Below are 288,358 nucleotides of genomic sequence, written 5' to 3' on the forward strand. Positions count from 1 at the left end.
CCGCAGCCCTCCACTACGGTGTTCCTCATACCCCATGTGTCGGTTCGAGACGTTAAACTCGACAATTACAAAAAAGAAAATCTGGAGACCAGTTTTTGTGTCGCGAAACAGGCTTCGCGTGACGTTCTACTTTCAGTTCGTTATGTCCGCGCCTGGCCCGTATCTGGCCTGGCCCCGGTTGATGATGATTATGATGATAATGATGATGATTTTGGCCTCTGGTTGAATGGTACGTACCCACGGTGGGGGATTGGACAGGGTACATTGGCCCCGGTTATCTGCGCACCAGGGGTTCCAGCAGAAATTCCGATATCCTTTCTTCTGACGGCGGACCCCGGATCCTTGGCTGCCATGTTGGTGAACGTCGCACAGTGAAATGTGATGCGCATGTCTAATCCTGTTATCAGCACCTGTGATGCTGGAGGTCAGAGCAAGCGGCTGTAAGTGGATTAGGCATATGCACGGCCTGTCGCCGTGCTACGTTCACCAACATCAGACAATTGTCCGCGGGCAGTGTGCATACCTAACGCACCGAAAGCAGAACGCAACCCGGACCAAGGAACGGCAAGAGGCCCGTATTGTGAATCCACATTTACTAAAGAATTCCATGATCCATCAAAAGTATTGATCTTTATACCTTGTAAAATCACTGCCCGGATGAACAATTTCTGCGCAAATTGTCTGTGTTAATAGCTTGCTGTTCACCAGGAATATATTGGCACATAGCCACCCAATCTGAACCTGGCAACGTTTGGCAGAAGGTTAGGTGGGCGGATGAGATTAAGAGGTTTGCAGGCATAAGGTGGGCGCAGCTGGCAAAGGGCAGGAATAATTGGAGAGCCATGGGAGAAGTCTTTGTCCTGCAGTGAGCGTAGTCGGGCTGATGACGACGATGATGATAATGACGCACCCAAACCCCCAACCCGACCTCCCATACCCACACCCAACCCCTTCCTCCCAATGGGAAGCCACTGTTTCGAGAGCACAAACCAGGATGACCAGCGCAGACTGATCGACCAGGCAACCCCGATTGGAACAGATAATGAGGCCCTGGACTCAGGTCTCTAACCACTTGGGGCTACAGTCAGGCTGCTGCTGCTGCTGATGATGATGATAAAATAAAGTTTTCCAATCGGTCGGTAACATTCAAACTTTAGAACTGACCGCACGGGCACAAATCGAAAGGTTAGAAAAGTGAAAAAATTATGCTGCAGAATGCACGTTAGTTCTTTCGAGCGAAACCAATTTCGAGCACCGAGAAAAGAAAGTAGAAGAGGCCGAGTTTGCCCCTGCAGCCTGTTGAGAGAACGCCGTTGTGCCGGAAGCTTTGCGAAACGAAAAATAGTTCGCGTTGTACGGCGCATATCCTTTACACGGCATCCTGTACGCGAACTGAAGGACTTATATATAAGCTCTGAAACGCATTTACCATGGCAGGAACAGGCTGCGGCACTACTATATGCGCTATTGAGTCGACACGCGTACACATAGGAACAGAGTTGAGGTAGAAGTGAGCGTTGATGCGGGCAAGGCTACAAATATGTGGATGAAAAAGCAGGTGTGGGAATATTTTGCTCCCATTTAGACTGGTCCTTTTCTCTGCGCCTTCCAGATTTCACCCCTATTTTTCAAGCAGAGTTTCTAGCAGTTGTACTTGCTCTACGCAAGCTAGACCCCTCTATTACAGCAGTTGCAGTAATTACTGATTCTTTATCTTTGTGTTCGTCCCTCGCTGCACAGGTTGACGGTCCCATTTTATCAACTTTCTAATCCCTACTTCCTCCGCATTTGAGCCTTGTTCATTTAGTATGGGTTCCCGGCCACAGCAGTGTGACAGTAAATGATATTGCTGATAATCTCGCAAAGGCTTCCCTCAGCGGCCCCGTGTTGCCAATCATCCCGGCTGCAGCCTACATTACAGCATCTAGATTTCAGCGACGTGCGTTTTTAAGCACGCAAGACACATCACTTTTAACATCGGCGGATTATGAGCACCTTAAATATTATTGGAACAGGAAAATTTGCTGCTCTCGGCAGCTTGAAGTATCACTGACGAGGCTACGCTGCCGCATCCCCCCTCTAAATTTCTATTTACACAAGTCGGGTTTGGCGTTCTCTCCCCTTTGTGCATTTTGCCGTGAGCCAGAATCTATTGAACATTTTTGGCTGTATTGTCGCCGATTCAACTCACTGAGAAAAAGGTTGCTGGAGGAGCCCTTGCAGCATCTTGGCCTTAGTTTGAGCAGCCCGCTCTTGCTATCATTTGGCGCCACCACATTTGGGTTCAGCCACAGATCTGTTTGCACCGCGGTTCAAAATTTCCTGATAGAATCTCACCGACTGCCTTGCTAAGTGTTTCAACCTTTTCTTTTCTATCAATTATTACATTTTGACAAAATCATTAATATTTAATCACTCTCTTTATTATTATTCTTAAAATTTTAAAATCAAAACACTCATCCCTTTTCTGTTCATGACGAAAAATTCACCGGTGTTATGCTCCCACGTGCTTTTCCTTTTTGTTAACTGCGTTCAGGTGAATAGCCACCCGATTCTTGGCCGATCCCCCAGTGTGGGTATGTGCCATCTTTTGATAGGCTAACAACAACAACAACAAATACGTGGACCCTTGTCCCGGGCAGGCAGTCGGCATCTTGACAGCTGAGTATGGGAGTGGCATCGAACATGCGCGAGATAGTCCACATCCAGACAGGCCAGTGTGGCAACCAGATTGGGGCGAAGGTAAGCCACCTCTACCACCTCGTGGGTTATTTCACGGCTCAGGGGATCGCGGTTGCCTTTCGGTCTCAGTGCCGGTCCCGGCGCGTTTTACGTTGGTGATTACGTTGCGTCCTAAACGCCACGTACTAGAATCTCGTTTCAGGATACGGGCGAAAGCAATTGCCTGTGAAGCAGTCGCGGCTTTTACCAGACGTACTGCTTTCGTTCTAAGTTGTGGCCTCTTTGCGTTGGACAATGTTGAGCCCTAGCTAATGCTCATCGAATCTCTTGTTCATGACCACTCCTTTCGCTCTGACCTTTTAATTACTGCTCGCGCTTTGAGAGCGTTGAGATATTGTTGTTGTTTTATGGCATATAGCTCAGACTTAATTCACGGTTGTAAAAAAAATCGAGACAATCGGTCTTGGCGGAGAGGTGACATGTAACAGTTTTATGGCAAATGACTACCGCAAAGCGATCGGCGAGGATTCTTTGCCGGAATTTTTTTTTCGCACGACCTAGTTTTCGCGTATGATGCAATTCAAAGGCCCAAAGTAATCTTAGGCCCTGCCGGGTTTCCGCCATCATCAAGACACATGGCGGGTGAGAATCGATGGCAGTTGACGAGTTGACTACAAAAACCAGTTGACAAGTGGAACTGTAGCAGTTATGTTGCTTTCGCTGTGAATTACAGCCTCTAAATATGCTTTGACCGCCGCCACTGCGCGATGTGACGCCCTTCTGATTACTGAATTCTTTTCCCGTCTGCAGTTTTGGGAGGTGATTTCCGATGAGCATGGCATCGATCCAAGCGGGGCGTACCATGGCGATTCGGACCTCCAGTTGGAGCGCATCAATGTCTACTACAATGAGGCGTCCGGTACGCGTCTGGCTGTATTTCGGTTGATAATTTCACTTTGAAGCTTCACCGTCGAGTTGATCTTGCCTTGCGGCTGTTTCGCACTGCTAATCATTACGGAAATTTGCCGGGCCGTTTGGCACATGACTTCAACAGAAACAGCAAGCGAAACACAAAACCGAACGCTGTGTGTATGGTTGTCCCTTATTCTCGGTCCTGCCTTAATAGCGCTGCTTGTGCTGTTAAGCTGATATCTACCCTGTCAATGGAGCTTCTTCAACGTCAGGCCTTTGCTCTTCAAGCTTTAAATTCTACAATCGATCGCGCAAATCTAGTTAGGTCAAAGTGCAACGTCTAGTGACCTCTTCTGCTTGCGGCATGTTATGTTAGCCCATTGCAGCTTTTCAGGTTGCATTGCCACAAGTCCCGCAGGGATTAGCTTGACGGTTCTTGACCAAAGGCTTTTTTCTCGTAGGCAATAAATGTTCACAACGCGAATGAGTTTTTAATAATAATAATTGGTTTTGGGGGAAGGAAATGGCGCAGTGTCGGTCTCATATATCGGCGGACACTTGAACCGCGCCGCAAGGGAAGGGATAAAGGTGGGAGTGAAAGAAGAAAGGAAGAGAGAGGTGCCGTAGTGGAGGGCTCCGGAATAATTTCGATCACCTGGGGATCTTTAACGGAAACTGACATCGCAAAGCACACAGGCGCCTTAGCGTTTTTCCTCCATAAAAACGCAGCCGCCGCGGTCGGGTTCGAACCCGGGTTCTGAATTCCCTCGTCAGGTTTGACGAGGACATAGTACGTCTCCCCTCTACTACGTTTCCTCTTGCTGCAGTGAGTTTGTAAGCAGTTTTTAACTCTGTTTGCTAATACCGCCGCTGTGCTTCATTTGGAAGGGGCTCGATCATGACATCCATGATTTGGCGGACGCATTTTTATGGAGGCGAGATCATAAAGAGCCGTGTGTTCTGCGATCTTATTGCGCGAAAAGTAACTCGAGGTGGTACAAATTTATCCAGAGGCCGGCACTACTGCGTTGATGACAGCCCATGTACAGTATTCGGAATGTTAATCCCATATAGGACACCGTAAGTTTAGTAATACGAAACAGAATCGAAACAGGAGTCGCAACAGGGCGTTAATGTAGTGACATCATTTTGATCCATCTCAATTTATCTATCAACATTTCACCTTCTGTTTTTCTGCTGTAAGATATTTAAATATTTTATTATTAAATATAACTGGATCTGCTGTTTAAAGGCCGGGAGGTGGCGCAAGGACCTAGTAGTGCCGCTTTTATTTGCTATGACACCTACAGTTGGCGCGCTCCATTTTCATTTCTTTAACTGGCTTTGTTGTGACGCAGGTACTTGAAATAACTGCACGGTATCTTTGTTGCCGCTAAGTGATATTTGTTTTTTGTTTGAGGAGGTAAATACGTTCCTCGGGCCATCCTGGTTGACTTGGAGCCGGGAACCATGGACGCCGTCCGCTCGGGACCGTTTGGACCACTCTTCCGGCCGGATAACTTTGTGTTCGGTAAGGGGCTTCTCGGCTTAAAACCTACTACATAAACACATCCACAAGAGCGCACAGTATAGACTAATCTTTAAAGCGCACAACTGGCTTAATTTGTACCCACATCCCTGTACGCACAGCGAATCCTCGCTCAGTATAATCCAGTCCGAGTGGCAGTCAGTTTAATACAGCCACGCAATCAAGTACTTCGAGTTTGATCTATGGACATTCTCATCAGTTCCTTGCGAAACCTAGGCCGCCAAGATTGAGACGCAAGCTTGGTGGTTCATCAAGAATGTAGTGCGCAGTGAAAAGAGCATATTACGAGAGAAGAAACACATGGGTCATTTCGAAAATAAAATGAATTGGAATCGAGGATATACAAGGCAAAAGCTGTCGGCGTTCAATGTGTTCATTAACGTGGACACCATTCTAGACGCTTAAGGAAGTGCGTAAACTGGCTCCCCGGGTCAGTGGACGTTTCACTCGCCCTTCGAGGTACGTGACGATGGTGAAGACATGTGGGCTGCATACATTAATAATAATTGGTTTTTGGGGAAGGAAATAGCGCAGTATCTGTCTAATATATCGTTGGACACCTGAACCGCGCTGTGAGGGAAGGGATAAGGGTGGGAGTGAAGAAGAAAGGAAGAAAGAGGTGCCGTAGTGGAGGGCTCCGGAATAATTTCGACCACCTGGGGATCTTTAACGTGCACTGAAATCGCGCAGCCTACGGGCGCCTTAGCGTTTTGCCTCAGTAAAAACGCAGCCGCCACGGTCGGGTTCGAACCCGGGAACTCCGGAGCAGTAGCTGAGCGCCCTAACCACTGAGTCATCGCGGCGGGTCTCTGCATACATTAGCACTGATAACTTCGTAGTAGACACGCGGCACTGCAGTAATAGGCCGCAGCGTTCATTGGGTGATCAACCTCTCGCGATCATCAACTGCAACGAGCCACAGAGGCAGGGTGAACGCGCTGCATATCAAAAGTGCGGAAGGCAATCAAATGGGGTTTTAAAGTGAAGGCTTTACTGGCCGCAAACTTGCGATTTCGCCGTGGCGGTGCTCCGAGGATGCACATAACGTCACAACGCGCGGCTCACCGCGCATAATTCTCTCTTTCTCGCTCCCTAGTCACTACTGAGCATGAGCCAATAGTAGCATCGAGCCACAGGTGTCCGCCGCCGCGCAGCGCCACGCCTTTCCTCAAAATTCAACTTTCAATTGTCAGTTTTCTCTTTTTTCTTTCCCTCCCTCCTTTATCGCTTCCTTTACGGCGCGGCTCGGGTGTCCACAGAGATATGTGAGACGGTTAATGTGTCATTTCCTTTCCTCAAAAACCAAACAAAACTAGTCAGCCGACTGTGTTCATAGTTCATTGGCGTTGACAACTTTGAAAAGGCCGTTCATTTTCACGAAAGGAAAGGCGTAATAATAAATGTAATAATTGGTTTTTGGGGAAAGGATATTGCGCACTATCTGTCCCGTATATAGTTGGACACCTGAACCGAGTCGTAAGGGAAGGGATAAACGAGGGAGTGAAAGAAGAAAGAGGTGCCGTAGTGGAGGGCTCCGGAATAATTTCGACCACTTGGGGATCTTTCACGTGCACTGACATGGCACAAGACGTGGGCGCCTTAGCGTTTTTCCACCATAAAAATGCAGCCGCCGCGGTCGGGTTCGAACCCGGGAACTCCGGATCAGTAGCCGAGCGCCCTAACCGCTGAGCCACCGCGGCGCACAACCGGCTCCGTGGGTCAGTGGAGACCTAAATCTCGCTTTCATGCACGTGGCGCTGGTTTCCAACTGCAAAAGACTGCTTTGATTGCGTTCCCCACCCTGGATAGGCAGCGCGCCCTCCCTGCCACCCTGTGAGGTGGCACGCAGTTAATGGTTGATCGCGAGATCTTGATCAGCAAACGAACGCAGCAGCCTAGCTATTGCTGCAGTGCCGCATGTCAGCGACAACGCTGTCAGCGCTATTGCATTCAGGCCACATCTCTCTCCCACCACTGCCACGTGCATCAAATCACGAATGAGGCGTCCGCATATCCAGGCAGCCAGTTATGCGCCCTTCCTTTGTACAACTCCATCGTCGTCTAGAACATTGTCAGCGCCAAGAACACAGTGAACGCCGACACCTTTCGCTTTGTACACCCTAGATTAACTGAGCTAATCCACATTAATTTTTTGCAGTTGCATGCCAACGCCACGTTACATGAAAGCGAAAGTGAGGTGTCCACTGACCCAGGGAGCCAGTTGTGCGCCTTTCCTTTCGTAAAAATGAGCGGCTTCTACGTTGTCAACACCAATGCACCAAATGAGCGCCGGCGGCTCATTTTTTTTTTGTTTTGAGGAAAGGAAATGGAGCAGCAACTGTCTCATATGTCTCGGTGGACACTAGATCGAATGGATAAAGGCGGGATGGAAACAAGAAAAAAGAAAACTTGAGAATCGAATTTAAGGAAAGGTGTGGCGCTACGCAGCGGCGGAACACCTATGGCTCGGTGCAACTAGTGGCTACATGCGCAGTAGTGACTAGACACGCTTACCCGAAATGGGCCGCTGGCTATAGCCTAGCGTAGCTCGCTACAAAAAAAATTCCATCCGCCTTTGACACAACACCACATCACTCAGCAGAACGCATAGGTGGCGCATTACACAAGGAAGGGAGGCGGCCGTCTGCGGGGACAATCCGGCATTAAACAAAATATTAGACAGATATAACACAGGATATGAGCACAGCTGGCGGTTCTCCCTCCCCTGTGTTCATGTCATTTGTCACCCGTTTTACGTAGGGACTCGCTGGAGAGATTGTGTTCTGTAGCTGAGTACAATGCGAGCCATGACTTGTTGAATTCTTTGCAGACGTGAACATATATTTTCAACTTCTTTCACCCGTCGCATTATCGGGAACTTCCGCAAGCTGTTAACTTCAACTGTGTTGAGCGTTGTTTATCTCTCTTCTCGCTACCTCCACCATGCAGCATAAGTGTTGTTTTTTCCGCCGAGGGCATGGCTTTCTTTCATGCCCAGCTTTCTGGGACATCTACTACTTGTGCCATCTACCGGCAGTGGCGGCGACAGGGAGCGTAACTGAATGGGAAGGGGTACAAAAAAAATCGTAAAACGTGAACAAAATCACCTACAAAAATGCTTCAGGGATTTGTGTAATATACACTTAGCTGAGGAATGTGCCGAAGTTTCTGTCCTGTGCTATTAATACACGAGCTTCCCAGCGCGTTTGAATATTATACGATGCTGCCTACGGGAGGGGGCCAAAGTTTTGGCATTTTTCCAGACTTTGAAACTGTATAGCACCGTAACACGAAGAGATATCGAAAATGCTTCCCGGTTTTCGGTACCCAAATATATGGTGTTTAAAATGGTGTACAACGATCTGGCATAGCTTTGATCAAGAAGCTTCGTGAGGCCTTTTAATTGAAACGTGATATTGCCTAAAATATGAAAGGTGGCGCCCGGCACCGAGCTACGCTGCAGAAATGGTTCGAACTGCTGAAGTTGCGTCCATTTCGACGCTTACCTTTTTATCGGGTGACTTTTGCCTTGCAGACAAAAACACATGTCAGAGCTCGAACCCAGTGTCTCGACCGGAGCTTTAAATAAAGAAGGTTGTTACGATGATCATGCATTAACGCAGCTACATAAAATATTCGCGGCTGTTCATATATGCTTGTCGTGGAGCAACTTTGCAAATTGTCAGCCCTTTGCTATTATCTAAAAAGTTTATTGGGGCGTGTGATCATGATATATTAGGGTATGAGAGCTAGCTCGCCTGAATTTTAGCTATTCTTGTTACTTTTAAAGAGCGTAGCGGCATTCAAACGGCCGACATCAAAAAGTATTCGCGGATATAAATGTAAGTTTATTCTTTTAATACTTATTTAAGAAAATTTGATATAGCTTTACTCAGAAACATTGTGAAGCTGTTCAGCTGTTGTCGGGCAGAACACAGAATTTGGAGTCTAGAAGCAAATAGCGTCTAGATAGACGTTCAGGTTGTTACTGGCACGTTCACCTGTAATGCTTTCAAATTAGTGACTCTAGCGTTGTCCGAATATGGTGACTCGAGTTTGCACTTACGAGTTCTAACCTGGGTTCAGAACCTTTTGTTTTGGTCAACTAATTTTAATAAATGTGCTCGTTTCTATAGAAAATATATTAGAATGAATGTATGAATGAAAAATTTCACGCATGATCACTATTCATACTTTTATTGCTGCAGCTATTGGCGACTTTTTTGCTGTTCTTTCATTCTGACTTCTGTAATATGCATGCATGATGTATTGCCGGGATCCATCCTGTGTAACACAACTGAAAAAGTGAGGCTTCGCTTTTGAGGTACGAAACTTCGCTTTTAAAGATACCGCAAGATACCGCCAACTTTTTTCCATTTTTGCAAACAAATTGGTGAATTTAATTGTGTCCACTTCTGGGCTACGAAAAAGCGCTTTTACATGGACGTCATCAAGGAAGCATTTCATAACGGTATATATAAATGGTAAATATGGTGGCTGTCGCAATTTGCGACGCTGCCAGCCGCTACGCTGCTTTGTCGGCCGATTGTCATGATATCGCATTTAATTCTCCCGCACCTCCCAGAGCGACATCTCAAGGGGCCGCCAGGTGCAAGAGGGTTAAACACGGATTAACAGGGTTAGTCGCGATGTCATATCAATCGTCTGAAGCGACTGTCTTGACAGCCTCCTTTCAAGAACGTTTGCATCTGTCCTTTGAGGCTGGGCTGTAATCATTTTAAGCAATAAATTTTTCTTTTTCCCCAGTATTATAGATGAGTTGCGTTATCGCAAGCAGCATGCTTTAAAGATTCATCTTCTTCAAAATGCTATGAAAACGTCTAAAAAATTGACCGCCAATCGCAAGATCAAAGGATGTCAAGGGGTATAAATTAGAGGGGGGAAGAAAAATAAAAAACAACTAAGTGTCCTGCCCACGCCAGTACAAATACTACATTGAGACTGTTAAAAGAATGAAAACTAGAAGTGCCCCCCGTTAGAACGGCCAATAAAAATCAAGAGAAACACCCCACAAATACATTCAAAGAGAGAGAGAGGGGCGGGTGGGGGGGGGGGGTGGGGGGGGGTGGCAAAGTCTTGCATAGGGTGACGGGTGATGTAAGGCCGGCTCAGGACCCAGCCGCTATGCCCACCTTTCAGCGTACGCGAAATGCAACAACGCTCCGGCTGTTTACCCCCGGGGGGTCGAATTAGTTCGAAGCGCTCCAGTGCGCTGTCCCTCATAGCCTGTAATGGAACTAATTTGTATTATTTCATTGTATCTTTTCCCAGTTCCCAGGTTACTCTGCCTGCAGCAGTTTTGATTTCTGTGGTCAGATGAAAAACTAATTATACTGTACTGAACAATACTATCGCTTACTTTGGAAGCAGCAGCGTTTGGTAAATCAAACCAAATACAATTGTAATAGAGAGGTAGAGCGCAACAAAAATAACCAGACGCTAAAAAGGAATGTATACCAATAAAATAAGTCACGAATTGCATTCTATGTTACAAAGTTAATAAGAATATCAAATAGGCGGGGATTACATTATAGCACGTAGCGGAAAGCACAATGTCAGCAAATTACCATGAATGAAGTGGAAGCCTTCGTAACGATAACACTCATGGGAAGTGATCTGTTACGTTTACAGTAATATTCGAAGGACTGGAGGTTATATTTCTTTTCTCCTTTGCACATTTGGGGAGGAAATCGAGCAAATGTAATTAATAGGTCTATTTTCATGGCGTCGCTTTCAATAAACTTGCACTTGTCACACTATCTGATAGCTGGTGCGGAAGGGGTTATAACTTCCCCGCAAAAAAGCAAGGACAAGGGCTATAGTGCCGACATAAAATATTTTATTATACACTTCTTAAACAACATTTGGAAACAAAATATGTACAGTCAGAACGCGTTATAACGTTATAGAGTAACCGTTTACGGGTCTGGTCTTGCGCGCCACCAGACGCGTTCTGTGGTTTCTAGTGCAGGCCGTTTCCTTCTGTCGGGTAGGATAAATGGGAACAGAAAATACGAGGGCAACATTGCGGAATAGCTCGATTCTTTTCAGATGGTGAGAAAAATTACGAATGCAGGGGTTTGTAGAGTGCCTTCTTTTTGTCTCTTTTGGAAACAACGTCATGCGGCGAATACTGACATGATCATTGCCGGCTCACTACCCGTCCGGACGAAAGCCATCCACTGTTCCTGTCGCTTTTCTTCGCAGAACTTGTTTTCGGACATGAAAAACATTGGTCCTGGCGGGTTCAAGTGTGTGCTATTGCAGACTCTTGCGCAGCAATTCATCTGTGACCACAGAATATCTCCAAAACAACGAGCGAAGGAAGACTACGACGCGCTCCCGGACAGTTTTGCCGCATCTGAGCGGCGCGCGCCGGCACACGTCTCCCACCCGGTTCGCCTAGAGTCACTAAATTATTTAGCACTATATTATTTAGTGACTCTAGGTCCGCCCATTCTGCCGCGAGGGGCGCGCGCATCGCGCCGGAGTTACTCCTGCACTGTGCCTTGGGTGTGCACCGCACCATGGGCAGATGTCCCTGTATTGGTTCGAGAACATTTTGCTAAGGATGTGTAAATTGGGGAAGGTTCCGGTTTGCAGCTTCCTCCAGTAAACTGCTTCTTGTTGATTTAATTTGTTGTGAGGAGGAGAATACTTTAGTCTCGTCCCTCTGTAATAATTTAGATTGTCGGATAAACGAGGGAAGAAATTTTAAGGATAGCAGGCAGAATGGAGAAATGAAATGAAAGAGGTGAGGGGACAGGAATAGAGGATGGGGGAGAGGTAATACACACAGACTAGTTACACAATAAGAAATATATAGGCAAATCCGTATCCATCTACAAAATTTTCCTCCATACATAATTCGTGTACTCGCTGCGCCGCCTATTAGCTGGGCTGTCAGCTATCGGTGGCGTCCTGCAACTTTTTCGTTCGTGCCTTGAGCTGCGCTGAGCAGTTCGTCTGAGCACCGCAAGTAGCGCGACAGTCTGTTAACATCTGAATTTTGGCCCAGACAGACTGCCGGATTTCAACACGTGGGCCTTGAGGAGAGTTTCGCAACTTGGATCCCTGCGTGCGAACGCGTTTCAGTTGCTTTAGTTTTCACTTGACTCTGCGTCTTTCGTCAGTCCGCAGTTGTCCACAGTAGCATCGTAACGTGAGGGAGCACTGACGGTTTTCTAAACGCTACCGGCTAGTCGTGCCCAAGGCACCACGTTTCGTACAAAATGCCGCATATTGACAACGATGTGAAGCTTGATTTCAAAGACGTGCTGCTGCGACCTAAGCGGAGCACGCTAAAAAGCAGGATTGAGGTGAGTCTTATGTCGATCGGTGCAGTGCGTGTATGCAAGCGAAATTTTCTCTTCTGTTTGCTCTTACAGGTGGACCTCAACCGCACATTCAAGTTCAGAAATTCAAAAGCGACTTATACCGGCATACCTATTATCGCTGCTAACATGGATACCGTTGGGACTTTTGAAATGGCTCGAGTGCTGGCAAAGGTTCGCATATATTCATTTCATGCTTGCTTGATTTGATCATGTGCCTCAGCACGACAGACAAAACCGGCATCACTGCTGCGGCTAGCAATACTGCTGGAACGCGTTTACCAGAGGTGCAGAACTTTCGTCTGTATGCACAGTGTTTCATGGCTTGTGATGATATATCCACGAGCTTACCTTCACATGTTGAGAACTCAAGAACACAGCGGCTTTTCCCCGTCAAAGGACCCCCTTCTAGCCAATGGCGGCGGGCGATTCTCGTGACCCTGCTGGCGTTTCAATGCAGGGAACGGCGCCACAATGGAGAGGGTGGTCTATCCCCGACCAGGGACTATTTCTTTTCATCTACCACTCCCTGCTTTGTCACATTAGCAGGTTCATGTGAATCGGCCGACGCCATTGGCTGTAAGGGGGTCTTATGACAGGGAATAAGTTGTATCCGACTTATAGGAATAAATTCAGACGTTACAATGCAGGTCATGTTTTTGCAAAGTTTACTGTATGTGTGAAATTTGAGGCAGGGGTAACCGCAATATGGTCGCATTACTGATCTTAGTTTACAAAAAAAGTGTCATTTGTTTTGCATGCCTAACATTCCCACTCTGATACTTGAATTTAAATTGAATCTACTTGATGCTAGAACCTTATCTAAATAGATCACTTATTGTTGGCCATTTCTGGGCTTTATAGGAATGAGTACCAGAGTGCATTAGTCATCCAAGGTTGCAAAACATACTTTGGTTTTGAAAATAGTGCTTTGCTTAACATGTTTAGTGAGCCAGCTCGACTTTTGCCTTCGCGAGTTGTGAAGAGATTGAGCGCCCATGCGAGGCTTAAATTCCCCATGCAGCTAATGTCATAGTTTTTATTTTAGGGGCAGCATAGAACAACAGTGAATGAATTGACAAGTGGTTGCTGTATCATTTCTGCACGCTAAAAGCAATGCAGATGAGCAAAGATGAGCAAAGAACCTTATCTAAATAGATCACTTATTGTTGGCCATTTCTGGGCTTTATAGGAATGAGTACCAGAGTGCATTAGTCATCCAAGGTTGCAAAACATACTTTGGTTTTGAAAATAGTGCTTTGCTTAACATGTTTAGTGAGCCAGCTCGACTTTTGCCTTTGCGAGTTGTGAAGAGATTGAGCGCCCATGCGAGGCTTAAATTCCCCATGCAGCTAATGACATAGTTTTTATTTTAGGGGCAGCATAGAACAACAGTGAATGAATTGACAAGTGGTTGCTGTATCATTTCTGCACGCTAAAAGCAATGCAGATGAGCAAAGAAGGCTCATCTGTCTCTGTAGATGAGGGCTGTCAGCTGGGGACTTTGATAAAAATGATACAGGGAATAGTTTGAATGAGCACATATCTCCCTGGCAGGAAATGCGCACAAAGTATCTTGTGGCATGCTTTATTCCAACAAAAACTTGTTCTGGTGACCTCTTCCATGTGCCATTAATGAATGCAATGAAGGAATACCTTGTTATCTTGGCCAGGTTTTAAGGCAAGTGTGACACATTACTTTTGAGATGTTGGGGTTGTTCTAATTCATGCACAAAATGAAGATGCCCCATGCTTCACTTATCTACTTTGCTGTGCCTTGCCATCCTGTTGTATTAATTTTTGCATTGTTGTAAGTTGTGCAGACAAAGATGGCACAAAAAAAAAAAAATTGGACACGGACAAAGGGCAAACTATCAATTGTATTTTCAAAAAGGAACAGTGGTACAGTCATGGAGAAATGTTTATGGGATGCAGATCTGTAGAAAAATATTTATTTTTGAGCTGTTTCTCTATCCACTCAGCTTGCATCAGTGCCATCAGATGGAGCACGTATGTTGCCTCATGCTTCCAAGCTTTTTGTTGAACTAGTTTGCCTGATCGTGCAGAAATGTTTTTTGCAAACCTGCATCCCATAAGCTTTTGTCTATAAATGTACATGTATAGATGTCAGGCACACATTTTTTTTTTGTTGGCTTTCTTGTCACTTGCCACGTGCTCTATAGAGCCCAGCTCCGTGGCTTTGTTAAATTCATTTTTTTTATGTTGTTAGTGAAGGAGGGAATTTGTTGTATGATAAGATGAAAAAAGCTTCCCGGATTCCTCTGTTGACTCTGCTTCCTGAGGGAGCCAGAGTAACTGTGCTACCAAAGTAGATTGCATGTGCATTCCTTTTAGTGCAGTGCAAAATTTTTTTGTTGGATCTTTATTCTAGTACATGTGTCTTCCATTAGTGCAGTGTCTGGTTTGCAACAAATGTATTAGCACTTCCTCACTATCACTGCTAGAAAAATAAATAGAATTTATCAAAGCCACCCAGCTGGTCTTCACATGGCAAATGGCTATGGAATTAATAAATAAACAAAAAGTGTGCTGGATTTTTATATACGTACCATACTTTTTTCTAAATATATAGTAGGCACTTCGCAATTTGACCATGTCCTGTCTCCCTTTTTTCCGGCCCATGTCAACGCACTGCAACAGTGCAAAATGAAAGGAAACGAGCTAGCACAATTTGTTGCCTTATCCAGTTCCAGAAGGCAAATATTTTGTCATGTTTGTTCAGAACTGCTGTAATAAATAAGCAGCATTGGTTAATTTACCTGGAGGATTTTTTTTACTGGTTATCTTGCAACACTGGTTCCACTAAATCCCTTGGTGGAGCCATGAGTGTGCAGTGCTGATTCAAGCAGTTCAAGTGCAGCTTGCCACTAGCACTCTGTGAGTGCTTCAAAAAAATTTTGGCAGAGACACTCAATACTGCTTACGTGTGAGAATGCATCAACTTGTTCTCTTTAAAGTGCAATTTTACTTACATCCTGGGGCCTAAAATCGCAGTTGTACAAGTGCTTGAGAGTTGCATGAACACACAGGCTGTGCATGGCCAGAATACAAAGCTACTGTTGTGTGATGTGCACTTGCAGTTGTTAGTTTTTTCCATGGGAGGAAAAAACAAACCAGGAGAGAAAAAAACAGCTTGTATGAGTTGTATTTTATTCTTTGTCATGTGAAATGATCTCTTAAAATAATTTAGCAATTAATCTCCTTTTATAATCAGGACCTACACCAAAAATAAAACCATGTGCCTTTCCTTGGCTTCAGTGACTTATGGCTTTTTTTGAAACATGTAAAATAGACATAAATACAGAATGTTTCATGCAACATGAGACAAGCATTTACAATGCCTGCTACTTGGTTCAGTCAGCATTGTTAGAAGTTGGCCAAAGAAAATTATTTTTAATTTGTGTTATTTTATTCATTTTCATTATTAATCAACCAGCATTTGAACTCTTAGAGATACATGGAAGGTTTTTCAATAAGTTGTAAGAACTGGCAAATTGAGAACTTTGGATGATGGTAGCTCTATTGCAGAAGTGTCTGCCATGATGTGATCAAATTAGAAATGTTGCTGCAGGGGTACCTGTTTCATGACATCTGCCTGACAGTATTGCCCTGCTTGCCTAAGTTCACGCAGCCATCTTCTCTGCCACTGCACATGAATGGCCACAACCGTCTGCTGCTCTGTAGCTTTGCATGGAAGGAACATTCACAATGGTCTTGTTTTTATGTGTTACAAATTTCTTATTGAAATACATCCTTATGGGTTTTCAACTGCCTTAATCATTGCAGAATAATTAATTAAACTTCTTTAACAGAAGGTATACTTGTTTGCTAAAGGTCACCATCAACAATATGGTGGATGGTGGTCCCAAGTGGATCGTGTCGCTTGCAATTGTATTTTGGGCTTGCAAATTGTTGGTTTTTGCAGTTTAAATTTTCTGAAGTTTTTTTTATGCTTTCAAATGCTACTGCCATTTTTGGTGCTTGTATAACATTGTGATTTTACATTGCATTGCTTTAAAATGTGCATTAAGATAGCAATGCACTGGACTTTAGTTCAGTACATCACTTAGGTTTCATAGTGGCTACTGCTTTTGTAGAACTAAGTTTACGCGAGTAGAGAAATATGACTAACATGACAATGCAAGTGTTATATTGCATGAAGTTGACATGCAAGTGATTTACTGGCTTTAGTGTTTGTATTTAATCCAGCAGGTGGCCACAAGGGAACGTGCAAAATGCTTGTCTATAGAGGTTTTGGTGTACATTAAACAACTCCAGCAGGTCAAAATAAATCGGGTAACTGCACTCTAGTGTGCTTCATAGCAAACCGTGCAGCTTTGGCACATAAAAATATTTGTTTAAATTAGTTGCATTAAAAAATACAATTAATGTATGGCCATGCTGCAGGCATTGTTTTACTGCAAAGAAGCAGGCAGTTCTATATTTGATCAATTTATTTAAGGCCATATGCCTGTCAACATTTGTTTTTAAGTACCAGCGTACCACTCCAGAGTTATGCACTTAATTTCTGAGTCTAATTAACAGTCTGATGTTAATTATGTCTGCATTTTTTTGCAGCACTCTTTGTTTACTGCCATTCATAAACACTACTCAGTAGAGCAATGGAAGGAATTTTGTGCATCCAATCCAAGCATATCTGAGGTAAGGTGAAATTTTACTTGGAGTCCATTGTACATTGCTTTACTATATTTTTCGTAACAACTATTTACTAACGTATGCCGGGTGCTTCAGGGAAGCTGGCAACTACGTCATATATATATGATTAAGGGCCACATTCATGTTTTTCCCAGTCTATAGCTTGAAAATTGAAATATAAAATTCAACTTTCAGGTGAGGGCCAGAACACACAAAAATTACAAAGAAAAAGTGCAACCCTTACCCACGTATATAACATAATTTTAAAAATGGACTTTTAAAATGGACTTGTTGAGGACTTCTTGTTGTAGTAAACACTAGAGAGCACCATAGCGTGGGTAGGACAGAGAAGGTCATGCGACATATGTGCCCTAGGGTGACGTGTGCTGGTTGGAATTGCTGTGCACTTGCCAGAGACATGCAATTTTTGAAAGGAGAGCAAGATGTCCCGAATCTGTTGAGCCACATGGCCGAGTGTAACCATGCTTTCGAAATTCTAAAAACTACAAATCTGTAATTGCAATCGGGAGCCAAAGTGTAATAGTTAAAAAGTTGACTAGTAGAAATTAGTTCATTAGCTTACTAGTTATCGTGTTTAACCTATATTATGATGTCTGCCAATACTGGCATTACTATGGCACAGAAGTCATCTTTATACCTCAAAAAGCCCATATTTTAAATTAGTAGTGGACTTCTCTTAAACGCCTGGTATATTGGGCTTCGCATAAAAGGCATTAACAGGGATGGGCCAGAATTGGACATCACTTGGTGCATTGTATGTCTCCGAGGAGAAATCAAATTCTGCTTTCAACTGAAATCTGAAAAGAGGTGTTGAATTTGCAAGACATGTATGCATTTTAGATTATATAACAGTAAAAAAAAAAATGAATGACCGCAGCGGTGGCGTAGTCATTTGAGCATTCGCCTGCTATGCGGGATGTGCAGGGCTCTATCCATACTGTCGCAGTGGTTTCCGTGAGTACACCCATTGGTTTCCGTGAGTACAAGCTTTCCCCTGGCCTAGTGTTCAAGTTCTCTGGGGTGAAATGCTTGGAAAACGGGTCTGACCCCATCTTGTGTAGATGAAAAATGCCATGTGCCATGACACTTTTCTGGCCACAGCTGCCTTTGCACCATTAAAAACTCCAAATATGTAACTGCGCAAAGAAGACAGGATGAGAAGAGACACAAAGATGCGTCTTTGTTTGGGTCTCTTCTTGTCCTAGCTGCCTTCTGCGGGCAGTTTTATAATTGCTGGATCTATGAACAGACTATCCCAGCATCATGTCTTGCTTGATTAAAAACTCGTAATCATAAAAAAATGTAAAGTGACCGTTAAATGTTTGCAGCCCCCCTGCTGTAATGCCCTACAGGCGATGCAGGTATCCAATAAATAAATGAATGAATAAATAAATAAATAAATAAATAAATGTGCCCAAAGTATTTCCAGAACCCATGTTAGTAAGAGGTAAGATTTTGTCATCAGTGCTGACTATACCTAGCTTGCATCAGTTGGCATTAATCTGAGGTGATCAGTCAGCTTCCTTCTATGTTTCTTCGAAGCCTTAACTTGTTTAGTATAAGCCTGTTACCAGCTCATGTTGTTTGGAGTAAATTCTCCCAATTCCATATTGTTTCACAAATTGTAATGACTGCCATATGATTTCCGAATTCAGAATGTGGCTGTCAGTTCTGGCTCTGGTGAAGCAGACTATGGAAAGGTGAAGGCCATTTTGAGAGAAATCCCAGCACTGCGCTACATCTGCCTAGATGTTGCTAATGGCTATTCGGAAGCATTTGTACAATTTGTACGATCTGTCAGAGCTGACTTTCCAACTCACACGATCATGGTAAGTATTTTTCATTAATGTTTCCTTAATACAGTCGAACCCCGCTACAACGAACTTCGCTTCAACAAAATATTTCTTATTCCCCGCTAGCTCTCCATAGAAAGTAATGGAACAAATTTCTCATTACAACGAATCATTTTTGGAGCGCATTTCCGCTTCATTGAAATTTTTGCTATTCGAAGCTGGGTTTAAAAATCTATCTTACAATAAAACAAGCATATCGTCGCTTATCTGTGTACTTCCGTAGGTCCACGCTGCTTTGTTTCACTAAACTTCTGGAACTAGTTGATCCACTCATTCAAACACACATGAAGACCACCATTGCTTGGTGGTGATGGCAATCGTGCTGGCTGCCTTGCGACAAGGCGCGGGTGCAAGCTCCCGTTTTTTCCAAGCCACAGCCGCAACCAATCCGCCGCCAAAGGACGCAGCAGCCTGGCAACAGCAGCAGTGCATTTGCCTTTTTTTTTTTCACTCGTGCTTGTGCGCTGCAATCGACACGAGCATGGTGACTTTATCTAGGAAGCGGGAGTTTTAAGGCCAGGCATGAAATCGTCGGTAAAGTGCTGTACGACGCTTCATCTGCTTGGACGTCAACTACTATGCCGGAATTATTGGAGAAGTATGCCACATCGGGCATCTACAATGCCGATGACACGGGACTTTTCTATGAGCTCCTCCATCGCGATGCAACTGCTCACCGAGTGCGAAAGTCGCGCCACGGCACTCGTGGCAAAAAAAAAGAAGCAGAAGAAGCTGACCTACTTCTTTGGAAGTAAATGATGTTTTGGGACTACGCTGTCCAACCTGACAGTGTTTTTGGGCTGATTTCGCCACAACGAAATTTTTCGCGCACTCCGTCAGTTTCGTTGTAGCGAGGTTCAACTGTACACCTATGAAAGGCTCAAACATTTCTTCTGTTGCCTTTTGCTACCTGTTATTATTATTTGGGTGAGGTTAAGTTACTTGCCACCAGTTTTGGGGATGCTGTTGGTAGATTTATCCTTCAAGCAGAATATAAAAAAAGAGCAGGCTCTACTGATAAGAGCATATGTCCAGTGCTTCATCGGGATGGAATTTAGTAGCACATCCGAGAGGTGGCGACACAACCTAATCAGATGTCCTGATGGAATGCTCCCGGCTTCCCAACTGCAGCTCACCACTGCATTTCGTTTTGCAGTAATGTTTATGGTGCGCATCCCTAATCATGTAAGGAGGATGGTAAAATGGAGAAAGCATGCATGAGTGCAGTCCTGGGAGCAGAAGCATGGAAACACCGAGCACGTGATGTCGGCATGGCATTGTTTACGTGTGTCAAATGCATTTCAATGTATTGGAGTCGCCACTCTTGTGCATTTATTAGGGATCTCGTTTCAGTGAAGATAAAAGCATATGTACAGCATGCGGTAGTTTAGAGATTCGCAAATGAGAATGGACTGTAAAACTTGCACAAGTAATTTTGTTCATCTTTCTTGTGACAGTTTCATTTGAATTTGCCTTCCAAGTTCTTTGCTTTCAGATGATGCTGAAGGCCACGTGCATTACTTTGCATTGTGGGGCCATGAAACTGGTTGTCAAAGTTTCATAATGTATGTTGTTTGAATAGCCACCACTTGTAGAATGAGTCGCAGGAAGAATTTTTTTAATGCTTTCTGTATCGTTGGAATGCTCAGAATTTTCCCCTTGGTAATTCCGAGACTTTTCCCCTCATATTGTCATTCTTACTGCATTAAACAAAATGTGTCAATGCACCTATCATTTGGTTGGTACCTGCTTAAGTGCACAACTCGCTAGGCTTGCTTGATTCACTTTTTTGTCCCCTTTGCTTCCATTCTGCTATTTGTAGGGTTCAGATCCATTTAGACTGTCTGCCATGGCACGATAGCTGTGGAAATTATTTCATAGCAGCTTTTAAGAGCAAGATTGTAGGTCCTCCACTACACTTGAAGCAATGATATGTATTAGGCTCAGATATTCATGGATACTTGATGTGATGAATTCGGCAATTTTTACTTTGTTCCAAAAGTGCTCCAGGACCTCTTTAATAACGTCAGACGTTTGCATTCATTTGCTTTGTTATCAGTCACCTGCTTTTCTGCTGCACACACCATTGAGCAGATCTAGTTTATCAGTCTAGCATAGATTCTTGTTTCTGTTCATATTCCCTTTTGAGTGCCTTTAAGTGAGTGTAGGGGAAATAAATAGCAGTGAGCAGTGTACATGCAGCATTGATTTGCACACTCAAGTTAAGGAAACTAAGCAGCTTCATGGTGCTTTTTGAATATGCTTTGATACTTTTGCAGGCATTTGTGCCAGGCTGGTGAACCACACACAATGTGCAGGTGCCCACAAGTTTTTTGAACACAAAAATGACAAAATAACCCCATTGCTGGGGAGTCTAAGAATGCAGCCACTATGAAAGGCATGCTTTGCACTTCTCTGTGTAGCATGCCTCATGCCACCCATCAATGTCTGGCTTAGCCTCTAGGCAGCGAGAATATTCAGGATTTTCGTAATTTTGGCGCTCCGAAAACTTTTGTGGGCACCTGTGCATGCATTTAACTGTTCAGTCTCTAAAAGTGATATAATTGCATTTTCATAGAGGGTTGTGGCTCAACTTAGTCACCTGTGGTACCAGGTAGTGCAAGCTTTGGCGGTGGCTGCAGGATATGTTATTACAGCAGTAGTTGTATGAGCAACTCTCTTCAAGGTAAATCGTATTGGTTTAATATGTTGTAACCCAAATATCCTGCATTCTTCTGCTGGCCAAAGAGAATATTTTGCCAATTTTTCTGTCAGCCAAAACATTTTTTCTTGAACTTCATATTGAGGCTCTGCCTATTGAAATCTGGCTCAGAATAAAATATACTTTGTCTGTTCTGTTAACGGTTGCCTCTGTGATATACTGGAAACTATTTAATGCTGTTTTATAACTGCGCAGATGCAGATTTAATTTGTTTAATTTCCTACAGTGTGTATCTGGCAGCAGCTCGTAATGAATGCGACCCCTTTGATACGATTTTTGTCGTAAGTCTGTACAGCCTGTGAAAATGTGTGCGTTGGATCGAAATGATGAACCCATTGTTTCCTTGCAAACACACTTAAGTGAAATGGTGCTCCAGGTGAAGAATGTATATGAGAAAGGGGACTTCTACCACACTGATTTTAATTAGTAATTTGCTCTCTATTCCTGCCTCCTTGCTGGTTGAGCAAGTTGTGAAGAGACTCTTCTGGCCTCGTGCTTCACCAGTGTGTACAGTATGCCATTGTGCTATTGGACGTATGTACCACTAGTTGGACGCTCTGTAAATATTCTATACATACAGCAGCTCTTATTTCCGTACATATATGCTGGAATGTATTGTAATATATACTGTATATGAAAAGAAAGAAAAAGAGGCAAATGTTTTCCAGCTGGGCCTGTGTGATGAGGGATATGCAGGCTGGAGAGTGAGCACTTTGTACATTATTCTATCTGTGGCTATGCGATCTAGATGAAGGCACTTATGAGGGAGTCGGATGAGTGTGGACAGTAGCCAACTAATCATGAAAAAGTTGAGGGACTTGATTTGCATACTCCTACTGCAGTCATTTGCTGTAGACGCTTTTTATTGCAGAGCTTTGTGTTCATGCTGTGCAGTCAGAGACTTGCTAACATGGTGAGAGTTTTTTTTTTTTTTTCAGGCTGGAAATGTTGTGACAGGAGAAATGGTGGAGGAACTTCTCCTTTCTGGAGCAGACATAATCAAAGTTGGCATTGGACCGGGCTCTGTCTGTACCACTCGCAAGAAGACTGGTGTGGGCTATCCACAGCTCAGTGCCGTCATTGAATGTGCGGACGCAGCTCATGGCCTTGATGGCCACATTATCTCGGTGTGTACCTGTTGTTTCTTGATTGTGGGGTACTTTTGTGTTATGTTTCTGGAAAGCAGGCAGCATCATATATAGTTTTAGTCGCTGTACACCTTTGAGCTTAAATCAAGAAGAAATGGGCACGGGCAGGGCATGTAATGCGATGGGTAGATAACCAGTGGTTCCTTAGGCAATGGAGTGGATTTCAAAAGAGAGCAAGCATAGCAAGGGTATGGGATTGAAATGGGGGGTAAATGAGCTTCCCCGTAAATGCGTTGACCCCACCCCGTGGTCGCCAGCACATGCCAACCACAGCAGGCATTGCATTATGGGAACAAAGGAACGACAACACTTGCCAATCCAAAATGGCATTTGTTACTGTGACAACGGTAACGCTGCCTAGCAACAAAATACGTCAAGCAATCGAGGTTGTCTTAACTCACCAGCAGGGTTACGAGTGAGTGTTTGCCCACGCTAGGGCAGGGAAGATACTCCGAGACCAGACGGGGCGAGCTCGCAGGATAGTTCCCACGAGGCTTCGCCGCGTCGGCTGAGAGCAGAACCCGTGCCGAAGTGTCCGCGTGCGTTGAGTTTCCCAGACCCAAGAGGATCGACCTGTTTTTCCCTGTGCCCACAGCAGTAAGACTGTCTGTTGACGCTAGTGTTGCTGCAACATAGGCGCTCTCCTTGCTAGTTAGGGTAACTAGATGTGTGCCACAGCAGTAAGATAGGGCAACTAGAGGGATGGAGCGGAGTGGGTCCCCGCAAAGGTGGCAGAAAGTCAGGTGGGCAGATGAGATAGGTGCATGCCTCGCACTTGCACCTGTATGTGTTGCTACCATGCACTGTTGGTCACTATGCACCACATGGTTCTCATCCTTCGTCGCCAGCGCTCGTACCTTCTTCTCCATGCAACATACCCCAGTTGCTACTCCCATGCTGTCGTGGCAGGCGTCCCCCTATTTCCCCTAGCTTCAACATTGCTTTGCTGCTCCCCTCCCTCCACTAACCTTCGCAGGGCTTCTCACCAGCTCTGTTGAGCACTGAAGGTGGTGTGCCTCTCCCCCTCTTCTGTAGCTTCCACAGGATTCGACTGTATAGATGGCACACAACGCTAGTTTTGGGGAACTTCATATTTACTGCTTTGATGTAAAAGTGGGAGAGGACAGAAAGAGCCTGTACTGTAGTTCAGTTTTACTAAGGAGCTGCTGCAGTCTCCATAGGTGTCCTGGACTAGGGGCTCCTCTCAATCACGAGAGAAGGCTTCACTTGATTCAGTAAACATTTTTTATTCTTTCATACAGTTGTTAAGGTGCCTTTCAAAACTTAGAGCTTATTGGATCGGTTTCCGCTAACATTGCCTACTACATATTTGCATCCAAGTTCTCTATGTAGAAAGATGTGCTGCTTGTAAATACTACAGTTAACCCTTGATGTAGTGAAATTGAAAAAATGCATAATTTTTCGTTGCATGCAGTTTTTGCATAAAAGCTCAAAAGGGCAATGCAGAAACTAATCAAAATGAGAAATAAATGCAAGTGAAATCACCTAGTTAAATGTTCTCAGTAAACCCCCATTACTTGAATTTGTAAAAAGGAGGAAACTTGTGGTCGCATTGATAATGCGACTGCAGCAGTGGACGCCACCTCTGCCGTAGCTCGCATAACCCCGCTTTGCTTAATTTGGGGAGGGGGGAAGAGTCGGAGGTACTCGCCTCTACCTGCATGTCCAGTTTCTCGGTCTGCCCATGCATCATTGTCCTTGGAAACTGGTTGTCCTCGCATTGCCAGCGCTTTCTGCCATTCCTGCCCCCGGGATGCATCAGCTGTTGGTGTGGCAATCACGTGAACAATTGAACTGCGGCGATGGGCAAGCACTGTTTGCCTTGTCCTTGCTGGGTCCTATTGTTTTGCACTGCTTTTGAACATGCATTGTTGCAGTGCCACTTGATGTGACGCTACGGAAACAAAAGCTGTAGAAACTGATGAGTTTAATTACCATGGTGTGGGGTTGGTGTTGCATGAGCGCAGTGCGTTGTGATAACTGCTCACTTGCTGCTGTCGTAGCCGTGCCTCTTGTAGCAGTTCGTTTCATCGTTACATTGCTTTCACGTGGTTCGGCTGAATTTCAAGTTATGCAGCACTAGGTAATACGTAACTGTAGCCAAAGATTAAAAATATATTGAGGCAAGAAATTGAATAATAAAAAGAATTGAAAAATAACATTTTAGCTATTGCATTTACGAAAAAAATTACGGTGTCAAACTGTACTGTGCCAAAAAGGTCTATTTCATCCGTTTTTATTTTGATGTGTGCAATAGATGAGTTTTTTTTTTTTATGTTGAAAAGAAAGTGCCTAAAATATTAAAAAATCCCACGTGACCGTGCACTTGCAAGCCACAGCAGCAGCATTCTCAACTGCTGAATTCGTGAATGTAGCTGCATTCAATGGCATCTTGAATCTGACTAGGCAGAAACATTGAAGTGGGTGTTGGCGGCAAAATCGAAACTAATACCTGTGACATGGCTGTGCCGCTGATGGCATTGCCTTGCTGAGTAACTCAGGAGATGAACTGCAAAGCATGATAAATGAGTTAGACAGGCAGAGCAGAATGGTGGGTCTAAAAATTAACAAAGTAATGTTCAACAGTCTAGCAAGGGAACAGCAGTTCACAATTGGTAGTAAGGTGCTGGAAATGGGAAAGGAACACAGTCGAGCCCGCTTATAACGAACATAAGCGTCACACGGCGTCCGTTTGTTATATCCCGAAGTTCGTAGTAAGTGGACCACAGCTTTAAAGAGTTGCTTGTCAAAACACAAAATTTTTTCTTTGCGAAAAAGTCCGTGATGGACGTCTGTTTTTGAAGCACAGATCCTATGAGGGAGGTTTCCAGTTCATTTAAAGCAGAAGCGTGCTCTTCGTCGAGGCTCTTGGCATAGACAAGTTGTCCGAGGCTCTCTATGTAGCCCATTGCTACAGGTGCGCTTATAGGCGCTGGCTCCGAAGTTTCCCCCTCATCCGATTCCTCCACGTCACTCTCGTCCCGCAGTTCAGAAACAATGCCCTCGTCCTTGCACGGTTCCGCGGTGTCGGCGTCGTCATCGACAGAAAATAAAATCGTTCCAACCGATGTCATGATCCCCATGTCAGAGTCGACGACACGCTGCCACAAATCGCCGCCGGTCTGGTCATCTTCCAAAGTATCAGGCTCGGCATCAGACACTGTGTCGACGAAGTTGGCCTTGTGGAAACAGTTCCACATGCAAGTGGCCGTCATCTCCGCCCAGGCTGCTTTCATCATATCTACCGCTGAATACAATGGAAATCGGCGTGGTGTCCCCGTCCGCCATCCCGAATTACAACCAGGGCCCGAGATTTGAACGAAGCCAACGAAACGGCCACACCGCAATAAGAGTGACAAAAGCGTGCGATAGGGTAGACGCGCAACGTGCACAAGCGGCAGTCAAGTTAAATGTACAGACGCACAGTGCCAGCGGAGAGACCAATGAAAGGCGTCCGTGAGAGTCAGTGCAGCCACCTTTGGTTCCCACGGAAGGCCTGCTTCACGGCTTCACGGAGCGTGGCCTCCGCGATCGGCACAGGCGGCGGCGCGGTTGATTGTAGAGGCCACGCGCGGATTTGCAAGACAGTGAGGAGAGGGGAGCCGAGTGGCAAGGAGGGGCGGGAGGGTGATCTTGAAAGGCGCGTCGGCGGGGACAGGGTAGCTCGCTTGACAGCACGGTGTAAGTATAACATACTGAGGTATTGACACTCTCCCCCCCGCTGCACGGGAGAGCGCGGCCCACTCGCGGCCACAATATGTTCGGGGGGAGGGTTGCCATGGAAACCGGTCGCTAACTTAGAGGACGCTGCGCAAGGCGGGCCCACGCTGGGCGACTCGGTCCGGCGTGGCGCGGCACTGCGCACGTGTTTTTGGCACATTTCGGAGTGTGCGGCTGCGCTGCTGTGCTGTTTTTAACAAGTTCTTTTATTTCGCACCAAGACCTTGTGTTTGGCTATCGTCGGCAGAGTAGCCCACAGCAGGTGAGTGCTGCGCTGAGTGCTGCACAATGGGAAGAAAGTGCTTCATGCCGAACTGCAATTCGGGACACCGGACATGTGCGGAGTGTGCCATTATTCAAAGCTCCGTCCGACAATGTTCGTTTGGAGAAGTGGCGCCGTGCGATTTCCATGGGCAGACCGGACGGTAATGCCAACTGACCATGTCCGCGCCAAGAATTTTGCAGAGGACGCGATATCCTGGGCGTATTACGCGGAGCTCGATGGGAGAGTGATACTTTACGCGGAAAAGAGGCCCGTGCTTTCCGGAGATGCTGTTCCTGCATTATTTCCGAACTGTCCCAAGTATCTCACACGGCCAGAGAGACATAGAAAACTACCCCGGAAGAGGAAAGCTCCTGCGCAAGCATCTAAGCTACGTCATCCGAAAGTCGACGACAATGGTGCGATGCAGCCTCTCCAAGCTTCCTTGCCTGCTGTGATGCCTGCAGATCCGGAAACAGCCTTGGAGCCAGCGGTTAAGCGACAGCATCTTGACTTTGACTCTGCTACTCTGATGCCATGTCTGGCACTTGATGGTGCTTCAGCCTCCAGTGGAAAGGAGCTTATTGAAAATTATGCCCGTTCTATGATAATTTGCATCGGAATAAAGATGCCGTTTTCTCAAGCTTTCGTGTTGTGTTATGGTCTATGATCCGATGCGCCCTTTCATCCCGTCTGATGAATTTCCGACGTGAGAAAGTTTTTAGCTAAAACTGGAGTCGTAAATAGCCACGCTATACTATTGGTCTGCATCTTGAAAATTAGCCCACTCAACGAAACAATGTTTGAATGGACTTCATATAGAGTGAAGAAGCAACGATAAGCGTGAAGAAAAACTTGCCGGTGCAATAATTTTCTGCCCTTGTGAGCAGAAAAGGGCACGAGGACCCCCAATATGTTTATTATGCTTAGATCTATGATTAGATCGAATGAAACATGAATTGAGCGAGGAAGCGAAACGTGAATGAGCTTCGAGTGCTGCTCGACCGAGTCCATATCATTAACTGCTTTGGACAACAATATTTTTAGACTGCCACACTACTGATTTTAATTTCAAGCAACGAATTTCTTTTGCGTTTTGAATTCAATTTACGCCACCAAAGCGAAAATCGAGCTTGGGCAGTGGAATCTCAAGGCGCCAGAACCGCTCAACTGGGCCCGCTGACATCGGCGCCATCTGTCAACTGGCAGCCGAACTGCAAAGCGCGCTCCGCCGCGGCCGAACATAATCAGGACGCTCCAGCGGGTGCAGTGTCAACACTTCAGTATTCTTGCAGCGTGCTTGAGAGTGGCACGAAACGGGGCAGGCAGTTCGCCTTTCCCCAAGAGTGATGCCCAAAGGGCCAACATACATCGGGACCAGTATCCCCCTCCCACCCTTTATAGCACCAACCACCACCACCAGTTCGCCTGCGATGAGGCTCGAGAAAGCATACCGTGCGCCGAGTGCACAAAGGGGTAGGAGGCAGGTTAACTCGCGTCGCGGTGCTGGGTTTACGCCGTCCGTTCGCTGTAACCGATCAGCAGGGCTTAATGACGTTCGTTCGTTATACGTGTGGTTTTGTGCCATTGAAATAATGTTTATTTTGATGGTCGCGCAGGTCTCGTTCGTTATAAGTGAAAGTTCGTCTTAAGTGGGGCCGTTATATGTGGGCTCTACTTATGGCTACTAAGGGCAGATAGTGACTGCTGATTCAGATCATGAGAAGAAAATAACTAGAAGAATAAGAATGGAGTGGAGTGCATATGGCAGGTTCTCTCAGATCATCAATGGCAGTTTACCAATATCCTTGAAGAGAAAATTATACAACAGCTGTATCTTACCGCCATTTACCTGCGGGGCAGAAATGTGGAGGAAAAGCCTAAGGACAATGCAGCAAGGTATGGAAAGAAAAATGATAGGTGTAACGTTAAGAGACCGGAAGCCGGCAGAGTGGGTGAGGGAACAAATGCGGGTTAATGACATCCTAGTCGAAATCAAGAGGAGGAAATAGGCTTGGGCAGGGCATGTACTGCGAAGGCAAGATAGCCGCTGGTCCTTAAGGGTAACGGAGTGGATTCCAAGAGAAGGCAAGCGTAGCAGGGGGCGGAAGAAAGTTAGGTGATGGTGATGATGATGGCTGTGTTCAGTGCAGATAAAACATGGGTGCACTAGTTCTTGGTAGTTATATGCAAACAGAAACACTAAGCTGCGTTCCTAGTCGGCGGACAGCGCTTTGCATCTAGCACCTTGTATGTAGCATCTTTGCATTTCGACGCTGTGCTGTGCTTCTGAAATTGGCAATTTTCCTCCGGTGACTAAGATCGCTGCTTTGTTTCGGCCTGCGTATAGCTACCGGGAACTGGCACGCCCGCTGTTTTCTGTGCTAAATGCAGCTCGGTCACAGGTGTTCTTTTAATTTTGCTGCCAGCCCCCACTTCATTGTTGGTGCCCCGTCACATTTGCAGCAGCATCGGATGCGGCTACATTTATGAATTTCGTGTTTGAAAACACTGCTGTGGTGGCGCACAAGCGCATGGTCACATGGGACTTTTCTCATATTTTGCACGCTTTCTTTCTCAACATGCAAAAAACTCATCTGTAGCACACAACAGAATAAAAACTGATAAACTAGACATTTTTTTGGCACATACTAGAATTTGGCAGTGTAAATTTTGCTGGAAACTTAATAGCTAAAAAGTTTTTTTTTTTCGATTTATTTAATTCAACTGAACAAAATACAAAAATACTCTGAGTAACTATACATAGGTCAACAACATGGTTGAACTTCCCTCCTCCTTTTGTGCCTCGGTATATTATTATTCTTTGGCTAAAGTTATCTGGGACACCTGATATATAGCCGGCACAGCAAGTTGGTGATATCAAGGTGAACTACCGCTACACATGTACATGGAGTTTACAAATATACTACACATGCTTCAGTGGGAATGGGGTTGCGGAATTGAACTTCATTGTATTGAGGCATTCATTACATGGAGGTTTGTTACATTCACGTGTAACTTAGTGCATTGCTGGCTCACAGGGTGCATGTAGAGCTGGAGGTAAAGCTCTTTGCTATTCTCTGCCCAGACCCAACCCTGCGGCATATACATACCTTTTAGGAAAAATATGAAAAGATAGAGCAGCTACGTGAAGCCTCAGGATGTGGATCTGAGTGCTTTGGCTTTGTGGGGGTTTAGCATCCGAAACCAACTCAGGCTATGAGGGACACCGTAGTGAAGGGCTCTGGAAATTTCGACCACCTGGGGTTCTTTAACAGGCACTGACATCGCACAGTACACAGGCCCCTAGAATTTCGCCCATCGAAACTCGACCGCCACGGCCTGGATCGAATCCACGTCTTTCGGGCCAGCAGCTGAGCGCCATAACTACTGAGCCACCGTGGTGGCCCATCTGAGTGCCACCCAGTTTGTGAAAATTGTCTGAGGTACAAGGAGAGCCAAATCGTTTTTTTTTTTTTTTCTTCTGGACGGAGGCCCTTTGAACACTCATGTGACTGGGGCCTAGTTGTGATTTTGAAAAAAAAAAAAGAGACGAAAACAGCATTTCTTCCACTGCACATGGGATTTCACTGAGTGTTCTCAGCGCATGCAGCCGATGCTTTACATGCAATCATTGTCTAGTCGAATTCCAGCACGTGGGACAATGAATGGAGTGGGGACATGCAATATGCGTTTCATGTCTTATGGATAGACTTTGCTGCTACCTGTCCACAGATGGAACAGGTCTCAAGGGACCAACTCGAGCTGTTTTATTATGCAAGCTCACATCGGTCACCTCCCATGCAGCACTTCCTGCGAAGTCTTTGTTGTCACTTTTTTTTTTTGTTCCCTTAGGCACCACTCCTTTATGTGCACTTGCAAACAGCTGTCCTTGTCACTATTGTGCAATGCTGGCCGTGTTCCTTCATGCTGTATCGAGTACAACCTGACTAACTATATACATTCTGTCATGCTATGTGGGATAACAAATTTTGAATATCACCTAGAATGCTTCATTTTATTTCAGACCAGATGCTAAATCTCCAGTGTAGAAATCCGTAGCGTCAATGCAAAAAGAAAAGCTCCTCTTGCTGATCTTTGGCAATCTTTCTCTCTTAGGATGGGGGCTGTACCTGTCCTGGTGACGTGAGCAAGGCATTTGGAGCAGGTGCAGACTTTGTCATGCTGGGAGGCATGTTGGCAGGTCATGATGAGTCTGGTGGAGAGGTGATAGAGAAGGATGGCAAGATGTACAAAATGTTCTATGGCATGAGCTCTGCAACTGCAATGGAAAAGTACCATGGAGGTGTTGCAGAGTACAGGTATGTTATTATAACATTTTTTCTTTGTAATGGAATATCTTGTGTGGGGCTTCCCATTCACTGTATATATTCTAAAATGTAAGTAACATTCCCAAGACATAAACAGCATGACACGTTGCCCAAAACAGGCAATGACATTGATACCACAGTAATTGGCCCCTAGCCCTAAACACTGTAGTGCATGGCAGGGAATTTTACATAAACACGTTACACGTTTGGTGTCATGGTAAATATTCATTGACAAATAAAATCCATATCAGTACTAACAAATAATATAAACACCGATTTTAGCTTGATTTTGCTGTGCTGTGTACAAAATGCAGTAGTACATATAAGGAGATAACACCTACCGTGTTACGATTTGGAATTCAAAGCAAAAAATCTGTCCTCTAGCAGTAACTATGCCTTTTAGATGTATGCGTCACTCTGAGATAGCTTTGACTGGTTTATCAACAAATAAACAAAAAGACTCGTGAAAGCAGCAAGCTGTTGCATTCACTGTTATTGCTTTTAACATGTGAAAGACTGGCACTGATGCCAAATATAGAATTTGACTCAACGGTTTATGAATAAGGGAGTAATTACACATTGGCATCTACCCATGCGCAGCCATACGGCTACAAAGGAAAGCTATACAGCTTTCTCAGAAACTTCGCAGTTAAAAAGCTGACCTGGTTCGGGGTTCGAACCCGGGACCACCGCTTCACCAGAGCAGTCGTTCTACCAACTGAGCTAACTGGGACGGCAAGCTTATGCCAGGGTGAGAGCTAATTGATCAATAATTCGTAGTGGGAACAGTTGGTCAAATATTTAGGGGAATCCCCCAAGGTGGAGAAGATATGTCCCAAGGTGGCGAAGATATGTCCCAATGTGGAGAAGATATGTAATAAGGGAGTAATTACACATTGGCATCCACCCAAGCACAGCCATACGCCTACAAAGGAAGGCTGTACAGTTTTCTCAGAAACTTTGCGGCTAAAAAAAAATTTGGCCTGGTCCGGGGTTTGAACCCGGCACCACCACTTCACCGGAGCAGCCGCTTTACCAACTGAGCTGACCGGGACGTCAAGCTCATGGTAGGGTGAGAGCGGATTGATCAATAACTCGAAGTTGGTACATCCAGCCATGTATGCATCAATGACGCATTGCCACAAACCTACGTGCGTCTGGTCATGGTGTCTTCGGCAGCATCATCTTTCATTCCTGGGCCCATGCAGCAATGAAAGTAATGTAGTGCACGTGTGGAAAGATTTTGGTAGCAGCATAAAAGGTGAAACTGACGGGGCAGGTGATGCATACACATGACCAGTGTGGCCAGCAAGGCATTCAAGCTTTTCAAATTGCTGTCGCTGATGATCCACCATGCACATTAACCATGCATATTAACTTCACTTTCGGCGCTGCCACTGTCTCTCGCCCATGTACTCCTCTTCCATTTGGGATGCTTCTTCCAGCTGGTGCACATGCAGGCAATGATTGACCTTCTAGGCCATCTGCGTGCTTGGCCAGCAGTTACCTGCAGTTTCAATGTCGCCTTTTTCTTGTTTTTCTGGTTCAACATGTACTTTGTGAGTGGTGTCGCGGTGGCTGAGAGATGCTCCTCGCTCTCCGTGCTAAGCTGGAAACGAGAGTTTTTCAGTTACTGGGGCGAGTTTACGGCGCTTACTCATTTGCTATAACCGAATGGCACAGCCACAGTTGTTCGTCTTATCTGAGACGAGTTGCCATTGCCTTAATGCATATTTTAACATAGCACAGCACTTGTTCGTAATAAGCGATCATTTGTTATATCTGCGGCTGTTATAAGTGGGTTCGACTGCATATTTTTGCTAATTTGTGTGGAAGGTTTGTTGACCTTTGGAGTTTTCTGAGGTGTGTGATTACGAATGGGAGAAGTTAATGTTTTTTTTTTTCTTCTGTTGACTCTTTGATGGCATTTTTTGAATAGTTGACGGGCTGCCATTGTTGCAGGGCATCGGAGGGAAAAACTGTCCAGGTGCCCTATCGTGGTAAAGTCCAGGCGACGGTTTTGGACATCCTGGGTGGTCTGCGCTCAGCCTGCACTTACACAGGGGCTGGCCGGCTTAAGGAGCTCACTCGTCGAACGACCTTCATCCGTGTGACTCAGCAGCTGAATGAAGTCTTCTGCAAAGAGGCTTGACCATGTATGCACAATGTTGTTCAGATGGCAAATGTTGCCATTATTGCAGGTTGTGGCCCTGTGCCTGATTTTATGGGATTTAAGGACAAGGGCAGAATCTAATGCAGAAGTTTTGGAGAATAACAGAAAGAAAGCATTTGTTCCTTTTTATGGCATTGCACTTTGCTGTAATAGACATTGTGGCAGTTTGGAAAGGCTTTGAAAAGCTCCTACTAGCAGCCTTGCAAGCTTCTACTGAGCTCAAGTATAGGTGCATGTTTGGAATTGCCTGTGAAGAAAAAAAGAAAGACACTAAAGTGGAAGCATTTTTGCTTGCATTACTGTGGTTGTACTAAGAATTCTTACTTTTGAATTGGAAACTAACTTGAAAAACTCAATTCAGAGCAGAGAAAAAAGGACAATGAACAGTGCAGTCAGCTTATAGTGATTATGCTTCTAACAGTATATCACTAATGATCACTGTTTTTAGTGACATCAAGTTTTGTGAATAATAATAATATAACAGTGTGTAACAAAACAGGACAAAAGGAGGAGGAACACAGAACGACATGAGCGCTAACTGTCAAGTGTTTATTCCTTGCCGTTGCTACATATAAATACATGAACCACAGCATGAAATGGGAAAGAGCGATCAGGTCAGCTTATACAAGCTATACAACTCAGCCTTTCGCTGGTTGCCAATGAGCCTTTCGCTGGTTGCCATTGATTTAGATAAGTGAGCTCTTTTGCTCACAAGAAATAAACAGTTGACAGTTAGCGCTCGTGTCGTTCTGTGTTCCTCCTCCTTTTGTCCTGTTTTGTTACGCGCTGCTCTATTATTATGGATTACCAACTCGCCCAACAAGCAACACTTCAAGTTTCGTTAGCAAAAGTAGCCTGAAGGTAACAATGTGACTATTGTTCGAGTATTGGAAATGTAATAGTCAAGCGCTGCCTTTCTAGATGCAGTTATCAGAGAGTATGACAAGTGAAATTTTCCCATGTGAATGGTGTTTTGCACAACTTGCATCACTTGGTAGAGTACTATTGTGATAAGCGTGGCAGTGACAGTGGTTCAGCGTCCACTCCATTGAATGTTCTAAGTGCATTGCTGTTGATGAAGTTGCTGATCAGTTCATGATGTTCGAGTGACTAATGCACATCGAGTGTAGGCAGCAACTGGGTGCATCGAGTGCTGCAATTATCTGGCTTGACCTCTGAGTGTCATTTTTAGGCATTGAGTTAAATGTGTATACTATTCTTAGCTACATTTGAAAGATGAATTAATTGGTTTTTCACTTGCCAATACCTCCTGTGTGGTGCTGGGGAGGAATGATCATGTAGATGCTAGCTGTAAGTCCTGCTTACATGAACCTGACGGTAGTGTGCTGTCAAGTTGGGCCTCAAGCCAAGTAAGGTCATTTGCGTGTAGCGAGTGCGCAATTATATCAACTAGCATACTAGCTAGCCAAACCAATCAGAATGGGTATCCAAGATTGGAGCAAGCTGCTGCAGTCCTGAAGGTGTGCCAGCACAAGTAAACTGTATGCTGTTTCTGCTCTCACCTCCCGCTGATCCAGATCCCCTGTGCAAATGGGCGTAGCGTGAGACACGAGAACCATTTCAATGGCCATTGAGATTTGCCGTGTAGCAGCGACACAACTCCTTCGAGTTCGATGGTGATTGAGAATCTCGAAGACCCTCGACTCGATCGGCATTGAAACTGGCCGTGTGACAGGGGTATAAGACAATATCCATGGGACTGGGCTGTCGTAAAAACAATTGGCTGATGCAGCACCTCGCCGAGATCGCACAATTGAGATGTGGCAGTGTTCATTTGGAAGAACAGTGTTTCCTGGCTTTGTGGATATTGTTATTAGTGGACTGCACTGTAGTAGAGAAAAATACCTTGATGATGATACTGAGCCCTTCATGCTTTAATAAGTGTGCTCTGAATGGGTTTATTCTATCTATGGTCAGCCTACATATAAATTGAGCTGCATACTGATAACTAATGTGGCTGAGTGATACTTTCAAGGAATTTTGTTCCTTTGTTGACAAGTTTCATGTTATATTTTAACGGTATGAAGATTAAGTGCTACTTGGTGGTCTGGAATTTAAATATTTAACCTTTGTAGTTGTGGATGAAATTAAGAGTGGAGGCCACTGCAGTTTCATCATGAATTTCTTTAATGCAGCCGTGAACACAAATTGAAATCAATATAGGTTTACAGGTTGTCTTTAAATGGCATCAGATGTGCCTGTTTAGTCAAAAACTATACAGCCTTTGTTGTAAGAAAACGGCACAAACACTGCAGCGATGAGCTGCTCACCCACCTTGTGCTCCTGCACTTTTTCCTTTCTTGTGGAGGCTGAGAAATGCTTCACCCATTGGAAAAGAAAGCTAAGGAGGGAATTGCTTTTTGTGCAGAGCCAGAGGAGCATGCAAGTTTCTTATACCTGTGTCACGCAGGCAAATTTAATGCTGTTAAGTGCTTACTGCCTTAAATTTTAATGACATTAGCCTTACTGCCATTCGCAACGTACTGAGTTCGCCACAACTCGTTTAATTGAGCAGTGCGTGCTCACGTCCCCATTCCACACACAGAAAAGCATGCAACTTTGTCAGTAATAACTTACTAACCAGTAGTAAATGGTTAATTCATAAATTTCAGTCAGGTGATGCATCTAGACTGCATTTTCGATGTGAAGGGCGCCATTTTTGCTGGCACTTCTGACAGATAATCTCGGCTTGTGTGCTAACATGCGAGTTTATGGCTAGTTTTTTCGATTTGTCAAGCAAGAATAGAGGTATTCTCTGCAAAATCATTTTTATATTGCACTTAAACAACATTTCAGAGATATTGTTCTTATTATCACTGCTTTTGTTCAGGTAAAATTTTTGACTGCCTTGCAAGCGTTACAGTCATCGTCACTTTCATATAATGGCATTAAATGTGGACGTGTAGCAATAACTCCTAAAATAATGGCATTAACAAACTTAAGACTTTAAGCATTTACTGCCATTTCTAGTGCGCATGTGGCATGGGTATTATACGTGGTCAATTGATCCAGACATCCAAAGTGCTGTCCTGTTATCTGCAAATTTTAGCACAAAGCATTTGAAAATGTTTGCTAATGTGCCTCTCTTTGTGCATAAAAAATAGTTCTGTGTGTTGGCTGCTGCTTTTCAAGAAGCAGTGTTGTAAGGAAAACACGCTTGTTAAAAGACCTTTTACATAAGATTCCAAAATTGAGAAATCTACATGATTTCACTCTCAGTATTAATATTGAACAGTGTGTTCTAATTTGATTAGAAGGTTGTGGTTGACCATCCCAAAAGTGCAGCATTTTGCAACATGGACATGAACACACTAAAACAGGACTCTATCATATCTGTGAGCTTCTGTGATGATCATTGAAGCTGTGTGCCGTGCGAGATTGACATGCTCCTAGCAGCTCTAAAGCACTAGCGTATCAGAGGTTAGTGGACATATTTGTTCACCGCATGTTTTGGCGTTGAAGTGCAGTGAATTCATGGTGAATTCTATACTTTCATAGTTGAAACTGAAATTCATGATAATAAATTGTTAACGAGTTTTCAGTGCAACAGAGAAGGCAGGGTTGCATACTATGATTTTTTAATGAGAGGTCCCGATTCAGAAAGATATTTTCAAAGCACTCTTTAGCTAGTTTAGAAAGCAGATGACAGTGCTCGTCCAGTCTTGAGAAAGCAGATATTGAAAATTATCAGTTTCCTGTGGAAATGAAGGGTGCATAGTATGCAGTGTTACATAACTGATGTAGCATTTAGCTAGTCATTTTATACGTCTTTTTAGAGCCAGCAGACTTGAAAGTGGTGTGCCACGACTTCAGGAAGGAATTTTTCATTGAAGTATGCTCTGGTATGTTTTGTGCAACTCGCACTGTGGCCAGAATTCAGTACACGGTTAACCGTTTTGAGTGATCATTAATGACCCAGAGCTTGTTTCAAGCCTTTTCTTTGCCTCTGCTAAATGAAGGAGTATGTTATTGATGTTGTTTGTGTACTACACCTGACCATCTGTCACAAAAATTGGTGAGTACTACTTCTTAAAGAAATCTGACCACTCCCTGGACCGTTTGGTGAGGCCTGTGTTTGTGGCATGGTGTATACGGTTTCATAATTTTCCTGTGCATAGCATGGCAGTGATATTAGTGCCATGTTCTTTTTATATGAGAGTACACATCCAAGCCTAGAGATCATATAAATGAATTAGGTGGATGCAGAAGTATATGCAAGCCCCTCACTCAGCCTGCATAGTTTCAGGATCTCTGGCCGCGCTCTGCTGGTGCGATTGTTGTGCTTTATTACGTTTATGTTGTAAAGGGTGATTGATGTGGGCAGAGTACTACACGGTATACAGGAATAGAAGGTAAAGAGAATTATTTGTTATTGCTGATGTGACTGTGTTTCAAATTCTAATGAATTACATTCATGAGGCAGTCGTACATTTCAGTGCACAATTCATATTGTAACACATGCCTAGTGATGGTATACTGCATTTGTTCTAAACTGATGTCTTGCAGGTATTGCAGTTGACTTTCTAGACCTTTTCAACCTGATAGCCAACATACCGTTGGCTGATCTGCGTTTTGCACCTGGTGCTATCAGTCCATAGCGCCTGCGGCGGGGGGGCGCACATCGGGTTAGTGAAGAATGAGCACTGTTGGTAGTGCCAGGTAGAAAAAGCTGTCCAGCAAGCAGTATGGCAGCAGTGAGATTGGAAAAGTATATTGAAAAGTGAGAAATCAGTACCCTTGGTAGTGCCTTTCTGCAATCTTTGAGTTGTGTCTAGCAAATGCTGTGGAAGGTTCTGAATGTTTTCTGCCAGCTGTTGCTTCAGCAAGGGTATGAAAAGCTCAGCTGGACAAACTTGCCATTTTGCACCACTTACTGCTGCATCAAATCGGAGCTCCTTTACTCTGAATTTTCATTTAGATATACATTGTGTTCCCACTTAAGTTATGTGTTTGGACAGCTGTGATTTTAGTGCTACTGCTGGAAAACTTTACATATACATACTTAGCCACATACTTTAAAGCTCTTATGTGTGTTTACATCCCAAGTTATTTGACAGGCGAATCTCATGCATTGGCTAAGAGTCTGACAATGCAAGTTTTTGCTGCTGTTAGAACACAGCAAAGCACATTAAAGTTTGCAAGCAGTTCGCTGGTCTTACGTTAAGTGAAGATGAACAACTTGACAGCTGTCATTCTTTTAAGGTTTTCTAGTCCTGTGAATTTATCCTAGCAGGCACTCTCTGTTAGCTTTGTTGGTAACACTGTTACAATTCTGGAACTGTTTGCATTGGGTCTTCTAGAAAGCAGCCTGTGGTTCATGCCAGAACAAAATTTTGTAACAAAATTTGTAACAAAATATTGGCAGGCATGTGGAATTGTCTTATCAATCTTTCTATGCTGGAAATTCTTTTAAAATGTTGCCATAGTTATGTTTTGCAATGATGCTTCCATACTGCACCATTGGCAAGAGTTAGAAGAACTAGTCAGAATTTAGTCCTCCTCCTAGCACGCTTTTGTTTGGGGGAGGCAGAAGGAAGGTTTCTTTTAACCGTGCTTAAAGTCACTCTGAAGTCTGCTTTAAAGGGCTTTCTTGTGACTAGTCATTTTGATTATTAATTTGTTGTTGCCTGATCTGATTCAATTCAGCAAGTGATCTGATTTACTATTTTAGTGTACACCCAGTACGTTTTGTACTTACTTTTGAGGCTGGATGTTTTAATACAGGAAGGTATTGAATGGTTTCTCAAGTTTCTTGTTAGTGTATAAGGAGCAACAGTCACGTCGGAAGTCTATTTTTAATAGACCCCTTGTGACTAGTCACTTTATAGTACTTTGATTTGTTGCTACCAAGTATGGTTAATTGCAGCAAGTGATCTGTGTTACTATTTTGATGTTTACCTGCACATGTTGTACTGTTTTACAATTATTAAAACTATTCTTTTCTTCAACTCAATACTGGCGTGTTCTTCCCAGATTTAATTGAAAATTGGACTATTGAACATTTTCTTTTTTGCCCACATTCCCACAGCGCATGCTTCACTGTGCAAGCTATTGGGATTTTCAGCTTTACAGTGTTGGACTCAAGGCTTGATACTTGACTTTCTAGAAAAGTCAAGTATCAATCCTTCAGTCTAACACTGTAAAGCTGAGAAGCTGGAAACAAGTAGCCTAAATTCTCGTGCACCTCAGCTTCAGCGATGTATCGTGAACGGTCTGAACAGCCTACGGACAGCCTGCAAAAGTTTGCAGGTATACAAATGTGATAAACACAGAGCAAGCTTAATTGCTTTCTTAATGCCACTATCACTTTAACATCACACTGCTTTACACACAAGAATTTTTGTTGTATGTGCATGTACCTACCATGGCCTGTGTCTTGTGTATTAAACAAGAAATGATTTCCTGTGAAAAATTTCTCTTCTAACCAGTGTACATGCTACAGCCATTTTAGTAACGAGTAAAAGAAGAAAAAAAAAATGCTACCTAACGCCACTCCGCTCCACTTCCTTTCCAAATGTCTCGACACTGCCTTTTAAGGCAGTTTTCCTTTGGAACCCATAATAACATTAAAAAAAATTGTGCACCTGCAACACCAGTAAGAAAATTGCACCTTCTTGCAGGTTCCCTTTTTAGTTTTTCGTGGATGCTAAATTATGCAAATATTTGTATGTTTTTAACATGTTCCTCTTATTTAATAACTTTACTAAATTGTGTAGTAAAAAAAAAAATTGATGATAGCCTAGCTGTTAGGCCAGGATATACGTAGCGAAAGTGCAGTGACATCTGGTTCAGAAGAGTTAATATATGAAAAGTGTGCATTCACTACATGTGCCTTTATTCACAGTTAAACCTTGAGCCATCGAGGCGGAATGGTAGCGTCTCCGCCTCAAACGCCAAAGGCCGCGTTTCGATTCCCAACCTCCACACGGTTTTTTTTTTTTTTTATTCAGGCGAGTGTGCAGGGCTTGGGGGTGGGGGGGGGGGGGGGGGGGGGGGGGGGTCACATGGTGCGGTTTCCAGAGGATGTGCAGACCAGCGAGGCACGCCAGCTGTGCGCCGTGTGACGTCACTACTTGCGATCATGCGTAGCACGGCTCTCCAGGAGCCACGCGAAACTGCTCAACCTCTGCCAGTGTAGTTACTCCATTTCCCACGAGTCATTTCAGCACAAGGCTTTACCGTAGGTTTCACAAAGACCAATGGATTTAAAATTGTGTGTGGGGGGAGCCTGCAGAGCTAGACGATTGGTACATTGGACAACACAACTGGACATCGGGATGGCGGTGCACACTACATGGCCGCAGTCGTGAAAATCTCCACCCCCATCCCACACTGCTATAGTTCTACATTTTTATTCCCTTCATAGCCAATCAACCAGCCTAAGAGATTAATGGTTACTTGTTCTTGGGCATGGCACCAGGATATCTGTAGTGTGGGTGCGAAGAGGTGGACACGCAGGAGAATGAAGTTTTTGAGTAGGCATTAAGGCTGGTTTTGATCCTCGTGAAAATTTAGAAAGCCTGCAATATGCAGCAGCCAGAGTTTCACTTATTTCCCTACCAGCAATAGAGCTTAATGCAGGCTGCTTTGTCAGCAAATGTTCCCATCCTCACCACAAAGGAAGTGTTTAGCATATTAATTATTCGGGTGTCCAAGCAAATTTGTGGTGGTGGCCACCACCCTTCTGACCTTGGCACAGTCGGTGCTTGTACTCTGCATTACATGCCCTGCCCAAGTCGAGATTTTGAAATGTCGTCTAGAATATCATCAGTCACGTTTGCCATCTCTCTCATCTGCCTCGCTCTTGAAGGGTCCCTGGGCCTACATCTCGCCACTTGTGCTCCCACACCGAAATGGGTTTCATACAAATTCTCGAGAAATGCCCAAAAAACAGACGATATTTTGGGAAAAAACCCACAAAATTACTTGCGTTCAGTGTGGAGTATGTGCACCGTATGGCTTTTTTTTTGTACTGCTGCCATAGACAGAACAAGTGGTTGGAGCCCATACATGTGAAACTGATGGTGTTCGGCACAAGTGCGGTGGCAGACTCACCAGTGGGTCGGCTCTGACACTTCTCTTATATGCTCAAGTATATTTTTAATCCAACTTTAACTGCACTTTTCTTAATCCCCTATATTCATAATGAAATTCAAGGTCAATGGACTTGCTAAAGCTCTGCTTCAGCAGTGCATAATTTTTCACATTACCTTATTTCTAAATTCTGCTCCAAGAGTGCTGCATTGCATGCTTTAATACATATATGCCCCACAACATCCTCTATAAAGAATTATTTTTTAACAGAACAGATTTTGCACCCCAGAAAGCCTGCAGTGTCCACATCAGACATTATTGCAGGGTATGGCACAGTGTTTGAAAAATGAACAGTACGAGTCACAGATGTGTCAAAAGACCTTTAATAAACAATTCAATGTGCGCCTACAACAGACGAGTCCTAATATTAAGCCAGGAAAAGTGCTTCATACCTGAAATTACTGTTGACACCAAGATCACCCACCTTAGGCTTTTTTTTTTTTTTTTTTGCCTGCAACCTTGCATAATGCAACAACCAAGCAGCGCTTACACACTTCGCACATGGTCTCAAAGTACACGCCCGTCTCAAGCTCTTTTATAAAGCTTAGAACTCTTGTTAAGGGTTCATTCCTGACCTTGTTCAGGTCAATGCATGGGCAAGGAAATGGCACACACAGCCTCCGCTTGGGCAACAGTAACCTGGATTTGAACATAATGTGAATACAGTGGAACCCCGATTATGCATCCCCCGTTCATGCGACAGCCTGCATTTTATGACGAATTGGTGTGGGTCCAGCGAACATTTTATAGGGATATTGCATTAAAAACCTTGATTATAAGACTGAAAAATATGCACGCCTCACTTCCACACCTGCACGGTTCCCTTCAAGACAGCCAACGGGAACCGTCCAGAATGAGACGCTGGCAGAGCACTTTATTGGCAGATGTGATGTCAACCAAGTTGGTTTCAGATCAGAATAATGAGACAGACAACAAAATTTATAAGCTGAGTAGGAAGGTTGAGCCCCTGTAACGCAGCAGGTCAACCGCGCCGGATGGCCAAGAGCTTATGCACCTCGGTGACACCGTCAGCCCGTTGGACGAGCCAAGCCTGAAGGCCTGGCTCTGAGCTGCACAGCGCGGTCTCCCACAGCTCCTCGGTAGTGATTAAGTGGAAGGGGGTGATTGGGAAAGCCTACATGATGTGGGATAGGGTAGCATGCCCACTGCAGAATCTGCAGCTGAGAGAGTATATAGAGGGTGAGACAGATATGGGAGAGAACTGCGGGATTTGGGAAGGCATGCATTTGAAGCTGTCACCAGGATAGGGACCTGTTGGCTGACAGGTAGGGCTTCTACGAGTTTTGCCGCTCTGTTGTAGAGGCCTAGCGCCTGAAGCCAGGCACTGGAAGTGCTGGGGGGGGGGGGGGGGGGGCGCGGACGAGAGTGTCTATCTTGTCTAGTTTTGTTGAAAGGGTGAGGTATGGGAGGGAGTAAATGAGGTGCCTACAGAAACATGCATGCAACGCTGCGATCGAGCGCATGGCAGCTTGGTCCGACTCCACGCGTGCGACCTGCAGCCGTCGGTGCCAGACGGAAATTGAAAATTGGTTTCTGAGGAAAAGAAATGGTGCAGTAATTCTCTCACATCTCGGTGGTGTCGAACCGAAGGGGGGAAGGTGGGAATGAAAGAGAGAAAGAGATGCGGTAGTGGAGGACTCTGGAATAATTTCGACCAACTGGGGATCTTTAACGTGCACCGACATCGCCTGGCCCGTTTTAGTGCGTAAGCACTAATCCGACGGGTACCAAGCACGAGCGCTCCATCCCGCACCACTGCCTGCTCATCGTCCTCTTCTACGTAGCACAAATCCATGTTTTTTTCAGACTCGGATGTAGTTAACGTTCTGTTGTTTTTCTGCGCGTTTCACTGACGAAGGCATTAGAAAAATCAATTGTACATTCATACCAGCATGAAGTCATTGTACAGGTGATAACAAAATTAGATACAGCTATCATCATCGGCGGCTAGTTTCAAAGTGCTTTCCGCTGCAGCTTCAGTGCAGAGCACGCTAGGCCTAGCAACATCGAGCGAGCCAGGAGCTCACCCGGCAGGCCACACATCACCGCAGAAATCGTGCCGCAGGCGATAATCATGTTTAATTTTTAATGTGCAGGGAAGGTAGTTCCAGTCCAAAAATCAGGTAGCAAAAGTTCTCCTCTCAACTACCGTCCAATTTCATTAACCAGTATCCCCTGCAAATTACTAGAACACATCCTGTACTCCCATATCGCCAACTTTCTGGAAACTAACTCATTCAACAGCACCCAGCACGGTTTCCGAACATCTCTTTCATGTGAAACACAATTAGGATCATTCACTCACAATCTTCATATTATAATTGATAAAGGCGCAATAGCTGACTGCATATTTTTTGATTTCAAGAAAGCTTTTAAAAAAGTTTGTCATCGGTTCCTCCTCTTCAAACTAGCCAAACTAAGCCTTGAACCTAACATCCTACTTTGGCTTGAACAATTTCTTTTATACCATTCCCAGTTTGTATCATCTAACAATTGCAACTCCTCATGTTCTGTTGGCTCTGGCGTGCCTCAGGGTTCTGTGTTAGGTCCTTTGTTGTTCCTAATATACATTAATGACCTAAATGACTGTGTATATCGTAACATCCATTTATTTGCTGATGATTGTGTTGTCTTTTGGGAAATTAACAGTTCGGATGATACTAATCCCTTCCAACACGATATAGATGCTATTACTAATTGGTATGACTTGTGGAAAATGGACCTTAATACATCTAAATGTAAAGCCTAACATGTCTAGAAATTCCTGCAGTCCTAGCGTCTATTACCTAAATAACAGTGCTCTCGAATCCGTCACTTGCTATCGTTATCTCGGCATCGAAATCTCTTCTGATCTTACTTGGTCCCAGCATATTAACACCATAATTAACAATGCTAATCGCATGCTTGGTTATCTTCGCCATAATTTCTTTTCTGCCCCCAGCTCACTTAAAGTTCTGCTGTACAAGACACTAATCCACAGCAAACTAGAATATGCTGCATCCATTTGGGACCCTAGTTGTGCTAACCTAGCCTATGCCTTGGAGCTTGTCCAGAGTAACTCCGTTCGGTTCATTCTGCATAACTACCATCGTACTGCTAGCATATCATCAACAAAATGCATGTTAATCTACCTCCATTAGCTTCCCGTCAGAAATTTTTTCCTTATTCCATAAAATTTTTCATATTTGTCCCAATATTCGTAGCGTACTCATCCCTTCGCCTTCGTACATCTCATCTCGTCTGGACCGCGCACACATGGTTGGAAGTGCACCATGCAGGACGAAAACATGTAGCAACTCCTTCCTTCTTCGAACATCCAAAGACTGGAACCACCTTCCCGGATCAATTGCCAGTATTGTCGACATTCCTCATTTTAGAACCGCATTAGCCAGCATTGTGTACGTCGATCATTAACTTGTCTGCTTCGCGTTATCTTTTCTGTATTGTACTTATTTCATTCATCTACTCCCCTCTGTAATGTCCCAGGCCTTGAGGGTAAAATATATAAATAAATAAATGAATTACTAGGCTACGTCGACAAGGTCGTGTCCGCAAAATATGTCCGCAGCAGTTGTGAGGAAGTTAGAAGAGGTAACGCCAAACGAATGGTTGTAATCGGAAGAGGATAATGTGAGGTTGATGTCGAAAAAAGAATTACGTCGATAAGTTGATTAGTTAATTAGAGCCAAAAATGTCCGAAAAGTGGGCGGAGCCAGGGCGTGTGGCACCAAATTTGAAAAACCGGAAGTGTGGGCGGAGCCAATGCGTGGCGCCAAATTTGACAACGAAGCGTGGTGCCAAGTTTGAAAACTCAAAATGGGCAATTGATGGAACTTGATTAAGTAAGACAATTAACTGTAGTAATAGGGAAATGGATGAATTTACATCAGTGCTTAATCGAGTAAATGTGAGCAGAAGGGAAAAGTGAAGCAAAGAGAGGAAAAGAGGGGCAAAGAGAAACGAGGAGGCGTCAATGCTTTCGCATTCCTCCAATGCGGGTTACCGCAGTGACCTCAAACGTTTTTTCCTTGACAGCGGTTCTAGAAGTCTGAACAGAAAGACGTGTCGCTGGCACGGTCGTACTGCACACTGCAAAATGTCTGAAGAGTCGGAGCAGCCATATTTCTGGTACGTCCAAATCATCGTTTTCGAGGCGTATGTGACATTTACTTCACACGCAGGGACAGAAGTGCATGCGAGCCTTGTTTAAGCCTTCTTAGACGGTGAAAAGCCTGGCTGCGCATACTAATTCTTGCAGACCGAAAATGGGTAATCTTATAACGCAAAGATAAAACAACAAATTAATTTTTGAAAGCCAAAGTAGCGGACACATTTATTATGCGAATGCATCAGTTGAGTGAGATTTTCGATGATACGACGCCCGGATTATACGATGGTTTCACGTGGTCCCCTGAAAGTCGTATAATCGAGGTTCTACTGTAAGTGAGAACACGAACACTGTCTTAATTAGCCGGTGCTGTGTTCTGGTCATGTTCAGCCCGTCCGGATGGCTTCGCTGGACTTAAGCCTTTCCAGTGGGTCTTGTGGAGCTAGGCCATTGCTCATAATGGCTGCATGCATGAAGGCATCAAGAGCTCCCATTAGGCACTACACCCACTTCAGTGATCACTGCAAGTGACATCCATCACAAAAGCTTGCTACAGTGCACAGTGCAGTACGTTTAATTTCACGATGCTTTCAGCATACGTAAATGCACAGCATCTCTCTGTGGTAGCAATTATTGTTCTGGCTCCGTCGGAGCTGTGCTACTTTTTTGCTACATTTAAATTTACAGCCCTGGCTGTTAACAGAGCTGTGGCTTGTCATATGCTGTTGCCATGTAGAGTCCCCTTCCTTTCTGTTAATCCAAGTCATAGGTGTCATCATTGGCTGTATATCCACGATCAGCATTCCAGTTCGCTTGTACAGCCACATATGCTGCAGACAGCTGTAAACTCTCTCTGCTTGTGGTTCATGGGATCTACATTTATGAAGTTAGCTCTTTTTTTTTTCAGCTTTGCTTTTGACCTTTTTTTTTATTAGTGAGGCAGGCTTCATAAGCCATGCCATTGTATCTGCAGGAGGTAGTTTCCTCCTCCCACTTTGCAAAATACATGACTCCTAACCCCAAATTCGCATTTCACACTGAAAGCAGATAAATCATTAAGCTGCCTTCAGCCCTTCCACAGCCTGTAAGGCGGCTGATGGCCAGAGAGCTAGCACGTTTCACTTCCTGCTATTTCCACGGCGCTTTTTACCAAAGGTAGATCCTTTCTTTCCAACTAACCGTGAACCAGTCTGGACCACTGCTTTTAAGTCATCTGGGTAAAGAACGGAGGGTGATATGGACCGTCGGCTTGGATTTTCTTTAGTGGTGGTCAGTGAGCTGACCAATGCACCATTGGTTACATTCGTTGCTGATGAATTCTCTGGGAGTTCATCATCAGACAAAAGTAGTTCATGAACAGGTTGGAATGAAGGGTCCTCTTCAATCCCCAGGTCAGTGAGGCTAGGTGTATACTGCACTACCTCGTTACCTGCATGAGAAAAACAACAAGAAAAAGGCCTGCAACCTTCTCACTTCCAGCATTAAAAAGTAATAAAGTAATTATTGCTTAGAACATCTGCAGTGGTGGAACTGGCAACTGGTTTCTTGTAGCAGCTTTTGTAGCAGACGAAATCGCAGTTTGTAGCAGCAATTTCAAGTTTTGTAGCAGGAAAAATGGCATTTTGCAGCAGATATTTGAGCTTTTGTAGGAGGAAAAAACTTTCTTAGCAAAATTTCATGTCTCGAAGCACTTAAATAAAGAAGGCTTGTTTTATTTCTGGAAAAGTCAATTGCTCAGGTGTTTATGACAACCATAGCCATGCAAAAACAAGCTTCAAGCCCAAATTTAGTCTAAAGTCTATTCTTTCCCTAAAAAGCTGCAAAAATATGCAAACAGGAGATTTTGCTAAAAATAAAGCCGTTTTTATTCAGATGGACGACATAAGCCTGGACTCCATGTACGCGAAAACTCACGCGAACGCGAAGGCGACGGCGGCAAGCGACGAGCGACGCCGTCGCGCGAAGCAAAATGCATGTGTCGCTTGCCGTGTCGCTCGGATCTGCACCCACAGAAAATTTCGCTCGTCGCCCGGAAGTCCCCCACGCGACTGGCCAATCAGAGCCCCCCAAAGCCGTTTCCGGTTTGTCCACGGTTTCTCACGGGCACATCTCACGAAACCAGCCCGTCGTCTTGGTCATTGCCACCGTCGAGAAAATATTTGGTATTGTAGCTGAGAGGCAGACCCGCATGATTTAAATAATTAAAACAATCTACTTGTTGGGTGCGGAGGGCTAAGAGCATTTGGAGCGGGCTACGCGAGCGGGCGTACTGCAGGGAGAGATGCAGGTCGAGCCGCGGGTACCGGCGCTCGATCCACCGTGCCGCTGCGATCCAACTGTGCAGAAACACTCGCGGCGCGCATTCTCACTGGTAAATTATAGTTTGCTCACTTACAATCAGATTGCGGTGACAGTTTATGGGAGTGTTTTTACTAAGCCGGAGTGCACAGGCACCGAACGAAAGCACACCTCCCCCGTGAATCCGTGATGTGACTTCGTCTCCGCAAGCACGCCGTTGGTTATCTCCACTGCCGTAGAGGAAATATTCCTTTGGCCCTGACTATGAGGCACACTCACAAAATTTTAAGAGAGAGAACAGGTTACGGGCGTGTTTCTAAGCTTGAGTGCGCAAAGCACGGAGTCCGCTGCGCACGTCGCGGGTTCGCGTCGCCTGCCGCCTTCGCTTGCATGGAGGTTGCCCACAAGCGACGGAGCGAGCGTCGCCGTGCCGCCTTGTCGCGTCGCTCGCTCTTTCGCGCACGTGGAGTCCAGGCTATAACGAGATATGCAACAAAGCTATAAAAAATATCATTCTTAAAACTGCAAATTTAAGGTACTATTTCTTTTCTTTCCTTGATGACTCCAGCTCAGACAGCGCTGCTGCGAGCCTTTCCTGTCCATTCTTCAGAAGGGCTTGTAACAACTGCAAAATTTTTAGACGACGCCTTTTGCGAAAAGCAGCTCAGCATTGGTGATCATATTCCTGCCAAGCCTGATCTTTTCCAGTACCTGCTCTTCATTCTGACCTCTTTTCTGGGTGTCCTTGTCCGGTACATCAGCCTTCTTTTGCTTGTTTTGCACATGTCTCTTGTGCTGCATCTGCCTCCAACCACTGCAGCTTTCACTTCCGCAATACTTTCAGCGCTCTGATTAATCGTTGTGCCATAGGAATGGCAGCTGGATTTCGGCCGAAACGCTGGGAACATGTCATTACAGACCTAAGCCCATTTACAATTTGTATTGAAAAGGACGATCGCCCTCTCAGCACTCGCCAATTTTCACTGAAGCCCCTCTCCAAATGAGCATTGCTGTGCGAGAGGCACAGAAGTGCTTTTACGAGTGCCGCCAACAAGGGATATTTTCGAGCCCCATCCTCTTGCTTGAGTTCAAAAATTTTTTTGCCAGAAGTCATCAAGTCGTTCGGATTGTCTGGCTAATATACTCTGAGACACAAAGACTAAACTCATCCATCAGGGCGGAGACCTCGTGAGCTGCGATGACCTCCGGCAGCGATGACCAGCATGAATGAAGATGGACACATTCTTCGCGCCATTTTTTTCCAATCAGCACAGGTTTTGAACAGTGTTGCCGACAGATGTCGGGTTCCGCGACAGTGAATTTCGGTTTTGCTCTCAGCAGAGTTATGCAGCGGCGTTTTGGCGCAGACGTGGCGCAAAAGTAGGCAAAAAATCGATTTTGTAGCAGCATGTAGCAGGATTTCTGATTTGGCGCAGTTTGGCGCAATTGGCGCAGCAGTTCCACCACTGCATCTGTGGTATGACTAGGAACACAACTGGCCCATTTTTACACAACACAGCTTAAACTGGCATACAGAAAATAATGCTTGCACTCTTTTCCTCAGAAAAATAAATGCAGTGGAAACAGCCTCTGCTAATGTAAGTCAATACTATCAGGTTGCATTCCATTACCATTAGCGGACAGCAGCATTACTAAGCATCAAGCAGATTTACTGAGCGTTAATTATGCAACAAACGTCATGGGTTCATGGAGTTATCAAAAGAACATAAGTACAGACTGTTTACTCAGCACATCTCAGTGAATGCTGCAGCTTTCAGCCACTGCAGCCGCTCATTATATGCACACCTGTACAACAAAGTTGAATGGTAAGCACAGTCAAACCTCACTACAATGAAACAATTTATAACGAACGATATAACCACACATGTACACACAACATGCAGAAAATGACACTCAGATTTTAGGTGGCTGCTACAATAAAAGCCACACACACATCAAAATTGAGCTTGCACGCAAAAGTTGCAATCTTCCACCAAGAGTGCTCAATAAATAGACTTCCAGGCTTGAAGCTGCCACACAAGCCCTGTACTAGTGTACCACACAGCACAACCATATAGTCGCGGATTGACGAAATTTCTTGAAGCAAATTGTGATTGTCCTCGCTGTAGTACCCAAGATATCCAGCTGCAGCATCCAAGGTTGCAAGATTGTGTGTTGTTTAATGTGGTGAATTGGGCGTGTTGGTACATAATTACAGGCACACCAGCACACAAAAGACAGGCACAGTGTACACAGACAAGGAAGAGTGCTGACCACATGAGGAGCTCGTCCTTGTCTGTACTCTGTCCCAGTCTTTTCTGTGCTGCTGTGTCTGTAATTGTGTGTTGTGATGTGATGGGTTGGGTTTTATGGCACATAGGCACATAAGGCCATCATGCGCCAAGCTCAAGGTATAGGAAAGTATTCTGCAGTTTTATAGAAATGTGAAAAATCATCAGTGGTGTAGAGGGTCTAAAACTTTAGTACTACCTAGTGATGACAAAGAAAAGTAATTTTTAGAAATGGCTGCTAATAAAAGCTCTAAAGAGGATTGCATGACTTTAACGGCAATCCTTGGCTAGGCAAGGATCTCTGTGCTCCCAAGCAATCAAATAAAGACCTCAGCCTTCTTCTCGGGGGTGAGAAGTGGCTGAGGTGTATTGTAAAATCAAGCGAAGCACTGGATAAGAGCCTGTAATTATGTACCAACATGCCCAATCCATCACATCAAACAACACACAATCTCACAACCTTGGATGCTGCAGCTGAATATCTTGGGCACTCCAGCGAGGACAACCACAGTTCGCTTCAAGAAATTTAGTTGACACGCGAATTAATTTATGAGATCTGTTGCATCGCTATAGTTATTCAGAATTCCACGGCAGTTCCAGAGGATAAGGAATGCCATGATAATTTTGGGGGGATGTATTCAGAACCTTAGGTCCCTCCTTGATGAGGGCCTGTTATTGGGGTTTTTTTACTTTTTTTTCGGTCAAGAGAGCTCTACCGCCACTACTGCGGAGACAAGCTCTCACTTGTATCTATCGCTCACTGGAGGCGCTGAGGGGGGTTGCAGGCCTCTCCCAAACGGGGGAAGTTTTGCGGGCTGCCGACTTTGTGGCCGGCGGGCCCTTTTTCGGAGGTGGCACAGCTCTTGCTGCGTCTGTCAGAGGCACGGATGGCCCTGCCTCAGCCACACCGTGTGTGAGCTGGGCAGATGCCGCAGACCGGTGTGGTGTGCCACACCCACGCACCACATCGGCAAAGTTTGTGTGTGTGTGTGTGTGTGTGTGTGTGTGTGGGGGGGGGGGGGGGGGGGGGGGGGAAGAGAAGTGCCTTGTTTGGTTTGGTTTTTATGGGGTTTAACGTCCCAAAGTGACTCAGGCTATGAGGGACGCCATTATGGAGGGCTCTGGATAATTTCGACCACCTAGGGTTCTTGTGTCATTGCATAACGCCTTCTTGCCTCTTTAAACGTTATAATCTCTTTTGTCTCTATTGTGATTATTACTTTCTTTCTTCCAGGCAGGACAAGACCTAGAATAAGTGGCGTGGCCACCTTCGCAGTTAGTGCAGCGTAGTGCAGCATCAGATTGGTGGTCATTTCAGGCACAACTGGCACAGGTATCATGGCTGCAGCAGCTTTGGGAGCTGTGGCCAAACCTCTGGCATTTGAAACAGCATCTAGGGTTAGGCATATATGGTCGGACAGATTTTTGTGTACCCCACCTCGATTGACTCGGGCAGGGTGCAGGAGGCAAAGCTCAGGACCAGGTGTTTCATAGAAATTTCTTTGTTTTCTTTACGGATTGTAAATATGTACATTAGTCGCATTCTGAGAAGGCACTCCAAGCATTTTTCCCTCTATTAGGTGTAGAAACTCACTGTCTGAGATGACACCACATACTATGTTCAATGATCTGCATGGTGTGATGGAGACAGGAATATCACCAAAGGTTTCTATTTTCACAAGCTTTGATATTTGAGTAATGTTGAGCAGTTCGAGCAGGAGGTCACCACTAGCCAATTTTGTCACTTTGTACAGAGGGCCCAAGGAATCTGTGAGAACTTCTGAAGGAACGGGCATAGTTGTCTGGCTGGTTTTTCTGTTTCTTCGCTATGAATGATGTGGTGCCTTGGGAAAGTTGTTTTCTTTTTGCTGAAAAACTGAGAGGTGACATCGGTTTGCCTTCTTTTCAGTGGGCAGTCATTTCAAAGCAGGGAGGCAGTCATAAAGAAGTGTGTTTTCAGCCATAGCCACTCACCATGGAGCCCAACTAGGGGACAGAACAGGAACTTAAAAAAATAAGTCCTGCCCACGTAAGCTGTACACCACGGCTATAACAAAATACGGGGCAATTCAGGGTAGCTACACCACACAAGGTTAACCCTAGCCGCCTATGAAAAGTGAAAAAATCGAGAAGGAAGGAGGAGACAGGAAAGTTGCGAGAAAGATGATAGGAAAATGAAAGGTGGAGGGGAGGATAGGAAAAGCCGACTGTCGATTTCCCCTAGTAGGATCAGGCCAGAGGTGCCATCTACAGGAAGTTGGGGCCAAAGCGGTGTGTTGTGTCTGCCGAGGGGCCTTAGAAGTCCAAACGCTCGGCATCAGCTCAACCACCAGGATCCCCTTTTCCCTGGACACGGCTGAGCCACACATGGCTAAGCACGGGTGCTCGGGTCCGTGGTGACGCACTGCTCACCATCATCCCCCTGCGGGGATGTACCTGTGGATGCTCGGGAACCTGTGGTGTCGCAACTCACCAACATCTGCATGTTGCAGACGCCCCTGCGGGGAGGTTGTGAGACTGAAATCTGGCCATGGTGGCTGCATCAAATGATTCAAGATGAAAAAAATGCCTGTGTGCTATGGAATGCCAGAGGCCATTCTGAACAAAATTCAATACCCTAGTAGTGTCATGTCTGCAATTAATTACATCGTAAGCTGTAAAAGAATCTTCCTGAATTTACTGTGTCTCAATGTAAACAAAGTAATCATATCCCATACAAGAGTTACACGCTACTGTACATACTCTCAATTAACAATCTCGCACCTATGTCAAATATACCAATTTTCAGGTGCCCTTCCTAAGCAATTATGGCTGATTTAGGTATTTCATGTAGGCAGTTTCAAGGAGTTTTTCATAACATTCTTTAGTGCACTGGACCTATTATTGGCACACAACTTTCAAGGTAGCCAAACATCTCTCATTGCTCTTTATCCTAACACACTAAGCTTGCAGCAAAAGTGGTAGGGTTTTAACGTAGTTGAACCGAGCAGACGTGCAAAAGCATGTATTTAGCCTGGATGGCTAACAGTTTCACTTTGCTGGGTCATCGGCACGTCTGGCAACGATATTAGTTCGATAGTAGTATTAGTTGATGAAGACGATATGCAAGGCACAGTGCCAGAGTGTGTATATTAGTTCCATAGCAATATTATTGATGAAGACAATGATTTGCAATGCACAGTGCGAGAATGTGTTGCAGTTTAGCACAAGGCGTGATCGGCTGTGGTGATAGCATAGTGGTCTCTTGCAGTGGCCAGCGAAGCTGATCTCTTCACGCCACCGCAGGTTCGAATCCGTCATGGCAGTATTTATATTATTTATTTGTTTATGGTTTGGCCAAGGTCACCCTCAAGGTCAAGCTTCACATGAACTCGGTGAGCCGGTTTGACCTCATGAAGTCACAAGCAAGATACATTAAACCTACTTACCAACAGCATCTGATGAACACCTGTTTTCAGTAGCCAAGTCCTGAAACATAACCAGAGTTCACAAGTTGCAAGACTTGGTTTTCAGAGTGCAAAGAACTCAGGAAATGGGTTTACCACTTCAGCGTCTTGGCCTTTATGAACACAAGCATGCAGTCGAACCCGGATATATCGCAACTCGAACAGGATCATGAATTTGTTCAATATATCGACATTTTGATATATAAAAAATGGCACTGGATAAGCTTATCTGCAATCTAGAAGCAAGAATACATTGCACCCACGCTAGAAAATGCGCTTCTTTCAGCGACGTGGCACCCACCAGCATGTTGGCAGAGCACCGCTCGCTACGCGTTGCTAGGCCTAACTTGTTTCACATCGAAGCCACTGCGAACGGTGCTTTGGAACTAGCCACTTCTTATCATAGGATGTCTAATACCCCTGTCACATGGGCAGTTTCAATGCCCATCGAGTCAATGGATATCGAACTCAATGGGGATCGGCCAGTGCCACACAACAGTTTTCGATGACCATTGCACTCGATGGACATCGACTCAATGGAGGTTCGCAAACGGCCATTGGAACCTCAAGAGCCATTGATAAAAGGATCGCAGTCACCATGTGCTGAAAAAAAAAAAACTCGAAATAAACAAAAGCTTTTTTTGATTTAATGGCAAAATTTTAAACAAAGTGAGCAAGCTCATACTAATTTTTGTTTGGTAGTCAAAATGACAGCTCTGCAGAAAGGCCAGCGGTCAGATATAAAGAAGTCGACGCTGTCCTCGTTGTGAGGTGTCGCGGCGTTCTGCTTTGTTTCTCTTTTTTCGCCTCTTAGCACACCTTGAGCAAACCAAGACCAAGAGGTGCCCCACAAATGCTGCAACGATAGCGGCTGTGGACATAACAAAGGCAGTCAACTGATCTGTGGCTGCTTCGCCAGCGAAAAGTGAATGCTTCTGAAATGAAACGCACATCGCTTCCCCATCGTCGCCCCGCCATCACTGTTTCTAGATTGTGCCTAACTGTAGTATATGAATAATTTTTCCAAAAAAAAGTTTCAATTAAAATAGCACTCACTCCAACATTTGGGTAGCTTTACTCAGCTTTACTTCATATTACTATTTTTTTTCAATGTTGCTGCCCCTAGCGCCATCTGTCAATTCACATGCTTACTACTCACTGAATGATCCTTGAAATTTGCCGTGTGGTAGCAGTGCACCTGGATGGCCCTTGAAAACTTCAGTGGCCATTGACTCGATGGGCATCGAGATTGCTCGCATGACAGGTGTATAATCCTGTTACCAGTATACTATAAACAAAATACTGAATAAAACTGCGGCACATTTGGTTTCTGCAATTCCTTCGGCAGCGAAGCACGCCATGCGAGGGTTGCCGTTAGGCTTTAGTTAGGTTGGCTTCACCACATGACAGCAATGTAGCATGGAAAATGAGCACAAGAGCCCGAAAGGCCACCCTCAAGCATCCGTCGTGTTCACCACGCCAGGGCTGTGCAGCCGACATGTCTCCGTACATGCAAAGTGATTGAAGAGCGCCATTAGAAGTGCCACTGGCAAGGGCCTGCGCAGTTCGATATATCGAACAACCGGCGAAACCGCAGTTCTATATAGAACATGACTTCCTACACTTTTACAGAGGATTTTAAAGGGCCTAATCCGTGTGTTCGATATAGCCAATAATTCGAAATAACCAAGTTGGATATATTCAGGCTAGACTGTACGTAACGACTAACCCGGGTTTCAATCCCAGCTGCGGCTGGCAGCATTTCGAAGAAGGTGAAGCACAAAAGGCACCTATGTGATGTCAGTGCACATTACAGAACTCCAGACTGTCTAAATTAGTCCGGAGCACTCCACTATGGCTTCTATCCTAGCCTATGCATCACTTTGGCACTTACGATTTTCCACAATTTACGATTTATAACGCAAGCACGAAATGTTCAGGGTAACACTAGCCCAGGGCAATGTGTGAACACACCCTTTTCTACTTTGCCATGAATGTTATTTAAGTGGCAACACTTCGATAATGCATGCGACACAATCGAGCACGACAAAGCTTCCCACATGTTGAATGAACACAAACTCCCGCGCAGTGGCAACTGCCACCACCACGTGGTTGTCGCTTCGCATTTCACGCAGCCCGGCCCTCTTTCTCTACTACAGCTCTTTCACTACCTTCCCTTTCTCAACGGCCCGCACCACCTTCTGTCCGTGAGCACGGACAGAAGGTGGTAAGCTTTTGGTAAGAAAGGAAATAAGCTTTTTGAGGTATGAAGGCAGCTTCTGCAGCACAGTAATGCCTGCATTGATGGACATCAGAAAAACAAGTGAATAGAGTTTAGTTAGTAGGTTAACTATAATTTCTGATTATTAACTTATCAGTTAAACAACTAGATGCAGTTACAGATTTGTGGCCAGTTGTTAGCATTAGCCATATCAGTTTTTAGAATTTTAGAAATGCAATTACCCTCGGCGCTATGGGCCAACAAATTTTGGCTTCACCATGCCAAAATACATGTGCTTTCGAAAGCACGCAGTCAAAGCAACCCCTCCAGCGCATGTAACTACTCGACATATCCAAATTTCGTCAAACTGCAGTGCCAAGGGTAATCGCATTTTCGAAATTCTAAAAATTGATATGGCTATTACTAATGACCAGCTAAAAATCTATAAGTGTATCTAACAGTAAAAGTTAGAAAATTAATTATCTGAAATTAGCTAAACAGCTAACTAGTTAATATTATTCACCTGTTTTCTGATGTCCGCCAGTGCAGGTGTTATTGTGCCACAGAAGCCGCGTTCATGCCTCAAAAAGCCTGTTTTTAAAAAACAAATTCTGGTTCACCTTCACTGAAATGCCTGTTATATGTGTACAGAAAAAAAAAAAACGGTAATTGAGGTCCTGTGACCATTTTTTGTTTCCAATAAAATTTTAATATGCAATGGCCAAATGTGTCAGCACAAAGATACGGACCTTAGTTTCGAAAGAAATGTTGTATTTTTCTAGGAAAAAAATCGCATATCACAAGAGGTGGAAAATGCTGCTTGTGCGATTTCAGAAAATTGCAAATTTGAATCTCCACAAAACAAAAAATGAAATTTTGTGGAACCTGAAATTGTTTTCATTAATTATGTGCAAACTTTTCTGTGCAATGCAATGAAAAAGACTTTCTGGCTCTTGGTATTTCACAGTAAAAAAATCAATTCAAAAGGCTGTCTGTTCCAAGAAGGGCAGTTTTCAGGACAATGGTACAAGGAGTAGGAACATGATGCTGAAACTTTCCTCAGTATTTATTGTTCCTTCCAGCTACTGTTAGGAAAAATTCATAGTTCTAGAAAGTTAAGTTTTTTAAATTGCACGTTGAAATCTTTTCGAAATCAAAAATTGCAAAGGATTGCCAAATTTTATTTGCATTAAAAAAAAAATCACTGCCGATAACTTTCCTAAAAGACCTTAAAGAGCAACTGCACTGCTTTTTGCGCTAGCATTTAAAATAGTGAGGTAATTAATGATTGAATTCTGCACTTCACCTCAAAGCAACGGAGCAGTGTGGGGAGGTTCGGTGTGACGTCACGGAAGGTAGGATTTCAAATTATCGCTGCCGTCAGCCACGCCCTGCCATGTCTCGTTGGATGCTACCAAACGACGCTCTGTGAACTTTGGCTTCGGTGGCATTAGTTTTTTTTCCTTCAAAGCAAGCGTTTATGCGTTGGTACCTTCGATGACATACCTGTACCTTCGATGACATCATCATGCGCCCCCCACATGGCACTGTGTGCTGCGGAGAAGCTTGAAGGCCATCGCAATTTTAATCGGCGATAATGTCACAGTTTGGAATGCTAGCCCGAAAAGACTTCGCATGATTTACCTGCAGGTTTCACATATTTCACGAGCCATTTAGGCTCGTCAATTTCTAAAACCTATGTAGTTGCCCTCTAAGTACCTGGTAATTCTGGAGCAACAATAAAGTGCTGTAATATATGGTTTTAAACTGTGAAATTAAATGTATACATAGCCTGCAGTTCAAACCACAAACGATGCAAGAAACCAGAGAAGCAAAAACAGTGAAATACCACTTGAACAAATGCCACTTGAGCAACTGTGCAAAATAAACTTTTGCAATTTTTTTCCGAAATCCGAACTGAAACTTCATTGTATACAGTGAGAAGGAGTTTCAGTTGAATGAATTTAGTACTGTGTTACTTTAACTGCAGCAACCACGTTGGGAAGCACAAAGGTATTGTTTCCAGGCCAGAATGCATCATTCTAGCAGAAGTGAGGCAATTTATGTCAGTCAAATTGTGGGCACTACAATTCATAAACTGCATTGCATGTGAACCGTCATAGTACTATACTTTCGCATGCAAAAGTATGGGATACCATATCTGCTTTAGGCTAGTACTACAACGCAGTTGGCTTGCAGCATGAGGTGCAGCGTAAGCAGTAGTCGTATGTATCGGCTGGTGCATATAGCTCGTTTCAGCCCGATAACAACCGCGTTTAGTAGAGTGGTACAATGGCATTTGTTTTTGGAGTGGCAAAGTGTTTTACGCTCTCAGTGCCAATACTAAATGCAGAAGCTCAGTAGAACATTACTGCATTTCACCAAAAGTACTAAGCACACAATACATGCATGGAGCTTTCATACTGTGAAATAAATGCAGTTTAGAACCATTTCAATGCTTCCTATTTACTTCTGTCCATCAAAATGCTGCTGTGTGCTTATTTCAGTCAAATGAACTTTCACTCAAGTGAACATTTCCTCAAGGTTTCCTGAAATTCGCTCAAGCGGTATTTTAACATGTTCAATGCTACATTGCAACATGTGCCTTTTATCACAGCTCTATAATTCACACAGTTCTGGTCGACATGCGCCACCTCTGCTCCCAGCTGTGAAGCCTGGAGAATTCATGGCAGAGACACAGACTGTCCCCCAGGGGAACAGTAGCCAGGCAGACCCACAGAAGGGGCAAGGAGCCGGTATTTTCAAACCCATCTTCCCCTCAAGGGCAAAAGCGTCATCTGAGCTGCGGTGAAGAGAGTGGCAGCTGCTGCCACCACTGTGTTATCAACACAATCAAACGCTCAAATCTCAAATTTTGGGTAGGCACGAAACTTCTGTGGCACTGCTTCTCAAGTGATAAAATAAATACAAGGAATAAAATTCACCGTAACAAGAAGTTTAACAGGTAATGTAAAAGGATGACAAAGTCAATGTGCTTATGACTATGCACTAATGTTGGAGAAGCCATTATGCATACTTCTACTTTTGCCTGGCAAAAGGTTCACAGTGGCTTTGAGCTCCAAAGCTCAAGGGTCTTCAAGGACTTTCAAGGCCTTGTCAATCTTTTTTCACAGACTAACGAATATAGTAGCCTTGCCAAAGAAACATTTTCTATGCATCACAAATGTAACTCATTACAAAAAAAAATACCAATGAAAACACACAAGCTAAGTTGTTTTCTAGTCTGGCTTTCATGAAAGCTCGGCTTCCTCTCATTTCTTTTTTTCCAAGCGTAGCACTGACAATGTCTTCTGCCTTTCTCACCAACACTCGCTGAAGCATTCACCTTGGCAAAAGCAGCTTGCAACTTTTTTTTTTTCCCCACAAACTCAATTTCTCCACCAAGACAACGGTTTTAGTGCAAAACCACTTATAGCCGCACTCCCCGGGTTTCAGCAGTGTATGTCTGTGTGAAGCCTCTGAGTGGCAAGTGTAACTGGCTGACTGGCTCAATCGCACTGTGAGTAGGCAGTCGTGTCCACCTACAAATTGAGAAAGTTATGCGCCTTTCCTTTTCTCAAAACCAGCGACTTCTTTGATTTTTGAGGAAAGGAAAGGTGCATAGCTGGCTCCCTGGGTCAGTGGACACCTGCAATAAAATGGAGAGTTGAGCTAGTTAGTGCAACATACTTCAAATAACACAGCACAACTGACATAAGACGGGAAAAGTGCTCCTGTTTACTCGCTCATCTACGTCCATTGCACTGCGTTTTAAAGTGGACACCTCAATCACCCTTTGAGGCACGTGGGGGTGGTGTCCACCTGCAAGAAATCATGCTTTCGCGCAATATTTCATGCATCTGCTACTTTGTACCTTCGACCTCCTGCTTCTTTCAGCTTAAAAAAAAAAAAAAAGAGCACACTAATGCCACCTTGCAGAAACCACAGACATCACAAATTCCTTTGTGACCTAAAGATTAAGAATGCTACCTGCACCATTCACAGCATGACACACATTTCGCTGTGATATGAAAGAAGTTTCTTTCAAGTTTTCTGTGGCAAGTTGCCAATTCTTGCAGAATCTCCACTCCATGCTTCCTTGCCATGGCTGAGAATGAGTAACAGTCCAAAACCCTCCAGAGTTCTCTGTACAATGAGGTTATTTTCAGCAGTTCATAATCATCCATCAAGCAGAAAGATTCTTCCTTGATAGGTGGTCCAAGTTTATTCTTTTGAGTGCAGTCTGAGACATCGCTATGTAACCCCGGGCATTTGCTGACATTACTAATGATAGGGCGTCATCGGATATAATTTGGTTTGGTTTATGGGGGTTTAACGCCCCAAAGCAACTCAGGCTATGAGGGACGCTGTAGCAGAGGGCTCCGGGTAATTTCGACCACCTGGGGTTCTTTAACGTACACTGAAACCGCACAGTACACGGGCCTCTAGCATTTCACCTCCATCGAAATTCGACCGCTGTGGCCGGGGATCGAACCAACGTATATCAGGCTAGCAGCCGAGCATCATATCCACTGAGCCACCGCAGCAGCTGCAATGATTAAGAAATGTATACCCCGTATGAGACATTTATTAAAAGAATCTTCCCTGAAATGTCTTACAAGCGGCCTAGAATCAATGGTTGCATCGGCTCTGCAGCAGGCAACTATTTTCACATTTACTCACATAATTAGCGCTTTTTTTTTTCCAAAATCAAGGCTACAAAAAGTAGGTGCACAAGTTACGTGGAGATTTCATGAACATGTCCTAAAAACTCTGCAATGGTCATAACGTGCAATTTTTACTGTATACTGCCGCATACAAGTCGACCCCAGAACTTGCGACCCTCGCTGGCCAAAAAAAAATGTCAACACATACCTGCTCCCCCCCACAGCCCGCGCAAGCGTGACCCATGTTATGCAGTTACCCGTGTGATGGCGTGACGGCGCGTGCACAGCTCAAGACAATAAACATAGAACGATACAATCACAAAGACAGCAGTCAGAGGCAAGTGGAGATCCAAGGCAATAAAAAGGCACTCTCGTTGCATGCGGCCCGGCTGAGTAGTGGCAAACAGAACAGCCAACGGTTCATTAGTTTAGGATTCTGGCGCGACGCAAGCTCCTGAAGTTGCTGAAAGTTTGTTTGCGGAGCCGTTCGTACAGGAAAGCGACCGCCGGCACAAGCGAGCCGGGTAAATGGCGTGCAATTGATTTTTTTCCTTACCAGAACCAACTTACAAACGAATTACAGACTTTTTTTGCACCACTCACTCACTTTTCGCAGCCGCATGTGGCGATGCGACCATGCACCTATCTTCCCAAGCCTGCCCTGCACACACCCGCATGCATGCTGGTGTGCTTTCGTAGCTCAGGGAGCGCAAAATGTGAGAGTAAGTTTTTTTTTTTCATAAATTCGGGTGATAAAATTAAGGGCACGCAAATAACGTGTGGGCGCAAATTACTTCAGTAAATTAGGTATATACACCTGCATGCATGCACTAATTGGCCACTGTGGTGTGGGTTTGATACCCTGCTCCATAACTACCTGTGGTATTCTCCATAACAATGATTTTTATGTAAAAGAAGCAAACTTTAGTGGGTGCAAGCGTTTCATTGTGGCTGCCTCCTTTCATCATCACCAGCCGAACTACATCCACTGCAAGATGGAGGCCTCTCCCTGTGAGCTCCAATTAACCTTCTCCTGCACAAGCTGCAAACACCTTATTCCCATACACTTCCTTCACTTCGAATTCAACTGGAACCACTGCGTATTTTCCCTTCTCATTACTTGCCCTGCTCATGCCTATTTCTTCTTGATTTCAGATAGGATACCATGTAGGAGTGAGCGAATATGCGAAATTTCGAATACGAATCGAATATGTTCAATATTTGATTTGTAACCGTACTCGAAAAATTTATATTCGAGAATTTCCGAATATTCGAAAATTCCCGAATACTCGCCAGCGCTCGTATACTGCGCAGACTTTCATTAATTTTACCATGGCAAATCCACAATATCTGGAAAAATTAGCCAATGATCGAGTTAAAAATTCCAGGAAAACAATACAGAGATCCTATTTCCTAACCTATCCGCAGTTTACCACGCAGACCGATCACATTCCGATGCCGCTAGTCTGACCTCGTGCGAAATTCCACAAGTTGGCTTTCTACATATCACCCGTGCTGCGAAGAAGATGGCCGACGGCTCACTTCGAGCAATCACAACGCGAAATCACGCTTTTTTTTTAAACCTTCCGTAATACATTACATATTTAATGGCCACGTCTTAAGAATGCATCCTGTCGCCTTCATAGCTCTCCGAGCGTAACCTCTGTTATCAGTTTTGTAAACTACGCTATGCGGGAAAGCCTACTTGCGGAATTTCGCGGGAGCCTCCTGAAGGAACGCATAAAGTTGTCACAATAGGGCAAGCGATCCTGTATAAAAATCTCGCCTATTGCATGGTGCATTGTAACCCGCACACCTTCTATGGGCGTAACGGCAGGCGTGAAAACGATCGGAAGGCCCCTGTCGCTAGGTAAAAAAATAGCCTGGACGCGTAGTTTTGGTTTCCGAGCTTCGCCGCTGCCCCGCGGCAACTGCAGCTGTTGGCCTGCGCATTCGCCGGTAGTCCAATCCCACCTCCGCACGGCTTTCGGACGCCGACTGGAACGTCGCAGGTGATTTCCTTTTTAGAAACTGTCCCGCTGTTCCAACGCCAGTGTGTTCCCTGGCCCCTTGCTTGCATTTGTGTTGTTCTTCCAGCACTCCAAAACGGGCGGCTCGTCATGGGCTTACAGGTGTTAGCGCGATGGAGCTGCTTCATAAGGCCTTACTGCATCTTCGCATTTTCGGCAGGCTTTTTTTTTTTTTGTTGGGGGGAGGAGGGTGGGTGGAGAATTTTATAAATCGAGGCCTTCGGATGAACCGGGCATTTCTTCCAATCCCTTGAACTCCGAATGAACGAGGTTTTACTAGTCATGTTATTCTGTGTTGCCAGTCTTGTCATATTATGGATTTTGTTTTGCATGACCTCATCACAGTTTGGATACTGCTATGCTGCCTAATCAAGTAGTATACACTTCTGTGCACATCATGTTTTTCATACGGTACTAAGGCAGTCTAGTTTTGTTTATTTTAGATGCAAATACCATACACTATTTTGAAAAACGTAAGGGCAACAACAATTGCAATTGTTTCTCATTTTATATTTTTTTTGTACTGAACAGATGTATGATATCCGAATACATTTTTTTTCATATTCGCATTCGATTCATATGCGAAAATTTTAATATTCGCACACCCCTAATATTAAGAAATCACATGGGTTCTTGACCCACTCTGTTTCTTTCCTGCCTCAATGTTACACCAATAATTCAAAAAAGACATACCCTTTAGTACAACAGAAATTCAATGGTTTTCAAGGACCTGCGTGCACTCTACTAGCAGGATGTAAAGACTCACATTTTGACAGATTTAGTATACTGTGCAGAAAGAACTTACCCCCAAGCGAGATGTCAGTGGATCTTCAGGAGAAAATAACTATAGAAAGAAAAAGAGAAAGTGTTATGAACACACAATTCTTGCCCTTCATGCAGAACAAGCTCTAGAAACAGAGCTCCGGACAGCATGAGCCACTGTAAGAGCTCATTACAGCACTTCAGTAGGGCCTCTTCTTGTAACAAAAATTTTTCCCAGTTTTAAGGCATGGCATTTATCAATTCAACAACCTGATAGTGTAGTAACAGTGTCATGAGAGAGACGCAAGTATAATTTATGCATCAAATTTTCAGTGTTAATGAAGTGACAGCTTCATTGGTTAACATGGAAAATACATGGTAAAAATTTTCCTTGTATGAAAGAGGGGTACACAGTGAGTAAGCCAAACCTTAATAGCACTACACAGGAATGCATACTTATTTCTGGGCAGCATGGCCTAACAATGTACTTACTTCGTCCCGACAGATTTTGCTAATACATTAAGCTGTGCGATATTTTTTCTTTAACTTAATTAGATGCTTAAATTTTTTTTATTTATCAAATGATTTTATTTCAGTCCAATAAAGCAACAGTCTGGATTTGAGCACTGTCCTCTATGTGTTCTTTTTCCTTATTTGTTTGTCAAGCGTGCTGCTGGTATTTAAAATAGGCAAGGTAACTTGGCCGAAGACATGAGCAGAAAATGATCATAAGACCAAGTGCTGGCAGTGATAAATGTGGAAAAGTAAAAAGTAACCATAACAAAACACTGGAAATACCATGTTCACTGACACAAAAAAACGACATTTCGGTTACAGTGCAATACCACATAAAATGTAGACTTTACTACTTATAACAAGTAGCCTACGCTGCTGTTGATGAGTCTGCTATTCATGATACATTCCACTAACTTTGAGAACACAGTAGATCAAGAGATGTTTGGAAACCTCCGGTACCCCTGCCTCGTATACAGTGAAATCTCTTTAAAAAGCACCTTGTAGGACCGTGGAAAACTATACTCAAAGTGACATACGCCCTAACCTAAAAACTTTAAATACAGGGTGAAATAGTAAACTGTGGGATATAGCGCCCTGAAGCAACATATGGGTTATAAGGGATGCCGCAGTGGAAGGCTCCGGATTAATTTGGACCACATGAGGTTTTTAACATGATAGCATTAAAGGCCGTGTTCACCAGAAAATCTGGTGTCGGCATTGTGAGGGAGAAATCACGGGCATGGCTCTGGCAGATGGTCCCCGGAGAGCCACCTAAAAGGCAGGTGGGCGACCTGGGTCACGTGATCTTGCGGCGCCATAACAACCTGCTCACCGGATAGTGAGCAAACTGCCCACCGCAGCAGGTGGCAATTAAATTAATGACTAGCTAGCAACCTGGATCGCACAAGGCCCAAAGATGGGAGCACCTGCCAGTGGCGCATCACTTGACCACTGCGCCAGGAGGGGTACGAGGACTCTCAGGAATCTAAGATAATGAATTTTTATGGCACAAGGACATCTGTGGCCAAAGAAAGCAATGGCAAAAGGTTTTTTCTCCTACTCAAGGTGGGGTCAAAAACCCATTTCCCATGCATTTCACCCTAAAGAAGCTGAGCACCAGGCAGGGGAATGCTTGTACCCATTGTATCACCGGTGGGTAGCCGGCGGCACTGAGGATCGAATCCCACACCTGCTGCATGCGAGGCGAATGCTCAAACGACTAGGCCACCGCTGCGGTCTATCAGGGATCTATGAATGTAAAGTAAAGAATGACCTTCTGCATATATGAGAATCAACCCATTAACCCATGTCGAGCACGAGCAAAACCTTATTTCTTCTTCACCATGTCACGGTCAAACTCAACGCAGCCCTCTGCGAAGAATTATCGCGTCGTCCCCACCCCCTTCTAAACATGAGCCTAGTGGCACACTTGTTGAATAATAATAAAAAAAAAAAGTTGCGCATCATCTAGGCCACTGTGTTGTGCCTGTGCCTCCGCATTCAAGAATGTAGCTGCATGACCACTGGCTTGCGAGACTTGCTGACGAAAAGGGGCAGCCGCCGGTTTTCGCTGCCGCCACTCGTAAACAGGAGGACAGTAACGTGAAGCCTGCTGTGCTTTCATCATCATATAAAAATGTTAAATTATGTCGAAGCACCAGAATTAGGCAACATTATTGTTCGCAAAACTTGATACAACATAGCTCTATAGTTTAGTTCATTCTGAATTCAATGATATAAGATTATCTGAAATTGCACAAGAACATAATAAGAACTTCTGTAAGGCTAGTCATGTTTGCACAAAACATGCAGTGGAGAAAATCGCATATGAAGTGCGTGCCAGCGATTCGAAAGTCATTTTAGATGCCCCAGAAAATGGCAGGATGTGGACGTTCCAAGAGGATTAAACAATAGTGAGTAATACCAGGATGTAGGGAAGTGCCAGATTTCGAACGAGACTAAGATGGCAGCCATGGGGATGCAATTGCACAAAGTTATGCACATTTTGCTCCGAAATCGCTATTTCAGCGCTTCAGAGATGTCAAATATATCATTTTTTTTTTTTTTTTTTGCAGCTGGAGGTCGAATTAGACTTTGAAACTTTGCAGGTAGGTAGTTTAGAGTATACTGAAAATGAAGATGTCATTTTTGAAAAATTGAAATTTTCGCATTTTTCTGCCATTTCAGGACCCACATCTCCCCTTAAAGAAATCAAACATTGCCACTTCAAGTGTTGTATCAACTAACTAGACTTTCTCTTCTGCTAGGTTCCCAGGGGACTAGAAAACGTTCTTTAGTATTCACGCTGGCGAGGAGCAAAAGTTTTACAGCATTGGGGACGAGGTTACGGTGCCTCCTCATTTGCTCTCTAACCAAGAGGTGTGATCACAGTTGTTTGCTGTATCTGAGACATAATACCATTCCCTCATACATGCTTTGATGGTAATACTGCCCTCGTTCGTAATAAATGAGCATTCGTAATATATCTGCCGCCATTATAAATGAGCTTTTTTTATTTCTATTTTTCTCAAACATTTACCCCACTGAGCCATATTGCCACATTACATCAATATTTAATTGGTGTAGTAAGGCTGATGATGATGATGATGATGACATCAATATTTGGTAGATATTCTCCCACCCCATCCATTTTCCTTACTCATGTACTGTCGGTTGCAAAAGTTTACAGTCCATACCGTACATGAAGTAAATGAAGTACACATTTCTGTTCCAAGTGCAATCGCATCTGCCCAAGCAGAAACCAAGGGACACCATACATCCATGAGAAATCACGACAGATCCGGATCACTGCCAGCACAGTGACAGGCACATGCCTAAAAATCAAATTTTTTTGATAAAATTTGAACAAAACGTGCAAAGATATGATTGTATGCAGAAAAGAAAAATTTTAAAGAAACCTTGGAACAAAGTAAAATCTCCTTGATATGTCCTGGTTCATATGCTCTATACTGCAGAGCATAAAAAATTGTCCCATAGAGATGCACTATATTTCCTCCCATTAATACATTTCCGAATAGCACGATATCCTGGCTACTACATTTAAATTTTCCACAAATTCTAGTCTTACAATAAGCAATGCTGTAATGGTGGCTAGTTGGTTTGTCATCTTCAGGTTGGCGCACTATACTTTGGCACATGCCAATCAAAGCTTGTGAAAAGAAGTGTAGTGTACTCGTCCCTCCGGCAGTGTGTTAAGAAATCGTGTGGTCACGAAATGGAAAAAAGATTACAAACGCAAGTTGACAGGCTGGTCGCAAGCAGATTTCCTAAACATCTGATTGGCTCAATTGCAGAGATGACCAGAGAGGTAACCAGGCCAGAAAATAAGACGACGAAGCAAAAAGAAAGGGCTAGGCCTGTTGTATCATACATACACAAGGTATCGCACCGGATTAAGGAAACTGCAGCAAAACATGAAACCTCCGTTGTTTTTTCAGGCCCCCAAAAACTGATCTCAATGTGCAGAAAAGTTAACTTCCGGGATAGGAAAGAGTTGGCACGACAAGCGGAATCGACCATTAAAAGAAGATCACAAATTGTGATAAGTGTGTTGTGTACAACATCCTGTTGTCTTGCAGCACGAGATACGTAGGCCAGACCGAAAGATACATAAACATCAGACTGGGTGAGCATCGAAGAAACTGCGGCAAAATTAACAATCCAAGCAATCTCGCCAAGCATGTAGCTCGCTGCAAAGAATGCATCCCAAGATTCGAGGAAACCACTATAATCGGGCATTTCACAGACCGGAATGAAAGAGTAATCTTTGAAGCATACGAAATGGCACAGGCTGGTGCCACGGAATGCGTAAGCGATCCATCGATAGTGGTGAAGCAAAGCGAGATTCAATGATTAACAAACAGCGCAAAGAAAAACGGTGAAACACGGGTTACGGTTTCATAAATAGCACTTAACATCTTGTATCTCATCCGTGTTTGTACATTTGTTCTTTTTATGTGAGTATATGAGAGCAGTACATTTAAAACAGTTGAAAGTTCGCGCACGTACCTGTCTTGTCCCGTTTTTTGTAACTAGTCCTTGTGCCACAGTATAGCGCGCCAACCTGAAGGTCTTACAATATGTTTAGCGACCAACCAAACGTGCAAACATACAAGTGGGCCAAATATGGGGGGGCATGCAATATGAGATGGCACAGCCACCTGCCAGAGTGGCTTCTCTGCACAGCTTTCGTGTAAGAGGGCAAAGCGTGCATGCACACACGTACACACAAAAAACTAGTGCGCTAACCTGCAAGCGGGCCACTTCTATGGGGACACGACATGAAGAGGAGAAATGCACCGGCTTCTCTGCAAAGCCTAAACACTAGGGGGCGAAGCTTCTGAGGACCACAACAACATGCTTACATACGAGTGGAGCAGGTCTAGGGAACCCAGCATGAAAAGCATAAAATGGTGCGACAGTCAGCCCACCGCGGTGGTATCCCCGCATTGCTTAGGTGCAAGGGTGCGAAGCATTAAAAAAATCGGCTACTTTCACCAGTGCTGTCAAGAGACACGGTTTGTTGCGAAGTCCATACAGCGGTAAGACAACGTAAATGCGGACTGAATTCTGCAAGCACTAGCTAAGGAGCTATTCAGACCTTGTGCCAGAAATGCTTTACTAATTAATGTCTTCATTCCTCATTCAACAGTTCCATTTCTCAAATTTAGGTAGTTTGAATCATACGTTTTCCAGGAAAATATATAATTTTTTTCGCATATTTTAAAAAATGTATCAATGAGGTTTTACTATATGCTATCCAATAGCAAATACTTCTGAAAAAGAACAACGTTTAGCTCATAGTTTTCTGGCTAAAGAACAATCCCTTTAGGCTCTATAGTTGGGCACGCCATTGGGCAAAACAGTCGGCAAACCCTTCACAACAAAGGTGGTATCAAATCCTGTCCAAATCATGTGGAAACCATACAAATGAGACAAAATAACATTGGTAACGTCAACACCTTTTTCAAAACAGCCACTGAGTTGAGCAAAATGGGCTGAAATAAGAAACTAAGCTGCCACTGATATTCTAGGCTGGTTTTTCGAGTCTTCTTTGACCTCCGAGCTAAAGTCAGATGATGATGCAGCATCCTCAGAGTCACTACTACTATAGATTGTCGACAAAACAAACCATGAATGCAGCTAAATCTTGACATTTGCCACATTTCAGGGCGTGTGCTACGCTGGCAGAGGTGGCCATTTTCAACTTCTACGCATCGCTGCTTTTCACAAGTGGTTAAAAAAATCAAGGCCATGCGGAAAAAGGAGACAAACTTAAGAAAAAAATTAAACTGCAGTTTTCTAGCATCAAGGTAAATGGCGCAACATGTATAAGGACAGCACAAAGGCATTTGAAATTGGCATTCACATCCATTGTTACCGTGCTAATAATGGGCGATGGGAAAGTTTTTTAAGCGATGTTTATTGCCTCAGGGCATAAAAGGGTATGTAATGAGGGATGGCGAGAATGCTTAAATATAAAAGGTTTGCTGATCTAATGAAATCAAGGAGTGAACGATGATATGGTCCCCGTGTCCAAGCAGTATACGAATCCGGATTGTTTGGCGAGAAACCCGCTCCCGCCAGGTGCCGAATTCTCGTCAGCTTCAGTGCCAGGCAATCCTACAGCAGGTGGTGAATATCGGCCGCACCATCTCAGTTCTTGCAGACTGGACACCCGGGGAGGGGATATAAATCTTGAAATTGCGGCCACTTGCGTGTCACGGCTGGAGTTAGGGCAACCCCAGCCCGGATCCTCTGAAGCGCAACCTCCTCCGTACAGGAGACCGCGGGTGAGGGTTAGAGCACGTGTGTGGCACCAGTGGTGTTCCTTTCTTGTTAAAAGGAGGGTGGCGTCATACAGAGTGAGGCCTCGAGGCAAAGACGAGGTTGGGGTCGAAAGATGGGTCGCAGAATCTGCACGGCTTTGTGCGCTCAGGAGGTCACGCGGGACCCACTCAATATGGATTTGCTGCAGGATGCACGCCGCTGGATGATGGATGTCTTGGCAAATTTCTTGGGTGCGACTGACACATCGTAGTAGGCGTGTGACGTGAAGGAAAGAGTTAAATCTGGATATACAGTGTAATCCACTTATTATGATACCAGCTATAAAGATATTTCACTTATAATGATTATATTCTTTAGATTTATCAATTCTCCCATTGCCTCTATGTAAAAATAAACCATATAACGACACAATTATCGGAAAAATGACGGATACAACAATAGCATTCTGGCTGGCCGGATGGGGTTTACCACAAAAATTTGTCTGGAAGTTTGATAAATAATAAAATACTTTGCAGCAAATGACACAAAAACTTCGCGAACGGACCGGCGTGGCGAAATCCATGAGGCAGCGTTGCTTACGGCCTGGGGAACCAAGCGCTATCATATCGTTTCAATCACCGGAGGAAGGAGCTTGCTTGGCTGCAGTCCCACAATGTTGTCTCACACAAATGGAGATGGCTGGGAATTTACTTCATATTTTTTTAAGTGTTCGCTTCTCTTGCGTGTTCCCCTGTTTCACGCTGTCCGCAGCGCAGTCTTGGGCAGCGCACCAAAATGCTGTGCACTGATAACATTGCAGCATGTATTTTTTGAAAGGACCTCCGAAGGGGCTGGGGGTGGCTCGCTCGGCGAACTTGGCAGAGCGGTGTGCCCTTGACAGGAGCACCGGTGGCAGTGGCTACATGCATGGGGTAATACACATGCATGGGGGAATACATGGGTGTGTGCTTTTTGCTTTTTTTGCCGGTCCAGATATAACGATAATCAGTTACAACCATCGGATTTTTCAGTTTCTCTCAATACCTTTATAAGTGGATTGTACTGTCTGAAGCTGAGACAGGTCGGCAAGTTTTGTTACGTGCAGCTACAGTAAAACCTCGTTAATTCGGATAATACGGACTGCCGCTAGGATCCTGCCAAATGCCCATGAAAGTCTATGGTGTAGGAAGCTCGTTTATTTAGATGCCGCAGGGCACACATCAGTTAATTAGAACGGGGCTCCAAGGGGCACCATGTCGAGATATGACGTGTTTGACAAGTGAACGTCCAGATATCCGTCTACAGGCCTCAATTGCAATTGCGTATTACACTGTCTTTCCCGCACCTCTGATGAGTGTGGAAAGACAGGCATGTTGGCGGTTGGCTGGTCCCGAGAAAGAGCCCGGCCGCTAGTTTCGTTTTTGAAACTTCGCCACTAGCCCGTGCCAACAGCAGCTATCTGCTGTGCTCACTTATGCGAGCCAGCCAAGCCGCCCACCGTCTGGTACGGTTGCCTTACTGCTATTTTTTTTTTTTTTCGAAGGTGTCTTGCTCCTCCGGCTTCAATGCGTGCTTCCGTCTGTGTCATATTTTCGTTCTTCCAGTACGCCGAAACTCTACCTCGTCACGTGTTGTTCACCGTTTGTGCGGTGAGGCCTCCTCACATGCGATGCCAGATGCAAAGAAGCTCCAGCACTACCATTTCAGATACTGAAAGTAGCCGCGGAGAGGCCCTGACCATTGTGGAGCAGTTTTGCTTCCGCCACTCCCGATAGTGTGCGTGAATTAAAACATTCGACGGAACTGCGAGAAATCGCTATTGCTGTGCAGTTTTCATCTTAAAAGGACATGACAATTGCCTACGGTCCCACCAAATAAATTTTGCTTTTACGCAAACGGTCTTCGGCAGTGTTGAAGGGCCATTTGAGTGGCCACTTCCTTGAAGCCTGAATTAACGAGGCTTTACTGCAAGACATAAAAACTCGAGAGAACAATGCAGTGAAAACCGAAATGAAAAATAAATGTGGATGAATTCACCTCACAAACGTTCACAGTAAACCCTCTATTCAAATTTGTCAACATGGGCCAAACAGTTCGAGATCGCACTGATAACGCAACTGCAGCAGCATAGCGGCAGCCACGGTGCCACTACATGTGGGGAGGGGAGAGTGGGGAAGGCAGGGGAGGTGGAGCAGTTGGAGGTGCCTGCCTTTTCCCAAGTCTACCCTATCTTGGTGTCTGCCCAGCCGCAGTTGCTCTAGGAAACGGACTCTCATCTTCATATTGCAGCTGCTCCCTGCCTGCTGGCTCCCACCATGCATATGCTGCCGGCTCCAGAATAACATGAGCAACTGAGCAGTGGCGGTGGGCGTGCACTATTTGTCTCATCCCTTCTTTGCTATGTCCTGTTGTTTTGCACTGCTCAACATCATATGTTGTAGTGACACTTAGCATGATGCTACAAAAACGAAAGCTATGGAGACTACGGCATTTGCTATGAGAAGGCACCAATCGCACTGGAGTATGGTGCATTGTATCAACTGCGTTCTCTAGCTGCGATCGTATGTCCCTCTCCTGGCGATCCTTCCTTCTTTTATTATTCTAAATCTTTTGGGCTGCTCGGCCAAATTTTAAGTAATGCAGCACTAGCTAATAGACAGTCGATGCAGTGAGTTAGTTATATCAAGGTCAACCACCGCAACACCTTCATGACATGGAGTTCACAAATACACATGCTTCAATGGGGCCAATGTTGAGAAACTGAGAAGCTTCATAATATCAAGGAATTCGCTGCATTGAGGTTTGCGACATTCAGGCTTAACTGCAATGCTAATGAAGTGACATTTAGTGGATAAAGTACGTATTACATCTTCTCTAGAAAACACAAAAGGTAAACAGATCAGGCGCTATACACAATCTACGAACTACCAGCACGCACAGTTCCCTCTATGCATCTCAACAATCAGGTCTCATCTTGTCTAACTAAAGTAATCAGCATATACTCAGGCTAGAGCTGGCTGAGGCAACTCTGAACCTTGATAGATAGAGAAACAATAAAAACATTGAAAAATTTAAAATAGCGTATCAAAATATTATCCTCTAATCATGATAAGTGCAACACAAAACATGTTACCTTGCATATATAATGCAAAATGCAAACAGGCAAACATAACTGAGCAATAAAGCACTGAAAGTAGACAACTGGTGACTACCAAGAGTTTGGATTTGACTATGAAGTAGCCTAGCATTAATGTTCACAATAATTTTACTCATATATAACATATGAGTCCTTTGGTAAAGATGAGAGAGCTTCATATTAATCATTATGAAAATGCAACACATCTTTTTGCAATAAATTCAAGCTTTCTGAATGCCACAAAGCCAAATCCGTTTCCAAATAACCTAATAACACAAAATACTTACAAACTACAATGTTTGTTCCATAGCTGAGTGCCGTTATGCCCTTTACTCAGTTTGGGGAATAGGGAAGCAATCCACCTATAGTCTGTTACAACTTGAGAATGCAGCAGAAGCCCCACCACCTAATGCACCTGAAATTTGTATACATCTGCCGACCAATTGTGGCAACCCTATGAGGCAATGTTGCAGTACAGCTACAAACATTTTTCAAAATTGCCACCCGTGCTCTGCAGTATGCCGTCGCCTTGACTGCTGACATGGCAAGCCGGCTACACGTATTCTATGCTGTATATCGCGAATTCTGAGCAACACACTTGTGACAAACTGCCATTTGTGATATCACCGTGCGCCCTTTTGCGAGCGCTGCGAAAGGAAGGGAAAACGCCAGTAAATGCTAGCGAGCGCCATAGATGTTGCATTACACCAATTGATCCCACAGTTTATCAACACCTCAGCGGCCAACAAATACGCAGTAACCAAACTCATTTTATCCTGCTTATCATGAATGCCAGGTAGCATGCACGTCATAAAGCTGAGTCATTCATATGCGCGCCATATGTGCGTGTTCTGTGCTCGGTGAAGCGGATAAAAGCCATCAAGCGCCAGGGTTGTAGCATAGCACCAGTTTGGGAAACGCCAGTGTCCCTGCACCACCACAGCCGATTCCATCGTGGTGGTGGGATCAGCACCCATCAATCGGTGTGCATTTTGCAGTACTTTGCACTTAAGAGACTGCATGCCTATTTAGCATCAACCCAATGCCCACTCAATGAAGGGCAAAGATGCTCCAGGTTTGTGTAATAAGTGCAAGGTTATAAAGTAGAAAGTTAGTATGTGTCTGCTTTGGTATTCACACCACATTCTTCCCCCGAGAACGCAAGCAGTTCCCCATGTTCGCTGTTGAGGGTCTCCATCTTGCCACAGCAAGTAGGAATGAAAAGTGATTTTTCGCACGTGGCTCATAAGACAACTACTGCTTGTGTATGTCTTGGCCAGTTGTTTTGGTGTGGAGATGACAGCGTACCAGACACGCTGGCTGAGAGAGAAATGCATTCCAATGTCACCGACAGCTCGCGTTCATGAAGACAAAAAGGCGCACGCAGTGATACAGAAGCATGAAGACCTGCAAAGCGTGCCATGTACTTGGCAATACTTTTTCTGGTATTGTTGTTGTGAATAGCAAAATTCTTTACTTTTTTGAAAGTAACTAATAGACTGATTTCATCAGCAGTTACACTACGCCACCGCTGCCGCGATCCACTATGGGAGTTATGATACTCCGGCCAGTGGCCGCATCAGCACGACGCGTGGCGTACGCGCGAGAAGCAGTCCTGTTTGCGTTGCCACAAATTATTTCGCTGCATGAATGCTGGATTTGTGAGAGAAGTAAGTTCACTTGAGGGGTGTCATGTGCTCTGACAACAGCATGAAACTGAGGGCCCCGGATATTTAGTTTCCTCGAAAAGGTCTCCGAGATCGTAGGTCATGAGAGGCAGCTCAAGTCCTGTTCGGCACATTTAGCCGTCTTGTCCCTGTTGGTCAGTCTGCATTGGGAAATGGTAAATTTTCAAGGTCTAAAGCACTGAAATGCCTCATGTCCAACATACTCGGACAAAAATTTTGAAAATTAGAAAATTGTAAGACACTGTTACGGAAATATTGAAGGTAATGGTCCATTCTTCTGATATGTAGCAATATCTTTGTTTTAAAGTACACCGATAGCATCGAACAGTTAAGACTGCCATAGAAAACCAATGGGGAACGCTTTTCATGATAGCAAAAACATTAATAGACAAAAAATTAGGGGTGTGCAAATATTGAAATTTTCGATACGAATTGAATATGAAGAAAAAATGGCTTCAAATAACGAATATCTGGTCAGCACAAAAAATAAATTCAGAAAAGATAAACAAGCAAACATTGTTGCTCATATTTTTTTCAAAACAGTGTATGGCCTTTGCAACTGAAATAAACAAAACTAGACTGCCTGAGCACCATATAAAAAAAAAATACGATGTGCACAGAAATGTATACGAACAGCATAACAGTATCCAACCTGTAATGTGGTCAAGCAAAATGAAATCCATAACATGACAAGACTGGAAACAAAAATAACATGATGGCTAGTAAAACCTCATTAATTCGGAGTTCAAAGAACCGACAGAAATGCCCGGGTTATTCGAAGGTTGATTTATAAAATGCCCAGCGGCCCCGGAAAAAAAAAAAACTGCCGAAAATGCGGTAGTCTTATGAGGCGGCTCTATAGTGCAAACACCTGTAGTCCCATGACAAGCACCGAGTTTTGGCGTGCTGGAAGACATCGCGAACGTAAGCAAGATGGGAATACACATTGACGTTGGAATGGCGAGACTACTTCTAAAAAGGAAAAAAAAAAATGACCAGCGACGAGTCAGTCAGCGTCTGAAAGAAGCACGGTGCTGAGATTGGACTACTGGCGAATGCACGGGCCGACAGTTGCCATTGCCACGGGCGAGCGGCGAAGCTCAGTAACCAAAACTACGCGGCCAGGTTATTTTTTTGACCTAGTGACAGGGGCCCTCCGAACGTTGTCACGCCTGCCGTTACGCCCAGTTAAGAGGTGCATGGGTTACAGTGCACCACGCAGTGCACAGTGCACCACTTTGACAGGATCGCTTGCCTTGTTGCGACACTTCAACTCGCCCCTTCGGGAGCCTCACGTGAAATTCCGCAAGTAGGCTTTCCCGCATAGCGTAGTTGACCAAAATATGATGGTGGTGGTCACGCTCAGAGAGTTAAGGTGACAGAACGAGTGCCATGGGTGTGGGCATTAATTAGATAACATATTACGGAAGGATAAAAAGTAAACGCGCTTTCGTGTTGCAATTGTTAGAAGCGGGTCATCCCCCATCTCGTTCGCAGCATGTGTGGTATGTGGGAAAGCCCACTTGTGGAATTGCGCACAAGGTCAAGCCTAGCAGCATCGGAATGTGATCGGTCCACGCGATAAAGGATGGAGAAGAAAGAGAACAAGGCCTTTATATTGTTTTCCTGAAACTTTAAACTCTATATTCATATAATTTGCCCAGATATAAAGCTTTTGCCACAAACAAATTTACAAAAGTCTGAGCGGTATACGATCGCTGCCGAGTATTCGGGAATTTTTGAATATTCGGAAATTACGAATATCATTTCTCGAATACGAATATGAACCGAATATAAAGCATATTCGATTCGTATTCGAAATTTCGAATATTTGCAAACCTCTAAAAAAAATACAAGACCGCTGTCAGGTGATCTGCGGATATATTGACTCTTATAGTGAAATCTTACATTATATGAAAAAACTGCATTCATAAATGGTTTCCCGCTCAAAAATGCCTTTGTCCAGAATTAATGGGTATGAAATAGCCAACTAGGAGGCGGTCGGATTCACCTTTGTGCTGCTTCGTCAAGCTGCTGTCTTTGCAGCAATTTATGCCCAATGTAAGGTTGTGAGTGAACAACTATGTGTCATTTTATTGTCATATTCAGGAATCCGCAATGTGGATGCTTGATGCGCATATTCACTCCTGATACCTCAAGCTACAATAGTAGCAGTAGTGCTTTATCTATTTCATGGAATGAGAGAGAGTGGGTATAGAACCAGGGACACGTGGAATAATCCCCGACGATTTGCTGCACACCTGTCTTTAAGCACACGTAATATTGCCATTTTAACAACTTGTCAATTAGTCGGAATGCCACTCCAGTTGTACTCAGTATTTCGAAAATAAAAAAAATGGCAGGATTTTAACATAGTTAAACCAAGTAGACGTGCGAAAGCATGTGTTTAGCCTGATTGGCCCATGGTTTTGCTTTGCTTGGTGATTGGTACATCTGGCGACATTAGACTCAGGTTTAACTCTGATCGAGGTTAAGCTGATCTGATCTGTTCGCGCCGCAGATAGAAGATGATGAAGACAACAGTGTGCAATGCAGAGCATGAGAGCCAGTTGCAGTTTTCCGCCGCGGTGGCCGAGTGGTTACGGCGCTTGGCTGTTGGCCCGAAAGACGTGGGTTCGATCCCGACCAATGGCGGTCGAATTTCGATGGAGGCGAAATTCTCAAGGCCCGTGTACCGTGCGATGTCAGTGCAAGTTAGAGAACCCCAGGAGGTCGAAATTTACGGAGCCCTTCACAACGGCGTCTCTCATAGCCTGAGTAGCTTTGGGACGTTAAACCCCCATAAACCAGTGAGTTGCAATTTAACATGAGGCGTGACCAGCTGCGCCGATACCATACTCTCGTGCAGTGGCCAGCGAAGCTGATCTGTTCACCTTGCCACAGGTTCGAATCCCAGTCGCGGCAGCACGTTTTATTTATTTTTTAGCAGCTTTAGTCGTGAAGTACAGCGCTCGCTCTAAAAAATGCTTATCTGCTGTTCACTCATCAGTCAACGGGTTCAGACTTATACTGAGAAAATAACGAGAGTGAGTCGCATGGGAGGCGCATTGGCAGCAAAGATTGTATTGCCCTAAATCAAAGAGAAATTCGTGTAGCAACAATCTGCTCAAAAATCAACTTATTGGTCACAAAATTAAAAACCATTCAACCCTAATTTGGCACGTTCAAAACCTGCCAGACTGGCTTCTCCTTTTATCATTTTGCACTGAACACAAGTGTTTGCCACAACTCTAAAAAAACAGCATAGCTCGCTCCTACTCCTTAGCTTTCCTGCTGGTAACTCGCCAAGCCACCGTGAAGTTATTTATATGTTTATATGAATAAAAAAGAACTACCGCATAGCCAGTTTTAGACAAAGAGCATGATGAAAAAATAAAGACAGCAAATGAACTGTGACATGGCTATAGCGATTGCCTAGATGAACACAACGAAAATTAGCATGGCAAAATGAAGTGGCAAGAAATGTAAACACTGTGCGAAGACGTTAAAACACATTCATCACTATGTGCAGAAATCTGCTTGCAAAATGAGCAAAAGGGACGGTCCAGCGTGTTTTCATCGTCACCTGCAACATTTTAAACGACAAGGTTCGAGTAACAAGCGCAGCATCGCCACCGCAGTCACTCAACTACCTACAGCGACTGAATACATTTTCAATGCTGTGCCTGCTGCGATTAGCACTGCACACCTCGAAACTCCGTAGTGGTGCCTCTTTTTCATTTCGCTCAAAACAGTAAATTAAACAACGGAACGCTATTGCGACAGGGTATAATGCCAATCAAGGTGCCAGGTAAAGTGGGCTGTCGTGCAGACGACGCCACGAAGGACTACAACCAAGATGGCGCTTGGCCACTTCCGGTAAACGCGCGCATGCGCAGTGGGCTTTGTGAAACCGGTCTATTTTATTCAGGTAGAGGAAGAAAAATGCTTTTTAGGAGAAGATCGCTCAGCTGTTCAACGTCAAGCTTTTACTGAAAAAAACTTTTTGTGTTGCTGTTACAAACGACCTATGCTCACAAAAGCATTTTTTAAAGCGTACAACTTCCAACTGGTCATTCTGAGCTTGTTCTAAATACAGGATTTGGTGCCCCTAGCAGTGGTTCTAGGCACTCTCTTATCTGTTGAAAAGCCAGAAAGTCAGTGAAGTTGGCCGAGGTGGGGCCTCTGCTGCATTCTCAAATTGCAAGTGGCTGCAGTGTAGTTCACACAATGAATGTGTGTGCATGGCAGAATAGACTTTTCCGCTCATCTACCTTTGGAGATCCCAAGAAGAGCCCTGTCCAGTCAGGACATACCCCCATCAGTGTGGAAGTGTCCAAGCTGAGCCCTCCACTCATCAGCTGGTCGTGCAGCCAGTCCAGGTCAGAATCGATGGACTCCACATGGTCTGCAAAAACCCTGCAATCAAAACACACAAGATCAAGCTGTGCTGCACTAAGGTGCATGGTTATGTTCTTGCTTACAATGTTTACTATTCTGGCAAGTAAGCATTACTAACAGTTCTGGCTAAGTTTTGCTCTGGCTAGTTCTGGCTAATGTAGTGTGGGAGAGCTTAAATTGAAAAAAATGCAACCAGTGCCATGCAACATCTCATTCTTAATAACCGTGTCTACTGAGCACAACATAAGAATGCACTATGGTTGACACAGTCACAAAAATCAAGATCAGTACACAATATAGCCCACTGTTAAGATCACCCACTTGGGAGAGTAGTGAGCTGCCAACAGACTTTGTTCCTGATCTCCAGAAATGTGGTGCTTGCAAATGCATCAGGCACATCCTTTCTCCACTGCAGTGGGACACTCCAGCAAGCACATTTATATCGCCTCAAAGTTCATTCTGTGCCATAGAATGAATCTAAGCTTGCTCATATACCAGTGCGCTAGGTCAAATGTCCAAACTCTTTTCAGTACAGTTGCCAGATTGTTTGCAAGTCCAAGAAATGTAATTTGTGTCAGCACATGTAACTCCCTTTGTTTCTATGAGCGCAACCCTTTGTAATCAATATGTGCCACACTGCTTATAACAATGAAGAGGAGTGGTGGTTTACCAAGCATTAGCAGTAGGCATGTGCGAATAGTGGTTTTTTGGTTTGGAGCGAATTCGAATCGAATAGTAATTTTCTTCAAATAATTTTGAAGCAAATATTTCAAATACTTCTAGCACACAAAAGTTGAATGGTACATGGGCATTTTAAAAATCATGCATTTTTCTAACACACAAGGCCATTTCCAGAAAAAGAAAGAGAACGCACTGAACTTCATCGCACTCATTGAAGCATGTCGACGTCCTGCAAAAGGGGCCATTGAAAATTGGGGAGTTGGCCTACATGCAGAGCCAGCACATTTAGGAGAGTGCGAGACCTACTATTATGAGACCTATTATTTCGATTGCATCGTTGCGTAGCTATTGCTTTTAAGCGACGAATCCATAAACACCTGCTAGCAAGTATGCAGGGTTCTCCATTACGGGTAGCCAAGTTTCATCGCAGCGCCCCCCCCCCCCCCCCCCCCCCCCCCCCCCCCACCCACGCCCCTACTGTCAAAACGCAGTGCAAAGATGACGTATGTTGCCATAGTTTTTAGTAGTATCGTCACAAAACATGCATGGCCATAACCCTGCACTTTAAACGATGGGATAGGTCCAAAAAAGTAAAACCATAGGGGAAACTTCGCGCCGCCATTATATGACTGGGGGGGAAGGCGTTGCCCCCCCCCCCCTATGCACGCGCCTATGCCTGCTAAGCGTACCCACTGCGCGCCCAGTGCCGCCCCGCATCAGGCATTGGAAAAGGGCACCCGTCACAATGTGTCTCATGCTAGCTTCCTCTCGTGCTCGCGTCACCGCGCTTGATTCGCGAATTTCGCGTAAAGAAGAGAGGCTGAGGCACTCGTTCCGCACTCGTTCTGCGGAGATCAAGAGATCATCGCGACCTCCGATCCACAGCCGCTATGGCGATACGATTCCGCGGGGGGCCACTGCATATGCGGAGATCGCGACGTCACAGGGCACCAGCCAGGTGTTTGCATCCCTGCCCCGTCGGGACCAATCAGCGCGTGCGCACTAGCGACGCGTGGAAGCGGATCGCACTATGCTAAATCTCCCCACTGATGTATGCCACCGAGCACGGTTACGGCGCATGCGTACCACGGTTAGCGCGGCCGCGGAAACCTGGCAAGTATAGATCTGGGTGTCATGCTTCCGCCTGCTCGCGTCTGTTGGCGCGAACATGTGCAGACCGGTTCCGGTACGTGCACGGGAGCGCAGGCACGTGACGCTGAGTCGTCTCTTTGGTTACGCACGTGCCACATTGCGACCCCAGAGCACGAAGCAGGAGTTACAGAAACGTTATTTGCTCGGGACGAATACCTCAGAGATTTCGAATGCCAAACATTCGGTTCAAATCGAATATCGAATACTTAATTATTTGACCGAATATTCGAAATTATCGAATAGTATTCGCACAGGCCTAATTAGCAGTGAACAGGAGATGAAGGTGCACAACCCATGTCACACCAGTATGCAGCACTGGAACCTCCCAACAGCATATCAACCACACACTGCCTGTATTTTCCCTGCTAACAATGGCTTTGGATTTTCAGATGCTAGTGCGCGCTGCAGCTAAGGCATGCCAACCTACACCAAGAGCTGCCCTCACCTTGTGGTGCCGGCGGTCTTGTCCTGCAGTGCGACCTGCATCTCCATATTGGCTGGTGGAGTTGTGGCCACCTTATTATGCCCGGAGGTTTCTTCTGTAGCAACATCAGTGCTAGTTGCAGGTAAGCCTGATGGGGAGGCAGCCACAGGAGGTGTGGTGTCACCCGCAAACAAGGGGAGGTCTTCCAGCAAGATGCAGCTATCGAGCAAGTCTGAGGTACCATTGGCTGCCTGCTTGTCACCAAGCATTGCTGGCTTTTCCTCGCTAATCAAGGGCGATGCAGGAGTGACCTATATAATAAACAAAAGAAAATGCAGATGCATGCTAATTACTACACAACACAACTGTGCACCAAATCACAACCCACAAGCCCAAGCAACACTAAATGCTTCCTAATTAGAGCAGTAATTACTCATTAACATTCACCTCAGCACAACCATACAGTTACAAAGGAAAGCTACATGGCTTTCTCAGAAACCACGCAAAGAAACATTTTTCCTGCCCTGAGATTTGAACCTGCAAACACTGAATGTCCATAGCAGTTGCTCTACAAACTATGCTGACCAAGACTAGGAATAGGCAAAGTAGCGCAAGGAACGCGGACGAAAGAAAAGAGTGACAACAGATGTGCTGATTCTCTGTGCTGCTTTGCCTATTCCAAATGAAACAACCAGCCCAAATCGCCACTCTTCATTAGTTCTGACCAGGCCAGATAGCAGATGGCACAGTGAGGCTATCCTTGTGAGAACTTATTTCCACAAATGTGTAGAGTGTGACGGGGTGTTCAGCTGCAATGAAAAGGCAGGCTCATTGCCTGTGGTAGTTCCCCTGGCTGTAAAAAGTCTGCACCTTGCCACAGTTGTATACATCACTTTTTCAAACTGAAACTGCCACACACCTGAGAACCTAATCTTAAGTCTGGATAAAATATGTAACTATATTTTCATTCATTAGCGAAAAGCCTTTGTGGTTACTGCTTTCAGGTGCAGCTGCCACACAACTGACGAGACATCGCAGTACATTGTTTCAATGCATTAAAAAAATAAGCAACTGCTCCATAAGTGGCATGTCTTTGAAGCTAGTTTAGTTACATCAGCTGTGTCCACAGTGCCGCAGGCCTTGCAGCATTATCGCAGAGTCGTCAAACTGACTGAATTTGGGCACCAATGTGTGCACTACCCTTCCGATTATTGGTTCACTTACATATTTCACTGAAACTGCTACAACTGCTTCAGCCTGAATGTAAGCCATGGTTATCTTATTTAATGGAGTGACTGCCCAGAACAAACGGTGGTCCCGAGTTTGGTCCCCAGACCAGGATGAATTTTTCAACAGCAAAGATCCTGAGAAAGCTGTAAAGCTTTCTTTCATTCTAGTATGGTTTCATCCAGGCAGCTGCTGCTGAGTATTCCCTAAAGGTAGCGGTTCTGCCCTAGCGTGGCCACAAGCCATTTTTGACAATGTTTACACAGTCCCTGTGGCCCTACCGATTGTGCTAGAAAAACAAGCTTCAGCGCATCAGAAAAAGCAATATATTTACTTTTCAACAATATGTGTTGTTAGCATCATTTAACATTGGTACATGTGAAGTGAGCAAAATATGGAGCGCATAAAGAGGTATTTTTGTTCACCTTGCCCGCCTCTGCAAGGTTTTTTTTTTTTAACTACAGCGCCACAAAAGAGCTTCTCCTGCAGTACTGAAGAGCCCCTCTATAGTAAAGTCACTCAGACAGGCAAAAATCTTTACTATATCATGGTCTTTACTACATCAATTGTTGGTGATAGCATGGCTCACAGGATGACCTCTGGCTGCTTACTAAACACAAAGTGTTGGTTTATACAAGAAACATTCAGAAATACCTTACATCCTGCTCTTCTCATCCCTTTAGGTGATAATTATTCATTTTCAGTTATCACATGTTATCACGTTTTCGATTCCGTTTACATTTTGCAGGAGTACTGCATTTACATGAATACAACGCAGCTACAGATATAAAGTGAGTTTGATTCTACGTGAAAAACAAAGCTTTGCATGATCACAGCGTCGTCTTCCGCGGCCTCAGTGTCATTTAAGAGGAAATAGTTAAGAAACACGCTCGATACAGTCGAGCACAGCAAAACCACCCGTGCAGTGCTGCTGCGCCTCAGCTTCTTGCTGCCACTTTCCCGTGCTCCGCGCTGCAGTGCTACGAATGTTCGACCTTTTCTTCCCTTCCCTACCCCTCACTGCACTTTTACTGGCTCTTCTTTCTCAGTGACCCGCACCGCCTTCTTTCTAGGTTCACAGCCACCTTTACTTTTTTCATGCGCGCCGTGCACTTTGCCCCCGGGCCCAAGGTGTTCAAAAGGTTGACTTCTCCTCCTAGCTCTCAAGCTTGTTGGTGAAGCCATCTCAGAAAAGGACCATTTTTCTGCTATTCGGAATCCATCTGCCTCTGAGCGTTGGCCTCACGATCCTCGACTTCACGCGGGCCACAATGCCAGATGCCCTATACTATAGCCGTTTCTTCGAAAAAAATCTTTACTAAAACCGAAAAAAATGTACAGCCGTCTATGGAAGGTGAAATGGGACTGCAGCTTCACTTGGCTATAACCGCGGCGATGAGCGGAGAGGTTTTAACAAGTTGGGAATTTTCGATGTAACGCGCCGCTCAACCGCTCAGTCACTTACATGTGAACCAACCTTAACAAAAGGCCAAAACAGCAAAAATGACACATGTTAGAGTGGGGGCCCTATAGATTCGGGTCTAACTGACAAAACAGAAGCAGATTTGGCACATCTGTAGATTGTAAATACACTTTATTAAGTCTGAATATTTGCACCGAGCTACATTTTGTAGTTCTTTAATTTTCCAAGTTAAATTTTCAAAGCAACCAAGAATACGTGCTCTCCTTCAACTAAAGAATTTATTAAACATTTATGAATTATTTCCAGAGCAATGCACACTCTGGAACTGCATGCTACATGCTGCTTGTCCGGGAAAGCAAATGTCAGCATAAGCAAGTTGTGTATAGGATGCGAAAATTAAAATTGGTTTTTGGGGAAAGGAAATGGCCTAGTATCTGTCTCGCATATGAGGGGACACATGAACCCCACCATAAGGGAAGGGATAAAGGAGGGAGTGAAAGAAGAAAGAAAAAAAGAAAGAGGTGCCGTAGTGGAGGGCTCATTATTCCAACCGCCTGGGGATCTTTAACGTGCACTGACATCACATCGCACAGCACACGGGCGCCTTAGCGTTTCGCCTCCATCGAACACGACCTCAGCGGCAGCGTAAATGCGGCCGCCGCGGTCGGGTTCGAACCCGGGAACTCCGGATCAGTAGCCGAGTGCACTAACCACTAAGCCACCACGGCAGGTGGTATAGGATGCATAGTTCAAAAAAAAAGAGAGAGAAAGAGAAAAATTCCGTTTGTGCCCAAACCCGTTCCATTAACGAAAATTTGGTATAGGATGCGCAGTTCAAATTTTCGTTAATAGAACGGATTTGTGCACGAACAGAATTTTTCTTTTTCTCTTTCTTTTAACACATCTAGTTCCATGCATACTGGCAGGAATGGGCGCCGGCATGGAGCACATACTATTCGCAGCTCGACCAAATTAACTGATGGCGCATTAAGTGGGCGAACAGGAGCAGTCAATAGCATTCCTAAAGGTGTTCCCGCGAGAGTGGGCGCCTTCCAGTGGGAGAATGAGAGTGGGAGCCCTTTGATCCAGTGGTAGAGTAGGAGCAGTGCTGCTGCGGCAAACGCAGTCAAGAGCACTACAGGCCGCTCCCTCGTAAAAAGTGCAGTGTGAAAAAGCCATGTGACATCAAAGGGGCTGCGAAACACTGCTTGAACGGATGCCGGTTACACTTCAGATGGATTCCTTATGTCACACAGATGCTGAATCAAAAATAATTACAAGAATCGATGCATAGGAATGGGAGATATTCAATGAAGAAATTTCAAAATACAAGCAAACAAAGTGCTGCCCTCAACTCGATTTTCGCACAGCTTCCCATTCCCATTTCACTCTCCCAATGACGACACACTGTGCGACCAATCAAAACAGCCTATCTTAGCACGTGGCGGAAGTTTACACTCCATGGTTGCCTGTTCTCTGTAACTCATTCATGCCAAGGCTGGTAGCGCCGTTTGCACGGTTACAACAACCATGTGAACGCCCAGCTGACCCAGCGATGCTTTACCGTCACGTCAACGGCGCAGAAGGGAACACTGTTCAGTGACCTTCCCTGACTTATGGATCCGAACTGGATCCAAACTCGAGCGCGAGATACTGCGACGGTGTGACGGCCTGCGCAAAATATCAGACACATTTAGCATAGCGCGTACCGCTACTGCTTACCGCCTACCATTGCCCGTCACTCCTAGCGTGCTGGTTGGTCACGGCGAGCAAGGAGCGCGCGCTGTTGATGGCAACGTGGCGCCATCTGGCGACGCCGCCTGGCGATGCTCCACAAGCTGACGATGCACACTGCTAAATGTGAAACGAACGGCTTTTTTCTTTGCATCCTTCCTTGGCACCAAAACGAACGCTGTGCAATGGCTCGATCAGATCGATGCCGCAAAGCCGTTCTCAGATACATAGAGAGTAGCCATAAGTGTTGTCTGCTAGGTCGTAGGATGTTTACAGAGAAGCGCAATGTCCTTCGATGCAAAAAGAAGCCAGGGCCTCTGGTGGTGTACTTTTGTTTTACTTGCTTTACAGCGCTTTTATCTAAGGCAAACAAGTTGGTTTTGTTGATGTAATATAAAACAAAAAAACTTGACAAAACATATCTCTAGTTAGTAACCCAATTTGGAGTATATTTACTGTTTGTCCAAACATAAAGCTCCCACTAAGTGATGTCATATTCACTGCTAAAAACCGCCACTATATGGTGACACCGTCAGTACCACGAATTTCTTTTGCGAGCTAATTAAAATATAAAATACCACAGTACGCGCGGTACGACCGATGGTAATAGCATCACTATAACTCATTCTATGCAATCAAGAGGCAAAACAATGCAATGATTATGTGTTTCGGGGCCCCTTTAAAAGCCATACTCTTGACTTTTCTTTTTAATTCCATTGCTCTGCACATGCACACCTTTCTCTTCTTTCTCCCCAGACCCACTGGTTAAAAGCAATCTGCGAGCTCATACCGGGCATGTGCAGTGCGTGTTGGTGACAGGTGCAAGCAGCAGCTGCAAGCTCACACCTGCCACTTTACACGTGCAGCCGGCGCCTGGTGAAAGCGGATTTAGATCACGCCTGTGGACACTGACTGTTCCACTTGTGGCATGGACGACACTGTAGAGCATGTGCTAGTGGTCTGTCCGATATATGCGTGCCAAAGACAAACATTGCCTGCTTCCTTGAAGCGTTTGGACAGCAGGCCACTCTCGGAGGACTTACTGGTAGGCACTTGGCCGCAGAGTTGACAAGTAGCCCAGGCAATGCAGGTGCTTTCACGTTTTTCGAGTGACACGGGCCTCGACTCGTGGTTGTGATGCCATAAAAGGTGTGTGCACAGACTCTCATCTCTCTTCTCACCCCATTGTCACCCATCAGGACCCTTTTTCTTCTTCTGATGATAATGATGATAGTGAATTTTTATGGCACAAGGGCATCTGTGGCCAAAGAGCGCCATGGCACAAGGTATTTTTCACTTGCTCAAGGTGGGGTCAAAGACCCATTTCTCAAGCATTTCACCCTGATTAAGCCCAGCACCAGGTCAGGGAAGCTTGTACCCACTGTATCACTGGTAGGTACCCGGCGGCACTGGGGATCGAACCCCACACCTCCCGCATGCAAGGCGGATGCTGAACCACTAGGCCACCACTGCGGTCCCCCTTTCTTCTTCTCCTTTTCCCCTTCTCCAGTGCAGATGTAGCAGGCCAGATATCAATCTTTCTGGCCGATTTTTTTGCATTCGTTTCATTAAATTTATCATCAATTGGTGTTGCCTTAATTTCATTCTTAATGCGAATTCAAATTCAGCATCTCTGCCAGCAAAGATAAAAAAAAAACAGTTGTCGAAATGTATGTGGACGATTTCCAATGCAGCACCCAATGATCTGGAAACCATGACTGACAGTCATGTTAGCTAGCACGAACACAAGGAACAGTGAGGGAGCAAGCACCGCCACGTAGTATATTGCTCTTGGAGCACAGTGACAGTTCCAGTGGCAGAACAAACTTCTTCCCCCCAGCATGCTACTCCTCTACTCTACCATGCATGGCACCTCTGCTCCTGTTCACCCACTGGAATATGCATTAGACCCTGCAAATAGGTCCCACATTCATGTCGACTCTTCGATTATTTTCATATAAAAAAAATTTGCTAACAATTGCGCTTCTCCGTAATGAAAGTTTTGACTGCAGCTGCTGCGTTACTTGAACCATAGGTTACCGCATACGAAACATGCAGTGTCGCACGTAAGCGACTCTGGGTTTCAGCTTGGGCAGCATGCAGTGGTGTGCCACCACTGAGACTCTCCTCGGGCGAACTGACAACAACGCGCTAAGGCTCCGCCGCGTGCTGCTCTGTGCCATCTCGTAGCAGGCTGGTACCACAGAGCCCGTCTTCTGGCTTCCACCGTACCCTCTTCCTCCACTTTCCTCCTTACACTTTTTATCGCGGTACTTTTATCCGCCGCTGCGATCAGCATTCACTCTCTTTCATCCTCCGCAGTGCTGCTCGTTTACTCTGCTGGTTACACTGAGGCCGATGGCGAGGGATGCCACTCGACCCACGAACGGGCGCTGAAGAGGCGCTCTAAAATAAAAGGGTCAACTTATACGAGGCAATATAAGGTAACTGGAGAACAATGAAAGGAGTCTTGTCCTGATGAAGATGACCCATGACATTTTGGCAGTTGTCTGGCTGGTTTACAGCAGTCAAGCAACTATGGCATCCCCAACCAAAATGACATTAGAACCGCGTAATAGAGAGTTTTGTGTTACCACAGCAGCACATCCCGTAGGTGGTGCTACTACAAACAGCTGTTGGCATAAAAAAAAAAATGCATGAACAAGCTTGGTACCTTTTGCATTATGTCTCCTAAAGCAGCCACAGCACCCCCTTAACTCTTTCTTTTCTTATTCACAATTGCTAATGTTTACATCAGCACAGCACCTTCGTCAGTGAGGCAAAAATGTAATATGTGCGAACACCATATCAGTGCTGACTGCAAGTGAAAACATGCACACATATGAAATGCAACTGAATTTGTCGATGACACTCATCACCTTTTTCCCCAAATAGGCAGTCGATAAATGCACAACAATATTGACGCTTTGCATCAGGAGAAAAATCTTGCCACATGGCACACGATATGGCTCCTGTGGGTTGCTGAAATTCCATTTAGTTACAGTGATGGCAAAATCTTATCAAAAATATCCGATCTGCAGAAACATATTGCAAGTTTAGTGCAATGGGCCAGTTTAGCACAACTGGCTTGGCAGTGCCACCACTGGCAGGAAGAAAACATTAAATTCCTTGATAAAGTGTGCACAGTGGTTTTGTAAGGTTGTCTCAATAATAAAATAGCTACACTTGAAACCGCGAATGGATTATGCAGATACTGTAACATAAGTAGGGTTTGGACGTTTCGGTTTAAACTGAAAAAAACTAATAAAAGTCTGCCGAATTAAGTTTTCAAAATTCGGTTTTAACCGAAAAAAGCCAGTATTGCTGGCATACAAGGCACAGATAGCTGGCTGTGGAATGAGAGTTACACTCGGTCAAAGCTGAAATTAAGTAATTAGGAAGCCAGGGGCATGATGAGATGATGGCACTGTTGGATAAGCAGCTCAGCTGTGCAATCTGAGGTATTGTCCCGCTAGCTTACACGCCTCTGACGACTAGGAAGCACCACATCCTCGCCATCTGCTAACTAAGCACTATTTGTTCACTATCATCACCTGCTTGGAGCAGCTAGTCGGTGAAGTACGTTAATATGCATGCAGCACACTGACATGAAACCATGCATGCGCATCACGAAAAAGTATGCTCTGGCTACCACGACAATTGGGCTGCAGTTTTATCGCTGTCATCAACATGCAGACCATGTGGTGCCCCGCCCTCGCACTGAATGCAATGCAACAACCCAACATTGACATGTCAACTTAGTTCTTAGAAAACTTCAACTTGTTTGGTGGCTATCTCATTTAGCTTGAGTTACTCTTTTAATGACGATAGCAATTCCTTCTACAAGCACAGCTCCAAGTGCTGCTACTTGCACGCTAATTACTAGTAAACTGTTCATGATGACAACAACACAGAGATGGACTTCAATTGACTTTTGACCACACAGGATTGCTGCATTAAATCACCGAAAAGAGTCAGTATTTTATAATTAGAAATTAACATCCGCCGAAAAAAAAAGCTCTGGTTCTGAAATAAAAACCAAAAAGTACGCTGAATTTTGAAAAAATATAAACCGAAATCTTCAAACCCTAAACATAAGATAATTTTTTGGCTTTCCAGCAAACAACCAATCAAACATGATACACTTCTCGTAGACTGCTTTTCCAGTTCAACTGCTGCAGGCTCGCATTTTTGCTCTCAATGAAATCTAAGAAGAGAGCCATTTGAAGATCTCATCCCAGCAACAGCTTACCGATTTTGCAGGAGTGATCTGCATGACAGAGGAAGTAGCTGGAGTCATCTGCGCAGCCTTTACGGCAGGTGTGACTAGGTCCTTGGAACAGGCTGCAACTGGCTCCTTTGGACTAGAATCCGAAGAATCCACGACGACTTCTAGAATGTCACATGGCAGCGCGTCCGAACTGGAACAAATAAAAAAATTTGAATATAACAGTGAAATTTCCACACTCAGATTAATAGCATTAAAAGTGGAAACAGCCAATGCCAGAAGCAGTAGTGAAGGGCTTCCAAAATTGTTTGCTCAATGCGCAGTTCCAATCCACTGAAATTCATTCAACTAAAACTCATTTGCATCGAATAAAATAACGTGCAGGCGAGAGATTTTCCAAAACTTTATTTTTTCACTGCAGTTGTTTATGGCCAATAATAAAAGAAAGCAACCAGGACACATGGCTGCTGAAAGTAGAAATTTTTGCTCCATTTGCGCACAGCTTTGTCATTTTTTAAATCTTGGTCACATATGATTGAGAGTGTGTACAATTGCAGTATTATCTTGTCCCAACAAATCCTGCTTTAACGGATATTTGGATATAACCAGGGGTTCGACTTTTTATTTTTATTTTTGAAAATTCAGTACACTCTTTAAGGTGTTTATTTCAGAACGCAAGTTTCATTTTCTTTTTCGCCGATTATTAGTTTTGACAAATGAATTACTGACTTTTTTTATGATTTAATGAGGCAATTCTGTGTGATCAAAAATCTATCGTGGCATTTTTTCAGCATGAAATGTTTATTTACCAGTAATTAACATGCTTGGAGCTCTGATTATACAAGGAATTGCTTATCATAAAAAAATTGTGCTACAATTTCGTAATGTAATTTTTGAGCGCAACTGCTGCGGTATTTAACCATAGGCAACCACAGGCAGAACACGCAGTACCATGCGGAAGTGGACATGGGTTTAGGCTTCGGCAATGCGCACAGTGATCCACCACTGCTGAGATTCTCCTTAGGCAAATCCTCACTGGAAAAGTTTGCAAATGACATTACTGCTTTAGTAATGTGATACCGACACAAGCAAGGATGTCAACTCAGGCTAATGTTATTTGTTGGAAATGACACTAAATTCACCGCCTGACAGGGGGCTATTGCAGATCCTCGAAATTCAGTGGGTTGTCAAGTGCAATTCAGTGTCTTATTTGCAGGCTTCCGTCTTCTGCTTCAGATTACTTAAATTTCAAGGGACTGGTTACCAATTGCGCATGTAGCTGCTACATAAGGCACCATGTTATACACTATTTGATATTAAACTACACCATTTAACACAAAATGCCACGCATCTCTGTACAAACGGTCCCAAGCAGGAAAAGGACAATTTTGCACATGCTAACTAAAACGCCACAGCAAAATGCCCCAGGCAATGGTCGGCACAGCTACCGTTCAACATGACAATTTCAATAAGGAGATCATTCAGACAGATTAGGCGGAACACGGGAGAGACGATTGCAGCATACTATAGACAGTAGAACATTAATCAAGGTGTCGACGCATGGGTGCGATCTGTATAGCACAGTCGAAAAACCAAGCACGAAATTTCTGGAAGTGGGTGACAGCGCCGAGAAAGGGAGCAGGTGCCACAGCTCGCGTCAAGCTGCATGTCCCTCCCCCTGACTTCTCAAGAGGACTAAAAGCAACTAGAAACAACAACCGTAAGCCTGCGTGCGCTGCTTCGCTAAAGTTGTGGGGAGGGGACGACCAGGGTTGTGAGCTAAGACGCACTAGTGGGAGCCCAAGCCTTCGAGCGTGCTCTAGAACAATCTTTTCCTTCATTTGCACCACAGTTCACAGCCATGCGACCTACCATCACGCTACTGCTTTCCTCCTTGCGCTTTCTTCACTATCTTTAATCCTACACTGCATTCGCCCTCTTTCATCCTCCAATGCGCTCATTCACTCAGTTACGCCAAAGCCGACTGTGATGCTCAACGCAGGAATGGCCGTCTAAGAGCTGTGGTCTAAAAAGTAAAACAAATTAAATATGATAGCTGGCAGATAAAATACCAAGTAGAACTCTACTTCTATGAACTAGGTTATGTTATCGCTAGGTGGTTGCTCTGGGTTGAGCCAGAGCGTGCGGCATCACGTGGTGTGCGTGTTAACACCAGCGACGGAACTGCCACTCAATTGTAGCGCTAGCCAGAACATGACGTTTTTTTCATGATGTCCATGCATGGCTGCGTGTCAGTGTCCTACATGCATACTACAGTTAAACCTTAATGTAACGAACTTCAATATAATGAAATCCTCTATATAACGAAGTATTCCAGTTTTCATAACTTCTCATCCACAAAACATCATGTATTTTAGCCTTAATATAAAGAACCAGATTTTGGCCCACTTTCAATGCAACGAAATTTCGTTGGTGGCTGGAAACGAACTTGCAGAAAAATTGTATCATGGACATCAGTGCGGTTGAGCGGACCACGTGCAGAAGCGCGTATCGGAGAGCGTCCATAATATATGGGCGCCATACTGCTCTCACAAACAGAGCGCATGGCAGACGTAAATACACGTAAATATGACGACGATCACAGTGGTGAGTGCGCCGCCGGCCACGCCATCTGGGGCAGTACGGGCGAGGCTGGCATGAGCATCTGCGCAGCCTTGGCTGCCTTCTGGGCCAGCCCGCGGCTCTTGCTATCTCGTCCAAAATAAGCGAATCGGCGCCGAATGTGACGCGCTGCTTGTGCTCGAAGTCAGCTCGCCACGTTTGTCACGTTTACCACGTTTACGGATGCCCAAAGCTTGGTAAAAGGACTAGAAGGTCAGTGCTGTTGGCGCAGCCGTCAGCTGTGAAGCCCATCGCGCGTTTCACACCTGACAATTACCTTGCTTCGATGCGTGTAAAGACACACTCGCGCTTACGGCAGAAAACGGCAGTAGGGTTGGCCTGATTTCATTTCATTGGTTGGTGATTGGAGGACACTCTCCTTGTTCTCGCCGACATGAAGAAAGATAGAAGAGTAAGGAAAATGCGAGAAAGGGAGGGGGCAGACGGCATGGCCTGTCGCGAGGCCACTGTCGACGACCACGAGGTCGCACCAGTGACAGCGGCAGAACGCGACGCCGTATCTGCGGTGTGCTTGGGGCACTTAAGGATGATGACAGAAAAACCAAAACTCGAGATGAGTGCGTTGTTCCCATCACCCACAAGGTGGCCGGAGCGATGGACATGCTGGGGCGGCTCACCACAAGACTCGCATAACGCCGTTGCTGCTGGCGAAGAAAGGGCAGAAGAAGCATTTTAATCGCAAATAAAGGCTTTTCCTGTGAGTTATCCACAGTGCGTTTTTGGCGGATTTTAGCATGCTAGGAGGCGAATTTCTATGCTGCAAAATTTCACTATTACGAAGTAAATCGCCAATTTTACTGACTTCGTTATATCGAGGTTTAACAGCATAGTTGAAAAACATGCTAAACCGATTAACTGCTCCAAGCGGGTGATGACAGTTAAACAGTGCTTAGCTAGCAGGCAGCGAGGAGGTGGTGCTTCCAAATCTGGAGAGATATTCCCCCATATAAGTCGACTCCGCACTAGTGCCCCTCGCTGGCTAAAAGAAAGTTGACTCCAAATATAAGTCACTGCATCCCCCTACGGCCCCCCTTACCAAGCCTGCCTGCCTCTGCCCCAGACCCACATTATGTAGTTTCCTACGTGATGGCATGACGGTGCGTTCGCAGCTCAAAGCAATAAACGCTGAACGATACAATTGCAAAGCCAGCAGTCAAGAGGCAAATGGAGATACAAGGCAATAAAACAGTACACTCACATGCTGCCTAGCTGCTGAGTAGCGGCAAACAGAATACCCAACGGTTCGGCAGTTTCGTATTCTGGTGCAACGCAAGCTATAGAGGTTACTAAAAGTTTGCTCTTACCGCCATTCGTACAGGAAAGCAACCGCCTGTGCGAGCGAACCAGATAAATGACACGCAACTGACTTTTCTTACCAGAAGCAATTTACAAACGAATCATGGACCTTTTTTGACATCACCCACTCACCTAACACAGCCGCATGTGGAAATGCGGCCGCGCCGATCTTACCAAGCCTGCCCTGCGCACACCTGTGTGCATGCTGGTATGCATGTGCAATAGAGAGCGCAAAATATGCAAGAAACAGTTGTTTTCTTTTTTAAAAAATTCGTGTAAAAAGTTGGGGGTGCGCAGATTATGTGTGGGTGCAAATTGCGCGTGTAAATCTGTACAACCAGCCAAATATGCCTTGCATGCCAAGAATACTGACCTTTTTCGGTTAAAACAGAATTTCAAAAACTGAATTCAACATACTTTGACATTTTTCAGTTGAAACCAAAACGTCCAACCCCTAGATAAAACGTACCAATCTGCAATGTCTGGTTGGTTTTCCTACCTGTGCCATTAACTTCACCTACTTCAGAATCAGTTACAACATACATTCGAATAAACAGACCGAAGTAAAAGGCAGACAACCTGGGCCCATTAAATAGCAAATTAGTCAAGTACCCTGTCTGGTCTCATTCACTGTCTAGACTCTCCAATCGTTCCCAGAGAAGGAAAGGCACACTAACTGGCACTAACTAACCGTGCCATGAGAAAAAAAAAAAACATGAACGTTGACTAAACAAACAAGTAAAACAAATGCAAACAAGTAAAAGGACCAACACTAACATTGGATGGAAACAGGCGTTTTAGTTGGCATTCGTGCTTCATTTATTTCCTCGCGGTGTGCAAGTGTGGCCACAAATGGGCCAGCTGAGTGGTTTTATTTATTTATTTATTTATTTATTTACAAATACTGTTGGCCATGGGGGCATTACAATGGTTGAATGTAACATGAAGAGTAATGTGATCACTTGAGCAGTCCTAGGTGTTGATTACATATGTTGCAGGTCTCTTCATTTTCTCACCAGGAAGTGTTTCACCATTACAGCGCTGACATGTTTCCCATTGCTTCTGCCCCCGTGATTCTTTCTGTGCGTTGATATTGTGTGTTCATCATAGTGTTTGCAGTTTGTGCAGTGGAGCCTCTTCACAAGCAGTACTGACGCTTGTGAGGAGGCTCCACTGCTGCCACATCACACCTTGAAGGAGACTTCAGAAGACTTTACCATCCTGCAGAAATCCTACATTCAAATTTCCGACAATGTGCATTTAACAGAACAACAAAAAATCATCAATGGCGTGCAGATCTTAGGTCAGAAGTAGACGACTACCCAGGTTTTCGCCAAATAAATTTACTATGAGGCAAATAGTTTTTGGCTTCTTGGTGGCCATTCGTTAATTTGAACCTCCTAACTTGGACAATTATCCTGGTCCCTTGAAGTTTGAATTAATTAGCTTTCACTGCATTAATTTCCAATTATTTTTTGCAGTTCAACCAGAATATTTTTTTTTGGCAACTTGAAAAAATTACCCAGCAGTCCATTAAAAAATGTTACACAAAGCATTTACAAGACTTACATGCAAGCACTGACAGCACAGTAGTGAACAGAAAGATATGATAATTCAGTTGTTCGAATTTAAGTGTTTTAACCGAAATAAATTTGTACACGAGGCTGGTGGGACGACCGCGTCAGACTTTTTACACAATAGCAACCATCATAATCAACGATAATTTGTTCACATAGAAAACTTGTTCAAGAACTGTTTTCTGCGCTGCATGAAGGTATCAATGATTATATATTTTTTATTTCAAAATAAGGCAACAATTTCAAGAATGCCTTTTCACAATAGTACCTTTATGCGTCAATACTTCATACGCAAGCTTTTTCCGGCGATCACTGCTTAACTCTGCCAAAGCATGGAGTCCAGGAAGCTGTCAGTGAAAGTCTAGTCCATGTTTCTTCACTTCTGCAGCACCTTCTCGACTTTGTTTGGCCTGCTTATTCAAATATGTGCTTGACAACTCCATTAAGTCCACCGTCCTCTTCTTCATTCAATTTTTCACAAGCGTAGAAGAGTGATTCGGATTGTAGTTCTGTTAAAATACATATCCAAATCCCAGATCCTTACGTGCCGATGGAAGCATAACCTATTCAAGAATGCCCTGATCAACCTCTTCGCTCATGGTACCTTGAATTCAGTCAAGATGACAAAATCCACAAGTGGAAAATCAGCCCCGTCCAACTATGTTCCCGCTTCTGTGGTTCACTCCTTTGCGGTCATTAGTTGGGCCCCACCCGACAACACGACTCGGCAGTAGTGGTCCGCTGTCGGGCACTGCCCAACAAGTTTTTCCAAGGTTGAACTGTGCGCATGTTTGTTTTCTGCCATGCAGGATGTCCGCCATCTATTAGACAATTAATAAACTCAATTTTTCTTGAGCTTTTCTTTTTTAAAACTAGATGGCAGCACATAAGCGCTCTATAGCTTTGACATGTGTGAGCGTTCTGTGGTTCTCTTTACATGCCGCTGGCAGCACAACATGGCCGTGTTCTCGCCTAGTGCTTTCTACAGCAAAAACTGCCAAGCTTTCAGCGAAAGTGATGATTTCAATGAGAAAGACAACTATGTGTCTCCATCAGATGAAGAAAGCGAATGCAGGCGCCGTGGCCTCCGCGATCAGTTCCGGCTGCGAGCAACGTGTGCTTGATCACGGAGGCGATGAATGCGCACAGGAGCTTACAGGTGCCACCCATGGATGGCGCTAGAGGACGCAGCTCATGATCATCATCGTCAACTTTTTTTCCTGCCGCGAGCTCCCGCTATCCATATCTGCACCAGTATCACCAGTTCCAGCGTTTTGTGGCTGTCACAAGGCACGGGAGTTGTGGTTCACCACAGTTGTGGCTTTCACATACTGCCGTTGAGCATTGGTAGTTTTAGCAGTTTTAGAACGATGGGCAAGCACCTTATTAACTAGACTGCTGGGAGTTTGCTGTCGAACACGGCAAGCATGCGGCAGGCAGGAAATTCTATGTGGCCGAGAAGTGCATCCAACGATGGTGCAACCAAAAGGATGCATTGAGGAAAACAAGCTGCAAAAAGTGCGCTTTCCGAAGCAAGTTTCCCGAACTGGGAGAAGAGCTGCTCAACGGCTATGGATTGGCAGCAGACGTGCTGCGTGACTTCTTGAGGGATGAGCGTGCACCAGAGCGACCAGAGCACAGCACCAGCTCAGAGTCTGAATACACCGCGAGTGGCGAATGAACATAGAATAAATGCCGCTGATTTCCTGATTGGTGCGTTTTTACTTTAAAAAATTTTTTTTTCGCAAATCACGTGTATGGGCCGCACCCCCACATTTGGCCCTCAAATCCGGAAAAAAAAGTGCGGCCCTTACACACGCTTATACGGTAATATTAATTTAGGACAGACGGAATACGAATGCAATGGGAAGTGCCCATGAAAGGACAAAAATGAAAACGAAGTGCAGGCAAATAGTTACGACCCCAACTACACCTGACGGAAGAAAAGAGAATTATTATGTCATACAGTCAAACCCACTTATAACAATACCGCTTTTAACAATATATCGGATATAGCAATGGACAGCCATGGCACCGTCACCTTTGCAATGGGTTCTATGGTAAAATAAACCGCTTATAACAATGCTATCATACTAGATTGTCGGTTGTAACAATTAAATGTAGTCATTTGGAGCCAACCCTCGAAGAAAAAAAACTCGCAAACGCAGCTACCACGCCAGCCAAACTACGCTTACGGCGCAAAAAATGCGCACGCGTATGCGGAGCCGCCCGCACAGCGGCCACAGCGGCTGCGAAAAGATCACGTGACGACGCATACGAGGTGAGACGCATGGGGTGAGCCGGAGAAGCTTGTATGACTCGGAGGAGGAGAAAAGATGGGCACTTTCCTCTGGGCAGAGGTGGAGAGGGTAGGGAGGCGCTTCCTTTTGTTGCTTTTGTATCCGCGCGGGGAGCAGTCCATTCTGAGGGTGCGCCGCCCGTTGAAAACGCGTCACGGCATTTCAGCGTGGGCTGCCCCATCTTTCCCACTTTCTTTGGCTCCTGGTTCACGAGCTGCACATGTTCCGAGGGCAGCATACAGCGTCAAAGCACGTGCGTTGCCGGCATGGTTTTTATCATCTGCCATCACCGGCCTCGGTCCTGCTGGTTCTGCAAGCCCATCGGATTCCTCCCCAGAGTTCAACAATGAACGATTCTCCTTCAGGAAGCGCGGCCAGCATGGCTCTACCGGATCAACTGCCGCAGAAGAGAAAGCGAGCGGCAATATCTTTGGAAACGAAGCGGAACATTTTGAGGGAGCACCGAGGTGGTGAAAAAGTGTGCAACTTAGTACGCAAGTACGGCCTGTCACAGCCGGCGGTTTCAACCATTATCCGCAACGCGCTCAATATGACTGAAAACGAATGCCATGCTAGTGCTGGCCATGCTATGGAGGACGGCCGGAAGAGGATTCGGCATGGTGCCTACAAAGACGTGGAGGAGGCACTGTATCAGTGGTTACTTAGCGCACGTGCTATGAACTTCCCAATTAGTGGCCCGATTTTAGCGGAGAAGGCGAAGCACTTTGCGCATCTCCTTCTAAAACACCGATTTCCAGCCTGGTGGTGGTTGGATTCAGCGCTTCAAGGAGAGGCACGGAATCGTCTACAAGGCAGTCGTGGGCGAGGCAGGGTCGCTCGATGTTGACGCTAGATGGAAGTAGTTGGAAGAGATGCTGCCGTATATCTGCGAAGCATATGCAGACCGGGACTTGTACAATGATGACCAGACCGGGCTATTCTTCCAAATGCTTCCGTCTAAGACGCATGCACTCAAAGGCGATCGCTGTAAGGGTGGCAAGCAGAGCAAATTGCGGGCGACCATTTTCCACTGTGCGAATGTGGATGGCAGCGACAAGTGCCCTGCCTTCGTAATTGAAAAACCTAGGAATCCCCACTGTTTCCGTGGTGCTGCGGGGATTCCAGTTCGTTACCGTCATAATAAGAAAGCGTGGATGACGCGTGAACTTTTCCACGAGTGGCTATGCGAGTTCGATCAGCGGATGCAGCATGAAGGCAGGAAGGTGGCGTTGGTCCTTGATAACTGTACTGCACACCAGACTGCCCAGAAGCTGTCGCATGTGAAAATTTTCTTCCTGCCGCCAAACACGACTGCAGGCTTGCAGCCCATGGACGCAGGCGTGACTGCGTGCTTTAAGGCATTGTATCGCCGGCGTGTGTTGAGCAGGCTTGCTCTTAACCTGGACATTGCTGTGCGTGAATGCCGACCCGCTCCAGACTAAGATTTCGCTCCTGATGGCTGTTCAATTCATTTTTGGGGCATGGGCAGAAGTCAGCTCCTCCACCGTCATGAATTACTTCCGAAAAGCGGGCTTCGCCGGGGATATCAGTGATGTGGAGTGTTGCGAAGCTCCTGCCGATGGAGCGATTACAGAACTTTGGTCTACGGTGCGCGGTGATGACGGCGACATGGAAGGGATTAAAGTATTCTTGCACGCCGACGATGCAGTCACCACAAACGAAGAATTGACTGACGAGGCAATCGTTGCAGCAGTCACCGGCGCGGAAGACGATGACAGCAGCGATGACGAAGATGAACCGGAGCTTGTACAAGTTGTCTCTCATCAGGAGGCCTCAAGAATGATAGAGTCCCTGCGGAAATTCATTTTTGCCAAAAACCTTTCACTCAGACATGTCAACATTTGGGTGCCCTCCAGAACGATGTCAGCAAGATTGCCGCGAAGCAGTCGAAACTCACCGATTACGGGTTTGTTTCAGCAAAGAAGTGAGAAGTGCAAGCTATTTCGCCCCATTTAAATGCTTTCAAGTTTTCATGTTTTCTTTGTTGTTGTTTTTCGGGCACTAAGGGATTTTTCAAGCTGAGAGGCAGCCGCAGCAACCTTTTCGTATTTTTTACAATACCCCTTTCGGTGCCACCAAAACGATGCCTCGGCGGAGCTCGCATGTCACTTGCCGTCCGTGACCCCTCTTTGCAGTTGTTATGCTTTTTTCCGTGCAACCCATTTATAACAATTATCGGTTATAACAATGAAATTTTCGTGGCACTTGAACATTGTTATAAGTGGACTCGACTGTATTATATTCAAGCATATTCAAGCACTTCAAGCATGGTCTCACCTCTGGTCACCCTCCAAAGGGTCAAGCAAGCACAGAGGTTCCATTACATCTGCTGTGCTCAGGGGACTGGCCACGATGGGACCAGCATCCAAGTCACTGGAGGCTGCCGGTGAGGCCAAGGAGCGAACTGGCGTCCCAGCAGCAGACACCTCAACTACCCTTGGGGACTGGCCAGCAGCCATAGGCTCACTGACAACACTGCTGCTTGTCTCTCCGAAGTCATCCATTAGGTCAGTCACATCACGAATTACAGGGCCTTCGGACATCTGGGAACCAGCAGGCTGCATAGGACAACAAAATCAACAGTCAACTCTTCGCGGTCCCTAATCAGGCCCCTCCCAGCAACGCAACAGGAACGTTCCTGTCTGCTGTCGAGTGCCACCTACCTTTTCCATGGCTGCATTGCACACGCTTTCATTACTACACGTGATGTGCCATCTCTTAAACTACATGCAGCCCAAATTTTGTTGGAAGACTTGGGCACATAAAGAAACACCAAGAAATAAATATTCCCTTAGATGTTCTTGCACAGTTGTTTCCTTTCACGGTGCCAATAACTGGCAAAATAGTTTCAGACCAGAACGGCTACAAAATAGGTAAAAGTTTCGGTCTGCAAAGGGTTAGAAGCATTTAGCTGCCACGTAACTAGACGCACAGAAACAGCCAAAACTGCATAATCAGGCATAATGAGAGGGAAACAAAGTTTCACTGTTCTGGAGATAGCTGATAATGTGCTGGGGAGGTACGAAGCAACAGTATTTAACTTATAGAAATAATTCTCAGCTCGGCCAATGTACTCATCTGAAGCACTTACAGAAGTGACTTGGTAGTCTGTGACGAAGGTACCCTTCGTCAGTCGAGGAACCTTGGAGCTGGAGTTGGGGCTGTCATGCAGCATCAGTGGCATCTTGCGTTTCACAGTAATGTTGCGGTTGGCTTGCACCATGGTGACCAGGAACTGGATAAGCTTCTCAACTATCTGTTGCTGTTTCATATGCTTTTGACGCAAACGGGCTACTTCACGCCATAGAGCCTCATTTTCCTTTTTCATATCAGCAAGGAGCTGGTCCATGTGCTCTTGACGACCCTGCATGCTGCCAACGTTGGAAAGCAGTTCCTTGAGGACCTCATTGCGGGCGCGTCCATCGTCAGGACCCACCCCTCCAGCCCGGCCAGATGGCACCTGCACATGTATTCCCCAGCTCTGGTCAGGCGGTATGTATAGTAGATTATTTTGTAGTGCAGCCAATTTTGTGAATGCATTCATGATCAACAGAGCAAAGGATTATCTTAAAATCAGCTCAACTGCCTCACAAATTAACAAACACAATTATGACAATGCAGCACTTGTAGAAAGCCCATCCATTTCAATGGCCAAATTTCAGGCTTAAATTGAGCACTCAAAACTATGCACACATCTCTACTAATGCACACTTTTTACAAGCCTTCATGGGTGTTTAGTACTGAATTTCGGTATGGCCTACTTCCACACAGGACCAGTAACAGGCTTTTAAGAAGCTAACTGCATTTTAGGATGCTTTTGTAAAACTTTTCTTGCTCCATCACATTTGAACCACAGTTGTACGCTATGTGCACACCAAACCAAATTGTTCACTACTCTTGGCATTTTTTTTTTTCTTGTACATAATCCTCATTCGCAAAGAAGCTCCAAAGTTAAACTCTGAACACACTTTTCTATCCATAAACGTACTTTCGTATGTCACCAGACAAGGGAATGGAAAGAGGTGCTCGTTATGACGTACATAACGGATGCCAACAGTCACTGAAACCAACGAGCACAGGAGATGTCTTTTTTTTTCAATTCTGTAGTTTCTAATCAATGACAGATTAATAAAAGCAGAAGGACAAACAACCACAAGCCATCGGTGGGATCCAAATCCAGGAATTCCGAATCACGCGTCCAGTGCTCTACCAACTGGGCTACAACGACGGCTGTCCAATCTGGGCTACAACGACGGCTGTCCAATCTTCTGCTTTCAGGGGCATTTATGTGTAGTGTAACCGAACCTCGAGAATGTCCACCAGCACCACCCTGGTCCATAGCGACGGACACAGTACATCCTGTATTAGCACGAGTGCCACGTAGGAGTGTGGTTGAACAGTGAGGGCTGATGCTCTGCGAGAACCTTCTTAGGCCACATTCCCACAGCCGGCCTCCTCTATGGCGCGGAGACGACGGAGCCGAAAACTGCAGCAGCAACGAAGCGGCGCGATATTCTAATCGAAATAGGCGCCAGAGACCGGCAAACCAGTTAGGGCGGGTGCTCGCTCCTCCCACGTTTCTCCCGCGTGAAAAAAGCAAAAAAAAAATTTGGCGGTGGCGGAGTCCGAAGGAGATGCCGAAGGTGCGGTGAAAGTCGTCTGTCGTCTGCTTGCGCGTTGCTTTTCTTGTCTATTATCGCAGAACAAACATGCAATCTCGCAAGCGGTGGCAAAAGTTAGAAGTCAGTTGAATAACTTTGCGCAGTTCCACATTTTTACAGCGAACACCACGCGTACAGCACCAAAACATATTTATACGAATATAGCAAGCTACTATAAAAGCGCTGCGCGCACTGCAGTCACATTATTCTGGCCAATGTGAACGTAATCGAACATATGTAGGGGGTAATGAACTCTGTTATCAATACAGGAATGGTTTGTCAGGGCTTGCTAGATTGTTTTTTATGCTAACGTTCGAGAATTAGGCTAGCAAAACAGTTTGGAGAATATTTTACCAGTATCGGCTAATTGAAGCAATGAGGCCCTAAAAGCTAGCAACAAGTAAACGGGGTTTCAACGCAGCTTTCATCGCAGGAAGCGGCTAAAAGCCGTCAGCTCGGCGGGTTGGTGGCGGCCTTCGACACAGCGCTCGTGTCGTCGTGTTTGTTCCGTCCTCGTGTTTTTGCGCGCTGTTTTACCATGGATAGTAGTAATCAACTTGCTCAGCTTTCCGTACTTGTTCTTCCAATATTATTCCTATGATACGCTTTTTTTATTACTCTGTTTTCATCTCGCGTTTCTTGATCCTCTTTACTGTCTTTGCATTGTTTTTATTTGAGTTTGTTTTTCTGCTCTTTATCTTATCTGCCCCATCACATCTATCCTCCTTTTTGTCTTCTTCACCTGAATGGTTGTTCTTTTCATCAGCCATCCCCTTCTCTTCGGTTTAAACCTGGTAACAGGCTTTCCGTCCCCCCCTTCGTTACCGTCCCGAACTCCATCTGTTCGCCATAGTGCACGGGCCGTGTTTTTTTTTTTAGGTTTTGTCTAAGTTAAGGTTCGTTCTTCGGGCTCCACAACAGCTGCTCCACCGTCCGAGGCGGTATAACAGACGAGATCAGGCAACACTTGACTGAAGGAAGGCTAACTGAATCTTTATGCAGGAATTCACATATTTATAACAGAATAAACAGCGAGTGATTACGGAACTGGCTGAAGGAAAATCTTCCCTCCTTGGCATCGCTGAAGATGCAAGGGATCGAAATCTAGCACAGAACAATTTTCCAGGCTCCGGAGCCCGGTTTTGAAGCCTAGGAGCCTGTCCCACATTTGGCACCCCACAATCACAACAAACTAACACATGATTTGTATACAAACTGCATGGCATGTCTTCCAGGTTCCGCAAGGTTCAAACCCCTCTCCCTAAAGTACTCAGCACGATAAGAACATCAAAATTTCTTTTAAAAAATGGCATTCCGGGAACGGGCCCTCGAAATGATTGGCCCTCTAGGTTTAGGTGCCACACCCCATTCTTCCACAGTATTACTCAAACTCTCTCCCTTACCAAGTAAAAAGAGAAACACACGAAAATACATCAAAGACACTCTCACGTGTTGCCGGCTTCCTGAGAACCCGTGACCTGGTGACTCCCAGCATTACGGCAATTATCGATCTCAACCGAGCCGCTACAGCCGCAAGTAACAAACTACTCGTCTTCGTGCCGACTGTTGACAGGCGTCCCCCCAAAATCTGGAAAGCGGCGCCAGCCTGTCATTGCTGCCTCTGAACGTGCGTCAGCATCCTTTTAGTAAGCACACCTACGTTTCGTTAACCCGGCCCACTTCTCGAGAGCCGTTGGTATGCCACGTCCTCAGGCTTCGGCGAGCCGCGGCGTCTGCTCGCCGCGCCCACACCTGACCGTATGCTACGCTTATTTGTTCTCAGCATCGCGCGAGCGTCCAGACCCGTCTCGCCCGGCTGTGAGGACCCCTCAGACCTAGGTGGGGACCTCTGTGGGGTTCCAGTAAAAACGTCCCTCCTCCTTCCCTCCAGCTCTGTCTGTCTTGGCCGGTCATCGCTCGCCTGCGCGTTGACTGGTAGCGCGAGAAATCCAAATACACAACAGCGGTGCTACTTGAGCACAACAGAAGCAAATTCGATTATCGTACATCCCGCACCCAATGCAAACACTAAACTCATCGGAGACTCGTTTACCTGGAACGCCTCGTATATTGCTAAATGAAATAAAACCGTCATCCGCTATCTGTTCCTTGGCAGCGGGCGCTTTTCGGGGCGCAAGACGCGTGCATCTAACAACGGAGAAAAGAAGGGGGGGGGGGGGGGGGGCTTCTTTTCTTGTGCCCGGCGGTGATGGTGGAAACTTTATTAGACACAAGGGAGTTCAGGACGCGCAGGTCCTTGGGTACTTGCACGGCCCCACTGCACTCAAACGTTCATGTCCCGGAGGCTCATGATGCTGGCAGCCCGGCCTGTGGCGATGGCTTGCTTGGTCAGGTACTGGTAGCCAGCGCACCCACGCATCGCCGCCGCCGAAGCCGCGACGCTCGCCAGCGCCATCTCTCGCTCGCAGCAAGCAAGCCGTGGGTAACGTGAGGCGAGCTCGCGCTGTGACTGGCACGTTTTTTGTGGGGCGGGGCTCCGTCGCCGCCGCTCGACGGAAACGTAGAGCAGGGCCCAGCGGCACCGGCCGCCCGATTTGGGGGGGAAACCGGTCCAAATTCATCCCCCTCCGTCGGCTCCGTCAGTGTCAGAGGTGACAGAGGAAGCAAAAAACCGGCTGTGAGAATGTGGCCTTATGCTGCCTGCGGCATCAAGACTGCCAGATTCGAGGCCCTCGATGTTATTCAGCAGACAAGGGAATGGAAAGACATGCTTGTTATGACATACATGATGGACGCCAATAGTAACCGAAACCAAGGAGTATTTTCTTCTATTAATTTCCCAGCGGCGAACGTGGACTGTCAGCGCGGACCAATCAGGGTGCAACCGCGTCTGACTTCTGCCCGCTTCTACAACATGGCCGCGCCTGCCGAAGCGGCCTCTCGCTTCACCACGAACTCGTCGTTGCCGCTACGGTGTGTCTTATGTTCACGGCAAACAAAAGTCGCACAAAGCTTTCGCTTTGTCTGAAGATGCCCGCAGCACAAAATTTTAGCGATGAAACGCACCAGATTTTCAGAATGCTTCTGGATTTTGAAAGCTGCTAGGCTTAGCCACTACACGCCGGTTGACATCAGGAAGCGCGAGAGGTTCAAACAGGTTAACTATTTTGGTTCAGAAAGGGGTCACAAAGAATAATTCGTCCTCTTTGTCGTTATGGAATAAATAATAGCTTAATTGTAAATGCACGGCTGCTCTTTTCAGCATTTTACTAAGCATGTGGAATCACGCCGTTTCTAAATCCTGGCGGCAGCGGTCTGGCGGCAGCCGCCCGTTTTCGGCGTTCCGCAGCGCAAGTTCGCACCATGTGGGTCACCCTAAATACAGTACATATACCGTAACGCAAATGGTTCTTGTCAGTTTTTTCGAGGCCATTCGTTAATTCGAACATCGGATAATTAGAACTTTTTTCCCAGTCACGTGAAGTTCCAAATTAACGAGCTTTTACTGTACTTATAAACCTTTGAAGTCATAAAGTTTTACCAACTATATGCAGCTGCTGTGGCAAAAGATCCAATCAGCCGGGGCTACGCGGCTTATTGGCTGCGGCCTTGGTAGCTGCCTGACGTCTGAAAGACTAACCAGTAGCCACCTCCCAACATGTATATGCAGATGCAAGCGACGGAGGAGGGTGCGAGCATGAAAAGGTCTCCGGGAAGGGCTCACCAACTTTCGCGCGTGATTGTGGGTCCTCTGCTGCATGTAGAAGTGTATTGTTTTGCTCAGGTTTTCATGACAACACAACGCAGTGATTGAGCAAGTTGATGTCCTCTCCTTGGAAGGTGTTTCAGAGCCCCTTTAAGCACGTGAAAGGAAAAAACAAAATACACCCTCCTCTACACATGCAAAACTCAGTTTTCATTTGTATTATGAATCTTTGGATGCGTGAATATTTTTTACAAATAGATTTTAACTTCATAGCTCATGCCTGCATCATGTAGCTAGTCTTCGTCTTGTAAACTTTTGTATCGTTTTACACTGTCTTAACATGAACCAACCCACCCAGGGTTTTTTTTTTTTTAAGCAAAGCAGCAGCAATGGAATGAAACAGCAGCAACCTGACACACACAAAAGGCAGATCAGGAATGGCACCTGCAGCAAAAAGACAGCAGCACTATGTAGATCTCACATTCCGTCTCTCTAGGATGCACTCAGATGGGTCCCTTTTATGTTTTATTTTAATGCAATAGCGTTAAGGGTCCCGTGTCGCAGAAAAGCCAATGTCGACGTTGTCGGTGTCATTGGCCGTGAGCGAAAAATCCCGATGGAAGAAAGGTTTTAATAAATCGAGCTGAAAAAAATTGGATTAATTTGGGTTTGGGTGGGAATAGGAGCAAGAACCTTCCAATTGTGAGATGGGCATGCTACCCACGGGCCACAAAGGCACAATGCTTCAAGATGAATTAAGGTGGACCCAGCAAATGCGCTGCGGTCTGACTTAGTGAAGTGTGATGGAAATGTACAGCGCAAAGAAAGACGAGGACACAAGAAAGACACATGGACACACGTTGTCTTTCTTTGCGCTATACATTTCCATCATGAATCACCAACATGCCCTTACTGCCACCTTAGAGACACGTACTAATTTGTACATAAGTAATTATGTGTACGTGAATTAGGAAAGCGGTAACTAAGTAGGCGGCGTGAATGGGACCTGATAAAGCTACGGAATACTACTCTTAAAGCGAAGCCTAAGCATCCCCCAATTTTTTTCTGCATTATTTCTTCTGCTTGTGCATTCACAATGTCAGTTTTGGAGAATGCTGGCTCCAGTAGCAGCTGTACTGCTAAGGTGAAAGCATGAAACGTGAGCAGGAGGAAAAATGCAAGATAGCAAAATGGGACTACATTCAGTCAATCATCCTTATAAGTTTTTTTTTGCAGAGAACCTGACGTTCACCACAACTCCTGTCGATAGTAAGAACTGTATTCAAGCATAGCACTGGTACAAATTTTAACAACCTCCCATCTGTATAAACACACAGTGGGTTCAACGGAGTTCAGCAAACTGATGCAACAAATGCTTCCTGCCACTGTATCAGGCATGTAGAAGGCAAACATATAGGCAAAAAGAAAAAATGTTATAGTCAGTGGCACAAAAGCACACCTGAAATAAAATCAACCAGCACAACAAGACAGACCACAGAACACAAAGTAGGAGGAGTGAGTACTGAATCCAAATGTTTACTTCACTGATGGAAAACCCCAAGGAAGGAAACTGTCTGCATTTGGCCATTATTACAGCATCACAACATGTAATCACCTTTTGCCAGCAAGAAGCAATACCAAGTATAGCTGATACAACTATTACCCCCTCACAAAAATAAAAATGCTTCCAACAGTTTGTATGAAAGTGTGTGCCTGCTTTTACCAAGAATCTTAATCAAGAATCTTGGCTTGCACTCAGAGGACCGCCTGCTCATCTTTGTTCGTGCAAGTGTGAGCCGAGATCCTTGCAGATTAAAATCACTGGCAAGAGCAGGGACACACTTCTGCGCAAATTGTTGGAAGCATTTATCGTAAAAAGGCACAGTAACAGTTTTACCGGTGACACTTCTGTATTACACACCATGATGCCATAATCATGGCCATAAGCATGGCGATTAGTTGCCACCATCCTGGTCTTTCTCTTTTTGCCCACGACACATTAGCAAAAGCAAAAAGTGGAAGGAAAAATTAAGCTCCACGTTAAAGGGGCTCTGAAACACTTTCCGAGGAAAGCACATCAACTCGCTTAATCACTGCATTGTGTTGTCATGAAAACCTGAGCCAAATAATACACTTCTACACGCAGCAGAGGACCCACGATCACGCGCGAAAGTTGAGGAGCCCTTCCATGCGACTTTTTCATGCTCGCATCGTCCTCCGTCGCTCGCATCTACGTATATATGTTGAGAGGTGGCTACTGGTTAGATTCTTTCAGACGTCAAGCAGCTACCAAGGGCGCGGCCAATTAGTCGCGTAGCTCCGGCGGGCCAGGAAGCTCTCCGCTGAAGGTGGGGCCGGCGGAGGAGTGCCGACCTTCCAGCGTGCAAAAAGTGACGAGAGGAGAGGGAAAAGCGCGAAGACGATGAAATTCAAATTTTTACTACAGATAACTTAACATAAAGTTGAATGGCGCAAGGGAACGAATACACGAAGACACAGAGACAGAAAGAGTGCCTACTACCAACTGAGCTTATTGCGGAAAACACCACCTTTATATGCCAGTACATTATCACCATCAGTGCGTTATAGTGAGGACAAGCTAACAAGAAAAAATATATGCACAGAAAAAGATTACATTTAAGCATAAAAGCCAGAGAATTGCTACTCAGAGAACAAGGCAGGAAAAATTTACAAACATGCTAACAACTTTGGGTGACAAGATCTCATGACCATCTAAAAAATCCAGTTCCCGGCTGCTGAGTTTGACCAACGAAGTGCTTATGCACGTGGGCCCACCTTTCTGTATGTGAAATGCTTCGATAACTTCCCTTTGAACTCGCTTTCTGCCTCTGCCGATAAAATTTGCCTCTTCCAGCACCGGTCCACAATCTTGACAATCTCTGCAGTGATCAGGGAGGTTCCCCCTTTCATTCTTTCTTATTGCCCGTTTGTGCTCAATCGCTCTCTCAGTGAAACAACGGCCGGTCTGCCCAATGTAGACACGCCCACACTTGAGTGGTATCTCATAGATGACTCTAGACCTGCATTCCGTATAATGCTGCCTATGCTTGATAGCGCACCTCGGGGGTCATTTGTCCATCATGGAGCATATCTTGCCAAGCTTACATGGTGCTGAAAACACCACATTCACACCATAACGAGCCCCTATCTTCTTGATGTTGTGCGCTATTTTATGCAAATACGGAATCACCGCCACAGGCCTCTTATCTCGCTGCTTGCTTGATAGGGCACCGCTCTAACAGAGTTTAACCTTCTGCAGCAAGGCTCCACAAACAGCGGTTATGACAAGGCAGGGATAACTAGCGTTGTGTAATCTCTGAAGTTGCTTTTCAAAGCCAGCCTGCACACAGTGATCACATGATTTTCAGAGTGCGGCGTGTAAGCATGTCATGGCAATACTTCATTTCACCAGTTTAGAATGGGCACTGCTGAACGGCATGAAGCTTTTCTTGAAGCGGCACACATGATCCACGCCAGTGAAATCAAACCTAACGTCCAGAAACTGGGTCTTGCCCCCTTACGGCAGTTCCCAAGTGAAGGTGAGGCCTTGGGAATTGTCTTTAAAAATGTTAAGAACATCAGCAACAGCTTCGTCAAAGTTAAAAGAGGTAGGCGGGTCAAAAAGAATAACATAATCGTCAACAAAGCAGAAAACCCGTCTGGCAGGTGTCCGGTTTAAATGCGCACAAATGCACTGGTCAATAAAGGCTAAAAAGATGTCAGTTAAAATGGGGGCTACAGATGAGCCAATGCAAATTCCAGTTCTTTGCAAATAAAACTACTGGTTAAAATCAATGACAGTGGATTGCAGATAAAATTCATGCAAAGAAATCAAATGGTCACTGGTGATTCCAATAGCGTTCTGGAACCTTAGTTCATCAAGGTCATTTATGCTCTCACGAATGGCTGTAAAGAGGCAAGTACTTCTGCTAGATAACTCAGCTTCTACAAAACGCATTAGAAAATTTCTTGCTGGACAGTATTTGTGAAGAGGCGTGCTTTAACATCCCAGCCATACTGCAACATGATTAGAGCCCCTTCCAGATCCCCTTTAAGGGTATAAAGCAATAGCATTAATGGGTTAATGTTCATATATGTGGAATTGGTCGTTCTCTAATTTACATTCATAGATCACTTAGAGTCCGCATACCACTCCTGGGGCTACGGTGCAGTGGTTAAGCGTTGTGCCACCGCCCGGCAGATTGCTGCTTCAAACGCAGCCGCTGGTGGGGCTTGCGAGACCCAGGTTGCCCTTCCCAAGCAACCTCTCACAGCCAATCATTAATTTAACTGCCATCTATGTACTACGTACAATGGGCAGGTTGTGATGGCATCACAAGGTCACGTCTGGGAATTTATCTCAGGATTTTTCACTCACGCCACCGCCGGAGCTGAGTTTTCCACTGCATGGGACCCTTAAAGGAGTGCAGACACCTAACTTTTGGGTGCGTGTTTTTTGTTTCTTGTTTGTAGTGATGTGTAAGGCATTATTATACATGGATTACCACCTGGTATTCTCCTACGACCACTAAATAATTTATAATCGCATTTCTTTCTCATGATGTTTCGGTTTCAACAGAAAATGAAGACTGTGATGTCAACGTGTGCTTACAGGTCACGTGACGCATGAAAAAACTGCAATATAATCAATCGCTTCTTCCACATTCGTTGTCATTCCGGCTCTTGAGGAAGGCTGGCTTCAGCACTGCAGGAAATTATAACGATGAAGCAGCGATTATATAGACGTTTTTCCATGCCTCACGTGACACAAAAGTACTCTTTGAAGTCACAGCCATCGCTCGGCTGTTGAAATCGAAACAGCATGACAGAAAAAATTTGATTATAAATTACTTAGTGGTCGTAGGAGAATATCACTGGTAATTCATGCGTAGTAGAGTCCTCCACATCATTGTAGAGAAGAAAACGTGCCACCAAAATTAGGCGTCTATACTCCTATAACTCAGGCTGCACACCTACCCACTGGGCTGCGCTGCGGGCAACCTGTCAGGTGTGTGTGTGCGTGTGAGAGAGAGAGCATGCGCGCACACACTGCCCACCGTGGCAGTTCAATTAATGATAGGTCGCGAGAGGTTGCTCGGGAAGAGCAACCTGGGTCTCACCTTTCCCACCAATGGCAGCGCCTACCATCGCAGGGAAGTGGCCCATCACCTAACCGCTGCACCACTGCGCGAGAATGGTATAAGGACTCCCAAGGATAAAAGAATGTAAAGTAGAGAATGACCAATTCCACATGCATGGGCATAATAGAATTATCGCTATCCGAACAGCTTCCATTCGTTAACAATGGATCAGAATACCGGAACCAAAGTGAAAACCATGTGCTAGCACACCTAATTTGCATTTAGCCTAACTATGCAAATTGATTGTAAATTTTTTAGTCTGTCTTTAGTCCATGTTGGATTTTATTTTAGCAAGATTTACTAACTAACCCAACGTGTTTTATTGAAAAGAAGAGCTGAAGAGACAACAGAGCATAACACCATTATTTACCTTTCGCTTGATGAACTCGAGTAGACACTCTTGACCCCGCACGAAGAAGTTATGAAAAAACTCTATTTCTTCTCGGTCTGACCTGAGGCCCTGGTCTATGTTGGTCACTTTGCGAAAGCCATCTGCAAGAAGCAGCATAGAAAGAGTCCATTCCTGATTTCAGAATATCTATTCATACTCAGTTTCAAATAGACTAGAAACAGTGTTCACAAATCCAAACCAAATGACTGTGAAACAAAGATGGTAATTTTTTCAGCATGCAATAACTTGCTGATGTAATTTATGGCTATGACAAACCATAAATTACGTCAGCATACCACCTTTGTGAAGTCACAGGTGCAAAGAACACAGAAAAAAAAAACAAGCATTTTCAAATTTACCAGAAAACAACCAGCTAAAATTAATGGCACGAGAACAAGCTGGCTAGGCTTTATTGCATGCTGAAAATATAGATTGCACTATACCGCGACCTATGTCATTCCGCAGCTCAAGACGGCACTGAACGCCCCACCAATTGCTTATCCATACACATTAAAATCTCAAATATACTCCATTCTAAAAAGAAAAACAAAAACAAGAATATTGAAGTTGCAGAAACACTGCATCCAGAAGTGAAGTGTTCCTGTAACTACACATTGCCACAGTCGCACAAAAAATCGAACACCAGTCCACACAAAACTTCGTGCATTCTGCCATCAGTAACAGTCACACCTAAGCCGCCCAAGACACCTAAGGACAATTGTCTAAGGCGTGTCAAGGCGGCAGCTGAGTGATGAAAATTTCCACAAGGAAACCAGCCCCTGCTTGGCACGAAATCATGTGTTGTAGGGAATGTAATGCATGCTGCACGCTCAAAATGTTTGCAAAGTGCTGCACTCTCTGCACTAATATGCACATGGAGCACAACATTTTCCAAGAGGCACAGTGCCCCATCAACATTAAAAGTTCGAGACGATGTCAAAGTCTGCCAAATAGACAAATGCGCATCTTTGAGATTATAGGCTGGAATTTCATTTTGCACATCTAGGCACACGAGATTATAGGCTGGAATTTCATCTTGCACATCCTTAATGAATGAGCAACACCCAGGCACAAGCTGCACGGCAGACCTCTGTTGAAACAAAGCATTTACTCCACAGGACTCCACAGTCCTGTTGCTATAACACAGAGGCCCTGAAATGTCTTCCACAAACCGTTTGATGACCTTTGTGGCTGCCTCGAAACAGTTTTGCAGCAGGTGTGGATAAGAAATGTTTTTACTATTTTCAGCTGTTGCCGATGTCTCATGATTACACAGCCTATTCAGTGAGAATAGTGTGAAAGAGACCACTGACGAGAATGAGAAACATGGGTGCAAGCTTTCTACCACCCCTTCTACTGTGTTCACATCAAAATATGAGTCAGCAGTGAGCCCAATCTGCTACCACACAGCAGAACCACTTAATTTTCACATGCTTGTTCCCACAGCATACTGAAGGCTCACAGGCAAAGCAGTGGCTTTGATGAGTCAGTGTACAGACCTCTGAAATTAAGACCTCTGAAGTTTCTTCCAGCAGAAATAAAAATTATGCAATGTATTACACTCAATCCTATTCACAAAGTGCACATCAACCGCAGATGACGCAGCCGGATTACTTGGAGAGCTGCAAATTTACAACACGGCACAGTGTAACCGTTGATTCTGGCTCGACTTTCCTTGCCAACTTTATTAATTTCTGCCAAAACCTTGACTTCCGCTTGCGCTACTGCCGTCACAGGAAAAGATCTACAAGAATATGCCAATATTTTTATACTTGTCTCCAGACGTAGACTATCCCTTAAACATTTCTATGCTCAATGCAAGAGCAAAAGAAAAGTCAGCTGTAAGTGAGGTAATGGCTACATGTAAGAAGTTCAATACCCACTGGTCACCACTGGGCACCAAACGGATGAGTGTTCACTTCGACTGCGGGATAGGACTGTGTCACATGAGGATAGGCCAAATGAACCAGCAGTCATATGATTAACGATGATCAGTCATGTTTACTTGCTGCATTACGATACCATTTCGTGCTGATGACGACCACAAGATTTTGGGGGAGTGTGGCATAAAAAACATCAGAACAGATTGCACACATTGCACAGAACTGAACAGCAGTCACAATGACACACAAATATGCAATGTTGCATAAGAGAATATACAAATGAGCCATACGTTCACAACAACTAGGCATAATGGCAACGAATGTTGCCACAAATTAAGAAAATGCAACTTCTCATGTTGCTTTTTTTCAGTAACATTATTTCTTGTATTCTTATTTCATTTTTTTTATCAATTATTCTGCATGTACTTACACATGTTAAGCTGTCTGATGAAGCTTGCCATGTTGTTGTGCTTGAAGTAGAGGGGCAGAAGTTCCTTGGCAAACTGCGTTTGGTTGTGTATAATGAAGCTTTGGCCATTCTACACAAATAAAAAAAAAAGTTCAATGAGTACAATGCACATAGAGAAATAAAAAAAAAGGGCAGCTCCTGACCAATCTAGCATTCAAGCAAGAGAAATGGCTCAGTTCACATTTGCAAGATATTAGCAATAAAGGTGCACTAAAGAGGAATCTGAACTCGTCTTTTTAACGCGGGAACTATATCTGCACACTCCGGGCATTCTCAGCAACTTCGAATTATTGTCCTGTGCGGCCGATTTCCCTAATTAAATCGGATTGTACGTCCCAGCTCCAGCCTTTTTTTTGAACTCAACGCGGGGTAAGTAGGCGAAGTCAGCCAACACATGGAGTGCCTTTCAGCCAGTCCAGTGGCGGCTTCGCTTTCGCTTTTAAGTTGTTATTTAGGTTTCTATGAACAAACAGTTTCAGTCACAGACAATATAGTCGCAAATTAGGCCCACGGAAATAAAAATAGACGTGGACTCTGATTTACGTACCACTCCGCCGATGGCAGAGCGGCAAGCCGCCATGGGACTGGCTGACGCGTTGGTTGTCTCCTTCTACCGATCGCATTGGGTTCAAAACAAAGGCGGAAGCCGGGACGTTTAATCCGATTTAATTAGGGCAATTGGCCGCACAGGACAATAATTCGAAGTTTCTAAGAATGCCTGGAACGTGTAGATAGTGTTCCTGCGAAAAAAGAAGAGTTCAGATTCCTCTTTAGTGCACCTTTAAGTTGACATCTCATAAATATTTGACAATACCAGTTGTTGGGCGAGTTGGTGCTGACGATGATCCATAACAGCGCGACATAACAGCGCTGTGTGTTGTGTCTCCTCTTCTTTGTCCAGTCTGTCGCGCTGCTATGGATCATAAATATTGTTACGTGAGAGCAAGCCAAAGAACTAGACGTGATGATAGATGGCGATGATATGATTTAATGACGGTGGGCCTATCACGAATGCTCCTGCCCGCGCCACTGTCTGCTTTATCTTCTAGTCCGTCACAATATTCTTTAGTAATGAAAGTAGAAATAGCAATTGCCCCTTTCTTTAATGTTACAGCAAAGACCAGACTACTACTGTTACACAAGTGTTATCCCCGCTTTTAGCTACCATATTACAGCAGACTGAACACGTAATGTATACATTCTGGTCAAAAAATCTTGGGACGAAGGTGCGCATAACAAATTTATTTCTGTACAGTCAGTCAGCTGGTATTCATTCTTGTGGAATGGATACCAGCTGACTGGGTAGGAAGACTATGCCGCAACAGTTTTTTCCCGTACATCTGCGTCCCACATAGCTGTCTCGGTCAGCGCTTCAACTTTCTCCGCATCTGATGTTGCACGACAAGCATGCTTGATTATGTCCCCCTAACTATGGTGCAAAAGGTTACGAACAGGAAACAGCACAAGGAAAAGAAAACAGAGCAGCATATATGGACTCGGAATTGCACAGCCTAAGAAGGTGTCCCAGAAAAACCTTGTGATTATCAAAAGGAAGCATAAGGGTGGCAAAACGGGTGATGCGCCCCAGCTACACCATATGCAGGTCATTCCAACCGCAACAGCGAACTTATTACATAACTACTGACAACTCCAAACGACGTTTCCGCGCAGTAGAGCTCAAGAGAAACGAAGCGAATGTGAAAGAAAACTTAACGGCGGAAGGCCCTGCATCGCCAACTGTAACTATTTGTCCAGCCGTCAAAGAATGTGCAAGGTTTGCTTCCGCTGGACGCGCGGTCGCAAAAGACGGAGCGAAATTTGCATGGGCATCTGAGATAGTATGCGCGGCACCTGATTGCAGGCCAGCTTCAAGTGACCAAAACTGTCTAGCTGTTCAACAAGTTGGCAGCACTGAAATGTATCGTAAACACTACGAAACGCGACGGCAAGCACAGGATAGAACGCGAAGCTGAGCAAACGTCGATTCCAAAAGGGAATACAATGTCTTAGCCCTAACTCACAATCAGCGAAAAGCGCGACATACCGAGCTCCAGCTGATCAAGTCGTTGCATTTCTCGTCTTCGACAAGCTTCCATAGTTTAACTAAGAACGCGGGGACGTTACTGACGCCAACTTCCGTGGTATGCATCGCGAACACTAACTGCCTTCGCACACTTTCGGTTAACAATAAAATGTTCCGCGAAATGTGACCATTGCAGACACCAGACAGCCAAAAAGTGAAAAACACAACACTATGGCCTCTCTACGAGTAGGTGTGCCAACCGGCGGTAGAAGCGCGCGCCCTTTTTTTCATGATATAGTGGTGGCGCCACCGGCGAAATTGCAGTTCGCTCCCGTTTCTTCCGGTCTTTGTTAAGCATGTATGAATCCGATTCACTTCAATATTGCTATCGATATTACTGCGGCATATGACTTTATTGTAATTAAACTGCACAAGGAAAAAACTACAGAGACGTGTGCATATTATAGTGTCAGGGATGCAGAGCTTGAAATATCTGACTCGTTCAGCTCGGCCGTAATAATTAATTGTTTTTTAGGGAAAGGAAATGGCGCAGTATCTGTCTCATATATCGTTGGACACCTGAACCGCGCCGTACGGGAAGGGATAAGGGAGGGATCGAAAGAAGAAAGGAAGAAGGAGGTGCCGTAGTGGAGGGCTCCGGAATAATTTCGACCACCTGGGGATCTTTAACGTGCACTGACATCGCACAGCACACGGGCGCCTTAGCGTTTTTCCTCCATTTAAAACGCAGCCGCCGCGGTCGGGTTCGAACCCGGGAACTCCGGATCAGTAGTCGAGCGCCCTAACCACTGAGCCACCGCGGCGGGTTCGGCCGTAGGTGCAGTATCAATTTTCAGGCTCTGCCCTGAGTAGTTGAAATGCCATATTACGGTTTTTTTTTCTAGTTTTCTTCTGAAAATGTGTGCAGCATCATGTAACCACGATGAACATGGATCTGGCGAATTGGAAATTATCTACAGAATATGAGCTTATATTTAAATTCGATACTGAAGCAAATGAGTAAACTAACAAAGTAAAGTAAATCATGGACATGGGATGTTTGTCAGCACTTGTAGTGAAATAGCGACGTACTACCCGGGCGCTCGCGCGGTGTAGCTCATACTGAGCGCGATATTAAGTGTCCAAGCATTCAAGCGCGCGTCTCAGCACTATGTTTCCTCCGTTTTTACTTTTTTTTTTAAGGAGGGAGAAAAATTTTAGCGAATGCAGTGAAGGCTACGTGACTACCGAGCGAACTTGCAAGAAGCGCTCGGTACGAAATCGATGAAGACAACTTGTTAAGTCTGCGTTGTTCGGCTCTTTCGATCGATGACAAAGGTGCCAAAAGGTGAGGTGTTGCAGTATGTGATGTGTGGTTGTTTGTTTCTTTCCCCTTGGGAAACAGAAGACGACCATGTGACGAAGCGCCATTTGCTGGGAAAAATAAAGTGCTTTGCCAGCATAAGCGTGTCTTATTTATAGGTAGTTGTGTGTCACAGAGGTGAATACGGCCTCCAACACCCGCTGTACGCATTTGCTCACCGCCAGTTGTGCGATGCCGACGTGCGCCTCGTAACAACGGCAGCCTGAAAGCCGCCCGCGGCAAAGAACCACAGTGCACACAGCACCTGCCGCCGCACCGACAGCGCGCTCGCACGCAAACCTCCCAGTTCGTTGCATAGCCACTCCACAGCCTGCTCCTCCAGTCGAAAAAGGCGTCGAAACAGCTCGTCCGGCAAGTCGTTGTTGTTGTTAGCCTATCAAAAGATGGCACATACCCACACTGGGAGATCGGCCAAGAATCGGGTGGCTGTTCACCTGAACGCAGGTAATAAAAAGGAAAAGCACGTGGGAGCGCAACACCGGTGAATTGTTCCTCATGAACAGAAAGGGATGAGAGTCAACCGCGTCTTCGTGCGCCCTCCTCCGCCGTTGCTCGCGCCAGCGCAGCCGTGTACACCGCCGCCATTTTCTGTCACAAACTCAACGGTCAAATTGACAGCCTCAAAACTGGGACAAAAAACTGTCAATAATAATAATAATTGGTTTTTGGGCAAAGGAAATGGCGCAGTATCTGTCTCATATATCGTTGAACACCTGAACCGCGCCGTAAGGAAAGGGATAAAGGAGGGAGTGAAAGAAGAAAGAAAGAAGAGGAGCCGTAGTGGAGGGCTCCGGAATAATTTCGACCACCTGGGGATCTTTAACGTGCACTGACATCGCACAGCACACGGGCACCTTAGCGTTTTTGCTCCATAAAAACGCAGCCGCCGCGGTCAGGTTCCAACCCGGGAACTCTGGATCAGTAGTCGAGCGCCCTAACCACTGAGCCACCGCAGCGGGTCTGTCAATAAGCGCCTGCAGAATTAGGTGTGCAACGTCATCACTTCTGCCATATCTGTGACGTCATCTGCAGCCACCCATGACGCAAAAAAGCAATATGGCCGCCGGCCACGACCGACCAATAGGAGCGAGGCTTATTGACACCTTTGTGACAAGTTTTTGACAATTTTCATAATTGACAGTTACGTAATATAGCCCCAGGAGTGGAATTAACCGGGCTATAGTTGGTTAGTTCGACCATGGGCTAGGGTTAGTTGAACGCCACAGGACCGAGATGAACGTGAAAAAACTGTTGTGATACTGTGTGTGCACGGTGTGAGTCACCCTCTGAAGGAGGAGGAGGATAAACTTCATTTTCGTCGACAAAAGTAGCAGATGGTGTGGGGTTATAGCCCCATCAAGTGGCCATGAGCCCGTGGCGTTCGGCGACTTTTAGGGCTCCTCTCACAACCCAGATCTGTGTGTACGAGTCGGAACTGAGCAATGCGGCCTCCCACTGGTCTGGATTCGAGAGCTGCAAACCTCGCGGAGGGGAGTCCTGAGGGCAAGCCCAGAGTACGGTACCCAGAGTATGTGGGATAGAGTGGCATGTTGGCCACATAGTTGACAGGGGGGAAAGTAGACCCTAGGGGATATGCAGGCATATATCGCGGGGTTGGGGAAGGCGTTCGTTTGGGGCTGCCTCCACGCAACTTCTTGGGGTTTGGTTAGAGAAATATGAGCGGGGCATATAAGAAGTGCGGTAGTGCATGGTTATGTCATGAAATATAACCATACGATCACTCGCCGTCCGCAGGACGGGCGACACCACATCCCGGTCGACGAATCCTTGGGCATGATTGTGGGCCGCCTCGTTCTCTGGATGTGATGTGTGCGCAGGGACCCAGATCAATTGGATTGGGTGGAGTTGGTTTTTGGCTGAGTGGAAGAGAGAGAGGATGACGGGGGAGACCCGGCCTTTGGCGGAATTACGAATCGCAGATTTAGAGTCGATGAAGATGGTTTCTGCATAGGTGGAAACCATCGCCAAGGCTAGCTACGGCCGCCTCCTCCGCCTCTTCATGACCTGACGGGAATGGAGCACGCAACCAACGGCCGTCCACAGTAGTTTACAACCGCGAGCGAAAAAAACATCCCGATCGGGGTACATGGCGGCGTCGACATAGACCGCTGTCTGATCTGTTAAATACTGTTTATGCAAAGACTTTAGCCTTGTCCTTGCGGCGAGTGACATGATACTCTGGGTTCATGTTTTTTTGGAGAGGGGTAACGATAAAGTTGCTGTGGATATGGGACGGAAGCTGGGCCTTGTCGGCGACAGTCGTTTCGAAGCTTATTCCAAGCTTGTCGAGTATGTGACGTCCCGTGGAGGTGTGGGTGAGACGCTCGTACTGAGAAGTGAGATGAGCTTCCGAGAGCTCCGTCACAGAGTTAGACCCCTAATGCCTGTAGTTTATACGTGGGGGTCCGGTGAGGGAGATGGAGAGCCGCCTTGTATGCCTGTCTATAATAAGGCAGTCAGCGCGGTCCCCTTCCTGGCAGCTAAGGTAGAGGTAACTAAGGGAGGGTATATGGGAGGCAACTGATAACAAACGCATGAACAAGACGTCGGAGGCCAGCCTCTCGCATGCCTCTATGTTTATTAGCGATGCGACGAATTAGACGAATGGTCTGCGAGACAGAGACGGTGAGTTTGGTCAGAGTGTCGGTGTTTTTTTCTGATTTCTCTGGATGAGAAGCCTCAATACCCTAATGGTGGATACTTCGCGTATGAAGAAAGCTTTGCGGCGGTCCGACGTAAAGCTGGTTTTTTCTGCACCTAAAAGACTGGAAATACTTTGGTCAATGGTCAATCGAGATCTAAGAAAAGCCGCCAAAACAGTGTGAAAAGAAACAGTAGAGGGCTTTCACCGAATGTTAAAAAAAGTGGTCTACTATGTACATTTGGCGTGTGGGTCATCATGCATAGGACAGAATGGACGTTGTTTAAATAACAGGCTCAGAGAACATGGCAGAGATATCAAAGACAGCGCGGGAAAGAATCTGCCCGACGTGGCCACCTGCGCACCACAAATCTTGACAAAAGCAAGGAAGGTTCTGAGGAGTTACAAGCAACAGCTTGTGAGCGATATTATTTGAAGCGCATATCATTCCTAAAAGAGGAGTGAAGTGCGTCAGCACACCTTATATCAGTTGGAAAAGAAAAAAGATGAGTTTTCTTTATTGCTAAGAACGCGGAGAATCTTAATGGCTGCTTGGTTTTAAAGACATGTTTTTATGTTTTTTATGCTGCGAGCGTGGCCCGGGGTATACATTGCCGTCAATGCCGTAAAATATCTTTAAATTGCTAAAGTCAGCGCTCGTGTTTGTGTCTCTTCCTTATTGTCCCGCCTGTCGCGCTGTTATTTGTGCTATGATTGACAGTTCGTGTGGGCAACTTCCGTCTACATCTTCCGTCCACGCCACTCATGAGCCAAGAAAGGCTTACGCCTTAAAATTTAGGCCTCTTCTTACTCGTTATAAGGTTTTTTTTTTTTCATTTTTACCATAAAGCACAAGGTCTGTTGCGAACTGCACTGCGCTAGAGCTGACGAAAACAGAAGGAGATGAAGTAGCTGCTGTCTCTTACCTTCAGCGTTTCATTACAAAATAGTGAATATCTGCTTCAGCGGTAGTGCCTAGAGATAGTCAACGCAGAAAGTGACGCCCTGAGCCAAAATTGAGGTGAGCGAAAAGCCAAATGCAACCACGGCGAGTAGCAGACGATCCGCACCCGAGCGCCAAGCGGAGAACAGCAGCGCCAGATTTGTCACGAAGCGGAGGCGCGCGGAACTACGCTTCATCCCATGCCGGTCAGCACAGTTACTCATTTTTTAGCCACCATACTAATGCCAGGACTACTGCGTGATTTTCGCCCATTCACCTGGATCTGGCGGTGTGCGACATATTGCTAAAGGAGTATAGACACCTAATTTTAGTGGCATGTTTTCTTCTTTATACTAATCCGGAAGACACTGCTACACATGAATCATTACGTGATATTTGCCTACGACCGCTAAATAATTTATAATCAATTTTTTTATGTTGTGTTGTTTCGGATTCGGTTTCAATCATATAGTTTCTTTCTGTTAATAGTAAGAAACTCTATGGTTTCAACAGCCCAACGATGGCTGTGACCTCAAAACTACTGCTTCACTGTTTCATATATTTAATTGACTGCAGTGCTGAAGCCAGCCTTCCTCAAGAGCTGAAATGACAATGAATGAGGAAGCAGTGATTATATTGGAGTTTTTTTTTTTTTCGTGTCTCAAGTGACCTTTAAGTACATGTTGACGTCACGGTCCTCATATGGCGGCGCCAAATAGAACCGGTTGGAAACCCAAATGGTTCCAACTGTTCTTTTTTTTTTTTTTTACTGGGTTCCGTTTCCTCCACAGTCATAATTATGTGAAAGACTAACCAGCCGTACGAACGTGCCTGTGTGGCCTAGCTAGGGTGTCTAGCCTAGCGGCAGTTCGTCTAAAAATCGCAACCCAAGGTTGAGGGGATACTGCGATGGATAGATGATGCGTAGCAGCATGCGTACAGCTTGAGAGGCGACCGTGAGTCAGAAAAACCATGGCGCTTTGCTTGCTCACGTGGAGACGTTCTTACATTCCATTACCTTCATGCTCTTTCGATGAGGGCACCTTCAGAAAATGTTTTTCGATATTTCGTGCAGACGTTCACCAGTGCATATTTCGTTTCAATCCAGTTGGAAAAATTTATGGTGCTGAAAGCAAAACTGAAACCGCGCGGCGGCTCCGTTTTTATGGCGGAAAAAACGCCAATGCGCCCGTGTGCTTTGCAATGTCAGCGCACGTTAAAGATCCCCAGGTGGTCGAAATTATTCCGGAGACCTCGATCCACTACGGCACCTCTTTCTTCATTCATTCCCACCTTTATCCCTTCCCTAATGGCGCGGTTCAGGTGTCCAACGATATACGAGACAGATACTACGCCATTTCCTTTCACCAAAAACCAATTATTCTTATTATTATTAACCGCGAGTTAAGAAACAATGTTAAAACCGAAACTGAAATCCTGCCGCTTGGGGCGCGAGCTGTTACTTCTGGGATAGCCTCAGGAGGCTGTGTTGGCTGCGTTTCTGGTCATAGAGGAGGCTAGCTGATCCTCGGTAGTTGTGGTGGTGTTGCGTTTTGATGGTTGCGATTGACGGGTGTTTGTTTTTGTTCTTAACGCACAGCAAGAATTAGTGTGAAGCGAATTTTTCGTTTACAACAAAGTCCTTCAGCGGCCTCTGTCCTATGTAAACAACATTTATTTCAAAGTTCGACTGGCAGTGCGCGCTGTAGACGTTTGAGGCGGCTCAAGGGACGACCTGCTTGCTTTCATTTGTAGCGCAGCTAATTGAGGAATAGGTAGCTGACTCAAAGCAGGGATGAACGACGATGTGTCAGACGATTCTAGTGACCTGGACGCTGGAATTACCGCGCATACAATTAAATACTTCCCTCGTAGCGTACGGCATAAAGGGCCCAGCAATTTGGCGCTCAAGCGGGCTAATCTTATGTTCACGATGGAAAATGAGCGTTATCGCACCAAGTGCCGTAAGCTTGAGCGTTTTATGAAGGATTTGGTCATTGAGAGTGCAGCGTTGTGCGATCAGGTGGCACGCGTGCAAGAATCTATCTTCGTGGCCAAAGAAGAACGTCGTTTCCTGCTCAAGAAGTTCCTCCACTACCGCCAGCAGCGTGATGGGCCCATAGAAACAGTGCGACCAGCAGTCGTCAGCGCACCCGCTCAGGTCGGCAGTTCGACACCTCCAGCGACACCAGCAATCGGCGGCATTTCGGAAGGCGCCGACAAACCTCAGAAAGCTTCGAAAAAGGTCTTAAAGCGACGTAACACAAAGGTTTGTGTGCGGCAACAAACGCCGCTCATTTGCTAGATTAATAGCTTCTCCGTGTCCATATTTATAATATAAGAGCCAGCAAGCCTCACTCTTTATTTCCAGCACAGTGCAACTATTGCAATGTCGACACGTCCGTAACGAATGCTTGGTCGCCCGCAGGGGCTACATTATTCTGCAACTGAGGTGCGTCTGTTATGTGCCAAAATAACGCTATGAGATTTGTGTAGGCCACGGTCCCTTCCGCACTTAACTGCAGTGTACGAAGGCTGCTGTGCAGAACAAGAAAACTATGACAGCAATGCCAGCTGTGTGATTGCACTTGCACATAAGGCTGCTCTGCAGAACAAGAAAACTATGACAGCAGCTGCTAGCAGTGTGACTGCACTTGCATATGAGCTTCGCTTCCAAAGCCCTATAACTATGGTCCAATTTCGCCAGCTTTGCTCACCACAACTGCTCTTAGGCGAACTTGCTTTCCGAGGCCGTATAGGGTAATGCAATTTATGGAACACTGTCTGGTCAGGATGAAGCGTTTTAGCAAGGTGAAGATAGGGTAACCAACCAAGTCAAAGACAGACGAAAATGACGTTTTAGGAGCCTTGTTCAGAATGATGGTGCCGTACAGTTCCCGAAACATCATTTTCATTTGTCCTTGACTGGACCAGTGGCGCAACCTTCGCCTTATTAGAACCTAGTGACAGGTTCCAAAATTCGCCGAATGTGTGACCATCACCCTTGCTAACTGAGTCGTCAAGGCTCTCAAAACGGTGGTTATATTAATAAAGGGGGTAATTACTAACAACACAGAACAGGAAAAGAAAAAGCCAGAATGAGCTTCTCTAATTTGTGTACATTGTAAAATTTCTGGTTTTCTTAATGGTTGTCACTATTAGATGGTTACAAGCTAGCTGAGCAGTAGATTTTGTCAATATGCACATAGTGGAGTTCTAAGGATGTTTTAAAGGACAGTCTGCATATATCACTGATAGTTCTTGCAATTAAGCCAGCATATTTGTTCTCGAAATTTGCATATTTAACTACTGAGCACTAGTTGGTTGTTTTCTTATTTCTTCTTGTTGATCCTGTACTGTCTTTTGTCTAAAGCTCCCAGGCCACTGCATGCATGATCAGAGTTGTCACCAGGCCGTTTGGTGGAGCATCTGTGGGGCCCCTGAGGCACCAATGCTTTAAACAGTGAGGAGGACCGTCCCTGTTGCTGTGAAGTGCCTCCAGAGCCTCAACAGCACTTCCTGAGCCCCACCACATGGCCCAGTGACTGCTTTGGTCACATGTGCTCTGGCTTGGAAACTTTACAAAAAGGGTATGTGGCATGAACACGACTGTGGAGTTTCTGGTTTGAGCACTGTTGATGTGCAGGCTAATTAGTGTATTCATATAGGAGGTGCATTGTCAGCTGTGGTCACTGGGATCAAGCCGCACCCCCAGGCCTGGTTTTACAATTCCACCAACACAGATCTTTTTACTGTTTCTTTATCCAGTGCAGTGTGGCACTGGGATTTGAGCCGTGGTCCTCTTGTTCGTAAGGTGGGTGCTCAGGCACATGCTCTGCTGTTGTGGTTTAGTTGACAGACAAGAACTAGGTATGGGATTCCTGGCAATATAGAGGAATTCTGTAGCATTAACAAGAGGGTGGCAGGCATCATAGTTGCTCAATTAAAGGTATAAAGTGAAGGTGGTACAAGCGAATGCACCCACATTCAGCCATGATGACCAGATAGTGGAAAGTTTCTATGAAGATGTGGAATCTGCAATGAGTAAAGTAAAAACCAATATACTTAGGGCCCTTCGTTTTTCAGTAAAACTTGATTTTACCCGATTCTTGCACCTCGAACATATTTAAAAAAAATCAGGTTAAACCCAATTTCTCCCCAAAAAGGAGTCTTCTAAACATTGTTGGTTTTCTAGTTCACAAAGCTGAAGACACCTGAAGACAAATTTGTGGATATCTAGTGCTTATTCCAAAAGGGTTTCTTCAGTCAAATGGGGATCTTAAACTTCTTTTAACGCTAGTTTTCATGAGGCAAATGAATTTGAAGATAAGTTCGAAAAGGGCAACGTAGAAGCGAGTGGCCAAAACATGGCTACCAACCAGGTGTTTTATCAGGGTCACTGTGTTGCTACCCTCACTATTGACACCCTGATCCAAGGACCTTGTGCATTTTAAAATGGTTGTTGTGATGTTGAATGTTTTCACAGTGAAAAAATAAAGGAAGGCCAGTCTTGCTCAGACACGGGAGGGCTCCTTACGTGATTAGTAATGTATGCAAAGGAATATTTGTAATACATTTGGAAAAAAAAAATTTAATGGTATACGATTTTCTAGTGGAACTTGATTTCTATGGTGTTTATAAAAGGAGCAAGAAAAGGGTGTCTTATGTCCAGCAGAAAAAATGCACTGTTATATTAATCTGTCTTGCACTGCAAAAAATGACCCGAATAAATTCATTCTGTGGAATTTTTTTCTGAATAACCCCACTTGCACCCGAATCTAAGCTTGCAAAAATATCGCCCGGTTTTTACTCCCCAAATTCTGGAAAAAAACAAAACCCAAAAACGAAGGGCCTGAAGTATGCTATATTGATGGATGACTTCAGTGCGCGGTAAGCAAGAAGCAGGCAGGATACCTGGCAGTAGGTGACAATCGCATAATTTCTAGGATTAACAGGGGGCAGCTATTAGTAGAGTTCGCTGAATGGAATGATGTAAACATAATGAAAACCTTCTTACGCAAAAGGGAGAACCGGAAGTGGACATGGAAGAGCCCAAATGGGGAGACTAAAATTGAAAACTGAAACAGACTTCATATTGTGCCACTCACCCTGGTATCGTGCAGGATGCGAGGGTCCTCGGCAATATTTAATGTAGTGACCATAGGATGGCGACGTCTCGAATTAACCTAGACTTGAACAAGGAATGGAAGAAACTAATAAGAAAGGAACCTATCAATGAGTTAATGGTAAGAGAGAAAGTAGAGGAATCCAGGATCTCTCTGGAGAACAGATATCCGGCTCTGACTGAGGACGATGACCTCAGTGTTCTAGCAACGAATTACAGTCTCAGAGGTAACATTGTGGAGTGCGCAATTGAGGTAGATGGAAGGTTAGTTAGGCAGGATACCTTTAAGCTCTCTCAGGAGATGAAAGATCCGATTAAGAAGCATGAAAGCCTCTAACCCAACAGACAGAATTGAACTGGGCGAGCCATCAAAGTTAATCAGTAATCTTAAGGTAACCAACATAAGGAAGTATAACATGGAGAGAATCGAGCATGCCAAAAAAAAACAGAGGTAGCCTGAAAGTGATCATGAGGAAAGTAGGCATGAGCAAAAATCATGTATGCACTAAGAGACAAGCAAGGCAATGTCATGACCAACATGGGTAAGATATTTATTGTAGCTGAGGGGTTCTACACAGATCTATACAATAGCCAAAGTAATCAGGACGATAATGAGAGAAGCAGTAGGGCAGAGAAATTGCACATTCTGCCGTATGCACTAAGAGACAAGCAAGGCAATGTCATGACCATAGGTCGGCGAACTCACTTATGAGTCCAATCACTCGGGCTCACTCAGGCTCATTTTAGATCATGATCTGAGTCGTGAGTGAGTCCGGACTCACATTCAGATCATGATCTGAGTCGTGAATGAGTCCAGACTCATGCTTAGGTCACGATCTGGGCGTGAGTCCGGGCTCACTTTCATATCATGATCTGAGTCGTGGTGAGAGTGTGCTCACATTCAGGTCGCGATCTGAGTCTTCCTGGTCAGTCCGGTAGACGGTGGGCCTATCAAACCAAATAAGTCTATGATGTGAGGTTGAACAATCCCATGATCCCAAGTGAATCCATGATGGCGATTGGGCACGAGTTTGTAGCATTCGTAAACGTGAGTTTCCTGCACACTCATAATATACTGAATGTGCTTTTGGTTGGGTTGATGATATAGAGAAATTTCACTATTTCTTGGCATCTATTTTTTGTGGTTATTGCACTCTAGCACATTACTAAAAGGAGAGAAATGTTGATTAGTCGTCGTGCTTGGGCTAGTTGGATATTAGCTGTGGCTTGCTGTATCGCAGTTGTTCGACTTCTTTCTTTACTGTTTTTTAATTGGTTGCCGAAACATGCAGCAGTCACATCTTTACGTCCCGCGAGCAGCAGCTACAGGCCTCTAGGCCTCTCAGTCAGACCTGGCTGCAGGCTAGCTGCAGTTAAGAGCTCATCGTATCACCGTGTTTTGAACAGTTTATTGACATTTTAGGCGCGTAACTTGGGCCGTTGAGCATAAAATCGATTCAGCTGTCCAATGTGTGAGCTTATGGGAATCCTGAGTCAAGGTGAGCCTGGGTGAGTCATGAGTTGAAATGTACAAGTGAGTACGAATGAGTGAGAGCAGATGAGTCGAAAGGAGTTAGTCCAGGTGAATCGTGAGTTGAAATGAGTGAGCTCAGGTAGTTGTGAGTCAAAATGAGTGAGTGAGTTCAGGTGAGTCGAGTCGAAATGCGTGAACCCAGGTCAGTCGTGAGTCGAAATGAGTGAGTGAGCCTAGATGAGACATGTGTCGCCATGAGTGGTCCACCCCTGATGAGTGATGAGTCTGAGTGAGCCCAAGTTAAATGAGTTTGAGTTCATAAGCTCGAGTGAGCCCGAGCTTCTGTGAGTGTGAATGAGTGAGCCCATAGGTTGACCTAAGTTTTGTGAGTGAGCCTGAGTGAGCACTCGTTAGTTTGCCGAGGTATGGTCATGACCAACATGGATAAGATATTTATTGTAGCTGAGAGGTTCTACACAGATCTGTACAATAGCCAGAGTAATTAGGACGATAATGAGAGAAGCAGTAGTGCAGAGAAATTGCACATTCTGCCGGCAACAAAGGTGGAAGTAAAAAAGGCCTTGCAAGCAATGCAGAGGGGTAAAGTAGCTGTGAGGATTAGGTAACAGTAGCTCTGTTGAAAGACAGTGCGGAGATTGTGCTAGAAACTCTGGCCACCCTGTATACACAATACCTCATGATGTCAGGCGTACCGAAATCTTAGAAGAACGCTAATATTGTCTTAATCCATAAGGAGATGTCAAGGACTTGAAAAATTACAGACCAATCAGCTTACTGCCAGTTTCCTGCATGATATTGACAAAGATAATTGCTAATAGAATCGGGACAACCTTAGACTTCAATCAACCAAATGATCAGGCAAGCTTTTGTAAAGGATACTCGACAATAGACCGTATTCACACTATCAGTCAGGTGATAGAGAAATGCGCAGAATATAAACAACCCCTATATACAACATGAACTGGTGGGCGAGTTGGTCAGACATGGTTCTTGTAAACCAGTGCAACGACTCGAAGCCAAACAGAAAGGGACAAAACACAGCGCTGAACTAACAACAGATTAGTTTTATTCAGGGCACCATGCAGTGGTTAAATACACGCTGGTATCGCAGAATAACAGAAAAACAGAGATAAACAATAAAAAATAAAAAATATCGTTTCACAGCCTAATCATTGTGATTGTGTGAAAGCTTTGCCGAAGCAGTAAAATTGTTGCAAAAAGCAAAGACCAGCTCACCAGGGAGATAATTGAGGCATCAGAAATCATGAAGATAGGTAGCAATGCATAAGCACCCTTTCTGTTGCTATCTCGGAAAAAAAACACGGATACCTAATGTCATAGTTACGTGCTTCGGCCAAGCTTTCGCACAATCACAATGATTAGGCTGTGAAATGATATTTTTTCTTATTTTTTCTTGTTTATCTGTTTTTCCGTTATTCTGCGATACCAGCGTGTATTTAACCACTGCATGGTGCCCTGAATAAAACTAATCCGTTGTTAGTTCAGTGCTGTGTTTTGTCCCTTTCTGTTTGGCTTCGAGCCGTTGGGCTGGTTTACAAGAACCCTATATACAGCCTTCATAGATTCCGAGAAAGCTTTTGACTCAGTCGAAACCTCAGCATTTATGCAAGCAAAATGCGAAACCTAGGTGTAGAAGAGCCATATGTGAAAATACTGGAAGATATCTATAGCAGCTGCACAGCCACCATAGTCCTCTATAAAGACAGCAACAAAATTCTTATAAGGAAGGGTGTCGGGTAGGGAGAAACGGTCTCTCCAATGCTACGTACCTCATGTTTACAGGAGGTATTCAGTGACCAGCATTGCAAAAAATTGAGGGATAAGAGTTAATGGCAAATACTGTAGTAATCTGCGATTTGCTGATGACATTGCCTTGCTGAGTCACTTGGGATGAATTGCAAAACATGTTCAATGACTTAGACAGGCTAAGAACGGTCGGTCTAAGAATTAATATGTGGAAAACTAAAGTAATGTTCAACAGTCTCTGAAGGGAACAGCAGTTTACGATAAGTAGCGAGGCGCTGGAAGTTGTAAAGGGTTCTACTTAGCGCTGGTTGTGACCGCAGATTCAGGCTATGAGAGTGAAATAACTAGAAGAATGGGGTGGAGCACATTTGGCAGGTACTGTCAGATCATGACTGGCAGTTTACCAGTATCCCTCTAGAGGAAATGTATATAACAGCTGTATCTTACCAGTAGCTGCCTGTGGGGCAGAAACGTAGAGGCTAACGAAAAGGGTTCAACTTAAAGTTGAGGACAGTGCAGCAAGCTATAAAAAGGAAAATGATAGGTGTAACGTTAAGAGACAGGAAAGGCACAGAGTGGGTCAGGGATCAAACACAGGTTAATGACATTTTAGTCGAAATCAGGAGGAAGAAATGGGCTTGGGCTGGGCATGTAATGCGAAGGCAGGATAATCGATGGTCCTTTAAGGGGTATAGACACATAATTTTTGTGGCATGTTTCTTCTATACAATGATGCGAAAGACATTACTATGCATGAATCACCATGTGGTATTCGCCTATGACCGCTGAAGATTTATAATTGAATTTTTCTGTCATGCTGTTTCGGTTTTGGTTTGAACAACTGAACAATAGCTGTGACGTCAAAGACTGGTTATATGTCACCTGAGGCATAAAAGAAATTGTGATATAATCGCTGCTTCATTGTTTTAATTCATTACAATGCTGAAGCCAGCCTTTCCCAAGAGCCGCAATGACAATGAATGCAGAAGCAGTGATTATATTGCAGTCTTCTCATGTGGCCTATAACCACACTTTGACGTCATAGTCATCGTTCAGGCATTGAAACCGAAAGAGCATGAGAAACAAATTTGATTCTAAATTATTTAACGGTCGTAAGAAAATACCACGTGGCAAATGTATAATAATGCCTTACGCATCATCACAAAGAAGAAAACACGTACCTAAAAGTTAGGTGTTCATACTCCTTTAAGGGTAACAGACTTGATTCCAAGGGAAGGAAAGCATAGCAGGGTGCTGCAGAAAGTTAGGTGGGTGGATGAGATGTCGAAGTTTGTGGGGATATGGTGGCTGCAGCGGGCATAGGACCATGCTTATGGGAGAGATGTGGGAGAGACCTTTGCCGTACAGAGGGCTGAGTCAGGCTGATGATGATGATGTTCACGCCAAGTGCTGTGCTGGATTGCTTTGCATCACTTATGCCTGTGCAGGTCTTCTAGCTACTAAGAAATATACTACTAGGTTTATAGCTGTAAGTTGTGGCGGAGGTTACATTGTCCAAGTCATGCTTGCATTCATTGCTCGCAGCGTGTCTCAGAGCAGCAACTCATTTTGAGATACTATGTCATGTAGGTTCAGATTTCGTCCTCATTGGCAAAGTTGTATAAACGTTGTTTGTTAACAAAAGTTATGCAGGATTTTGTGGTGCATGTTTCCAAATTATGAAGGTACGCTGATTGTCTTTTCATGCTTGGTTTCCTCGGCATGCATTGCTGCTGGTGTTGATTGTGATAGTTTTGAGGAAATGAATAACAAAACCAAAATCAGATGAGGCACAAGTTACAGTAGGCTCTATATTATTTATATGCACCTGAGAGGTAAGTACTTAATAAGCAGTATGAATTGATATGGCCAATGTAGAGAGGTAGAAACGGCCAAAAGAAACAAACTAAATACTTCTTTTGCAATGTGGCAATACAAGAAAAAAAAAAAACTGCTGTGGCTTCTGTTCTTGTGAGAATAATAATGGTGGCACTGCGGCAGTCCCTTGCTTTCACTAAAACCTATGCGAGATGGAAAAATGTCTCCACAGAGAGGTCAGCCTTATTTTTGCTATAAATGGTATATTGTAATAAATAAAAAAATGGCTTGTCAGAACAAGTGGTAAATAACGCTTTATACTGATATGGAATATTCTCAGATTTGGCCACTTGCAAAAGAAAAGTTAATGCCTTTTACTTTTTAGCCTGTATGCCTAATCTGTGCCGCCTTTCCTGTTACCTAATGCAAACTGAATATTTTGATATGCAGCGTTAAAAGGAAGAAAATTGCCAAATTAGGTAAAAAAAAAGTTTGCTGAAATTGGACAAAATTTCACATTGCTTTGAGGTACTTTGTACTCATGCGCTGAGGCTGAAATGCTCTCCAGATATGCTTGTGTCCTTGAGAAATTCTTGTTAAAAAAGGGGGTAGGGGGGACAGTTCTAGAGTGGTAAATTAATATCTTAATTTGAAGATGTATTTTGTATTCTTCAAGCCTTTGTCGTTTTTGCTGAAAGTAAGCACTATTCAGGACCCCTCTTTATGATGCCATTTAATTTGAGTGTTCCTCAGTTCTTCCTAAAACTTTCTGATTGACATCTTTACCATCAAATTGACGTCACTGTTAAGTTTGCAGAAAGGAAGAAAAATGCATTTACGACTATACGACGTGATGTGAAAAATCTCCATTAGCAGTATTGGTTGTACGTTTTGCGTTTTCATTGGTCACCTTGCCATTGCGTCTTTGAATTTGATATTGCCGTTGCTTTTTTCGTTCTGCTGCTGCATGTGCTTCTGGTGGGTGGAGGCTGTCTGGAAGGTGAAGGTTGGTGGGTGGGTAGGTGGGTAGGTGGTCAGTGGAGGCTTATAGGTTGGAGATTCATTATCAGTGGTGTGCACGCGGTAGGTGCCCCAATCCGCTATGGGGCAGTGGGGTGGAGGCTTTACACACGCACATGCGCAAGAGAGGCAGACAGACATACCGCGACTTTTTCGCCAATACAGGACTGTGGAGCATTGTGGGAATTAAAACGATGAAGCAGCGATTATACCATAGTTTCTTTAATGTTTCACGTGACTTATACTGACCTTTAATGTCATTGCCATTGCTCAGGCGTTGAAACTGAAATCGAAGCATGTAAAGAAAAAAATTCAATTATAAATTCTTAAGCGGTCGTAGGCCATTATCAGGTGGTGATCTATGTATACTAATACCTTATGCATCATCACAAATGAGAAAACACGCAGCTAGAATGAGGAGTCTATATACTCAACTCTACTTACTGTGCCCATTCAGCATGGGCCACTGGTGGCCCATATATGTTGTATGCTATATCAAAGCTGCTAGTGCACGTTCAGACTTCTTGCATGATCAGTTATGGAGCCTAAGAAGTAAACTTTCAATTCTGAACTATTCAGTGACTACTTTGAATGAGTGAATTTAGTGAATCTTGATAGGGCTGAAGAATGCAGTGCGCAGCTTTTCGTAGCGAGCATGGTTGACGTCTTGATAGCTGGGCCATCTTGCAAGCAGCCTCATTGTTGTGATTTCTTTTTGTATCTTTAGGTAATTTGTTCATGTTCTAGTGGTTGCAGTAAGCCCCAGTACCCCGTCAGATAATCATATTTTAATTGGGGCAATGAAGACCTCAAGAAACCAGCCCAGAACATCAACTTCTGTCCACTGGGATGCTTGCTTAGCCCCTTAACTATGTAGTTTTGTTTTTCATTGCCAACCTTGCCATGGGGAGTTTTTTTCACCGAATATCAGTGTAAAAGTCTGTTACATAAATCATACAGAACCTGGGGCCGTATTCTGTAAGGGTCCATTTGTCCATTTTTCATTTCATTTGGCATGACATCAGCATGACGGCAGCATCAGATGAAAGTAGCTAGCGGTGCCAATCTCAGAAATAACAACGTATCGGGTCGCCACATTGATGGTAGTGAAAAAGTTCAAAAAACAGATAAAATTAAAAAAAATTAATATAAAATTTAAAAATTAAAAAAAGTGAAATGGTATGGAACAAAATAAATAAAGGGAAGGAAACCAAAGGAAAAATTCTTCCCCATTGGCTGTGATATGCAGCCAATCATGATGTCTCAAAGAATTAATAAACCAGAGCAGTGAAACTTTTAGGTTGCTTTAGCCAAAGAAAGCAACTTTTTATATTTTGAAAATTAAAAAAAAAATTCTTATGTTATAAGCCTGATGTGCCATAATTTTGATCAAAGTTTGTACGGAACAAATAAAATTTCTCATGATTGTCTAATATTTGTATTCAAAATGCATATTGTAAAATAGTACATTCATTTAGCTCCATTTTGATGTGCTACTTGCTAATGTAGTGATTGCATAACTATCAATAAAAAAAATAAAATGAACCTGCAAAAAATGCTTCTTTTTCCCACACTATAGAAAGGCTAAGAGAATGTTCTTATTAGTGCACAGTTGCACAGAAGGAACAGGCAGTGTAACTAGATCCTGTGCATTCAGTTTCCAAGAAAGCCTCAAGGACTCTTCTTAAAAAATGATACCTTCTGTTCAAAAGGTAGGGATTGAAGGAAAGAGGCAATAAAATATAAAGTAGCACGCACAGAGGCCGTGCACTTGATGCCATTATTATCATGTGAAAGCCTGGGCTGAAGGAAGAAGGAACTACTCCAGTTTGTTGTGTGTGCTGTATTTTGCAGTTGCAGCAGGGGAAATTGTGCCAGTGTTTGCTCTGGAAATCTTTGTGTAGTGTATTTAAGTCTGTCTCTGACATATAAATGAAGGCGCCCGTGTGCTGTGCGATGTCAGTGCACGTTAAAGATCCCCAGGTGGTCTAAATTATTCCGGAGCCCTCCACTACGGCCCCTCATTCTTCCTTTCTTCTTTCACTCCCTCCTTTATCCCTTCCCTTATGGCACGGTTCAGGTGTCCTGTCCAACCATATATGAGACAGATACTGCACCATTTCCTTTCCCCCAAAACCAATTAAAAAAAAAAAGAACTTGTGAAAAAAGTTCAACGTTATAGTCTGAATGTTGCTTGATGATCTTACGTTTGTACTATGCAAAAGACATTAGTTGGTCATTTACTGCCATATGGGAGGCAGCGCTCTTGTGTTTAGCAGGTGCTCGTAGATTTGGGTCCATTGCTTCAGAAATTGGTGGGGAGAGCTGCTTGCTGCAGAACTGACAAGTGTGAGATAGCTCAAGGGGCTTAAAGTCTGCAGCAGCTAATACCTCCACGGCATGCTTTGCGCTGGTGTCTTTCCTGCAAAAGTAAGAATATTAACAATATGCTGGATATGCAGCTGCAGCTGCAAAGCATGTTGCTATCTTATGATGGCAGTTGATACTTGACATTTAAATGGTGATGTGTCTTATTATTGAAGTTCATTTCTGTTGCCTTCATGTAAATGTAGCCGCCATCCAAATCATGGTGTAGAAACATAGTGTGAGATCTATGAATGGCGCTATATACTGGGCTAGCACTTGTGATTTTAAAATTTTACCATCTTAGAGTAAATACAGCTGAGTAAATGCAGCTGAGAGTAACAAATTATGTACAGACCACAAAAGTTGCTGAACATGTCTTTTAAGGTGAACAACATTCAAAGTGCATTGCTTTTTGCAACTTGACATAGCTTGACATCGTAATCAAGCTCTTTACAAAATAAAACGGGAAAACTGGGCAGGTTTATATTTCAGCAGCGTGGTTGTAGTACTTCTGCAGTGCAATAGGGTATGTCTGTAACAAAGAGGAGGCTAAAACACAGCACAAATAACAACTGAATCCTGACTACATGAGGGCTTTCTAAATACAATGATGTCTGAAAGTGAAACAAAAATTTTGTTTTCAGCTTGTATTTTGGAGTGCACATTCCTGATCATGCTGAACAGTGATTGTGTCCCTCCAGGAGGGGCTTGCTGATGAAGCACCACGACCTAAACGGAGGAAGCCAACTGGAGCTGACAAGCGATTGGTGGCACCAATTCCGCTGGACTCATGTGGTCGCCCCTTATTTCCCATTGTGCTGCCCGGTTGCAAGGTGCATAGCCTGGGAGAGATTGTGACTGACCGAGCTGGGTTTCACTGCCAGGAAAGCTTGTACCCTGTTGGCTACTGCAGTTCCCGCATATATGCCAGCGTCCTTAATGCCAACCATGCTTGCATCTACACTTGCACCATTCTGGATGCTGGCACTGGACCTCGGGTATGCTGGTATTTGAACTATAAATGAGTCTTTCAGCACATGTACTTATGGCATTAGGCAGAAGGAAAAGTAAACAGCGTGGATGTGAGATTTAAATACTTATGATGCTACAGTGTAGAGTTCAGGAGGTATGCTGTGCTCATATTTGCTTTGCTGAAACCAAAATAACTTACAGAATTGTCACAAGGGATGCATGTTTGAGCATGTCTGTACTATATATAGTTGCACTCAATACTGCCATTTTCAATGATGGTATGAAGGGTTTAGCGTCTCAAAGCTGCACATGGTTTGTGAGCAAACCCTCTTGCTTTCTCTGGCGAAAATTTTAAATCCCATGAATTGAGAACAAGGAATATGCAGTATTCCACGAGAGACACCAAAGAATGCTTCTGAATGCACCTGGAGTTGCAGTTAGAACCATGATATGCATATACAATGTGAATTGTTCTTTTTTTTTCTTCTGCGAGCTGTTTAATGTAGATAAAGCGACTTCGCCACTAGGCTTGAAAGCAGCAAGAAGAAGCCAGCTTTTCAATTATCCTGGGCAAAGTGTGTGGCGAGTGCAAAGGAGAAGGTGGCTGTAGGTGTGGAAAGAAGGTGGTGTGGGTCGTTCACAAAGAGAAGCCACCGAAAGTCTTGTGGAGTAGGCAGAGCAAAGTAGTGTGAACAGGCGCAAGACAAGGCAGCTAGCTTGAAACTCCGAGTAGTGGTGGGGCAGAGGAGATTGAGGCTTTGCTTCACTCAAGTGTGGCATGCGCATCTGAAGCATTGCCTTTTCAATAATGTTGACATATCCGCTGATTTTGTATTTTAGTGTGCCGTCTGCATTTCTTTTGAGGTCCCTCAGCTAAGGCTGCTGTGAACAGTTTGAGATCGTGTTATAGTTGTAATATTTCTTTAAAAGTTTTCACAATGTTTCAAGCTTCCTGCTTGCCTCATATTCATGCAAATAAGTTAAATTATTTATTTCCTCATCGTTCTGTCGTTCCTACTGATGCTTGTAATAGCAGTAGTATCCAAAAATCAGAATATGGCTGCTAACATGCAATTCCTTCCGCGAAAAATGCCTAAATCTGCGGTTTTTCACGGAACTTTGGAATTGGAGGGAACTAGGGACTTTAGCTATGAGCAAGGGTTGGAGTTTTCGGTTTAAGCCAGCAACAGTTACAACGAAAAAGGACACTGAAATCATTTTTTAAAAACTCAGTTTTAACCTAAAAAGGCAGTATCCTTTAAATGTATGCCAAAGCTTGTGGCTATTGGGCACAATTTAGGCGGTCAGAAGAAAGAATTAACAAAGTGCGGAAGCCAGGAGCACAGTGCGATAATGAGATTGTTGGAGTAAGTGGTGCAGTTGTATGTTTGAGGCATTTCTCCAGTACTTTAGACAGACGTCTGGTGGAGGCTGAGAGGCTCCACCACCTCGTCAAGCTTCGTCTACTAGCATAGCACTTTTTGCCCACAGCCTCACATCACCTTATCAGAACTGTTAACTTGGTTAAGGAGTTTTCTCAAGGCATGCAAGGACACTGACAATGTTTGTTATAACTAGCCACCAGGCACATAGCCAGAAATTATCCAGGAATTATTTTCGAGGGTTGCACAAGGTAACTTTTTGTATTACGTGGGGAGGGAGAGGGTGAGCTTGATATTGGGGGGGGGCTCAGGCCCCCTTTTGATACGTGCCTGCTAGCCACCGTAAACTCTTTAGTCAGGCACAAGCGTGATGAAAAAGTGTCATGCTCCAGCTTCCGCAGCGGTCCAGCGGTACTTCCATTGCTACCATCGTCATGTGGACTGTGTAACTGGAGGCACTCTGGCCCCTTCTGGATTCCTGCTGTCACTTTTTTTTCTTTCCAATCCATAACTTTGTTGTTTTCTAGGGTTTCCTGCTTTTACATTTTGTTCCATGAGTGAAGGAGTTAGCAGTATGTCGTAACAAATACACTTGCATTTATCACAACCGGATGAAGTTATCCCAACACAAAAGCGACTTAACAGAAAGGCCTGGTTCCACTTGCCTAAACGAGGCAAGTGTATGTGATGTTTGCCTGTCGCTTTTGCTTTTTTTCTCTTGCTTATTTGTTTTTGCACAACCAGTTTTCAGAAATAAGCCTTTATTTATGTTTTTGTCTTATGGCACCATCACTTCACTTCCTTGCTGTTACTTTTTCTTACGGGAATAGTATTGATGTGGCAACCACCGCTCTAAACACGACCATTTGTGCATAATTACTGGTACATAAAGTGTGCTTACTGATAAGCAAGCTAGGATAAACTGTATGTGACATTTGAGAGCACAGGGGTGCCGCCTGTATATCGCCGGAAAAAAAAAAACTTTGATCCTTCCATGGGCAAAAAAATATTTGCCAAAAGAAAAACCTAAAAATTTTGTTCTGTAATGAACACCTCAAAACGTCCGTCTAAGTTTCAAAAAATAAAAACTGAAAATTCCAACCGCTAGCTACAACAGACGAGGTAGTGGAGAGCTCTTCTACTCTAGCATGTGTGTCAAAGCAGTTAGGCCATAGTGCACTGCTATATTTACTTTTGATTCCATTTGCTGTTTTTATGAATGCATCAAACTTTAATAGTGCAATTGTCTTAAGGGTGCCCTGGAGTTCATAATTGGCATTTTAAAGGTAGCCCTGAAAGCCTGTATAAATGTATTCTGCATTCTCAGTTAAAAAATACCTGTATGAGTATTCTGTTTAATTCTTGCTCATAGTATGGTGGGTGTCTTGAAACTGTAAATAGTGGCTACTTTCTTTAATAGTCACTTACTCAGCCTGGAGCAAGAAAAAGCAACATACTGTGCATAAACAATAGCCTTCACTTATTATTTAATGTTTTCAGTTGCATGCAAAGCGTTTTCCACTCAGAGTGAAAGATATTAATGAAAATGCTTCAGTCTCTCCACAGTTTGATGTATATGGATATAGTGTTTAATTGAATTATGTAAAAAATGAAGTGCACAGTGTGTACTTCAATTCTTCTTGATGATAGAGTCCACGGACTGCATGTCATCTGATTTTTGCTAAATAAAATGAATAATTACTGTTTCTTTTTGTTGTAAACTGGGCCAAACTAAGAAGTAACGCCTTTATGACATATTCTAAGCTGTGTTTATGAAGAATGCAGACTCTTTTGAAAAGAAAAGGGAGTTTATTATGGCAGCTTTTAAATCGATAGTCTACGAGGATTTTGAAAAGAAAAGGGAGTTTATTATAGCAGCTTTTAAATCGATAGTCTATGAGGTCAGTTGCTGGGGGAAAGAAAAAAAAGGAATGCAGTTCTGAAGGAAACTGGTATACCGGCTGGTGTTAGATAGATAGATAAAGAGGAGGAGGGAAAGGCAGGGATGTTAACCAGAAAGGGGTTCCGGTTGGCTACCCTGCACTGGGGAAGAGGGATTAGGGGACTGAAAGGAGGAAGAGAGAAGGGAAAAAAGGCGTAACACACACACACGCACAACGCTGTCACAATTTGTCACTCAATTCAGTCGCTCTCAAATAGGCAAAGAGTGCCTTGTATGCCTTGAGGGCAGTCGACTGCTGTGGCTGCGGACCGAGGATCTTTTGCTCTGTTAATGGGCGAGGATCGAGGCGGTCCAGGGCACAACACAGTGTATGTCTTGCACTCGCAAATGCAGGGCACTCACAGAGAAGATGAGCGATGGTCTCCTCACAACCACAGCTCTCACAGGCAGGGCTGTCGGCCATTCCCATCCGGAAAGCATAGTAATTGGTAAATGCAACACCGATCCATAAACGGCATAACAATGTTGCGTCGCGACGTTCTAAGTTACGTGGAAGACGAAGGCGCAGTTCAGGGTCCAGTGCCTTGAGGTGGAGGTTGCAAAACTCTCCCGTGTTCCACGCTGAAAGTGTGAGGTCCAGCGCCAAAGGGCGAAGCCCACACGCAGCGTCAGGTCTCGATATTGGGATCCTCACTGAATTGCGGCATTACTGGCAAAGGTTTTGTTGAATTACAGACTGCCTAATTGAAAATATGGTGTTCTTTTGAAGTGAAAATGACAAAGAATGTTTCTTGAGCATGCAAATTAACTGCTTAACCAAGCCACTGGTATTGCAGAGGGAGATTAACAGCAGATCAAAAGCAAAGTGTGTTGATGTGAATCCCGTTCGTTCTTTTCTCTTCAGTTCGAGATTGTTGCAGAGGATGCTCCTGAGCGACCTTTTGTGGGCAGCAGTCCAGATGAATGTTATGTTGCCTTGTTGCGAGCAGTCAATCGAACGTGTGGTGCAGAGGTGATTGTGCCAGCTGCTCGGGGCGCAGATTTTTTTGCCCTGCCCCATCCAACCATACAAAACCTGGTGCAAAGCTGTCCTGGAGCACGAAAGTGTCCAAACTACAGGTTTGACTTTCATGAACTCATTTGCCTTGCTTATGCCTGTGTTAGACTGTTTTTTTTCTCAACCTGTCAGGTTTAAAGACCAGCCTAGAAATATTTGTGGAAATTGATGCTGTGGGTAATGAAAGCTTTGGAAGTGACCATTCTTGTATTCCATATGTTTTGAAGGGTAGTATGGGAGAGACTGATGAAACTCATGCACATTGCAGGGCCCAACTTGCTGCCCTTCAATGATGTGTCTCTTAGGGTGGGTTTCTTCAACAAAAAAAAATGCAAAATTTTTATGCATGCGTATGTGTAAAGCTGCACATTTTAGTGGAAACTACGGCTGAGAACTAACATAGTAGATAGCTTTACAATGATTTCTCTTATGACCATGCCATTTAACCTGTGCCTGAAGGCCTGTACACACTCAGCCTACATTAAAGAACAGCTGCTATACTTTGCTGGAAGTGCAGAAATGGGAACTGATCTGTACAGTTAAAAAAATTGTAGAGTGTCTGAATAAATCTTTCATAGTTTGGTAACTGCAATTAGGATGTGCTGGAATAGCCTCAACTTCTTTAGCTTATAGCACACAGGGTGATAAATGTTATAGCCACGCTGACAGCTTGCATGGCACATTGGTCTCATAGGTGTAACATAAACTCTTTCTAGTTTCCTTGCAGTAGGCCTTTCCATCTACTTCATGCAATGCGAAAGTAGCTGCTGTGCAACATTAGTGCGTGAGCACCCATATGTATATGCATGTCCATTAGTGGTTGTTCAGGCAAATGTCTGCGCAGAATCTACTCGGTTTCCTACATCAAGTGCAATGTTTCCAAATCTAATACACTTGTTCGCGTGCCCACATCCACAGCCAAAAAAGTGGTGCATTGCTTGTGGTGGGTGAAAAATAATAAATGCTTTGGCCACAGGCTTATTACATGATGCATTTGTCTTATTGCTGTCGAAATGCTTGAAATCTGTAAATTGCTTTTTGCATTTGTGTCAGATTATCGCTATCCCCTCCTGCAAGAACTCTCCGGCTCGTATTTTTTCCAAGATTCATACTTCAAAGATATCAAAACATGATTAGCAAGTCATTGCGAACGTGTACGCCTGTGCTATGATCCGTTTCCCGGAGAACTGTGGGAAATACTGAGTGTTGTGAGTGAATGTACCGGAGTATCTCCTTGTACTGACTCAAAATACAAGTCTGTGCGGGAGTTTGGCATCTCCGAAGTGAAGACCTCGCAATAAACTCTCAATTAGTACATTGCAATACAGTAGAACCCGTTTGTAGTAAAGGTTTGGTTAATGGTTTATGGGGGTTAAACATCCCAAAGTGACGTAGGCTATGAGGGATGCCATAGTGAAGGGCTGCAGAAATTTCGACAATGTGTGGTTCTTTTAACATGCACTGAAATCGCACAGTACATGGGCCTCTAGAATTTCGTCTCCACTACGGCCGGAATCGAACCCGTGTCTTTCGGGTCAGCAGCCGAGCACCATGACCACTAAGCCACCGCGCCGGCTGTCCCTCTGTAGTAAAGTCACTTGGACCAGCAGAAATCTTTGCTGTGTCGGCTTCTTTACTATATCAGTTGTTGGTGATAGCATGGCTCTGAGGATACTCTCTGGCTACTTAATAAAAAGTTGTGGCTTATAAAAGAAACAGTAAGAAATACCTTCCATCCTGCTCTTATCGACCCTTTATGTGATGGTCATTGTTTTCAGTTGTCACATTTTATGTTATCACATTTTTGATTTTGCTTACGTGCCACCGCGGTGGCTTAGCAGTTATGGTGCTTGGCTGCTGACCTGAAAGACGTGGGTTCGATCCCGGCAGCGGCGGTCGAATTTCGATGGAGGCGAAATTCTAGAGGCCTGTGTACTGTGCAATGTCAGTGCACGTTAAAGAGCCCCGGATGGTCGATGATGGAGCCCTTCACTACGGCGTCCCTCATAGCCTGAGTTGCTCTGGGATGTTAAACCCCCATAAACTATAAATGATTTTGTTTATATCTTGTGGAAGTACTGCATTTGCACGAATACAACGCAGCTACGAATATGACACTAGTTTGACTCCATGTAAAAGCCAAAGCTGTGTGTAATTTGACGGTGTATTCTGATTTACAAACCAAAAATTTTACTTTGTGATAGGCTGCCTCATCATTTTTGATGGAATCAGTACACTTCTGGTTGTGAGGAAAGGGCTGCTTTAGTTTGCTTGAACTCACTTGTGCTCCTTTGTGTAGCTGCTGCTGCTGCTGCTTGGCTGCCAGTTTCACTTAACTTGCAGGTATACCATATGTAACAGCGACCTGACGTGGCGGCAAAACTGCTCATGCAGTGCCGCCGCTGTCGTGCTGCGAACGGTTGCTATTTTCATCCCTTCTCTACTCATCACCGCACTTTTATTAGCTTTCCATTCTGAGCAAACCATGCCGCCTTCTTTCTACGTTCATAGCCAACTATAATTTTTATTTTTTTATGTGCGCTGCGCACTTTGCCTCACAGCCCCAAGGCCTTCGAAAAGTTGCCTTCTCCTCTCTTGAGCTTCGGGGTGAAGCCATCCCAAAAAAAGCGCCCTTTTATTCGTCTTTGGTATCCATTTGCCTTTGAACATTGGCCTCGCGATCCTTGACTTTGCGCGTGCCACGATGTCATCATTCTGCAGGAAGTACGTCGCCACGGCCAGATGCTCTTTACTATAGCCGTTTTTTGTAAAAAAATTCTTTACTACAAATGAAAAAAAAAAAAAAGCAGGGTTGTCTATGGAAGGCGAAATGGGACCACACTTTCACCTTACTATATCCAAGATTTTACTGCATCTGATTTTACTATAGCGGGGTTCTACTGTAGCATAAAAAACACATTCAAAAGACACATAGTACAGCCTTTGAATTAAGGCAGTGGATTTCGGCCCAGCGTGCATAAAAAAAACTGACGCAAAAAAATAAAAAAATAAAAAATAAACAAAACTGGTGTAATAGAATGGAAAAAAAAAAAGCATGTTGCAAGGCGGATTGAAACCTATCCATTTCACTTTTGCTGTCACTTTTTCTGGAGTTGGGCCTTAGACCACTCAGTCACAAAACAAGTGTGGAGTAACAAGCGTGGACTACTGGCATGCCTTTCACAGCATTACACTTGATGTATAAAACGGAGTATATGTGAAAAATTTTGTTAAAATGTGTTTTGTTAAAATGTGTGTAATCTGATGGTATATTCTGATTAAAAAACCAAAAATTTTTTTACTTTGTGACAATAGGCTGCCTCATCATTTTAAATGGAATCAGTACACTTCTGCTGCTGCTGCTTGGCTGCCAGTTTCACTTAACTTGCAGGTATACCATGTGTAACGGCGACCTGACGTGGCCAGGGTAACCAAGACATCATTTGTAAAAGCGATGTTCAGAAGGAAAGAAAGGAGAGAATTTATTTGAAAAAATTGGCAGAAACCTAATATTGTATTTTTACTTCCTCTCCTCTCTTGTTTTCAATTTTTTTAGTATTGAAGATAAGTACTTTCAGGATGACATCGCTCCTAGGTTGCGATACCAATTCTAAGGTGTTTTCTTGTAAAAAGATAGGGTTCATGGCCCCTGAAATGAAATTGTTCATGGAAAACATTGAAAAATTTGCTTAAGTGAAAATACTGTTCTTGGAAAACATTGAAAAAGTTTGCTCTAGTGAAAATAAAGAAAACTTCTAGGACATACTGAGTATTGAAGCCTATCATGTTCATCGTATTGAAGAACATTTACTTGTTAGCACTGGTAGTTTCGGAAATAGTTTGATCTACACTTCATTAAAAAAAAAATAATTTTTGTTGTATTTGTGCTTTTCAGCTGGGCTTATATTTCACCTTTATCTTTATCTAGTACTGTTCCCTATGTGGCTACTAAAGGCTGAAGTTTTCGATACACAGTACAGTTGTGCTTTGGTATTTGATTGGATGTATTCAGTTTACTATCAGGTGATCAGCTCCTGGCTGTGTAGCTGTGACACAAATCTCTATTCTTAAAAAGATAAGAATTGCTTTGCTTATTGGTAAACTCTAAGCCATACCATTTAGCAACCAGTGCGCACTGAGCCAGGTACATTAATGCCAGAAGCATATGGAATAAATGCGATGACTTAGAAGGTCTTCTTATCACACACGACGCTGACATCACAATCATAACCGAGACTTGGTTGAACGAAGCTATTCCTGATTCAGAAGTAATACCCAACACTCATGAGATAGTACGGCACGACCGTAGCAGACGGGGAGGGGGCGTAGCCATAGCTATAAAAAAGGGACTAGATTACACAGTTATTCCTCATAATACAGGCATCGAAATGGTTTGGATATTGCTTCGGTTTAACAATTTGAACATTTTTATTGGTTCTGTGTATAGACCCCCGGATGCAGACGTCTCGGTTCTAGAACGACTGCACGAATTTTTGTTAGAACATGGTAAAAAATATGCTTATGTAATGATGTGTGGTGACTTTAATTTACCAAAAATCAACTGGGAACTTCTGCGTACTGTAGCTTCATGTCAACATTCTGATCTTTTGCTTGATATCGCCTTTGCAATTAATTTAAAGCAGGTCGTGCAGGGGCCGACACGTACTGCATCAGGTTCAAGCTCCCTTCTAGACCTTGTGTTTGTTACCGATACTATTGAAAAACTTGGCTTCTCCGTTGAAATCATACCAGGCATTTCTGATCACAAAGCTGTACTCTTCAAAAGTAACATGATGTGACCGCCTGTCCCTGAGTTAAGAAAACCATTTCTTGACTTCAACAATGCCCTAGACGAAAGTATCTTAGATTTATTGGAACAAGACTACGATGCATTCGTTGAGAAACACGCGGCTGGTCTCATGAAAGTTAATGACCTATGGGTGCACTTCAAGTTTATTGTACACAAATGTATCACAAGATACGTGCCAACTTAACTTAGAAAAATGAATCGCAGTAGTCCCTGGATTACTCGCGAACTGCTCCAGCTCAAGCGACGTATCAAGCGTCTAGGATCCAAGCGATTTAAAACAGGGCACATTTCCCTACAGTCACTACGCACAGAGTTGCGCATGAAAATTAAACAGTCTAAGTACACTTTTTTTTAACGTTAAAATGCATAACTTTCTCACCACAGACCCACACAAATTTTGGATACACTTAACAACGAAGAAGGATACAGTTAGTAAAATTCGTTTGAATAACAGAGAAAGTAAGGATCCTTACGACATTGCATCAGCTTTCAATAATTACTTTTCTTCAGTGCTTTCTACTGAAGTAGGCAGGAGCCTGAATTTCAATCCACGTGCCTTATCTTACCAGACCTGCAAATATCTGTCGAAGGAGTTTTTTCAGCTCTACTCAGTTTAGACAAAAAGAAGTCTCCTGGGCCCGATGGCATTCCAAATGCGTTTCTCTCCCGCTACGCAGAATGGTGCACGAAATATCTTGTCTTCATTTACAATGAAAGTCTTCTAAATTCAGAAGTTCCGGCTGACTGGAAGACTGCAAAGGTCGTCCCTATCCACAAATCGGGTGACAAACTTTGTCTAAACAACTACAGGCCAGTTTCACTCCTTTGTACCTCGGGTAAGGTTATGGAGCATTTCATTTTCAAGCACTTGATTTCTTTTCTAGAAAGTAGTAACTTCTTTTCTAGTAACCAGCATGGGTTTCGGCGTGGCCTGTCCACCGTAACACAACTAATTCACACAACCAATGAACTTTTGGCATGCATTGATAAGGGTGGGCAAGTAGATGCAATATTTCTCGACTTCGCGAAGGCCTTTGATCGCGTTTCGCACCGTAATCTAATAATAAAGCTCAAACATCTATTACAAAATCAGCGTCTTGTTCAATGGCTAGATTCCTACCTCTCTGAACGGCACCAGTACGTCCAGATCTCAGGTTCCAATTCTGTGCCAGCTCCAGTTCTCTCAGGAGTACCCCAGGGCTCTGTTCTCGGTCCACTATTGTTCCTTATTTACTTAAACGACTTAAACTTCGACTCCCCTGTACGGTGCCGTTTTTTCGCTGACGACTGCGTTGTATATCTGCCTATTCAAAATGCGGAGGATCAATATGTGCTGAATGACTACCTTTCAGAGGTCTCAAGGTGGTGCCTAGTCTGGCAAATGTCACTAAACACGTCTAAGTGCTCAAAAATGACATTTACGCGTAAAAAGTGCGCTCTTAATTACACATACACAATAAACGGTGCAGCTGTCTCCCCCGTAAACGAATACAAATACTTGGGGGTTGTATTCAATAGCAACTTGAGTTGGAGTTCGCACATCGGGCATATAGTCTCAAAGGCGTCCAACAGGCTTTGGCTGTTAAGAAATCGTCTAAAGCACTGCACATCTAAAACTAAATTAGCAGCTTACACTGCACTCGTACGGCCATTACTGGAATACGCAGATGTGGTTTGGGATCCGCACACCCAAGTAGATGTACAGCGCATTGAAGGCGTTCAAAGGAAGGCGCTTAGATTTATCTACAACGCATATGGAAGGCACGTTTCGGTTACTAATCTATTGAGGGAATCTGAACTGCAGACACTTCAATCTCGTCGCAAGTTGCACCGACTAAAAATGTTGCATGGGATTGTTAATAACTTAACAAACATTCATTTTGAGACCTACATGGCATACAACACTTCACGACCAACGCGCAATAAACACAATTTGACAATCATGGTGCCACGGGGCCGAACGAAAGCGTATCAGTTTTCTTTTTTTCCAAGAACGATATTGGAATGGAACGGGCTTCCGTGTGACGTGGTCCGTTTGACAGACCAGAAGTCTTTTTTATCTGCTGTCATATCGTCATTTTAAGCGCAGTGTATTCGTTCATGCTCTTTTGTTTGCTTTCTTTTGTATTTTAGGTAACCGAGTGCATTTAACTTTGCTCTTTGTCTTTCTATAAAACCCTGTGTGTTAGCTTTTGCTTCTTTATCCGCATTTTTACTTGCTTTGTTTTGTCGCGATGTACGATGTATCCTTGTACCGCTCCTGCCTTGGCCACCAAATGGAGGCTGGCAGTATTGAATAAATAAAATAAATAAATAAAGCTTGGGGATAAAAAAATCTTAGTATGTTCAATGAAATAACTCTTCAAGGCACCTAACAGGTTTGTAAGAAATCTCAGAAAAATCAAAATCTGCCCTTTTCTCTACTACAACCATCGCGGTGGCTAAGTGGTTATGGTGCTCGGCTGCTGATCCGAAAGATGCGGGTTCGATCCCGGCCGTGGTGGTCGAATTTCACTGGAGGCGAAATTCCAGAGGCCCATGTACTGTGCAATGTCAATGCAGGTCAAAGAACCCCAGGTGGTCAAAATTTCCGGACCCCTTCGCTATGCGTCGCTTATAACCTGAGTCGCGTTGGAGCATTAAACCCCTATAAACCAAACCTAAACTTTTTCTCTACATTATTTTAGTCAATGTTTGCTGCATTGCAAGGAGTGCTATTGCAGCTGGAGACACCTTGAACTTGCTAGTGTCCTCTGATCAAATGGGATTTCATTTGATGGTTTAAAGCCTGCACAACACTTGTGAGCCCCCGAGATTGATGTCTGGCTAATGGTTTGAAAAATGTGTCATTACTGTGCTGCTACTTAGTCTGTTGTGTATGTGCTTTCTCTTGCCAGATGGGTGCGTTTTGAGGTATCGCGAAGTGCAACTGATGAAACTGAGCGGCTTGACAGTGACCCCTATCTGAGCTACGCTGCATTTCGGCAGTTGTGCCTTCAACCTCGACTAGCTGCCACAGTTGCTTCATCAGAGCCCAGCCTGCCTCCAGGTGTGCACATCAAGCAGGAGCCACTGGACACTGTATAGACACATCGAGAGCAGATGGTGAGGTGAACTTCTCGTTAAAAGATAAAATGATGAGTTGTGCAGTAATTGCAATGAAACAAGCCAACGTATCTGGTTTGCTTACACTTTTGCTTTTATGCAAGTTCATTGTCCTAGGCAAGAACGTTTTAATCTGCAAAATCGGAATGGTCAATAATGTTATTGATGAAGTGAAAGTATCGGAGAAATCTGACAGTAACAATTAAAATGATCAGTGCAGTGGTAGGAACACTGTATACCGTCAATTTCCTGCAGTGTACTGCAAGCTCTGGCAACCTTAGTGGCGACATCAGCATGTATTATTGTCTATTCTAAAATCACCTACTGAACGAAATTTGGGATTTATAGGTCCATTAAATGAGATTTGGTTGTATTTTGGATCATTCAAATTTATTTTGGGGTTCCAGAAAGTTTGTACCACCAGTTTGCTGTGTGTATTTTGTTGAGAAGGCAACCATGAGTGCATGGCTTATCTTTTTTTTTTTTTTGTCAAACTCTAATTTGTAAAATTTTAGGGGGGGGGGGGGGGGGGGCTGTTGTTAGTGGCTATGTATATGAAAAGCTTTAAAAGTGTGGGCTTAGAACACTTCGAATGCTTGTACTTTCTTCAGGAAGCTACTTTCAGGATAGAAAGTGACATTTTTTAGTTAGTTCAGGTGGATATTTAGCTACTAGTCAGCGCTCATTGCTTTTGTTGATATTACTAAGATGGTTTGGTGAAGAAGTCTAGGTTTAACCACAATTTGTAAAGGCCCTGACCTGTAGTGAATACAGGCTCCTACAGCTGTAGTATAGCCGAAAAGTAACCTTCTAAAGACCTGTACAAAAAAAGCCTGTAGTTATTGAAACCAAAGAAAGCATATGGAAATTTCTTTTTTTCATGGAAGTGTTGATATTTTTTTTGTGGAATCAGTGCTTCCACGAAAAAGAATTTACCATGTACCTTCTTTGGCTTTTTTCATGTGGATATCCAAACCAGCCGCTCACCTCCCTACCACATCTTTTAAGGACCCTGTAGTTTGTGGTGGGTTTGGCTTTTTTATTAATTTTTTTAACGTAATGCCTTTGCAGGGATATGGAGGCATCTTATTTTGTCCATGAGAATGTTTTTGCATAGCATAAAGTAATGGTTGCACGCTATATGCTGTGCGTTTTATTCTTGCTAGGTTTCAATTTTTTGAACATTTTGTCATTTTCGAGTAGATTAAATTAACTGCCTTTTCTCGACAGAAGTCTTTTTCCAAGATGGACTTTGTTCAGTGTACAAGTGTTGTAAATAATGGAGCTGTGTGATGTCGGGAAAAGTAGACTAACATTTCTGCCTAGAGGTACTCAGAAAATTGGGTTGTTTTCTGAAAGTGATGATCTTTATGTTGAGACAGCCAGCTAATTGTTTTGAAAATCCTCAGTGGGCTGCAGAAACACCTGAATTGCTCGCGGATTTGATGGCTGTAAATTGCTACCTACGGGGGCAGAAACGTGGAGGCTAACGAAAAGGGTTCAGCTTAAGTTAAGGGTGAGAGTGGGTGAGGGAACAAACGTGTGTTAGTGACATCCTAGTCGAAATCAAGAGGAAGAAATTGGCTTGGGCAGAGCATGTACTGCGAAGGCAAGATAACCGCTGGTCCTTAAGGGTAACGGAGTAGATTCCAAGAAAAGGGAAGCGTAGCAAGGGTCGGCAGAAGGTTAGGTGGGCGGATGAGATTAGGAAGTTTGCAGGCGTAGGGTGGCTGCAGTTGACAAAGGACAGAGTTAATTGGAGAGACATGGGAGAGGCCTTTGCCCTGCAGTGGGTGTAGTCAGGCTGATGATGATGATGGTGATGAAATTGCTACCAGCTTTCTTGCTATGGTCTTTGGTGTAGCGTATTGATTCATCACATCTTGCTGTGTGTGACTTGGCCTGTTGTCAGTAATGGTGATACCATTTGTATTTGAGAGTTCTCTCCATTCTAAGAAAGGATGATAAGTGTGGTTTTCACTACGGTGTTCGTTTGTGAACTAAGAGTAATTCTGTGTTGGTTATGTGTTTTGAACAGTTGAGCCTGATTCATATCACATAATGGTTTTTCATAATGGAGATCTTTGTGGTGGATCAGATCTCCCATATTACTTCAACACTGGAACTCATACTTAAACTATCTTCATTGAACTATTATGTGCCTTCTTATCTTGTCCCTCACTTTTACATTGCAATTTTTAAACTTTGTTAATTCTTGGTACTCTGCTAAATAACCATGTCGTTGAATAACTTGAGTGACTGAAAAGTTTTTGGATTAAGTAATGGACGTTATACATCGAATCATATTGAAAGATTTGTCTTTTTTTAGCTTTTTAGATTTTTTATTAGAGAGCAGATGGTAAAGAACCTGTGGTGGCTACTTTTTCTCTACATATTATACTTGTATGCAATGCTTTCATCAAACATTTCACTATAGCTTTTACAAAAAGGAATGCTGTGAAGGAGTCTTGCATTGTAGTAAAACTTGTTATCTATCTTTTTATTTACTGTTATTTGAATGCAGTTTCTAAAACAGTAGTAGGATTTATACTCGGTAAGCTTGTAGCATACACAAATCTCAAGAAAATCCTGAGCTGTACTGTAGTTCTCTGTTCACATGTTACTTCTCTGGAGCATTCAGCATGAACTCCTTGAAAACAACGTTATGCGATTTCTTGACTTGGCGCTAGCCTTTCTAAGCCGCCGCGGTGGCTGAGTGGTTATGGCGCTCGGCTGCTGGCCCGAAAGACGCGGGTTCGATCCCGGCCGCGACGGTCGAATTTCGATGGAGGCGAAATTCTAGAGGCCCGTGTGCTGTGCGATGTCAGTGCACGTTAAAGAACTCCAGGTGGCCGAAATTTCCGGAGCCCTTCACTACGGCGCCTCTCATAGCCTGAGTCGCTTTGGGACGTTAAACCCCCATAAACCAAACCAGCATTGTCAAAGGATGCTTTCTTGCAAAAAAAATAATACAAAAGTTAATCTTGTCTAGGTCCTTGATGATATTTTCTTATGACTGGATTTGCAGGAATTCTGTCTTCATGGGCTGGAAAGGTTTTTTTAACCCTGTCCATGGACATGATCATCAACACATGCTCAGCAGCTGGAGTCAACTGCAAGAGCTGCATCTGGTCAAGGCACAGAGCAAGAACAGTTAGGAGGGGAAACACCCACTGGTGCAGGCAGTCAAATGACGTCACAAAAATGTGGGCATCAATGGAAGTTTATACTGTGGTGGCACCTTGTGATGCATAATACAGGTGCTAAGCACTGAGGGAAAGGGAAACTGTTCTTCTTAAAGCAGTAATCCACTTTGTTGGCACTTTTTAGCAGGTGAGGTTGAAGCCTGGCATTCACTCCTGTACATTTGAGCCGCCAACAGAGTGCAAGAATTTGATTTTGTGGCAATGACAAAAGCATTTGCCCAGAGTTGCTTCAACAGCCAAAACAGCAGCACAGCTTCCAGTACAGCTGCCAGATGCTGCGCCAGCATGCTACTGGCTCTGAGTGTACACAGCACTTTCTTATTGCTGAAGAAGTAAGTTTTGCCTCTCCTAAATGTTATTGCTGTGTGGGTCAAGACCACCAATCATTGAGTGCAATGGATAATGTTGAGCGCATTGGAAAAGTTCGTGTTGAATAAACCACACCTGGCAAAAGTGTCACTCGTTTTGTCTTTAATGTCTTCATTTTAAGCCTGTGTACAGTTCCTTCAAACAAGTAGACCCATCTCTTGTTAAGCACGTACTGGTGGGCAAGTTGGTTCGACATACTTGCAAAAAGGCGCCAGAAAATACACGGCAGACAGAGAAGACATGGGACACACGCGTAGGTGCACTAAAAACAGATGGTTTATTCTTGTCGCCTGGAATAAATACATGCGGGCAAGTGATAAGCACCCAGACACTGACTCTGCATGCGCAGCATGACATCGTGCTGTGGTGAGTCAGTTTCTGGGTGCTTATCACTTGCCCGCATGTAATTGCCCGCATGTATTTATTCCGTGCAACAAGAAATAAACCATCTGTTGTTAGTGCACCTACGTGTCTGTCCCGTGTCCTCTTTTCTGTCTGCAGTGTATTTCCTGGCGCGTTTTTGCAAGACCATCTCTTGTGATGCCACAGCTGATGTTGTCGTCCCGCTGTGAATGGGCCAGGAGCGGCTGCACTCTGGTACCGCGGCGCTGCACTGCTGGCACGCGCTGCCGCTTGGTTGCACTGAGGATAAAGAGAGCAAGGGAATCATGCCCTTCACTCTCGGGCGCCACTTAATAACAGCACCCGTGAAAACCTAATGCGGCGTTCGTTCTGCCTGCTGCATGTCTGTCTTGCCGCCATCGCGGTACAGCGCTTCATGCGAGTAATTGCGGTGGCCAGGGCGAAGCTGCCCGGTGTCTTTGCAACGCGCTGTGGCATAGGAAATTGCCTAATCGCCAAGATTCTTCATTGTATTTTTATCCTACACTTTCAGAGGCCCCAAGCCTTTGCATTATCGTGATAGATATTTTGTGTATTGTGTTGGGTTGACCAATAATGTTTCATATTTTCAGTTTGTTGCTGTTTGTAATGGAGACACAGGATTAAATGTAACCTTGACTTGTCTCACTGCACCCAAGTGTGGTACTAAGCTGTCTTGTGATATGTGGGCCATTTGCTCACCGTTCTTTGAAAACGCGACCAGAAGCCACATATTGACCAGAAAGGCTCCCTTTGAAAAGGGCACGTAACCACCGTTCTAATACAGAACATTATAAATACATCGTAGACCACACTTCTCTACTAAGAAATGACTGTATTTGTGCACAGCTTTGTGATTTTTTTAATAAATCCACAGAAAAATTGTGAAAATGTTTGGGAATTGGAGGATGTTCACCCTCCCTGTCTAGCCGATACAACCACTCCCTAACCACTTTGGAAAGTGGCCACACTTTCTAGCCTCTTTCGACAACCTGTAGAATAGTGACTCATTCGCCGCGTTAGATTCCCCCTTGCATGCACACATTATCCAAGCGCAAGTGTGTCACATCCTCATTGGGCACCACAGTACGGGAGTTATTACCCTTAGTTTGGGATTGCATAAAGACCATGGCCATGTGATGATCACCTTGTGGTAATCAAGATCACTTTGATGATCACGAGACGACCACGGCCAAGAGATGATGAACACGTCCCTTCCTTTTTTTTCATCCGGACAGAACAAGTGTGTCAAAGCAGACGTGTTATTGTGAATGAGTGCAGAATAAAAAAAATTAAAAATCGGCAGTGGAAAGAGATTAAAATGGTTTTATTGACATTTAGTTTTATTACGAGCCAGTTGTCGCACCTCTCTTGCACTTTGATGAGATCGTTCTGTAGGACAGTAACATCAGGTAGGTTATTTATGGAATGATAGATCACACAAATCATTGGCATACAGGTGTATGTTAGATGTTATGTTGTTTGGTAGGTTGTTAATATAAATCAGGAAAAGTAGGGGGCCTATTACAGTACCTTGGGGAACACCTGACTGGACATGGGAGAGAGTGGATGAATGGGAGTTGGCGACCACAAACTGGAGACGATTGGTTAAGAAATTGCTGATCCAGGTGAGCACACAAAGGTCTGAGTAGCAGGAAACGATGGCGGGACTTGTTGAAGGTTTTCTCAAAATCTATAAAAAAAAGAGTCAATGGGTATGCTAAGGTCAAAGTTGGTGTGAATATCATGAAGGAAAAGTGCAAGCTGGCATTCAAAAGAATGGCCTTGACGGAAGCCATGCTGGTTGGGTTGAAAAAAGCTGATGGATGATAGGAAAGTTGCAACCTGAGAATGAATAATATGCTTCATAATTTTTGAACAAACGCTCGTGATAGATGTCAGTCGGTAGTTACTGGGGCATACATTGTTTGAAGACTGGAATGACCTTCCCAATCCTCCAGTCAGCGCGAATGGTACCAGAAGTTAGCGACTGCTGAAATACGAGTGACAAAACAAAGCTATTGACATGTTTAGTCTTTTTAAGAACTTTAGCATTAATGCCATCTGTTCCCACCAAGGACGAATTCTTTAGTTTCTCAGTGACATTAGAGATACCGTTCAGGTCGAAGGTTATAGGATACATTTGAGGATGAGCATATTCCGGTTGCAGTGGCAGGTTTATAAGGGTCTCATTATTGAAGACAGCACAAAATCGTGTTCAGGTACATTGCAGCCATCGGTACAAGACAAAAAAATATTGGTTGAAACGCAAGGATTGACAGTTTTCCAAAAATTTTTTTGGTCGTTATGCTGTGTTCAAATGACATCAGCAAAGCAGTCTAGTTACATAAGTGTTGATATTTGATGGACACTCTGAATAAGTTATGTTCCAGCTGAAGTTGGATGTTGGAGCAGCACCAAGCTGCTAATATAGTTGTATGCGTATTCTTCAATTAGCCTTGGGTACCCCCCAGTCAGTTCACCTAGCACTTCGCCTAATGCTGTGCTTGTATGAGTATTCCAACTGGCTAACCTAGTCACGTTTTTTTTTTTTTTAAGGGGAGATCTTTTTCATTCTTTTAAGTTGCCAAAGGATGCATTGGGATGTGGGTATTGCCAAGAAAGGATAGTGAGCAAACATCTCTATACAGCTGGTTTTTTGCCATTGAGGTTTCTATACAAGCTTTCAGAATGACGAGGATCCTGGTTGGGCTTGCTAGTGTGGCACTGTCGAGTGCATTTTGTGTAGCACATTAAAAAAAAAAATTAATAGCGATTGTTGCAATGCGGATGATGAGCTCTAGCTATGGTGGCACAATTGTGTTTCAGTCCCATTTATTCATCATTGATATCACTTGTTATAAAGTTCACGTCTGCTCCTGCCTTCCTCTAAGTTTTTGTCTTCGGTCCATTCAAATTGACGCCACCGCAGTGGCCCAGTGGTTATGGTACTCAGCTGCTGACCCAAACGATGCGGGTTCGATCTCGGCCGGCCACTGCTGTTGAATTTCGATTGAGGCGAAATTTTAGAGGCCTGTGTACTGTGCAATGTCAGTGCACATGAAAGAACCCCAGGTGGTAGAAATTTCCAGAGCCTTTCACTATGGTGTCCCTCATAGCCTGAGTCGCTTTGGGACGTTAAACCCCCACAAACCTAAATCTAAACACATTCAAGTTGCATGATAGCAGGTGGGTAAGATCAGAAGGAAGATAGCAGGGCGACAGCTATGTCCTGGAGACAAGGTTTCAAATTTCTTCTTTAGACTCCCTTCCCCCCTGAAAAGCCCACGTAAAAGGCGCTGGCCACGTGTACTTGCACTTTCAGACATTGCCATAGAGTCTGCGCTTCTGCCTGCATCTGAACGGCGGCAGCTGCTTTGAAGAGCAGGGTGCTTGGTGACGAACGTGGCGTTCTTTTGCCAAGAGTGCTATGGCTGTTTCCTGCTGCTTGCATTACTCGTTTCCATTCAAAGTCTAGTTGTGGTGTTTACGTGCAGTTCCTTTAAATCTGTTTTCTTTACAACGTAAGAGTAACTGCAAAGGAAATGCATGAGCATGCTCGCTGCAGACACTTCCAGACTACAAGAAATGCTATGCCTTTCCTGGGAACCTTCCCATTGAGAGCTAGAACTCGGACACACCAAGAGAACGACTAACACATGCCACTTGAGTGTTTATTTTGCCTATGTGCCCTGTTCATTTGTCTCCTAATGTGCCATGCACAGCAATTTTGGAGAGAACTGTGCCTGCAAGCCCCATTAAAACTGCACACGAGTGGGAATGAACTGCTGTTCTGTTTACCTGTTAGGGGAGGTGCGTTCTGGCTAAATTCAATGGCAAAAGTTCATAAAATTCATTTTACATCTGAGCACTTTGGTATCCTCAATGCACACAGATTGCAGATGAGCCCAAACGTTCTTGCTAGACAGTGTCCATGGGCCTTGTACGAATTGCTACTTCTCAAACAAGTGGATCAAAGCATTGTCATGTACTTGCTTATTGATTCACTCTATGACACATTTACATTCTGGTGACTAACTGTGCAACTTGGATATGGATTACCTTCTACTGGCTTAATATTTGCTGCTTATCTTGAATGCCGAATGTGCATTGATGGATGAATCAACTGCATATCTTTTTGCAGTCAAAAATTCAGTGTCTCCTTAGTATTTGTTGTCACTAGGCTCAGACAAGTTTCCTTGTAGCTCTCAGTATGGAATGGCAGTAAACCAAGGTTGTAAGAGTAAAAAACTGTGTAGACTTCCGATTTGAAAAGGTGCAAGCCACATGATACCCTCAATGCACTGCATTCTACGTAGACTTGAAACTTACTCCTTCCTTCCTATTTTTATTGCCTTCACAAAAATGGACTGTTCAGCAGCAAATTGCTTGGCTGTGACCTTGGAATGGAAATGATTTTATTTCTCGAGTTGCTTACCAATAGGTGCACTCATCAGGCTACATATCTTTGTCCTGTGCAGAGTTTTTTTTGTACCACTTGCTGCCTCATCTGTGTTTTGTTTTCCACATACAAAGTGTCTTGCCATGGCACCATGTCAAGCTATTCACATTTTTGATATCTGCAACTGAGTTGTGTGGTTTTCACAAAAAATGCTACTGGGCTTTTCGCTCTCCTCTCAAGCTATGAAGTGACAGCAATAGCTGTGTCGCACCTGCCTCCCTACCCCCGTGCACCCACAACCAGGCCTGCTTGGATCACATGACCACAGGTGGCACATTGTTAAGAGCTCCAAAACTTTGGTCTGCATGTTCGTTTTGGTTCAGGCATACCAGGATAATGTTCTATGCAGCTATTAAGTGAACTTTTTTAAGTGAAGTTTTTGGTTCGAACATTTGGTTCCAACACATTGGTGTAAACAAAGTATATTTTCAAGCATGATTTATGCACTGAATTTTTTATAAGCAGTTATTGAGTCGCACCTGGCAAAATTTTTCCGTTAGCATTCATTGCATGCAAGAGAGGAATCTTGATCTTAACTGTAATGTCTCTATTGACTGATAAGGGCAGCTCTCATCAGGCACTTATTTCAGGCAAATTCTCTCTGGCACTTTTTCTGGTGCCACAAAGCAAGTGTTCCACTTCTCAGTAAAAGAAGATAATTGTAAATTTCAAAATCATGGCTGGAACTGGAAACCTGATACAACTACTGCGATTCCAACTATTTACAGTTCAAGATCTCCAATAGTTTTCCTCCTTACTGTGTTCTTTGCTAGAGACAGTGGCACTAGGCAGCGATGTACATTCAGATATTGTAACTCTGGGAAAATGCTAACTGCGTGTAATGCAGACATAGCATGCATTTAATTTTGCTGATGTGAACTGCTAATTGCAGCAGTTTTATAGCAGTTCACATCAGCATTTGCCTTACAGTCTAGACAGTGAAAGTTGGTTTGAACAAATGTTTTGAAAACCCTGGCATCAGGAACAGCATCAGTTTCAAAGATACTGAGTGGGAGATGTGGAAGAAGCTTCATCCACATGCAACCAAGAATGTAGAGGATGTGAATGAGAACGTGCAAAAGTTTATACGCGAAAGCAAAAAAAAATACAGGAGCAATGGGCCACACAGAGCATCCATTGCCTTTTTCTTCCATGTTTGCACCTGACTGCACTGCCTTCAGTATATTTTACCAGTTCGATGGCTGTAGTTATGCAAGAGGTTGCATAGTGCAGTGGTGCTTTCTGATCAGCCAAAGGATTGGATTATTGGATGATCCATAAAAAAAGATGGAACTCTGAAAGACCAAAGGCTTCTGTACCAAGAGTACTAGTATTATTGGAGAGATACTGTTGGCTGGTGGTCTGCAGCACCTGCCTTTCACATCCGAGTTATTTTCTTCCAGCTTTATAAAGTATGCGTTATTTACAAAGAGAGTTGAGGGTTTTTTTTTTTTTTTCGTCGCAGTTTTTCGCTCAAGAACATGTCCACATTCTCTAAGAAAATTTTTGAAAACCGAAAAATTGTAAGATACTGCTATTGAAATATTGAAGGCAATGGTCCATTTTTCTGATATGTAACAAAATCTTTGTGTTTCCATCGACTGCATCGAACAGTTAAGACTGCCATAGAAAAACTATGGAAGTTGTATTTTCTCCTACCATTTTCACTCAAGTGCCAAATATGTGGGGATCATTCAAAGAATTTGATATAGTACTCCTACTTGACATTCAGGAATACTATGATCTTTTTCTAGTATGACACACCCCTAAATATATCCCCTACAGGCAAATGTAGAACAAATAAATAAATGCAACTTGCCATGGTAGCTTTGGCATTACGCTGCTGAGTCCAGTGTGGTGGAATTGAATCTCTGCCGTGGCAACCACATTTTGATGGAGGCGAAATGCAAAGTGCCCACGGAAGAACCCAGGCAGTCATAACTGATCCAGAGCCCTTCATTATTACAGCATTCCTCATAGCATGCAGCTTGGGATGCTAAACCCCACATTCCATACCAATAAATAAACAAATTAATAAGTACATATAAAAGCCCCAACTGAAGCAAATATATTGCTGCAGCTTCGATACTGTCAACATGATTCTGGGCTCCCAAATAGAGCAAAGTCACTTTCAGCTGCCCCATGATAGCATCAATGAAAGCACTTACAGCAGTGTAAATGCTGACAATGAGCTGGGAGCAATGAGGAAGGATGGATTAATTCCAACCAAAGGAGGGTCTTTAACGCACTGAAATCTCGGTATATGAATATTTTTGCATTGTGCTTCCATCAAAATCTGGCTGCCATGGCTGGAATCAAATTACCATGCTGCATCACAAGCTTCATCTTCAATCGGAGGCATGGAGGGTGTGGGCTTACTCAGCCGACAGTTCATAAGCCCTCTGTGTCTGCTCTTCCCTGCACTGTCATTCACACAGTTGGCATTTCTACGGCATTTAAGGCCTAGCTGGCCCCAGTAGCTTCATTTCCCCACAATTGACAAAACTGTTCTTGTTTGCTGGCTGCCGGCAAACTTAACACAAAGACGGTGCTGGTCAATCATCTTCCCATATCAGCTGATGTTTACTTTTTACTGCCAAAATACTCTTCAACAAGACGATTATGACTATGCCTTGTATGTTCAAGCGACACCAGCTACACAGGTGGAACCAAAACCAAACAGAATATGGCATACAATCAAGCACATCGATAGAACTTATGGCATGTAGCACTTACATATATGTAAATTAGTTTGTGCAATGACTGCAAGCTTGAGCACACATTATGCCCTTGAATTTACACTAGGTTGCATGCCACTGCATTCATCGAGCACCATGTATAAAGAATATCAAGCACACCACACATTAATTTCTGCTACATCTCATGTAAAACCAATTATAGAACGCTATTGCACTATCTATATGTTGTGTTGCTTGTGCACTGATAAGTTGCATGAGAAAGCATGAACGAGTCCCACTCTGCTGGTAGCTGCATGCTCAGTTTTTAGCAAATGTGCATAATTAAACCAGGCCACCTGCTGGCCTGTTTACCATGGCGACACTGAAAAATAGTTGCTAATTGTAATTCAGTGACTGTAAAAGCAGAGCCAGCACATTGAATTTGAATTTATTATTAGTTCTTTGAGACATACAGTAGTCTCAGGTGCTGTGGCAAAAGGAAATATTTCTTGCCTGACAAAGGCCACAACACCCGAAGCATTTATACTCTCTCCAGAAAAAAAGTAAATAAAAGGAAAGAAAACAACAGCACAGCAAGTAGCAGTTTCTTTCAAAAACGAGAGAAAAACACAATAAACAGCATCTGAGAACACTGTGACCTAACAAGAACTTCCAAACAAACAAAACGAAAGCCTTTGTCAAACCCTTTTAAGAAAAATAAAACGACACATATGAGGATGTTATGTAGAAAAGTTTTGCAAAAAATAATTTTTCACACGTATTTAAAACTTGCAATAGAATGACATGTTTCAGGCTTCTCTACGATACTGTGGTGCTCTTTTAATATGGTAGGTATTTGAAAATGCAAAGTCTGTGTTTCGTAGTTGGTGCGTATTAGTGCTTTAGAAATTGTTTCATGCCTCAAGTTGTAAGACGTTTCTTTTGTGGCGAAAGTCTTGCTAAAGTGTTCTTTGGCGGTCTGTCTGAGACGAAATGCTTTGAGCGATAATTTATGTAAGAACGGGTAGTCTATAGCAAGTATTCCAAGCTTATTAAAAAGTGGCATAGTGCGCGCTAGGAAGTCGAGGTTTCAAATAGATCTTACCATCCTTCTATGCAGCCTAAAAAGTGACTCTAGGTTTCTTTTGGTGGTGGTGCCCCAGACCAAAAGCGAATATCGCAGACATGAGTGTATTAGACTTAGTAATACAGTTGCTTTTTCAGGCTCAATGGAATAAAGTGTTTCACTAGGTTTATCATTCCTATCGCTCTGCGAATATCTGGTTGGAAGGATGCAACGTGGATTGACCAGTAAAGATTCTCATTAAACTATGTGCCCAAAAATTTAATGCAGGTAGTAATTTCAATAACATTATCTCTGAATTTCAAATCGTAGTTACTCGTCAACTGCTTTCATTTCGGTCTAAGTATAACACTTTTTGTTTTATTGCAGTTTAATTGCAATTTGCTTGCGTTTAACTAGCTCCTGCGGTGACCCGTCCAACTGTTGGCTGCGTTAAAGGCATCTTTCATGTTTTTCCCAGAGAAGAAAGCGCTCGTGTCATCAGCATATAACACAGTGTATGGTTATTTGGGATATTCACTATGTCACTGATGTAAAGAAGAAATAATGTTAGACCCAGAATTGACCGTTGAGGAACTCAGCAGTTTAAAACGAGACACTCGGAGCTATATCCATGTAGGGAAATGAACTGCTTTCGAGTACCGAGGTAGTTTTTAATTAACGCATGTGCAACACGTCTAATACCATACCAGGGCAACTTCTTGAGCAAGACATCATGATTAATTGAATCAAAAGATTTCTTAAAGTCCAAGAATACTCCAAATGTGAAAAGCTGTTTTTCGAAATTCTGAATCATGTGGTCTTTTGCATGCAAAAGTGCCTGCTCTATAGATCGTTGCTTCTGAATACCAAATTCTTCGGGAACAATTGCCTTGATCTTCGCCAGGTGTCCAACTAACCTGTTATTTAGCACACATTCAGGTATTTTAGAAAGTATAGGAAGGACTGAAATAGGCCTGTAGTGATTGAGGTTGTCAACTGCACCACCCTTATGTACTGCTACAACTTTCGCGGCTTTCATAAGCAGAGGAAATTCGCCAGTCGATAAAATGAAGTTGCAGATATGTAAAAGGGGGCGACACACAACTTGTGCTATACTTTTTATTGGTTTTGTGCTTATCTCGTCTGCTCCGCTTGCACATTTGTTCTTTAATGAAGATATGACATAGACTATCTCATTTGGGCATGTTGGGTGAAGAAATATGGTAGGAATGTTAGAATTGGTATTGTAGACTCCATATTGATCAACTAAGGAACTGCTGCACTGTAAGCCTGAACGTCGAAAATGGGAGTTAAATTCGTTGGCTAGTTCTGCTTCTGATAGTGGTATACCATCAACAACAATTGATTGAGAATAGTTCGCTCTTGAGCTGGTCCGCAGTTCTTTAAAAGTTTTCCATAGCAGGGAAGGGTTATATGCAGCCGCAGTGAACTTTTTTTTTATAGTACTCACGCTTGGCTTTTTTAGCTTGGAGTTTGTCTTGTTGCAGAACTGCTTGTTCAACACATTTGCATCTTTTGTTTTAATAAACGATTCAAATAACTTGTTACGTTCTTCGATTCGATTTCTTTATAGCCCAAGGCTTCCTACTTTTACGGTACATTTTATATGATTCTAGCAGAAAGCAGCTTTCGTGAATATTTTAAAAGACATCAATGAACTTGTTGTATGCCTGATGTACTTTCTTTTGCCTCTCTATTTCAGTCCAGTCAGTGCTAGCTACAATCGCTTGGAACCCCATGATGTTACTGTCGTTTATTTTCCTTGTTGCTATAGCTTCCAAGTTTTTTTGTCCAATACCGTGATTGTCAGAGCATGGTATAATACAAAATATTGGTAAGTGATCGCTATCGCTTAGCAGCACTCCTGGAAAGATCTGCTCACTGAAATGGCTCGTGAAACGTATGTCTAACAGCGTACTTGTTTCGAGACATTCTTTTTGGTGACTGTACTACATTCCGACAGCCGTAAGATTGGCAGACATCCAGTAAATCACATTTTTGACTGTTTTCAAGCAAAAGGTCAATATTAAAATCACCTGTTAATAACACCGGCACTTTTAATAATAAGCTATGGTCCAGAATATTTTCCACTATCTGCAAAAAATTTCTGGCATGACCTGTGGGTGGGCGGTAGAGCACAGCAAGAACTAGACCATTGCACTCTGCCACTAATGAGTCACAATCATCGTTCACGATGTGAAACTTCCAATTCGTTGTGAAATATGTCACTGCACAAATAGAAAGCAATGCCACCACCTCTCTGGTTACATCGCGAGGCAGACAGGCAGTTGTAACCCTCAAAATCAGGAATAAAATTGCCTGCATTGAACCGAGTTTCAGTATATGCCAGCACATTGAACTTGAACGGCAAAGAACCGAGGAGCATGCTGACATCGTCGAGTTTATTCCTAAGGATTCTGGCATTCATGTGAAAAACGGAGAAACATTGCTTGCCGTGAACGTTATCACCCACGGCCTCTTGGAACTTTCTTTGACTGTAGTACTGGTTCTGACTTTGGCTATTCATTTCAGTCACTTGACGCCTACCTTATGGCTTATCAACTGCTCTATTTTGGGGAGATCTTCTGTTTCAATTTTCAATGCATCTTCCCCTTCACATTTCCTGACAAAAAGCTTTCCATCTCTCGCCCATGCGAACATGTAGTCATATTCCTTCACTTTTGTTTTCATTAACCAAAACAACTTTCTATTTATCGCTGTAAGGTTTTCACAGAACCACACATCCAAGTTATAATCCCTCAAAATGGCCGCTTTGTGGAGTCACTCTTCGTTGGTGGTTCTGTACACAATATACTCGTGTTAATGAAACACGCAGGAATTAATACTGCGAAAGAATGATGCTGGCAGGAACAAGCGTAGGAACTAAATTTTAAGTTTAATGTCAAGAGGCGGTAGGTGGTGACTGTACAGCGACCACTACAGTCAACCATACGCACTACTAAAGAGTCGCCAAGTTTCCCTGTCTCACTTATTTTCGCTGATCTGTTGCAGGCAACAACGGATTCCCTCTAGTTTCCACTGACTCGATAACGCATGGTGATCACGCATAGATCAGCGAGAAGTATAATTTTACGCTTATCACTTGAATGGCAACCCCTGCACTTGAAGCAGTCGGAATACGGAGAACCACATAAAGGCTGAAATAATAATGCGGAAAGCTATATATATATATATATATATATATATATATATATATATATATATATATATATATATATATATATATATATATATATATATATATATATATATATATATATATATATATATATATATATATATATATATATATATATATATATATATATATATATCATTCACATTGTAAAAGCTAATTGCAGAAAAACTCAAAAAGCCATCTAGCGTTACGTGGACGCATGCACTGTGTAGGCGGGTTGAAGCTAGAGTCACCGCATACTGCACATCACACACACTGCTAGATATATGCGCACTGCTCCCGTTTACTACTAGCTTAATTTCAACAGGATTTGCTCACTCCGCACACATGCCGGTTTAGCGCGCGCAAACTACGAAAGAGAGACACGCTAGACACGCAAACAATACGCGCGCAGCCATGGCCATGTGACCGTGTTTTCTGTATTTATCCGATGCACCGCTGGTGGCGTTAGCGGCGCTGCTGTCGGAAGTTGCGGGTGGCGGAAAGCAGTTTATCGGACACTTTGCGGAGCGTCTTTTTTTTACCAACGATCGCAGGGAATGTCACAAGCCTTAGCAAATACAGTATGCAGTTGATGAAATGGCCTCGACGCCTGAGCAAGTTGTCTGCACACCGACTTTTGTATTCCCAGCCGCTTTCCCAGGTGAGCGAGTGGTGCGCCGAAGAGGCACGCGCGAAACCGCTTTTGGGGGCTCCCCCCCCGTCCATGGCTCCTTTGTCTGCCCGAATCGTTGCTGACCCCCCCTCCGTTGGAGCCGCGCCGTTCATGCCGTTGCCTGCTGCTGCCGGCGAAATTGTTCTGTGAAATGAAGCGCGCGAATAGCGAAATGTTGGCATACTGAGCGGAAATAGCTTTTATGTGGGAATAAGTGGTGCGTCATAATTGCTGAAGCTAGTGCTGGCATAGCGTGGGCCACCGGTCCAGCTTCGGCGCGCTCCCACATCTAGTGTGACTTCTTTGTGATCCGATGTGCTGGAAGCAAGGCGAGATAACGTAAACAGCGCGCATTACTGCTTTGCAAATGCTGCTGAATAGAACTGTGAGCAGTTAAGTCATTTAGCGGCTGGGGTCTTTTGTTGTGGGCTTTCTTTGTAACTTCACAACTTTGGTTGGTCGTGCGAATACTGTACCGCAGACCATATCGCTTTGAAAGCCACTTGAAGAACGGCTGTCGCCAATATCCCACATAATTGCGCTTCGTGAATCATGATGGAGATGCGGGGCGCTTCTATTGCAGAAACATACGGCAAATTGCTGATTGCCGAAGCGAGCAGCTGTTACGGTGAGTGCGATCAAACAATTGTTCTACTAATGTCTAAGATGATAGAGTGAAAGGAGATAACAGTGCAAAAAACTATATTATTTCGCCCTATTGGCTGCTGGGGGTTCATTGTAATTATGAGAAAGTTAAGCTCGTGTCTTTTCTTGTGGGCGAACTGTCGCATATTTCCAGACTTACAATCAAACATGACAAAGTGGTTATACTAGGAAATCGGAATTGAAAGAGTTGTTTAAAGCGTGAGGGATGTAGAGTTTCTGGACATTGCCAGTATTGTTCCAGTCTGTTAGTATTTGGAGGTTTCGTCTTGGAATTTAACAGGGACCCTGGCAAAATTTGATTTGCAGTGGAGGTGTATTCATGATGTTGCTTCTGAGATCAAAATATCAACACCTATCATTCATTTCTTTTTTTCTCGGCTCTGCATGATTGTGTACCCACCGAAGTCTCGTGGGAAGCTCTTGGGCATTTAAGATTGAAGATGTTTTTCTGAACTGCACGTATTTGTTTACTTTTGGGGCGTTTTGTTGTGTTTGTTATGCGTGAGCAGTTTGCTTTGATAAAGCGCATATGCTGAATGCGAAATAGCAGGCACATGGCTTGTGAAATTGTTTAGCATATAGCTGCGGGTTTTTGTGTGGACGTTCACTGTGAGGATAATTACTGTTGCCAGAAAGTGTTCTGTCTAGGTCTGATACCTATAACTATTACATGAAATTATTCACAGGCAGGCACAAAGAAGGCAAAACTTGAGGTTCTTGCCTTAGGCTCTATAAAGGAATGTGTCAATGGTTGCTGCCACTTCAGAGTTCCACTTCAGTGCTATACAAAGCCTTTGAGTGGGGTTGCTGGAGTTGAAACACCCATTGTAGGTGTATGAAATGTACAGGGGAGCTAGAACATAGCAGTGGTAACACAGAAATATTTGGTATGAGTGCCATGCCTTGTGCCATTACTTACTCCGGGATGATGAGCCATCCTGTTCAGTTCGCTCAAATGGTAGCAGGTGGGACAGTGGTGTGTCCCAAATACTAATTGTGTTGTCTGCTTGCGCTCTCATCAAATCAGTTAATACAAATGTATTTTTGTGCATTACATTTATCCCCTTTAATTACAGCATCTGCATTTGTGCACATGAACTGATGTGTGAAATCCTTGTATACAAGTCGTAATGCCTACAAATGTGGGCGCTATAAAAATTTGCTGAAATGTGCAAAATCTTATTTAGGTTCATTTCAAGTCAGATTTGCGAAATTATTGCAAAAAAATGTTTGTGAGATGGGGTCCTCCACATTTTATGGTAGCGCGGGTACCTCCGGTGAAAGCATATTTTTTTTTGCTTTCCAAGCATGCATGTTTTAAAATGCTTAAAATGTGCTCATTTGTTTACATAATGGCTTCTTATGACAGGAATGAGTAAAAAGTATAATTGAGATGCTGAAACCTGTGCTCAGTCATGACGTGGAAACATGAGGTAACTTTCTCCCCTGTTTGAAAATAAGGATCATCTGAAGTGGGTTATACATTCCGGTGTGCCCATACTGTATGGGTTATTTATGGGGTAGTAGCATAGTTTGCATCTTTGTATCTTATGCATGATTGTAGACACGTACACATACACATAAAAAAGGCTTTGTATCTTAATTATCCAGGTACAGAATTAATTCCGTACATTTAGTCTGCAAAGCAATGTAGGCATATATTTTCCTGACATGCCAGTTAAAGTTTTTCATTCAGTTTTGGAGCTTTCTTTGTGATGAAGAATATGGTATGTATTGCCTGCTGCCAGTAGTGAGAAACCACCCTTATGAGCTGATTAAATGAATGTAGCTGCCAATTTTCTAAAGTTATCATGGTGCCCAGCATTTGGCAGGATAACAGTAAGGGAAACAGCACATGTGTGGCTCTCTTCTTTTAGTGTGCATCCCAGCTGATTAGAAAAATCACTTATTTTGCCTGGTGTTATTTAATGTTATTCTGATCTGCACTTTCTTGGCAGTATCTTGTGGCAGTTATTATTAGCAGTCTGCCTTAGAGTTTATAGTTGCGGCTCCAGGCTTGTGTAATAAAGTTTATTATACTGTTGTGGAAACTATGTTGTGTGCAGCTATTAGTACTTCCAATAATACTTATAGCTGGCTGGGTTCCTTTATACCTTCACTGTTGTTCTTGCTAGTGGTAGAGCATATGCTAAGCCTTATTATTTATTGGACTGACCATTGTGTTTATGTAATCATTTTACCAAAAGTGTATATTGATGTGAAATTATGTGCTTGATGCATTCATGTATTGCTTCTCCAGCCTGATTTTCTGCATTGTGTTTCTGTCTAGAAAAGAGGAACCAGTGTCTTGTATTCATCCCACCCCTTGTGGCTTGACTCGTAAAGTATATTTGCAAAACCTCTAGCAAAGCTCATTAATCATTCAGGCTTTGTTATGAGTGTAAGGGAAAAAGTCCACCTTCTGTGATCTCACTTAAAAGAGGAGCCGTGTGCTCAGAGAGAAGAGTTGTAAATGACTGGAGATAGCATTGTGTTGTCAAGGGTAAATGATGGTGCTGGGTGAGTATGTGACTACTGGTCAACACACTATGGAAAAACTGCAGGTATTAATTCTGCAGTGCACAAACAAGCATGCTTTTAAATAGCTGCACCAATGTTTCACTGTTAATAGTTTCGTTATAGTGTGTCCAAAGAGCTGGAATTTTGTGGAGAACCAGTATCCTGGAATTGGCTTTTTCTTTCTCTTTTAAAAGTTCATAAGTACATGTGCATGTACTTTAGGTTTGTGTTTTCATGAAGCAGCGCTTAGAACCAGGTTTGTTCCTGACAACCAGTTATGAACTTACAGGGATGGGAAAGCTACGCTAATTACGCCGATTTGGAAAAAAAAAATTGAAAATTAGTTTTTGGGGAAAGGAAATGGCACAATATCTGTCTCCCAGTATGTTATGGCTTTCTTGTTGTAGTGGGTAGGGGTGTGTGAGAATATATGACGTTTTGAATAGTTTGCAAATAGTGCAGGTAATAAGTTTGATTCGCACTGCACTTCAGTTATTTCAAGTATTTGTCCAATCTGAATATTCGGAAATCCCGTAATTTCTTTTTCGTTTGAACTTGTGGCCAGCTCTCGCGGCGTTTCCAAACGGCAATCACTCTAGCACCTCATATTTGTCATGTCAGCTAACTTACTCATTCCTCGCAGAATCAGGCACCAGTTTGCTATAAAAGCATGTGTGCTATAATGCTAAGCGTTCCATAAAAACTAGGGGTGTGTGAATATTGAAAATTTCGAATACAAATCGATTTGACAATCAAATATCTGTTCATATGAAAAAAATTAGGGGTGTGTGAACATTGAAATTTTCGAATACGAATTGAATGCAAGCATGAAGAGAAGTGGCTTCGAATGTTGAATACCTGTTCAGAAAAAAATATTTCCGAAAATGATAAGCAGGCTAATGCTGTCAACTTTTTTTTTTTTTTCAGGAATAGTGTATGGTCTTTGCATGTGAAAAAAAAAACTAGACTGACTCAGCACCATATAAAAAGAAATGTGCACAGAAATGGAGCAGCATTTAGAATCAAAGTTGTCCCGGGCAACCAGTTATAAAATGACACCTCTGGCTACTAAAAATAACATGAAGGTTAGTAAAACCTCATTAATTCGGAGTTCAAGAGACTAGAATAAATGCCCGAATATCCTAAGGCCCCCCCCCCCCCCCCCCCCAAAAAAAAAAAACTCAAATGTGAAAAGGTGGTGAAGTTTCGGCATGTTGGAAGAACAATGTGGACTTGAGTGAGGGAAACGCGTTGGAAGGGAGAAAATGCTTCTGAAACAGAAAAGAAATGACCAGCAATGCATCAGTCGGGGTCCGAAAGTGGTGCGGAGCTGAGTTCCAATGACCGGCGAAGCGCAGAAACCAAAACTATGCAGCCAGGTTATTCTTTGACCTAGTAGCAGGGACCCTCCTACTATTGTCACGCCTGCTGTTACGCCCGCTTAAGAGGTGCGCTGGTAACAATGCACCATGCAATAGGCCTCGACCCACCCCTTCGGGAGCCTTCTTCGAAATTACGCAAGTGGACTTTTCCGTAAGTCCAATCAAGTTTTTTTTTATTCCAGTAAATCGCAGTTGACCAAAACGAGATAGCAAAGCTCACGCTAGGAGAGTTGTGAAGGCAACAGGGCGAATGCCATGGCTGCTGGCGTTAAATATATAAAGATAAAAAACAGCAAGCTTTCTCGTGATTGTTCGAAATGGGTGATCAGCCATCGTGTTCTCATCAGGTTCATGTACGGGAAAGCCCACTTGGGGAATATCGCATGTGGTCAAGTTTAGCAGCGTCTGAATGTGATCAGCCCACGCGATGAATGACGGAGAAGAAAGCGAACAGGACCCTTGTATTGTTTTCCTGGCACTTGAACCTGATTGAAGGACAGTTTACCGAGCTATTGTGGTTTTGCGACACTCAAATTTATTAAAGTTGGCACGTTGTACTGTCACTGGTGAAATTTGGACATCTTCGAGTATTGGAAATTCTCAAATACGAATATGAACCGAATATTGAACACGTTCAATTCATATTCTGAATTTTGACTGTACGCACACCCCTAATGAAAACTAATGTGTGGGCGGCCATCAGGAGCCATGTTGCTGGCGTGGCCACTGCACGCTTGGGGGTTGGATCATAAGATGCGGCACCATGTGCAGCACACCATTGCGTCGGGCCACAACGCAGGCTATGAAAGGCGATGGGCACTCAAGCACCTGTGCTTTATCACTTACGATCACTGCCGTATATATGATGAGGCGTGCATGGAAACAGCCAGGTTTTGGGAGGATAGGAGAACAAAGCTGCGGCAAGTGGGTCCTCCAAGCCGCCGCGGGGGCAGAGTGGTTACGGCGCTCGGCTGCTGGCCCAAAAGACGCGGGTTCAATCCCGACCGCGACGGTCGAATTTCGATGGAGGCGAAATTCTCGAGGCCCATGTACTGTGCGATGTCAGTGCACGTTAAAGAAGCCCAGGTGGTCGAAATTTCCGGAGCCCTTCATTATGGCGTCTCTCATAGCCTGAGTCGCTTTGGGACGTTAAACCCTCATAAACCAAACCAAACATGGGTCCTCCTGTGGTTGCTTCACGGATCACTGAAACCGATTCTTGCCTGCACAATTACAAAAGAAAAAGAAGATGACAGGAACAAAAGCCTTGAACCCAGCCCGCACAACTGCACCTCATGCAGCACGACCCGCGTGGGGCATCTTGCAGCATAGTTTTGTTGGCGTGCCTTCTGTTTCCCGACAGCATTTGGGCGCGTCCTGTGACTTGCAGTGTGGCGAAATTGATATGCAAAGGACTAAGCAGTTTTGGTCCCGTTGAGATCGGAGCATTGTAGACAGTATTCCACATTAAGCGCTTATGCCTGGCTTCTGGGGTTTAATGTCCCAAAGCGACTCTAGCTATGTGGGATGCCGTAGTGTAGGGCTCCGTTTAATTTCGACCACCTGGGGTCTTTAACGTGCACTGAAATCTCACAGTACACGGGATTTTGCCTCGATCGAAAGTTCCGGTGCTATACCTACAGGTGTCACCAGGAGCATGTAAAAGATCATCCTGCTCTCGTTGTAGCCCAAGGAATTTCCCTGTTTTCTGAGGTGAATTGTGTTTTGACAGATGTGTGGTTGGTGCGCATCTGGCGCCTTGTCGCTCAAGTACAGAGTGGTGCAAGAGTGCAGAAATTGGCTTGTGGCATGGTACATAGTGCGATACTGCCCAGATTTCGATAGACCCGAATTTTGCTGTGAAAACCATTTGAGATAAGTGGCAGCAAACATAGCACCTATTGATGAAGTTTATTGTGTGGCCTGAAGAACTCTGATCTCACTGATCATTTTGAGACATGCGAGCATGTTAAGTAAAGTAAGGTTTATGTACAGTAGAATCTCTATGGTCAAAATCTGACAGGGTTGCATGAAAATTCGTATCATCTGAAATTTCATACAATCCAAAACTAACAAAATTCATATACAGAAGCATGGGAAATGCATTCATGCATGTCTGTTTGTGGCTGATAGGATTTACTTGGCTGCGAGGCCACAGCTCACCGTTCATGGTGCGTTCATGATTGCGACATCAGCGGTGTGCGGGCTGCGCGACTAGCGATCACAGCGTTGACAATGTATAAGCAGCGCTTAGTGCGAAACATCTGACATTCCGCATAATGTACACAGTGCACTCCGGCTGAGGAATTTTACGAATTCGAATCAACCGTGTTCATATCGAGATTCTACTGTATTTTAAGTTGCTCTAAAATATTCGCTTCAAAATGACTATACTTCTGCTCTGCAGCTGCTCCAGAACGCACATATTCTGTTACTTAGCTGCTCCAAAATCTACTTTGGCTGTTCCACCCCTGAAGTTTTGATGTGAAACGAATAAAAGGCAGCACCTTTTAATGATGACAGAAGGTGTTAGCCTGGTGGTACACCTGACATGTTATTTCAAGTGGAGATAACAAATGCAATGATAAACACTCACTCACACAAACATCATATATGTTCAGATGTAGCTAAGGTTAGTGAGTGGGAAAGTCGTGTGCGTGAGGAAAGTCGAAAGAACCTTCATTGCTAGTAATGCTAAGGCCCCTAGGACCAAGAGCATTAGCCAGACATCTGCAAATAAACGTGACATATGGATTGCCATATTGCCTGCATAATTTTCAGTTATCATTTCTGGAAAATGTATGCTATCATAAACATGTGCACAAGTGTTGTTATCCCAGTTGTGGGGTGCTTGTGTGGTGCCCATTAAACGTGGTATCCCTACCTGGCGAAAGAGGGGCTCTTCTGCCACTGGGGGTTGGTGCGCTGTGCAGGATTTGACCCACGGCAACACCTGGCCAACTTCCACGCTACTGCTCCTGCAGCAGCAACAGCTAGCAGCGTGCCCCAGCCAGTGGTGCAGAGCACTGAGGAGGCTTCTCATCAGGGCCTCAAGGCTGTCAAAACACAGCCGCGCAGCTCCCTGACAACGCTCAAGATTCCGCAGGTGCCAGCAAGCGACTTTGGCCGTAGCCTGGGCTCAGCCCCTGTTGCCTTTCCAGGCATTGAGCCGCACAAGGCAGCAGCAGCGCCCGCCCAGAAAGTGGAAGCTCCTGTGGCGTCTGAGAGTCCCAAAGGGGACAAGCTGTGGCCCTGCCCATCGTGCAAGGTGCCTTTTAAGGCAGCCTCAGAGCTGCAGCAGCACTTGGGCCAGCATACACGCTCAGAGCGAGCTGTTGGGGCGGTGCCCTGCGAGGTGTGCGGAAAGTTATTCGCCTCGGCTGAAAGGGTTAGAGCTCACGTGCGGGCAGCGCACGGTGAGAAGGCCTGCGCTTGTGACATCTGCGGCAGCGGCTTCAGCTACCGGTGCAAGTTGCTGGACCACATGCGGACGCATACGGGTGACAAGCCGTTCCGGTGCGAGGTATGCGGGAAGAGCTTCTCGCAGAAGAACCACCTGACGCGCCATGCCATGATCCACACGGGCGAGCGGCCGTTCCCATGCGACTTCTGTGGGCGGGGCTTCTACCGCAAGGACAAGCTGGCCCGGCACCGGCGTGTGCACACAGGTGAGCGCCCCCACGTTTGCCTAGTGTGCGGCAAGAGCTACGGCCGCCGGGAGAAGCTGGCGCGCCATCTGCGGGCCCATGCGGGTGAGCGGCCCTTCGGCTGCTCCCAGTGCGGCCGCCGGTTCCTCGAGCCCCGGGACTTGAGCCGGCACAAATGCGCCGCCCCCCCTTGTTCCAGTGGGCAGCAGCAGCAGCAGCAGCAGCAGCAGCAGCAGCAGCAGCAGCCAGCCGAGAGCCTCCTGCTCCTCGCCGGGGGTGGCCCCCTCGCGGGGCTCTACCAGCGGCTCCAGCAGCAAGGTCCCAGCACCACCACCGCCAATGCCCCCCCCGCTGGGCAGCCCCAACCAGACAACCCCTTTCGGCCCCGGCAGCTTCAAGCCTGACTGGCAGCCTCCTGCCAGTCTGGCCAGCCCCCGCCACTGACTGCCGTAGTGCCGCCCACACTGTTGCAGACTGCTGCAGCTTGGATATTATTTTCCCGTACTAGCCGGACTTGTGCGTCTTGGTGGTGCGCATGGGGCTGCCACCCTGTGCCTGCACCCCTCTGGGCAGGGGAGAGTCGATGGCTGATCCTCATCGGTAGCTGGCGTCTCGCAGCCACTGCAGTTCTGTACGTGTTTGCTCAAGTTTTGTTTCATTAAAAGGTGAGCACGTCCAAGCGAGCACAGGATGAACAGTTTGTGGTTGGAGACTATATAATGACATGATGCAAGTACACGTGTGGAAATGCATGCAGAATCGAATGACCGGGTTTTCATTTTCCTTTTATTCTTTCAGCTTTGTAGCAGTGTCATGCTCCTGTAAAATACTGAGTGGCTTTATGTCCTCTTCTAAATTGTAAATTGTTTGGTCTAATGTTTTGAACCAACACATGGGCTATGGGGAATGCCGTAGTGGAGGGCTCTGGATTAATTTAGACCACCCTGGCCACGGCAGCAGTGTTTCGATCATGTGATGTCGGCGCACATTGAAGTGCACCAGGAGGTCTAAATTAATCTGGAGCCCTATATTATGGCATCCCCCATAAATCACGTGTCGCTTTGGGACGTTAAACCCCAAACTTTCCCATTGCCATGTCATTCTCTGTGTAGTCCTCATAATGCTCAATTTTTTATATGCATAATATGCATCTCCTAGTATTCTGTACTTTGTCAGAGAGAGAGAGAGTTGCCATGCTAGGTAACTGTGTGGATGAATCACTGAAGGCAAACATACTCATATGTAGAAGATGCACCAATTTTCATTTCTTGCCTTTCCCATTCTGCACTTGGTGTGCCTGTGCGAGGGTATGTGTAAAGATTTGGAAGAGTTCACCATGTAGGAGTGTAGTCATTGCCTTTGTAACATTGTCATCTACTTAATTCATGTAGTGCGTTTTCTCTGTATAGGTTTTGTTTAATTTCACATTTCTTAATGCTGCTTGCTGGCATCAGAAATTGCATCAGAAGTCTGAGAGGGACATTTGCCACAGATTCCAGCCTGATGTCTTGCCAATGGAGCAAGCCACAGGGATAGCCAGGAGCTGGTGGCTGGTTAAGTATCGTCCTGTGTAGTGTGGGGACATCAGAGAGAACCAGTTTTTTTTTGTCCTTTTCTGTGTGTTTTAGGCACAGTGTAAGGATATGTTTAGGTGTTGACACTGACCGCCCGCTGCGGCGGAGAGTGTGCACAGATAATGTTTGCGTCCTAGTTCATGCATCGACCGCGGGGGTCTTGGGCATGGGCTAACTGGTTGCGGAATGGCAGACGCAGCTAAGGGACGTGCCTGGTTTTTGGCGGTATTTCAAGTGTTATTCTGTAGTCTGTTTTGTGCTGCCAGAGTGCACGTTCCGTTCTCTGCCTCTACGCTGTGGTGGGCACCGTGCACAAACGAAGTTTGCTAGAATTAGCCTTTTGTGTTGTGGTTTGGTACTAGCCGCGGTAATTGTTGCGCAAGCTCACATGGTGGCGTTGGCCAACCCTGTGGACGTTGTTGCAGCAGCACACCTCAAAGTCCAGCCTGATCCAGAAGCCGACTCAAAGCGATTATGTGCAGGAGATGCTTAACCCAACTTCAGATCGGGCTACCGGACTCACTCGGATGAAGTGCCTCTTTTTAAATCTCCGTCAGAGCATGCTCGTCTAGAACTTTGGCACTGCGCAATCCCAAGAGCAGGCAAGATATTGCAACCGAGTACCTTGGTTTGTACCGTTTGTTGTCTGTGTGCACGACTCCACTTTTTGAAGAAGCATCTGCGTAGACACACTATGCTAGATGTGGTGGTACGAAAACAATTAATTTCAGTCGGCGATCTCATGCCCTCCAGCAGTATGCACCCGCTGTACATTTTGGTGCCACAAAACATGGTGGTATGAAAGGCTGAAAATATGCCGGCAACGTTTATAACAAATACGCAGCTGCATATTTTGCTTGACTTTTGAGTTAAGAATTTCGTGGCTCAGCATTATTGAATACAATATAGTCACTTCAGCAGGCCAGCTGAAGTTCTTCTCAGCTGACATGCACCAGGCCCAGTTTACAGCTGCATAAGTACTTTGAGGGGGAGAGAGGGTCTTAGAAAAAAATTTTGTTAATGAAGTCACAGTTATGAAATCTTCAGAGAACATGTATTTTTGCATGCTGATTTCAAATATTCAGTTAATTTCATGTGCAACAATTCCTTGAGCACTTATGCAATATGTTATGTAACTTTTTGTAGAGAGCTTTCAAGAAATTCTGCTCGCTAGATGCATGCCATTGGTTTCTCTTGACATTAAGCTATGCAATAAGGGTAAAATTATCATCCTTCCTGTCATAGAAGTTGAGACAGGATTTTGAAGTTGTCACTTCAGAAACAGGAATACAAATTTTTCTTCCCGTTTGTGAAGCACCAAGTTCAAAACCCTGTAACTCAACTTGTATGATAGACAGGATAATAATTTTATCCTTATTGCATAGCTTGTTGTCACGACAAGCGGACGACATACATTCTAGCAAGTTTCCTGCAGCAGAATTTTGTTAAAGCTCTCCACAAAAAGTTACATAACATATTGCAATAAGTGCACAAAGCCTTGTTGTACATTAAATTGAATTGCATATTTAGAATCAGCACACAAAAGTACATGTTCCCTGACGATTTCATAATTGTGGCATCATTAATAAACCTATTTTTCTAAGAAAAGCTCCCCCCCTTAACTCTTCGCATGCTTGCCAGTCTTTCCTTGAGATAGTCAACCACTCAGCGTCGTCGGTGTCTATATAAAAGATCAGGGGAAATTTCACATATCATTTTCGTGTCTCGTAGCAGCACAAGCTGCTAGAACGCCAGAAATGCATGCTTTCGGGTTTCCTTTCGGTCCTTTGGTCCCGTCTATTGCGCGTAGTTGCGAGACGTTCAGATACTGAGCACGAGTCCGCTTCCAGGCTTAGGGGGCCGTATTTGTGATACAGGCAAAATGCGTAAACGCAAATGCCCTTGAGATTTCTCTGCACATTAAAGAACGTGGGTCGCTGAAGTTAACCATGTTCAGTGCATGGTGGGCCTCATCTCGTCACAGTGTCAGCTCATTACACTTCTCAAACAATGCTTGAATGTATGCGTAGGCTCTCTGGCACAAATGTGGGAGCGTGCGTATTGAGGCTAACCATTTATCTTTAATAGGTGCTATAGTTAACCATGTTCTCTAGAGTCATGCGAATTAACGAAAAAAGCTTTGCAATGAATGCATTTTGATCACGAGCTCCAAAAGACCATAGGGCTGTGTCCTCGCTGCTGTTCCGCCCATTCATGCAGTCCCAGCAACTAGGACACGAAGTAGAGTAAAATGACTTGTCGACAGCAGATTCAATCCTTCTGTGCCTTGCCGCACTTAAACAAGCACACATACATGCTGCGGCACAGAACAGTCCCGCACCACCTGCAATACAGTTGCCACAACTCGGCCGCAACTTGGTGACTTAACAAGCCCACATCGTGTGGCATCATCTGTCCACATTCAGAAGATGCACAAGCAGCAAACAAGATCTGGTCACGCCGTCGGGAAGAGTGTCAACATCTAAATATATTCTTATACCGTGGTTTGGGGTTAAAAAGCATTTAAAGCTACGTGTTGTTCAAGGGTTCACAAGTGCTAGTAGCAGTGCAGCTGTGCTTGCTAAATTTGCATGATGGCCTTTCTGCATGAACAAGCAGCTTTTTAAAACTTTAGTGAGGGCATTCTCACAGAACTGAGTTTGACTATTCTATAAAATGTTTTATGGCATCATCACTGAGTCATGCAGAAGTGCTGCTGCTCATTAACTCTGTACCTTGCACTTTCATGGACAACTTGTTTGATTCTGTCTTCTGTTTTGCGCATATTTCTGTAAACAAGCTATGTTACAAAAAAGTGATCAATCTTGTGCCACCGTCCTTGGGGCAGTATCCATGTGCACTGAAGGTCCTGTACAGTTGGCCTGCCTTCCTGAACTAGTTTTCATAGTGTTGCACTGTGCCGTGTGTTTCTTTAAAAATGCAGCACATGGTACCAAGCTGGCATTATTAGGCCTAATGCTGCTGTGCTAGCACTGTTTGATAGCAGTGTTGCCCTTGCAAGAGCAAGTTGGCATTTGTCTGCATGGAGCCTCTACCTCATTTTACTCAAGTGCCAGGTAGTAGCAAAGCATTAATGCGGTCCACTTTGCGCCTGCACCAGTGGGGAAATGTGCATGGCAGGTCATTTGTGGTGAAATACGCAAGCACTGTAGAGTATAGCAGACAAGTTGCTGCTGCCGCCATTGTAACCGCGTGGCCGCTTTTTCAACTTCACTTGGTAGTGATTTTGAAAGTAGCTGAAGAGGCAAAATCCTGTTGCTCAGCAGTTTCCTTCATAGTCACACTTGATTGAGGCAGCCATTTCTTGTTGGCCTCGTTGTTCTGTAGCCCTTGGAAAGGTGCAGAAAATTGTTGAGACCCATTCATTGCATGACGGCAAAACTGTCTTTCATTAGCTTTTATGGCACGCATTTCACCACTAGTGGCATGCCATGTTCATTTTCCCAGTGGTGGCCGTGACCTTACAAAATACTTGTAAACAGAAGAATCCACATCAAAACAGCATGGAAACAGAATTGCAATTACCAGCTGTATTTTTTTCTTTGCATGGTTGTAGGTTATACAGTGGCGAAATTGACAGGGAATTAAAGAAAATGATTAGGTCATTACTAAGTAAGGAGTAGTGATTCTACGTGCTAATCCAGCATCGTTCGAAATATGAGGGTTGTACTGAAAGCAATTTTTTTATTAACTGACATATGCTGTTCATATTCAGCATGCTTGTAGAGCAACTGTTTCTCAATGCAAAGGTACTTCTTAATGTCTCCATCACAAGCGATGCATTTGGGCCATTGTTAATTTATGTACTTGTTGACGATTAGTGTCAGTGGTCGCAGTTGATGTTCTCCCACTGCATGTCTTGTCTTCAAAGCCGGTATTCCGTATTTACGTTTCTTAATTCATCTAAGCACATCGCTCTTGTCAGTGGTGTCAGTTGCCTTGTGTGGACGTCGGACAGCCTGCATCCTTCCTTTGTCAAAAACTCCATGACATTCCGTTGATTCTTCTTGGAATCGATGAGCTTACCTGAAAAAATCTATTACCCACAGAAAAATGATTGGCTATCATAGAACTACTCTACAAACATGCTGAATTTGAACAATGTATGTCGGAATGTAAGGAAGTCATGCCATCTTTTGCATTACTTCCAGTAGAACAGTAATATACCGAGTGTTTCAGCGAACACTTTCAAAATTTTTCAAAAATAGGCTTTTTGGGGTAAAAATATGGCTTTTGCGGCATAGTATCGCCAATGTTGGCGGACACTGGAAGACCGGTGAATCTTCTTAAGTCGTAAGCTGGTTAACTAATTTTTAATAATTAACTCTTAACTAGTAGAGTTTGGCACCTAGTTGTCATTAGAGATTTGTAGCCGGTCATTAGTAATAGCCATATCAGTTATTAAAATTTCGAAAACGCGATTACCCTCGCCGTTGTGGCTCGACAAAATATGGCTGCATCGTGCGAAAATACATGCGCTTTTGAAAGCACGCAGGCAAAGCAACCCCTCCAGTGCACTTAACTAGCCAATAAAGTCATATTTTGTCTAGCCATAGCGCCAAGGGTAATCACGTTTCCGGATTTCTAAAAACTGGTATGGCTATTACTAACGACCTGCTACAAATCTCTAATTGCAACTAGGTGCCTAACTCAACTATTTAAAAATTTAATTATTAAAAATCAGTTAACCAGCTTACTACTTAAGATGATTCACCGGTTTTCTTGTGTCCGCCAACACTGGTAATACTATGCCGCAAAAGCCATATTTTGACCCCAAAAAGTCTGTCTTAAATTCTTCATTTTCAAAGTGCGTTGAAACACCCAGTATTAATTGAAGCAGTTTTTGGCTCAAATTGACTCTGAGGGCAACTCCATCCAGTTATTGTTCTCAGCAAAATTCTTTGGCTCATTTCAGGTGTGTTGACATTGTCTGACTGCAAAAGATCCATTTATGGCTGAGAAAATTGAATTTAAAATTTTTACTGCCACTCATTTCAAATTCTTGACGTCTGCACCGAGAAGGACTGGTTGCTACCATTTTTAAGTACATGACAAGTGTAGTCTTATCCTCTGGGATCCACGCCTAAAATCTAATGTGACTGCGTGCGTTTTACTTGCAAAATCAGCCAGTGATTGTGGCACCAGTATTTCATTTTTCGGTCTTTTCTAGCTTTTAAAAGCTCTGTTCTCAGTGAGAAATGCCTCTGTGATTCTGTTTGTCCTCAGTGTCCCTTAAGGATACAGGCTAAAATTCTGAAATCTTATTTGCAAGATAATTTTTGTGACACTGACGGCTTTGAAATGTAGTCTGCTGTCAGTGCTCAGCACTATTTTTAATCTCCTCCTTCTCTTTTAGTGATCTTTCTTAATTTGTTTTCTCAGATGAGAGGAGGAGGAGGGAAAACCTTTTACTGATAGATTGGTAACCCACATTCAGGCGTAGAAATATGGTTTGTAGTTGCATTTGGTATGCCTGGTTTGTGCGATGCTTTTGTGTATGTAGGCACATAATGGTTAGCAGCATAAAAACTTTGCAGCAAAATACTGGAAACTAGCTCTGCATGACATCTGTGCTAGTAAAGGTAGAGGGGCATGATGTGGTATAGGTAGTGATGCTGCAACACGGAATTGAGGACAAGTTTAACTGCTGTAGGGGTGTTGATGGGATGAAGAGAAAAATAAATGCAGTAGAACCAGACTTTACGATCACAGTTGATCCAAATTTCGGTATGATTTGAATTCGTAAAATTCCCTGGGTGGAATGCAGTGTGTACAATATGCAGAATTTGGGGTGTTCTGAACACAACACGCTCCTGATCCATTACGGATGATATGAACGCGGAAGCCAGTACTGCAATTGCTGACATGTGATCGCCAATCTTGCGGTGAGTGGCTGTGCATGACCTGCACATCGCCTTCGTCCACTCGCTGCAGGTTTTGGTGTTCGGCTGCTGATCCAAATCACGAGTTCGAATCTAACTGCATAGCGATGGAGGCAAAATGCAAAAACAGCCGTGTGCTGTGCGATAGCGGACATTAAAAAACCAAAGATGGTCTAGATTAGTCCAGAGCCCCCCATGGTCGGAGTAATTTTGGGATGTTACGCCCTGCATATCATACTATACGATACCATACCATTGCCGACGTCACTATAGTCGGTCGTATAGTATGCACTTCGAGCAGTGGCTGAGCAGCCATAAATGACTCTCATCAGCTGTAAGCAGATTTGCGTGAATGCATTTCCCGTGCTTCAGCATATGAATTTTGTTCATTTTGGGTGACAGGAATATGTTTAGATTCTGCTTTGCATGTAAGGACCATTCACAACCTAGGCCGAACATGGCTTGATCCAGCCCACTTTGGCTCACGTCTGGTATCGCAGTGCAGTGCATGCTTCTACTGTGCAAATGTACCCTCTTGGCCTACTAAATTGAGGGGGGTGCGGTGTTGCACAACTTGAAACTTGTTGAATGTGCAGCCAAATATGCAAGACCTGTGCTCCTTGCACTTGAGGAAAAAGGTCTCGTAGGCTTTGTGCCGACAGTGTCGAAGTGATTGTTCTCATGCCTGCTGTTGATACTTTGTAAATTAGTTCAGCCAGTGCAGGCGAATTTACAAGATCTTCTCTCTCCTTGGCATCCTCTGCTGGTCAGTCAGCCAAAGATGGACCATTACAAAGGTGCTTGCATTACTGCAGAGGAGAATTGTGCCAAACATTTTAAGTTACAGTTGGTTTTGATGTGTGATTTGCAAGGTTCTTTGTACCATGCCTCTAGCTACCTCTTAACCTACAACATTGCAGAGGCTGCCTTGTTAGGTTGTTTTTAGTTTCTCATAAAGTTTTTGATAAAGCATGCCCATCTTCATTTTTCATTGCAATAGGAATTGTGTTATAGAAACAATAAACAGGATGATGAAAAAGGTATGTCTGTAATGGTCTTATTAAGTGCATTTGTAATTCTGAACTGCAACAAGTTCCTTAAACACTAATTTCCTAATTTCTCACACATTAAAATTTCCTGCAGTGTTATGCTCAACTGGTTGCAAAACTGTTTAAGGATACGGCAGTTGAGATCTTTTATGTGCTCGCAGCGGCTGTTGTGTGGAAGTTCATGCACATGCATCTGATAATGAATGGTTATATCGTAGTCTAGTTGCATACTAATGTTTAAAAATCTAGAACATGTCGTGGTATGACACCCTTGGGCATTTGGCATAAGTGCGAGCTAGATTGACAGTGCTTGCATCTGATTGTACCATGCGTTGATGGGTGAGGCGGGGCAAGTGCACCTTTTCCTTGCGCTCCTATTGGTTGAATGGCAAGTGACCAGTTTCTTCTGCCAGCAGAACTTGCCTTTGTGCTGGTAGTGCTTGTTGCTGGGTTTTCCGCTGGCAAGCGAGCTTTGGTGGCTAATTTTCCTTGCTCTTGATGCGAATGCTGAAGTGTGAATGTAGCATCGGACCCCTTTTTCAGCGATAGCTACAAGGGACCTTCGTTCGGGTAAGTGATATCGGTTACAGACGTAATGCGAACTGAAAACTTTGCACTGACACTGACAGCGTGGTCAGTGAGACTGGATAGGGTGGGGAGTATGGGGGGGGGGGGTTGAAGTGCAGATTTTTTTCTAGTTTGCCCAGTATTAAACCATGCCTCACTTCCCTTTAAAAATACCACTGTTAAGATATTACATATTTCACTGATTGATGATGACTTTAACGATAACAATTAAAGTAGGGAGGATGGTAAACAGGAAGGCCAGCTTCTCACTGCATGGGGTCAATATTTGTGCACCTGCCCACAGAATGTGGGTTAGGTTTGCAGGTTCGTTACAAAGCTTACACGCATTAGTGTAGTGGTCAGGATTGATGTGGGAATACAGAGTGGAATGTGGGTATGTGCACTGTTGGTCTGAAGACTGCACCAGGCATGCTCCTGGGTCTTGGACAGCATCTTATGTCCCACCAAGTACATGCGGCAGGCTTATTTCCTGCTAGTTGGTGAGCGTATCCTTGTGGGCACCCTCGACATGCCCTCTTGCTTCTGCCTGGTAGGCTAATTCGCGGGTGGTGTTATGGGCAGAAGTTTGCAGACAGCCAGCCAGCGTTTCAAAATTGTTTTTGAGTAAGGAAATGGCGCAGTAACTCTCATTTCTTAGTGGACACCTCAGCAGTGCCACGAGGAGAGGAAAGAGGGAGTCTCTTATGGTGGTGGAGAGGGCCATCAATTGCGCATAGTGTGCAGCAAGTGAGGGCCGTGCCGTTAACGTCTCATCACTGCTGTCATAAGGTAGAGGGCGTGGTCCACTGCGTCTGCATCTTGATGGTAACGTTGGCGCAGGTGTTTGTACCTTGCCTGCCGTTGTTCCGCACGTAAGTTGGGGTGCATATTCTTGGGGATTACGGGGAACGAGAAGGCAAACTTGGGCCAGCGTTCATTCCATTTCTCCATGCATACTGTGAAGGCTTCCTTTGGGGTGGCCATCATCTGCTGGGCTATTTCTCCTTTTTTTGACTTCAGCTGGGGCTGTATGATACAAACGGCACCATCCCTTCTACATTTCCTTGCAACACCTTGAGAGCAGTGCTGGCAGAGGAATTATGCCCAAATGTGACTTTTTCGACTGGACGCAGCACGCTTATAGTGCATCGATTCCGCCATAGTCATCCCTGCGATCTATTTGTAAATGTTGCATTTGAACGATAATGGGCATAGTGATTTCGACAGCAATATTTCCTTCTCAACACAGCACTTGGCTGATATGAGCCTTTAGCTTCGGATGTTAAAATTTTGCTTTAAAATGTGGATTCACTCATCCGAATGTGTTCGAAGAGCAATTTCACAAGCGCTATTCAGGAAATTTCTCAGCTGTTGCTCCGTGTGCTTACGCACGGGCGTGTTTAATTGCTGCTGCTGCTGCAGGTCCATTTGCGGTAGCAAGGCGAGCGCACGCAACTGAATGTGCGAAAACTAAACTATACCGCAAAAGGGGAAGTGCACAGGCATACGGAGGCTTTTGTTTTCATGTTCCATCCTGTGGGGATAACGTAGTCACGAATGGCACAGGACAGGCTTAATTGGAGGGAGATGGAGGAGTCCTTTGTTCAGCAGTTAGGTGCAGCTGGGCTAGAGTGTAAGCATGCAGCAGCTTCGCACGCCCCACTATTCTCTGCAAGCAGTTCTTGTGTGCACTGCACGTCGTACAGATCGGAAAGGGTAGGAGGACTGGCGCCTGTCCATATTTTTCATTATCGTGTTAACGGCCTAATATCGCTGCTCCGCATGGTGCTGCACTTCATTTTCCAGTCCTTCAGCATGGAGTGGCCGCAGCAGCTTTCCGACATTCTTTCATGCAAGGCTTACTGCCGCGTGCTGGCGATCGGCACGAGGAAAGTGCAGGCTCATTCTCTGGACAAACTCAAGATTGTTCATGTCATGCTAGTGAGTGCTGTTCAGAAACTGCACAATTGACTGCAAGTTCAGGGGAGCAGGGAAATTTACGATTTTCAGATATTCTTTTGATACTTCGAACAGAAAACGTGAATTACAACTGAAATCGAACAGCAGATCTTTTTCACAAACTATTCGAAATTTCGAATATTTCCACACCCCTACTTTCTACGACACTATCTTGAGAGGAGTGCAGCCAAAGCGCATCAGTTGTCTTTTTTTCTATGACAGAAGTTTTTAAATTGGCGCAGATACGGCTCAAAAGAGAGCAAAAACTGTTTTGTGACGGCATGTAGCACATTTTGCGTTTTGACGCGACTGGCACTGCAGTTCTGCGACTCTAATAGTGATGCAAGGTAGTGCACGAGCATTGACCAATATCTTTCTCTATGACTGACCTTTCCACAAGCTCAGTAATGTTAAGCTTGCCTTAAATTAGTGAGCATTAGGAGCAATCCAGGGAGACTTGAGCAAGAGGCAACCATGTGAAATTCGTTGCTCAACGTAACTGAGTAGATTGTGTATGGGATTGGATCCTGGCTGCGGTAGCCATATTTCGATGGAGGTGAAATCTGTAAACACCTGTGTGATGCTGGTGCACAGAACCCCATGTTGTCGAAATTAATCTGGGGTTCTCAACTATGGCGTCCCTCGTAGGCGCAAGGGTCACCTAGAAACTGCTTTGCTGTTGGCACCTACTGGTCTGTGCTGACACGGGGAGTAGGTCTGAGGCATGAAGTTGTGTGCTGTCTGCACTTTGTGCATAAGAAATCGTGGTGTTTCAGGAGGACACTGGGGGCAAACACTACTGCTGCCATACCTTGCTGCACTACCATTGCTAGTAGCACACATTCATTTTTATTCTTAGGATACAGATTTGGTACATAATAGGGTCATTCCATGTGAAAACGTCCCAGACCCTAGAAGTGGCCACATCCGAATGTAATTTTACGAAGTATTTTCCTCTAAAAAATTTTTTCTCACGTGAGTGCTCTGAAGCTTTCCATGAAGAAGTAAAATTGTAGGAGTTAAAAATTTTGAAATCAAATGTGAAATGGTACAACAAATTTTATTTTAGAATATTTTGCTTGCATTGTTTTTCATACGACTTCAATAGTGAAGCCATGCAAGAATTTTTCCGTGGTTTCTAGGTTGATTAAAAAAGCAAAAAATGTGGGGTTTTAACCTTCTTTTTACTGAAACGTCAACACCTCAGTCACTAATTTTTTTCACCTTTATGCTGAAATAGTTAAAAAATTAGCTTACCAAGAAAATTACTTGCAAATGTGGCAAGAAAGGACTTTTACCGAGATCCAGACCTAAATTGGATCAAGGCCAAGATGGCACATAATATACACAAACTAGAAATTTTGTCTTGAGGCAATAAAAAATTTGAAATCCGTAAACCAGCCTCCTCGGTAGATACTGTCAACCCGCCTTTTTCACGACGCGACTGCGCATGCGCCCATCCCCTGGCGGCTGGCGTCGCGAAACATATTGGAAGTGTCGCGCACTCCACTCGAGACCATCCGTGGAAGTGTAAACAAACCGGCTTCCCACGCGGGGCGCGTTGCTGCAGCCGTTGGGCTTTCACGCGACGCATTTGGTGATGCCTACGACGTGTTGCATCCGGCTGCAATGCCCAATATGTAAAGTGAAGCAAACTCCTGATTTTTTCCCTTTCCAAACGCATCCCGGGACCGTCTTCGACGCGAAGCGTGGATAAAAGCAGTTCGCCGGCTCGACGATCGTGGCCCGCCTTGGGGCACCGTCAAGCACATCAATTAGACTGTGCGAGAATCGCTTTGTGACAGGTACGTGACGAGGTACTGTGTTTCAATGCGTGTGCAGTCTATCACGAAATGTTTTATTCATGGGCAGAGGAAGGCCTCAAATGTCACCGCGGCACCCAGACTTCGTTACGACGCTTTTTGCTTTCTCAAGCAAGAAGGCCAAGTGCTGTGAGCCAGCCGCTTTTAACGCGCGATGGAGCGGACAACGAAAAAGAAGCTACGAGAGCATTCACGCATGGTGCTAAAATTTAGCCATAATCTCTTATGTAAATTTCCTTGTTTATGCCACTACACTATGGCCATCCCCTCGTTTGGGTATGTGCCACGTATCAAGAGGCAGAAGAAGAATATGCGTTATGCGTGTGTTCGCATCATATCCATGATGAAGAGCTCTGCGTGGTATCGCCGGAATAGCTCAATGTGCGCCTCTCGCGCTCGTCTTTATGGACGCGCATGCTTGTTTTACGTATGCAGCAATGTGCTGTGGGAAAATAAACTGAAATGCTAGTAAAGCTGCCATGTTGTGAGTACGGCTTGTGCTTTTATAGCTCGTTGTAGCTATTCGGCAGCGCTTTGAGCACAACGATTGCTTGTGAAAACTGTTGTCCTCAGTTGTTTTCTGTGCTACGGCGTGCTCGATGTAGTATCCACCTTTCATGGATGGCAGGCATATACAGCGGAAAACGCGAACCTCACTGATCGGGGATATTTCATTGAACATTATGTTCCGAATGTAGCCTTCATCTCTGAAGCGGCTGCCCTTGCTCAGCTGGCGATCGCATTGCATGCCGGATGATCGGATATACTGAAGAATTTGCTCTTTGGTGGGCACAGCAGCCTGCCTCGGACTTCGCACCCAGCCATCAGTCAATCCTCGAAATTCTCCAGGCACCAGGTGCTGCCCAGGACACGCCATCATTGACAGATTCCAACAAAACGTGCTCCGCAGGGCACTCAGTCCGGCCGGGTTGGGCGCACAGTACCCTTCCAGTGAGCTTCCAGCGTTGTACGCGAGGTGGCAGCACAGGAAAATGAAAAGTGCGGCTGTTTTCACTGCAGAACACACATGTGCCTGCAGTGCTAACGGTGTATTTATACAGACATCAAGCAGCACAGCATATATTCGCTTGTTAGGGAGCCACAGTGCATATTAGTGCCAGAAAAACAGGTGGCGTCACATACTATTGTGCATGCAACGTGTCTGATGGGGAACCAACTAGGTTTCCGCTTTTACCATCATGTCAAAGAGCACCAGACTTGTGTATTGTGCTGTTTGCATCGACAGCCAACTCCAACAATTTCCAACACATTTGGCTTGCACTGCTTTGTGAACTGAGCTCCCTAAATATATATCGCATCTTGTGCTTTGCAGTTCATATTGAGCACACATGTTCTACAGCGATAACACAGTTTGGCAGTACATTAGCAATGAGGTTGTTTCCAGACGCAAAAATTTTTTCCTCTCTCCAAACAAAGTTCACTCGAATTGAAATTTCTAGATTACAAGCAACGAAGTTGTGTGTATTATGAGCTATCTCTCATATTATCTTCAGGTCTGTAGTCACTTTATGCAAAATGTGGAAGTAACTTTCTTAAAAGTACTCTTAACAATCACAAATTATAGCATAAACTACAGTAAAAGATGAGAGCAGCAGAAACAAAATTATTGTAGGCTGAGATGTTAACGTTTATGTAAAAAATTTTAAACACCACATTGCCTTTTTACTGAACAAAGGAAATGCAGAAAATTCTTGTGTGTCTTCATTTATGAAGTCTGATAAAGAACAACAGAAGTGAAATATTTTAAAATAAGATTTTTCTTCTACCTTTTCACATTTGATTTCAAAATTTTGAACTCTGACAAACTTTTGCTTCTTCACAGAAACTGCAAAGAGCACTTGCATCGGCATTTTTTTTTTTTTTTTGAGAAAAGTAGTTTTGTTCAAACTCAATCGCCAACTAGCCAATTTTTTTTCAAATCAGCGGTGGTCGCTTTAGAGGTCTGGGATATTTCGTATGGAATGGCCCAATATATAATACCCTAGAAGGTTAAACAAATAGACAATTTGAGCCTCTTTCTAGCAGTGCACTCAACTTTGAATAAAATAAATTTTCTAGTTAAGAAGTTACTCAGTTATAACTTCTAGAGAAAGAGATTATGGTAGCAATGAAAAGATTGTGCCTCGTATTGCAAAAATTAAGCACTGAAATGAGGATTTATAATTTTGAATTGAAATCACATAAAAAGCATCTTGCAGTGAAACCTGCCATTATCAGTGTAGCCCACTGTGTGACCACATATCTGTAAAATATAGCTCACTTGTTTTAAGTGCAGTGTGTTTTTTTATTTCAGGAGTGTTCGCCATGTTTTATTAGTTTACACTCTCTCCAGTGCGCCCTTCTATAGTTGTATACAACTTTAGGCCCACATTTAGGACCTGCACACATAATTCCTCCACGACAAAAAAGTAGTTAAAACTTCTCGTCACCTAACAAGAAGCTAATCACGAGAAAAAGGTTGCAAGCTCTAGAATTTTGATACCTGGTTTGTTCAATATAAGTCAAACATTAAAAAGCTGATTTCGTTTACTTTTGTGACTGGCTAGCGCAGTAATACATTACACTGCACATTCTGGCCCAGAGTTAACTGCTGTTTTTTTTTTAAGTTGTATCCTATTATATGAAAAGCAATATTTCTCTTGGCATCGTTGACCATGCGCTTTTAGCTTTCGCAACTAGATGGTGCCATAGCGTTTTGACTTTCTCGGATGGAATGGCAACAACAGTCTACTAAAAACTTTTGTCGATGAGGCGTACATCACTGCCATAAAAGCTTTGGGTGTGGAAACTAAAATAGATGCTACTCTATACTAAAAGTATCTTATTACTGTCTGCAGGCCAAGACTTGTATTGGATTTTGGTACACCGCTTTTGCAGACGTGCAATCGCCATCGCACTTGCTTGTCATGGTTTCCAGCATCCGGATACTTAAAAAAGGGCACATGCATAGATTCAAATATTGTAATAAGTTTTCTACAGCGTTTCCAACAAAACGTTGCAGAATCCACCACCTTAGATAGCAGTGCTCCGCTGCGTTAAAAAAAAAATTTCCTTAAGATTGAGTTTTCAGTCCCTTGAATGGGGACGCGGACTTTGAAATCCCAAGAAATGGTAAAAAAAATCGATTTTTAAAGAATTGTTATATCCGCTTGCATACCTCGTTTTTTATGCCCAATGTTTAATTGCTGAACATTGGCTGGTAAGTAGTACTCTAAAAATTGCTTCATGAACAGTGGCTAGGCAACGTAAGATCATTGTGGAGGTCAAGACAATTTTTTTAAAATGTGAATTCCCATTTTCTTGAAATTTCTTTCTCTGGATACGTCAATGGACACTGCATCGCAAAATTCTAAAACCAAAATTTGTGCTTTGCAAAAAAAAAAAAAAAATTCCAAGAATGCCCAGACCTGTAGCATGCCAGTAGGAATGCAATGAATGTTGCACCAGCCTTTTGTCACATTTTCTTCACTCTGCAGGCCTCTTTCACCAGATTCAGAGGAACCTGTATATATTAAAACAATTTTCTGGAGATACAACAGTGAAATTTTGTGAGTAGTCAAAATTTCAATATGATAAAAATATAATATAAATAAGTCAAGAAAAAATTGCCAATAGCAGTGTCCCCTTTAAGCACTGGAGCACATTATTCAGAATGCCACAGTGGGGACAGGCAGGAATGTGTGTAAGTTCCCCCAGTTTTGCTATGCAGTTGAATTGGCTTTCTACTAAATATTTACAAGAGTGACTTCAGTACGAAGTTCCGAGTCGCATCAACCAAAGCAGAAGAGAACATGAATGAAAAACTTTATTGGTTCCTTTAGGAAGTAGTAGCGGTAGAGGACGAGGTCTTCGTCTTGAAGCTTGGGTCCTCCTTGGCCGTGGGTGGGCCCCTAGTTCAGGGCTCCACTGAGTCGGGCCATCTCGCTTGCGTGTGCTTCATTATGAAGGCCCTTTGGACCCCTAGCTCGCAGCTGGTGAGCTGGCTCTCCCATTGCTCCGCACTTGGTGTTTTGTGTTTGTGGAATGCTTGATTTCTTCCGCACTCCCATGTGACATGATATAGTGTTGGTTTTGCTCCGCACCACGGACAGTTGGTGCTATACTGTGTGGGGAACATCTTGTTTAATATGTATAAGTTTGAGAAGGAGCCTGTTTGCAGTCTTCGCCATCCTGTGGCTTCCTCCATGGATAATGCTTCATGTGGTGGGGGGTATTGGAATCTTAGCCCCTTATATAGGTTTAATAATTCCGAATAGCTGTCCCCGCAATTAATCTGGGGCCCCTTCGGGGTTAATGACGTTCCTGCTCGGCTGGTCATTCCTCGAGCTAGGTTGTCTGCCCCTTCATTGCCCCTGATCCCTGCGTGACTCGGTAGCCAGATTATGTTGTGTATTGGTCGTCCCTCAGGGAGCAGAGCTCTACTGAGGATCTTGAGTGCCGTGCTGCTAATTCTGCCTCTAGTATAGTTCCAGCACGCCTCTTGTGAATCCGTTAAGATGTTAAGGGATCTCCCTGTCCTATATCCTTCATTCGCTGCCAGGGCGACAGCAATCTCCTCTGCCTCCGTTATGTTAGATACTTGGGCTGTGAGGCTTGTGATGTGTTCTCCGTGGTAATTTACAACTACTGCTACCGCGCTATTTTTGTGTGTTTGGGGGTATAGGGAGGCATCAGTGTAGACTGTGTTGTCCCGATGCCCCATGTTCCTCTCATAAAATTCTGCCCTAACCTGTCTCCTGGAAAAAGTTTTGACGCGTATCACATGGACACTTGTAAAACCGATGTGTTCAGATTTAGCTCGTTTCGTCCTGTTAGCATGGAGGTTTGGATCCATGTTTCGGGGGATAGGTTGTATGCATAGCTTCTTTCTTAGCGGGTCTGGTATTGCGGCCCTGCTATTTTGTGGCTTTTCTATTTCCCGACCTAGCTTTGTCAGGAGCGCCCTTCCACTCGTGTTGCTAAGTCTTCGTATTTGTGCCTTGAGCTGGCATTCTCTTAATTCTTCGAAGGTGTTGCTGATTCCGAGTTGCATGAGCTTGTCGTTGGATGTATTTCTTGGGAGATGAAGAGCTGTTTTGTATGCCTTCCGGAGTACTGTCTCCGCTTGCTCCTTTTCTGCTTTGATAGTCGCATGGTACGGTAATGAATATGTTACCCAGCTGACCACTAGGCTGTTGACTAGCCCGAGTGTGTCCTCCTCCTTCATGCCGTACCATCCGGCCTACTTGTCCTGCCGCTTTGCTTAGCAGGCTGAGTGTATGACTGCACTTCCGGCTTCCTTGCAGCCACATGCCGAGGATTCTGATCATCTTTTGTTCCGGGATGTTCTGGCCCTCTAGTTTTATTTCGAGTGGAGCATCCGTAGGGTGCCTACCCACTCTGAGGAGCTCAGATTTTTCCGTGGAGCATTTAAGTCCTCTTTGTTTTGTATATTCTTCAATGCAGGTGGCAGCCTCTTGTAGCGCCTCCTGCTTCTCCCCCAGTGAGCCTTGGGCGGTCCAGATGGTGATATCGTCTGCGTAAATTGCATGACTAATCCCCTGGACTTTGTTGAGTTTCTTGGCGAGGTTGACCATCGCCTATGTTAAAGAGTATTGGCGAGATTACTGAGCCTTGCGGAGTGCCCTTGCATGGCGTTTGAAAGGTGTCACTTCGCAGGTCTCCTAGGCCTACCGTCGCTGTTCTGTCCGTGAGGAAGCTTCTAACGTAGTCATGGACCTTCTTCCCGCAGTTGGTGGTGTTAAGTCCTTCCATAATGGCGGCATGGGATACGTTGTCAAAGGCCCCTTTAATATCGATGGCCATGACAACGTTCTCCCCGTTCTTTGGCATTGTTTTGAGTACCTCTTCTTTTAGTTGTAGCAAGATGTCTTGGGTTGATAAATTTGCCCTGAATCCGAACATGGTGTTGGGGTACCATTCTCCGTCTTCTAGATGCGTTTGTATTCGTCGGGTAACTATTCTCTCGTACAGCTTGCCTAGGCATGATGTTAGCGAGATCAGTCTGAGGTTTTCAATTTGGAGTTTCTTGCCGGGCTTGGGGATCATGACGACTACGGCGTGTTTCCACTCCGCTGGGACCGTCCCTTCTTCCCATTGTTTGTTTAGGTATAGGGTGAGTTGGCTGATTGCTTTGTCGCTCAGAGAACTTTCACAAAAACCTGAAGGACTGTTATCCTTGCATTTTTCAACAAGCCAATTTCCACCTCAATAAATTTATTCAGATTCCTTCACACCCACTGCCAGCAATGAGAGCACATTTACAGTTATAGACCTCTTGTGCACAATCAATTACTAGCGCACAAACTTAGTGCAGTGATCTTGTGATTGCTCATGTCTGGTAAGCACATAGGATGAACACCCATTCACAATAGCGTAATAGCATTTTGAGATAATGGTTTCTCAGCTCTGCATGCTGTACAGGGCTACAGCAAAGGAAATGAGAAGACTGCTGACATAGGTAGTGCTATTTTGTGCTGCTATTCCAGCACAGTCAAGCTGAAATGGTATGTTGTGCATGTCAAATGACCTACAAAGGCAGTTGCACCCCTTATGCATTGCACAAGCTTTTGCTCTCAAGCCTTTTTGGCCCCGCAGGGTGCCAACAGCCACACTTTCATTTTTATTCCACAACACTCAAGGTTATGCTACGATACTTTCTCACTTGTAACATAAACCAGCATGTAAGTGTTTGTGAAGCATATGTCCACAGATAAAGAGGTGCCATTGTGATCCATGTTCTTTCTTCCTTCTATTAATGGGAAAGAAACACCTGAAGCCTCCATTAATGCAGCTTTTTACTATTTCTGCTGCACTGCAAAACTTTGTCCTGGCTGTGGCAAGTCTCAAGACCTCCACACCCTCCAAGAATTAGGTTAAGTAGATCCTTGCTAATTTGCCTGCCAAGCAATACGCACTGTACAATCGAACACTGGGCAAAGCTCACTGCTAGGCAAAGTTATATTTTACGATTGAGCATAAAGATTTGTTACCGATACCCTTCCTGATCATTACTTCCATTCTCAAGTGTACAAATTTCACTGCTTCCTGGATCCTGTTACATGCACAGGAAGGCAGTATGTTGTAAAAACCACATACATAGGAATTTTTAGAATTTTAAAAACACGATTATGCTTGAAACTGTGGTTCAACGAACTGACCTGCCCCGCATGCTGTTTGAAAACTGTGGCTGTGGACAGTGCACAAGAATGAATGCCAGTACATGTCACACTGTGGTGCAGTGTCACGCAGTGTACCGCCCAGGCTGGTGAAGCTGGAGCAGCTCTAGTGTTTTCCCTTTGCAGCTTAAATAGTTGAGGAACTGTGGGAAATGGCGATGTGCCCCTGCTATGGTCAACACTCGCCAGAACAAAACTCATCAGTCAACAAGAGTGAAGAATCGAGAAATGATGTCAGATATTCAAAATGCAAAGGATGATGACAAAGCAAATTATGATCAGTGTTACTGCTTGTTTACTGGTGCAGTACAAGTCAGCAGAACAAGAGAATCACTGCATGTTCTCAGCCTGATAGTTGTAGTACAGGTCCTTGCAGTCCTCCTCACTGATGCACTCCCAGCCGGTTTCCTTGACACGATACACTAGAAAAAACAATTTTGTTGGAGTAAGAAAACATGCACTCACTCCAAACAGGTGTTCTGTCTCATGCATGCAGAGACCACTGGCCATGCAAAAGTCTTGACAGCAGTCTAGGCATGGCTGTTATTTTGCAACAGCAGCATCTGACAATACTTATAAGTATGTCTTCATGAAAAACAACAAGCAGCCTTATAACGCTTTTGTTTCTCACAGTTCTGCTGGCTGTTCTCAGTTCCCTTCCCCCTAAAACTGGGGTGTCGGGTTATTTACCCAAAGCAGTACAAGCTAGTGCATAACAAATTATTAAAGGAGTACAGACACCAGATTTCTGTACCATGTTTTCTGCTTTGTAATGATGCATAAGGCCTTACTATATGTGGGATCACATCACCGCGTGACATTCGCCTACGACTGCTAAATATTTTATAACCAAATTTTTTTCTTTCACCTGTTTAGGTTTTAGCAGCCGAGCGATAGCTATGATGTCAAAGTTCCGTATAGGTCATGTGAACCACGAGAAGAATTGCGATACAATTGCTGTTTTGTCGCTTTAATTCTCTACGCTAACGCCAGCCTTCCTCAACAGCTGAAACACAAAACACGCAGCAACTATACTTCAGCTTTATGCGAAAGTGTAAGGAGCTCGTTCCACTGAAAACTTAGCGTCGACCATCGTGCTGCGTCAGTAGGGGAAAAAAACAAAACAAAAACAGGCTGGCATTGGGGTTTGAACCCAGGTCTTCAGCGCGCGACGAGCACACAATGCATAGGCCACAAAGGATTGTAGGTTCAAGCGCGTTAGAGGGGCATTTAGTGAACGTATTGTGCTGTGTATGACTTAGTAACGTGTGTTTGGACTGTTTACTGATGCTATAGTAATTAAAAAAATAACAGCAAATATAAATATCGTCACCAAAAGCAGGCAGAAAGGGCAGAGGAGACACACTCAGCCAACCAACGCACGAGTCGGGGAAAGACAAGGAAGAGCAGCAGGTGCTGTCGCACCGCATGGCGGTGCCAGTAAATGGGTAACAGTGTGGCATTGCCCCTCCTCTTGGAAAGGGCATTGCTCCGTTGGCGCCACGGGAGGCCAGTATAGAGTCTGTGGCACCGGACTTGATAAGTACTAGCGGGCGTGGCAGGGCTTCATCATGGCAATGTGGACAATTTCGGATGCCGCCTGGAGGAGCGACCACAACTCTTAGTCAATGTCACTAAGTTTGCGCAGTACCTCGTAGGGGCCAAAGTAGCGGCGCAGAAGGGTCCAAACCTAAACTTGACTGCCAGGGTGGTAAAGCACCACCCGGTGATCAAGGTTGTAGCGTTGAGCATCGCCTTCCTGCTGGGTATGGGTTCACTGTCTAGCTAGCTGGCGGGCGGCTTCTGCATGCCGAACGAACTGCAAAGCGCCAGCAACGGAGGAACGTGCACCATTGGGCAGTAACATTACGTCGAGCATAGTCGTGGCATTGCGACCGTGCACCTAACGGAACGGCATGAAGCGAGTCGCCTCTTGGAAAGCAGTGTTATAGGCAAACCTGACATAAGGCAAGATCTGGTCCCAGTTTTTATGGTCAGTGTTGACGTACATGGAAAGCATGGCGGCAATGGTCTTATTGAGCCGCTCAGTCAGTCCATTTGTTAAAAGGATGGTAGGCAGTGGTTTGACGGTGACTGTGGCACTAAGCCGCATAACTTCCCGAGTAAGGGCTAATGTAAAAGGCATGCCTCTATCAGTTAAAACGACCGCAGGGGCATCGTGACGGAGGACAATGCTATAGATGAAAAATAGCAATTTCGGCAGCGGTGTCGCAGGGAAGGGTTTTTGTTTCACAATACCGGGCGAGGTAGTCGGTGGCAACTATAATGTACCTGTTGCCTAATGATGATGTCGGAAATGGTCCCAGCAAGCCCATGCCGACCTGGTGGAAAGGGATTCAAGGCGGATAAATGGGCTTCAGTAGGCCAGCCGGCCGGCTTCACAGGTGGAGTCTTCTGACGTTGGCACTCGCGCCACGACTTAACAACATAGTGTTGGACAGCTGTAGGAAGCCGGGGCCAGTAATACTTCTGTCGTATCCACGGCAATGTGTGAGAAAAGCTGAGGTGGCTGGAAGAAAGCTCATTGTGGCATGCGCGCAGAACTTAGTCTCGAAGCACTGTTGGAACCACGAGCAGGTACAGAGTGTCCGTGGGTGCAATGCGGCGCCAGTAAATGGCTAACTGTGTGGCAATATGCTAATTAGGCGTCAGAAATTGCACGGAATGAAAAGGCGGTGTTACGATGCTTCATAGTACTGAAACAAATGATGTATACGAGTACGTAGTGGCGTAGTATGTTGTGCAGTGTAACAGAGATAGTGATTGGTAATCGATAATTGAGCTTGGTGACTGTGGACTGGTAATCAGTGAAAAATGAAAACGAAAACGAATAAAAAGAGCAAAAAAAGGAGAAGGTGCTATCACATCTCTTAGGCGAAGTTTAAGCGTCCTTATTTTTTTCTCATGCTTCGTGTGATCTATGCAGAGCTTTCATCTCAGCCACCGCTTGGCTGATGAAACCAAAACAGGTGCAAGACAAAATTCGATCCTAAATTATTTAGTGGTCATAGGCAAATACCATGTGGCGATCCATACTAACAACTTGTGCATCATTTCAAAGAAAAAAAAAATGCAATGAAAAATTATTTGTGTATAACCGTTTAGAAAGTATCCTTTACCGATGAGTTTAATTGAAAAACTTCCGTTTCGATTTGTGATTCTCTGGGATCACTACTAATGTGCCAAGAACAAACAATGCAAGAGTACAAGACAGGTTATCATCAAGCTAGTCTATGTTTGCCTTTAGAGTCCCTTTAAATCACTACAGTTACTGTACTGATATGTCAAAATTATGTGTAAAAAAAAGGAAGCTTACAATCGTGTAAATACGGTACTATTCCTTTTTGGTGTCCCTAATATTGTGTGTGTCCTAATATTACAGAAAAACACTAATTATATACCTGTATGTTGAAACAACACTAATAATTTACCAATGAAGTACAATAAAAATACCACTACATGTCTACCTAAATGTATGTAGGTTAAGTAATGAGCTATGACAAACTATCCAATAAATGCAATACATATAAGCTCGCACAGATGCACAAAGTTTGACTTTATGGGGATCAACGTCCCAAGGCGACCCAGGCTATGAGGGACACCGCAGTGGAGGGCTTCGGATAACTTCGACCACCTGGGGTTCTACCTGCACTGACATCGCACAGTACATGGGCCTCTGGCCTTTTGCCTCCATTGAAATGCGACCTCAGTGATCAGGATCGAACCCACGTCTTTTGGGTCAGCAGCTGAGCACCATAACCATTGAGCCACCACGGCGGCACATACACGAAGTCAACGAAAACCGCTTACCGCGTACAATGCCTCCACTGGCCGAGTCCCTGAACGTGGCGTGAAAAATGGCTTTGCGGCCAAGTTCGATGGCTTCCTCATCAGACAAGTCATAGCTGTATCCATTGTCCAGAATACCATAGGCATATGTTGAGCCAGAGCCACATGAATAAAGGTTGCCTGAAAGCCGGTTGCCTTCATTGTCCACATAGTAGAGGCCAGGTCCCTGCATTTGGAAGTGATATTTGAAATTCCATTGTAAGTTGTCTTTCCTTCTACTCGTAGTGACTGATTTTGGAACTAAAATCGTGGAACAAAGACGTCACTGTACCACGACGTCGCCAGGCCACCACACGCTCTCACTCATTCGCTGGAGCCACGGCAGCCACGACGTCACGGGCACATTTCCAGTAGCCGTGAAAATCGTCTGCTCGTGCCGCCGCGCGACCTTCTCGGGCAAGCAAGCCAGGGCATTGCCTTCGCGCATATGGTTTCAATTTTCCTCTGCCGGGAGTTCCGGAGCCACTCGCACGGCTCTTCGTGCGCAACGCATAGGGCTCGATGCCCATCGCGGCCGTAAAAGCGAGCAGTCGCACCTCGAGGTCCGGGTTTATTACTGCTAATTACCACAGATGACAAGCAAAGAAACCCGACGCGTGCCGCAATCCAGGTAGGAGAAGAGACCAGAGAGATGCCGCCACGCCGCCGACGCTGCTGCTGGGGGGCTAGGAGCGACAACCGGAAGTTGCAAAATAAACGTCAGCGGATGACGTATTCATGGGCAGGGCCCAGTCCCAGAGCTGTTCTCTTTATTTTTTTTCTGGTGCTCCTCGTGTACGAGTTGAGGGGGGAGAGGAGGAGCGCAATTTTTAATAGTCTATATCTTTGCTGTTATTGATGCTAGCTCAAAAATTCTTGCACTGGGGTGACGAGTGATCGAATGCCTATCTCTCGTCTGCTTTACGTAATCTCAATTAATTTATTGCATAGTCCCCTTTAAACTGCATTGAATTCTCTGAGAACAAGTGTTTTTGCATTCCTCCTGTACTGAAATGGTGATGACAAAGCCCGGATTCATCTCACAAACTCGAGTTTAGCAGCTCAACACCATATAGTAAAAGGGGGGGGGGGGGGGGGGAATGATATTATCTGAAATGTAACAGCAATTGACAGTTTCGAGACTATAGCTTGAAGCATGTCTTCTTCAACAGCCATTACTTACACATATTACGTTGCAGACAGTAATTGAATATCCAGTAGAGACTGGAAGAATTATCAAGCTCACCAAAAGTCACTGCGCAAATGTAACTAAGCAAAAAACAATGAGCTCAGTGAAATATAAGGCATCTATAAGAGCTTAATTTACATTATGTAAAAAGAACCATATAGCAAAAGTAAATTGTGACAGCAATGGAAATGGCCAAGGGGCACTTTGGGACAAGCTTTGTAGCAGGCAAAACGTCAATACTATAGAGCAGCCTCTCTCATTTTGTAGTCGCAGCCCAATGCAGAGAAAGAACAAAGTGCAAATGCCAGAGATGGAACCAACATCTGAATTTTTGTAGCATGTTTTGGAGCAGAATAAATGCTAGTTTGGAGCAACCAATGGTGGTTTTGGTACAAGTAACAAATTATGCCACCTGGAGGTGAAGGCATTACAGAGGTGACTGATAAATATCAGTAGTATTTGTTGTGAAACGTGTTGAGAAAAAATACCAAGCAATAATGTAAAAAAATGATTATCTTTTTATACTGTTAGGATTACAAGTGGTGTATATCGCTATCTCTGGCTGGACTTCATTGCAGTGCGCCACTTTCAAATGAGACAAGGTGGCCATTTTTTTCTAGAGGCATGTAAATTTTTTTGTTTCAATCCATGAACTTCTCTGTGAAAAGGTTGGAAGGTGTTGCAAGAGCAGCAAGCCGTGCAATGGCGCGTGGTATAAACTACTTGCTCCCAACAGTATATGGGAGCTTGCTGCACTCAGTAGGAACAGGTCAAGTATATTCCCTTTTGAATGCTCTTTCCCTTGTGCATGAATACTTGCACTGAATATTTATTTTTTTATTTCAATGCACACAATGTTGCTCCCTATTTTCACCACACAGGCTGCTTTTAACCACAACTAGAGAAACAAACAACAGAAAGGCCATAGGCCTATGTTTGTTGCATTAACACTAGGTAGCATGAACACTGGAGCACCTATTCTGGACCCCTGATCCCAAATAGGTAGGAAAGCAGACAGTCTACTAGAACACTGCTTCCAAATGTTGACATTAGAACCAACACTCCTCCACCGCCTCGGCCACGAAAAACACTCCCGCATGCAATGTGCATGCAACTTTACTTTCCTTGTGGAATTCTGTAGTGAAACATGGCCTGCGGGGTCACTGTTAGTGACTAATGTATCGACATGCAGTACCTCCCCTCCTTTTCCCCATTCCCTATTTAGGCTACGGGCCACCCTACAGTAATATTCACCCACTCACCACAAATCACGTGGGGGGGAATAGGGGAGCTTTTAAGCATGCATGATCACAAAAGTCTGCTATGTACAATCTGTTTTAAAACTAACGCAGGTGGACTTGCACAATTTACGACATTGATCTATATACACACTCACAGTAACATGCTGATTACAATGCATAGGCAAAGAAAAAAGCCACACACTAATTTTTTCAAACCAATAAATACAACTAATGGCTATTTGTTTTACTGCTCCCTGATAGGAAACATAAGCAACACCTCGTTCCACTTACTCGTTTGTCCCACCCACAGATCATGACACCCTAGAAAAGGAAGGGAACGGAAAAAAATTAAAACTTGGACTTTCAAAACTAAACACATGACAAGAATGCACTTCATTAAAGTATTTGCCTGATTTGAGACATTGTTTCGAAGTCATAAGCATATTAGCTGTCAAGACTAGTAAATTAATGAAAACAGGAGCATCTAATTTCACAGGAAAGACCTTTCAAACTAACACGACAACAGTATATAGCAACCTTACTGTAGTAACAAGGAATAGCAACTATCATGTGAAGGTATAACAACCACTAGGAAAAGCCCGAAGTTTTGGTATTTCATCACCTTAAGCAAGACTAAACATCATTACAGCACAACATGTTCTGTTAAAAATTGCACTATGTGATGCTCAAAGCTAGGTTCTAGGTACGGATATATTCCACACAGCAACAGCAGAAAGGAAAACAGACTGAGTAAAGTTTGGCACAGAGCTATTGCTGCTTTACTCAAGCCATAAAACAAACAAGCAGGCAAAATGCAGGTGGATAGACAGGCAAAAGCAGCAGGATGACACCCTCAAATGTGCTCCACTCACCAGGGAGAGGCCCATGCCCTTGTAGTTGTAGAGAATGTTGGCCAAAAGCTTGGATGCAGCTGCTACAGAGATCCTCTCTCTATTTCTGAGCTCATATATGCTTTGAGAGGAAAAACGAAACAGAATAAAGCATTACAGCTCTTCAGAACGTTGATCAATTAAGACTTAAAGGAAAGGGTTTGTCAAGGACAAAGCATGATCGGTTACCATGAAATAAAGGCCCATGAAGGCCAAAAATGGAAAAACAAGATCAAAACAATACTGCGTCCAACCTCAGTGCAATCTCTGGAGACCAAAAAAAAATAGAGGAAAAGACTTATTTTGTCACCTAACCATTAGAAGTGTCATGGACACCAATCAAATTTTACTTTTCAGGTTTACCAAACATTTGCTCACAACATTGTTGCACAGCTTCAACATAGCCTTCTCAAACAAAACTGACACATTGCGGCTGTTCTCTGGTGCACAGGCTGCTCTTAAAAGCCATGTGAAACAACGTCCACTCCTAGATTAAAATCCTGCGGTGGCCTCACATCCATTTATATCAAGCAAGCTTGAGGCGGTCATTTGACAAGGGCATTGAACAGTTTAGACACTTGATTTCTTTCTCCAAGCCACAACTGAGGCAAGGTTGACAGTTTCACGCTGAAGTGCCATTTCATCACAAAACAGCACTGTGGCTCTCTTGGCACAATTTGTAGCAAATGGCATAGCAATTGTAACAATTCTGAGTGAAAGCAAACGTTTCCAAATTTTATTGCCTGTGTGAGTGTGTGCCCCAGCTGGCAGTGATGAAATACTACAGGATGTAAAAGTAACTCTGGTAACTGGGCAATAATAAACTCTTCCCCAATTGAAAATTGGCTTTTGAGGAAACTTGAACCAAACCATAAGGGAATGGAGGAAGGTGGGAGTGAAAGAAGGAAGAAAAAGATGTGCTGTAGTGGAGGGCTCCGGAATAATTTCGATCAGCTGGAGACCTTTAACTTGCACTGACATCGCACAACACATTGGTGCCTTTGTGTTTTGCCTCCATCGAAACGCAACCGCCGTGGCCGGGTTCGAACCCAGGAATTCCGGATCAGTAGCCGAGCGCCCTAACCACTGAGCCACCACGGCGGGTTGTTAAATCAATTCTCCCACATAGTACTTCGGTCAACTAATGGCATTAGTAGCCTTCAGTCAGACATAGAAGTGATGATTGTATAATGGCATTTTAAATGTGACACCAAAATCAATGAAATGAGCAATGGTGAAGTAGTTTAAAATCAATTATCAAGTGCATATATTTGTAAGAATTAATAGCTGCTTCACACATATATGCCACTATTGACATTGCAGCATTCTGCACTTCTGTTCACATCACCCCTATTCTTTTGGATGCACAAATAAAGCTCCCAACGGCATAATTAGGTATATTTAAAGTTATCTCCTTTTTTCACACTTATTTCTTTAGCGTAAAAGCGAAAAGTACCAACTGACTTGATAGCTGAAAGTTTGTGTACCTTTTCGTGTGTCTACTAACTACTATCCCCACTTGCAACATCTCAGCCTTTTTCCCAATTAAAACTGCATACCCATTAAATGCCCTTCATTGCCAGTTCAACACATCACCACACAATTTTTCCACAGCTACTATGAATCCGTGAACAAAGTATTACTTGAATTGTAAACGCTACATGTTTGTAGTAAAGTGAAAGTAGTCCAACAATGAAATAACATGGCTATTGCCACTGATTGTCTAATACCCCTGCCACACGGCAAATTTAATGTCATTGTCATCGAAAGACATTTGTTCGACTTAATGTCATTTTTTCTGCGCGCTGCTACACGGCCAAAACTAATGCCATTTGCAAATGATGGCGATTGCGATGGAGAGAAAGTGCAGCATACAAAAATTTCGATGTACGCTTCAATACACTGCCAAAAGTATTGCTTTGCGAATGAAAGCCGATTTTAAAATCTTAATCCTCATTTCAATAACGTGTTGATCACTGCTATCCACCACGAGCACAAGCCAAGCCAAAGTTCAGCCAGCGGCGGCAGGCAAATGGCGGATGTCGCTTTGTGAAATGGACTCACAGCAGCGGGAAGCGATTGCTATGATTTTATGCTTGCAAGCACAAAGCCGCAGCAGGCTGGCCCAGTACAGAAGCAGATTAACGCAGCATAAAAGACCAAACAAGTCCGCGTGCACAACTGCCGCAACAGGCACAGCCAGCACTCCGGCAACACAACGCGCTTGAGGCACTGTCAACAAACAGCTGGCTCATGGGCTGGCTACAGGCACTGGTACGGGCCGGGCTATATAAAAACATGGCTGCTCGTCCATCTAGGCTGGCTGGTAGCGAGTGCGACAGTTATCTTTTTTAATGCTATTTGGCATTTTTATACACATAAACGAACGACCACACAATTATACGGACACAGAAATATAACGCTTGTGACGCTTTTGTAATTTACTTTTGGTGTACATTCCCACTGAATCTCTGGTGCCGAGGTAATACATTAGCTCGGAGATCACTGGCAAATGAGTTCTGTAAACTCATTCGATACCTAATGTTGTTTTCATCTAATATCATTTTCTCGTGCGGCAGCAAACTAAGTCACTTCGAACGAATGTCATTCGATGGGAATGACATTAAATTTGCCATGTGGCAGGGGTATTAATCAGTAACACAAGATACAGCAGTTAACAGTGTATGATATTAGCTATAGATGTGAAAAAAAGAATGTCAGCGTAAGTTGGGTTTGTGCAGCAGGCTGAAGGTAGCTCTGCCATGATCTGAAAATTGTGGAAAATACTAGACACCAGTAAAACAAAAAGGATTCTTTTTCTTGTTTTCCACCATGGAGTGCACCCAGTGACATGAAAATAAAGGCAAAAATGTCTTACCGGCACCGCTCAGCGAGAACACGTTGCCAGTAAACACAGTCTGCAGCCCCACCTGCCATGGTTCCCAGGAGGTATTTGTTGATCACAATAATTTTCTTCACTGTCTGTGAACCTGCAGAGGCAATGGGGTAAAGGTGTGTGTGTGTGTTCTACTGCCTAGATAGATCTAAACCAACATCACAGTCGTAGCAGCAGCTGAACATCACTTCTACTGTTAACAGAGTGAAACATGAAGGAAATAGAGCTATAGGGCTAGCTGGCATATGCAGGTAGTGTATCATCAAAGCCAAACAAAGGTGCATAAGAGGGGAGATTGGGATGAAAGTTACTTTTTTTCATGAAAAAGGCCCCACAAGCTTTCTGCACAAATTCTATGTGATGTGGGGCACTCTGGCATGGAGAATTTTTTGCCACGTTTGTTTTATTGGAATGAATCCCATTAGTTTAGCAACAGTAATGATTACTTCAGTGAAAAGCAGAACTGCGTTCCTCCTTCAGAAGATCAACACACCTGCTGATCCAAGTGACGGCAGCGATATGGAGAATGTGGGGGCAGCTAACAGAACTGATCACTAGTTTGTGATGATGCGGGAAGCTTGTTTTTTTTTTATGGCTCATGAAAGTTTACATTGTCAAGACCTTTCTGATATTACAAATGCAACTAGCTGTTCTAGGACAGAAGAGGCAAAGACAGCTGCATTAGCAAATAAATGTTATCAAACAGCTTGGCAGCGGACGTTCCAGCATAGCTCCTGTGCTTTGGCTAGGCAATAGTTCATTTAAAGAACAGATGTTGACAGAAAATGAAAATAAAAAGAAAATAAAAGGGGGTCGAGGAGAGACTGGTTTACCATGACAGATGCATGAAACATCCCGTCTGCACCCTGAAGTATGCTCTGATCAGAAGCATGACTTATCATCAGCCCGAATGTGCCTACTGTAGGACTCAGGCCTCTCCCATATCTCTCCACTTAACCCTGTACTGTGTCAGCCACGGCTACCTTATCCCCGCAAACTTCTTAGTCTTATCCACCCACCTAACTTTCTGCTGGCCCCTGCTACGCTCGCCTGCTCTTGGAATCCAGACCATTACCTTTAACGACCATCGTTGTCTTTGAATTACATGCCCCGCGCCAGCCCATTTCTACTTCTTGATTTCGACTAGGATGTCGTTAACTTGCATTTGTTCATTTACTCACTTCTCTCTTCCTGTCTCTTAACCCTTACACTGTTTAACTCTTTCAATTAGCCTCCACATTTCTGGCCCATAGGTAAGTACCTGTAATATACAACTGTTATATACTTTTCCCCTGAGGGATACTGGTACACTGTCATTCATAATGTGAGAGTACCTGCCCATGCACTCCATCCCATTGTTATTCTAGTTATTTCAGTGTTGTGGTCTGGATCTGTGGTCACTACCTGCCCCAAGCTGACATTTCCTTACCACTTCCAGCACCTGGCTACCAATCGTAAACTGCTGTTTCCTTCAGCGACTGTTCAACATTACTTTAGCTTTCTGCATATTAATTTTTAGAGCCACTGTTCTGCTTTGCCTGTCTAAGTCATTGATCATGCTTTGCAATTCATCCCCTCAGAAACACACGGCTTAAAAGACAGTAAGAGCTCGATGCTATGCATAAGGAACCATATTTGTAGGTCAACGAAAAAAAAAAAAAACTCGCTGCATGTTTAGTACGGTACTCTCCAAGGCAAATTTTCAGTCCATATATATATGTGTACAGTAATAGACCACTATTTTCCACACATACTAGTTCTTCCACTAGCACTCCTCTCCAGTCAGCTGCTCCAAGAGTGCGGCAAGTTCACAGCACCCACCGCAGATGCAGCGTGCCACGTTCTTCCGCTTTCACCAAAACATCCTCCTTCCAAGGAAACCTTACGCCATCTCACTGCATGGTAACCACCCTCCTGAGCCCACTCCGCCGGCTGAGCCAACACCGACATTCAGCCTAAAGAGTGCGCGCTTAACAGCTGTCCAGTAAAAAAATTTTCAAGTGGTACCACACATCCCTTGTATACATGGCTTGCATCGACGCCACATCCAGTGACCATGGGACACCAGTTGGCAATGCTGCCAAACCACTGTCAGACCGCCTATAGCTTACCGCTGCCTTTGTCAGCTCGTATTGTGTTAGTTTGCATCCATCTGCAGCTTCAATATGGTTTTGTGTGCTGTCGCCGGCTGCTCCAACAGTAGCGACAGCACCAGGTGAAAATAGAAGCTGACTAACACAAACTTCTTACACATTCCTAAGATCATCGTAGGCAAGTGCGAGCGCTCAAAGATGCTCAGTGCGAATCGGCGGGGGTTGTGGCTGGCTCATATTAAGAAAGACAATTTGCACACCGAGAACCCCACTTTAAGTGTGTGCAGAGTGCACTTCGTGACAGGCAAGACGCTTGTGCTGTGAACTAGATGTTTGCAAAAACGTGGGCAGCAAGGACTAAACCCTGAAGAAGCAAATGTTTTTGATTTGCAGGGACGCCATCCGTTTTGTTCGACAACACCAATCCAGACTGGCTCCCATCGCTGCACCTTGGCTACAGCACTAGGCAGGCTGGTTCGAATCGCCACGAGTGTATTGAGCAATGACGGCAGAAAAAGTGGCATGCCAAAGCACACTTTTTCGCCTTGTAGGCACATTGCAGACAGGCTTCTCACCCACCCGCCGGTGAAATAGTTGTGTACCTTCAATGATTTGAAGGCTTTCATTCCTTCCATCATCACAAAGCTGGAGGAGTTAACTAGATAATTCAGGATACCCCGATGGGTCACTTCAGGGAGCACATCAATGTCCATCGTCGTGTCGACTCCTGGTCGCAGCGTGTACGGATCCGTATCGTCAAATCTCAATGTATGCAAGACTTCCCTGTTATCATTCCACTGCTGTCGTAACTATGTAGTTACTACTTATTTATTAATGATAATATCATCCCCCTTACTGACTCCTGCAAATACTTAGGTGTTCATATTTCCAATGATTAAACTTGGACAAGTCATGTAAGCAGCGTCACTAATTTGGCTACGTCGCAATCTGGTGCTTGCACCATGCCCGCTACACAGCGTGTGGGGTGACACTAAACGAAGCCGTCCACTGTAAGGCAAATACCGTTCTCTCCCTTTAGCTGCTTGCCTACAAGACCCTGGTCCGCCCTAAACTAGAATATGCTAGCGCATTGACCCTCACCATAATAACCTTATCACAACCCTCGAATCAATTCAAAAACGAGCCACTAGATTCATTCTATCTGATTACTCTTACAACAGCAGTATTACAGCATTAAATGCACAGTTTGATCTACTCCCCTCACATTCCATCGTAAAATAGCCTGGCTCTCTCTCTTTCATAGATTTTATCATTGATTGCCACCAGATAACAATGTTATCAGACCACCTTACTGCTATTACCGCAATACTCACTCCAATGCAGACTTCACATGCTCACACAACTACATGCCAGAAATCGTCTTCTCCAAACTGCCAGTGACTGGAATCACTTGCCAGGACATAGCTCCACAATGAATGATGATGATTATGGGTTTTTTTTATGGCGCAAGGGCAGCTATGGCCAAAGAGCGCCATGTCACAAGGTATTTTTTCTTCTTCTCAAGGTGGGGTCAGAGACCCATTTCCCAAGCATTTCACCCTAAATAAGCCGAGCACCAGACCAGGGGAAAGCTTGTACCCATTGTATCACCGGTGGGTACCCGGCGGCACTGGGGATCGAACCCCGCACCTCCCGCATACGAGGCGGATGCTCAACCACTTGGCCACCGCTGCGGTGCTCCACAATGAATGACCTGTCACGTTTTAAGTCTGCAATTGAAACCCACCATCAAGCCTTCTCACCTAACATCTTTTGCCATGTTATGCCCACCCTTCATGTAATGTACTGGCCAGGGACCTTTGAGGTATAATAAATAAATTTGCACTTGTTCTGCATAGCGTACACATGCCAATCCAACAAGTCCAGAGTAATAGCCTGCACTGAATGGCTCATTTCTTTGTGGAGGAGGCATTGCAACCAAAAGGATAAGAAAATAGTCCAAAGCGCCCCAAGAGCGATCAGGCATCACAGGGCAGAAGGGCGGTGACGGACAAATGGTTCGGCAGCATGGCCGCCAGCGGTTGATGGGGCAGAAGTGATGTCACGTGCAAGCCATGTATAGGAACAGCCACATATTTCACGCCCCCAAAGCATAAATGGTCAACAGTAGTGGTTACTGAAAAGAGCGGCATTGTTAACCGTATTATCATTTCTGCAATTAAGGGTGAGAGTGCGAATATTTGGAACCACGAAAAATTGGAGCAATAATGCAATGACAACTGGCACCAAGGGTGGTCAGGCATGGTAACTTGCACTTTGCAAGAATGAACAGCAAGCACTCCCATGATCTTTTTAGTGATTTAAAAAAAAAAAGAAAAAGGACCTGATGACACTGCGGTATCTTGGATCTACAAGAGGGTCCGTCATATACCCCCCTTTTTTTCATTATTCTAAATCACGTCCTTTGACCGAAGTACACTTGGGCACCATCTTGACACTAGTAAGTCCAATACTGAAGTACAGAACCAAATGAAACAGTGTAACTTACAGGCCTTGGCTAATATTACGGCAAAACTACATTGCACAAAGAGAAAATGCCAATGAAAGACGACGCAGAGCAGTGCTCGTGTAAAGCAGTACGGCTTTTACAGCTATTTTCATTAAGATGACACTAAAACACCCAATAACAAAAAAGTGGTGCCAAAGGCTTCTATCAAAAGACTGAAAGAGACCACAAGGGTTAACTATTTATTTTCAAACCATGAATAAAATGCTGCAAACAACTTTTTTTTTTCTTACAATGGTTACCTGATAACAATAAAAAGAAAACGTCTGGGCTTTTCTCGCCATTTCTTTAGGTGCTTTTTGCAGCGTCATTCGACGAAAGCACAGCACAGGATAAAGCAGAAATTAGTGCTTGTTGTGCTTTATCCTGCGCTTACAGGATGAACCCCACACGGTATTAGAGAGTGTTAGTTGCATTTGTCCACCAATTTAACTGGAAAGTTAACTCCAGTAATATACCCGAGTTGCATCGTCCGCATCCACAACCGACAGCATGGCGTAGCCTACTGCACGTTGTTAGACGGAGGAGTATTGTCAGTAATTCTGAACGGTTTGCGTCCAACCATCGCAAAATAGGTTGCAAACGACGCACCACAAAGATTTAACCATATCCGTGCGCTGGCTCTTACCAATGTACTCTCCACCCGTGGCTCGGGAGTCTGCAGCCACGATAACTCCGCCATTGTACTTGAACGCAAGTGTAGTCGTACCCTTGTCATAATGCATCTTGATCTGCTTCCCAGAATCATCCTTCAGCAGCGCTGCCATTCCTTCCTGAGGCTGCACATTTCAAAGGCACCAGCGTCAGTCAGTATGAGAAACAACGAGGTCAGGCTTACTCACATTTGGGAACGGAGGAAGAGCCAACTGTGTGTGGAATTTGAAATTGGATCCAAAAGCATCGCCATACGCAAGAAGATCCTGCTGGTCTAATGATGCTTTGCCGAAGCCAGAGCGCAAATTGAATTTGACGACTTCTTCGAGAGCCATGATACAACACAAATCGCACACCGCTAGGAAATGCCCACTTCTGCAAGCAGACAGAATCGAATTCTTATAAAACAAACAAATTGTAGAGGCGCTGTCAACCTGTTTTACAAAATGAATACCACATCAAGTATGTTCTAATTTAAAACCTTGATTTTATTGCTATATAGTAGAAACGTGAAGTATATGAGTGCAATTTATTTGACTAGTAAAAATTGAAATTATAAACATTGTGTGTACATGGATGGCGCTTCATTTCTCACACAATATGGCCACTTCCACGGAATAAACGCGAGTGATATTTTCAACATCTCAAAGAAGATACTCAAATTGGTGATGAAGAATGTCAAGCATTCTTTTGACCATAGCTTCCTTTGTTTTCGCCTTACTCCTCGTTCTTTCGCTGGTGGGCATAGGTAAGCACAATAGCAAATTATGCATCGTCAATTAGCGCTTGCAAACAGAGCATGAGTTCGAAGAAACAGTTAAGGGGAGACTAGTTGACAATCCACTGAGTTTAACCTTGGAAGTGTTGTTAATCATTATTATACTGCCGAATACTACAGTCGTACTTCAGCACTTTACCTTTATTTTATCTTGGCGTATAAACCGCTTAGTCTAACTTCTCATTAGCGTTTCGTGTGTGTTTCATTATTCCTTTGTCTGGGCATGGTATTCTGTAAGCGCATTCGGAGCGCAACACGGTGGCGTATTTTTGTCGGCCAGTACTGTCTGATTATGATTAATGCCTAGTGCTTATTTTGCGTGAATCTTTCAGGATGGTACATCGTATGGAAGCTCTTCCTCTCGCGGTTTCGATTTGTGCGGGAGCTGCTGGCTGCGAACAACGACGCCTCGGAAGTTCAAGGAACGCCACGGGCCCGAAGCCGCAAGCCTAGGATCGACTGAAACATGGACCGGTGCTCTTCTGTGACCTGTTGTAACTGCAGACATCTTGAAGCTGTTCTTTTGTTGTCGTAAAAAAAAAAAATCAAGAAGTGGATTTGACTGTGCTTGTGACGTGACGCTGACCGTGTGTAGACTTGAGTTTCCAGGCGCTCATTTAATGAGGAGAGACGCAACTGCACAGTTGCGAAGCTACACTTTAGTGCCGCTCACGCACACGTAACACTGCAACCCGTGCACCCGCCCGTTTCTGTTCTGTGCGACGTGTTTTGTATGTCTTGAAGGGAGACATTTTGCTGGGGGCATCGCGGGCGGCTTTGCAGATATGCTGTGATACAAACGCTCAACTAGACCTTGTGTCCATGTGCTTATATTGAGTTTTTTGGTGCTCACATATGATCGCTAGATACGCACAGCCTTACTGCTAGATATACATGCAAAAAGCACAAGTCAGCAATGGAAGCCTACATGAAGGCACGGTTTTCAGCTCTTTCATGAAAAGTTTGGCTACCTGTGAGATTGCCTGTGGTTGGCGCTTACTATTTAAACTGCATCCATGTGTATGAAACTTGCTACAATGCATCATGTGTAGAGCGAGATGTTTGGAATGGGGTTTTTGATGTGTGTGGTTTTATAGGGGTTGCTGAACAAAAATAAACGTTCCTTTTGAGTGGCATGGTCGTGTCTGGTCTCGAATATACTTGATTCCGGTATTACACCAGGAAAAACTGACGCGTACAAAATATGGAGTTGAATTGAGGGTACGTCTGTAAAGTGCTTTGTTTACTATTCTACCTGGCTAAAGGTGGGCTCGTAAGCCATCCACCGACCGACACGTCGGAAGTAGCAGACGACAAAGTCTAGTCCTGCAACGGAAGTTCGTCTCCGTCCAATACCGGTTCGAGCTCTTAGTGACATCACGCACCTTTTATGACGTTTATTATTTTTTTCGCGCTTCATGCGCCTTCCGCGCCTAAAGGTAGGTCTGTGAGTGAATGCTGTGTAGATGCGTGCCTTTAAGCCAAATAACTTGCATTTTTCGGATTAATTTTGCGGGCTGAAACTCCGACCAGTGTTGCTGCTGTAAACCATTTTGCTATGCCCACTTATCACCCCTTGGTCGCAGGATACGTGGAAAAATTCCGAGGGACCGCCTTATCGCAGGCGGTTGGATGGAAGTGCCTCACTCTCCCTTTACCTAGCGCGAGGCACGGCACACAGCCACAAAGCCTCCACGACCCGGTGGGCACCTACACGTGACTGGCTGCACTCCAGAGACCTGTAGGAAAACCACGTAGAAACTGCACACGATGAAGATTATCACCTGTCTACCGCGGTAAGCCTAGCATGCAAGTTTTTTTTTTTTTTTTGACGTTATGTCTAGTTGTGTCGTTTCGGTGTTTTGTCGTAGTATGAATTTTGGAGCACCGTCATGCATTTCTGCGGGGAAAAAAAAAAAAAGAACTTCGGCAGCAGCTGTTCGAAAAGTGTCGCTGACCCTGTGTGCTGACGTCGATTGAAAACCGGCGAGAAAAAATATTTTTTTATATATATATTTTTCTAATGGTTGTACTGGAATTCTTAGTCAGCCGGGGAAACTAACCCACTTCTCTCTTCAAACACTTAACTTCAAAAGAGCGAAACGAATGGTTTTGAAAGGTCTGGTCATGCTGCGTAACTGTGGTTTAGCTGGTCTCACGACCACCGACACCCCGGGAAGTCGCGTGTTCCGTTATTGCCGAGTTCGAGTTGTTGACTGAACTATCTGTTCGCTAAACTAGCGCTTAGCAAAACCATCAGTCCGGATGGAAACCCAAGGCGTTAATTGCATATTTTGCCTGCAACTTCATATTTCAGCACACATGTTCTATCGTAGGTCTTTTGATCTTGTCGCAGTCGTGAATTCCATAATATTTGCTGGAATGCCCAACAAGAACGCTTATCGCATAATTAGCTTTCGTGTCTTCGTTCTCGTCGTCCTCCTCGTTTGAACTGTCGCGAGGGAGTGAGGGACAGAGAAAGAGGAAATAAAAAAAAAGTGGTTAATTTTTTATCTTGAGTCGTCAATTTTCACTGGCACAGTTCGGGTGGACGGAGCTCCGCGCTTGTCTTACAAAGAAACTCTAGGCGCGGCGAACTTAGGCCACTTGTGTTTGAAAGACACTCATTTGCAAATAAGGGGTCAAGCACCGCCTAATTTGCGAAATGCAGGGTTTATACAGGTCCTTGATAACCCTGAATACCCTCTTGAATTTGAAGATATTTGTCTCCAAGAGCGCGTATTGTGCCAGAAGAGCCTCATAATGTTGCTGTGATGGGCGAATCGGTCATAGACGAGCCACCTGAAAAGCTGCAAGGCGTCAAGCCGTTGCCAGATCACATGTCTAGAAGCAGCTATACTAATAGAAATTTCATGCAAACTGGAAAATAATTGTTGGGAATGCTTGCACATAAGCGTGAGGACAGTCAGGTCTTTGCAGCGTAATATGAAAACGCTTCAGTGTTGACAAGCAAATTCACGTGAAATACAAGATAGGACTGTATGTTTCTCTGTGCACGCATGCAGTCAAAAGCCATAGTGGCCTCCTCAGTGTACTGATATCTATGAAACTTAAGGCTACCATGCATCTTGAGTCAACAGTACAGTCAATACTTGGAAAGCTGAAAAAAAAAGCAGAAAATGCAGGAAAATTGAAAAAGGTAGGCACTGTAGGTGGAGTTTAAGAACTTGCATGAAAATAAGACAAAACTGCAAAAAATACTTATCTGTAGGAGTGGTCTGATAGACACTGATGTTAATAAAAATGGCATACCCCTCCTTTTTTCTGCTGGGCTACCGAAGACTAGAAAGCAGGAATGGTTTCCATAAAGAGAGCAATCAGGAGGAAGCTCTTCAGGATTCTTAGTCTGTATGATCTAACAAAAACTTCCTTTGCCTTCCTTGATTGCCTCATTCTGTCCTTGGAATCCTATAATTTCCTTGATTCTGTATGAACCCTACAGCTGTTTCTATGAGGGTAATAGCAGAGCTGCTTTGATGCTACACGAGTGCATTCAATCTGAGGGCCTTCATCTATTGTGGAGCACGTCTACCTTGCAAACAGGTTGCATGAGAATCACGCGATGGAACTGTAGGAGGGGCCCCCTCTGCTCCTGTCGCTGATAAGTGAAGCATGGCCTGACTGATGGATTGATGGTAGATTGTTGGTATTCCGTTCATTGTGCGACATGCTTACTGTTCCTACTTGGCTTTACTTTGTTTTTTTAGCCTTCATACTGGTGCAGTTTAGTTGGTAGGTTGTTGCCCTGCAGCGGCTTTCAAACTGTGAAGGCTGATTAAAAATGAAAAAACAATGGAGATATAACACTAAGGGCTCTCTAAAAAATAAAAAAATCCTCTATCAAGGTCTGTAACCCTGCCAGTAATTCTTTGAAGCCTTGAACTTCTTTATCAATACCGTTTTCACTTGGGGGGGTTGTTCCTTTTGTTCTTCAGTGTGCTTTTTATTCTGCGATGTTTGTGTGCTTCTCAGATTGGACTGTTTCGAAGCATTGGGCTACCAGTTTTCGCCTTCAGGCTCGAGATTTTTGCAACTAAACTTACTGTTAGCTCTTGGGCGTTTCATTTCTTTAGTGCAGTTGGATCATCCAGTGCCTTGCAACTGCATGTTTGTTTTTTTAGGTGATAAACAGACCTGTATTATGAATTTGTATTTTGTACCACAGCAGTTTAACCTTAAACATGGAGGCCCATAATTTTTTTCTAGTTGGTCAAGCAGTTGAAAACTTGGGCAATAATTTACATTGCATAAAGAAACATAAATATGGTTTCAGAAAAAAAAAAAAAGCAAACTCTATTTGCTGTTGCACAGTGAGGAGTTTCTCTCTGCGCTCTTTAATTGCACATTCACAAGCCATTGCTAGGCTATGTAGATGCAGCACCTTTGTTTTTTCTGAAGTGTCTGAAATAAGTTAATTGTGGCTGTACAATGTTGGGTTGTCATTCTGGCAATCACTCGTTGCTCACTTCTGTTGTCGAAGTCTGTGACGGCTGATCAGCTGGCCTCATTCTGTGTGCCTTTTTAAAAAAGAAGTGAGAGCAGCCATCTGTCCTTTGTTATGAAGTTCAAAGGTTATCTTATGACTGATGGCAACATTAAGATCAAAGCTGTTGTAGTATCTGAGAAAAACAAAAAAATTAAGCTGTTGCTCCTGAGCAACACTTGGCTTGAAAGGGCTAATTTGTGGCATCTATTCGGACGAGTGGGGCCACCCATGTGCAGTGATAAACTGGGGGCTTCTTTATTGTTTGCATGCTTTTTTTGCAGTTTCGTTGCGTTATTCAAGCATCACTTTATTCAAAATGCTCCGAACCACAATGTAACTTGTTTTATCACAGTCTGAGTGCTGCTGCTACTTGCAAGCAACTTGCTGGGCACAGTTAATATGATTATCACTAAGTCATCACTCATAACATAGGAAAATATATGGCAAGTCGTCACGTGCACTTTACATTGATGCTATTTGCTTTCTTAATGAAGCTTTTTTTTTGTGGTCTTCATGTTTGACATCCTTGAATGTGTATGCAAGAGTCATATTATGGCTTAGCCTTGAAGCTTTACTCATTCAGTGATATGATTGCTGCACCACCTGTTCAAAAATGCACTGAAAGGCAGATCCTGGTACATGCTACTACATTATGGCAACGTATGAGAAATGTGCGCCGTGCCTGCACCAAAAGTGTATAATTCTTTCAGTGTCAGTCAGACTAAATGTTGTGTTCGTCAGTTATAGAATGAAGAGTACTGCTACCCCCTGGTGTAAGTAATGCGGTGATCTTGAAATTGTACTTACTGGGCAGGCACCGTTACTTAAAGGACCGTAGACATGAATTTTACTTGCATGTTTTCTTTTTCAAATGATGCGTTAGCCATTAAAATACAGGGCTCACCACGTGGTATTTGCCAGTGACCCTAAATAAATTATAATTGAATTTCTTCTTGATGTTTTTCTTTTTGTTTCGGTTTCATCAAACTAAGAACGGCTGTGACATGTAGTTGATGTTTAGGTCATGTGAGCCATGAAAAAAACTAAAATGTGATTGCTGATACATAGTTTAATTCACTACAACACTTAAGCCAGCCTGCTTCAAGAGGTGGAATGAACAACGTATCAGCAATTCTATTGCCATTTTTTTCATGCCTCGCATGGCCTAAACACCACTACATGTCAAAGCCTTCGTTTGGCCGATGAAAATGAAACTGAAACAGCATCAAGAAGAAATTCAATCGTAAATTATTTAGCAGTCATAGGCGAACAGTGTGGGGTGATCCATGTATACTAACATGTAGCGCATCATTTGAAAGAAGAAAACACGCAAGCAAAAATTTGGTGCCTATACTTCTTTAAAGAGTATAACGAAATCTTTCGAATGGTTTTCTTCATGAATGACAAACATGGAGTGGCTGGTTGGGATTCAACTCAACTGCAGCTGCAGTACTTCTTTGGAACTGCATATAACTGAGGGCTCAAGGTTTTCATTATCCTACATTACTTCATGCTAGTCTGTTATATGCCATAGTTCTAGCTGTGTTTCATCACTACTTTATTAATATTGGTTTCTATTACCTGTGGCTTCATTCCTGTAGCTTTATGGGTAGCAGTTTCCATCATTTAATCTTCTGTGAAGGTGCCTATGTAGCCATATTCTCTGTATGACTGTGCCAGGTCTCCAAACATTGCTCATCCTTCTTTTAGGGAGTTAGCATGCTTTAAATTGGATGCAAGATCTGTAGTGACAACTCTTGCATGAATATTTACTCATTGGCATCCATTCAAGTGCAGCCGTATGGCTACAAAGGAAAACTATCCACTTCGAACCTGGGGCCACCACTTCACTGGAGCAGTCGCTTTACCGACTGAGCTATCTGGGACAGCTAGCATATGGTAGGGTGGGAGGGAATTGATCAATAACTTCAGGTGGGAGCATTGTAACAGTGGAACAGTACTTACTCCCTTATTACAAATCTACTACACCTTGGGGGGGGATTCCCCTAAACATTTGACTTACTCTAACAATGTGAATTACAGAGTAGTGTTGTGTGTCCCTCATAGCCTGAGTCGCTTTGGGACATTAAAACCCATTAACAAACAAGATGTAGTGCTGTCTCTGCATTTTCATGGTGAACCACGACAATGTACTTAGCCATACTTAATTTAAAACCCAGCTTGTTGGCCGCCTGCCCGATATGAAGGAGAGCCAGAATGGTGGTGGTGGAAACTTTATTACATAAAGGGGAGTTTAGGACGCGCAGAATGTAGCCTTACCTTTCTTTATTTGAAAATACTGCTAGAGCTGACAGCATAGGTATATTTTCATTTCCTTCCTAACATAGTGCGATGTCCCCCAGGTGGTCGAAATTATCGGAGCCCTTCACTACGGCGTCCCTCATAGCCTGAGCCACTTTGGCATGTTAAACCCCCAAGTGCGATGTCTGTGCTTAGTTGCATATGTCACTAATGTCCGCATTTACGGAAAGTTGCTGTTCATTGCATGGTGTTGCCATGATTGTTTCACTGCTTATAGTGTAGTCTGCCATGCAGCTCTAAAGTGAGTAAAATATTTTGTTTTTAAGGTTTCCTGGCATACACAGAAATGCTGAGGCAATGCACATGTGTTTTACCAGCTTCCGACTGGCAGCAACACGAAACTGCGCACCTCTTTTTTATCTCTAGGATAGGTTCTTCATGGACCATCTTAAATATTTCTTATAATTGCTTCAAGGTTGACTGGCCTCTGTGAACAGCTCTTGCAGTAAGCAGGACAGCGCCTACATATAGCAAAATGGCTGCGCAACAGGCAACATGGAGATGGCCAGTTTTTCAGAGGAGAAAAATGGGTTTATTAGGATGGTGGGGATTATGGGCCATGACATACATATTCAGTGAGTGGTGATGAGTCAGTAAAGCAATGCATGTGAATCGAATTAAAATTTTTGCAGGTGGGAGAGAACTTTTATAGCAGAGAATTTCAGTGGGTCACGAAATTAATGGACAATTTTTTACAATGATTGGTATGTCGGTGGCCTCACTTATGAATAAAATGTTGTTCCTTGTGGACTTCACGATTTAAATGTTTTTGCATGTATGTTGAGCATTGTGAAGGTAAAATTGAAGGGCTATGAAAAGCATTTAATGGTTACTTTTGAATTTTAAATAAAGAACACCGTAGTTCACATCTAAATAAAAATCATGGTTATTTCTTACTTGCACAAGCTTTAACAATTCCTGGTTATGTCACTAAGGCAACGTCACCTGTTTATATTACTTGTGATACAAGCAATGCTTCTATTTAACTGTATTTGTACATTAAATATTGGTTACTCTTCTGGATGTCAATTTGTATAGTTTACTATCAATTTGAGTTTGCATTGTCATTAAACACTTTTGGTTAGTGGGTGTGCTGTTCACAATGGCTCTTCCTCATGCCTATTTTCACTGACTTCATGTTAACAAGTTATGTGAGGGTCTGGGCTGTGCAGTGCCACCTAAATCCATCTTACAGTTCATGCAGCGGCTCATTCTCTTCATCAGAGATTGGAGTCTGAACTTCACTTGGTTGAGTGCTCTCCTCCTTTGATCATACCTCATTGGAATGAAAACAATGCAGCCAAACAAAGGTAGACATAGCCTAAGGTGGGCTATTAGCATGTTAGCCTGCAAGAAGTATGGCTGTGCTTATTTTTCTACTTTAAAGCTGTAGGTCTAGTTTGCTCTTGGTACTTTTTGCTTTCTTGTTTGGAGGCTTCTTTTTTTTTTTTTTCAGTGTTACAGCTTCAAAATCTACTGCACTGTTAGGTTCACTTGAGTAAACAACTATGCAGAGTTTGTCAAGAAGAATGCTTAGAAACAGTTATTAGACTTCCATTGCCAGAAATTTTTGTTGAATTCTTTTTAGTCTGCATATGGTTTACAGGTGTACCAGATACAAGAAATTTTATTTGAACTTGGATAGTACTTTGAGCTGCGCATAAAACCATGCCATAACAAAGAGCACTTTTCCTTGTGGTGCAGAGCTCATGGACATGTTTGCTTAATGCTTCTTGGCCAGTCACTTCTTTGCCATCTAATATATATTGCACTCATTGAATGTGACTGCAACAGAAATTGTCAGGCAGTCTCACGATGCTGCATCATTGTATAATATTAAGGCTATCTTAAACTTTTAATTTCAATGATGTGCGCATTTCAACTGTGGGGATGCCCAGACGTTACAGGGCTGGGTCCTTGCCAGTTCTTCTTTAAGGGTGGTGTTTGAGACCCCCTGCCACAGCATGAAACCAGAAAATGGTTACCACATATGTGGGGACACATTTTGTCCCAGTAGTTTCCATAGTCGAGGCGTATTGAATAGACACAACAGGCAGACTAAGAGCTTGCAAAGTTGAAAACATTCCACCTGTAGCAGGCTTACTTACAAACTACAGTCTTGGTCAAAAGTCTTGAGGCCAATGGCTTTTCGCTTCAGCCGCATAACAGAGCCATTACGGCACTATTAAAGATTGAATGACCTTGAAATGCTAGCAGAAGGTTTGTTCTTGCGTTAGAGAAGCTTCCTGTTTGACTTGTGTTTGGAATGATCCGCTACATGGAGCATTCTAGGAACATTCATTTCGCTGCAGCTGAATGCTGTGGCGTTAACTTTTGATGTCTAGCTCGGAACATGAACCTAGTCGGTTGAGTCATCTCACAACAAATAATCGCAGAACTTAATTTGCTGTGCAACTCCCTTTCAGCAAGAACGAAAACAGGTGACCAGGGCCTGTGTGTTTTGTTATTACTGTGGTTTGCAACTTTATTAGACTATCACAGACTCTATGGCTTTAGCTGAGTGTGATAAGTGCCTGTTTGTCAGGTGGCCCTGTGGCCTAGCTCACTGGTGCAATACCTGGCATCTTGTAAGTTGAAAGGGAGCAGTGATTAATTCTTGTTACCATTATCATTCGATAGTTCTAATCGACCTGCAAGTTAAAAGACTATAAACACCTAATTCTAGTTGCGTGTTTTCTTCTTTCAAATGATGTTACATTAGAATACGTGGATCACCACTAGACTACATGGATCACCACATGGTGTCTGCCCGAAAACTGCTAAATAATTTGTAATTAGATTTCTTCTTGATGCTGTTTTGGTTTCATTTTCATCAATTGAATAGTGGCTAGGACAAGTAGTTGGTGTTTAGGTCACGTGTGGCATGAAAAACACTGCAATATAATCGCTGACACGTAGCTTTAATCCACAACACTTAAGCCAGCCTGCTTCATGAGTTGTAATGACAAGAAATGACGTATCAGCAGTTAAATTGCAGTTTTTTTTTTCATGCCTTATGTGACCTAAACGCTCCTTACATGTCATAGCCACCGTTTGGTTGATGAAACCAAAACTGGAATAGCATCAATAAGAAAGTAAATTATAAATTACTTAGCAGTCGGGGGTGAGTACCACAGGGTGATCCAAAGTATGCTAACATCTAACGCATAATTTGAAAGAAGAAAACATGGAAGTAAAGGTTGGGTGCCTATACTCCTTTGGTAAGTGCAAGGATATTGCTGCTCAGCAGAGAAAAACACTCAGTACCTTAATTGTGCCTCCATTTGTAGAGCATAGTAGTTGTCTGCAAGGCTACACGAACCTAAGCCCCCCCCACCACCCCCGGGCCTTTTTTTTTTTCTGGGAAATTATCTAGGAGGAAACCGCATTGGTCACCAGATTTCTGACGAGCGTTCCAAGCTGTCCATTGTGCGACTAGTTAGGATTTCGAACTTGTGTAAGTCCGTACATTTGAAATCGATCCAGCGTGGTTTGTAAAATCCGTCACAGCCGTCCGAGTTGTGCTGCTTGGCGGGACGCAGCGGAATGAAGAAAGCGAGTGACGTTGCGTCATAAATGCATGGGTCCACCGATGATGCGGGCACGGCAAGGACAGCGATTCCCACTGCGGGGCCGATAGCCGGCGGCAGTTTGCGTTGATACGTGGCATCGCTGCGGACCTCTGCGCGTAGGGACGTGCGCGGACGGGCGGGACAGATGCAGTACTGTGTCAGGCCGCCGTTCGGAGCAGCGTGTGGCCTGGAGTGGCCCGCACAGGGCGTTTTCGTTCGGGACAAAAGCATAGGGGGGGGGGGGGGCCTTGAGGGCCTTGTTATCGGCCCATCGGCGGTGCCCGGTGTGACGTGCCGCAGTTGGAAGGTTGCCACCTCGCGCGGAGAGGGCAACCAGTTTGGTCCAGCCGCGCGGCAGGGTCGACCTTCGCTCGGCCTTAAAGGGCGAGCCGCCTGGGATGTCGGGTGCGCTACTGCATTTCACTGGTCGCGCCTTGGAATGCCAACTTCGCGCCTCTCGGGGTGCGAGTGTGGTCGGTGAAAATTTGGCCCGAAAGGGGCATGCGGGAGTTGGGAAAATACGTGCGCGGGCAAGCTGCGTTGTAAGTTGTAACCAAACCCGCGAACAAACAGCGAAACTTCCGAGTTTTCCCAGTACCGATCAGATATATTTTTCTCGTATTGCTTCTCTTGCTGTCGCGTATTAAATATGCAAACCGCGCAGCCGTCGGGGCATACTGCTTAAAAAAAAAAAACACGTTTAAAAATCCACGTCGCGCATAACAGGACGACGAATGACGAGATGAGACATGCAGGGACAAGCACAAGAGCGCATCTGTGCTTATCTCCTCTCTCACCTGTCTGGTTTTGCGTACAGTTTCTGCGTTTCGGCGTCGTGCACCCAACCGACTCACCTCACCACTTTTCTCAAACGTACTGCTGTGCATGCCGGTGCAGTTTAAGAAATGCAAGGCAGGACGAAAGCCAGCAAAGAGGACAAAAATAAAGGGGTCCGCGGTCGAGTGGTTTCTCTCCCAGTATGTCCCTTTCACATCTGCGAACCAAGCGCTGCGCCATTTCACCGGTGGCTTTGAGCCCATTTCTCTTCGTCGGCATACAAGGAACAAGGCACGCTTACGAAGACTCCAGATGTTCACCATCTTAGAAGGAAAGAATATGAGGGTGAACCAGTCTTGACCGCGGACCAAAAGTTTTCTCCCTCCATTCAGAAAACAGCGAGCGATCATGTAATGAACATCGCTTGCCGGCCCGGGCGCCATTGTCCATGGACCGTGTCCTAGCCGCTAGAGGTAGCATATGTGTACGAATTATTCGCTAGAAATTTTAGTCACCGCATTGCAGGTTATAAATTTGAGGCTTGTGCAGTTAAATTGATGACTTATGCGTTAAGTTCAAAACAAAATAAAAAAGCGGGCGGTGAAATGGATTGATGCGGAGGAAATGCGTTAAGATTTTTTTTTTCGTTCACTCTTATCCTGTTCCAGTGATATTCCAGTTCCGATTCTAAATTTCAGTTCGTATTAATTTGTTGTCATTCTTAGTACTTTTCATTTTTTTCTGAGCCATTCTTAACCCAGCCTCGCTCTCATCTCCCCTACAAGTGGAGAGGGGTATTTGCCCCTATGCATCTAATGGTGCCTTCGACTGGTCGCTTTAGATCGCTCTAGAGCGCTCTGAGAGGCGACCGCACATTCGGCTGGTCGAAACCGGGCACTCTGACTACATTCGGCTGGTTCTCTGTGAGCGCTCGCCTCCAGCTCAGAGCGCTCAGACGCGCTCCGAGAAAAAAGTGCGAGTTAACCGCGGCGTCCCCTACTCGTAGGCAGTAGCAAGTGCCGGCTTTTGGTGTAGTCACGCAGTTGTAGCGTCCTTGCTGTGTTGTGTTTTGCGTGGGCCGCGCTGTGTGAAACAAAAAATGTCCAAGAGGCGCCAGTTAAAACTACGCTTCGAATGCCGTCTGTGTTGCTGTCGCGCGACAACAGTGATTCCAGCAGCAGCTCAGACGAGGACGACAGTGCTATCCACAAGGCGATGTTCGAAAAATGAGCGTCCCGTAGGACGGAAACCCGGGGTAGCGATCGATACAGGCTAAGCGCCGACCGCGATGCAAACTGTGTGCGGCCACGTGCGGCTAAAGGTAATCAAGGGACCTTACGTGCGGCTACTATTGACATCAGCAGCGGTGCCGCGTAGTGGTTCCGGAAGTTACGTCCCCCTTCTGCCTCCTGCGTTTCCGCTCAAAAAACTCGCTGACCATTCGGCTTGACTAGTCTCGCTATGCGCTCAGAGCGAGAGCGGCTCCCACTATGACAGATCCTATCCGGATCGCGGGAACGACCAGTCGAAGACACCATAACCGTGGCAGGTGGAGAGAGGGAAATCTCCGTGAACACCACCTTCCACGTTTGGCAGGTGGAGGTTTCGCACACACTCGCCGACGCCGGGCAGTTTTCGCTTTCATGACCCACCTAATGCTGTCGCATCAAAAGGATTTTTAAACATTTGTTGTGTTGTTTTGGGGCAGTTTCTGCATCAGTGCACGTTCTAGACGATAGGAAGGGAAAATTGAAAGGCCGCCTTTACTGGGGGAAAGCTGGTGATAGGTATGCTGGCAACATTAGGCTGCGTCGACCGTATTCCTTCCAGTGTGGCTGCCTGCCCTGCACACTTCAAAATGTGGAGCCGCTGAATGGGCAGTGGTAGATGCTCGCTGCCACCGGCGGCTTTCATTGAGGAAGGGGTCCCAAGCTGGTTTGTTCCTTGCTGATTTGGGCACTAGGCAGCGCACCTTTCCCCAAAAGGTGAATTTGGGAATGTCGTTTCTAGGGGGAGTTGGTGAGCCAGTTGTGCGCACCGCGTATCTCGGCGCTTGATAGTGCAGTGGGGATATTAATGCAGCAGAAGTTCCTTGACTTGCAGTCAAGTGTTCATTGTCAGCGTTAGTGGGCGGCACTAATAGCCACGCAAGGACCACAGTTGAAGAAAAGCAGTGCACTGTATCGAACCCTGCCTCTTCAGTGCACTGATAGAAGTTGTCCAGTGCAGAGCGCGCACATGTGTCCTGGCGACCATTTATCAGAGCTGTAGATTTCTGCGTCGGTTTCGCCTTTGTATTTCACTGGGGCCTATTGTGTTGGGATTATTCCTTACACTCTTCGTACAGCGTGAGCCCATCCAGGTATAGAAAAGAAAAAAACATATCAGCTTTGTTACAGCAGTGCTACAAGCATGTAAGTCGGAATGCCGATGATTGCACGGAGTGTTGGACATCCGTGACTGTCGCGTTTAGCTATCATAAAATCAATTATTTCATGTCTGGCCGAAATAAAAAGCCTCATTCGCTCGTTAAAGGGGCCGTGCAACACTACTCAATAACGTTGCAGTATGCCTGTAACGTTAAAGGACGCCGCTTCACGAATACCCTCCAGCAAGAATTTTTAATGTTTTCTAGAAGCTGAGTTACTGCAGTTATAATTTGAATTTCAGCGTATTCGCGCCCTTCTCCCTCCTCTCGTCATTTTTTGCAAGCTCAAAAGTTGGCGCTCCTCCGCCAGCCCCGCCCAATCGGGATGGTGGTGAAAACTTTAATGGACACTGGGGAGTTTAGGACACGCGGGTCCTTGGGCCCCCGCACGGCCCCACTGCACTCAAACGTTCATGTCCCGGAGGCTCATGACGCTGGCAGCCCGGCCTGTGGCGATGGCTTGCTTGGCCGGGTCCTCGTAGCGCAGTAGGGTCTCCCAAGCCTCCCAAGTGGTAAGGTGCTCCAGGCCCCGCGGGGGACGATCCGCCGGGCAGAGGAAAAGGATATGATCGAGAGTGGTTTCGGGTAGTGGCAGAGGGTACAGGAGGGGTTTGTGTGGACTTGGTGATAGCGCGAGCGTATATAAGGGGAGGGTAAGGTGCGTGTTTGGAGCCGCCTCCAAAGTGTCTGGTGATAATTGTCGAGGGAGGGATGGGGTGGGGGGTAGAGCCTACGCTCGGCTTTGCAGGCCTGCGTCAGTTCACTGAATGAATGCATGCGCTCCCGTGAGAACCCCAGGTCGGAGGCCGCCGGTGCCCGGTTGAGAGAACCTCGGGCTAAAGCGCTGGCAGCCTCGTTTCCGGTATTCCCGGAGTGGGCAGGCATCCATATGAGCTCCATGTGGCGGGGCGGATGTGCGGCGAGGGAGTTCAGTATGCGAAATGCAGGCACGTGAACTCTCCCGCGAGCAAATTTTAGTATGGCAGTTTTAGAGTCTGACAGTATATACCAGGCTTCCGTGCGCGTGATGGCTAGGTCAATGGCGGCCTCTTCAGCCTCCTCCGAAGTGGCAGTGGGGGATATGTGAAGGGTGGCAATCGGTTGGAGGGAGGGGTTCGTGATGGCTACAACCGCGTCCTCCCCGCCTGTGCATGCGGCATCCACCCACGCGGCACCTACCACGAACCCCGCCGCAGAGCTCCCACTCGGGACACTCCGGCGCGACGCGGCCACGGTAGCTGTGTGGCTTCTGTAAGAATCTAGCCAATCACCATTTATTGACCGACATACGCGGACGCATGACATGGAGGATGACGGGAGCTTGAAAAAGTCGTTTGGGAAGGCTCACCAGTTTTTGAACGAAATTGGCGGTTATTTGTGTGCATAAGTGCATTTAGCTCATATGTTTATGGCAACACAATCTAGCGATCGAGCGAGTTTGTTTACTCTGCTCGAAGATGCTGCATGACCCCTTTAATGTATGTTTTATCGTAAAGTGTGAACGCCGCTCTGTTGCTTAAAGCAGCATCGCCTTTACCACACAGTGACATCTCTTGCTGCAGCAAGGTCTTGCAGCCGCTGCGCACGTTATGACAATCAGCCCCATGCACCTGAAATTCATCGCCGCATAGAAAAAAATACGCAGCAATCAAAAGCTCATTAAAGCGTTCCCATGCATTTGCCCCACTTGCTGCGTTTTTTGTGTGCTTCAAATGTTCCGTCCTTTGCGATGCAAATTCGAACAACAGTACGTGCGTGTTAGCGAAGCGACTGCAGGATGCACATTAATGCTAGCATTTCGAGCGTTCTGTGCGGTCAGACGAGACTTTAGCAACTGCCGCCTTGGTGAGCCAACAAATCTCTCGATCAAGAGAGAGCACCGAAATCTTTGGTTTCGTTCGAAGGTGCACGCTTTTTCATCGCCATTGCTGCTCGTTACGTGCTGTTGCTTTGTGCGGACATACTTGACTCGAACAGGTGCCGAGTGACTTCATCGCACGAGTTTCTTAGGGGCGCCCGATTGTATGCCCCCTTCATTCTGTGCTTGAAAGAAATCGGTTGATTCATTACATGCGCGCGCGAGCGAGGCAAGCTGCTAGCGGGAACAGCCTTTGAAAGAATATGCGCTCTTCTAGGCCTAGTGCATGTCGCGTGAGTTTGAGGCATCACCGTAGTTGACGCAATAACACGCTGAGATGGCTCTTGGCGATTCTCACCCTGGTCGTCAGTTTGGTGTGGTCAATATTTGTTTTTGTTTTTTCGCACCGCCCTTCTTGTGAAGTCGCACATTTTGCAGAGGGGCGAAGACACGATCGGAGTCTTGTACGCACTGCGCAATATAGTGCGTCCGGGGATGGGATGTTGCGCACCATGCTTTATTGTTCCTTGAGCCGGTCGTCCGATTGCGGATGTGTTCATCCATGAAGGCACGCACCCCAGCTTCGTTTCTCTATTGACAAGCGAACTTGCGCCTCCACAGAACGCTTTGCTGCTCCGCAAGCGGAACCGTCGACAGAAATTGACTAAATGAGGATCTGCGCATTTGTTTCCTTTTTTATATTATTTATTATCCTCCTTATGTTGCGACATAACGGCGCGGGAGGTATATAATTTAGAGGGGCATTGAAGCATTTTTACACGGACTCTGCCGCCGCGTTGTCTCCGACGCTGGTCCCCTCAACATTCCAAGAGCGTGCTTCGCAGGTGCTAATCCGTTCGCAAGCGAACCGCTGGTTGGGTTGTGTGCACGCCTATCGTGGCACATGTTAGAACCGCGGTGTCTTTATGCGCGCTGCACACACAGCGTCTCCCGCTTTCGGTTATGCAGCGTCTCAGTGTATAGTGAACTGGAATTATAGTTCACTATGACGGGAGTGGAACTGGAACGTGGCAGCGTGCTCCGTCGACGAGTCCGCTCCTGGTCAGCTGTAGGGCGCAGCATGTCGCAGCTCGGGTTCTGTCAGTCAGTTTTGTTGAGGCTTGCGTAAGCGTGTGATACTTTCGTGCGAGAGAAAGCAGATCGTTATATTTACATTGGCGCAGATAGGGCTTCTCGGCGCGAAGAATGACGAAGTATTTAAAGGAACGTACGGATGGGTAAACGGGACTTGCTTCATGGTCTCGTACGCTGCACCGTTGTCGGATGTCTCTACTTTCTCACTGCTCGAGAACGCTGCAGAACCCTCGCTCACGGAGAAAAAAAAAAGAAATGCAGGATTGCACCTAAGTCTGCCTAAGAGCGGAAATGCGAAAGCCTTTTCCTTTCCTCTCGTTTTTCTTCCATTTTTCATTTTAATTTCACTTTTAATATTTGAATTTTTGTTAGGTTTTGTTTATTTTTATTGTTTTTAACTTTTTACTTATCAACATCGTTTTTCATCGAATCAGTCACACAAAACCTGCTTCAAACGCAGAATTTACTTTAACTCAATTTAATTAATTTCCATTCTTCAACCAAACTTTCCCATCATCTCACGCACTACTTAATACAATCAAACGCTTGCACATTTATCTCCACAGAACGACATAATCGTGCGGACAAAATTTTCGGACACTTTTTGCTGACGCGACATAACAATATAATGCTTTCGCATTAATAAAAAAAAATCTGAAGGCACGCCACCGCCACGCCATCTCTCGTTTGCTGAGTTCATCTTTCCGCGTCAGTTGGGGCGTCGTATTAACGCGGCTCAAGAAAGCAAATGAATTGGACCTGGGCGCTGTTCTGCATCGCTTGTGTCGTCCCTCAGCAAGTCTACGGTTGCAAAACATGTTGTAGACACACTTTGCCAACAAACGGCCAATTTTATTTCGTTAGGGCGACGTTTAGCTTGTGAACGCGCTTGTGAGAGCGACGAGATCACAGTTTCCTGGTTCGCTGACTGATTTCGTATAAACTGCTTGTTGTGGCTGTTGTCAGTGGATACGAGCTGCGTTATCCAGCTCCCATTGCGCGCTCAAACTTAGCGGCGGTGCCTCATCACTGCTTGTGGCGTCACGAAGTCGGAAGTCGCGGTTTCGATCCCGTTGTCGGCGGCTGCATTTGTGCGCGTGCGCGCGCACTGTGATTTCGGTGCTCCCCGTAGGATGCCAGGCGGCCGAAATTAATCCCATCCTGAGCCCTCGACAGCTGCGTGCTTCTCAACTGCTCCCTCGGCTTCGGCACGTAAGAATCCGTTTGCTAGCACTGGTAGCACGAGCTGTGTCGCGCTGAATGTTAATAGTTTTGGTAGTGCGTGAAGTGGCAAGGCGCGAAAGGCTGATAAGAAATTCAGGCACACTGGAAAGCCCGCTGCATTCCTCCGTAGTTGTCGCAGTCTGGTAACGCCCATTTACGCGTGTATGCGAACACTCGCAGCGGATATGGGAGAAAATGTGGCTGTAGCCTCAGGGCTGTGCTTCCGACCACTCGCGTGATCGTTGCTGTTCTTGTCGGGGATCCTTCGTGCTCAATATTGGCTTCCGTGCACTTGCATTTTCGCGTAGGCATGCAACGAACCACTGAACGGCAACTTGCGTCTGACCTCCACTTGACATTGCTGTGCACGTGTCTCGCGTTGCCATAAAAATGGCGGCAGCAGGGTTCGACGTTCATACTTATTCCCGTTCATTTATTTTTCGTCGTTCGCCCGCCGCGGTGGCTCAGTGGTTAGGGCGCTCGACTACTGATCCGGAGTTCCCGGGTTCGAACCCGACCGCGGCGGCTGCGTTTTTATGGGGGAAAAACGCTAAGGCGCCCGTGTGCTGTGCGATGTCAGTGCACGTTAAAGATCCCCAGGTGGTCGAAATTATTCCGGAGCCCTCCACTACGGCACCTCTCTCTTCCTTTCTTCTTTTTCAGTCCCTCATTTATCCCATCCCTTACGGCGCGGTTCAGGTGTCCAACGATATATGAGACAGATACTGCGCCATTTCCTTTCCACCAAAAACCAATTATTATTATTATTATTTTTCGTCGTTCAGGACTGAGTTGTCGTTAGGAAGTCTACTATCTTAAAAGAATCTGTACAAATCACTGATGACTACATGTCTTCCCCAAGCATTGGTAATTCATTTCAACGCGGTAGCGTGAAAGGAGCAGAACCCAAATTTTTTAATGCATATTTTTTTCTTTGCATTGTTGCACGGGACAATGGTATACACGATTCACGACATGGAATCCACATACGATAGCTGCATAATATATAATTGTTTTTTTTCTCGTGTCGTTTCGGTTTCAAAAGTCGAACGATAGCTGTGACGTACAATACGCGTTCAAGGTCACGTGAGGCGTGCAAAAAACTGCGATATAATCGCTGCTTGTTTATTTTTTGTCATTCCCAACTCTTGGGCAGGCTTGCACAAGAATTGATATGAATTAAAACAAAGAAAGCAGCGACCGCACTGCAGTTGACCTGAACGCGTCTTGTACATAACGTCTTTGGCCCTTGCAACCGAAACAGCATGAGAGAAGAAAAAAATTAGTTGTAAATTATTTACCGCTTGTTGGCGCAATCCACGTTGCTGTCTGCTTCCTTATGTGCCGCGCATCATTCTGAAGAGTAAGAAAAACTCAAATTTGATGTGTCTACTTCTTTAAGGCTTCCGTTTTCCACAAAATCCAGCGTTGGCGTTGTGAGCGAAAACGCAGATGGCCCTCCTGCCACGTAGGTCACATGACCTTATTCCGTCACCACAACCTGCCCACCGTGACGGGTGGCAAACTGCCTGCCGTTGCATGTGTGACAGTTAATCATTGGTCGCGAGAGGTTGCCACACCGGTGGCTGTGTTTCGAACAGCGCCACCTGCTGGGGCAGTGGCGCGTCACTTTACCGCTGCGTCAGGAGAAGCCATGTGAATGTATAGAATGACCTATTCCGCATATATGTGGACATCTGGCGAAGTGATACACAAAGGACCCCAGGCCACTGAAGGGAGCCATTAACGTTATCGCGTCATACCCTTAGGGCGGAGCTTAATACGTCCCATCGGTTTTTTCTTCTTACTAGATTGACTCGGTATGCTCCAGTGCTGGATGGGTTTTTACTTACGTTGACATTGTTAGGAGTGGGGCTCCAAGTTCGAAGCAGGCCACCGGTGTTGGGGGATTCCGCTTCGATCCCACCGCTGCCACCAGTTGTTAGATGCGGGCCCCTGGTTCGCCTGTGCCGTCTCTCGCCAAGGTCGGTGTCCCCAGATTCCGGATCGGGAGACTGCTGTTGTGGAGTGACGAAGAGATGAGAGGGTTTTCGAGGTGAAGAAGAGACTGAAAGGGTTTATTTACATTTTTACATAGTTCGAAAGAGTGAATCGGGAGCTGGCGATCACACGCCAGATCGCTGCTTAAATAGGGTCCCCTGTCCCCAGGTCCTTAGTTTGGGAATTTAGTTCATTAAAAATGCGTCCAATCACTGTGACGTCGATCACGTGTCCAGTCTTTAGGGTCCGCCTTCCAGGACGCCCCCAGCAACACACTCTTGCCACTTCTGGCAAGTTATGGTCCGCGCTCTCCAGGCAGCCGTGATGAATAGCCCGAAGGGGGTCCCATGGCAGCGTCGAAGGTCAGTCACCTGCACTTCACAGCGGTAGCGTGGGAACTAAAGGTTGCCACTGCAGTTTGCAGAAGGTTCCACGTATAAGGAAAAGCACAGTCTAAGACGAAGTTGTTTTCGAAGCACGAGGATTCCGGCGACGTTGGCTTAGTCAAACACGGCCGCATTTGCCACGGCTCATTTGCAACCCCGCCGCTCGCCGGCTCCCCAGCCGTCCCCTCCGGGATAAAGATGTCCCGGGTGGGTCCGGCGTTTAGAACAAACGACAGGTTCACCAAAGCCGTTCTCAGGCAGCGGACGGCCGTTTCACCCCGTAAACAGCAGGGGGGGGGGGGGGGGGGAGGTCCCTTGTAGACGCCACCACCCGCACTCGTGGCGCTGCAACCACGTCGACGGCCCTTTGAAGCCTCTGTCGACTGATGCTTCTCAGTGGCTTGAATATTCTTGACATGTTGGCGTCTCCAAACGTAACAACATTTAAGCCTGGACTCCATGTACGCGAAAACTCACGCGAACGCGAAGGCGACGGCGGCAAGCGACGAGCGACGCCGTCGCGCGAAGCAAAATGCATGTGTCGCTTGCCGTGTCGCTCGGATCTGCACCCACAGAAAATTTCGCGCGTCGCCCGGAAGTCCCCCACGCGACTGGCCAATCAAAGCTCCCCAAAGCCGTTTCCGGTTTTTCCACGGTTTCTCACGGGTACATCTCACGAAACCAGCCCGCCGTCTTGGTCATCGCCACCGTCGAGAAAATATTTGGTTTTGTAGCTGAGAGGCAGACCCGCATGATTTAAATAATTAAAACAATCTACTTGTTGGGTGAGGAGGGCTAACAGCATTTGGAGCGGGCTACGCGAGCGGGCGTACTGCAGGGAGAGATGCGTGTCGAGCCGCGGGTACCGGCGCTCGATCCACCGTGCCGCTGCGCTCCAACTGTGCAGAAACACTCGCGGCGCGCATTCTCACTGGTAAATTATAGTTTGCTCACTTACAATCAGATTGCGGTGACAGTTTATGGGAGTGTTTTCACTAAGCCGGAGTGCACAGGCACCGAACGAAAGCACACCTCCCCCGTGATGTGACTTTGTCTCCGCAAGCACGCCGTTGGCTATCTCCACTGCCGCTACACCGCTGCCGTAGAGGAAATATTCCTTTGGCCCTGGCTATGAGACACACTCACAAAATTTTAAGAGAGAGAACAGGTTACGGGCGTGTTTCTAAGCTTGAGTGCGCAAAGCACGGAGTCCGCTGCGCACGTCGCGGGTTCGCGTCGCCTGCCGCCTTCGCTTGCATGGAGGTTGCCCACAAGCGACGGAGCGAACGCCAGCCGTCGCCGCCGCCGTCGCCTTCGCGTTCGCGTGAGTTTTCGCGTACATGGAGTCCAGGCTTTATCGGTTTTGGTTGTAAAGGCCGCCTTGACGTCGCCGAGGGTCCATGCAAATCAGTAAACACAGCTGGTGATCATGGGGATGGTTTACTTTTTACGGGCCTGCGACTTCAGTGTCTCGGCCGAGCCGTCTGACGTTGCAGAAGCTCGCACACGTCACGCAGCGCAGTGTATTGATCGCTGAGCTCGGCTTAGTCGCGTAAATATCTGTCACTAAGTGCTGTCCTATTGTAGGCGCAGCTGAACAGTCTTTGAACTCTACTGCAGCTGCGTTCTCTATTTTTACTTCGCGGGAGGTTTCTGTGCACATACTGGTATCTCATTCTACTTGGCAAACCACTTGCTGAGGTGTCACGCGAAAACTGCCTCCATAGGTGTTGCGCACGACCGCGACTCCGTTAGCTTTACGGTTTCGAAAACCATCCGTTTTTGTCGGCGCCAGGAAGGAAGTGTCCGCGCCGATTGCGCCGATGCGTATTAGCATTATGCGGTGAGAGCGCATACAATCGTTATTGCACCTTCAGAGTCTTCTCATTGGAAGCAGGACTGGGACATTCTATTTATAACTATTTTTCCATGTCCCGCCGTAGCCTTTGTCCCTGTGCGCGGCGGCTCTTCCGCATCTTTGTGGACACCGGCCTTATTTCGCGCACAGAGCTCAAGACCAGCTTCTTGTAACTGACCTGGCGATGTGCTGTTAAAAAAAGAAAACATGCAGTGCACCCAAATGTTGAGGCAATCTGCAACCCGATGATCTTGAATGCTGAGTGCGTAGCTTTGCCTACCAGGCCCTTGCATAAAAAGTCAGTAATTCGCCCAAAGGAGGGGGGGGGGGGGGTGTCCATAAATTTTTGGCTTTTTTTTTTCATTCCGCAACCTCGCTCAAGTCCGTGCTTGAAGTATTGCGCTGAAAAACTTGGTCGTATGTGGACAGTTAGCAACCTGTTTGCACCGCAGCAGATAGCAGCGGTGTTCTAGGGGTTTGAGCATAGTGGAAATATGGGGGACAGCCTTCCGCCCCGCACTCCCACTACGCTGATGCAGCGTTTCCGACGGGTTCGTTCTGGAGGGAACAAAGAGAGGGACGACAAAGCGTGAACACTCGTATGCTATTTATTACAACTGCAAACAATACACAGAGCGGGCCAGCTAGCTACAAAACATCGACGAGGCATTCCTCGGAAGTAGAAGGCTACGGAAGAAGGGCTTCCTACTTAGAGCAGGGGCGCGACTTCAGAGGTATCGGCGGCGAACGTTTGTATGCGCCGACAATGGCGGCCGGGTCTTCCCGTGCGCGCTGCATTCTTGGGGAAAAACCATCCCCGAGCATTTGCTGGGGAGGGTGCCGATAGCGCGCGTTTTCTGCGCTCACTTCGCTGCCTGGAACCAGAAGTCCAGCGGCAAGGCACGACGGATCCTCCGTGCGCCTGCCGCGGACGGCGGAAGGTGGCGGGAGCGTACGGCTGCAACCGCTCGTGACACTGGCCGGATCCCGAAGAGACTCTCACCAGCTCCGCGGAGTTCCGCGTAGCCTTGAGGTGGCGCTCCCGTCGCTGCTTCCGCTTCCCTCATGAGGAAGACTTCCCTCATCGCCCAGCCGATGCTGTCCTGACGCACAGTGGTGATGGTCGGCCGCGTCGAAACGGAGTGGGGGGACAGGTTTTCCACAGCATCTGCCTCGCATGCGGGAGGTGCGGGGTTCGATCCCCACTCCCAGTGCCGCCGGGTACCTGCCGGTAATACAGTGGGTACAAGCTTTGCCCTGGCCTGGTGCGCTTATATGGGGTGAAATGCTTAGGAAATGTCTTTTACTGTGAGTGGACGAAAATACCTTGTGCCATGGCGCTCTTTGGCCAAAGCTGCCCTTGCGCCATAAAAATTGACCAGTCCCTGAAGTTTCCTGCTGCCTGTGAATGAGTCGCATTTCCTCGATTCGATGCGGTTTACGGGGTGTGCTCATTCAAATCTCTTGCACCTTACGCGTTACTATAGTCTCGGGTGTTGCTTCAGCCTTGTTTGTCCGGTCAGTCAAGAAGACGCGCCCCTTTAGAAGGCGGCGGCTGGATTAGTTTCCTTCAGCTTCTGTTCGCACTCGCGTTTGCGTTGTCATTGGAGCAACACACAAGGTGGTTCTAATGCCATTTTCGGTTAAACTTTGATCGCATGTGCCACTACCCGTGCTGCGCGCATAGGGCTCCACCATTGTGAAACAGTGACACAGCAGTGAGCGAACGTACTGCCAGAGTCATTTGAAGGTACTGCTGCCATGTGACCGAAAGTGAATTAAAGTTGCGGTCGCATTACCTTCGATTAAGCTTTGAACATCGCGTTCGGCGGATGTTTGGCGGGACGCTGATCTCCGCTGCTTCTGCAAGGTCGAAACTGGGGTTCGTATTTCCGCCGTTAGCGAAACTGGGATCTTTCTCCGTGCTATAATTTTCATGGATAGCCAATGCCGCTGTGTGCATCTCCGCCCGTCGCCCAGTCCCTCGTGGCGCAGCCGCGCTGGTCGACGTGACCATTGAAGGTGGAGTGGTCGGCGCGCTGGGCTGCCCGTTCTTCCGGGCACTCTGTGCTCTATTTGCGGTGGACGCTGCTGCACTCGCTCGCGGTGCCGTACCGCCGTCCTTTTCGAACGTCCCCAGGGACCGTATGTTCTATAAGCGGTCCATTTGATCCTCTGTTATGGGTAACGCAGGTGCACCCGCGGCTTTCAATCGTCTTTGGAAAGCGACCCGGCCATTGGGTGGTTGGCGACAGAACCGCACCATTGGCTGCATATCGCAGCCAATGGCAGCCAATAGTGCGGTCCGGTCGCCAACTACCCAATGGCCGGGTAGCTTCCCAAAGAAGCTTGAAAGCTGCGGGTACACCTGTGACCAATAACAGAGGATAAAATGGACAGCTCATATATATATATATATATATATATATATATATATATATATATATATATATATATATATAGAGAGAGAGAGAGAGAGAGAGAGAGAGAGAATACAGCCCAGAACACCGTGCAGGTAGTTGAATACAACTCAACTCAAGAACGAAGCGGCAAATGCTCCTCAGAGGAGCCCCTTGAAACTGCTAGCGTCAAATCGCAGTACGGCAGATAGCCACGACTTAGTCGTTCAAACTGCGGCGTCATGAAAAACGGTCGACGCCATTGGCTGGAGGGCCTTCTTTGAGGGGCATCTGCCGCTTCATTCTTGAGTTGTATCCGACTGTAGTAGTGGTGGCGGCGGCTGAAAGTTGGGCTAGTTGGTGTGCTGTCGGGGGCAAAAGCCTTCCAGAACAACGTGGAAAGTAATCTTGCGCATGGCTGCGCAAGCCTTGCGCACCAATCAGGCTCGAGCCGCCGGCTAACAGTAAATATACCGATGTCAGTTGCTGCACATGCGTCGTGAAAACTTTGTCCTCGATGGTACATTCATGATGGGAGAACGGCGCCAAACTACGTCTTGTTTGCCGTTCGCCACTGTTGCTTTCCCGTCACCGCTGGCACTTCGATGCTGTAGAAGGAAACCCCACCGGAGATTCGGAGCGCTTGTACGTTGTACGAGCGCACTGCGGGGCCCAGAAACAAATGCCGTGGCCTGAGAACTTCTACAACGCATGGTACGTAAACCTTTAGAAGTGGGCTGTGAAAGCATTTAAGAGCATCTGCGCCCAAAGAGCGCCATGGCACAAGGTATTTCTGTCTACTCAGGGTTGGGTCAAAAGCAATTTTTAGAGTATTAAGCCCTACATCACCATACAGGACAGGGGAAAGCTTGTGGCCATTATATCACCGGTGGGTACCCGGCGGCACTGGGGATCGAACTCCGCACCTCCCGCATGCGAGGCGTATGCTCAAACCACTAGGCCACCGCTGCGGAACCGGCAAAAGCGCTGCCACAGACGATAGTTGCTCTTGCTACATGGAACACGTGGAAACAATGCAGGATATTCTTATCCAGCGGTGAGGCCCTCCAGCCTACCGTGGCATTTTAGAGACGCGGGATGTTCAGGGGTTTAAAAGCGATGATATTGGGCCACGTTTTAGGAAGTTGAAACGAGCAAGTTGGGGGGTTAAAGGGTTGGTGGAGGCGAGCTAGAGTACTTCAGCTAGGGAGAGAAGGAAAGTGGCATTGCGCATTTGAAGAAAGCGCGTAGAAAATCATTAGCTAGGTGAGAGCTGTCCCCACCCCGGTGTTAAGAGGGTGCCACTAATTGTCTAACTGGGTACAGCGCTGGCGCAAGCCCGGTTTTCCCGGAGAATGGGGCCCGTGGGCCTCAGGGTGGCGTGCTTCCTTCCTTTTTTCGGGCGTTCGCGACCGGCAGCTTCTAGAAACTAGCCGTTGTCGAAGAGAAGGGGGAAATCTGAAGGAGCACGACGTTGACATCTTGCCGCTTTATGAACAGTGCATGTCACCGCCTGATTATGGCCAATCCCCCTTGTGGGTATGTGCCATTTTGTGAGGCAGACAACAGTGCATGTGCGAGCGTGCTACCAGGTTTTTACCCACAGTGCGCGAAGCTTTTCCTCACGTGGTGGGGTGGGGCTCTTTCTTTCACTGGGCTCAATGTGGATGCAAGCCCTAGCTGCCGTGGAACTTGTTCCGGAGTGGACGCCTTTTCCGTGAGCCGCGCTTTCCGCAGCCCGTTGTTGCGCCGCCACCTTGCAGTTTGCGAAACGCCGGCTGAGCCGCGAGGAAAAAGTAGGGTGTCGGACGGCACGCCAATCATATCACGGCGGCATTGACGGGCAGGGCGTGCGCGCCGTTCTTTTCACCTTCGCGACCGGGCCGCGGTACTGTTAAAGGGGGTGCCCGGTCATTCCTCGGGTTTTCCTCGTGTGGCTGCCAGGCCGTCCTCGATCCGCCCTTGTTCGCGGTGCCATTATGTCTCGTCGTAGAGCAAGGCTGCGATGTCCTGGCTTCGGGCGTCTGGGCCGCGTGTGCGCCTATCGCAATCATATCCTTATGTCAGACTCCACTGCAATCTGCCCCCCCCCCCCCCCCCCAATTTTTTTTTTAACGGAAGCGACTGATGATACACGTGGCCAAGAGTGATGCCCAGCCCTCTGCCTCTATGCCTCCTCTCTTCCCCCCCCCCCCTTTTTTTTTTCTGCGTCAGCTGGCGCGTGCGACAGTGCTGATATCGGAGGACAAGGGCTATCCTCGCGAGGTTCGTTTTTATGGCCTTCGCGATGAGATGCTGTGCGCTTCCAACTTTCGAGGGTTTGGGCTCGCCGGCATTACCACGTTAAACAGCTTTTCGCTGTTCAGCAGGCACGGCGTCCGTTTATTATATTCTTTTCCTGCAAATGAGCATTTCTCTTATCTTTTACAACAGATAAGGGGTTCAGTCGTGGGTGCGCTGTATTCTACCTGCCGTTGGTCTTTTCTGTTCTTTTGCTGGAAGAGTAGATTGGGCTGGGTGGTTCATCGTGAGAGCGAAAAGCTGCCGCCGCGCGAATAAGGAACGCGAACAGTAGCACATCCGTGTCGTTTTGTTCCTTTCTCTGTCTGTGTTTCGCACTGCAGCTTTTATTTCGGCACCAAGTGTCTTTGCCAAAGTCTCAACGTTTTACTTTTGCACGCAGCACTATTTACCCCGTACCATTTATTGCGTTTCAGCTGCTGCAGGCTTGAAAACCGGTCTTAGTGTGCCCCGACGCGCATTCCATCGAGTTCTGATCAGGCTGCAACAAAATAGCAGCGAAGTTGCACCGGTATTCCTGTGCCGTCTCCGGTCTCATTCGGCGTCTGCGGTGCGCGACTTTCGTGTGCGTCGTCGGCGGCGTGGCTTCGATAAGGCAGAGCTCCCCGGTGGAGGAGACTCTCCCCAAGGCCGCGGGCGCCGTCAACAGCGGCCGTAGGGGTTATCTGGCCGGCGGCAAGGTGACTCCGGTGACGTGGACGGTGCGGTGCTTATCGTCGGGTCTGCCAGACGGCCGCGTGGTCAGCCTTGGCGCGTTTCCGTGTGGGAACAGGCGACCGGACACGTGAACGACTCGGCCCACGCGCCGATAGCCGCTCGGCGCAGCGCTCACGCCGGTCGCGCCGCCTCTTGATAACCTGCTCTCCGCCGCCGCAATTTGGGGGCCCCATCTCGCGGCCAATAATTACTGATCTCTGCCGCAGCTTTCTAGCGGCGAGGGCGCACTGCGTGCTTCGGCCTGTGTTGCGTGACGTTCGTGAGTGCTAGAATAATGGCAGTTACACATAGCAATCGGCCCCGCTGCGTACAGGTAGGGCGCATCTCTTCTACCGTTATTGGAAGCGCGCAGAGAATGCTCACTGCCCGCACATTTTTTGGGTGTATTTATCCGAGGGCCACTCGCTGTCTATGCCCCGAATAAACATTTGATGCGCCAACTTCGAAAAGTCAGCTCCTTGAGTGTGTGTCTCGGCCTGTTCAGTCGCCACCCCTGGCGCCGCAGCGAAGCTGTTGCGAAGCCTAACATTGCTTTCTGGCCCAAATATCTAAGATCGATGATCGTCGGACGCTTCAGACAGAAAGGCGGTGGTCCATTGCGCGAGTCCCCTCCATTTCCGTCATTTGTCGGTGGCGCCTTCAAGCCTGCTCCTTTAGAACGCATCGCAGGAAGCACTCAGATACATTACGCGTCACTGGATGTGTGTCTGGGTGGATCCCGTGCGAGGACTTGACACTTCTCTTGTTCGTTTGCGTGAAGGGTGTTCTCAGCAGCGCTGTTTGGCGAAAACGTTGCTTTGTAGATGCGTCCCATGGCGGCGCGCGTCCTACGTTTATACGGCTGGCTTTCCCTTCCTCGGCGAGTGTACGGTGAATGGACGTTCAAGCAGCCCCGTGGACCATGCACGGCTTTCCCAAGGAGCCTTATCGGGGCGCGCCTTTTCGCATATTGTTTTTTTTTTAATGAGCGGTAGACTTCGCATCTAGCGGCCAGCTGTTTGAAGAAAACACGTGAAAGCTATATCGCGTGAGCTGCACTGCACGTGCTGCTACATGTGCGTGTTGGCCGCCGCGGTGGCTGAGTGGTCGTGGCGCTCGGCTGCCGACCCGAAAGACGCGGGTTCAATCCCGGCCGCGGCGGTCGAACTTCGATGGAGGCGAAATTCTAGAGGCCCGTGCACTGTGCGATGTCAGTGCACGTTAAAGAACCCCAGGTGGTGGAAATTTCCGGAGCCCTTCACTACGGCGTCCCTCATAGCCCGAGTCGCTTTGGGACGTTAAACCCCACATAAAAAAAAGTGCGTGTTTTGTGCTCTCGAGGCTGCGGTATACAGTGAACTCAAGTGCGGCTCGGCGCCTAGCCAGCGAAAACCACAGGGCCGGATCTTCGCCCATATGTGCTTTTGGTTTTCTTTTTGGCCGATGTTATAGCGATAAAATGCCTTCCAGTTTGACGCCAGCCTCTCGGCGGCTTGACGGTGCACTCATCTGCTGTGTGAAGGAGTTCAATGGACCCGTTTCATAAATTTTAAGCCGGCTTCGAAGCAATGCTACGTGATAAAGTAAAACGGAATAGGCAATGTTTGACGTAGGAAATACAGATGCAGTTCATGTATTTTGATGCGTAGATGCTGACGTAGCTGCCGTGACAACACTCTGAGCACTTCGTCTTCATCTGACTGGCGCTCAAGTGCAGTCCTCTGTTCCCTTACATAAATTTCTTTTGACAGTCTATAGACTGTCCATAGACTTCTGTCTATAAAGTCGGTAGACTCTATAGACAAACCTTAGAGGACAGTCTATAGGCAATACAAATCCTATGGAGAGCCTATAGACAATCTATAGATTTATGACTATATACTTTTAGTAGACATTTGTCTATAGAGTCTATAGACTATGAATAGACAAACTAATATCTATAGGAAGCCAATAAAGCCTACAAGAAGTCTATAGACTGTCCATAGGCGATTTTTGTAAGGGTTGAGCAGTGTGCAACTCGGAAAGGCCAACTTAGACTTTTCGGAAGTCTTTAAACGCGCATCACATGAAAGTCGTTGAGCACACGACATAACTTCTTGTGTGTGAGCTCACGCTAGGTCCGTTTCCGATTAAAAAGGCTTCACTTTTTGAGCCCCCGGCGCCGCGGCGTCCGTTTCATATCCGTTGGCTCGCTGTAATTTCGGCTGGTTTCGAGCATTGTAACCCGGCTTGGCGGATCTGGCACAAGCGCAGGTTACGCGTGGAGAGATCGGTCTCCACTTTTCCTCTAGCGGACGCGTAACTAGTGTTGCATTTTCTCAGCGCGCCACAAGGACTTCAGCACAGTGGTTCGGGGTTGCTTTTTACGGGTCCTCCCGCCAGCGATGACGAACGAGGTTTAGTGCGAAAGGTGTTTCAGGGGAAGCGGTAAGAGAACGTGCGCCGCCGCTCGAGTACGGCCGTGGTGGGGACGTACCGCCAGCAGCGTCGCGCCGTTGTAGCGGGCGCGAATAGTCACTATAAAGGTGCTAGCCCTTGTGTGCCAGTGGAGCACGAACTGGCCTGTACGTCGCTGTGATGTATCGTCAAACGAATGGCGTGAGCGTGTTTGCATGTGCACGTGCATAAAGTACACTACGCGATCAAATGGGGCGGCTGTGGCGTTTGCTGTTGAACCCAAGGTCGCGGGATCGAGCCCCGGCTGCAATGGCCGCATTTCAAGAGGCGAAATGCCAAGACGCTCGTGCAAGACCTCGGGCTTATTTTTTAAATTTATTTATTTAACGCTCATTTACATAGTAAATTTTATATTTTTATTACTTTTTAATTCTTCAATTTTCAAAGGTTGATGCAAACTGTTAACGTTGTGGTGACGACACTCCAGCAGTCAGGGAGACAACGAAAAGGCTTCCAAAGGAAGCTGTTTAAGGGACTGACTCTCGCCCACTAAGAACTGAATGACTCGGCGGCGGCAATAGTCACAAGCGCGCTGGGCGGTAATCGGAACTGATTGCCTGCCTGCAGTTCTTGGCCGCGTTCAGTTTAAAGCTGGCAAGGAACCTTCGAGATAAAGAACCAAAACCAACTACAACAATCCGGAAAAATGTGGAAGCATTTGCACGTGGCCGCGATGAATGGAGATAAGTCTGGTCGCATCTCGCATTACAAAACAAAATGATAAAGCCGCCTGCAGAGGTTTTGAGTGCGAACGAACAAACGGCGGAAAGGTACACGGCAATATGAAACGAATTGAAATGGGAAGCTTTACGCACGAGGAGTGATAGTTTGTTTAAATTCTGCTAATCATGATCATGCACACGGGTCAGACAGTCGACTTCTGTTGGGACATGACTGGTTTATGTTACTCATGTGCGAAATGCTTTACGTCTGGCTACGAAGCCAAGTAGCTCAGCTCCACTGTGCTTTGCATTAAGAGTACTAGAACTACAGTGTTTCAATTGTCCGAAATCTGATCCAAGTGCAAGCAGTTGGCGACGGGGAGGGGGGGGGGGGCTGCCCCCTTTGTTCCGAGGTCCCTGCGCTCGTGTTGTGTGCGATGTCGGCGCACGTTAACCCCAGGTGGCCGGAGGCCCTTCACAGCGGCTTCCCGCGTGCTCATGTTTTGCTTCGGTGCGTTAACACCAGCATACCACCTACCAATGGGAAGCGGTGAAGGGATGATTTAGTGGTGACATCACGACATTAATGTTAGGAATTGTCGATGCCAGAGGGCGCTGTGCGTTATTAAAGGTTTGACATTAACCAGAGAACGGTTGGAAGATTGGCTTGGAAAGACAACTATGGAAGTTGTACAGCCGTATATGAATAGGCCGTTCTTTGAAGCACTGGATACAGCAAAATAGAAGAACCCGGATTTATCGAACTCGAAAGGGATCACGAAATAGTTCGATATGTTGATGATTTGATATGCAAAAACGGCAATAGGCAAGCTTATCTGTAACCTAGAAGCAAGAATACATTGCACCCACGCTGATGACGCGCTTCCTGCAGCGTTGTGCCGCCCGCTGGCGTGCTGGCCGCGCATAGCTCGCTAGAGTTACTAGGCCTAACCTGTTTCCCATCGAAGTTGCAGCGGGCGTTGCTTTGGAAGTGGCCACTGCCTGTAATGTCTAATTATGTTACAAGTACACTATAAATAGCGGCAGAGAAACACGCCAGGTGAGGGCCACCGCTAGGAAGTTGGGTTGGCTTCACCGCACGACCGCGATGTAGCGTGGGAAATGAGTACAAGAGACCGGGGGCCACCCTCAAACACACCCGCGTTCACTTCGTCTCGCAGCGCTAGCGGTGCTAGCAGCAGGTGCCCTAGGCCGTGCAGCCGACCCGTCTTCACATGCGCCAAGAGTGGTCGAAGAGCGCCGTTAGGAGAAGCGCCACTTACAGAGGCGTGGCGCGCCGTTCGATATATCAAATGTTTTCCTGAACGCGAGTTATACCCCTGTTATACGGCATTCCTCGAAGGCCTTTCCAGCAAAGGCACCTTTTTTCACCAAAGGAGCGAAAGCTTAAAGGAGCAGCGACGCTGCTACACGGTGCAGCCCAAAGGTGAAACAGACGTCGAGGCTTAGCACCCGCTGCTGTGCTCGAGCCGTCTGAAGTGAGCGATTTAAAATTGAAGTTGGGTATTCTGTTCATTCGCTGAGCGCAGACAATTTTTTTTTTCATTCTAAATGCTTGCTTGAAATAACTGCAACAGCTGCTCTTATCAGCAGCAGCAGGTTTTGTGTATTGCCTTTGGCCGCGAGGGGCACTCGGTGTTGCTGCAACACTTTACCGTCTTAAAATCTGGGCATAAAATATAAACACCCGTACCCTTTCGTATTTTTAAAAAATGTTTTCAAACACTGTTGGCTGCATATATACATTTTTTTTCATTGCTTTTACTTTTTGACGTTGGATGGCACTGCTATAGCACTGCGATCATAGGTTCTCGAAGGCCGCGCCTTTGAGCTCCAAAGGCCTCTGACGGGCGCCTTCGCCTCCAAGGCCCTTAGCGGCAGGGGCGAAATATTTGTGCCGTGTAGCTGCAGTGCTTACGCCTTTGGATATAGGGACCCGATTCTCAAAGGCCTTTGCGGTGCCCGTGTGACGGGTATTATATAAACGCTAACAATAGTGCTGTACTTCTGCGTGGAATTTTCCAAGGGACGTTCTGACTTATCGATGCAAACAATAATTCATATATCCGGGCTGGTTTATCGCTTGAGGAGAGCCTAAGCTTATTTTTCGCAACTCCGGGCTTGCCCGACTGGTGCTGTCTCTGTGTGGTCTTGGCGTCCCCAGCATTCAGACACCGACCATCTGCAGTTTTCACGGCTTCAGGACGCGTGCGTCTGTAGACGTCATTTTTGTAGACGTCATTTTGGCCACCAGGGTTGATCCCGTACCGCACAGGACAACGCGTATTGTATCCCGAGCTGTCTGCATATTGCGCGCTTTGTCACACACACACACACACACACACACACACACACACGCCGTGCTTCAATATTTCGGTGCACTTTAGAGAACCGCACGTGGCGGAAATCAATCCGGAATCTCCGTTACTCCTAGCCCCAGCCAGTGGTTTGCGGGCATCATTTGGCCCGTCTTGCATGGGTGTGAGTTTCTTAAGTCGCTTTCTCTCTCCCATATTCGCAATCACGGAACGCCTCCTCCCGGTAACAGTCATCCTTGTGAGGCGCCTGCCGCGTACGCGTGGTTTTCCGTGTAACTGGCCGGTGTCGCTGTTTCTCCGGCCCCCGGCGGTTTGTGCAACCTGTCCCCGGGCGAAGCGCGCTGCTGTCGTGCCTCGCGGGTTGGCGGCGTTACAGGCAGTTGCGTCGCCTTATCAGCCGATTGCCTTTTTTTTCCTGTCCCAACACCATTCCACCGGAGTAATGGCTTAAGGACGCCATACTCTTCGGTAGCGCCTCGATGCGGTTGTTACTGCGGATGAAACCATCGAGCACTTTTGCTGCCGAGGAAGAAACTTCCACCTGCACCATCGCTTGGGAAAGAAAACATTTATGTTGGCTGTACCCCGGCGTAATGAGGGTTTGCGGAAGTCGCGACCTGCCGCATGCTCACACCTCAGCATTATTAGCTTCGGACGTGAGCACGCGGGCGGATGCAGTTCCCGCTCGGCTGGCTATCTTCGGAGCTGTCGCGATCGGTGGACACGCCGCACCGCCTCAGGGAATCACTTGACGATATCCGAGGGTTGTACTTGCGAGCTGTGCATATTTCACCGCGTCTCGTAACATTGTGCAAGCGATTGGGCCTGTGAGCGGCTATGCAGCGAGCGCCAAGAAAGTTTTCCCGGCTATGGTGCGTTTGGTCCCGCGCTGTGTGTGAAGGATTCCGGGAACGTGGTTTATGTATATTTTTTTTTTCGCGGCTAATTCAGCCTAAGATTGAACGTGTAGCCATGACCCTGGATGTCTCGGTGCCTATTTAAATACGCCTTAGAACGGCGCGGCTCTCGGTGGGCGGCCGATCCTTTGTCCCACCGTGCTTACGAGAGTATTCGTACCCGCTCCGAGGACTACGGTACAACCTGCACCTGTCATAGCGCCTTTGCGCCTTTGATTGGTACTCACTGCTGAGTGGACCTGTCTGCGCGGGTTAAATGACGACGGTAAAGGAAGAAAGTGGCAAAGACCATTTTGGCTGTCTCAGCAGGCTAAGTTAAGATTTATCTGGTACATTTTGCGAGCCCGAAACGCGAGCAGTATGTTTGGCACGCGTACACTAGCATTGTGTAGGGGCAGCTATAGAATGGTATTGTTTCCCGTTTTAGTGGCGACTGGTTTATTTGGAACTGCCTCAGGTGCGTGAAAGTTTCGCTTTGAAAGACACGGGGCGTTACAAGAGCAACAAAGATAGCATTTTCGGAAAAGCGTCGTTTTATCCGAAGCACTCTTCACGTGATTTGAGGAAAGCGCGCGAAACCCCGCAGCCAGCGACTGGGACGCGCCGTGGTGTCAACGGCCGATTGCGCGGGAGATTCAGAGCGGGCGCTTTTAACTACGATTTCAGTTCTCGCGAGCTTTCTTTGGAGCGTGTGTAAATGTTCTGGTGGACTTTCGTGATTAAAATGACAAATTTGGGCTTTTCGCCGCACTGTGCTCAGAGTTCTAATGGAAACTTCTCTCGTGTCTGCGCTGGTTAAAAAGTATGAATAAGCATGGCAGATTATTTCATTGAGAAGTAAACACACCGCAGAGTGCTCAGTGTGACCACGAACGATGCTACTTCAGTGTATTTTAACACGCGCCACTTGTTCTATATATTGCATTCAGGTTTTTGTGGAACGCTCAGTTTTTGAACGTTGCTGCATTTTACTGGAAAATGTGCGGCCTTACGAGGGCCTTTTCTCTTTCTTTTTTGCTGCCATGTATACCCGCGAGGTCCCTGAAATTGTTGTTTAAAAAAGCACGTCTGAAAACACGACACCGCGCAACATCACTTGTGGCTGCTTTCATTTCCCGTGAGGTCAACAGTGCAAAGTTAAGATTAAAAAAAAGGGGGAGGCTGTTGCTCTTTTCTGCGTTGTTGTGGACGCTGTGATTACGAAAACATGTCTGCTCTGGCGAGGTTCACGCGCCGTCCCAGGAGCGGCATGGGAACGCCTGATGGCAGATGCGTGACAGTTGACGGACATGAAAAGGAGTGCGGCGCGTGCCACTGCCTTTCCACCCCTGCCGGCGCGCTTGGTCAACGCGCGGTGGCGGCCTGTTTAGGGGTCAAAACAGCACTCGTAGATTAAGTGACAGTCATTTCTAGCCGCCTGATCTATTTCCTCTCTTTTCTTTTGCTGCTTAAACTTAATTGCAAAAAAGCGTTTTCCGTCCTTTCAGCATGATAGCGCCCAGAGTTTTGAGAAGAGGGGGGAAAATATTTACGAACGCTTGCACACGAACGCAACAGCGCAATAACTGGTCTGCGCTTTTCTGACGAGAGCCGAGATCAGTGCGGCCGCGTGTATTTTTTTCTCCAATCTTCTGAAAATAAACCGTCTTGCGGTCGGTACTCGGGCTGCCTTAGTTCCGTTCAATAATCGGCAGTCACTGTAATTAGGCGACTAGCTCTACATCTAAAGTACCTAGATTAGCGCCTGAAGTGACAGCAGGGGAACGCATATGTGGACTAGTTCGAGGGCGAACGACACTGCTGCACAAGTTGCCTGTGCTTGGACCGCTGTCGTCGAGCCTTTAGTACAGCGCCTTGCAAGCAACCCAACTGCAGTCACTCCGGTCTTACCGCAAAGCCAAGAACAATGTTTTACCTCCGAAATCTACGGTGGGGTCTTTGAGGAGAGCCGTAAGTTCCAGTGGAGTGCATGGAACCTGGAAGTGAAGTGAACCTTTTCGAGCACTGGTATCCCGGTGCATAGGCACTTTGGAATTCTTAACGCAGCGCGGCTGTCGCGACCGGGTACCGAATCGGCGATCTCGTGTTCGGCAACAAGCGCTGTACAGCCGCCGGGCCCCCCTTGGGCGTGTCTGCTTAGGCACACACTGAACGTTCAGTGGAAAGCGGCAACGCTGAGCAGCAGCAGCCGCCGCGCGCGGGCACGGCTTCCTGTTGGATTCCATTGAAACCCAGAAGTTTCGATTTCGCTTCGGACTTCCTGCATCTTCCGCCTGCAGAGACGGGCGGCGAACTTGCCCCACCTTCTCTGCGTGCGAAGCGCTCCGCAAGTAACGCTGAATGCTTGCGCAAGAGTTGGGTGCGGTGATGTCTTCGCTGCCCGAATTGGGTGCTTGGAGCGGCGACGACGACGCCACATATACCGATCACGGCGCAGTGGAAAATGCTAGCAGCAGCTTTTCGCGAAGATAATCCTGCAGGTTCGCGTGCGGCCTCCGCCCCTCCATTCGGAATGTTTTAGGGACCAACGTTCGCATGCATTAGCGCTAACCGCCACAATACCTCCCATTCAAATGAACGATCGCAAAAGTCGCGTACAGCCGCCGCGGTCCACGGCTGAGTGGTTACGGCGCTCGGCTGCTGGCCCGGAAGACGCGGGCTCGATCCCGGCCGCGGCGGTCGAATTTCGATGGAGGCGAAATTCTAGAGGCCCGTGTACTGTGCGATGTCAGTGCACGTTAAAGAACCCCAGGTGGTCGAAATTTCCGGAGACCTTCACTACGGCGTCCCTCATAGCCTGAATCGCTTTGGGACGTTAAACCCCCCTAAACCAAACCAAAAGTCGCGTACGGTTTTCGCGCGTGCTGTCGGTGGAGCAGGCTTGTGCAGCTTCGTTGTCTTTCTCGTCAACCTAGCATCTGTCTGATCATTCGATGTACGTTTCCAAGTTTCGTTTCTTCTTTACTTCAGCATTTTGCCCACTTGTGTTGCGGGCAGGGAAGAAGCGCGGAGGCTTCCACATATCGCTCGAAAATCGCCCCGAGTGTGCCTCGCAACCGGCGTTAAGAATGAACGAAGTGGAGACAGTGCAGCGCCGCCTCAACTTTGACGCCGTTCTTACGAGTCGCGAAGCTGAGAATGCAGCGGCTCTCGCTTTGACCAGCGAGTTTGTTTAGCTCCGTGCGGGGCTTGGCACGTGCTGCCTGAGCCAAATGTGGAACTTGTGAATGTTGCGGCGGTGACGGCACTGCGGTCGTGGGAGCTTCTTCCGTCGTTTTGAGCTCTAAAAGAGACACGTGCGGTATCTCGAGTATTAGCCTAGAGAGAGGCTTTGCGTCGCCTAACAACTCGCAAGGTGTTAGAAAGCAGCGGGCAGCGCTGAAAGGGCAAGTACGATCGCAGCCCATTAAAGCGTTCGTTTTTGTTTCCTCCGTTTTTCCGTGAGCTGTATTTCCGTCGCAGTAAAAATTGTTGGAGCCAACAATCTAAAATCAGTGAGTGACAGTGGTTCTGCATGCGGAATTTTATCGTGTTTCCCGCAATATTTATTGCTCATTTAAGACAGAAACCTCGAACAGGCGTATTTTGTAGTTCAAGAAGACAAAGGAAATGGTTTTAAATCGTCACATTACCGACGGAAATGTGTCCAGTGGTTGACGCGGTAACTTTTTTTTTTTACATTTTCACGCGAAGGTATAGCAAAATATCGAAAGTTCTTTGCACGCTTCTAAGACCCGGAACCAGAAGAGCTTATTTGTCAGGCTGTTCTGAACTTGCTCGAGCAGTCCGTGTAGGCCCCCAACTTTAAACAAAATAAATTCATTATCCATGTTTGGGAATGCCGTCTATTCGTGCCTATTCCGTTATGAGGCAAATCGAAGGAGGGGCATATTCACAGGGGAGTGTCTTCGCACGTTATTCTCCCGTGGCAAAAGTGGAGATGGGAAAGTGTTACTCACGTGCGGCGAGAATTGCTTGACTGCGCGGAAGTGCCGTAGCTAGCCGAGCTTACGTCGAAGGAGCACGTTCTCGTACACCGCGGTTGCTCGTTCTGACAGGCGCGAAGCGGACGGAGGTCTCCCGTGCTTCCTTGTCCTCATGTGGAGCTGGCTCTCTTCGCGTGCTAGTGGGAACCCGTGCCAGCTGTATAGCCCGCGGAGGCGCGGCTTTACGGCCGCGTCGGCTTTCGCTTCGAGATGGGATGGCTCCGTCTCTGTTGCGTCCGCGGCCACTGGTGGTAGTACAGTACGTCGTACAGTATGTTGTGCAGGGAAAGACCGCGCCGGTGCTACGAGCAGCGTCCTGTGCTTCGATCACTGCCATGGCTGGTACGGAGAAGTCCTAAATTCAGTTTTCTTTCAGACTGCAAGCAGCCAGAGATAACAAGCGTGTTATTACCACTGGTTCCTTCAATTCTCAGCGGCACACCAAATCGCCATGCAGTTCACTGTTTTTTTTTAATTTTTTAAAAAATTCTGCTCTCCCTTTGTGAGAAAGCTTTTGTGTGATAACGGCCCCTCTGCTATGCAGGCGCGCTCACACGCACTCAGGCGCATGTAAGCAGGCATACGCGAACTTTGCTGTAGGGGCGTCGCTGTATTGAGAGTATTTCGTTTGTGGTGTCTGTCGCTGTGTAGTGCGCTGACCGCTTTGCTTTCATTTCCGCTCCGTTCTGAGGCCAATCTCTTTGCCTTCTGTGATCAGAACAGAGCGCCTGGCTGAGCGGTGGGCTGCACTGCATGCCGCTGCAGCGCACAGCCCTGTTCTGTTAGCTGCGCAGCTATCGATCGAGTAACATCCGGCGGACACAATGCCCGGATGTTGCTCGTAGATGGTCGAAAGCAGGAAAGGCTAACTTCGCACATTGTTCATTGCTTACGTTATGGCCGTGTTTCTACCCCTGAAAGTATTTCGGCAAGCCAAGTCGCGTGTGCTGTTTTTTAGCCTTTGCTGCTTCGAAACCTTCTCAGTCTGCATGTGGACCCTTTTGTGAGGTTTCGACCTTATTGCAGCTTCGAACAGTCCTGTATAAGTCTAAAAGAAGGACAGAAAACTTTTTTTTTCTGGGGGGGGGGGGGGGGGGGATTTCTAGAAACTGGTCCTAATTGTTATGTCCACATCACGGACTTTAATCGATGGACTCCAAAGCGGGCTTAAATGATAGTGCTGAAGCTGCGAGCGTTATGTTGTTGCTTAAACCCACGTTTCGGGTATGTCACCTCGCTGTGAGAGGCTGGGTTCGCGCTCGAGTGCTTTGAACGGGAACAAAACTAGCATTACTATTGTCGCACGATAAGTCTCGCTGGCCATTCAGCAATGTCGAAACGTGTTTTCGCCTGCGCACTCTCCTGTCCGGCGTGACTTAGTTTCGATGCGAACGACTGGGCGACGTCGCGCGCAGAGTTGCAGCTGCGAGCTTTCGTGAGTACAAACAAGCCCCCGCGAGAGTTGAACGACGACAATGTCCGATATCGGGCGATGGCCCGCGTGTCAGTCCTCACACGTGAGGTTACCCTGGAATGCAGGACATATCGGCTGTACTTCAGCGCCTGCATACAGTCGCAGTTTTAACCGCATTTACGCTGCGTTTTGTCCAGTTTTACCCTGCGGCTGCCAGTTTATTCGTAGAAGCTCTCCGAATTAATGTTCTAGTTTCTGCATTCTTTCCTTGGTGTCGTTAGGCAAATCCTTTTTGGCCATCTTTGTTCTATTGTGGACTTTATTACACCAGGAAACCTTTTTATTTTTCACTCATCTAAGCACTCCCCTTTTATGCCCTGCGACAATAAACACTGCTTAAAAAAAAAAAAATCCCGCTTGATGCAAAAGTGAACGGGGTGCTAGCCACTTCTCTCTTGACTTTTATATAAAGCACGCCAGGCAGTACTTTACGCAGTGCTGAAGAAATCTTGTATATATCGACGCCCAAGCTTCAGGCGCAACAGTGCAGGGCGGAGAGAGAGAGGGTGTAAATGGGCGAAGTTACGAGTCTGGGAGACGTCTGCGCCACCGAGCATCGGCGGGTGCGCGTGCTTTGCCGCCGAGCGAGGATGTCGTGCAGTGCAGCTGTGTCTCTTGAGCGCAGGGGGTGCCGCCTGCGCCGCTGTCGCTACGTGACGCAATGCCGCCCTGCTCTTACGCTGTGTCCGGGCTTCGCGTCTCCTCATGTCGTCCTAGCGAATGCACTCGCGAGCCGGTTTTCGCTGTGTTTGCGATTGCTCTGTACTATTTTTACCGTGCGTTTCGCAGCGCGTTCAATCCGTCGAGCGCTCGTTTTCACTATGTGAGGTATCCTCATTTCGTCTGTCGTTTTGCGTTCTGAGGTTTCTGTTTCGCTCGTCGAGCAGTCCTGCCTCTGTTTACTCGACGCGAGCGGCAAGTTTCATAATCCGGCCTCTCGCCTACGTCCCGCATCGGTTGCGGCATAGATTTTATGAAACCGTGGCGTGGAGCTGGCTGAAAGCCAGCCGCCTGAGCTGTCTGCTTCGCGCCGGAGGCAGTCTGGCGCCAGTGCAAACAAGAAAGGCCCCAACCTTGGAGACTCACCCCGAGCTTTCGCTCCTGCGTGGCGGTCGTTTTCCTTGACTGGTGCTGGAGCACGGCGAGGTGCTTCTCAATCGCGGGTGCACTGTGGAACAGGGCCGAGCACAGCGCGTCTACCTTTGGCAGCTGTTAGCGTTCGGGAAAAAGGACGGAGTGTGTTGGCTGTCCAGAAGTGCCAACCATGCGTCTTATGGACGCTGCCGTTGAACGCGGCACGTAGCGGTCCCAATTCCCCTGCGAACGATCTTTGCGCAGACTTTCGGGAAGGCGCTGGGGTAGCGGTCTTTTGTGGCGCCCCCCCCCCCCCTCCTTTACTTTTCTGTCAGCGACAGTACAAACGGTAAGAAAAAAAAGTTCTGGTGGAGGCAGTGCCATGTAGCGTTGCAAGAGCAAGCCAGGGACACGTCCGGCTCATATCGGGATGACGCGTTCGTTGGATCTGTGAATTCCAATTAGGAATGACCAATGCTGCATACATGTGCCTTAACCCATCAAGTGCATCCTCCATATACACACTAAACAAATTCTCACCCTTTAGGGTGCAAATCAGCTGTCCCCAGACGAACACCCTTTTGGGTGCTAAAAAGGGTGCAAAGATCAGCACCCTTCAGGAAGGCTGCAAAGCATGAAAGTTTCGACGGCGCGCATCAATGCAAGGCTTTTGCTTCATGGGTGAATCAATGTGGAGCACCCTTCCAACATGCATTCGTAGAGGTGTTATGGAAAAATAGTACCCTTTAATGAGGGTGCAACCATTACATCCTCTGAAGTATCACTAAGTGCACCCTTCATTAAGGGTGCTGATCTCTGCACCCTTCTTTAGAACCGAACAATTGGAAAAGGGTGTTCGTCTGGGGACAGCTGATTTACACCCTAAAGGGTGAGAGATTGTTTAGTGTGTACCGGGTGTTTCACTTAAACGGGCTGTGAAAGGGGGTCTCAACAAAGATGCGATGTGGCTAGGATGCTAAAGGACGCTGCTTCACAAATATCTCCCAGCAAGATTTTTTTTTAATGCGCTTCGTAAAAGCTGAGTTATCTGTAGTCAAAATTTCAATTTCCGCATCTTCGCGCCTTTCTCTCTCTCCTCTCGTCACTTTTGGCACACTGAAATTTCGGCGCTCCTTAAGCCGGCCCCCCGCACTCGCCCCCTCGGCCGGCTGCCGATGCGCGCGAACCAATGCTAGCAGTCGGCTGCTGACGTAACGAGCGCGGATTGGGGCGTAAGCGCAGCACCGCAGGTCGCCGCTAGGCGCGGAAGCGGGCAGTTTTAAAAATTGTATTGTAAATTATCGGCTCGCTTTTGAGTTCTTGTACGCGGCATGAACGCCCGCTGGCCTGTACTCTACATAATGCGAGCATTTTATAGCCAACCTCAAACACCCTTTTCAAGGACCCTTTAAGGTGTTTTGCAATTAAAAAAAAAAAAAACTTTTGAGTTAGAAAGCACAAACCCAACCAAGTAGGGTGCCTCGATGGGCCAGCGCCACGAGCGGGCATCCGGGCACCCTACAACCAAGAATCTTGTGGCGACCCTGACCTTGAGGGGGCAGAAATAACATACATATTGCCGCCACTGGGTTTCGAACCCGCGGCGACGCGAACAAATCAGCTTTCGCTGGCCCCTGCACGAGAGCACTATGCTATCGCCGCAGCCGATCACGCCATGTGCTGTTGTTGTTGTCCTCTGCAGCACACTCTCGCGCTGTGCAGTGCACATCAACTTCCATCTGCGGCGCGAACAGATCACATCAGCTTAACCTCGATCGGAACTTAACCCGAGTCTAATATCGTCGCCAGACGCGCCGACGACCCGGCTAAACAAAACCATGAGCCAATATGGCTAAACACGTGCTTTGGCACGTCTACCCAGTTTAACTACGTTAAAACCCTACCACTTTTTTTCGCATAACATTGTCAGCGGTGCAGCGCATGAGAACACAGCTATGGCGTGCTGGCTAGTAGGCTGGTTAACTAATATTAAGTAGTTAACTTTAACTATTACTGTTAGCCTTCTTATTTACTGAGAGGCGTGTACCTCACCTTAAATAATATCCATATCAGTTTTTAGAATGTCGAAAACTCAGTTACCCTCGGCGCTGTGGCGCAACAAATTTCCGCTACGTCGCGCCAAAATACATGCCCTTTCGAGAAGCTTGCAGGCAAAGCAACCTCTCCAGTGCACGTAACTCGTGGAAGCAGCCAACATTTCTTGGGCCGCAGCGCCGAGTGTAACAGCGTTTGCGAAATTCTATAAACTGGTATGGGTATCATTTACTGTGGATTACATGCCTCCCAGTAAATAATGAGACTAATAGTAATAGTTCAAAGTTAACTACTTAATATTAGTTAACCAGCCTACTAGCTAGCACGCCATAGCTGTATTCTCATGCGCTGAACCGCTGAGAGTGCTGCTGCTGTACATACGTGGTAGTTTTTTTTTACGGAACGGTTAGATTTTGGCATGTTTGGCGCATGGTGCGCACCCGCCCTGAAAAGTTTATGGGGCACGAAAGCCGTGAAGAAAATGCGTTTTCTTTTTCCTGCGCTCAGTGAGCAGCCTGGAATTGAGTCGTGCACGGTGGTGCTCCCACGTGCGCGCGCACAGTGCAGTGTTCAGTTGGTTTATGCGTTCGATGGTTGCGACAAAATTCAGCCTTTTCCTGAATTCGATGCCCAGTAAACATGTTTCTTCGGGTGTACGTTGTTGAATTGGTGCGTGTGTCTTCAAAGGGGGCCAGGGCGACATTTTTGTATTTTAAACGCCCGCATTAACGAGCGTCTTACGAAGTGCACCGGCGATACAGGAGCGGTGCTTGTAGAGAGAGGCCTGCCTGTTTCGACCAGGGCAAAGCGGCAAATGCCTCCTAAATGTCCCCCCCCCCCCCCCCCTTTCAGCCAGTGGCGTCGAAGATTGTCAGGACGCAGCGGCTAATCGGGTTAATCCGTGGTTCACCCCCTTGCACAAAGGCTACCGCAAACCTTCTCTCCCCGACACTGGACTTTCATGGCTGGCCCTGAAATTCTCTAGAGGGTATTGCCCTGACAGACGTTCCCAGCATGCAATCGCACCCATGTTTCCCGTGTATCCGCCCTAACAACGTCGTTATTATAAGTGACAATTTCTACGTAGCTGGTATTGCTAACGCCGGAAATAACGTGAGCGGACGCTCAGAATAAAAGGGAAACAGTTATTTTTGTAACTCGTTGAAGCAATACCTTGGGCTTGTCTGCGGGTCTTGGAGAAAAGCCCAGAGGCTTTGGAAGCCCGCCGCTCTGTGGGCAGTCCTTGCAAAGCGTAGTACTTGTTATGGCAACATTGGGCCGCGGCAGCCATATTTCTTCCCAGCCCGGGGAAAAGGAATGCGGTGCTCTGAAAACTTATCTTGTGACTCTGCCTTGCAGCTTGCGATGTCGCGCTAGCGGCTGCAAAGGGATTAGCCACGAAGTCGTGACAATCAGTCGACGCCATTGTCTGTGGGGGGGTGCTGTAAGAGGCCGCCGCTTTGTCCGGCGAGGCGTGGCTGGGTGAAAATTGCAGCGGAAAGTACAGTGCGCTTGCAAGAACTGCCGCGTTCTTGCCGGTGTTTTTCCGTAATACTCGGTGACGTGTCTGGCCAAGTCTCTCGCCGGGATCAATGTTCGGCACCGTCAAGCACCACTCGGTGATAATGCGGGTGATATAGGGAACCGCTGAGTGTGATGCAGGACTCACGCAGGCTAGTGCTTTTCACGGTTGCAGTGCTGCAGCTTTAGCGTCGCGGGAAGAAAGAAAGGAAGGAAAAAAAGCAATCTCGCATGTCCACAGTTGTTTGTTTTGTTACATTCTTCTTCGGGAGCAGAGCGCACTGGCTGCTCAGCTATTGTGAAGATCACGAAGTGGCTGCCGCATCGTGCTTCTCTCGCGTCTCGTTGCAGCAGTATATCTCGAGCCGTGCAATTGGATAGCTACGCTACGACGGCAGTTAAGCGTTCGCTCCGCGGAGGCGTATCGCTCTTTTTTTTTTTTCGGCTTTCTTTGGAATCTGTTCCAAGTCTCGCGCGTGCCTGCGTTTTTCGGCGGCAGTTATTGACGTGTTCAGAGCGCGTCTCGCTTTAGTGCACGGCGCGCCATGCGCGATCGGCCGACTGTAACTTAACGCGCACCACAAGCGCAGCTGACTGCGCTTCTGCGCGTCTTTCTTGTCCTCTGTCCCCGCCTTGTTCGGCTTTGCCTGTCTCCAGCCGGCGCCGACACGACGGTACCGCATCTGCCTGGACCCGCCGAACCCGATTCCTGTGACCGATGCCAGCGGGCGAACACAATGGCGCACGAGCTCGCGGTACGAGCAGTACTGCGGCAAGAAGTCACTGGATCCGTCCTGTGCACCGCATTTGAGATGGCCGTGCGGTTTTTTCCGCACTTCGCACGGGCTCTTGGGCACTGCTTCGGTATCCAGAGACGTCGGCACGCATTCCGTTCCGAGCGCCTTTGTCCCCTCGACGTCTGCAGTCACGTACACAGTTTCGGTCGTGTGTGCGCGCGATTCATTCCGTGCCAGAAAATTTCGTCCGCGACGCTGTCGATTGGGCGCCGCGCGATTGCCCATAGAAGCTGGAAAGTGCGCTTTCAGCTTAACCGGTCGCTATTTCGCAAATACTGCTTAAGGCAGTAGTGATGCCCGTTTTTCTTCTTCTAGCCGATGCGCGCAGACGCTTGCCGTGCGACACTGACACCCCTGCATCTGGCGTGGCGGGCCGTCTGGCTCACCGGGGCGAGCGCCGAGACGCTAACGCCCCGGTGAGCCAGACGGCCCACCACGCAGCCTGAGACCGAATATGGCGTTAGGTGGCGCGCCTGCGCTTCTGGCTTTACCCTACGGTGGAAGCAGCGGGGCTGATTTGATTTATCCAAGGCATTGTTGGGGCTTAAGGACAGTGAAGGGAAAGTAGATTTTAAGCGGGTAGAAGTAACCAACCGAAGGTTGTATGATTGGTGGCTAAAATCAAGAGAAGAGTAAAATTTCATAAGGCATGGCTAGGCGGCTTGAGCCACCGCCCGATTTAAAGGGTTCAGCCGTATCCATCCATCCATCCATCCATCCATCCATCCATCCATCCTGTCTTTCCTTTCTCATTCCTCGTTGACGCTGAACGAGGTGCTCCTTTACGCTGCTCGCTGTACCGCGTGGGAAGCGGCGCACGAATTCAATCTGTGCGTGTTTTTCTTCTTTAACTGGCTGTCGCTTTGTTGATGGGGTCGGATGCTCCAGTGGTCGCTTGCTCGCGTACCGACGATCGGCGACTGTGGAATGCGTATGGAGCCCTAATTGCTGTTCGTCGGGTGACGCTATTATAGCTGAGTGTGTTTTGTCGTCGTGAGGGTTGACGAGAACAGTGCATTGATGCTGACGCGTGTCATGAGGAGAATTCGGGCCAAGCTTTTTGCTGCTTATCCGCAACGTGCGTAGCGTTCGCCGCAGGCTTGTCGAGAGCGTCACCGAAAGGCGCGTCTGTCCCAAGGTCTGGAATACGCCAGAGATAACGCAGCGCGCAGCTTGTCTGCCGTCCGCGCAACTTGATGTCTGCTGCTGCCAGTGTTTTCCCCTGTTGTGGAGTGGGTAATTGGAAAGTACAGGACTCGGCGCTCTCGTGAATGCAAACTCGGAAATTAGTGTTTAGTGGGTAGAGGTAGTTGCCTGTTTTCCGTCGTCCTGAGCACCGCTTGAGGGAACGCATTGAGCTTTTTTTTTCTGTTTCTGATTACGGGGGCGGGGGGTCAGTCCTGCAGCAGATTTAGAAGTGAGCGCATGCAGTCTTCTTTGCAAGCAGTCAACGTTTTGAACTCGCTTGTGGTGACCACTGTACATGTTGCTTGGCGCACGCAAGAGCATGGCTTTTTGCATGGACCTAAGCTAGCATGCCTTTGCGAGGCCACCCTGCGAGGCCACCCTGCTGCACATTCGGCCGTCACGTGCTTCCTATTTAGTCTGGCCACAGGAAGCACGAAAACCCGGCCCCAATGTCGGCAGCAGCTACGGTCTTGCGGGCTATAATACCAGGCCTTGTACGATCTCGGGATGTAAGGGCCCTGCATACGGACACTAGAATTGCCATTAGGCCTCTGCAGTGGGTGGCTTCCTTGCGTCAGTCGCCTCGTTAAACACTCATTGAGAATTTTATTTCAGGTTCGTCCTCAGTGTTCTGGCATTTTCCTGCGCGGGGCGAAAGTGAAGCAGTCATTTCACTGAGCACGCTTTTTATGCAGGGTGTTTCACCTAAGACTGTCGGCAATTTAAAAAAAAATAGGCTTTTTTCGAGTTAGGAGAGCGCATTTTTCGGCATAGCACTGTCAGCGGTGTAGCGCGTCAAAGCTAGCACGATGGTTAACTAGTATTAAATAGTGAAGTTAACTATTACTTTTATGCTCCTTATTCATTGAGAGGATGTTAGCCCACCGCAAGTAATATCCAATGGAATTTTGCAAGTCCCATTCGCGTCGTCGCTGCAGAGCACGCAATTTTGGGGCCACACACGGGCGAAACCGAAACCACGCGGCTGGAAAGAGCGCTCTAGCCACGCCTACGAACGCTCGTCACTCAGCGGTGCAGGTGTCACAGGTGCAGCGCTTGACGGAGCGGCGAGCGGGCAGAGAGCACGTGACAGGTGCGCCGGTGTGTGACGGAGGCCTGGCTAGAGCGCTCTTTCCAGCCGCGCGGTTTCGGTTTCGCTCGTGTGCGGCCCCGAAATTGCTTGCTCTGCAGCGACGACGCGAATGGGACTTGCAAGATTCCAGAAACTGAGTGTGGGTATTACTTGCGGTGGGTCACAAGCCTGCCAACAAAGAAGCCTAAAAGTAATAGTTAAAAAGTTAACCGTTTAATACTAGTTAACCGGCCTGCTAGTGTTAGCACGTCTTAACTGTATTCTGACGCTCTACACCGCTGACGATGGCGTGCTGGAAAAAGCGCTCTTCTAACTCCAAAAGCCTATTTTTAAAAATTGCTGTCAGTCGTACGTGAAACACCCTGTGATGTGTCGACGGATTGTCTAAACGCTTACGCGCGCTCGCCGCTTCATTATCAGCAGTTTGGAACACCATTTTTGCGTACGGCTTTGTTCTTGTTGTATAGCTGCGCGAGGCGCACCGCCGTTGCTATGCGCGATGCAGAGCTGCACAATGGGTCTCGCGTGCCTGCTTTGACTCCGCTAGTTACGACTCTTCCGAGTGTGCTGTTCTCGTGCCAGTCGCCGCGCAGGCATGCGGCGTCTCGCATTGTTCGAATGTGCTCGCACACTCTCGTCGCGCCGGGTCGTTTCACGGCGCGGCTCTGCGTGATTGCAGCCATTACTTTAATAGTGTATTCCCAATCACTTCTTCTCTGGTTTTCGTTTGTTGAGGGCAGAGCTCGTTTTTTGTGTCGGTCTTCGTCGTGCTAGAAGGCAGTAGCCGCAATTCTTTTCGCAGGGGTGTGGGAGAGATGTGTCCGGCTCTTGGGAAAGGAAGATGGAGATAGAGAGAAAAAAAAACTGTCTCTGCTTTGTGTCTTCCACGGTTCGGAATGCACGGGCCTCAACCCGGTGTGTCACCTCCTGTAGGAAAGAAGCGCAACGGGTCTCGATGTAAACGGAAGCAGCATCGATCCAGGTCCATGGTATTTACCGAGGGCACATGATTCGCCTTCGGTGCCTTAGGACGCAGTGCAAGCGCGTAACTGGGGGATATTTTTCTTTTTGTCGAAGGTGACGCCGCGTTTGTAGAGCAGTATTCTCGCTATGCAGATACATGCTTGCAGCGTCTTGCTGCGGGAGCGGCGCTGCGTGGGCGCGTAGCGTGCTCCCTGGGTGGTGGCGGTGCCTTGCGGGAACGGCGGCGGCACGTGGCCGGGTCGTGCGCGCTAAGCCGGTTACGTGAGCAGCCATCCGTTATTGCCTCAGAGCAGCAGTACGGGACTCGCACTTCTGTGCGCAGAAGCAGCTCGTATGCTTATGTTCCTCTTCAACGCCGCTTAATTGTCGCCGACCAAGGCGCCGCCGGCTGAGATCCAGGAAGCGCTTCACGTGAGCGCGGCTGTCGCGAAGGCGTCTTTTGCACTTCCTTCTTTCTGGAACGTCTCTGCTTCCCCTGCCTTTGAAGTGCTGCCAACTCGGCTCGTTTGTTTTTCTCCGTCTTCTGCGTAGTCGCGTTTATATCGTGTGCGTCCACGTGCATGATGAGAGGCTGTATCGAGACTCGTTTTAATCGGCGCTGCGGCGGCCGAGAGAGCATTGGGGATAGCAGCGGCGGGAAAGGGGAAGAGTGATATGGAAAAAGGAAGAGCGCCAGAAGGGTTAAAGAAAGAGAAAAAAAAGAGCCACCTATTGCGTTTCCCGTCTCGGTTTCCAGCGTCGGCCGACGGCTGGAGGCGCTTTTTCTTTTGTTGGAGCATACGTCGTTGCGGTGACGTAGCGCTAGCCGCCGGCCGCCATTGGCCCAGTGCGTGCCGAGCGAAGGGCGAGGTGAGGGAGGCGGTGCTTCGACGCGCCCGGCGGGCCCCTATAAAAGCGGCCGGTATGGTCCAGTGACGAGCCAGTGATGAGCACAGCTGAGGCCGCAGTAGCCCAATCAGAGCAGCAGTCGTCCCGTGTAGTTCGGAAATGTCGGCCTCCGGATCGACGCAGCTCCTGGTGCGGCAAGGCAACCCCACCGCGCCGCCTCCACAGCGTGTGGGCCCCGGGCCGGACGCTGGACGGTGAGGGGACGATCAGCTGCGCGGCTTCCGGAGTTATGCTTTCTTCTCCAGCGAAATAATGTCCGTTTTTGCTCTGTCGCTAGCTTTTCTTTAAATAATTCTGCATAGTGCGGTTAACGCTGTTCTCGACTGTCGCGTCACTTTCACATCCTTGTCATATTGCAGGATGTCAACCTGTACTACGCGCGGCCTTTTCCTGTCGCTGCAACCGATTCTAATTCCTTTTTGACGCATAAATCTATCGCTTTCCGGGGGTGTTTCCTCGCTCGGCGTAGGATGCATAGGGCACTAGATGCGATTGCGCCTTCTTCGGACCAAGTGGTCGGTTAATCGGTGCGCGATGTTTTTGGTCATAAACTTGGAATTTCTGGATGTACAGCTTCTTAGGTAACAATCGCAATTTACTTCCATTCGAACTCGCGAATGCTACTGTACAAATGAGAGCTGCGCGGCTTTTACAGGGGTGACCATGCTTGTCTATAGCGCTTGAGTGATGTGCTGCAGAGCGAATGAAGTGAAATTTTAAAACAGCTGCTTGGCTAGGGACAAGGTCCCTGTGCGTGTGCGGTCTCTGTCTGTCCGGCTGCGCTCCAGCGCGAGTATTAGCTCTGAAACTCAGCACCTGCTTTAAAACTTCGCTTCCTGTCCTCCGCAGAGCACAAGCGCAATGTTTGGATGTCATGTTGTGAGAGTGCCAACCTGCCAAGCCCGTTTCCATCTTTTAACTTACTCTTTCAACGCTTTGTGCCTTGGACAAACTGTAGGCTTTACCTGGCCATGTAGCTGCACTCTGGCGGATAGTAACCGATCCCCCATTAGAGGAGCCCGTTTCTCCCCGACGAGCGCGCCTTACATGGAATCATCTTGAAACTGTCGTCGAGCTGAGAGGATTGCAGCAGCACATTTGTCATTTCCGCTAGAAGGGCGAGAATTTTGGCTTGTTCGCTCATTGTTACGTGGAACATCGGCGCAGGTAAACGGGGCAGAAGAAATGTGATTATGGGACAACACGAATGCCTGCGTGTTTCCTGTTTCCCCATTTCTTTTGTCACGTTTTTTTTGTTTGTATTAGTATTAATGCACATTTCCGGTACAGCAGTGCCAGCGTCACCTTCTCAAACCATCCAACACTACGATCCACTCTCCGCAAACTTTCACGTCCCGTGACGTATTGGCTCCCGTGATGTCACGGGCTTCATTTCGTTGTCTGACGTGTAGCTTCTGAAGCGCAATGTGGAGCAGGAGGTGATAATTCCTTCTGACACGCAGGTGTCCTTTCGCAATACCCCACAGACAACGAAATGGTGGCCTCTCTGACTTCGGTGAACACTTCCTATAACATCTTCACTCTTGCTCGCGTGTAGCATTCTCTTCTGCCTTCATTAGCTTTAGCGTTTGGCTACTGATCCCAAGGTCGCTGGTTTGATCCCCACTGTGGCAGCTGTACTTCGATGGAGGGAACACACAAAAGTGCCCGTGTGCTTTTCGATGTCGGCGTACTTTCAAGAACCGCAGGTGGTCTAAATTAATCTGGAACCCTCGACTACAGCGCTACTCATAGCCCTTGTGTCGCATAGCCCACTACTACTATTGTACTCAAGCAGCACCGCCGTGTCCTGATGCTTTACCATTTCCCCGCGCAGAATGTCTCGGCGCCCTTATCCGCACGATAGCCTTTTCTTTTCTCCTGGAGAAAGTGCCCTTGCCGACAAGCGCTTGAATGCGAGAGTCTTTCATGGAAATTTACAAGCATTCGGCTGCATGGACAATCGATAAGATAACCGACATCCTTTGCTTAACTGGATGACATGACAGGATGTCTTCCGAGACGCTGCGCCTGACTGGTATCGGCAGGCCGCTTGCATGAGCTTATCTGCTCACCTGGCTGGCGTGAATACTCCCCACCTTGAATAAACGACCTCAAGACGGCTTGTGTGATAACCGGTATCTGGGCTTTCCTGCTGTTGCGCAGGAACAGCTAATGGAGCTCGCGCGCTTTCTCTAATCTGAGTCACTTGCGCGTAGACCCTCACTTTTTGCAACGTACAGAAGCGGGCTGTGGCATGTCCGGTGGTCCTCCACCTTTGGTACACAATTCTAGTTTCCTCTTGCATGCTACCGTCCTGTTCCACAGGGCGCTTTTAAGTGTGCATATTTCGTCGGCTGTCTTCTGCACACGGTTCGTTTCTGGATCAGTTCGCCTGCCAGTGCATGATTGTTCCACGGCTTGTGGCTTTCTCTTGCGCTGTTGATGCATGCCTGGTGCCAGCTAGTCACGTGCGAGCAAGAGAGCAGTTCTTAAACGAAACCACTTTTTAAAGCAAAAGCCCCGGAAGCGAGGGCTGTTATGATGCCCTTTGGTGACGTAAAATGCTCGTCTGTAATACTCTGGAGGCCCGCATTGCAGCGCTGCTTCCTGTGTTTGACAGGTCTAAGCAGTACCATCCCCGGGGAACTCTAGGCAGTACCATCCCCGGGGAACATTTGCATGCTATGCATACCTGCGTCAGTTTCGCCGTACATCGTGCTTCACTCGTCTTTTTGCGTAGCGATCTCGCCTGCCACCATTGTGCATGAGTGATGGCCGTACTTTTCCCTGCAGGTCTCTGAAATGCCTGCAGTCGCAACTGGCGCAGCCGATGGGCGTATGCGCCCGGGCGTTGAGCTCGTCGCCGGCGCTCCATCAGCAGCCGCAGCCGGCCACGCTGTCGGCGCTGCCGCACGATGTGCGCGCCTATGTCGAGGAGAAGCAGCGCCTCTGTCAGCCCAGCGCCGTGCACATCTGCGACGGCAGCGAGGCCGAGAACAGCCACCTGCTCGACCTGATGCTCAAGGCTGGCAGCATCGTGCCTCTGCCGAAGTACCGGAACTGGTGCGTGCCGCCCCTTGCCACGGGTGATGGGTCTCAGGAGCAGGGTCTCTATTCGAGCCTCTGCACATGCAGATTCTCACCCCTTTGTACCCAGGAAGAGTGGTGCAGTAGCTGACTTCCGTGGGTCACGTTGCACCATCGCCTATCTGCTCACTGCAGCATTCTGCTGACGCAGCTCACTGCATACTAATTACAGCTGTGTGGGCTTGTGCTCACAAGGGCAGCCATTCATTAGCACGCATCTGAGCAGCAGTGAGATGCACAATTAAAAATGGAAGCTGCATCGTACTGATGCCTTCAGCCGGAAGGCCATGTTGCTCAATACCTAGTGGTGCGAGACACATGTAGCATTGGGCCATGTTTCTCTCTAGCATCTGTTAACAATCAATCATTGGGCAATCTTTATCGGCTAACGGGGACTTTGGCTTGAAATGTTCATCTGTGTAACACCTGGTTGTACAGCTCTATGTGTACCGTGTTTTTAGATCGCGAGTTATCTGCACTTGCATCATGTAGCAGCTAGATGTCCTTACCTAGACAGTGCACGGGATATCAAGTATAGTGCATGTATTAGTTTGCCTCTGCTGGACGAGTGGTGCGGTACTTCAGTGTCAAGTATTAAAATTGCCCTTTCCATGTGCACTGGACACCGCTTGACCTATTCTTAACACGGCATACCGGTGTTCCTCTCTTGTGCATTAGCTACCTGGCTCGTACAGACCCAGCTGACGTAGCCCGTGTGGAGAGCAAGACATTCATCAGCACAGAGCGACGGGAAGACACCATTCCAACACCAAAAGAGGGTGTCAAGGGCACCTTGGGAAACTGGATGTCGCCAGGGGATTTGCAAAAGGCTCTTAATGAACGCTTCCCTGGCTGCATGAAAGGTGGGCCGAGACAAAATTTATCTACTCTGTGCTTGTTTACAAGAGCTGTAGTAGCGGAGTGAGTGGAATCGCTAGGTGGTAGAAATTCCACCTGCTCTCAAACATACTTTATGCAGTGTTTCTACTGCTGTTGCAGCTTGTCACATGTGCTAAATTGTGATGATCAACTTGTTTTCAATATTGCATGCAAAGCTGTCCTTTGTGCTGCTTCATTTGCCTACATAGTTCTCTCGCTTGTCTTGGTTGCTATACAGGTCGGACCATGTACGTGATCCCATTTAGTATGGGACCTCTTGGCTCTCCATTGAGCAAGATCGGCATCCAGCTGACAGATTCCCCGTATGTGGTTGCCAGCATGCGCATCATGACTCGCATGGGCTCAGAGGTGCTGCGGACTTTGGGAAATGGCCCGTTCATCAAGTGCTTGCACTCTGTGGGACAGCCGCTGCCCATGAAGAGTGAGCATGTGACACCCTGTGTGCTCTTGCATTGCTGTGCCAGCTCTTGGCGTCTCTTTAGCAGTCCTCCGTCTATAGCATTTACACGTTGACCCTTGTTTTTTTTCTTTACTTGGGCTTAAAGTATGTCACTGCCATCGAGAAAAAAAATTTACAATTTTAGTCCGAAACATAGCTCTTTTTCTTTGGCTTGTTAAGCTTAGGTAAATGAAATGTTCTGTATAAAAATGATTAAAAATAAATAATTTTATTAAAAATTTTCTGAAATGTGGGTATTGCACAAACAGTCATAACTCCACAATGGAAAGTGCGATTCAAAATCAACTTGGCAGGTATGTGTAGACGACAATAATTTGTGCATTCGACCACCATAATTGCCATATTTCTAAGGTAAAGTGTGTTACCATAGAAATACTGATAAAGCTTAAATCTGGCAGAATTTTATTGAGACAGTTGCCGATAACGTAAAAAGTTACTGCTCATTTTGACTATTTTGCTTCATTGCACAGATTAACATATAAACAGCTCACAGTTTTATGCCAAAATATTAGAACAGTTATCGTCACTCATATAACTATAAGATGCAAAAAAAATGTTTTGAGAAAAATGGGTTTCAGGATTTCAAACAGTTGTGTTGGTAATAAAAAAAAAAACTTTCAATACGTATAAAATCCACCAGGCTTATAGCTTGGGCCCTGCTTAGATGTAGCACAGTCTCCTTTTGTGCGAGCTGAAACACATATTTTTTCTGGGCTGTTTCGTGCCCCCAGCTGACGTGCCGCCTTCGACACACTGTCGCAGTCACTGTTGAGGCACGCCTTCGTAGTGTAGTAGCCAGGTTCGATGCCTGCCTGCTTCAAGATGCCCTTTGTGCCTCTGTTTCTATCATTGAGCTGACAGGCAACATCGTAGCACAATTGTGTCATAGCTTGGAGCACAGTTTTTACAGAATGCCCAGATTGCCTTGCAGCTTTCTGGTGGGAATTTTTGACAAAATCAAAAATATCTGGTTCTGCAAAATCTCCTGAAAGCTTTTGGAGCATACTTCAACAAATTAATTTAAGTTATTAGGCATACGAGGCAGTTTTTAAGCTGAAAGTGCATATGTTGTGAAGTCAGAAGTTTTAAGTTTTGGTTTCTAATGTGTGCCAGAGGGGTTGGAAAATTGCTCATAGTTTGAGTTCACGACGTAATTTTTTTTGCTAAGTATTCATGAATAAACTAGGAACTTGAAAACATAAGAATCAAAAAGGTCTCTTTTTCTCAAAAAATGCATATTTGAACATGGTGACATACCTTAAACCCATCGTTGCAGACTGGCTCCTTAACTTGCATGCTGTAGTAGTAGAAATACTAATAGCTAGCAGCAACTTTCACCTTTGTAATTTTTAATGCTAAAAGATGCACTTATTTTGTTTTTGCTGTAATATGTCGCGGGAAGAAGCAGCCCTCTTGTGCATTCAGACTGAGTTTGGCATGCATTTGCATAAGCCGCAGATAATTTGATGCACTGTTTCAGTTTGATAACTGCATTGTGTTTACTAGGATGCTCTCATGTCAGGCTGTGTAATGCACTTGTGCTTAATTTTTGGTTTTCGGCATTCTGTATTTCAAGATCGTATTTCGAGATCATAGCATAGAATTTCTCGCTTTGGATACTTTCTATGCCAAACATTTCAACCACATTATTGTCTTATTGGCGCTCTCATGCATTTGTTTCTTTTGCAGCACCCCCTGTGAACAACTGGCCTTGCAATCCCGAGAAGACTATTATTTCACACATTCCCGACAACAATGAAATCTGTTCATTTGGAAGTGGCTATGGTGGCAACTCTCTGCTTGGGAAGAAGTGCTTTGCCTTGCGTCTTGGTTCCATACTGGCCCAAAGAGAAGGCTGGTTGGCGGAGCACATGCTGGTTAGTATTTGTCACTGCTGCATATGTACACAGTGACGCGGTTAGTTGAACTGCGAAGCCTCAGGCATGTTGTTTATGCGATATTTTCAGATTCTGGGTGTTACAAATCCGAAAGGAGAGAAAAAATACATTGCGGCAGCCTTCCCTAGCGCTTGTGGAAAAACAAACTTGGCCATGATGACTCCAACTTTGCCTGGATACAAAGCAGAATGTGTTGGCGATGATATTGCCTGGATGAAATTTGATGACCAAGGAGTTCTCAGGGCTATCAATCCTGAGTATGGCTTTTTTGGTGTGGCTCCTGGTAAGTGCCCACTTTTTTTTTTTGAGAATTTACAGAACAGTAATGAACAACTGCCTAGATTGTCTATTTTTAATGTACTGACATTGCGGTCATCAGTTCCTCATGTGTACGTCGTTACTGCTGCTACTAATAGAGTAATCTGGGCCCTCGGATGTTTGGCTATTAGTGTGGCTGTCATTTTAGTTGGCATTCTGAAATGATGTGTGCAGCTTGCTTATTAGCCATCTACATGTTGTGTCATTATCCTGTGCAGGCACATCTATGGCGACCAACCCTAATGCGATGAAGACTGTTGAAGAGAACACCATGTTCACTAATGTGGCCGAGACAAGTGATGGCGGTTTTTGGTGGGAAGGCATGCCAGAACCCAGCCCAGGCATTCGTATCAAGTCGTGGCGGGGTGAAGAGAACTGGACACGGGCCCTAGGCACACCTGCTGCACACCCTAACTCTCGATTCTGCACTCCAGCCAGCCAGTGCCCAATCATTGACCCGGCCTGGGAGGACCCCAAGGGCGTGCCAATCTCTGCTATCCTCTTTGGTGGCCGCCGTCCCCAGGGTGAGTTGGCTTCACTTTGTGCACATATCATGTCTGTTGGCTTGTAAATAGTATATGGTCTAGTCACCTTATCTTTGTTTGCAAGTAACCTGTAGAAACTTACTACATGAGGAAATTGTCTCTGTAGCAAATGTTCCATCTAATCTTAACAATAGTGTTAAGGGGATGATACATCATTGAAACCATAACTCTGTATATCTACAACAACTATACTTTGCTCTCCTGTGCCACCTGAACTTTGCATGCATTAAAAATATTTTTAAAAAGTCCTGTTTGGAAGCATGTGGAAGTAATTAAGGTAGTCAGTTTCAGTTACTTAGCATTTACATCGTATTTCTGGTAACTTCCTTTGCAGGTGTGCCACTGGTCTATGAGGCCTTCAGCTGGCAGCATGGTGTATTCATTGGATCAGCCATGAGGTCTGAAGCAACTGCTGCTGCTGAGCATAAAGGTAGGAGACATTGTGATCTCATGAGTGTCATTTGCAGTTTTCACTTACTTCCCCATCTTACATCTTGCAGGCAAGGTTATAATGCATGACCCTTTCGCCATGCGGCCATTCTTTGGGTACAACTTCACGAACTACCAAAGGCATTGGCTGAGCCTCGGGTCCAAGCCAGAAAGGAAGCTTCCCAAGATCTTCCATGTCAACTGGTTCCGCAAGGGCTCCGATGGCAAATTTCTGTGGCCAGGCTTTGGTGAAAACAGCCGTGTCATTGACTGGATCCTCCGCCGTGTGGATGAAGAAAGTGGCACTGCTAAGGCAAGCCATCTTGCATGCCATCTTTGCACTACTTTTTAGCAGGCTTTAGGAAAAAATTTTTCAGGGATTCTCAGTTTTTAGTTGCTTTTTGGCATGTGCATATTGGTGCATAATGTTCATATCGCTCATTGCCAGTAATTTTGCAGACGCTGTTTCATTTAGATATATGTTTAGAATCTGGTAGACACAGTAGGCTCTCACTAATGCAAACACCAGCGGTTTTGTCATCATGCACAAATTTACTCTGCCTTGGGGGATTTCGCTAAACATTCAACCACCAGAGGCTCGAATTACCAGAAGTGCTCCTTTTACTGGGCCGCACTTTTTTTTGCGTGGTTTTGACGTGGTGCGGCTTTTACACGGGACTGGCATTTTTCCATAAAATTTTTTTTACTACAGTGGAGCCTCGATTAGGCGTCTCACTTTTATGCTGTGACACGAATTTTTGACTAATTAGTGCAGCCCCGGCGAATTCTTCAAATACATAATTCATTAAAAGCATGGGTGATAGGACGCGCGCCCGGCGACCGACGCGAATTAATTGCCCCGAGTAGAAAAGGTTGCTAGATCACTTTACTCGCAAATGTCGTGTTTCCAAATTCAACCGGCAGTAATGATGCTCGACCGGCAGTAGTGATGCAGTGAACGACGGTTCAAAGCGGCTCTGTCTAATGATTTTCAGAAATAAACTGGAGTAAAAGCTCGGTAATCCAAGCTTGAAGGGACCGAAAAAAATGTTAGAATCATTCGATGTTTGAGTTACCCCGAAAATACTAACAAGAACCTTTGCTTGTATCACAGTAAATTTATTTGGCAAAAGACTGGGCAATGGTGTGCTGCTTTTGAGATCAGTGCAACAGTGACTATCAATGCTTTATTGGGTACATACTGTCGGAAGCGTCGAAGTAGAACTGCTCCGAAATGGTAAAGGCCTCCCAGACATCCTTCAGGGTGCAACGCGGATGCGGTGGTGCCCCCTCACAAGCGGCGGTGTCGAGTGTGAAAAGACTCCACTGTACAAACAGCGAATGGCACGTGTCGATCATGCAGTTTGGGTGCAATGGAAGAACCACGTGGATGGAAGCAAGGGTCCGAAACGGCGCTCAACTGGGCTAGATGATAGCAACCGATAGCCGTTGTCGTTGCGTGCTGGCGCGGTGCTCGAAAAAGCGAAACTGAAACTAAGCAGTTGCACTTCTTTGGTGTCTAGACGGAGCAGCCCCAGAGTTTTTCGACAGCATGCAATTCAAGTGCAAGTAGTGGCTGTTTGGACGGTCACTTGCCATGCCGGTTTTTCCTGCCGACACTGCCTCCCTTCGGGAGCCTGTTCAAATTAACTGGTGCGAGACCTGAAGCGTCCGAATTGGCAAGTGTTCGACACCTTAGATTTACATGGCTGTCGGCCGGGATCGCACCTGCAGTTCAAATTATTCGTATTTTCGAATTAACGAATTTTAATGTTACGTTATTGAGTGATGGTAAACTGGTAACAAGTTTACACTTTTTATAGCAAACTGCAACTAAATTCAAAGCAATTTCGCCGCGGCTTCGGTTCGAAGCATACTAGGCCTGGCGACACCAGGCGAACGGCACACGTTACTGCGGCGCGTATTTCTCCGGCGCCAGAGCCTGGCGGGCTACACATCGCCACAAGGAAACGTACCGCTAGCTTGTGGGTACGCCCCATTCTAACTTTTGAGCAGCATAATGTTTTGGCATTTCTGGTGCGAACGCCGAGCGCACAGGTTCACAGAGCTCTGCGCGTGGGACGCGTCCGTGGTCATCGCATGCAGTTATGTTCTGTTAGCTCCCAGAGGAACGTATCACGCGGGCAAAATTATGCGTGCATGAAAAATGCTTCTGGCTGACTTTTTTTTTTCTTTTTCGAATTCACAAGGGGACCTTTACCAGGCTCTCAGATCTTCCTACCTGTCCCCACTGCGAGTACTACTTCCCATCTTTCACACATGCACACGCACACACTAGGGGCCGGCTGAGTTCGAACTCAGACAGGTTAACGGCGCCGCATCTGCGGCGCCGTTAACCTGGCATATCCGGCCTCGGCCACTGGTTTTTTTGGCGCCGGAAACATTAAAGAAAGGCAGTTTGAATTGGGCAAAAAGCGGTTAAAATTAAGCATCTTTAAAATGCATTGGAAACATACTTGGCCAATCAAAATTTGAAATTTGTTTCCATTAACTGAAAATGCCGAATCATACGAGTTTTTGGTATTTTTTGGCTGAAATTCATGTGCATATTGTTGAAAATTGCCCATATCACTCATTGCAAGCAGTATTGCAACTTGTGTTTTCAGCTGAATATGTCGTGCAGTGTACTGGACCCCCACTGCATTTCCCACTTGTGCTTTCTTTGTGTGCATATTTTTTTTTTTTTTTGCTGTAGTTACAGCTTATTATTGCACAGCTTTCAATCTGTTTTCTTATACCTTGCATAGATGTGACATCACTCCTCAAAACCTTAGTTTTTTAGCTTCATGGGTTTGTGTAGTTGAAACAAGCAGAAAAACTAGACAGGCCAAACATTTGGAAAAGTCCTGCTTTGCTTAATGCCTAATTACCAGGGTTGTTTACCACTTTGAGTGACGGCTACTCTGCTCTCCTGTTACCAGGAATCTCCCATTGGCTACCTTCCTGCGGATGGAGCCTTGAACCTGGATGGCCTTCAGGAGCCGGTGAACATGAAGGAGCTGTTTGGCCTGAGCAAGGACTTTTGGCTGCAAGAATGCCGTGAAGTTCGCCAATACTTCGACGACCAGCTTGGCAAGGAGCTGCCCAGTGAAATTGCCCAGGAGCTGGACCAGCTGGAGAAGCGAGTGAAGGCCATGTAGAGGGCACCAAGGGATCCCCGTTTCCTCTCCTGTAGTCTTTGTAACCTCTGCGCCATGACAAATCTCTTCAAGCTGCCACTACTGTAGTCGTTGACAGCCAAGTGGAGCATGCGTGACTTGTTACCACTTCGTATAATCTGATGTTTAAGTGCAACAGTCAAGTGCCTTTCGGGACCACACCTGATATAATGAGCAGTTCCATTTTCAGACAGCCCTACTGTTTGCCATTTTTTTAAAGACTACTTGGTCTAGTCTTTCACAGAAACTTGTAAATAATGTGAAAATGGTTTTTATTTATGAACATTTTTAGCTGTCGAAACAGGTTTGAATGCCTTCTGAGGAATTTTTGGAAAATAAAGAGAAGCTATTTTTGACAGAGCACACGTGGCCCATTCATTCCTGCTCGCTTACAGTTTTCTGTTGGCTAGTGCTGCAGTAGGCTATGCTACTGCAAGAGGACCTGACTGCAAGTAGGAGCGCTTGTATTCATTACATCTGTATACATTTGCACAAGACTACGATCCCGATTTTTTTTATTATACTGCCTCGTGAGCTTTGCTCTAGACTCCAGCAAGATTCTAAGCACTTTACAATAAGCGAGCTGAAATGGCATGTACTGAAATAGTTTTACATGTGAACCCTAGCTTGTGTTCACTAGAATTAGATTGGTCAGTACGCAGCAGCTTTCATGATTTGACGGACTTTAATGTTCATGAAAAAATACAAATGCTGCACTTTAGAATCAATCAATAAAGCAAATCATTATTCTCTTCCTAATACCTGCCGCCGCGATGGCTCAGTGTTTATGGCGCTCGGCTGCTGACCCAAAAGACGCGGGTTCGATCCCGGCCGCGGCGGTTGAATTTCGATGGAGGCAGAATTCTAAAGGCCCATGTACTGTGCGATGTCAGTGCACGTTGAAGAACCCCAGGTGGCCAAAATTTCCGGAGCCCTTCACTACGGCATCTCTCGTAGTCTTAGTCGCTTTGGGACGTTAAACCCCCATAAACCTAATACAAGGGAAACTGACCACAAACGATCTGCAAATCAGCAGTCTGAGGCGCCACACACAGGCATGGCATATAGAACGTTTTCCGGCGCGCGACAAATTAACACTTGCACGGGATGAAACAAAACCAAAGTACACACTGCTAAAGATCTGACAAAATGACACAAAATTTTTCTTGCGCTTGGAGTCAAGTAAAAAAAAAATGTTGCTGTAGACTTCTACATATTTATCAGTGCAAAATGCTCTCAAACAAAGCATGCAACTGAGCGATTTTTTCCTCATACGTGCCTGCTCTATATCGTTCCGACCAAAGCCTGTGGATTCACATTTCCGTAAGTAAGCTAGTCTGGCCTCTCCTGCCACCTTAAAGGGGCACTGCGACGAAATTGAAGTTTTCCTGTGTTGTTAGGGCGCTGCTTTCTAATCATGGAGACCACTCTCGACGAGAACGGAGCTCTATAAGCTAGGAAGCGCAAAAAAAAGTACGGGTATTGCCATCGCTGGCTATTCCGCACATAGAGTGCGTGCGTCGGCAGATCTATGGGCGCAGGTCCCAGAGGCTACGGTGCAGCGCCATTCCCTTCAAAACTTAAAAGCCGTTACTACTCTGAATCAACTGGCGGGAATATTTTTGTCCTATTTTAAGTATATAAATATTTAATTACATTTATAAACATTTATATTTCAAATATATACACATTGTTCATATAAATTTCGAACACTTTATATTACGTTTGGGTGGGGTGCTTGCCTGAAGCCTGGACTCCATGTACGCGAAAACGCGAAGGCGACGGCGGCAAGCGACGCTGTCGCGCAAAGCAAAATGCATGTGTCACTTGCCGTGTCGCTCGGATCTGCACCCACAGAAAATTTCGCTCGTCACCCGGGAGTCCCCCACGCGACTGGCCAATCAGAGCCCCCCCAAAGCCGTTTCCGGTTTGTCCACGGTTTCTCACGGGTATGTCTCACGAAACCAGCCCGTCGTCTTGGTCATCGCCACCGTCGATTAAATATTTGATATTGTAGCTGAGAGGCAGACCCGCATGATTTAAATAATTAAAACAATCTACTTGCCGGGTGCGGAGGGCTAACAGCATTTGGAGCGGGCTACGCGAGCGGGTGTACTGCAGGGAGAGATGCGTGTCGAGCCGCGGGTACCGCCGCTCGATGCACCGTGCCGCTGCGCTCCAACGTGCAGAAACACTCGCGGCGCGCATTCTCACTGGTATATTATAGTTTACTCACGAACAATCAGACTGCGGTGACAGTTTATGGGAGTGTTTTTACTAAGCCGGAGTGCACAGGCACCGAACGAAAGCACACCTCACCGTGAATCCGTGATGTGACTTCGTCTCCGCAAGCATGCCGTTGGTTATCTCCGCTGCCGTTACACCGCTGCCGCAGAGGAAATATTTCTCTTGCCCTGACCGTGAGGCACACTCGCAAAATTTTAAGAAAGGGAACAGGTTACGGGAGTGTTTACTAAACTGGAGTGCGCAAAGCACGGAGTCCGCTGTGCACGTCGCCTGCCGCCTTCGCTTGCATGGAGGTTGCCCACAAGCGACGGAGCGAGCGTCGCCGTGCCGCCTTATCGCGTCGCTCGTTTTTTCGCGCACATGGAGTCCAGGCTTCATTCGGCCAGAATTAATCGAAAATCTTTTTAGTTTGCGGTGACGGCGGACCAAAACAAGCTTTCACTCAAATTATCAAGGGGCTTTACAGCAGTGGTACCGGCAGCGCCATCTGCGCCCACCGGAGGAGCGAGCGCTCTGCCGTTAGCTACTGTTACGTCTCGCCTACGACGCGCGGTATAGCCGGCGCGGATGCAACGGACGCCGCGGCTTCGTTCATCGCGGCCGCAACGCCTCCCGCCAAGCGCGTCCAGGCAGGTTTCAGTGCCACGTGTCGTCGTGCGTGCGTGTGTGTGTGTGTGCATGTTGGTGCCCACGCTTGTCAAAGCGCGGCAGCCGGGGAGAGGAGCTCCCCAACTGGGAGGCGAGGAGGTCTGACCGGCGCCGGCCTGGCGGACGCGCCCGTCACGTCTGGACATGTTCAAGCGTCGCCGTATCGGACGCCTCTTCCCAAGCCGTTCCTTCTTGCCCTCGACTCCGTGGGTATAAAACGCCGCTGCCCCGGACGCCGAGGGAGACTTCGATTCCTTCCTTCGAGTAACGTGGTCGCCCTGACCGGCTGCTCTTTTGCGATGCCAGAATAAACAAATTGTTCTGTTGCCAGTCGACTCATCCTTTGCCGGGACCTTCGGATGTTTCCAGCTTTGCCCCAGGCCGCCAGGCCAACGCTACCCTTGGGGCTTGCAACCCTTTTGCAACAACTGGTTGCCAGCGGTGAGATCCCGACAACGGAGGCCAGCAGCGAAGATATGCGGTCAACTGTATGCTGAGCAGCACAACGACCATCCGGGAGCAGTGCAACGAGCCCTGTGTGATGACTGGTTGCCTGCAGCGGAACGACTGCGCTGAATTCTTGGCTGCAAGGTTTGGTGAGTGCGGGACTTTCTTCTTCTGAGTTTTGCCAGGCTTTTGTTAGTGTCAGAAACAGAGCTGGTAATTGTGGTTGTCGTTGCTGCCGGGTTAGTTTGCGGCAAGACAATAGTAGGCAGTAGAGAAAGCAGCATTCGGAGCAGCCATGGATTTGAAGTCGTTGCGCAAACCGAAATTGCTGGAGCTTGCAAGAGAGTTGGGTCTGGATGTCTCAGACAAACTCAGAAAACCAGAACTGCTAAGGGCTATTCTTGAGTTGGAGGCTGAGGATGACGAGCTGTCGGAATGCCTTGAGACCATTGAGGAGAGGGAACAAAAAGAAAAAGAGAAAAACGAGCGCGAACGTAAAGAGCAAAAAGAGAAAGACGAGCGCGAACGTAAAGAACAAAAAGAGAAAGAGGAGCGAGAACGTAAAGAACAAAAAGAGAAAGACGAGCGCGAACGTAAAGAACAAAAAGAGAAAGAGGAGCGCGAACGTAAAGAGCAAAAAGAGAAAGAAGAGCGCGACCGTCAACACGCTTTGGAAATGAAGCGTCTCGAGGTAGAGATGGAACGCGCTCGTAATGGAAGTCAGGCACACGGTGCAGGAGAACGGGTATCGTTCAAAATGACTGACCTGATGCGGCCGTTTAAGCTTGGCGAGGACATTGGTTTGTTCCTGGTTAACTTTGAGCGAACGTGCGAGAAGCAGGGGTTCTCTCGGGAAACGTGGCCACAGCGCTTGCTCACTTTGTTACCCGGCGAGGCGGCCGACGTAGTCGCTCGCTTGAAGAGAGAGGAGGCAGAGGATTTCGACCAAGTGAAATCGAGTCTGCTAAAAAAGTACAGGCTGTCAGCGGAGGCGTTCCGTCGGAAGTTTCGGGAAAATGAAAAAGGCAGAAATGAGTCATATACAGAGTTTGCCTACAGGCTTATGTCAAACATGCAGGAGTGGCTGAAAGAAGAGAAAGCGTTTGGTGACCACGAGAAAATTCTGCAGTGTTTCGGGCTAGAACAGTTTTATAGTCGGTTACCTGAGAACGTGCGGTACTGGGTCTTGGATAGGCCAGACGTTAGTACAGTGGCTAAAGCCGCCGAGCTAGCCGAGGAGTTTGTGACGCGTCGGGCTCGCGGAGCTAAGGACGGTCAAAAGGGTGAATTTGGCTCCAAGTCTGAGAGGCCGAAGTTCACACCCATGAGAGCAAGGGGGGACACGCGTAGTGCGGATGCGAGTGAAAGCAGTCCGACCGAACGTAAGGAGACGGCGGCAGCCGAAGCCGAACGCAGAAAGCGGTTCGAGAGGAGGCAAGCGCGCGTGTGTTATACGTGCCAGAAGCCGGGTCACTTTTCGGCGCAGTGTCCAGAAACAAAAAGAGAAGTCGTGTGTTTGTCATTATGTAGCACTGACGAGAACATGAAGCTTCTCGAGCCTTACATGCGAGACTTCCTCGTGAACGGGAAAGAGTGCCGAGTGCTTCGTGATTCCGCAGCTACAATGGATGTAGTTCACCCCTCTTACGTAGAACCCGATATGTTCACGGGCGAGTGCGCATGAATCAAGCAAGCCTTGGAAGCCCATAGCGTGTGTCTGCCCGTAGCAAAAGTGCTTATTGAAGGACCTTTCGGAGCACTTGAGACGGAGGCCGTAGTGTCATCTAGGCTGCCCCCCCAGTACCCGTACCTATTTTCGAACAGGTCCGATCACCTCCTGCGCGAGAAGGGGCTTTTGTTTGGTGAGGCTAGCGTTCAGGCCTTAACCAGATCGAGAGTTCGGGAGCTCGCTGCAAAGGCGGTAGTTGCGGGGCCGACGTTGTCGAACAATGAAAAAGTGTCGGAGGCGCAGCAAGCTGATATTCAGAGCACGTCCGAACTGAATAAAATTGAGCCTGTAGCGTTGAAAGCACCAGGTACTGAAGAGGAAATGCCCGACACGGGTAAGTTAGAAGAGCTTCCGGTCGAGCTTCCGGGACTAAGCTCAGTGACGAACAGGGAAGACACGGATCAGGTCATTAGGGACTTACTCAGTAAAGCACCGCTGTCGCCTGAGCAGAAAACCGAACTACACCAACTCTTACAAGAGTTTCAAGGTCAGTTCTCTGAGAGGCCTGGTAGGACTTCTGTCCTTACTCATGATATAGAACTTACCTCCCCAGAGCCAGTACGATCCAAGGCGTACCGGGTGTCACCCCGCCAGCGCGATATTATGGAGGCTGAGGTAAAGAAAATGCTACAGCTCGGTGTTATTGAGGCGGGTGAGAGTGATTATACCTCCCCTTTGATTTTAGTTGAGGTACCGGGCAAGGAACCTTGTCCTTGCGTCGACTACCGCAGGCTTAATTCTATTACTAAGGATCAAATTTATCCGATCCCTAACATCGAGGAGCGCCTTGAGAAAGTTAGTAGCGCTCAGTTTATTTCCACCCTAGATCTTGTCAGGGGTTATTGGCAGGTTCCACTTACAGAAGAGGCTAGTAGGTATGCGGCGTTCATTTCACCAATGGGAACATTCCGTCCTAAAGTTTTGAGTTTTGGTTTGAAGAACGCGCCATACTGCTTTTCAAGCCTCATGGACAAAGTGTTGCGGGGACAGGAAGAATTTGCTTTACCGTATTTAGACGACGTAGCGATATTCTCCGCATCCTGGTCTGAGCATATGGCACACTTGCGGGCAGTGCTAACCCGCCTGCGCGAAGCGGGCTTGACAGTCAAGGCTCCCAAGTGCCAATTAGCACAGGCCGAGGTTGTCTACCTCGGTCACGTGATTGGACAGGGTCGTCGCCGCCCCTCTGAAATAAAGGTGGCCGCTGTGCGAGACTTCCCGCAACCGCGCACGAAGACCGATATTCGGTCGTTCTTAGGTGTCGCCGGCTACTATCAGAGGTACATCCCCAGGTACTCCGATATCGCGGCTCCCCTGACGGATGCTCTAAGAAAAACAGAGCCCCAAACAGTCGTCTGGAGCGAGACAAAGGAAAGAGCTTTTAGCGCCTTAAAGAGCGCCCTAACAAGCCAGCCTGTGCTACGATCGCCAGACTACACAAAAGGGTTCGTTGTTCAGTGCGATGCTAGTGAGCGAGGCATGGGCGTTGTACTGTGCCAAAGGGACAATGGAGAAGTGGATCACCCCGTCCTGTATGCTAGTCGTAAGCTGACCTGTCGTGAGCAGGCGTACAGCGCCACTGAGAAAGAGTGTGCGTGTCTCGTGTGGGCCGTTCAGAAATTGTCATGCTACCTAGCCGGCTCGAGGTTTATCATTGAGACGGATCACTGCCCTCTCCAATGGCTGCAGACCATATCTCCCAAAAATGGCCGCCTCCTGCGCTGGAGCCTCGCTTTGCAACAATATTCCTTTGAGGTGCGTTACAAAAAGGGGAGTCTCAACGGTAACGCCGATGGCTTAAGTCGAAGCCCCTAACGTAGGAATCCGCCTCAAAGTTGTTGGTTACTGATGTTTTCTTCCTGAGGCAGGATTTTTAACATATTGCTTTTGTTTAGTGTTTCAAAGTGATTATGTGCTTTCTAGTGCAATTTTCCAATTTGTGGACGCGTTCTGAGTGCTGCTTGACTACTGTAAGGAACTAGGCAGTAGTATAAAAGGGGAAAGAGCCTGGCAGAGCTTAGTGAGGGTTGTCTCGTGCTTGCTGACTGAGCGGTTGCGTTTCGGCGTAGTTCTAACGCTTGCTGGGAACGAGCACAAAAATGGCAACTCTCCCGAAGTGACTTTGCAGTGTCCTATGTGATCCTGAACCCGAGAACGAGGCCTTCTCTGTGCGCTGCGCTCAAGCAACGTCGAGGGACGATCGGTTTCGATTACGAGCATCATCGAGCGACATCCCTCTGGACAGCGGATGCAGTCCCCTGACCATCGGGATCTCCTTCTCCCGGCGGGGCGGTCTGTTACGTCTCGCCTACGACGCGCGGTATAGCCGGCGCGGATGCAACGGACGCCGCGGCTTCGTTCATCGCGGCCGCAACGCCTCCCGCCAAGCGCGTCCAGGCAGGTTTCAGTGCCACGTGTCGTCGTGCGTGCGTGTGTGTGTGTGCATGTTGGTGCCCACGCTTGTCAAAGCGCGGCAGCCGGGGAGAGGAGCTCCCCAACTGGGAGGCGAGGAGGTCTGACCGGCGCCGGCCTGGCGGACGCGCCCGTCACGTCTGGACATGTTCAAGCGTCGCCGTATCGGACGCCTCTCCCAAGCCGTTCCTTCTTGCCCTCGACTCCGTGGGTATAAAACGCCGCTGCCCCGGACGCCGAGGGAGACTTCGATTCCTTCCTTCGAGTAACGTGGTCGCCCTGACCGGCTGCTCTTTTGCGATGCCAGAATAAACAAATTGTTCTGTTGCCAGTCGACTCATCCTTTGCCGGGACCTTCGGATGTTTCCAGCTTTGCCCCAGGCCGCCAGGCCAACGCTACCCTTGGGGCTTGCAACCCTTTTGCAACACTACCGTTGAGGCTGTGGTGAAACGCAAGGTGGAGAAAGTGGTTGCGCGGTTGGCTTGAAAGTGCTTTCTCGACTACTGTATCAGAACTTGACGCAGAAAATGTTTGCACGTGACTGCCCCCTCCCCGCACCTTGCGCTTCTCCCATTCGTTTATCCGCAGCCTCACTGCACGGTAGAGTGCTCATTCGTCCGGAGGGTGCGTCAGGTGCGTGATGGCGCTACCGGCATCATTGATGCGAAAGCTTACTGTTTTAGTTTGCCGCCGCTGCAGACGATGGATATTTCCGATCGGTTTTGACCGAATCAGTCAAGTACTGTACCAAACGTGATATTATACAAAACTGACCTCCAAATGCCGCTTCTGTGCAAAATTTAGCCCGAGATAATTGTTTTCCGATTTCCTCGCGATCTGATCGACGCAACAGTCGGTAGTTTCGGTTTGACGTGCCTGCCCGGCGAGTCAGAGTTCCCTGCGCCGCAGTGCTCAATATAACATCGCATTTTTAAAAATCTAATACCTGATTCAGCTGTAAACTTAATACACTGAGACGTTTGTATTGCAGCTCCTTCACTCCTGCGCCAAATGAGGTTTCCTGCGCCGTCCTGATGAAAATGATCAAAATTGCGCCCACGCGCGCCAAAATAAATGCCTGGGGTAATGATGATAATGCCGGGCTTTCTAGGCAGGCCTAAACAAGGGATGCGCCTGGCGCGACCTGTCGAACTACAGCCGTTGCCCCAGAAACGTCCCCAGGGAAAGAAATTGAAGTCTAGCGGAGCGTTAGGAATATCCGCATTTAGCGGCCCATTTATTTGTAGGAAAATGTGAAACGCGAAAATCAGACCGGCAATTTTGCCACCGCCGGTGGCCAAATTCAGGTTGGTGAACGTCTGCGTGAAACGTTCGTGCACATCCTAGCTTTGATATAGGTAGTATGAACTAACGTCACAGGGTCCCGCTATGGCAAGTGTAGACGTGCCGCGTGCCCATGCCAACAGTGCCTTGAGGCGCCTGTAGCCTCTGTAAACGTTGGCCTCTGTAGTGCCCGCCGTGGATGACACTTATTTAGCCAAGCCAGGCTAAGTCGTGTCAGGATTTAAAATGGCTTGTTCTGGCTTCGTTGCAGGGGCAGGCGCATGGTGGCATTCGCGATGTGTCCTGTGGGAACGCTCCCACAAGTGAGATGTAACAGCCGAGTTTGTATTGCATGGAAATTTATAGCAGCTTCATTGGGACCGGCTCGCAAGAACGTAGTAGCTAGGAACACACAGAACTTGGGAGCAGGGCAACTGGGTTCTACTGCACGGCGCTTCTATCCTAACGCATAACATGTTGGTATACGTGCTCTGCTGTGTCTGACGCATGATTCCATTCTTTCAGCGATGCAGTTTCACAGCTTCCGGCTAAGCACCGCTACCTAGAGGCAAATAGCAGAAATTTGATAAGAACGGATGAGAGCGCAATTAAAAGCTCTCGTTTCCATCCATTTTAGCGCTGCATTTTTGAACGCGAAAGGCAGCCATTTCGCATCCCCTATTACAATAATTTTTTCGTTTTTTTTTTAATTCGGAGCACGCAAACGATTTACCATCTGCCGTGGCTGTGTGTTGCCTTTTAGGCTGCATTCCTTGATGGTTTGTTATGGAATTCGACGTTTACAATGTGAGACGAGCCTTAGGGTACTTAAACATTGAGACATGAATTACACAAAATGAAAAGCTCGCAAATGATTAACTTTCAGGTTGCATTTGGAGGCCCTTTTGAGACGAAATCGCAGTTTGAAATGTTGCCCCACGTACTGAGAGGCTAAACCGGAAGTTTGAGTTCTGTAGCATTGAGAGATCAGAATTACGCGTCTTTGACACGCGGGAAGACCGGCTGAAGACATTGTTTTAGTGAGAAATTTCCTCCTAATCACGGTTTGGCGGTAGCACCGCAATGCTTGCAATAATTGTAAAGTTGACTATAACTCACCAATTGTTGTCATGTCCTCCACCGGTGACTCTTAGAGAAACAACATCTTTTATGCAAAATGCATTTAAGGGCTGCTCCCCGAGGTTTCTTGTCCACAGGTTTCAAACAGAAAATGTTCAAAGTGTCGGCATTTTGAACTGTTCTAAGGAATGAAAAGAATCTACCTTGTAACGCATAATTGGCATTTCCTTAAGCAACAGTGTTATCACTGCATAATTATACAATTTGTAAGACGCTAATTACATGCGGGTTTCGCATAATTGCACTTAATTACAATTGCTGGTGGTAGAAGAAAGGAGTCAGTAAAGCACGAGCATGCGGCGCACTTTGTGGAGGGTTCCTTTTTTTGTGATTTCACGCGCCAATAGTGGCGACACCTTCAGAGGCTGCGGTAGAGGCAAAGAGGCGGTAGCTGGCGCTAGGAAACGGAATGGCAAAGGTGGCAACCTTTGTAGAGGTCGCTGTTGTAGATTTTTTTTTCGAGGGGGTTGGGTGATGGAGGGAGGGTTTCAGCACTATGCATTGTCTGCAAGTTTGTGATTTCGCCTTAATGGTGGGTTGGGTAATTAAAAAAAACGATTGGTAATTCAAATATTGAGGAAAGTCCCCCGAAGTGGAGTAGTCTGGAAATAAGGAAGAAGGACTCGTTAGTATAGCCACAGGTCTACGAAGGAAGGGTATAAGTCGTGCCCTGTTAATACGTCCCCTTTTACTATGGACGGCGCGTATTATGGATAGTTTTTCTGGAGACCAAACTTCTTTCATATATTTTCGCTTCGTTATAATGGAAACTCGCTGTCTGGACAATGGACAAGGCGAAAATGCGCAGAGCCTACTGGGGTCCATGTAATCTTGTTGCGATAATATGGACAGGGATGAGAAAAAAAAAAACCACGACCTCCCCAACCAGATGTTTCCTTTCTTGTATTTTTAGAGCGCTGGACTGCTGCGGAAGGCCGGGTTAACGTGCACATTGTGAAAATAGTGGCGTTTTTGGGGTTTCATGCTTTCCAGCGTATTGAACCGAGACCACCGCCTGTGCACGCTTTCGGGCCTTACGTATACAGCGCTGAGGTACTGGTGCTGTTTAGTACCGAGGACTTCTCGCATGGCTTGCCCTTTTACTGTTTTCTTTTTGGGAACTCTCTCCCTCTTTTTGTGTGTCTCTTTTTCAAATGCCGCAGCGTGAAGAAGGCGGCGACCGGCAATGCCGTCAATGCAAGCGACACCGCCGACGCTTGCTTTGACGTCGTATACTGATGTATCTGTCGCCTCGGTACGTAACGTGGCCTTCTTTATCGCTCGGGGTCTCCCGTATTTGGTGTCGTTATTCTGAGCTCAGGGGATGTCGTCCCGCCTGCGCACGCGGGTCGGCGCATTTCATTTTCTTTTGACCTTTACGGCAGCTGCGCTCGTTTGTCTGCTGTGCGTCAGAAGTAAGCGTACCACGTCACAATACTTACAGAGCGGCTGAATTACTTGAAATTATGTGCCTCAGAATTCCATTCCTGCGAGTGTAGCCGTGAAATGCAATAGTAAATGGTGTGTGTCTCGCAAACGCAGGTCCGGCCGCCACCGAGTTAAATGGCGCTCCTTCCGTGGCGTTGGAGTTGTTGACATCGTGCGCGAAAATTCTGGCTACAAGTGCGTTGGTATTGTAGGATGGCGAGTTTGACTCGAGGCGGCGTTTTGCGCAACGCATTAATTAAAAGCCTGAGCTTTATAATAAAGCACTGAGTCGGAGCCCGGTAAAATTGCCATTATTATTTTATGATACTAACGGTATTTTAATGTTGCTGCCGCAACAACTGAGTCTCGTTGAGAGTGTGTCTTAATCCGTAAAATTTTCAACATGCCAGTAGACTGCACTACTGCATTAAGCTGCTGCGATATTTTCAAGGTTTATTGAAAGCAACCTTGCGGCAAGGGCACTCGCTATAATTGGGCGAATGGAGGTCTATGGATTTTGAGCATCTTGTGCATAGAAGTCACACCAAGGATAAAGTGTGCGCAGTGGGCGGCAAGCCTTTTGAGGGACCCCTGGTTATGCTTCGGACATTTTTTAATAAAGCGCAAAACGTAGGTAGGGTGGTTACAATAGTCTTCGAAAAATATTAAAGCCGTATCCCAGGTAGCACCGAACCGTTATAACATTGTTACAGTTTTGCTTTGTTCAAACATTATTACAATGTTCATAACGTTCGTTTTTTTTCAACGTTTATTTAACATCATGCATAAACTTTGGAATGACATTTTTCTAACCTAAAATGAACATTTAACAACCTATATGCAACATTCCCTACAGTGGTAAAGTTACCTTGCAGCTTCAATCAACAATCTTCAAGAAGCAACGAGGGTGACACTTTAGCACTGCAATAGAACATATAATACATATGCAACTCATATGTTCGCCTTCTAGCGAATACCATCGCTTCAAATTTATACAGGGGCGCTATGGTGGCTCGGTGATTATGGTGCTCGGCTGCTGCGGGTTCGATCCCGGCTGCGGCGGTCGAATTTCGATGGAGGCGAAATGATGGAGGCCCGTGTACTGTGCGATGTCAGTGCACGTTAAAGAATCCCACGTGGTCGAAATCATGCAGAACCCTCTACTATACGGCGTCCCACGAAGCCCGAGTCGTTTTGGGACGTTAAACTCAATGTGCAGGGTCCCGAGGAGGGTTTACCGTGTCCCATGTGTGGTTGTGGTGAATGGGTACTATTCAAAGTTTTATGATTAAATTTTAGGGCTGTGCATGCACTCTATGGCAGGATCCATCTCAGACATGTAACTGGAATTTTTGCTTTAGACTGAACGTTAAACTAATATACGATGCAACGTAACGTTATTTGTTAATGTATAACATTTTTTGTAACGTTCTAATGCAGCATGCAACTATACTGAAACTTACGCAACAATTTTATAACATTATTCTGATGTTAGGTGCTACATGGGATGACTTGAAGGACAGTAAAAACTGGGACCAAAGTCTACACCCCCTCGCTCCCTCTTTATTCCTGTATTTCTCTGGTGGGGGTGGTAAAAACTGTTATTTAAAGTAGAGGAATTTACGACGTCCGGGTGACGAAACGGGTGCATCCGTGCGACGTAAATAGACGCAAAGAATTTCACTGCTCGATAATCATCGTCGATGCATGGCCAAGCGACGTGCTTCTCTGGCATCTCGTCGCCCGCGCCCGCCGACCCCATTCGTTTGGAGCCCCTTGGAGTTTCTTAGTCCCTTGGCGTTTCTTTAGCTGCGCGTGGTTTTTTGCTCGTCTGGTCGTTTATTTTTGCGTCGCAGCTTTACCGGGCTTCGCCGCGCGCGGCCCCTGCAGTGCTTGCGTTCACAACCTGCGATTCTCGAAGGCCCCGTGGCACATCCTCAGCCAGCGATACGGGAAAACAGGCATTCCTCGACGTGAAAGCAAAAGTGGCAAATACCACTCAGCGAGGATGTCTGAGAGCAGCGACGCTGACCCTTCTGTTAAAATCACGAAAGTGTTCATTTCGACACTACCGTAGTAATTTTAGCACGCGTGCGTATAATGACGGAAGCCAACAGTAAACGAAACAAAGGAGCATATGGGGATGTTTTTTTTTTAACTTGTGGTGTTTATAAATGGGAGATTAAGAGGGCAATGCCATATTGCTTTGTTTATTATGTATCCCCCCACCCCACTGCAATAATGCCTACAGGCGCTGCAGGTATTTTGAAATAAACAAATAAAAATTATTTACAGATAATTGATAAGAATGCGGAATAAAAACAACCACATTCCGCCGGTGGGATCCGAACCCACGACCTCCGAATTTCGCGTCCGGTGCTCTGCCAACTGAGCTACGGCGACGGCTGTCCAATCTTCTGCTTTCGGAAGTGTTTCTGTGTAGCATAACCAAACCTTGAGAGTAGGGTGCCTGGTTGCCTGCTCACCTCTGCGCTAGGGTGTCCTACCTCCGCTTTCAGGGTGACGACACCCTTAGTACCACCCCGCGCCGCCGTTTCCCCCTCGCAGCGGCATGTTGGGTCCCACGCGCCTGTCTTGCACTGCGCGCTATGTGTGTGGCTTGGTTTCTGTGCGGTCGCATGGCGACTGCAATAATGCGACTGAACTGGAAGTCGACAGTACATGCTAGTTTCACTCGTGGCAGTAGTGTTTTGGCAGTTTTGAGTGTATTTTATGCATGATGCACTCGCTCTGACTACACGATAATCGAAAATTTATGATGAACTGCTGTGTTCCCCACTCAACGGCTGTCACGGATCCCCGGAGAACACTCGGGCCGAAAGAATGGACTAGACGACAGATGCACCCACACAGACGCACATTTAATACACCCTACGTGATACAAACACTAGCACTCAAAACTAACAAAACTAACACGAAACACAAAGACTACCAATACACACGACCCGGGAACACTACTACCAGCGTCTACTACTAGCGTTCGGCGTTTGTGCGCACGGTTCGGTGCTGATGCAGCGTTGCATGGGTCCAGCAGCCGGCGTAGAGGTGGCGTTCGAAGTGCTCAGGCTGGCGTCGTTGGCGGCGTCGTACGAGCTCCCGGTCCAAGTGCCCGTGGAGGTGATGCCGGTGGTGTTGGCGTTGGGGGCACCACTCGGATGGGTGCAACAGCGCTGGAGGCACCCCTGGCCGTAGCAGGTGGTTGCTTCAGCCGTTGACACCCCGGAACGGGCTCAGGAACGGCAGGAAATCCACGGTGCGACGCCGTTTGAACTCGAGATCACCAGAGCAGTAGCCGGCGTTGCTCTCTTCCACCCGAGGTGTTCCTGAGCCGCCAGAACCCCCCCGTGCCACGCTATCTTTCGCGCTTTTATAACCTTGGCGTTGGTACACGTCATCCTTGTCACCGTCCGTCTTCTCTTCTCCACCAATCAACTCCTCCCACCTCACCGAATACTTCTTTATCTTCTCTATTCTTCGGTTAATACACGTCATTCTTATGACCATCCTCGTCGTCTTCTTCAAACCTCTTTCGTCATACTTCTATTCCAGACTTCCTATTATATGTGACAACGGCTGCACTGAAAAAGGACAGCGGTTACTTGGTATTCTTTGACAGTGATAATATGGACTATATTAGGCTCACTGAATTCCATACAATTATGCGGCTTTTGTTGTTTTGAACGTAAAAACTGTTCACAGGGTCCCAAGTTTGTCTTGTATACAAGCAGCGCGGAGCATGCACCACCTGCCAAATAAAATATTTTTGCGTAGTTAACATCCACTTTTCCAACATTCTTTGAAGTGCCTTTGTCTTGCTGCTGCACCGTATGGAAAAATTCTACGTAGTAATGTCAAATTTCTCTTGCATGTAGTCACTCGTCTCACTGCTCTTGAGTGCAAACTGACGACACGTCTGAAACCAAATGGTAATATTTTCTCAACTGCTTCCCTTCTTGGCTTGTGCCGCAACAAAATAATTCAGATGGTTGCGTTTCTCTTTGGATGGTGCTGACTACAAGAAGACTTATGATGTGAGGCGACGACGTCTAATTCGTAGTGACTGAGTCGCTTTATTCCAGAAAAATTCAACTAAGCTATTTTTCCTTTCAAAACATAAAGAAAAATCATCAAAAGCGACTGATTCCCAAAGAGGCCTCACAAAATCAGCCCCTGATAGCTGCTTATTCTGAATCCCATTGTCCTTGCTAGGCTATATTAACAAAGAGGAGTCGGAGCAACACATGCCGTCATACTCGCTTCCGTGGAACCATCTGCTCCAGTTGCTAAGAGACGCATGCTTGCTGTCTTACTCGATAGTCGTCGGGCAAGGCAATAGATCTCTCATTAAGGAATAAGTCTGGGTTAGTTGGAAAACCACGTTTGAAGCAAAGCGCGAAGGAAGACGTGGGAAATTGAACACGACTGACAAGCTTTCATCGCGTCTGCTGCTGTCATCGAAAGAGGAAAAAAAAAAGTCATTTGTAGGATATGGTTGCCTAGAAACACGCCTGGCGAATTTTACTGATGTGGCTGCGTGACGGCAATGAAAATAGCCTTTTTTTCCCCCAGTTGTGGTTTCTTTAAAGCGGTACAAAAAGGAAGAAAAATAAACCATTACTGGGGAAAAAAGCCACCCTTCATTCGCGTCACGCAGCCACGGCTTCTTTGCTTACTGACGCTGAGAATATCGGTTTGGCGCCAGGATATTCGTAGTGAGCTGGCGCAAAGAAGTAGAGATAGGGGAGGGGTTACGATGCCTCCGTGGCATTAAGATAAAACGAATAATAAACTGAACAAAACGCTGCGACGAGAGCTTCACATACTCGCTTACCCGCAAGAGCGCGTAAATGATACGGCTGCCTTATTGGGAAACATGCTTGTGATCAGGTTGTGAAGAAGTCGCTCGGCGAATTTTGATTTGGCCTGGCAGGTTTTAACACTCGACTTTCAGCTTTCTTGGCCTATACGTAATCTGTGCAAGTGCTTCTGGTCTGGTGGACAAAACATGCGACTTCTGGCAGTGTGATGCAGAACGTGCAATATATGTGCCGAGGCGGCTGTAATCGGGAGAAGAAAGGCCGCGACGCGTAACGAAAACGAGGTGCCTCTAATTGGAAGAAGAAATGTGGCGGAGAACGCACGAAACTTGCAAAACCAAGGTGAAAACAGGCCACGCGCCCCTTTGCTTGAAGTGGGCTCGTGTTGTGTGTGTGTGATGCAGCAGTCAGAGATCAAGCTATGAGGGACTGTTGTGTTCGTCTCGATCCAGGATTCTCGAGGGAGCGGGCGCACACCTTTGCGGAGCTCACGCAAATACCCCGTTTGGACAGTCGGACTTACCCTCCTCCCCACCCCTCTCTTCCGCACTCCCAACAGATCCTCTTCAGACGCCTCCAGACCCGCTCTCTGTCATCCCCTCAGCTTTTATCCCACTATTGCGGCACATCCCCTGCATGCTCCCTATGCGGTGACCCCCACGCCACACACTCCCATATCCTTTTCGGCTGCACTGCTGACCCTCCCCCGCGGGGACAGCACGCCATCTCGAGCTGGGAGGACTGGGTGGTCCTGCTTATGTCTGCAGACCCGACATCGCAGCTTGCTGCGGTGACTCGGGCTGCCGACGTCATGTCCCGGCATGACCTACTTGATGCAGTGCGGGACCGCGCAGTGGCCCAGGCACCCAGCTGGGTCTAAAACTCACTTGCTGAATAGTTTTTCTGTCTGTCTGTCTGTCTGTCCGTCCGTCCGTCCGTCCGTCCGTCCGTCCGTCCGTCCGTCCGTCCGTCCGTCTGTCTGTCTGTCTGTCTGTCTGTCTGTCTGTCTGTCTGTCTGTCTGTCGTCTGTCGTCTGTCTGTCTGTCTGTCTGTCTGTCTGTCTGTCTGTCTGTCTGTCTGTCTGTCTGTCTGTCTGTCTGTCTGTCTGTCTGTCTGTCTGTCTGTCTGTCTGTCTGTCTGTCTGTCTGTCTGTCTGTCTGTCTGTCTGTCTGTTGTGTTCGCGGGTGTTCTGCCCACAATATTAAAGTGCACCGGCTGTTTAGCTTTGCTCGTGACAGCGCGCGCCGAAAAAAATTGCCAATCGCAGGTCAAACCAGACGGCCTGACCAATAGTTAACTCTACGAGGTAAGGCATGCGAAACGCCTGCTTTCCATAACAGTTTCTGCTGGAGACAGATAAAAAATGCACAACTTATCTTTGCATCCTCATAATTATTAAAATTAGCAGCCATAAGACGCACCTTCTCGCATTAATTTCATGGCAAACGAGAAGCTGTCTGAATGGCAGTCTTTGGCGAATATGCAACTGCAGCTCGAAATAAGTAATCCTGATTGATGGAAAAGTAATCGAAATGCAGAGTATTTGGGTCAACAGATTGCCCTGGAGTATACTACGCAAGTTGTAAGAATGCTGTTATGAAGGAACACAGCACAAAATGAACACTAAAGAAGAGCGCACCGACTGTTCATAAGGGGCGGACTTTCTCGCAGATTAGCGGCTGAAAGATAATATATTTAAAGTAAACACCCCTGATTCACTGTTTAAACAATCCCTGGTACCACTCTGTCTCTGTAGAATACCAAATTTCCTGAATTCCACGCGGCAGCTACAGTTTTCTCTTCGAAACGGCTCGCCGCCGCATTGCGCTCAATGCAGCCGAACGGCATAGAGTGGGGCCCAATTATGCCCCCGCTGAGAGCGGTGTCTTCACCCTAAAAGCGGCGCTGGCCCATCGAGGCACCCTACTTCAGAGTATTCACCAGCGCCACCCTCGTCCATATACAGCGGCGGACGTAGTACGTCCTGTATTACCGCGAGTGCCGCGTGAAACATGATCGAAAGGTGAGGGCTGAAGCTGTGCGAGCACCCTCTTATATATGCTGCCCATAGCATCAAGACTGGCCGAACCGAGGCCCGTTAAGCTATTCAGCAGACAAGGGAAGGGAAAAGAGGGGCTCGTATGATAGACATGGCGGAAGCCAACAGTCAACGAAACCAAGGGGCATATGGGGATGTCTTTTTTAGTGCCATTACTCGCATTCAGCTGCTTGTCTGAAGCCAGCTAGCTTTGTGGCAGGCTGCTCATCTGTCCACAGTGTGGTTGACAATCCGCCAGGGATATATATATATATATATATATATATATATATATATATATATATATATATATATATATATATATATATATATATATATATATATACACCTTCCCATCCCGTCAGGCGGCAGCTCAATTAATCGCTAGAGGCTTCTCAGGAAGAGCAAGCAGGGTCGCAACCCCACCCAAGCGGCCCACCGACGGCAGCACCTGCCATAGAAGATTAGTGGCCCATCGCTTGACCGGTGCACCTGTGCGCCAGGAGTGGTATGAGGACTCTCGGGTATCTGTGAAGGTAAATGAGGGAATGACCAATCCCGCATGTATGGAGATTAACCCATCATCGCTATCCGAACCCTAGCTAGTGCAAATCGACCGTCAGTTTTTAAATTTATGGTGTTGATAAATGTAAGATTAAGAGGGTAATTTTTAATGATAATTGATAAGGAAGCTGAATAAAAAAATGGCTGGGGTTCAACGTGGCTTGAATTTAGTTGTACGAGCGAAAGCTCTGTTAAGCGTGGTCTCCGCTGTCTCAAATCAAATGTCAAGGTCAAGGTCAAAGGTCAGGTACCCAATGGTCATAGTCATATAATCAGGTGGGCATACTATCATAACTTGGGCCATACCATGCACCACGCAGTTAAATTCGGTTTGACCTTGTGAGGAACTGAAGGTCATTGTGGCATCCACATCGAAATTGGAAGTTGTACCCCGAGAAGTAGAGCTCTCGCTCTAAAACAACCACATGTCGCCGGTGGGATCCGAACCCATGGCCTCTGAATTTAGTGTCCGGTGCTCTACCAACTAAGCTACGGTTGAAGGCCGGCTGCCCAGTATTCTGCTTTCGGGGGTATTTATGTGCAGTGCACCAACGCCAACCTCCTAGCATAGATAGGAGTATATCTATAAGGATTCGTGTTCTCTTATGCATGAAGTTGCGTACAGCATTGGGATGCTTGGGACGCCCGCTCAGCCGCGGATAACAGCGGGGTGGTTTTTTTCGACAGCTTTCGCTTCAGCGAGGAAACACAGGCACTTCGATCGAAGAATAGGTCGTGTTTTGTCAAAAAAAATATATATAGACATTTCCTGCTTGATTGGTTGGTTGATTGGTTTTTAGGGAAAGGAATCACGCAGTATCTGTCTCGCATATAGGCGGACACCTGAACCGCACCGTAAGGGAAGGGATAAAGGAGGAAGTGAAAGAAGAAAGGAACAAAGAGGTGCCGTAGTGGAGGGCTCCGGAATAATTTCGACCACATGGAGATCTTTAACGTGCACTGACATCGCACAGCACACGGGCGCCTCAGCGTTTCGCCTCCATCGAAACACAGCCGCCGGGGTCGAGCTTGAACCCGGGATCTCCGGATCAGCAGTCGAGTGCCCCAACCACTGAGCCACCGCGGCCGGTATACTTTCTTCGGCACTGACCCGCTCAGGACTGACGCTCGAACGCGGGTGTGCACTACGGGACGAGCACGTTCTACACAGCGAGAGCAACACGATCACCAGAAACAGTTTGGCGAACGCACACGGAATAATAGGCCATGCCAATCTTGATTGTCTGCGACCAGGAATCTGAGCGCGAGGCTACGGCTCCCTCTTGGATGCTGCGGGCACTCCCTGAAAACGCCAAAATTGTGGGAAGCTCCTGTCCGAGCGCGTAGCTTTTATATCGCCGTCCTGACAGCCGCCCCTAAGAACAAACTGAAGTGGATTTCACTTACCGGCTCGGTCTGTGAGGAGTGGATGGCGTCTTAAGGTTCCCAGTAGGTTAAAAGCTGGGGACATGCCTAGTCCCCGGGCACCAGACCGAAGTTCCGTAATATTGCTTCCGCGACTGCTCCTCTTTGGCCGGACGAGCCCAACCTGGGTGGCCGGATAGCTCGAGATATTTGCCTTGTCCTGCCGGATCAGCGGCGTCTGGCGTCCGCTGTCGACGGCGACTTTCTTCCCTCTGCATTGTTACCCAACATGTTATCCAATCGTTTTGTGGCTAGAGCGTCGTGTGGGCTCCTCTCCAGCCTACTGCCCGCTCCACTGCTGCTACCTCTTTCTTCTCCTGCTTGATGAAGCGTTTATTTTTGGGATAA

The 288,358-nt window shown here is 45.9% G+C and overlaps 6 protein-coding genes and 1 long non-coding RNA gene across 18 annotated transcripts; 5 read left to right on the plus strand and 2 right to left on the minus strand.

Annotated features, from left to right (window-relative positions):
- The first annotated feature begins 12,098 nt into the window (after nucleotides 1-12,098).
- On the plus strand, nucleotides 12,099-39,400 carry LOC144114355 (GMP reductase 2-like). 2 transcript variants are annotated; one of them, XM_077648018.1, is made up of 7 exons: nucleotides 12,099-12,483; nucleotides 12,553-12,672; nucleotides 17,098-17,181; nucleotides 18,852-19,025; nucleotides 22,710-22,898; nucleotides 31,042-31,244; nucleotides 33,216-39,400. In XM_077648018.1, the coding sequence occupies exons 1-7, from the start codon at nucleotides 12,397-12,399 to the stop codon at nucleotides 33,403-33,405; spliced, it is 1,047 nt and encodes a 348-aa protein (XP_077504144.1). In that variant the 5' UTR covers nucleotides 12,099-12,396; the 3' UTR covers nucleotides 33,406-39,400. The 2 variants fall into 2 exon arrangements, with proteins under 2 accessions (XP_077504144.1, XP_077504143.1); XM_077648017.1 differs by having other exon boundaries at nucleotides 12,259-12,672.
- A 2,446-nt stretch (nucleotides 39,401-41,846) lies between these two features.
- Nucleotides 41,847-116,115, minus strand: LOC144114356 (heat shock factor protein 1-like). Of its 8 annotated transcripts, none has more exons than XM_077648020.1 (12): nucleotides 115,900-116,115; nucleotides 113,817-113,925; nucleotides 111,483-111,604; nucleotides 100,714-101,082; nucleotides 99,900-100,180; nucleotides 89,810-89,978; nucleotides 81,195-81,484; nucleotides 78,832-78,934; nucleotides 63,429-63,467; nucleotides 54,865-54,993; nucleotides 53,688-53,727; nucleotides 41,847-47,099 (listed from the first exon to the last, which is right to left on the minus strand). In XM_077648020.1, exons 1-12 carry the CDS (start codon nucleotides 116,002-116,004, stop codon nucleotides 46,789-46,791), a joined length of 2,067 nt encoding a protein of 688 aa, XP_077504146.1. In that variant the 5' UTR covers nucleotides 116,005-116,115; the 3' UTR covers nucleotides 41,847-46,788. The 8 variants fall into 8 exon arrangements, with proteins under 8 accessions (XP_077504146.1, XP_077504145.1, XP_077504147.1 ...); XM_077648019.1 differs by having other exon boundaries at nucleotides 78,790-78,934; XM_077648021.1 differs by lacking the exon at nucleotides 115,900-116,115 and adding an exon at nucleotides 114,670-114,745 and having other exon boundaries at nucleotides 78,790-78,934.
- Nucleotides 116,116-122,328: 6,213 nt separating this feature from the next.
- On the plus strand, nucleotides 122,329-151,360 carry LOC144114357 (transforming growth factor beta regulator 1). Its single transcript, XM_077648027.1, has 5 exons — nucleotides 122,329-123,136; nucleotides 135,161-135,457; nucleotides 139,621-139,835; nucleotides 147,481-147,688; nucleotides 150,717-151,360. Exons 1-4 carry the CDS (start codon nucleotides 122,663-122,665, stop codon nucleotides 147,668-147,670), a joined length of 1,176 nt encoding a protein of 391 aa, XP_077504153.1. The 5' UTR covers nucleotides 122,329-122,662; the 3' UTR covers nucleotides 147,671-147,688; nucleotides 150,717-151,360.
- Nucleotides 151,361-163,512: 12,152 nt separating this feature from the next.
- On the plus strand, nucleotides 163,513-180,458 carry LOC144114358 (uncharacterized). Of its 3 annotated transcripts, XM_077648030.1 has the most exons (4): nucleotides 163,514-163,713; nucleotides 164,309-164,353; nucleotides 171,227-171,961; nucleotides 172,140-180,458. In XM_077648030.1, exons 1-4 carry the CDS (start codon nucleotides 163,650-163,652, stop codon nucleotides 172,382-172,384), a joined length of 1,089 nt encoding a protein of 362 aa, XP_077504156.1. In that variant the 5' UTR covers nucleotides 163,514-163,649; the 3' UTR covers nucleotides 172,385-180,458. The 3 variants fall into 3 exon arrangements, with proteins under 3 accessions (XP_077504154.1, XP_077504155.1, XP_077504156.1); XM_077648028.1 differs by having other exon boundaries at nucleotides 163,513-163,713; nucleotides 171,227-180,458; XM_077648029.1 differs by lacking the exon at nucleotides 164,309-164,353 and having other exon boundaries at nucleotides 163,513-163,713; nucleotides 171,227-180,458.
- Nucleotides 180,459-192,292: 11,834 nt separating this feature from the next.
- Nucleotides 192,293-207,750, minus strand: Prosbeta5 (Proteasome beta5 subunit). The gene is made up of 7 exons (XM_077648031.1): nucleotides 207,542-207,750; nucleotides 207,328-207,478; nucleotides 202,062-202,173; nucleotides 199,166-199,265; nucleotides 198,585-198,614; nucleotides 195,846-196,050; nucleotides 192,293-192,436 (listed from the first exon to the last, which is right to left on the minus strand). Exons 1-7 carry the CDS (start codon nucleotides 207,686-207,688, stop codon nucleotides 192,345-192,347), a joined length of 837 nt encoding a protein of 278 aa, XP_077504157.1. The 5' UTR covers nucleotides 207,689-207,750; the 3' UTR covers nucleotides 192,293-192,344.
- A 200-nt stretch (nucleotides 207,751-207,950) lies between these two features.
- LOC144094129 (uncharacterized) lies at nucleotides 207,951-209,267 on the plus strand. The gene is made up of 2 exons (XR_013306422.1): nucleotides 207,951-208,101; nucleotides 208,464-209,267. It is a non-coding gene; the product is annotated as an uncharacterized LOC144094129 (long non-coding RNA).
- A 450-nt stretch (nucleotides 209,268-209,717) lies between these two features.
- On the plus strand, nucleotides 209,718-268,172 carry LOC144114360 (phosphoenolpyruvate carboxykinase, cytosolic [GTP]-like). Of its 2 annotated transcripts, none has more exons than XM_077648033.1 (10): nucleotides 209,718-209,927; nucleotides 259,787-260,056; nucleotides 260,759-260,943; nucleotides 261,198-261,401; nucleotides 263,130-263,317; nucleotides 263,408-263,621; nucleotides 263,875-264,180; nucleotides 264,536-264,631; nucleotides 264,702-264,943; nucleotides 267,573-268,172. In XM_077648033.1, exons 1-10 carry the CDS (start codon nucleotides 209,902-209,904, stop codon nucleotides 267,789-267,791), a joined length of 1,950 nt encoding a protein of 649 aa, XP_077504159.1. In that variant the 5' UTR covers nucleotides 209,718-209,901; the 3' UTR covers nucleotides 267,792-268,172. The 2 variants fall into 2 exon arrangements, with proteins under 2 accessions (XP_077504159.1, XP_077504158.1); XM_077648032.1 differs by lacking the exon at nucleotides 209,718-209,927 and adding an exon at nucleotides 256,629-257,184.
- The last annotated feature ends 20,186 nt before the right edge of the window (nucleotides 268,173-288,358 follow it).

This window comes from Amblyomma americanum, chromosome 1 (assembly GCF_052857255.1).
Source record: "Amblyomma americanum isolate KBUSLIRL-KWMA chromosome 1, ASM5285725v1, whole genome shotgun sequence".
Taxonomy (NCBI): Eukaryota; Metazoa; Arthropoda; class Arachnida; order Ixodida; family Ixodidae; genus Amblyomma; species Amblyomma americanum.

What these genes read in the sequence shown, in the direction of transcription:
- LOC144114355 (XM_077648017.1), top strand. Translation starts at nt 12,397, where the DNA reads ATGCCGCATATTGACAACGATGTGAAGCTTGATTTCAAAGACGTGCTG. An exon ending in TGGCTCGAGTGCTGGCAAAG is followed by an intron (nt 12,673 to 17,097) that starts GTTCGCATATAT and finishes ATTTTTTTGCAG; the next exon opens with CACTCTTTGTTTACTGCCAT. An exon ending in TTGATGGCCACATTATCTCG is followed by an intron (nt 22,899 to 31,041) that starts GTGTGTACCTGT and finishes TTTCTCTCTTAG; the next exon opens with GATGGGGGCTGTACCTGTCC.
- Prosbeta5 (XM_077648031.1), bottom strand. Translation starts at nt 207,688, where the DNA reads ATGGCTCTCGAAGAAGTCGTCAAATTCAATTTGCGCTCTGGCTTCGGC. An exon ending in CACGGGTGGAGAGTACATTG is followed by an intron (nt 202,174 to 207,327) that starts GTAAGAGCCAGC and finishes TTGCCTCTGCAG; the next exon opens with GTTCACAGACAGTGAAGAAA. An exon ending in GTTCTCGCTGAGCGGTGCCG is followed by an intron (nt 199,266 to 202,061) that starts GTAAGACATTTT and finishes TTCCTCTCAAAG; the next exon opens with CATATATGAGCTCAGAAATA.
- LOC144114360 (XM_077648032.1), top strand. Translation starts at nt 257,090, where the DNA reads ATGTCGGCCTCCGGATCGACGCAGCTCCTGGTGCGGCAAGGCAACCCC. An exon ending in GGTTGGCGGAGCACATGCTG is followed by an intron (nt 263,318 to 263,407) that starts GTTAGTATTTGT and finishes CGATATTTTCAG; the next exon opens with ATTCTGGGTGTTACAAATCC. An exon ending in CTTTTTTGGTGTGGCTCCTG is followed by an intron (nt 263,622 to 263,874) that starts GTAAGTGCCCAC and finishes TATCCTGTGCAG; the next exon opens with GCACATCTATGGCGACCAAC.
- LOC144114356 (XM_077648019.1), bottom strand. Translation starts at nt 116,004, where the DNA reads ATGCATACCACGGAAGTTGGCGTCAGTAACGTCCCCGCGTTCTTAGTT. An exon ending in CATCAGACAGCTTAACATGT is followed by an intron (nt 111,605 to 113,816) that starts GTAAGTACATGC and finishes TGCTTCTTGCAG; the next exon opens with ATGGCTTTCGCAAAGTGACC. An exon ending in AAGACCGCCGGCACCACAAG is followed by an intron (nt 78,935 to 81,194) that starts GTGAGGGCAGCT and finishes TTTTGATTGCAG; the next exon opens with GGTTTTTGCAGACCATGTGG.
- LOC144114358 (XM_077648028.1), top strand. Translation starts at nt 163,650, where the DNA reads ATGGCCTCGACGCCTGAGCAAGTTGTCTGCACACCGACTTTTGTATTC. An exon ending in ATTCCCAGCCGCTTTCCCAG is followed by an intron (nt 163,714 to 164,308) that starts GTGAGCGAGTGG and finishes CTTCTATTGCAG; the next exon opens with AAACATACGGCAAATTGCTG. An exon ending in CGAAGCGAGCAGCTGTTACG is followed by an intron (nt 164,354 to 171,226) that starts GTGAGTGCGATC and finishes TGCGCTGTGCAG; the next exon opens with GATTTGACCCACGGCAACAC.
- LOC144114357 (XM_077648027.1), top strand. Translation starts at nt 122,663, where the DNA reads ATGAACGACGATGTGTCAGACGATTCTAGTGACCTGGACGCTGGAATT. An exon ending in TAAAGCGACGTAACACAAAG is followed by an intron (nt 123,137 to 135,160) that starts GTTTGTGTGCGG and finishes GTGTCCCTCCAG; the next exon opens with GAGGGGCTTGCTGATGAAGC. An exon ending in CGAAAGTGTCCAAACTACAG is followed by an intron (nt 139,836 to 147,480) that starts GTTTGACTTTCA and finishes TTCTCTTGCCAG; the next exon opens with ATGGGTGCGTTTTGAGGTAT.